At 38.0% G+C, this 288,358-nt stretch overlaps 11 protein-coding genes across 37 annotated transcripts in view; 4 read left to right on the forward strand and 7 right to left on the reverse strand.

Moving 5' to 3' along the window:
• Nucleotides 1-2,679: 2,679 nt before the first annotated feature.
• Nucleotides 2,680-74,399, forward strand: LOC122573361 (LIM/homeobox protein Lhx4). 7 transcript variants are annotated; one of them, XR_006318721.1, is made up of 9 exons: nucleotides 2,680-6,371; nucleotides 18,399-18,443; nucleotides 50,315-50,489; nucleotides 53,471-53,682; nucleotides 53,810-54,002; nucleotides 55,775-55,941; nucleotides 57,496-57,711; nucleotides 58,137-59,984; nucleotides 74,150-74,399. XR_006318721.1 is itself a non-coding variant. In XM_043739604.1 (8 exons), the coding sequence occupies exons 1-8, from the start codon at nucleotides 6,101-6,103 to the stop codon at nucleotides 58,316-58,318; spliced, it is 1,461 nt and encodes a 486-aa protein (XP_043595539.1). In that variant the 5' UTR covers nucleotides 2,680-6,100; the 3' UTR covers nucleotides 58,319-60,855. The 7 variants fall into 7 exon arrangements, 5 of the variants coding, with proteins under 5 accessions (XP_043595539.1, XP_043595540.1, XP_043595541.1 ...); XR_006318720.1 differs by lacking the exon at nucleotides 74,150-74,399 and adding an exon at nucleotides 60,868-62,217; XM_043739604.1 differs by lacking the exon at nucleotides 74,150-74,399 and having other exon boundaries at nucleotides 58,137-60,855.
• On the reverse strand, nucleotides 61,684-101,076 carry LOC122573354 (centrosomin). 7 transcript variants are annotated; one of them, XM_043739584.1, is made up of 15 exons: nucleotides 101,012-101,076; nucleotides 90,378-90,433; nucleotides 76,904-77,121; nucleotides 76,049-76,220; nucleotides 74,965-75,104; nucleotides 73,229-73,639; nucleotides 71,603-71,833; nucleotides 71,111-71,464; nucleotides 66,722-66,829; nucleotides 64,430-65,671; nucleotides 63,797-64,084; nucleotides 63,411-63,635; nucleotides 63,114-63,317; nucleotides 62,630-62,861; nucleotides 61,684-62,501 (listed from the first exon to the last, which is right to left on the reverse strand). In XM_043739584.1, exons 1-15 carry the CDS (start codon nucleotides 101,059-101,061, stop codon nucleotides 62,290-62,292), a joined length of 4,143 nt encoding a protein of 1,380 aa, XP_043595519.1. In that variant the 5' UTR covers nucleotides 101,062-101,076; the 3' UTR covers nucleotides 61,684-62,289. The 7 variants fall into 7 exon arrangements, with proteins under 7 accessions (XP_043595519.1, XP_043595516.1, XP_043595521.1 ...); XM_043739581.1 differs by lacking the exon at nucleotides 101,012-101,076 and adding an exon at nucleotides 97,307-98,515; XM_043739586.1 differs by lacking the exon at nucleotides 101,012-101,076 and adding an exon at nucleotides 92,361-92,407.
• LOC122573357 (golgin subfamily A member 1) lies at nucleotides 85,107-111,049 on the forward strand. 3 transcript variants are annotated; one of them, XM_043739595.1, is made up of 8 exons: nucleotides 85,107-85,129; nucleotides 102,510-102,903; nucleotides 103,027-103,115; nucleotides 103,237-103,365; nucleotides 105,487-106,014; nucleotides 107,828-108,355; nucleotides 108,426-108,656; nucleotides 108,822-111,049. In XM_043739595.1, the coding sequence occupies exons 2-8, from the start codon at nucleotides 102,642-102,644 to the stop codon at nucleotides 108,975-108,977; spliced, it is 1,923 nt and encodes a 640-aa protein (XP_043595530.1). In that variant the 5' UTR covers nucleotides 85,107-85,129; nucleotides 102,510-102,641; the 3' UTR covers nucleotides 108,978-111,049. The 3 variants fall into 3 exon arrangements, with proteins under 3 accessions (XP_043595530.1, XP_043595528.1, XP_043595529.1); XM_043739593.1 differs by lacking the exon at nucleotides 85,107-85,129 and adding an exon at nucleotides 101,217-102,014; XM_043739594.1 differs by lacking the exon at nucleotides 85,107-85,129 and adding an exon at nucleotides 101,217-102,014 and having other exon boundaries at nucleotides 105,487-105,879.
• A 336-nt stretch (nucleotides 111,050-111,385) lies between these two features.
• On the reverse strand, nucleotides 111,386-123,479 carry LOC122573359 (long-chain fatty acid transport protein 4-like). Of its 4 annotated transcripts, XM_043739600.1 has the most exons (12): nucleotides 121,522-121,629; nucleotides 119,093-119,192; nucleotides 118,637-119,035; nucleotides 116,965-117,115; nucleotides 116,282-116,519; nucleotides 115,581-115,806; nucleotides 113,917-114,115; nucleotides 113,256-113,448; nucleotides 112,841-112,987; nucleotides 112,597-112,734; nucleotides 112,292-112,449; nucleotides 111,386-112,121 (listed from the first exon to the last, which is right to left on the reverse strand). In XM_043739600.1, exons 3-12 carry the CDS (start codon nucleotides 118,648-118,650, stop codon nucleotides 111,813-111,815), a joined length of 1,773 nt encoding a protein of 590 aa, XP_043595535.1. In that variant the 5' UTR covers nucleotides 118,651-119,035; nucleotides 119,093-119,192; nucleotides 121,522-121,629; the 3' UTR covers nucleotides 111,386-111,812. The 4 variants fall into 4 exon arrangements, with proteins under 4 accessions (XP_043595535.1, XP_043595532.1, XP_043595531.1 ...); XM_043739597.1 differs by lacking the exons at nucleotides 118,637-119,035; nucleotides 119,093-119,192 and adding an exon at nucleotides 122,901-123,479 and having other exon boundaries at nucleotides 121,522-121,764; XM_043739596.1 differs by lacking the exons at nucleotides 118,637-119,035; nucleotides 119,093-119,192 and adding an exon at nucleotides 122,896-123,479 and having other exon boundaries at nucleotides 121,522-121,764.
• An 899-nt stretch (nucleotides 123,480-124,378) lies between these two features.
• On the reverse strand, nucleotides 124,379-127,142 carry LOC122573362. 2 transcript variants are annotated; one of them, XR_006318722.1, is made up of 6 exons: nucleotides 126,901-127,142; nucleotides 125,858-126,415; nucleotides 125,664-125,778; nucleotides 125,427-125,573; nucleotides 125,150-125,351; nucleotides 124,379-125,049 (listed from the first exon to the last, which is right to left on the reverse strand). XR_006318722.1 is itself a non-coding variant. In XM_043739610.1 (5 exons), exons 1-5 carry the CDS (start codon nucleotides 126,967-126,969, stop codon nucleotides 125,230-125,232), a joined length of 1,011 nt encoding a protein of 336 aa, XP_043595545.1. In that variant the 5' UTR covers nucleotides 126,970-127,142; the 3' UTR covers nucleotides 124,379-125,229. The 2 variants fall into 2 exon arrangements, 1 of the variants encoding a protein (XP_043595545.1); XM_043739610.1 differs by having other exon boundaries at nucleotides 124,379-125,351.
• Nucleotides 127,143-127,201: 59 nt separating this feature from the next.
• On the forward strand, nucleotides 127,202-128,267 carry LOC122573364 (U11/U12 small nuclear ribonucleoprotein 25 kDa protein-like). Its single transcript, XM_043739612.1, has 3 exons — nucleotides 127,202-127,322; nucleotides 127,510-127,824; nucleotides 128,000-128,267. Exons 2-3 carry the CDS (start codon nucleotides 127,537-127,539, stop codon nucleotides 128,252-128,254), a joined length of 543 nt encoding a protein of 180 aa, XP_043595547.1. The 5' UTR covers nucleotides 127,202-127,322; nucleotides 127,510-127,536; the 3' UTR covers nucleotides 128,255-128,267.
• On the reverse strand, nucleotides 128,255-129,204 carry LOC122573363 (distal membrane-arm assembly complex protein 2). Its single transcript, XM_043739611.1, has one exon. The coding sequence runs from the start codon at nucleotides 129,202-129,204 to the stop codon at nucleotides 128,365-128,367; it is 840 nt and encodes a 279-aa protein (XP_043595546.1). The 3' UTR covers nucleotides 128,255-128,364.
• A 243-nt stretch (nucleotides 129,205-129,447) lies between these two features.
• On the forward strand, nucleotides 129,448-131,316 carry LOC122573365 (dynein light chain Tctex-type). 2 transcript variants are annotated; one of them, XM_043739614.1, is made up of 4 exons: nucleotides 129,448-129,585; nucleotides 130,389-130,475; nucleotides 130,724-130,889; nucleotides 130,976-131,316. In XM_043739614.1, the coding sequence occupies exons 2-4, from the start codon at nucleotides 130,452-130,454 to the stop codon at nucleotides 131,122-131,124; spliced, it is 339 nt and encodes a 112-aa protein (XP_043595549.1). In that variant the 5' UTR covers nucleotides 129,448-129,585; nucleotides 130,389-130,451; the 3' UTR covers nucleotides 131,125-131,316. The 2 variants fall into 2 exon arrangements, with proteins under 2 accessions (XP_043595549.1, XP_043595548.1); XM_043739613.1 differs by lacking the exon at nucleotides 129,448-129,585 and adding an exon at nucleotides 129,910-130,247.
• Nucleotides 131,317-131,481: 165 nt separating this feature from the next.
• LOC122573355 lies at nucleotides 131,482-153,820 on the reverse strand. 2 transcript variants are annotated; one of them, XM_043739589.1, is made up of 12 exons: nucleotides 153,648-153,820; nucleotides 141,689-141,751; nucleotides 139,335-139,682; nucleotides 138,784-139,078; nucleotides 136,176-136,317; nucleotides 135,023-135,216; nucleotides 134,093-134,738; nucleotides 133,612-133,766; nucleotides 133,353-133,508; nucleotides 133,144-133,282; nucleotides 132,131-132,954; nucleotides 131,482-131,900 (listed from the first exon to the last, which is right to left on the reverse strand). In XM_043739589.1, exons 1-12 carry the CDS (start codon nucleotides 153,680-153,682, stop codon nucleotides 131,772-131,774), a joined length of 3,126 nt encoding a protein of 1,041 aa, XP_043595524.1. In that variant the 5' UTR covers nucleotides 153,683-153,820; the 3' UTR covers nucleotides 131,482-131,771. The 2 variants fall into 2 exon arrangements, with proteins under 2 accessions (XP_043595524.1, XP_043595525.1); XM_043739590.1 differs by lacking the exons at nucleotides 141,689-141,751; nucleotides 153,648-153,820 and adding an exon at nucleotides 140,531-140,728 and having other exon boundaries at nucleotides 132,131-132,966.
• Nucleotides 153,821-156,789: 2,969 nt separating this feature from the next.
• On the reverse strand, nucleotides 156,790-182,276 carry LOC122573360 (calcium uptake protein 3, mitochondrial). Of its 3 annotated transcripts, XM_043739601.1 has the most exons (12): nucleotides 182,045-182,276; nucleotides 166,675-166,810; nucleotides 166,046-166,156; nucleotides 162,061-162,108; nucleotides 161,879-161,961; nucleotides 160,917-160,979; nucleotides 160,186-160,287; nucleotides 159,289-159,417; nucleotides 158,739-158,962; nucleotides 158,278-158,435; nucleotides 158,041-158,198; nucleotides 156,790-157,449 (listed from the first exon to the last, which is right to left on the reverse strand). In XM_043739601.1, exons 1-12 carry the CDS (start codon nucleotides 182,249-182,251, stop codon nucleotides 157,381-157,383), a joined length of 1,488 nt encoding a protein of 495 aa, XP_043595536.1. In that variant the 5' UTR covers nucleotides 182,252-182,276; the 3' UTR covers nucleotides 156,790-157,380. The 3 variants fall into 3 exon arrangements, with proteins under 3 accessions (XP_043595536.1, XP_043595537.1, XP_043595538.1); XM_043739602.1 differs by lacking the exon at nucleotides 160,186-160,287; XM_043739603.1 differs by lacking the exons at nucleotides 160,186-160,287; nucleotides 160,917-160,979.
• Nucleotides 182,277-188,630: 6,354 nt separating this feature from the next.
• LOC122573356 overlaps nucleotides 188,631-288,358 on the reverse strand; it is a 153,250-nt gene continuing 53,522 nt past the window's right edge. The window contains exons 2-5 of one of the 5 annotated variants that reach the window (XR_006318719.1): nucleotides 244,478-244,581; nucleotides 198,266-198,995; nucleotides 197,897-198,181; nucleotides 188,631-197,817 (exon numbers count right to left, since the gene is read on the reverse strand). Coding sequence is in view for 2 of the 5 variants with exons in the window: in XM_043739591.1 (XP_043595526.1) it covers nucleotides 197,970-198,995; nucleotides 244,478-244,581 (1,130 nt within the window). In the remaining 3 variants the exon portion in view is untranslated. Of the gene's footprint in view, nucleotides 198,996-244,477; nucleotides 244,582-288,358 lie in introns of all 5 variants that reach the window. The other 4 variants (XR_006318718.1, XR_006318717.1, XM_043739592.1 and 1 more) reach the window with 4 other exon arrangements.

Raw genomic sequence — 288,358 nt, forward strand, 5'->3', positions numbered from 1 at the left:
GGATTTTTAACAAAGAAGAATTTCGTTTATTTGCAATGGAACGATTCTTTATTGTGATGACATTTTTCGACGTTGGAATGTGCGAAGACACGCGGGAAGTGCATCTTTCGCAAAAACGAGGTACAGAGATATTTACAGGATTTTTTACAAAATTTCCAAAGTTTCATACGCGATAACAAGCTTTGATGTTTAATTTCCTATTAATGCTTTGCTTTATCAACGATTCTCCCATGTTAAGGATATTCCTCCTTATACCACTTTCCCTCGGAGACATTCAACCTTCCATAGGTATAATTTCTAATACATGAAACGTATCTGTCTGATTAGAACCTAATTTCAAATCTTTCTTTTCAAACAAGCGGACCCAAATAAGAAAGGTACTTTAAGTATCGTCCAGGTAAGGATGGACGTTAATTTAAAATAGGGTCGACTGCGGATTAGCGTCAAGATACGTACAAGAGTAGGCGCTCTGTTAAGATTCGTGGCCGCGAAATTTCGCGGAAATAAGTTTGAAGTGGCGCGCGCAAAACGTGGTAAAAGCTAACGTTGCCGATATCTCGGCTGGACGTGACTGCGACGTTGGCCCGAGGTCGAGGAACGTAGGTTTAATTTCGTTGAGTGCATCCAACGGGTGATCCGACGGGTCGACGCTACCCTCTGGATATGTGTCTATTCAGGAACATGTGCATGTAAGTCGCTATGCGCGCGCGCATCAGCGCCAACGCTAGCGATGGGCATTCAATGCACCCTGCGCTCGCTTTTCAAGCAAATCCGCCGACTTAACGTTCTCGGTGTCGTTTCGACATTGTCTACACGTAACGCGTAAAACGAGTTTACGACGATTGCGATAAACACGAAGACACGCTCAACGTTTTAGATGGTTCAGTCGCCTGTTGGGTATAGTAGCGTTTTTGTTTTTGTTTTTGGCTAAATTCGTTGGTTCGACGTCAACGACGAATCTTATCTCGAATCCGTAGACTTCTCATCCGGTCAGAGAGAACGAGACAAGAAAAATCATAACCAACGACTACGTGAAACGATTTATCGCTTCCTACGGCAGAATCGAGCACTTGTTTCCATCGCTAGTGGCGATGGTAGCGTGCATAGTGTACGATACTTATACGATAATAACGCATAGACAAAAGGTCCGTGATTCACCTAGGTACGATAAAAATATGTCTCGCTCTCGAGCCACAACTAGAATCAGGCTGTAGCGATTCTAGAGGGGCGAAGTTCCGGCTTAAACCACCCCGTACATGCCCAACACCCGAAGGATAGGTTGGACTTGAATCAGACCAACCCGTGGCCGCCATTATTGACCATCGGTCTTGATTAGCACGCTACTATTCTGTCTTGCTACTTTCGAATCTTCTGACATTCGTGAATTGTCGCAAAGCTTTCCTTTCCACATTTTCGTTGCTCCTTTTCGTCTGCCATTTATTTCTTTCGCTTTCCAGCGAAAGACGTTTGGAGATTTTCTGCTCGACAGAGCGGAAGGACATCTTTTGTTCATGAAAGAACCGAACTCGTCACTTATTCAAGACCATTATCGTAGTTTACTTCATTGATGAAAATTCCTCCTCGTAAATGAGAAATAAGAAGGCTCCGTGCGAGAGGCTACGCTCCTTGAATATCATTCATGAAACTACTGAATCTTGGAAGCGGATAAAAATAACGAATAGACATTTTCATACTTACGATGAAACTTGATTCGATTTTTCGATTTATTTTAGCTTATGAGCGGAAAATTCCATTCTTGTGATTGGGTTAAGATATCCATAGACCTGGATCATCTGTCTATCGATATAGTAAAAACGAATACTCGCGGATGTGGGAACAGTATGAAACTTAATGAATTTTGAAAAGTCGTCGAAACTTTGGATGGCAGCGTTCCGTCAAATTCGATTATACTCTTATTTAGACGAGTTACTATTTCTAAATTAGATTACGTATTTTTAGAAATCGGAACTTCTGCTCGGATCGTTCTACTTCCATAAATCGTGGATATTAATCCCGCCTTAATTCGTATACTGCAGGCGCTTAAAATATTTTGTATCGTATCGAGTTTGATCGAGTTTGATCGAGTTTTTCGAGGCCGCTTGAAAATAAAACTAAGATGCGAGTATCAAATTGTTGTAGTCGTACGAAGAAACTACTAAACGACACGAAATTCGATACAATTGAACCTAATCGATCGATACGTAAATGTTATAATAAATATTGCACGATATTCATATACTTTTGGTGTCCTCTGTACGTTATGTTACGAGCGTGGTTGGCAAACGCAAATCTTTCTAAAAAACGATACAAACTTTTTTAGGGAAACACGCGTCCTTCTGAAACGGAAACTTGGCGAGCATGTAAACAGGCTGATCGAAAAGCAAGACTTTACAGCGTTTTCACGTTCGATTTTCCATTGGATTCGGCCGCATCTACCGCAAATCATTCCGAAATCTTGTACTAGGACGCGGCAGTGTCCCCCGCGCGGTTTCTCGCACGAGGGAGACAGGTTGCGGCGCAAGCGTGCCAACATCGATACCCCACCAGAATTTCCCCCTTTTAGGTAGCAGCTAGTGCGAGACGGTTCGGTGGCGGCCGTCGATGGTAGGGTGGAAACCTCTCCTCCGACAGGGCGATGCACGCACAGTTTTAGAGAACGTTCAGAACCACCTCCACCTTTCTATGCGTCCCTCCAAGTTCCCTCCAGGTCCCTCCAGCTCTCTGATCCTCGAGGTTGAAGCCAAGAACCCCGCGAAACCGGCTCCATAGTGCCGCGGTACCCGCTAATCAAATCGCACATTCCGAGATCTCGCGGCAGTGTACATTTTTCGGTGGATCAGGCCTAACTAAAAGACGATCGTTAACATTCGCGAAGAAATTCACTACCGCCGGTTGTCGTTTATTTTTCAATCGCACACGCAGATGTGGATGAGATTTGTAAAGCATCGGTGATCGCTCGTCGAATCGGTCGACGATCAATCATAGTGGACACAGTGAGGAAAGAAAAGACGAAAGCGACGAATTAAATGCAGGACGTTACCAAAACATCGACGTGGAAGGTTGCACGGTATCGTAAGCCGCGTTCTTCATTTACCTCCGAAAGTGAACCGATCGGTGCACCTTTTACGGTCAGTGTCTCCGCAGGAGATCATAAAAGGACAACGGAGAGATTAATTCGAGCAGGACGGGCCCATCGACGTGGAAGATCGGTCGCCGAACGGAATTCGGTGGATTCCCAAGAAAAGTCGTACGAAACTCAGAGACCCGGGAAAGAAAGTCATTGGCAGTGGACAGAGCGGGGGATAATCATCGTTGGGTGAATGGAGCGGACGTTTGCGGACCGATGACGAACTCGAGACGAGTTTGGTGCAGCCGATACCGGGGAAAAAACAAAAACAGAGCGTGGCAGGACGAAAATCGCGATTCAACGGCCGTGGAATTCGCCGTTTCTTACCGGTCGCCGCGGCGCGACTCGTATTCGGCTTGGAATCGCCGGACGAAAAGAAGACCCGCGACGAGCAGCGCCGGCCGAATCGTCCCAAAGTATCGCTGCTACGTGATTCATTGGGTTTTTCTCTCTATTGGCATTCGGGATTTACATCGGTCCCGGCCACGATTTCCATCGACACGCGTGTAAAAACCTCACGACCGCCCGCCGCTGATCAAAGACGAACAGCCGAGATAGACGCGCGCGCCGCGTCCAACAGATTAGAGGATAGAACTACTAACAAAGCCTTTCCTATCGATGATCTTCTTCGTCCTATCTTCCTACCGGTCGTCGTTGTTGTAATCTTCTTCGTTGATCGTCGTTGTCGTCGTCGTCGTCGTTGTCGTCGTCGTCGGCGTCGTCGTCGTCGTCGTCATCGCCGTCAAGCTTTCGCCAACCGGTACGAAAGCAAAGGACAAGGAGACTCGTTCATTTCGACTGCACCTTGCCGAAACTCGTATTAGGACTGGAACGCGAGGAATAAGAAAGGCCATCGCCTTTAGAGGTGCAGTTGTATTATCGTTTTACTGGTTGAACGTTCGATGTATTCGACGAAATATATCGATCACAAAGAAAAGTAGAATCGAAGCGAGACGTAAGAGACGTATTTAAAATAAATCGGGAAAACCTTGGGGTTTTCTGGTCCAAGTTATTGGGGATACCGTTTATCGTTTCCGTATCGATGTTTTGGCGTTACACGTCTCGTGTCAATTATAATGCAATCGCGGAAGTTTTTCGATGCACTTTGTAACATAACCGACTATGAAATTATCGAGCGTGATTCATGAAAGGCCTATTGGATAGAGAATCACGGAGCAGTTAAAGATAATCGCGGTGTCACTGGAGGAGAGCGACGAGCTGCTGATATCGTTTTAAAAGAAAATCTATAAGGCGAAAAGAAAAACGAGACAAGAATTAGTCTAATCGCGGACGCGATTTTATAAAGAAAAAGTGTCACGATCGGAGTAGCATAGCCAAGGTTATGGTCGAGATAAACCGAGACCAGTGAACAGCCTGATAAGACGTGGACCGTCGCTCTGGGTTTCAGATTGCGAGAGGGACGCAACGAGTACGCGGTTGGTTTCAAGTCCGCTCGGACCTCGTCTCGAGGTGCTCCCTCTTCCCGTCCTTTCGATTCTCGATTTCGATCTCGATTCACGTGATCCGATCGAACCGCAGGGAAGCGCAAAAATTCTGTCGGAGAATTTCAGTGATGCCGATCATCCGCCGCGGTGTCGTGCTTCGCCACTTTGAAGTGACAGTTTTCCACGAAACGATTTAACTATCGCGTCTCGACGACGACCGCAGTTCCATCACTCTGGTATCGTCGTTTCTTTTAATCATCCAGTGTCGACGAGTCAATTCGAATAATATAATCTTCTCCTCGTCGCTGCGAAGAGTTGGAAAAATAATAATTGTTACACTCACGTATCTTCGCAAAAGGATAACGCGATTGTTAAACAAATACAAACGCTATTTTAGCTGGCGTTCGATCGATCAACGAGAACGCAGCGCAAATACGCGAGACACGCGCGCACCTCGTGACTATCCCGCTTTATTAATGACAAATCAAGGTTTTTCTTCTCGCAAGAAGCGCGGTCGAAGCTATTTACAAACAAACCGTTCCACATCAGCCTCCTGGTAACTGCGCTCGTAAACATCTACCAACGGTTGGCGCTTCGATGATCTACAAAACCGCGTAGGCGTTGCTTATGCACGTGATACGCGATAGTTGAGCCGTCGAGCGAACCTCGAGCGTTCTCCCCTAAACAGGCAAAGTCATCGGAAGGTGACAGAAATAAAGAGCCTCTCGACGATCGATCGCCATCGACGTCTGCTCCGCGACAACGCCAACGAGATTACAACGGAACTTTGGACGATCGAACGATCAAACGATAAAAACATTGAAAACCGATCGTTCGCTTGGAACGGTTATTAAAACCGATCAGTCGGCTTCTCGAGTAATATCCGGAAGCGACGAACGGCTTCAACGAGCGACGAAAGTGAGTGTTGATTTCGCGCGAACCATCGATCCGCGCGCAACGGCACCAGTGTCTTCGATCGAGTGCAGCTGTCTGTAGGTCCAGTGAACGCACGATCGCGATATAGAATTTCGTCTCGTGTAACAGTTTGATTAGTGAAAACGTTAATCTGGAGGACTCGATCTTCGAGATAAAGACTCTCGTGATAGTGAATCTCGCGAATGAAAGCAGTCGACGAACTCGTACGATTTTCCACGAACCAATTTCACGACGAAATTACCGCGCCCTTCTGCAAACCGAATCGTAAGTAACGCTTTTAACGAAGGAGTTTCGCGTCCAACGAGATCAAACGATCGCCCTACGACGATAACGCAAGAGTGTTATACGTAGAAATCTGGTGTCGATCGATGCCGAAGGGAAAAGATTTAGGACGAAATTGAGCCGATCTCGTTAGAACGAAGAACATCCGGCGTCGATCAGTGTTCCCGTGACAGCCGCTTCCTGGTTTATACTGGAGCTGTACTTGCCGTACGCACCACTGCCGGGGGGTGGCGGAATCCTCCCGGCGGTGAGCAGCGGACCTGCTTCTGGAGGGTGTCGTCCGGTATTGTTGGGTGGCGTCGATCTGTCCATGTCGGCGGCGGTGCAACCGGTCGCGACGCTGCCGACGCTACCGAGTAGCGGTCCGCCGCCGCACAATCCGCTCCATCATACACCCGGGGGATTGGCGTTGCCGCCGTTGGGCTCGGCGCCGGTGATGATGCCGCGTCCACCGACCACCACCATGCCGTCCTTGGGCCCCTCGTTGCCACCCTCGCACCAGGACGCTGCCGATTTGGCCGAGGCTGCGCCAAACCAGGACGTCCTGTTGGCTCTCCTCGCCAGGAACAAGAACTTGGAAGGTAAGGATTCTTTAAATTTGCTATGTTTTTGCGCGACGCTCGTCGTCAGACCCATAGTCTCGAACATCGAGGCGAATTTGTTGGGTCGAGAAATATTTTATTTATGGAGGGAACACGGGGTCGGATCAAGCTGGTCACGTGGTCCTCGGACGTTTCAGAGATGCTTTTGTTCGTTCAAGAGTTTACACGATAAATTTTCCTGCTAGGTGCACCGACTAAAGTCGATGATTCTGTTTATGCTTATGGAGGTGCGTTATGATTTGCCCATTTGGTAGAAACGTTACGCGAGAAATAGAGAAATTGCGATGTTTGTTGATATTAATCGTTGTTATACTTACCTTATGAAAGAACTCATAGAGCATTTTGTTGAGTAATTGGAAGTGCGAGTATTTGAAGTGGATGTAGAATCAAGCTACTTACTTAAACACTTTTTGATTATCGTTTTAAATACTCTGGTTCGTTTATCGACAATACGATCGGCCGCCAACACACAAAATGGAATATCGATCAATACTTTGTTAGAATATTAGAACTTTGACATTCTTATACCGCGACAAGTATTATAAATGTAAAACTAATCTGTAAGAAATAAACGTTTAAGATACGTTCGCGATGTACGATTGTTTTATGTTCGAAACTAGGGGCTCGAGCTCGTAATATTTGGCATAAACAAGTTGTAATTCTTAATGTTAATCGCATTTATACGAAAATAATTTCCTAATCGCAATAGGTATCGTTACACGCAAATCAAATCCAGCTATCGATCTTAATCTTTTCGGAATTTCTTTTCATTTTATTTCGGTTTTCCTGGTAATCGGCAATTCGTGAACTTCATATTTCGCACGTTGCTTGTATCTGTCACGAACGGTTTTATCATTTCTTAAGAGTTCGTCGAAATTTTCGTGTTAGGTAACGGTTATCGTTGTCGGTAGGTTGCGTAGTAATGCGTAGAACTTGTCTTGAACGCTGGCCACAATTTGAAGAAGGAATATGTGATGCAATTCGTTGCAGACATTAACATTGTTGACACGAAGATTATATTATCTGTATAAAAAAATATATCTGAATATCCATGAAATATTGTATGTAACAGAGTGTAACGCGTTGAAATTTCCGACAAATTCAAATTCAAAAGGAAGTCGAATTCAATTTTATCAGCGGCCAATTTAATTTTTGCTAAAGTCGGAAATGTTAGGCGGTCGTTGAAAAAAAATAAGTCGCAATTACCTTCATAGTTTTATAGAGACGTTCGTAGATAAGGAGTCTAGCAATGATAGTTCAGTCGCTATCGCAAGTTCTTATAATATCGGGTCAGGTTAAAATTTTTGTGCCACATTACGCGAACAGTAGCGAGTTCTCGATAAGAATGGTCGATCCGGATGATCGATAAGATTAATGTTCAGCTCAAGAGTGAATGATTATTACATTTGGGCCACCTTTCTATCGATCTGGAAATATCTCGTTTTTATTAATAGGAGACACCAACGCCGAAACATTTAATCTACGTCGGAAAACTGATATTTTGCAGAAGCGTCGATAGTTTCGATTCGATTGAAAAAAACATGCTTAATGCAATTTTAAAAGTGATATAAAATAATGGTAACATATGCGATTGTAGTCGAAAAATAGTTTATTACGTTGCCGTACTGTCTGCGAAGAAAGATATATTTTGTATATGTACATTTTATCACTGTAACGATGATTAAGAGAAATTAAAAGATTTACTATTAATCTATTTAATTAAACCATACAAACGATTACAAATTCACTATTTCTGAGTTGTTGACAACAGCAACGGTAGTATCTACTTACGCGATTTCACTATTTATGGCTGTATTAATGAATTTAAATATTTAAAATATTATCCATCGATGTAGATGTTAGATAGAAGTTAACGAGAAAAACTGACCATTTCTATATATTGCTTTATATAATTCCTTTTATCTGAGTTCGCGTTAATTTATTTTTATCGATGTTATTAGTTTAACACAAAGACTTTATGAAATATTCCAGTAGAAATGTCCATAAACGAAGATTAAATTTAAACTCAAAATCTGCGATCAATGGCGCGATTTATCATCGACATACCTTTTCTGTACGCGACATATTTTGTACTTGCTGCCCCGTAATTCTTAAAAACTTTACGTTATTGCTGCACTGTGTACGTAGACGCGCGAAAGAAATTAATTACATCGTGAGAAAATATATATCTTTTTTTTCTTTCTATTCGACAAAATATTTCTATTTTCAAAAAGTAACGCGATCCATCTGTTGGAACGTACGATTTTACAGAATGTTGCTAATTCACGATGGAATATCTTCCGTCATGTTATCGATATGTTCTACGTGTAATCTCTACAATTTGGACATCTAGGCAGGCCAAGGTTTACAGTTTACTGTACAGTTTGCTATATACCTTGAGAAACGTGTTCTAAAGCTTCCGATTATACGTGGAAATTTAATTTAAAATTTCAGTTCAAATAGTGAAATTTATTTTAAATTTATCATAAGTTTCTATATTTTGATGGAGAGCGAAGAAAATTTGTCGACCAATTTTATTTATCGAAATGTAAAATGGAATAAAACGTATGTATCAAAGTAATATAAAAATAGTTACGTAAATCAGTATAATTGCCAATAACGGTCTCGCGAAGCTGTAACTTTTAACTAAATTAAAATAAGATAGGTATATGAAAAAGATGAAAAATACTTTCTTTTTAAAGTCTGACAGTAATTTCTGACAAGTAGATTTATCTATGTGTCTTGAAATTGTAAAGACGAGCAGAGACATTAATGTTTTATGTCTCATTTGTTTTTTCATGCCTGTCTTCGGGGAAGATAAACGATCCTCTGCATTAATGTATCGAAATGGCGGTGGCCTTTCGCGTTTAACAAATTACTCTGCGCAAGGGATTCACGTACTTTGCCATACTCTTTTACATTTTTTTCACCTTTCGTTAGAAAACTAGGAAACGCAAAGTATAAAATCGTTACTAATACAATATCATATTTTTCGTCCTATAGGAATCAGAATTATTCGGTTCCTCTAAGGGGGGCATGAGTTTTTGAAGCTCTGTACAAACGAAACGAGAAACATTTTTACCATCCATGTTTTTATCATTTGTTTATTGATATTTTAAGATTTCAAAATATTTCAAAATTCACAAAGTTATGAGCTGGCAAAATGGGGGGGGGGTCTAAAAAGAAAAGGGTGTCCTGGCGTGCATGATTTCAGCCCTTCTGGTCATCTGAAACAGAAAAGCCGAACGGATTCTTAATTAGTATAGAAGCCGCTATAGCACGAACCTTGAAAAAGTCAAAACAAATTTGTTTCACAAAATGGCGGCCGTTTGAAAAATATTTTTGTCTCGGTTAATTTCTTATGCCTCTAGATTAGAATACCCGCTTAAGCAACTTGGTGATTTTAATGAATTTTCGTAATGAATGTTGCGCGATATCTTCGCGGGTACGATACTCCTTTTGATTTGTATCAAATAAGTTTTTAGTTAGCGCAGAAAAAACTGTTCTTTAGGCTCGTAGTTACTTTTTACAGTTCCTTTCGCGCATCTTTTACACTTGTTCCGCAAAGCAAGGCATCGTGTGTATTATTTATGCGGTCGATTTCGGTGAGCGAAACAAGCCGAAAAGGTCGAAAATTCTTGAATTATGAAAACACCTGTTCAAAGATTCCTTCGTTTCATCGCCACGTTTATGAATAACAATTTTCTATTCTTAATCGTGCTCAATTTGTAATTTGCGTGTCTAAACGTATTAAGCTGTGTAAAAATGGATTTTCGGTTATCTTCGCGTTATTAGTCTTCGTTCGTTCCTTTAATTCGCTTATAGCAGGCAGACTCGTTAGATTCAAAAGCAAAATATTTTTGCGAATTTCTCGGAAATAATAATAATTTTCACGCTTCGATAGAATCGATTTGGTTATTTCTGCACCGTACTTACGGACGATACTCGATGACCCATCCAACATCCTTAGATGACATCTAATTAGCCGCTTATTTCACTTTTATACGCACGTAGAGTTCGGAATTTAACACGGCGGTTATATTTGATACAATTTAGGTATTCGTAGAGAGGTATCTCGCCAACTAGCTACTAGTCGAGATCTGTAATTCTAAATTCTTCGTGGGAAGTAAATTTAAATCGGAGTTTACCTTCTATCAGTAAGATTAAACGGGTTAGACTTAATATTGGTAGCGGTAAAGCAAATTAAAATATACGTAACCTTGTAGTAATATTAGAAGTTGCGAAATTCCTTCGAACGTAACGTTGGTTGGATATATCGATTTTCTTACTTTGCGAATTCTCCGGCATTCCATAAAATGAAATTTACCACTTCTTTACCATTTCTATCTGAATTCGAACGTTAAACATCGAGCAAGAAATATAAAACGCGTACAAATCTAACAAAAAATAAGTAAATTATCATTTTTCGGCAGACATTGGCCAAACAGAAGTTTGAAACGATCGACTCGCTCGAATGCTTCTTGATAACAAAAGGTAGGTGTTGGAATAGTTGGCAGGTCCGCGTAAAGGTTTTGTTAAAAGAGCGCGGTGAGGGTGGTGGATATTTTAATAAGGTAAGTGCTGCAAGGCCGGTTGCTATGCCATTGGGGCGGTTTAATCATGTAATGTGTTCGGAGGCTCGGCCACCCCACAATCAATACGGTATTGCTTCAGCACGATAGCGAATGTGCTTAAATCTAAACCTAAATCTAAACTGAGGCCCAAACAACAGGACCTAAACTACACGCCAGTTATTCTTCTGCACGTTATAGCCATCGATTAAACCTTTCCATCTAGCTAACCGTTCGTTACTATATTCTTCTCCACCCGTTATACCAATCTTACGACACCGATAATCGTGACACCGCGAATAATTCTCTGTATCGTGAAGAATTTTTCACAGGCACGTGTCGATTAGATTCTTTGTACGTAGAAGAAAATGAAAACTGTTGCGTACTTTCCATTGGTATCCAATATTTCCAATAGTATTTCCTTATTTTGTACTTTGCTATTTTTCCATTGAACGAACTAAGAAAAAGAATGCTTACCAGCTTGCACATAGAATTGTTTAAACACCAAACTAAAAAAAATACACCAAATATAAAAATTGGAGACTCACGGTAGGAATAATAATTAAATATTTTTCAAACCAATCGTTTTCAGACTCGAACACTCTAGTATTTCGCCCATAATATTAACACGGTCGAGTTATTTAACGCGTTTATCCCGATGTATGAAAGGGACAAACCTTGTCGATTCCTGTTACGAAATTGCAACAGCTAGAAAAATCTTGCAAAAGTTGGGGAAATCGGTAATCTTCGTTATAATAGTGGAAACAGGCAAACATCTCGATAATAAAACAGGCGAAAGGAAACACGCGGGAGAAAACAGGCGAAACGGAGTCAAACAAAATTTTGACTAAGAAGACGAGGACAGGAGAGAGTCGCACTTTGACAAGGAGCAGAAAGCTCCAATGAGGTTGTCAAGCATCCCTCGGGTAACTGGTAACCATAGGAAACGGTGGCTCATGGCGAATAGCAGTCGGATGGAGACGAGGGTGGAAAGAAAATGGCGGCTGGTTAGAGGGCGCGTAGTATTCACGTGCAGGGGTGGAAGAGTCGGCAGGAAAATGAGGACGAAGGTTCGTATCTTTGTTGCCGAAGGACGATGTATCGGCGGCTTTGCCGCGTTCAAAGAGACCCCGTACCTTAAGATTCCTGTCGAGCTGACGCGCGTGTGCTCGCGTTCAGACGTCTTTTTCGTTTAGAGGTAGCCAAAGCCGATGATTGGAAGACTCGATCGTATTACGGGTATAGAGGAAGCTTTCCCGCTAAAGGGCTGCTGAATCCGCGCGCCGTTTTATGGGATTCGCGGAGGTTTTCCTTTTGCTTGGTCTCTTTTTTTTTTTCTTCGTTGATCGTTTCATTCGGATCTTTTCATTTTTCGTTCGCCCATCGTGACGAGAGTAGTCGCGCATGAATTAACGTTGCCGGTTCCGTTGGACAAAGTATACGAATTACAGATCGCTTCTCTTATTCGCATTTTGTTAAAGAATCTATTTCTCCGTTTCGCGAAGCTTGGAACTAACGTTCTATGCGAAGTTCGTGATACAGTTGGCAATAAGACGCGCAGGGAATTAAAAGGAAACAAATGTAGCGAATTTTTATGACGCGAAAATTAATGCAAGATTTCAATCCTACGACACTCGCGAGACTTATATTTTACGTTGAAACGCTATAGAACAGCGGTCCAACGTGAAAACCCAATGCTGTTGTACTTGACGCAATTCCCTTCAAGTTCAAGTCGATCCATGTACGACATTGGAACAAGACGTAATAAAAATTGCAAATTTCTGGAAATACGCGCGCAACATCGACTAACAAAATTGTAAATCTTTCGAACGATAAAAATAACAAAATCACGAAAGCACAAAGAAATTTTGCCGAAGAGCGAAGAATTGACGCGTAACGACCGTACTACGAGGAAGAAACGTTCGTGGTAGTTTCAGTACGCATCGATTAGGAGCGACAAGGCAAACAGTAAATTTTCTGACGTAATAAAAAGTTGGTCGGTCCTTTTTCTTTTCGTATAAAAGGAACAGGAGCGTTTTCCCACCTACATTTCTCTGGCAGCGAAATGCTCGCGGGCCGGCGAGAAGGGAATTGCTTTCCAAGTCGAAAGTTTTCTGCGGTGGCGGTGGTTTTTCCTATTTTTTTATGGTATCGCCGCATCTCCTCTACCCAGCCACGGCCAGAAGCCCGTGGAAAACGAACCTCCGGCGACGGCTGCTCCGGCACGGCGTTTCCTTCGTTCTATTCGTTTTCTCACCACGAGTTCGCCCCCCGAGTGACCACTCCGTGTGATACATTGACGTGGTAACGTCGTTAAAACAGCGGTTATCGACTGGCTATAGCTAGTTTCTGTCTTTATGAAGAAAAATTATTGGCTACCGCACACCCGCTTATCGATGGCTGATCCAATGTGTCATTTTTACGAGCCTCGTTTCATCGTTTTAGGATTACGTTTCGAGAATTACGATTTTCCACATTTTGAAAACAACGGTTAGATGAAACAACTAACGTATGTGGAATTAAACAATCGGAGAACGTCGGATAGAACATTTGTTTGTCGCATGGTATTTGACGTGAGTTGAAAAAACTCCTTTAAACTCCGTTTGGCAAATGTCGTTTTCAGGTAAATTTGATGCCCGTTATTTTTTTGGCAACGTTAACCCACCAAGGTCCAAACGACAATCTGCTTTAACATTACAAACATCTATTTCAATTCTTCTTTTAATCTCATGAAAAAACAAAATTTGATAACGCCTATCGATGGAAGAAATATCGCAAATGAAATGTTGCATCGATCCTTAGCAGGTTAACGATTTAAGAATATTTCCATTTCTACTGGACAGTTATATATTTAATTATTCATTTATTTGGTTACTAATTTTATTATTAAGTTGCGCTTGCAATCAATTGCCTAAATGAACATTATAAAGGTAGGTACTAATTTAAAATATATATCCAGTTACATATCCAGTGAACGATGAATCGGTTGATTCATATAGAAACCTCAATACTTATTAGGTATGTATTAAAAAGTTATTAATTGTGATATTGTTATTAATTGAACATTAAAATCGAAGGAAGTATGTCTCCTATTTTTATATTTCAAAGTTTCTATTCGTCGTTTAAAGAACTTCTATCGTTCCAAATATTACACAAATTCGTTAAATATTTGTTCAATCGATTTGATAAAGGTCTTACATATCGTCCGCAGATTTAAGATAAGCCTAAAAGCAAAAATGTAATAGATTATCTATTTTAGAATTCTTATATCGCGGAATTCACTATTATTCGGACGTAGGTATGCTTGGCAATAAGCACGGTGTATTATCGTACTTTTCTACCATATTTCAAAATATGTAATTAATCCATAACTATAACGAAATCACATATATCTTATATCTTATATCTCGAATCTGTGCATTCGTAAGATCGTGATGAGTAGTAGAGGAATAATAAATTTTAGTATTCGCAAAATTTCCATCTATAAATCGAAATAAATACCTGTGGATTTTAACGCAATTAAAAGTAAAAATAACACGATAGAAAAGTTGATCCTTAACGGGTCCGAGGTCTAACGGGTTAAGGATCCGCAAGATGAAGATTTATAGATCTGTAATAATAAGATACGTGACTCGTGGATACAATTTAGAAAATATACGCAAATTCGTAGATTCGAAAAGTCGTGGAGATCTGTTTTTCCGAATCTAATTGTCAATTCAGCGTATAAATTGCAAAGGTTCGCGCGGATCGCGAATAAAACTGGATGCCGGTGTTACGGCCTCGTAACTCGCTGGCGAATAGCAGGGCAACGTAAAAAGTTGGTAAAGTCGAGAGGCGGCTGGCTTTCCAGCGCTAGCGATCCTGTCGCGAAAATTAATGCGACGATAAAACACCGCGAGGACACGGAGAAAGGCAAATGGCGTGTAAAGTAGCGTCTGGGAAAGGATCCGCTCCTATGTCCTTCAGGCACGCGTCAAACACCCAGGCATCAAGTTACCGCGTCTCACCCTGTAGCTATTACGTCGCTGGTAACTTTTTTCCTTTTGTGACCGATCGAAGTCCACCCATTTCCAGTTTGACGTTTCAAATTCAAGGTTTGATCGATAGTTCTTTTTTTTCCTCTCTGGAATCGCTTTTTCTCCCCCCGTTCTTCTTGTTTTAGTTTTGGTTTTCCATTCTTTTTCTCTCTCTCTCTCTCTCTCTTCTTTCTTTTTTCATTCTTAGAGATACTCGTGGGATCGCGACTGAAAATCTGCTCGACCAGATGATGCTATTTAGTAATACGTGAACGAATGTTAAATGTCAAGACTGTTGTTATTATGATAGACTTTAAAACACCAGCTCGATCTTTGATTATTTGTGTAAACAAGTTTACTCGATCTAGGTACGCAAAAATCATAGTAGACACATGCATGTTCCAACTTATAAAACTTGTTTAACTGATAACGCTCCGCGACGAGAGCCGACCTCCTTTTCAGAGGCAGACATCCACGCGAGTTGGCACATTTACTAACATCGAGATAACGCTGTTATACTGTAGTCTATAGTAAGTATACACATGTCATTGATTCGGCCGACTGACTGAAAAGGGGTACTCCTGTGCGATAAGATTAAGAAACGTCTGCGTCGTTTGCTATAAATGCCGAACTTTGGCGAATTTATGTTGATGAAAAATGTTGTTACGTTGCTATTAACTATACGCCGATATAGGCGAACGCCGACAGGAATTTGCTATCGTACGGAATTAAATCGATAGAGACGTTTGCACGCTTCGCTATACGTTTTCCAGCTACGAACCAACTATACGCAATGCTCCTATATACATAGGTATTTCGTTATATAATAAAGGCGTCGTCGAATTAACCGATTCTTCCATTATAAAATTATTCGATAAAACGGACCTGTACAAAGAGATACGAATCCGTGAATCGTTAACATTAGGATTTTACTTATCGCGGTGATACGAGCCATTGTACATCTAGATGAAATTAAGATGTAGATAACGAGAATAGATTTAAAACAATCTAAATGGACTAAAATTAGTATTAGATCGATAACATTTTTCCAATTATATAATAATATACCTTGGCATTGATTTTCTAGCTATTTCATTTACAAATGGAAAATAAAACGTTATTAATTACGCAAGTATACATGGAAAATACTTTTTGGCTATTAAATATAGAAATACATATTTATTATTATTATTATTATTTTTATTATTATTGTTGTTGTTGTATTTTAATAGCCTTTAACATTCAGTGGAACTGTCGTCCACGTTTATCGTTATCTAACGCGACCATTCAGGCTGCATATTAATCTTTTATTAATGCCTATTTGCAGTAAATATCTTGTAACTTTTATGTGCACTTTCCTATCAGTTTCTTTAGTTAATCCAGTCGCGATATTAGCATTTTAGCACTTTTGTTCAATGTATTCCTAAAAGTATCCTATGATAAGAGTGTTTAAGTACGTCAATGGTACGAACGTTTATTTTCCATACGAAACTCGTACGTCGATTTATAGAAATCGGTCCAATTTTTGCTCTACCTGAAAGCACCTTAACTTGTTTGCAAATAATCGAGGCAGAATATTCGCTTTCGGTCATTCGCAAAGTGAAAAGATTCCACGGTATGCTGTATACACAAGGAGGAACACCTTCTCATCGAACCAGCAACTAACCAGTTGAGCAAACTCCGGAAATTTTCACTGAGAAGAGCATCAGAATGGCGAACAAAGCTTTCGAAGGGATTCGATCACGAGTCCAAGCAAACATCAAGCCGCAAGAGCGATAGGCAACAGCAAAATACCGTGTAATCCGAAACGTTACGCCGAAAACTCGAGGGCTCGAGGGGGTTGGTGTTTCGTGCGGTTCGCGTTTCGTTATACGTGGGAACGCATGACTCGGGGTTATTTTTCTCGTAGGCAGTGCTCGTGGCTCCTTTCGGGCTTTGCGGTTCGGTTTTTCGACGGCGAACGCCGAGCCCGTTTTTCCGGCGCCACGTGACTCCACGATGAAGTTTCGGCGAGCGTAATCACGTGCGCCCCTTCTCTGCCACGCGTTTCCCCATTGTTACGCGAGTTTACGCGATCGCAGATTAAGTAGCTCTTGATGGGAACTAAACACCGTTTAAACCGCGCACCTCCGATACTTTTGGTCTACTTTAGGCTGCGTAAATTTGTTAATAGCGTAGCGATTAAAAAATGTGGGTTGGAAAATAACTGGCGATGCTTCGAGATTAGACATTTCATCAAGATTTTAGCCGATTTTTCCCGATAATGCGATACACGAGTATTCGTCCGGCAATTCAACGAAAGATGGAAGAAGATTGAAAATCTCCAGATTTCATACGATCTTGTATAAACAATAAGCTACGTAACAAAGATACTTCATGCCTGAGTTTGACGAGCAGATTTTCCAATTGAATGCAGCGTAGCTATAGCTACTTATTAAAATATACAAACATTTCGAGCGTAAAATTCGATTATTTCTATCTTGAAAGATAAACCACAATGAATATTCTTATACGTTGTATTTACATTCTATTTACAGCTCTAGCATTTTAACAAATACCAGGTACAATCTGTTCTAGTCGTTATCGTAATTTAGTAGGTGTCGACTTTCAAATCTCCTTTTTTTCCTTTTTTCTTTTTAACGAAAGTTACGTATACGTATTGCAGCGTAGGCGATCCACTGTGTTTGCATACGAAACAAGAATTTTGCACACCTTGTTTCTAAATTCTATGACGATTCCAATTTGCGACACGTGGCGAAGTCAACGGGTTGCGATTAAAAGGAAAAAGACACAGATTAAGCTTTATATCTGATGCGTCTACGTATGTACGTGAGTAAACGGGAATGAAAAAAGTCAAACATCGATCGTTTTTTTTATTTATTTATATCAAACATACACGAAAATCACATAGCAGCGTCGCTTATAAATAATTTCACTGTAAATCCACGAACGATCGAACGAAAGGTGGATGATAAATCAGAATATCGTACAGGTAAGTCCGAGCTGAACGAACGTAGTACTTGTTTGCAGGTAAATTATTTATGATCGTGGCGCGAGAAAAATGTTGTCGAGTTGAAACACGCCTGACACAATGTCCCATAAAAACGTTATGGTGCCTGGCAGGCGAGCATTATCTCAACGTTTTTACGAAATTTTACAATAAAACCACGAACGAGACTATAAAGAAAATGTGTCCGTCAGATTGTCAACCGTTAACAATCCAGGAGAAATACTTTAACAGACCTTTTCATTCGTTTTCCAACTTACATGATTTTTTTCAACATCGAATAAATCTTTTCTTTCTTATTATTTTATTCCTTTCTGTACTTTTTATTTTATAAGGAGTACGTTATTTCTATGTTTGGTCTATGATTTTCTTTAATAAACTTAATTAGTTTATTTTTCTCCTTTTGTTTTAGAACGGAAGATCAAAACACCAAGCTGTTTTCCGATCAAGGAAGAACGTGAGTCTTTTTTAATTTGATATTTCTTTTGACTTCTGTTTATTTCTGCCCTCCCCCAACACCCCCCACCCCCTTCCGCCTCCTCTTTTCTTTAGTTTTTTATTACGTATTGTTTTTCTTCTTCGTTTATATATAATTTTGTACCTTATTGCGCGTTATATAGGTAATGTAGTTTACAAAAACGATTGAATAAACAGCAATTTGTATTCCAAGCTATACAGGTTACCTTTCATATATTATATATCGTAAATTATTATACGTTATGAAGAACAGACAAAATATTACATTCGATATAACATACGTGTTATCTTATAGTCTACACACTTATTTTTCAGGAAACGTTCGCACTATGTACCTAGATATTCGCATACAAATTCTTCATTTTCTAACGAGTTTCAATAAGGAACGAAGGAAAATAGATGTATTTTAGATAACGAAAATTCTTTTTACCCGCTCACATAAACCATGTCTAAAGCTGATACTGATTTGCAAATATTCTAGGGGCAGTAAAACGTTATAATAATTTTATCTTTGAAACTAATCCATTTTAATATATTCCTTGAAAGATAGGAGTAGCTTCAATATAATTCTAAAATATACAGATACGGCGCAACTCAAGACAAGCCAAACGTAACTGAAACATGCTGTTCAACGATTCGCTCAAATCCCACTTTTTCATACGAACAATCTTGTTCGCCGTTTTAAATTACGCGAACATTTCCAGAACACGTTCTATCACGACTACCCACTCCGTCACAACCTAATTTCAAACGCTCGATGATTCGATTTCACGTATCTGCGACACTTGGAACTCCGCCACTCGCCGTAAATAATAATCGTACTAAATTCCAATTTCCACGTCATCTACGGACAATTTCAACTAAATTTTGACAAAATCTATGGCATCGATATCGAAAGCAGAAGAAGATCCCTCTCAAGCACCGACCCTTACCTTTTTCAAGTGGCTATCAAAGTTCGCTCGTACAGAGGGGTACAAGGTACAAGCACGAAACATTAAGTACTAGAAGGCCATCGACTCTATCCCATATGTCGTCAAAGATATAGCATTAAGCACGGCAGTTGGTCGCACTCGTTGGTACAATGGAATTGTTACGTGCGATTAGGAGTTACATTTCGAGTTGTTTATCATCGAACCGGGGCCATCGTGCCAAGTTTCAAAGGCGAGTCGACGTAGTTCTCGTGAAAAATGCGGGTGCCTCTACGTCTACTTACAACCCTTCGTATATCTTCGGCATCATCAATGACGATTTATTCGACGTTTTCGAGCATTATGACGGTGAATTTTTGAAAGTAAGATCTTTATCCGCGAGCTTGACCGATGCAGGAAATAAATACGTACTCTGTTCCCACGTGTTTTCTATTCAGTTGTCGGAACTTCAGAATTGAAATTTACGCTTGTCCGCTAAACCATGCGCGTTTGCTCGCGTTCCATTACCCGAACGTTAAGTCGAAGAAACGTCGTGTTTATGTGTATAGAATAGTAGAACAAAGTCGCGGAATAAGAACGCGTAAGTCGCAACAAGAAGGAAAAGGGTAACACGTACGAGAGAGGACGTGATCTTAGGTGGCGAAAAGAAGACGCGTGTTACACACGCGTGCACAGTGCACGTTCATTGACGCACATGGTGGCAGAAACGACAGGGCACCAGTTGTTCCGGCACGCTCCTGGCACGTGCAGCTCACGTGGCGGTTCGGACGAGTGGATTGTTCATTCCAACGTTTTGTAAGCCACTTTTGTACCAACCCGAAAGAACATCGGTCTCGTTGCCAATACGCTTACCAACACGATAATAGAAAATAATTGATAAAACAAGCGACGCACTGGTCTCACCTGCAGATACGGAATTCAGTGATTCACGAGGAATTATACTTGCTTCGTATGTTTGTGCCTGCGCGTTTCAGATTGGCAGGAATTTGGCGAAGAGAATCTTTGAATCTAATTTATCGTTATACATCTGATTATTTATTGTCTAACTCCTGGAAAGAAGAAACTACGAGACAGAAAGTTTACGTGCAACGAAACTTCGATGAACGACGATCTACAAAATTTACGATCTACGAATTAGATGGGTAGCTCGTATTTTACCGCCATCCGTACGAGATATAGAGCGGTTAACTCTCGACCGGCATTGATAGCTGATGGGCGAACAGGAAAAGTTTTTAATACGACATTTTTTTCGTTTCTTCGTTGTGTAAGGATTATGGGGCAGGCAATGTGGCGTGGCGACGTTTACGCATCGAATCGATAATGCTCACCAGTGTGCACAACTCCATTAAGATAATTGTGCCGCCGCTTTATTTCTCCTTCCATTTGTTCATCTATCCGTCCGACTATCCGTCCCGACGTGCACGAAGAGACGAGAACCACGAAGAGAAACAGAAAGAAGGCGAACCAACAAGCCAGTCTTACAAGAGCGAGTTCGCGGACTTGAAACTTTGGAGAACGGAAAGGCTAGTTTGTATTACGCTACCGTCTGACCAGAATGGTTTCGTTATACCGTCCCGACAATACGAGAATCTACAACCTGGTCTCGCTTTTTATTTTCTCAGACGTCCCCTTGATGTTTGAGTATCGTCTAGAAATAATTTGAAAGCAGAGTTTTTTATACGGTTTCGTAATTCATAGCTCGTTTCAAGTTTGAGGAAGGAATGGCTGTTTAATTTAGTTCTTGCTTGCTTTTCGCAATCGTCGAATCTCAAAGAAATATGCAGGCGAAACGCTTTTATAAGTTTTCAACGATCAAACATTTTTCAATTAATAAATATCCCGATACCTCTCTTTCAGCCGAGATAACGAACGAATCTAATGAAATTGAAATTATCATTTTACTACGAAAAGATTACGAATAAACGGTGTAACGCTAATTTTAATATCTATCTTTGCTCCTTGCAATAAGAGAATTCGTTACGAAGTATACGTAACTCTGTATTAGATCGAGTAATAAAAAAGTTATTACGATAAATAATATCTCTTCGAATGTTTACAAGATAAAACGAAAAAAGAATATAACGGTCGAGCGTTTTTGTTACCACATAATCTCGTGTGAAAGCTTCTAAAGGAACCATCGAGCATCTTGTATTTTACGCAGGATTGAAATAACTATTTTTCATAAAAGGTAAGAGGAAGAGAATCGCATCGTGGCAGACGATTACAGCGCGTACAAAGAGCCTTTTCGATTCCATCAAAAAGTCAGTTTGAAAACACAGTGGAAACGGCTGGCAATGGATGCTTAACAATTGCAGTTGTCAAACATAGAAATTAAAGTGCATTGTAGCAGAGGCAAGGTAAAAACTTGCGCACAAAGCGCCTTAGCTGCTAAACAACGTTTCGAACAAACGTCCTGGCTGTCTTCATGGAGTGGTCGGCTTAAGAGCATTGAACGGGTCACGTGTCGACCCGTGTCCACCGGATGTCATGGTTTTGTTGCATTTAACGCCTCTTCTGCGGACCATTCACTCCGTGGTAAAGCCATGGGCGTTTCCTTTTTCCGCCCAAATGATCGACTGACTGGTTCCAGCCTGTACCATATGAAACGAATGTGCTTGTCTCGGCCAAGACGACAACTGAATTCTCACACAAATTAGGATTTCCAAAGTTATCGAGTGAAAATGGAAAATGGAAGTGTTAAAAGGGAATTTTACTTCGAAGGAATCGATTGTAATCGGGCAAGGATCGGTTCAGACGAGGATATCGTTAATGAAATTTTGCGACCAACGAATCATAAATTACTGGTATCGACAGGTAGTTTTATAGAATTGGAATAAGTTTGATAATAAAAATAAATGAAGTTGCACAAGATAAAAATCTCCGGATTATTCTATTCGATGCGAAATCTTGAGGTTATAAAAGGAAAGTCAATCTGCGATCTACATCTTGTCGCTGGTTGTTCTCTACAATGTTCAATTGTTTGCATTCGCAAAATATGAAAAACCATAAAGCAAAATCCATAAAGCGAAAGCGTATTATAAAAGCATGCGACCGGTATCGCTTTCAATCCGATTATCGAATCTATATCTCTATCATATAATCCAATGAATTTAAATGCACGTCTTTATATCTTTTGGAAATTTTTATCAAAGAGAAACAACAAATCGATATATGTACTTCAAGGCAGAAGATAAATAATCTTTAACGAACACTCTCACATCATTCATAAATATATTAAACGAATTTGCCAAATATTAGCGCACGATCTTGTCCATACAAAACAGACCATAGCTGTGTGAATTATTTCAAGTGTCTTCGATACTTCCAATATAGATATCGGTGAAACGACGCATTATCGAATAAGATTTATCGTCAGTTTTTCATGAATTTCAAAAGAGAAAGGAAATTTTAAACGCGTTGTAAAGGAATGAACGAACGGCGGTAAGAATGTGAAAAAAGACGAAAATAAAAAGAAACAGCGAATGACGTTACTAGAGGGACTATTTACGGAAAAACAGATCTTCACGGACGATTACGCGGTGGAAGCATGGGAACTGGGCTACGGGACGTCCCGATTCGCCCATAAATCTACCTGCAATTTGCAATGCATGCCATGGACACCCGTGAGGCATTCCTCTGGAAACGCCGCGCCGGCATTCGTTGTCGCTCGTATTCGTCGTGTACGTAGGTGTGGCAGGCCGAGTATTGTCGCGCAAAACTGTTTCTGTCCACAATAGTCAGTGACAAAACCGCGAATCGGTGACCGTGATGAATCGCCGCTCTTCTATTATACGTTCGCAATAGCTCGCTCTGCGACCGGGTAAAGCCGTCCAACTTACTGCTGTTTATTTCTACGAATTATTCCAATCCTTAGCCCACAGTCTAATTTATCGATTGTTAAAAGCTTTTGCAATGCCCCAACTCGTGTTCTGTTCCTTTTTTGCACAACAGCGGTATTTTTCAGGAAGAAAAATCTTTCAATCTCCCTTGCTGCTTTTCCTTTTTTCCCACCTCTTCTTTTGATCGATGAAATGTTCGAGATTTTTGACTACATAGGTATTTATGTAGCTACCGTACGTCAAAATTAAAATCTTTGCCTTAAAAATTTGGTTGTAGGAGAACGAGGATTCGAAAGGCTATTGTAAAAGTTTCAGGATTTAACAAAGGAACCGGCGAAATAAAAATTCGATCGATGTAATATCGTAATCGCGCGGCCTTAGCTTTTACTTAATCACTTCTATATCGCAATTAGACGTAGGCTTTCCACTGGCAACAGGGGGGAAATAGTAGCTACGTAAGCATACTTTTGGATTCTATTCATGCACGCACGAAGCCCCGTAAGCTTTTCATTTCTTTTTTTCTCGAACAGAATTTCTCGAGCTTCCAGTCATTGTTGCGTTAATAATAATCCGAAGCGGATTACTCGACCACCCGTCGAACGATACCACTGTCGATTGATACGGCGGACGCGACGTTATAAAGACAATTAATCGAACGAACGCTAATAACGTTACGAGATGAGAATGAGAGAAACGTACTCGTTTTTGCTTTCTAAAAAGCGGATGAATCTATCGTTCGATTCCTCTGGAATAATGACAATTTGTAACGCGATGTCAGTAATTGACACGGATATCGATTCGTTTTTCTCTCAACCCTTTTGCATAATTTTCAATCGAAGCAGGTACGAACCTATAGGCGACCGCTGAGTCCAGATGAATTCTCGATCCATCGATACAGAAGACAAGCACCTACTTAGGTATATCGTGTATCCTGCTGACAAGTCGAAAGTCAACGCATCGAGTAGAAATCTGTGAAAGAAGAAAAACATATCGTCCCCTAATAGCCCTCATTGACGAGAGCACAGGAGACAAAACCGGGGGTGGACTCTGCTGTTTTCATTTCAATTTCTACCCCTTGGTGGCGGGGCCCTTCCTCGACGCCAGATGGCGAACGCTGCTATTCTTCTCTCTCTTCGACCTCTGTCGTCTTCTTTCTCTTTCCTGTTGGTCTTTGAGCGCGTGTAGCGCACGGGGCTCGTGGGCTCGTCAAGCGATGGTAGGTGGAGAGATCGAAATGATTGAACATGTCAATGTTTGGCTTGGCTTACACCGGCGTGACTATAGCGTGGTTAACGAATCGGTTTACTTTCCTGCGGCTTAGCTCGCTTTTCCTCGCTCCATTCGTCTGAGAACACGCTTAGGATGCTCTTGCGGATTTTCGTCGTTGCCCGTAAATGTCATTTAGCTTCTAACGGAAATGAAATATGTAAACTTCGGCTTACTGAACTATAAGATCGTATTGCTTACTTGCGTTTCAGACGAAGATACATCGAACAAAAGATCGTACGATTCTCGTTGTTCGATGAATTATCTCGTATAGTACGTAAAATACGTAATGTACACGTTATCAAGCGTATGACGATAGTAAACACGACAATATCGCCAGTGTCATCCGAGGAACTGGTGAAACGGAAAACAGCTGAGAAAAAAAACGGGGCAGATATTGGGATCTAAGAGGAAACTCGCCCAGCGGAATCGAACGTTCCTCGGAGCTTCTCCAATTCAATTATCAGCCTTGTGGCCACAGGGGCGTCGATGGGGCACGGGCACGTTCAAGTGTTTAAATTTAGACGAATGAAATAATAAGATCAAACGGTAAATATCCCCGATGAAAGGCAGCGCATGCAAACAAAACTTTTCAGACGAGGGTGTGCTTCTGAAAATACACATCGCGATTCTCCGGGGGCTGCCCTGGTGCTTCATATCGATTGTCGACTCCGCGCACCAGCGTTTTTGGTAAACAAAATTACGCGACATGCAAATTAATATCAGGCTGGCTAATTAAAACAAATAATCGAAAATTTTTTCGCGGTCAACAACTTTTTCGGCCGGTTAATCGGTATGAATCTCGTTTAGACACGAGAAACGCACTGTACAGGGATAAGGTAAATTTATCGTTGATTTTTTAATCACCTAACCGGCTAATGAAATCGCATCCTGTCGAAAATAAGGAAACGTTCGGATACCTGTGAGTGGTAATGGACGTGGAACGCAGTATTTGCACGATGTTTCTATTTTACATAAAATACGAGAACGAACGAACGAGTGTGTAGAGGTATTCGGAGTTAATACACACGTGATATCAACTATTCCGCTGTGTTGATACGCGTATAGTGACATATTTCACATACGCGTTGCATAATATTAAGAGATGCAGCATACGAGCGTAACGTGTCCTTTTGTTCCGCGATTTTTTGGGAATATCAAATACGTCGGATGTTCTTGTTTTCCATTTGCTTTTTAATGAAAAGTGATATTTTAGTGGAGACGAAATAACGTACCACTGGAATGATGGAATATATCACAAATGAACATTTTTATGTATTATATCGTTATAAATATTAAATATTATTTCGTTATTTTCAATATTATTATTAGACGCTGTTTAGATTTATCGTTAAAGTTACTTGGATCTAAAGTGGCATACGTTACACCGGCAAATCTGAATTCCAAAAATATTTCAACAATTAACGAAGAATACTTTCATTCGTTGTACACGCGTGTAGATGTCAGCGTTATTAAATTCTTTTTAGATTTACGGTTTTAACGTTTTATATTTTCCTCGGAAGCGATATAGAGAAAAGCGAAACAGGTGAATCTGATACGATGGAAGAAGTAGGAATCGAAGGAACTTAGAAAACTAAAGCTCGGAAGATACATCCAACGTCTACCATATCTTGACATCGATAATTCTTCTACAGATAATCTTGTATCAGTAATTTTATCAAATTCTTTCCTGCTACAAACGTTTCATTCTTCAGCATACATTTTCCAAGTCTGATAAACTCGAAAAAATAGTTTCTAAAATAAATAAAACTGTATCTTTATGCCATAGGTATTTATTTCTTATTTTATCACATACAGCGTCTCTGTGATCTAAGAATTTTCTGATATCATTGATCCATTGTATTCCTCTACAACAAAGTATTTTAAAACAAAAAGCGATGTTTCGAATAGATAAAGATGATAGATCGACTTATTCTTCTTCATTTTTTTTTTTTTTATAATTAAAAAGAAAGCCAAATAAACGTTCTTACATTATCAAAGTCGTTACAGCGATGTTAGCGGAGGACAAGGTTTAGAACTACGTAACCCGATAACTCGTTCTAGAAAGAAATCAAAGAACGAAAGATCGCCTCGTTAAAATAAAGGAAGGCAGCCGTGGAAAGAAAATCACGCGAGAAGATTTCGGCCGTGCAGAAGCCGAGACGGAGTTGAAAGTCATCCCGTTAATTACAGGGATCGTCCTAACAAATCATCACGGGGCAACCGCAAACCCCATAATTGCAGGCCTTATGGTTTCACCCGTGGCACGAGCGCTTCCGCAGCTGACCATCGTGTACTACGAAGTCTATAACGGGAACGCAATATCCCGGAACACCCGTGGACTGTAGAAGCCATAATGTAGAGCAGCGCCCACCGTCCATGAACGGAGTGATTCACCGAAATACGCGACAGATGCACGATCTGCAAGATAGTGGATATAACATTTAACGTTCGGAAGTAGCCCGATAACTTCTGGAAGCCCACACAGGGGTTGCGCTCGTTTTTATGTTAGGCTCTTGGCCTGCTTCTTCTTCTTCTTCCTCCTCCTCCTCCTTCGACGAGGTTCCAAGATGAATAAATCGTTAGTCCAAGGGATTCTCTGCTTGTTTTCTGGAGGTTCGTGAGTATCGGCACGCTTATGAGAACTAAAGTAATTCTGAGAAATCGTCATCATCATCATCAAAATCAAATCATTCGAAGCATTAAACCGTAAACGGTTTGTATATTCGACACTAGGCGTAACATCGATCCGATCGATTTGATATAAGGAAACGAGTTCAGCGAAAGATCTGTGCGATTTTAACTCGATCGTTCGTTTCTATCGAAGTAAAGCTTCTCTTGATCAGCGACTGCGTTTCTCGGCATTATTCGCATCGGTTCTCAGCGCGAACAATGAGAGCCACCCCTCAAAAGGGCAATTACAGAAACAGAGAAGAATGGCGGCGCAGACGCGGAACAGGCGAGCGCGTTTAGATAGTCGCAGCTACGTCGATGCTAGAAAATCGGAGCAAAGAGGGTGTCTGGCGTACTTTGCACAAAACACGCTGCTACACGCGGTGGATCGCGATATCTGCAACCTGGAAATAAGGGAATCACACATAATCGGACGTGACAAGTGACGTTCTCGCCGGGTAGTAAGTCATCCCCTATGCTTTTCGTCGGAGCGTTACGACGCCAAGGGGAGAGGCACGCTCTTTCTCTCTCCCCTGTTGCTCGTATTCACGGTACACCCACGCACAATGACTGTCCCTAATAGGTACACGCAGCCCTTGATTAGAATCTAGGAGACGAGAGATGCCAGTGACTTTTGTACCTACCAGCCTACAAATGTGTGTTTGTTCGGTCGAGTTGACGTATCGGGGTTGGTATTTTCTGACAGAGACATCGACGGCTTGTTTGAAGAGAAACGATACCCGTGGTAGTACGCAGAGAAGAAACCACGAATTTCTGGGCAAAGGAGCTATTGTTCCACTTCTATTTACGATAATCGTATGATATTACGAATTACATAATTTACATTACACGGAATAGGTAGATAGATTCTCAGGAGACACTCGAAATACACGTGATAGTACTCGATTAGTAGCGGTAAGAAAGAATCGTGAGTTTTGAGGGAAGAGAGTTTTAATTTAATTAACTTTAAACAGACGACGTACTTCTTCTAATTGGGTACCGAACTGCTCGCTTTCCGTGAATTTATTAATTTTCTATTATCGTATTTTAGGATTCTCGATTCTCAACGATATCTTCATGCCGACCACTGTTACAACACTCAATTTCTTTTGTTACGCTCGTTTCACCGATTAGTATACGATTAGAAAACCTGAAAGCTGTATTCAAGTTCAACTGATAATTAGCGTAACGATCTGTCGCAAACATTCACGATTTTCATTAGAGAAAGAAATACAGCGGTCTCGCGTGATTCAATTTACATAGAACGTAGAAGATAAGAGGAAAACGTAAAAATTTCAACCTTCGTACCAGATACATACGTATTTCACTTGCCTGTGCAAATTACGCAGCACGTGCGAAATATGTATTCTACCACGTAGAAAGTCGCACAGCAGAAGCTGGTGTAGAAAAGAAAGTCACGCGATATTCGCGCGTCCCTGTTTATTTATAAAATGCGCTAAAGAGTCGCGTTACACGTACATCGACCATCGGTTGTCCGATAAGAGCATGTACGCGTGCCACTCACGTGTAATTATAGTAATGAATCGTAATTCATGATTTATAGCCCATTTTTTAGTAACCACTGTAGCGACGTATATCACGCATGATATGCTTATGGAAATTTACGTACGGTAGAGCTTTATCAGGCAGATGACCTAAATGTAGCCCGTACGTGTATATAACGTACGTGTTTAACTATATCTTTACGTGGGAGATTTTTAGAATATAGAAATTTATTACGGCAGTGTATCATGTTTGAGAATTGTATGAAAAACTCCCGATTTATTCTTAATAATTACGCGTAGTTCGAACGTATAATATCGTTTCATATTTTATACATTTCATATCGGACAGTTGGTTGAAAAATTCCTTTTATTTGACAGGACTTTGTTAAAATCCCACTAGTGTCGCGAACGCTAAAACGTTATGGGTCCATTAATAATTATACTCCACGTTTTGGTAAGTTTAACGATACTCGTCGAAGCTAAAAGGGTCAGGCATCCGCTATTTGCTTAATTATGCAGGCTTCGAAACTATTTTCGTTGAACGGTGTTACCCTTAATCTTTACGAAATTTTATGGATCAATTTCGAGGCGATAATTAACCGTGAAGATTCAACTAAAGTAAGCTTACTTGAATTACCTTTAACAGATCTTGGAAATTAATTATTTTCTTAAACGATATATTATAATGGCATATAAATATGCCACACTACGCGTATATGATTTAATGAAAATAAATAGATACGCACAATATCTTTCCCTTGGCAAAAATACGCATATTTTCAGTAACCTTTAGCGAAAGATTATAAAAGTTCGATTAAAAATATCAAGCGACAGAAAAAATACTTACGCTTTTGCAAAGTATCGTTCGGCCTATTGTTCGTGTTAAGGTTATTAGATGTATAATGAGAGAGACGCGTGGATAAATTATAAGGTAGAAAAATATATTTGAAATACGGAAGTGAAAAGTACAAAAAATTGGAATAATAATATGAGCTGGTCCAGATCCGTACGCTAGCAGTGTTACTCTATAACTGAAAAACCCTGAAGCCAACGTCGCCTTTCGATTGTTTATGGCCTGCCTTCGTCGCAGTCTTTTGTCTATGCGCTGTCGATGGCTTCAATGCTTTAGAAAGCTAAAAAGACCAGATGTAGAGTTTTCTTAAAAGCAGTGACCTTCAACAGTTCGTTACAAATAGGTAACAAAATAAATGTACGACTCCCTTTCGAGATGTTTAGCAAAATCCTTCCAAAAATCTACAAATATTAACTCGAATCGCCTATTTATATACTATTTATATCTTTCCTGAAAGCTACGATTTATTTGCAAATAGTCTGCAAAGTACGTTTGTTCCGTACTCTCAGGTACCAACGATACGCGTGCAAATGCGACAAACTAGAAAAATTCTGACACCCGTTCGTAGGAAGGTATTTAAAGTGGTTGCAAGAATGAAAAGAAGAAAATAACTTAACGATTGCAACGTGTGTAGCGTAGGAAGGGAAACGAAAAGTCGCGGACGCGCACGCACAGTTTGGATTATAAGCGGAGCGAGGCTCGACATTAGGTCCTCATGGGACGTTATTAGCGTTGGCTATCATGCGTGGTGCAAATAGAGCGTGCTCGAAACACGAAAGCATTACGCTTGATTACTCAACCTGCCAAGCGATGAACTAGCGTAATAGGCAGGCCCGTGCAGCCACATTCAGGACGTGGTTGCGCGAATCCAAGCTTGGAAAACTAGCCGACCAGATACACGAAGATCGAAGAAGTAAATCCTTTCTTCGTTAGCCGTGGCTTTGTTTGTTACAGCTTGCCAAACATAAACGATTAATTAAATGTAAAACTTGTTTGTTTTCCGTTCTAACACATTGTCCGATCTGCCTGAAACGCTTTGTATAGCTGAAAGAATATTATCGATGGAAATCTCGCCAATGACAATTTGCTAAAATCAATTTGATAGTTGCACGAGTATAATCGATAACGATCTACCCTTGGAAAAAGCGACTATTTTCATAATCAATTTCGAATCTGTCCTGCGGCCACCGATAAGATCAAAAAATTGGCACGAGCTTCTTGATCGTGGGACTCCGTGTCCCTGGGGGGTTAAAGGGAATGATCTGGATTTCATCCGACTGCGGTATCCCTCGGGAAAACTTGGACGTTCCCTTAATTACTGCATTTTACCGTAGCCGGAATAATTAAGACCAACGGGGGCATCCGGCGAAACGATTATCCTCGGAAGCAGAAAAATTCTCTGATTAAAGTTTATGCATGAGACGCGAGCAAGGGTTTAACTCGATCTTGTTTTCATAGCTTTTCACTGGAACCGAGGAAAGCGAGAATGTTTGACCCTTTCTTCGTGAAACCATTGAGAATCGTAAAGAAGGTTGTTGCGGCGTAAAAAGTGGAAGCCCTGGATGATAAAATTGAAACCTACCGCGACCGACAAATATTTCTTTGAAAATAATTTCACCGAATTTAATTTCGATGAAAGCATTAAGCAATCTTACCTGATAATAATTGAAGTAAAAAGACCTTGGTAAACTTATGTTTAGAGATATAAATCGAAACTTTCGTGGCGAAAAAACTGGCAATTTTTACCTATCCATTATCTTTCCGATGAAGAAACAAATATCTAAAATAGTAAGATTGAAAGTTGTTACAAGTTTACGAGAGCCAAATTGTTTTTAGTAATGAAATTAAATGTATTAAATGTAAAAATGTAGGAAATTTTAAGTTAAACCTTCTTCTTCTTTTACTTAGAATCGCTTACAATTTCTTGCATATATTATTAGCTACACGAGTGAGAAAACAACGAAAAGTTACTTATATAGAATTTAGGGCATCGTCATTTTGCAATTGTACCAATTTACGATCTTCTAAATAATCTTGAAGCAAGATTACTACTTTGTTGCTTGTTCAAAGATTCTCGAAAATATAGGCAAACATCGCGTCAAACCACAAACTGAACAATCCTCACTCTCTGCTCGGTCATTCGAAATCGCTTCATTTCGAAGGTTAAACGAACAATGCGAAACGATCATTCGAATCACCTGCTGTCGATCCGTGTCGGCAACCTGTTCGATAGATTTATCAAGCGTTATCGATCGAGAGACATCAATGGACACAATTATCCTGTCACGTGCCGATTCAAGTGCGTGCATCCGAGGAGAGCCAGAGGGGACTTTGGAAAAAGGTAGAGATAAAGCAGGTCCTTTGGTCCTTTGAAGGATCCGACGTTGATAAATGTCGCGCACGTGACACGAGTCATACCGTTCGCTTGTCACGAACCTATGGACATTTATGTATTTTTCATGGAGACTTTAACGCGTGGACTGTGTTTCTTCTTTGTAAATCCGAACTTTATCATTACCCTAACGGACAGTTCGGTTCCAGTATTTTTCGAATTTATGAAACACGAATTTATGTTCTTACGAAATGATTTCTGGTAGATATTTTACGAATCGATCAAATTTCAAGTGACAACACTTTTCGTGAATTGTCGATTCAAAATTTAGTTGAAAGTAGAGTGCAGAATTTTCATTCTACGATTATTCTGAGTATTATTCATGTATACATGTACTCGCATAAATCATCCGCAATGCGATCCAAGTAATTTAAAAATATCTTAATCGTACGAATATTCGCAGCTTACAAATATAGTTGAGGATTAAATATTACGAATAACTCTTTTCACTGGGCTAAAATTTACGCGCCAATAGAAGAAGATTTTATCAAGTTCTGTGTAACTTCACGCGTGTCGTATACGTGACTTCGATTCGAATCGGTGGATAATGACGCAAACAAATCGAACGAATTGCTTCTATCCAATCATCATGAAATATATATATATATGTGTATACACTGGTTAAATAAAATTTGCAACGGTAATCTTCATTTCGACACACGGCTCTGAATAAAAATAACACGAAAGTCGATCGTATTTCAGATTTTAAAATGAAATTATACACTTAATTAGCTAATTTGTATAATACTCTGGCAGCGAATAATAGCCAGTATCGTATCATTTCGATCGTAACGCGATATTCAAGATAAATACGCTGGCAAGAAGCATTGGGTATGCGTGTATATCGAATTGCAAATAAGTTTTATTAAACTTATCGATCACAATATAGCACGCCGTCTTATTTTTAGTTTACCTGTTTTAAACAACTGAAATTACTTTCGCGGAATTAATTATGTACGAAAGTGTAAATAAAAGTGGAATTATAAAATAAACGCTACAGATAGCTATAGATAAGCGCCACTTTCCTCCTCGTTTCACATGCGTTTCGTTCGGCTCAAGATTCGATCACCGATCGACGCTCATCGATGCCCATCGATCGTTAGATCGTCCCTCTTAAATTTAAACAGCTCCTTGTTGCTTTGCAACAAATAACGCAGCTAATGTCAACGCTCGTAAACCGGGAACGTATCCTCGAAATGCAGAGCCAAGGCGATCCATCCGGTAGTACGTAGATGGGCCAAGTCCCGTGCCTCTCTGATTTCCCGGGGGATTTGCCGCCGTTTCGTTTCCAGAGTTCTACACCCTCGAACGGAGCGGAGCCTCTTCCCATACGTGCTCTCTCTCTCTCTCTCTCTCTGCCATGGAAACCGTGAAACTCGCTGTTGCACAACCCTGATGATTACCGTGGCATGTGATTGCGCTACGCCGCGTAACTTTGTCGTAGAAAAATCTCATTCCTGCTATTCCATGCACTAACGTCGTGGAAAACTGGAAATCTTGGAAAACTACGATCCCAACTTGTAGGATCGCAGCGTTTCGTTCTGCGTACTGATCAACGTACGCTAAACTTTAATTGTTAATTATCAATTAAATACAAGTATCATATCGTTTATCTTTTTAGTAATAATATTTATTGTAATTCCAGTGCCCAGTAGGACATGGAATCACGATCATACCGCTAATCTCCAAATTTGTTTAATATTGTCGCGATAACAAATTTTTTATGCAGGGAATTATTTCCCCATCGATCGGTTATTTTAAATTATCGACGAACCTCTCTCGGTTCAATTCCAGTCTTTCCAAACTTCCGTACAATTCCTCGATACGTTATATCCACGATGTCTTGCCAAGAACTCTGTCTGTCTTCACCGTGGAATCCTTCAACGTTGGTTAACTTGTCCGATCTTCGAACGCGTCGTGGCTCCTGCTGCTTAAAGCTGAAGGAAAATCCAGGTCGAGCGTAGCTTAACGTATCGATCTTCGATAATTCCCACAGTTCGCGCGGGCGGTGTTTAATCCATTTACAAGAGTTGTTATCCTTCTGTCATCCGATAATCCACGTTCGATGGATTGACGCACGGTCGGCGAGCGAACTCAAGACTGCCTAACTTTTTCTCACAGAGGCACCGGAATCCTGGAATATTCTTTGGAAATTTTTCATCGACGTGGCCGTACCATTTTCGAACCTCGGAACAAAATTTATCCAAAATCCATCGTCGTTGCAGTCTTTTTATCCCCGTAGGAAATCGTCGTATTAGCTCGAAAATCCGGGAGAATTAAGTACACGATACGCATACGATACAAGTACATGGAATGGAAAGTACGTGGGTGTATGGAAACAACTCTTAAGGGTTGAACGCATTAATCTGGACGCTGAAACCGCCCTTATCCAAACCTATAGATCGTACAAAGTCTACTATCAGAGTCGTTTCGCAGCGCGCAGCTCCATCGTGTGCACGATCGATGGAATTAAAAATTCTCATGGTATCCCGCTACGGGGCATCGATATTTTTTTCGATCTTCACCGTGAGAAGGCAAATCGCGAAAACTCCCTACGGTGCCCATGGGTGCCATCGTATAACGTGTCAAGTGTGCAATAAGAACAGCCATGAACAACGACCGTGAACACAATAGCAGGTCGTAACACTTGCACGCTGCCCCATAAGTGGATCCACGTATTCTCGCTGTCTCTTTCTCCCGTCCTCTATTCCCAAGCTAGTATATCTCCCTCTCTCCAACAATATTTCTCTGCGAGACTGTCGTTCGTTGTCGACTTCTAGCACGGTAAGCCCTACGGGCGCCTCCTGCAATATGCTAGCGAGTACATCGGATACTCTTGGGTTTGGTGTTTGCAGTGCCGTTCCCATAACTCCCCCGTGAATTCGCTCGGCTTGTTACATCTCCAGGGACACCCTGGTGATATAATGTGAGAATCGAGGACGGAGGCTCGGTCGAAACCAACGGAAACCGACTCCGGTGAAGATTAGTCTTCGAGAGGACGCTTCAGAGATGGTCTGATAAAAGGAAGCCAGGATATTGGAAAACGGCCAACGTTGGAAATTTCTATTTACGATTAAACAGTGTACTCGACAACGACGGCAACGAACAGGTAGAAATTCTTACGCAGATCGTTCACTTGCACAGCAGCAATGTAACTTTATGTTAATCTGTTTCGATCTCTTGCAAGCTACGACTGCAGGAATGTACGTTCGTCTATTTTCAATTGCACGTTACTTAGGTATCCGCTGGGTTATTGTATTTTATTACGATAAAGCTGTATTAATATCAAGCTATACAGTTCAGGAGATAACGAAACTTTGATATCGGAAAGTGAAATGTTAATTACACGCTTATCTATGGAAACAGTGTGCAAGTATTTCACGAATCTGATATAGTTTACACGGTGAATGCAGTCGATCCCGTTGTTGGTCTACCGATTCGCTAGCGCGTACGGTGGTGCAAATTAAAAATTGGAGCGCTTATTTACCCTTTCTGAACGAACAGTACGAACAGCTGAAACTTCAACTACTTTGATAGTTGTTTCCAAGCAGCTGCTTTCTAGCTAGTCATTGATGTTTCATCAGTTCCGAGCAAATTACAACTTCCGTACGAGATCACCAATTTAAATAAACGTCAATGTACCTTCTATTGGTTTACGAACCCGTCAAAGAAAACGTCTGGAAACATTTCGAAAGAAATAGTCTGAATGTTACGTATTACTCTATGACGCGATAAGCAACGATTATGGTATCATTCCAATGATCTTCTTGCTGTCGGCGATAATTTTAAAAACAATAGTAAACTAACACGATTTGAATCAATGATTTATCGACAACTAATCTTCTTATGGAATAGTCAAATTGAAATTACCTAGAAAAAAACACAGCAATGGCACATTTTATTATTCATCGCGTGTATATAGAGCTAAGTATATTTATCATTTATGTAAATAGCGCTGTTCGCATTAACGTGGCATGTCTCTCTATCCATTGAATTTGAAGTTAAGAAATTGAAAAACAAACGATTTGTTAAACAACGCGATGATCGCATGCACCGAGTCAATCGCAAACGTCAGTTTTATCGTTATATATTGATGTTTAAAAATTTATTTATGTTACAAACGGAATTTTTATTATCAAGCTAAGGAAACGTCTATCCAAACTTCTATCGCGGAAATTTCTATCGCGAATTTAAGCAATCACGAATTGCCTATATTTAATGGAGCTTGGCACGTGTCGATAGACAGATGGTGAAGCCTTTCAGTGTTCTCCCTTTCCTCACAATTAGTATCCTTCGTGCTTCCCGTCAGAAGTAGTTGAACGACGCGACGCCACGCAACGTTCCCAATGATTCCACAAGTCAATGAATTGCTCAAGTATCTCGTTACTTCGTTCGACACCGTTGGCTTCTAGGATCTCGTACTACCATAAACAGCGTATCGGTTACAATTCCCTTAACCCTTTTACCGTGAAAAGTCAATGGTTCGTTAACGTATTTAAGGGAGGAGACGCGTTAAAGAGTGGAAATGTTACACGAAAGTCGTATCTATCGAATACCGATACCTTTTCGATAAGAAGATATTTTTCTATTTTTATATAATCTGACAAATACTTCCTCGTTATGGTTATACTAACTAACAGGAACGATGGGTATAATAGGAAGAATATTAATTATACGACACCACTTATCGGAAACTATCGATCTTGATAATTGATATAATAATAACTACAATATACAAACAGCTAAGCAATCGTTTTAATGGAAAATGATGAATGGCAATTTCGTTGATTGATACCTGTGTGTCAATAGCAAGAAGCAAAATGATTATACGGTCGTAAAAATGGTTGAAATTTCCGTGGCTAATTGGGAATATCAAAAATAAAACCTACTTACGACGATGTAAACTCTGTCTGTTCGCGTTGTTAGATTCAAAGGTGCAATCTTTTCGAAAATACCTGGATGATAAAGTTACACAATTTTGTAACAATGTATACAACTATATATATATATTGGATTAAATGAAATAATTTAACACGAGTTCAAGAATTTAAAGACAGCTATTTAAACACGATTTCGTATCCTTGGTTACCAAAAATGATTTTAACGCCGAACTTACTCGTAAAAGGCCGAAAACCCGACTTATCGTATTTCTCGCGAATGATTTTTAAATACGAAAACGGTCAGGAACTCAAATTATCGGTTTGTTGTTCTTTCGATGATCGTGTGTCAGCGTGGCGAAAGAATTTGATCGAAAACGTGTTCCACAGGGAACTTGCTATCGACGCAACCAACCCCCTTAATACGCGGCCTCAAAGGAACAGCCCAGAATAGATTTTCATTAGAAGCCCTCCGACTAAAAATCGTAACGCGAACGGGTAAAAGAAAATATAGAGGAACGGCAGCTGTGCTCGCTGAAGCAAACGAAAAAAATATTAATAACGTGGTCTCCGCGTCGTCCACCTAGCGGCCCTTTGATTTCCGGCGACTCGACCTTTCCCGGAAATAATATCTGTGTTTAAAAACCCGTAACGTTGCGCTTTGTATAAAAATCACGGTACCGGATTGTTTGTCGATCTCGGAAAGAAAAATGGAAGCAGCCTGACGTCAAAGACATCTGTATTTCCTTTCCGGTTCCGTTATTGCGTGACTGTGTTTAATTATAAAATTGTAGATGATGTAACAAAAATTCTACCTCAAATCGCACGATATTTTCTTACCAACGTTAGACGCTACGAATTGCCTAACGAGGCGGCATACCTAGTGAGCAATTTATTTATTTATTTATTTATTTATAAATTATTTCTCCAAGTAACAATACCGTTTACTGCGTTCATTTCAATAACTCGGTCCGCGCAGTTTATCGGTATCGCAAAAGCGGAGACAATCGTAGAGAATCAATTTAGAGTTCGTCTCTTCTAAACAAGCGTGTAACGAGAAGCCAGTTTCACCCAGTCGACCGATAGTAGATTAAAATCATCTTCCCTCCTCGGCCAGAGACGTATATCGTCCCCTTAACACCCCTATCCCGGTAGTTTTGCTTTAGTTCTCTTGACCCTACTTGTCCCATCAGGGTCTGCCGGCACACGTCCCTCCCTACGAGGCTCTTCTCTGTCTCTCTTCTATTTCCCGTCGAATTTTTATTCCCCGTCCCTGTCTATCGTCTTTTGTTCCTTTGTTCCGCATTCTCGTTTGCTTTCGCTGCTCTAAACTTTCTCGCGTTTAGCTTCGTCGTCGCTGCGTACCTTTTGCGTTAGCCGTTTTGTCTCTGAATCTCTTTCGGTATCCGCACCATACTCCGCGCATTCGTCCTTTCACCTTTAGACTCATCCTTTACTCGTTAAAGATACATCGATTTCGCATCGTCGTACGTAAATCGTGGAATTACGTTGCGTTGTATTTTCCACGATTTGTCGTATACGAGCGTACACTAGGTTTTGCGTCATTTTTAATCGAATTTGCTTCTTCTAAGGAAACTGTTGCAAGACCTTTTACGTTAATTGTTTGCGCGCTACATAAAACGAGATATAGCGACTGGCAAAGTACCTGCGACGATAGGTACACGTGACCGCGCATCTTTTTCAGTTCTGCAGATCACAGGGACTGGACGGAGATCCAGTCGTCCATCCAGAAACGAGGTAGCGCGTATGCACGAGAGCTTTTCGTGTCGGTTGGAAAGAGGCGACCCTCGCTCGATCCCCTCGCGCGTGCGGTTAATACGGAAGAATGCGAAAGCGACCCGACTGTGACAGGGAGCGGTGCGAAGAGTCCACGCAATTTCCTTAATGTACTCGCTAAATGTTCTAACCCCCCTGATACATGTACCAGCCGGCGCGGAGCGGCGTTACGTGGCTACATACTGTATCCTATATGACGTGTGTGCGTGTAACGCGAACACCCTTCGAGACAAGGGTGTGCGGTCACACGTGGAACGCTCGAAGCAAGTAGGCTAAGAGGGCACGAGTGGGTGACGTGATAGAAACGATTATCGATTACGGAGAATACGCGACAGCTATCGCGAGGATTACGACCTTGGTCATCCGTTTCCAATACGTTTTCAACCAAGATACTATCTTGCTTCGGCGACAAATTTTAACGCGAACGTCCCGTTGATCCGCCAGTGTAGCAGCTACGGCGGATGAAACACGGCGAACTGTAGACGATATTGAGGTACAGCATTCGACTGCGTAAATGGAGGAGCGAGGAAAAGTGACGGCACAGGCGTTATCTTTTAAACCTTAGCGTCAAGTTTAAGTTTGCGACGTGCGTAAATATGAAAATGGATCGTTGATGCATCGATCTGGCGTATCTTGCACGTGTCTAGATAAGTACTTTGACGTTATCGAAAATACGAAACGCGTGTACTCGAAAGATCCCTGTACAATTCTGCTTATTTCCTCGAAACTGTAAGTATACCTTTAGGAACAAATATAACAAACGTATATATTATTATTTGGTAAGCAATGATAAACAACAAAATATAAATATCATAAGCTATAAAGCAACGAGTAGCAGCAAAATAAATTAACTTAATCGAATACACATATGAGAAAACATTTACGAATTTGCTACATTTTCTTCGCACGTTTATTTGTACGTGTATTTAAATAACTTTTATTCGTTTACCTCGATATTCCTTTACGCGTATCGTTAAAGCAACGAACATTAATCACGTGCAGTTACATTTTGATCGGTGACTGTTCCGTCATGGGTCATTCTCGACCGAGGCAGATTCTAGGATAGAAAGAATACTCGGATAAAATGGTTAATGGGGTAGCTAATGTCCCCATATGCCTAAGCCAGCGCGTAGATATGCAGGACACGCAATGGGCGGCGCGCATAAATAATTTAAGCATAGGACCGTCATCCATCCTCGTGGAGAAGCCCATTTGGCACACTTACTTGCGTGGCGCCTGTTTCAGCCATGCGTAGCTATCCACATTCTGCGTTCGTGCGATAATTTAACGAACGATCTTCTTCGATCGCTGTGTAATCCGTATTGTATCCTAAGGATAAGCCACGTTCGCCTAAATTAGAATATCATCCGCCTTGTTTACGCGTATATCGAATTATTATTCAAATACGAATAAACGGAATCAAATATTAAAGAAACGGATACATCACAGGCTCGAAATCGAACCTATATCGTATGGAAAATTTATAACTTTAGCTACGAAACGATCTCATAGACGCTGAGAAATAAATTGTCTAACGTAATTTGCAACTTAACTTTAAACGGGTGCATCGATGCGATTTTATTACCAACAAGCGACAGACTGGATGTTCGCTCGCCATCTAAGTTCGCGCTTGCATTTTAATTACATTAATTTTGTACCATTTCTTTCCGGCAACTCGTCAAAGTCTAACAATGAGATCATTGGTACGAAAAATCGCCATAAGTGTGATACTTGCGTGGAGACCGAATCAATATCATTTGTCAATCTCGTAATCATCGATAAAGCCTGTTAAAGTGACTGGCGTTTTCCTCCAGAGGTTCACCCCACGTAAAGAAGGGAAGAAGAGGACCGTGAGCTTTTTATCGAGGGTTCTCCGTGGCACGATGAACCATTCGCATATTAGCCGGCCCCGCGGACACATTGTGCACATTTTATACGTGTTTGCACAATTCCCGATGATTTTTCGTCATGCGGACCAACTGTTTGCCAGGCCAGGATCGACCAGAAGGGTAGGAAACGAATTCGACGGCTCGGTTGCCGTTTTATCGGTCGGAAGATATTGGATTTATTAATGTCGTTGGTTAGGCAGGTTGGATTTATTTTATTGCCAGCAACGATCGCTCCCTTCCTCTGTCGATACTTATCCCAACGATACTTGATCTGTGCCACAATTTTTCCCTTTTCTCCTTTCCTTTTTCTCCTTTTCTATCGTGTACGAAGATACAAGCGTATAGGTAAGTCTTTCTACAAATTGCGTAGCACAAAGCGTGGAATGGAAATTCGTTGAGCATCTGCATCCGTAAGAGGTAGCTTCGGCTGATTCTCGCCACTTTGCTTAATCGCGTTCTCCTTGAAACAGCAAATTATCGCTTTCGCGTGCGTATATCGGTTTCTCATCGAGAAAAGAACTTACGGCGAAAGGGACTTGGAATTATATCTGTGAGAAGTCGTAAGCTTGCTTAGTTAAATTACACAGCTGAACGCAACGAACAAACGTCCAGATGATTCAGATTATTTACAGAAAATTATTATTGTTAATTGGAAGCAATATTTCGTCTAATAAGCGTCGCTAAAGCTGTAAAATCATGGTCGAGAAACATAGCAACGGGAACAATTACGGTAATTACACAGCTTAATTACGAAATTAACCAGTAGGGTGGGGTTGAAACGAGCCACGTCATTCCCTCAAAGTATAGCACACGATTGTTTATATCGACTGGATTCGTGGTTCGTTATTAAATAACGCCTTGAGAAATAATCGAACAGTAAATCAAACAATATAGACCATTCTGCCAGTGAACTCTATCCGATAACATAGAAAACGTCGCTCCTTTTATTTACACGTTCCATCTGATGTTCGCTTGGCGTCTTGGCACGGTCCGCGAAAATCGTAATAGATACAAATAAATCGTCGGATTAACGTTTGATTAACGTAGCGAAAAATCAGGTTCGCGTTTAAGAGGCTAAAGCTGCAAATAATCCAACAATCGGAACGAATAAAACAAAGCAATCCTTTTCCACGCGAATTTTCCACCGTGCTCTCTGCATACGCTGTATTACCCCTGCGATTACCAGGCACTAAGCACCCTGTGTCCCGGTTCGATCCGCGGCAAAGTCATAAGTCCGTGGTGCACACGGTATGGTCGTCGATCTCCGGGGATCGCGTTACTTTTGATTATCCCTCTGGCTGCGAGAAAGGGAAAACGGACTTGAAAGGTTCAGAGAGAACGAGCACGGACCGGTGCACGCAAATGCGCGGGCGTATGTCGTTTAAGCCCATTTAACCGTACAAACGTTTGAGAGATCTCGGCCGGTGCCGAGGAGACAATGAGAGGGAGCTGTCGTCGGCCTTTGTGAGCGGCTTTTCATAGGAGGGGCAGGGTTGTGCACGAGGATTGCACGGAGCCGAATTCGAAACGACGAGGTAGCTGGAGGGGTTGGTCGGTGAGTCGAGGTCGCGGGTAGAAGCGACGAAGAAGGGGTTGTGTTGGCGAAACGGTGGTTACACCGCCGCGACGGCACACCCACGCAGGCGCCCCTTCACCCAACCCTCTCTTTCTCTCCCCCATTCTCTTCTCTTCCCTCGTTCTCCTCGTCCTTCCTTTTCCATCTCTTTCATCCTCGTCTCGTCCCGCACCGCTTGTTTACCGCCGCGTCGACACGGTACCGATAACTACGCGCTACATCCTTCCTCTTCTCTCTCTCTCCGTTTCCGCATAAGCCTTTTCCATCCTCTTTCAACCGGCTGATTCTCTTTTGTCCCCGCTTTTTCCACTCGTCTGCTACTCCGCTATACTCGTATTCTCTTTTCGTATCCGCGCTCTCTCGTCTCAGCCCGATTTTTCCCGTTCTTCTCTGTCCCAGCCGACGCTTCTGCACGTCCGTGACACAATGGCACATCTGGTGTTAACTTCTGCTTTTTGGTCGCGGCGCTTGTCGAGAGAAATCGTCTCGCTTGTCCTCGTCCCGCCCGCATGGCGAACATCTCCGCCGATCCTACGCTCGGTTTTTTCCTTTCCAAACGAAACTCTTCCTCCTCTTTCCTTCTTGTAGCCGCGTGGAATCGCCACCGCCGTTTGTTTCGTTCGTTCTGCTCGCTGTAGCTGCGTGAATACGACGGCCAATTTTTCCGCCACACCACGCCAAACTGGTCCAACCAAGAACGACGGTTTGTTATTATCTTTTCTCGGTGTTTGCTACTTAACCCGCTCCCGAACCAGGCATTCACCCTTTCTCGGCGGCCGAGATGCATAGCGCGACTTCGAAATGGCTGAATTTCGAAATAGAGTCTGTCGGCTTTTATTTAATCGTTCCTTTTCCGCGGCGATACCGTCTTTCAACGACTTTTCGCTACGCGCAAACGTCTGTACCTTCCAAAGCGATACCTTGATACGCGATAACGAAACTAAGCTTTGTAATTCTCAGATCTTACGGGGCTAATTTCATTTTAGTTGCTCGATAAGCTGTTTATTTTTATTGGGTCGCCCGAAAAGCGACCTTTCTTTCTTCCACGAACCCGTCTTTTGCAACGACGCATCTTTACACGAACGCGAAACCTAATCTGTCGAACGTTGTGACGTTTATTTCGATAGAACAAAACGGATCATACGTAGTTCGATAAAATAATATGAAACGGAAAATGTGCATCTATCGTTTGCTTACAAAACGAAAGAAACTTTTCGGTCGACCTGATTGATCTACCGCTTCATTTTTTAATTGGACGTCGGATTAAGATGAGCCTTGCAAACTGACGGAAATGCTTGCGATGTTAATACAAACAGCGATATTTAAGCGATAAATACACACCTACGTAGTTACAGTGCCTACAGTATGCAATTATTGGCACGTTTCTTAATTACTTAGCAGGTAATTTATCACGTACATTTATAATTATAGTCTGACGATCACGCGCCAAGCTTTGCTTGTAATTACTAATTCGTTATCGATTTAATACAATTTGGTAAATTTCACCTTATACCTGCTGCAAGTCGATCGAATCGTCGGAATATTTACGAATGGTAGGGCAAACGTGAATATTCTTTACGCTAATGTTTCGTGTATACGCTTTTAACGCCTAATTGGTATTCATACGCGATTCAGCGAGCGTTAAGGATCAATTGGACGAGGCGCGCGACCTCCGGTGCTGTCGTTGGAGCGAGAAGCTCGTCCGCTGAAAAACCATATGCGTAAATGGGGCAAGGGAAGCGGACCGGCCGATATAAATTCAAACGTATTTGCGCGGTAAGGGTGGCGTAATTTATTACCCGTCGATGTAATGGAAACGCCCATAGAGAAGATCTGCTCCGCGCAAATTCGATTATATGCAGTTGTATCTCGCTCGCGATTCCTCTAGCCACGCGGGGAATACAGTTAAATTAAAAAACGCAGGAACCGCGCGAACCTGCATATTTCATCGACGTCGTCTTTTTGCCAGTTGAACCCGCGTCCATGGAATATTCCGTTGGCGGGGTTCCTCCGAAGAAATACGGCACACCGTTAAACGTCATCGTTCCTCCTTCTCCTCCGGCTACTAGAGCAGCAGCAGACCTACTAGAAACGCGTTGAGCGATTCACGATTTTTCGATTTTTATCTACTTTGAATAGGTGCCCGAACAGGCGATATTTCTTGCCTCGTTTTTGGATTACAAACGGAGCACTTTATAACGAGAAGAAATTGCAGCTGGTAGTTTGGTTCAGCCGTTGATAAATATCAGGCCACCTACTCTTAGCTTTGCATTTGGTCGACCCTAACGAAGTTTAATCCGTTTGGCATTTTACGTTGTTTGATTTGCACTTGATCCAAATTGACGACAAATTATATATCTTCTTAGGACAAATTCAAGAATCTAGAACCCTTGGGACATCGAATACTGTGTCGCTTATAAGTAAAACAGGGTTCAAAATGGAAGAACTCGGTATAAACCATGTGAAGATCTTCGGTAACTTTCAATTCCATTTTGCCTGGGAACCAACGGAGAGGTTGTATCTCCAAAACCAATCACAATGCCAGCATCCTCGAAACGTTCTATGATATATCCAGCCAAACACCTGAATGCACTCGCGTTGGTGCCTCCGTTGGCCCAGAAAAATAAAAATGAAAAAGAAAGAAGGGCAGAGAAAGAGGAAGAAAAGGCAACGTGGCAGCGTGGATGCTAAAGCAAGAGAAAACAGTCATCATCCCTTCGGGGGATGGAGATACCGGCAGCGCCGATAATGATTCGAATCCGACCCTCGTCTCCCGACCTTTCGCTAGTTTCTGCCAGCGACTCCGACCGATATTTACGAGATCTCTGCTCGCGAAGTAAGCGAAATGAGAAAGAGGAATATGGTCGTTCGTCGGGTCAAGCGCGCACCGCTGCCGCGGGGATGCGTTCGCAGACTGCTCGCAACCCCCTTTTTCTCCCGTCCCACCTCTCGCCGGTCGTTAGTCTTGCCACGAGCCAACACGGCGGAAGACTCGTGGACGAACGAAATCTCTCCACCCTTGGATAGGCCGCGATAAACCCTCGTGTTGATGCTTTTTACGGTGACGGACGACTCCTGGAGGCGTGTCGACATGTGCAACGGTACCGTCGAAGGGTGGGTTCGCGTGATCGAAGCCCGAGGAGGACGCCCACGGAAATCACGGGGTCGCGCAATCGCAGAGACACCCCCTTATAGCGGATCTTGGCGATGGAAACGCGCGGCCCGTGTCGGATGTATCGCCACGGAATCGTATCGCTGTCGCGGCTGATTCCAAGAGATTCCAAAAGTGACTTCCCAACGAATTCAATGGCGGATCTCCAGAGTTTCGATGATTTCTTGCGAGAGACGATCGAGCTTCGTATCGTTGTAAGGAGAAAAAATTATACGTTGACGGTAGCTCGCGGGCTTGGGACGGCTCCCTACCCGCCGACTCGAGACAGTTGCGAAAGTTTGCCATGTGGACTTTGACGAGCAACGATACCGGCTACGAAAACGGCACTGTAGGAGAAATCATCGACGCGTTTACGATCGATCATAATCGGATTCCGCCTATCCGGGCGACCAAAGATGCAAAATTTTCCACCTGACACGGATGGGGTCCGGAGGCAACAGATGGTTCGATACTTTGCATGCACGGCGACCGTTACGCTCATAAAATCATTTATGCGAACGCGACACCTTCTCTGGTCCAGAAACGAATAAAAATATTCGATACGCGAACGATTTGCCAATCACATGGTACGGCTGGCTTTTTCAGCGGTAAATAACGCTTGTTAGTTACGCGCCATTGCGTTTTCTGGCTGGTTTTCTGGCGGATCATTACCTATCGCAAAGAGTACCAAGTATTTTATTTCACAACGACGAATGCCTTTCTCGCTCTCTTCCTGCGTGATAATTCTCCTAATAAAATCCTTCGTACAGTTTCGCGGAATAATAATATCAATAATATCCGCGCGAGTCGAGCGTCTTTGTCGTTCGAAGGTTAAAACATTTCCCCATAAATGTAATACGCTTGCAGAAACGCGTCGATCAATTGCTTTCGACGACAGCCTTCCCAGACAAACTGTAACGCGACTGTAACAGCCTCGTGCTTCTACCGAAATATTTTACACCGTTGCCGACCGATGTTGTCGGCCGGTGTCGAGATATCGCAGCGTACCGCGTTAGCTGTTGTTCCATGCTAGGTACGATTACCCTGTAGGTACCCGTAACTCCGTTATTATCGCGGTCCGAGCGATAAAAGAGCAGGATCTTTATCGCGTTCTAACAACGCCAGCCTTGAAAAACCCTACGCTACTTGCGCTGCCGATCGCGACATCGATAACGCCGTTAACGAGCGCCAAAATGCCACGATAGGATTCGAACGGCACCGGGGAACATCGTAACACACGGGGCACACAGAACTTCCATACGAAAAGGCGAAGGGAGCGAGTGTAGGTACAAGAACAAACAGAAAGATATCAGCCATCTGACGCTACCGTGAAAGACAAAGACTCTTATCGAGAGCGTGCCGTTTCACATGTGGTGGACGCGTCTATGCGTCTACTTATACACGTTCACGTCGGCCTGTACCCTCGTCGAGTTATTCTTTTCGGTGTAGATAGGCGCGCGCGGGCACGAGCCAGCCAGCCAGCCAGCCAGCCAGCAACGAGAAAAAGAGTACATATAGGTACACGACTGATCTCGACTAAGATTATAAAATGGCGACCCTCACCCCCCGGCTCGGCTGTTCTTAATTTCGCTCCAATCCTTTTGTCCCCTCCTACTCAGCCTGCTTTCTCCGCCGTTCCCTTCTCATCTCCTGCGCGCCCGTCTTGCTCTTCTTTTTTTTCCTCTGCTTCTTTTCGCTCGCTCCCTCGCCCACTCCACCTACTTTCTCCTTTGCCTTTCGCAAACGGCACAACTCCCGAGACGATGCCAAAGGAAGTCGCCGAACAGAGGCCAACGAATTCTTTTACGCGACGATTCCAACGAATAGAAACCGTGGCCATCGTTGCGTTGTAACCGTGGAAATGGATTCGCGGATACGACGCCGGATGATCGTCGCGCATAATGCCACCGCATACTTAAACGGAGGGCTGGCTCTTTGTCCTTCCCTCTGCCGATTCGCTCGTGTCTCGGCTGTCTTTGATGAATTTCAGTGTTGCACGTTGACGAATGCCGACCTTCCTCGTGTATTTAACCGCGCGGCATTGGAAGATCCGCCTACGAACCAGCCTCAATCAACGAACAAGCAAGAAACGCACTCTTTGTCGTTGTAATCACGCGTCGCGCGCGTCTTTCAACAGTCGCATAAGCTTCTGCCTTATTCTCGAGTCCGTATCGCTCGGACGATTCTTACCGATTCGGCCCGTCTTCCAAACGCGTATAATTCGTTCGAGAGCAAATGCTCTCGGTCTGTTCAGCGAGTGTCATCGCTCGATACGAAGAGACGCGCTTCTGCTGCGTATTCCTCGTCCGAAACGATCTTCGAGAAGCGCGAAGTTTACGCATGGCCAGGCAAAGGCAGATGCCGTGCAGGTTTCTAGAAGCTTCACTGTCGTCCTCGCGGCGCATCATCGCGGTGTCAACGGCGCATCATCGGCACCCAAGCGAGTAACAAGAAGTCGGAAGAGCGTCGCGTCGCTCCCTCGCAAGACGTTTCGCGGTACGATGATCGCCATATTGGAGGCGGTCGATCTTCTCGCCAATCGGCGACACAGCGTCAGAAGCGTGGGTGCGAGCCACACCCAATAGCTTTCTCCCATGCCCCACCATAAAACCACCACACCCACGAGTGTCACGTGCGCACGAGCAGCTGCAACATCGTTCGAACAGTCGTTCGCGTACTGTTACACCGATCGCGTCGATCGCTCCTTCGCTACTCTCTGTATCGCGATCTTCTTTCACCGACGTTGCTCGCATCGACGTTGCAAACGAATTCCCATTATTCTCGTTATCTCCGACAACGATGACGCTTCGATGGACCGATAGGCAGTGCGGATGATCTATCGCCGTTACCTCGTTCTCGCTCCACCAACGACTGTGCCGATATCTCCGCCGATCCGATGCCGAAGGAATGGCACGGCATAAAAATGGTCCGGCCGAACCGACGTTAAACGGTTCGATAAATTCGCCCGCTCTTTCGAAGAACGTTCATCGCCAAGAACTAGGTAGAGAGCTTGGAACTGCTCGTTCTTTGGCGAAAGTGAAAGTGAATTAATCGGTGGACAATCGACGAAAGGACGTACGTCGCTCGAGATTCGACGAGATCATCGAGTTGCAATTAATCGCATCGTGTCGTTTAGAAATGAACGCTTGGCGCGGTGTTGAGTAGAACTTAGGACTTTGATGTTGCTCACTATCTACCCATTGCTAAGACTTTTGCTTTGATCAGGAACGAACCACTACAAGTTGGTACTCGAACGAAATTAAGAGAAACGGGAGATAAAGGTGCGAGGAGAAGGAATAAACGAACAAGTGAAAGCACACGGCGTGAAGAAAGGAGGAATATAAATAGACATAAGGAAGAATAGCGAAGGATGATGGCGAGACAGGTGTCCTATTTAGGTGCTGGTAACGTAAATGCGAATGAAATAAATAAATGCCTGGGTAAAACCAGGTAACGTGAGAAAGAAAAGAATATAGACGATAAAAGCTCGCGAACATAATCACAAGCGTCGAGTAAAACTCATCGCGGAGCATCCTTGTGAAGAAAGCTAATTTCGTGCCTACCTGGTCGACGTCGAACGAATGGAAGGGAACATTAAATCTAATGAAAATACAATTTCATAAACCAAAGGAACAAATCCCGATAAAACGATATTTATCGTCTCGCGAAGTAATTTATCGCGATATCTGAAATATCAGGGCTCGTTAAATATCGAAATTCTATTGAAAAGAGAAAATAATTGTCGGAACGTTTAAAACGACGAACGAATAAGCTGCGTAAATTCGATCGAAAAACGCAATTATGACTATGATAAGCGTGGAAATGTTGGGCCGTGAGGCTTCACCTCTGGAAGGGATGTATCGGCGCGCTCGTCAAGATGTCTTGACACCGCCACGCGATAGCCCGGACTCACAAAACGTCCGGCGGAACGGTAGTAGCACCGGAAACGTCGCGAACGTCGCCAGCTTCGACGGCGTTCCTCACCACGAGATGCACCCTCTGGATCAACCGGCCGTGGAACTCGATTTGCCGGCCAATCTTCCTGAAATCCTCTATTGTAAGTGAGGAACGTCGGTTTTTGATCGATCGAGTTGCGTTCCGATGGCTCGCGTAGCCAGATAAAAGTTTATGTATTTACACGTAATATTGCAATAGTTAAGTGTCGAAGCTGATGTGACTAAGTCAGGAGAAGGAGGAGGAGGAGCCAGGAGACGTTGCCGAAGAATTCAGATATTCGGCGTACTTAGCGCACCAAAGCAGAGAACCGTGTAATTTGAAATCGTGTAATTGCTCGATCGAGAAACAAGATCGATTGTAGAAGAGAAAAATTAGCGTGTAGTTGAATTTGCAAAGATTCACCGACTGCGACTGAACTATCGATTGTTGTCTTATACGAACGAAGATCGGATGATAGAAATTACCTACGTAATTGTAATTCAAAGGTTGTACGGATTTCATTTGCGTAATACAGAGTCGATTTTAAGATTACGATATAGTTATTACGTAGAAATCACAAGGTCCTGCATCATATGACTTAGAATCGTCGTAATAATGATCGTCACGGTATCATCTTCGCGTTACAGACGCTTGGAGAGACCATTGCGTGCACGTAATTTGTATTATAGTTAAGTTAAATCGTAAATAAAGTTATATAGTTAAGTTGGTGATAACTTAACTTAAAGTTAAAGTATATAGTCAGTGGTACATTCTCATTTACGAAAACTTATATTATGTCGTAAGGTGCTGTTGCAATTATGATATTTCGATAACCTGTTTCTTCTTCTTCTTCTTCTTCTTCTTCTTCTTCTTCTCAATATCGCTCTCGTAATATAGTTTGACTAAATCTGAAACTTTAGACTTCGATCATCTTACGACTTTAATTTATCACGATTTCAACTGTCGAGCTAATAAATAATCGCAATTTATTGAAAGATCTTATAGTTAAGATTAAATTATAGGACGTACAGTTAAGATTATATCGTAGAACGTACAGACAAAGTTACAGAATCCAACCCGCACCTACAAGTTCCAGGTCCTCGCGTTTCTGACAGATACTTTTAACGACATCTTTAAGTATTAAACGATCTTCTGTCGAATGTTACAGCATCGATACCAAAGTGCGGAGGCTGTCAGGAAGCGATTTTGGACAAATACGTTCTGAGAGTTCTGGAAAGGTGTTGGCATGCAAGGTGCCTCACGTGCCGGGATTGCGGTGCAAGATTGACTGATAAATGTTTCGCAAGAAACGGCCATGTCTTTTGCAAGGACGATTTCTTCAAGTAAGTACCAACAATTATTTTTATCACGCTCTACCCGTCGCTCCCACTTTTCTACCGACAGAATTTCTATTCAAAAGATTTCTATTCAATTTCGACATTTTCCGGACTTCTCGCATTTCTATTAGAGCACGCGATCGAAAACTGTCTTATACATTCGCGATAAAACTCGGGGTACAATTTACAATCGGTATCTCATTCGTTGATAAAAATACACACAGATGCTGGTACTTCGATTAGTTTTACATCTAGTCTCGTACATAGATACGTACACACGATATAAGAAAACGTTAAAAATGTATGCGTGCGTGTTTGTAGCTTATAAGGTGAGAATAACGTTATTTTGATACATGGTATGATATATTTTGATCTACATATATTGTGTCTGTTCTGGTTGTGACAAACGTTCGATTAATAAAATGTAAGCTACGTATGTTTGTTGAATTAACAAGCGGTCATACATTACCAGCTAGCCGCTACCAACCTGTTTATATGATATATTAACAATGCTGTTAATCTACCAACCTATTTACACGTTCACAACGATCCAAAGTATAAATCGTAAAGCTAAGCTATAACAATAAAAATCATTTTCAATATTTTTCGTTCCATGTATTTCTTACATAAAATTCACATATATATATGTATACATACATATATAGACGGTAAAAGAATTTTTCGCTATTCTGCGAAGGAAACAGCGCGCTATACCTGTATACCTGTGTACGCATTCTACATTATACGCATGACAAGACTCTCGTTTATTTAACATATTTTACTATTATTGCGTGTTATAAGCGTGTGAACCATCGAGTGATCTACGTACGGTAGATTATTACGTAATCGTATCGACGAGCTATAGTGCAATGCTTTTTTTTAAGACATTATCTAAACAGATAGCGAAAAGGTATAAAACGCTTATCAACCGTTAGTTATCGCTTGTAAAAATTGCACCTACGGAACCGAAAGTCCGCATTATTCTCGGTAGATAATAAAAAAAAAAAAAAAAGAAAGAAAAATGGATGTACCCGATAGAAAAATGAGAAACAAGTTGGATGAAACGCGCATATATATCCAGCAACTGATATCGATTGTGTGAGAAAAGAGTGCCTTTTCTCATCTACCCACACCTTCGCGAGGACGAGACGCCATCTTTCTTCTCCTGCGAGCCAAATCGAAGGAACTTACCCTCTTTCCCCTTCGTGCTAGCCTTCTCGGTGGTATTCCACTTTTCCTAGGGTTCAGGAATTTCCAGGAAAACTGGTAAACTCGCTCGTGCGTTCAAAGGCATTACGAGCAACGTTCGAGTTTGACGGACCACTTATTCGTTGTACGTAACGTCCACTGCAAGCTTTGTGATTAATCTCCAACGTGTACATGATTTTCTGCGAATGTACAGGTGCGTGTTTGTGTCAAAGAAGCGTAAAGAAACGTACATTTGAAAATAAATGATAATAGAGCTAGTATTAAAAGGAAACAAAGTAGGAAATATTATTAAAAGTATTTCATTCTAGAATAATTTCTATCTGACTTTGCTCCGTTCTTTCACTTACTTTTAACTTATTCGCGAATAATTACCAACACGTGCGATATCTCGTTCCGATTTCATGCTAAGGAGGATCAATGAGATCCCCGTTCTTCCGACGAAATGAACTTTTGTCTGCTGAGACAAATGTGCAATTGAAAGGTCAAAATTTCAAGAGCGTAGCAGGCTTCGACAATCTCCTACGATACTTTTATATACGTAATTTATTGATCAAATCGACGGACTTTGTCAAAATTGTCAAAAGTATCGTTCTAACAATAAGCACAGAGGTAAATACTGCATGGATTGCTTTGTGCCCGTTTCGCAGATATAAAAAATGTATGTATTGATATATGAACTGTAGCATGACATAAATAATCAATCGTGTTCGAAACTGCTCCAATTATGTTTCGTTATTTACTTGACATTGCGTGCAATTGCATTTAACATGGACAAATTCTATTGATAATTCTGTTATTCGGAGTAACCTCGCAAGATTGTTCTATCTTAAATATTAATACGGCAGCTGACACAGTAGTTTCGTTAATCGGCTGCTTACGTGCAACGGGCTACTCATTTAAATTACTTAACTTAATGGCATGCGATGATAAAGGGAAAGGTCTAAACTGGATAGGTCGGGCGATCATAGGGCCCTGGTGACATTTTATAATATCGGTATTTCAGTTTATACCTCGACCGAGAACCCGAATCGACCTGTTGCTTATATATTTCAAATTCAGAATTATCTGCCCGCGCGATGTACCATCGAAGTTTGCCGATTTCCTCGCAAAACACCACGCACATCTTTTCGTAATTATACGGTGCGGCAAAGAAACGAAAATCGATGATACCGGTACTCGCGCGGACAATTTGTTCCTTAGTTCTTTCCAACTGACCAATAAAGAATTCTACAGAGCGCTTACGACGTTCACGCGATTATTCCACTTTGAAAATTTGTCTGTTTCAACTGCGTTTGATTCCGTTCTAATATCCTGTCGAACCTCCCACGCATTAAAGACGCTGATTTTTCGTTCTCGATTTTCATTCTGCGAACGAAACGCAACGTACATCCACGCGCAGCGAAGCCAAAATGGTAAGGATAATGGTGAAGCGCGAAAGTACCATTTCGACTTTCCTAGGAAGGGTGTTGTTATCGCGCCAAGGGATGATATTTGTGCGGCTGCGTTGTTCGCGTCGCGTCATTGTCGTTGTTCTAAGCAACCCATATATTTGGTCTGGTATCATTTATTCGTGCTAAGAAAGAAAGCTGGGAATCAGATTCCGATTAATAGAACGTCAAAAAACAGTCCTGACCGCGCTCTACATTCGTATTTTTATGAAATATCTTCGAACGGTTGTACTTAATATTGGCTGTTTTTCAAGGCGGTGCAACCTTGATCGAACGAGATGCTGCTGCAATTAATACGCGAACGTAATGTGAAAATGTTGTATGTTGTTGGTATGGCAGGCGTTTCGGGACGAAATGCGCGGGCTGCGGCCAAGGATTGGCACCGTCGCAAGTCGTGCGTAGGGCGCAAGAATTGATCTACCATCTAACTTGTTTCTCGTGCGCCCTTTGCTCTCGACAGTTGGACACTGGGGACGAGTTCTACCTCATGGAAGATAGAAAGCTCGTTTGTAAACCCGACTACGAGCAGGCGAAGGCAAAAGGTAACGTATATGTACGTTGTACTCGCTTCCATATATTTTTATTATTTTACAATCCAGAGTAACGAAACAGAGTTACTTTCAGACGTTTAAACGACTTATATCTATCGTCGATTCTTTTATATCATAGAATTGGCAGACGGAGGAAGTATAGACGGTGACCAACCGAACAAAAGGCCAAGGACCACGATCACAGCGAAGCAGTTGGATACTTTAAAATCAGCGTACAATAACAGTCCTAAGCCAGCGAGACACGTGCGAGAGCAACTTTCTCATGATACAGGACTCGACATGCGCGTGGTTCAAGTTTGGTTCCAAAACAGGTACGTATGTACGTCGATGCGTTTGATAAAATTCAAACTCAATTCGCGAATGATCAAGTATTCGTTCGAGAATTGACGATGTCCGATTATGCGCGGCGGAATATTTCTCGCGAGCATAAAGAAACACAATAGGGTATCGTAGTAATTACGACGCAAGCAGAAAGGGAGTGATTCTACAGGAAAAAGTGGGATAAAATTTGTTCATAGACATAACGTATCGTTTTCGACAGGTTCAACTTTGAATATTCTCCTTCGGTAGTTAAAAGTTCGAAGAATTAAAGATATAAAATACGTTAAGAAGGCTGCATAATAGATTTATCTGTGCATTAGTACAGGCAAATCTTAAGAACAACTTGTCTTATTATAGTCGACGGCTTATTTTGCACAAAGCCTGATAAGAAATCAACTAGTGATATTAATGCTATTTACGAAGGACAGACATAATAGAACCGCCCGATCACGATATAGTTAAGTACACACGTTCCAGAAGAACGTTGAAGATCAATTTTTTCCGAGAACAAAATCCCATTTCGACAAATTCTATTCTGCATTTTCGACTTATCCTTTTTTTTTTTTTTTTTGGCACACCGTACGGTATAAGGTATACCTGCTACGCGATTATGGCTAATTCCTTAATCGTTCAAATGTAGTTTTCTAAAGTCGTAAGTAATGTTTCTTTGGAAGGATACTTGAATAATAAAAATAACACTTAAATTAAAAGGAAATAACGAGGGTCGAGGGACGCATAAACGTTCGAGCAATGCTTTAATCTGTACGTAAATTATGAAAACGGTACTTGTCCATATAGTAACTAAGTAGGTGCGTATCGTAGTTTGTAAATATAATTGGAATATCGTATTAAGTTGATTTTTATCGCGCTTTTAAAAACTGTCTACGATATAAGTGTTTGTAAGTTATTATTAAAATCGCTACTTGAGACCGAAGATTATAAATTATTCGAATAATTGAATTATTTATCAACTTTTCAGAAACAGCAACATTATTCATAATATATCTATGGCAGACATGGATAGTCAGTTATCACACTAATCTAAGATTTTTCTTCCAATTCGACTTCTTCTTATCTCTATCGAGAGCATCGTTGTGTACAACGTTGCACATAACTTAAGAAAAATTACTTTATCGATTCTATTCGCTCGTATACCATAATCCTATGGCTTCGTGTTGAAAACGGTGAAAACTGTGACAATCTCGGTACAAAGTATTATTATCGCAATTTATGTCATCAATGACCGCCGATAAAATGGCGTAAAAATCTTAAAAATTAACACGTGTGGAATACTTTAACTCTGTAGAGTCACTCTCTTAAGGCTCTCTTCCGTGAAATTGAAGTGGGTTTTCCTGCGTCACTTACTCGCTTAGTATATGGCAAAAAATGTTATCGCAGTATCACTTATTTTTGTTTTGTATACATATTAATAGATATTCGCCTTGCGATATCGAGTAAATCTCGTACTACGGATCATCGTTCAGATTCAACGAAGGTACAAGTATTATAATTCAACAGAATTTACTTTGAACTTTATTTGTAATTCCAACCCTCCAAACTGAAATGTACTGTAATTAAAAAAAAAAAAAAAAAAGAAATACATCTCATTTACGTGTAATTTACACCGGACACGGTGTTGCAATAGTTCACCTGAGTAGTTTCTAAAAAATCCTAAGCCAAGTTTACACGTAAAAAATTAAACGTTCGTCGCTTTCGTACTCGTTCGAGAATGGACATTCATATTCCTTTTCTCCTTTTCCAGGAGAGCAAAAGAGAAGAGACTGAAGAAAGACGCGGGTAGAACAAGATGGTCTCAGTATTTTCGAAGTATGAAAGGGACGGGTGCAGGTGGACATTCACCTAGGCACGATAAGCTTCTTGATAAGGACGAGCTTAAGATCGACTTAGACTCCACCTTTGGTCACCATGGTACGTACATACGATTAATCACGCTTAATATATCATTGTGTCCAATTTCCTTATCGCTTGTACTTAAACTTTCGCTTCGATCGATTGATACTATAAATTTTATACCGGTTGTATTATTTTAGATACAGGTAATACAATATAATAGAAAAATTACCTTTAGATATAATAGGCACACACATTATAGATTAACATCTGATTAAGGTTGAGGTAGATTATAGTATAGATCGATTATCGATAGATTTCAATTATTTAATTACGACTACGTAATTAATCTTACTTATCGTTGAATATGAACGTAAGAATGATAGTAGATGTTCGTGATTTCTGTACGAGATAAAATACTTGGCAGTTTCGTAGTGGAAAATTGCGCTGCGTTATTAGAAATAGGCATTGAAAAGCGACCCATAACGGGTTATTTGTGCTTCCAATATCACGAAATGTACGCAGCTTCCTCTCTGCATGCACAAACGTTCCTTTCGACTCGCGAAACGAGAAAATGTTACGAGCGATGGTACGCTATCACCGAATACCCTCGTACATGTATATTTCAAGAGATTTCGTTATTAAAAGTCACTATTCTTCGTGCCAAAAATTTATAATAACAACAATTTCAAAGGATAAAAGATAGGTTTCTGTATTAAGAAGAAAGGAACCGGTGTTTACACAAATATTTTAAATAATTATGTCGCTGATTAGTACGCTTACGATCTTTTTCGCCAATAGATTTTTAGTCAACAAATTTGTCATTTTTTTCAAGCGACGAGGAACAAGCGTAGCTAGAAAATATTATTGACTTGTCATCATATAAATAAGTTATAAGTAGGTACACGCGTATGTAAAGGGATATTTATCGTGAGAAACGCAAAACCATACAGAAGCTTTCAAAAGAATTACCTATTCTCTAGCTCTGTTGCTTTCCCTTTAATATTGGTTACATCTAAGCTTTCGTGTACCCGAGCGTTTAGCAAAGGGGAAGACGATCTCGTCAATTATTCAGGAGTTCGTGGAGGCTAACTGCTAGTTCGCCGTGTCCGAGATTTCAGGAAGATTGCGGACCATGCTGAAATTTATGCCGATCGTTAACCATACACGCCGTAAAGTCATATAAACTTCAGCTATTGTTTAAATTTTAAACGGCTTCATTATCCAGTGCCTCTCTTGCGCCTGACACATATAATACAAAGTTATTCGGATCATATATACTTAACGTCGCTACTGTAAAAAGAGAGATGTCTTTGGTACGGTATAAAATCGTAATTTTATATTAAAAGCAACAAATGTCCGACGTAGAAATCTCACAAGAAAATTTGACTAGATTTAGTCTTTTAGTTTTCACGTGAATGTTTGATACGATTTTATTTCTTGCTACAAACAAATCGTACATAAGTACAACAAAGGAGATAATGATGACTTCATAAATTCTTTTACAAATTTCAAATACAAGTAGCGATCTTATGTCATTAATCGATTACAGCGTTATAATCTGTTCTAATATTCGGAGAAGGCTTTTATAGAGCGATAAAATAATGAAATTTGTGTTATCTTTACATTTAGATTTGAGCAACGATAGTTACGGAACAGTGGTGAACATGGGATTAGATGGTGAAGGCGCGAGTCCAGGTGGGGTTGGAAATGGGGCAAGCGGGGGCCCTCCACGTAGTTATTTGGGTGCAACAACTCCCCCTTATCTCTCAACGTCCAGATCACCGTCCTTACCACCTCAATTTCCATATCCACCGGATGCTGGCCTCTCCGTCTACACTACCCTTGGTAAGTAAACGTCTCGTTTCTATATTACAAGATCATTCCATATATCGTATCGTAATCCTCCAGTTCCGGTCAGAGTATCTAGTTTATCTATCGTGTAAAGAATCTAGATCTATAGGACACTATCTTTCTTCGATATTAAAAATAAGACATATAAGTAGATACGTGGCGTATATAGAGAAACAATGGGAGCGAAAATCAAGTTTCGATCGTATCAGCGTCAATTTCATTTCTCCATTTATTGGTCGCGAAAAATATTCTTTACTATATAGCCTAATAGATTCGCGCTTACGTTTTATTAATTTCTGTCTATATTAATGTTAAACACACCTTCGTTGAAGTTTCACCACCACCGTGCATTTCCAAGCCACGGTGTTACGAAAAGGGGGAAAATGTTAATGGAAAAAATTGGACGATGCATGTTGCAGGAGGCACAGGTGGCATGGTACCAGGACCGGCATCGGATTTGAGCAACGAATCGAGCGGAGGTGGTGGTGGCGGCGGAGGCGGCGGTGGAGGTGGTTACCCGGACTTTCCACCCTCGCCCGATTCATGGCTCGGCGAACCACCACCTCCACACGCTCACCACCATTCCCACTACGCCACATAACCCGGCAAACAGACGCGTTGCCAAGCACCGTTCGGAAGAACGGATCGGCGCAAGGCGTTTACCTGACGATCTTTATCCATAAGGCAAGACTCAATTAAAAGACTAAGTCTTCGATCGAATCATCAACCTGTCCACTTTCGTCGATCGTCGACGATCTTACGTTCACGAGTCTCGATCTCGAGAGGATCTCGGCGTTCTCGGTGTATCGCCAAGAGATCCATCTAACAAGAGCGGAACTCGATCAGGATATGTGTGACGATCGAGCACCGTCTCGAGCCACAGGAGTCATTCCACACCGTACACTTCACCGTCCCGGCGAGGTTCCCATCATCGGAATGATGCCATATGTCGCTGTCGTATAAAGTTACATTTAGAGCGCGTATACGATACGCATTCGATAGCTACGATTAATCTAAATATATTTATGTACAAGTTCCTCGTTTCCCGGTACTATGGAGTTTAATCGTCGAATAAAGAAAAACTAGAGGGTAGTTTAGGCGTGTCGCGAGACCGGTTGTTCGCAAGGAATCGATATCGTTCGAAAGAACGATATTTCGTAACGCACTCTTTTTTTCAACATCTATGTATGTTGGTACTTAATGAAGTCATCAAGATATTAGCAAGAATGGGTATCGCGTAAGGAACTGACATTCGTTCTAGGGAATATATACACATTGCCGTTGAACGAACTGCGATTCATAGAGATCGTACTTGACGAAAGATATCGTTTCATTAGTGAGCATCGCTAGACACGTTTCTATGGTATACCGCGCTTACGTGACGCTAGAAGTTTCAAGTGTCGTTTATTGTACATAGTTCAGATTAGATTTTATTGTACTACCGTAAGGGAAGGAGGAAAAATGGGAGGGTAGAATGAAAGCAGGAAAGATGGGAAGGATAGGCGTACAGCGATCTCCAAGGAAGCGACGCCGTCCGCGAATGAAATTCGAAATAAAAAGTTAACCCTGAAGCACTAATGAATTTTTTCCATCGACGCTCGATAAATCGATTTTCTCGTGAATGCAAGATAATTACACGAAACCGGTCCGTTATTTTTCGTCAGCGAAGCTGCGACATAGCATGAAATCGTGAACGCTCGATCGCGGAAGCGTGGATTGTAAAATCAGTTTCGATTGGTCAAACGATTTACATTTTTTTTTTTTTTTTCATAATGAATATATATCGAATGTCGCGCTCTTGTAATGTAAAGTACATACATAAAATGTAAGTACAATACGAATTTAGTGCTGCAGAGTTGGCTAGCTTCGCGACCAATCAGAATCGTTCTACTTACCGCGAATCGCTCAGTCCACTTTAAGAGACGGACGAGCGAGCACGAGGTGGAAATATTGTCCACGTTAGATCGAACGTCGTCGCATGATTTCCGAACGCCTTATTCAAATTGATTCAAGAAGTGTGATTTTCGAGCGAACGACAGCCAGGTGTGGATTATTAATTGTGTTGTAATTTATTGCAAAAAGGTTTACTTGCGACTGGTGAATCGTGGAGAACTATGATAAGTCGAGAGAGGCTTGCCCTTATGGATACAACGATCGATGTATCCATAAACAAAACCAATCGTGTAGTCTACATCGTGAGGCATAACGAAGATGTTTCTTAGCGTGACAACGCAACGAATATCGACATCCATGATTGTCGCTCGAAAGTAAGTCCCTTTTTCGCGACTTATTAGATGATCGCCATTCGATTCCACCAACGTAAACGAAATCGACAAACAAACACGACGCCATTTGATCGAATACCGAATCAAAGTTTACTTTGCATGTTTGTTTATCGTTGGTGAAACCGAGCGTCAGTAGATTACACCTTTGACGTGCTCTGCGTCACTTTCTATCGATTTACAGCATCGAAAAGGCACTGTCGCGAGATATTTCGATCAATCGATTCCATTTGAACGAACGTTCGTTTACGCGGTTAACGCTTCACAGATCAAGCTGTAAATTTACTTAAAAATTTTGTGGATATGGAAAATGAATTACATTAATACCTTTTTTAAATATTAGACTAAAGCGTACAAATGCACAATTTGCCAGGTTCTGTCTGTAAAGCGGTAACAATGTTGAATAATCAAAGTCGTAACGATGTCAATTGTACTCTTGTCTCAACGCATATGTATGTATATGCGCGATTATGTATAAATTGTATACATATGTATGTACACGCGAGATACATATTCGTGACGCATGCCTAGATTTATATATAGATGATCGATAATCAAAAGCAGCGGATTCAATTGATCGACCTAAGTCTCCGATTGATGGCTAACTTCATTCGTATATGTAGTAATATGAGGCATATACACACACATATATATGTATATATATATATATATATATATACATCATAATAATTACGTAAGAAACGTAAAATTTTTTATGTACATTTGTTCAAGATTTACGACGACATAATTTGTAAATTTATTTTTCAAATATTCCTATATGCCTGATATTATTCGAGCGATATAGTACTTGAAACATAGCGCACATCGTCCGAGAAGGAGCGATAAAAAAAAATATATATCATTGTAGAATTGTATATACGTCGCCCCGATTATTTTACCCGCGAAAATTCGACGAACTGAAATTGAAAGGAGAGCTGAAACAAGAAACATGGTGTATTTCGTCGGGTAAAAGAACTGAATGTTGTACAGTTATGAAAATCGAACACACACACTCCTCACCGGGTTTCATAAAAATGAATAAAAAAAGATTCGCATGACTAGCGCAATTCATAACTTCATCAACACGAGTTACTACGGATCTTTATATTATTATCTAGTCATCGAGTGATAATAAAAATTCTATCGTAATCTATATCACGTTGTACTGTGTACTTTCAAACTCTTCATTTTTATCCGTACACGAGCTTAAGCAAAATTTATACTTTGTACATTAATTCTCTACAGGCGTTCTATTAACGTTAGCTTTTATCAAGTTCATTGTTTTATTCTATTTTATCATATATCTCGTTATCATTCTTTTAAATATTTTCTAACGAATGTAAACAACGTAATTTTTAGTAAATTATCGTCCAGCTTTGAGAATTGAGAATTACGGATAAGATTTAAACATATTTTTTATGTAAAACATGCCCCTATTTATAAAATATCTCTGTTGTCCAGAACAGCGGGAAGTAAGTTATTCTAATTTTAAGTAAGTAAAATTTATTGTCTCCTTAGTTTGCTTTCACTCATACCGCATGTACATCCGACAGTAAATGGGAAATGGTCTTTTAAAATTTTTATTGGGTGCAAGAATACAACATAGGATACGAAGGGAGATATAAACGAAAGTATAAATTGGAACTGGAAGTAAGAAGTAATCTTTTTTCTAACTTTAACGTCATTTTTTCCTTTCAAATATCAATGGCACTTTATTTGCGAAGATTATGTACAGATGCTGTGTAATGACTTTCTCGGTGTTCATATGTACACGCGCGCGAAAAACGTCGAGAACTCGAAGATACGATAAAATGGACAGCTTTCGTTTCGATGATAAGGTTGTAGTAACCTTCGAAGAGAAGAAACAATCTACAAAAGAATTCGAATACACATACACGATTATATACAAAACTTACATATACAGCTTCGTTTTTTCCACGAAGATTCCTTTCTTTCTTTTTTCCTTGTCGTCGTCTTTTCTCTATATTAATTCTTACATCTTCCCTATTTTCGCTCAACGCTTCACGAATATACGAAAATACTTTTTCTTACAAAATACAATAACCGTCGCCGCCGTCTTTCGTTCATTTGTACAAATACAGTTCGTACGTTGACGATTGTTCGAAATTTTTATATGAATCGAAAAAACGTATGAAATACAGAAATATAGTAAAAACGCGATTAAAAAAGTTGAGGATAATTTCAGTTCTTTAAAAACCCACAACGAACGGCGACTTTTCATTTGGTTTTCTATTTTCCGGCGAATGGATGATATTTTTCTTCGATTGTTTCAATTGTCCAGTGGTTCTTCATACGTCCTTGTTTTCTTCAATATGCTCTTTGTAATTTGTAATTGTTTCGTTATCGCTTTCTCGACGTTTTTCTTGTTTTTATTCGACGCCGAAAGATGCTGGAAAGTATCTTCCAATGCCCTTCTTGTTTTCATTAATCTTCTTTTCAATGTTTCATTCTCTTGCTTCAAAGCTTCTACTTCATCGAGGCCTAATAAATAATAAATTTTATTTGTTGAAATATATAACGAAGAATTGGGAGTGTATGATTGAAATAGAATTAATTTTAATACGAACAGAATTTTATAACAACTGTTATAATTTATAAAGATAAGTTACCTTCTATCGGCAAAGGGCTTTCGCTATCGACTTCTCGAACTGGCCTGTTACCATTGTTATTATCTTCGTCGCTCAACAGATTAGTCATGGATTCGGTGATTTTTAAAGTGTCTTGTAATGGCCTCATAGTTGTAACAGCCGCATCGCTTTCGATTCCTAGGTCTGGCGAACAGCTTGTTTTACTGCGCCCACCAATCGTTGAGTAGCTTATAGGTAGCCAGTACTGCGAATTCTAAAATAGTATAACTTAGCATAATCTTCAACCAATCCCAGAAAATAATTAAAATATCAAACGTTATGAAATTTCTACTGCGCTTTTAAATTGACTGCACATTTAATCCACAAATAATACAGTAGCAGTCCATTAGAAACACGCAATCCTTACAAGTGCATTCAAGCTCTCAATAAATTCTCTCTTGAATGAACCGTTTAGAAAAAGCAAATAAGAAAATAAAGACACGCTTAACAAAAATATTCGACTAACGTTATATGCTTGATATTCTTGCATGATATCTTCGCAAGTTTGTTTCAGCATAGTCTCTGTAGGTATCGATGAAACGCCACTAGAACTTGGCGCTGAATCGCTCGCTTCACAAACTGCTACGTGTCTTCGCAACTCTTTGTTAGTCACTTCCAATTCTTGTAATCTTGCCCTTTGAGATTCATTGATTTGATTCAGATCTGATATCTGTAAATTTAAACACGGGCATTATAAAATGGTATTACGATTGAAGATGGACGGACTCTAATCAAGTCGAGCCATAAACATTGATTATCTTACTTCCTTGTTAAATTTATCGTGCATGGTACGAACAGTTATGTCGCATCTGTTCTCCGTTTTCCTTACTTCTTGCTCCAAACGTAACTTATCGTTCGTTAGCTTTGTATTCTCCACGAGAATCTGACTATGCGAAAGAGTCAAATGGTCCAGTTCTTTCGTCAACGTTGATATGCTCGTCTTTGCAGATTCGTGTTCGTCTTCCAATTTTTTGACTCGTGTCCTCAACTGTAATTATTCAGGAAAGATAATTACTAAACGATAACAACCAATATCGGTAATAAAATATTCTAGAGTCTCAAAGAGCTATGTTTTCGATTAGTCTTAAGTGCCATTGGATATACGTAATAGTTAAAGTTGTAAAAATTGAGAAAAGAACGACTCGTTACCGCGTCGTTTTCCCTGTTGAGCGATATTAGCATTTCCGCGGCTTTTCTTTCGGCATTGTCTTTGTAATGTATTAGTTCAGCCTTCTGTTTATTCATTTCTGTCGCCATGCCCTCCAGATCAGCTAGCTTCTTTTCCAATTGCGCCCTACGCGTACAATTTTGTTTGCTTTCTTTCCTCAGTGTGTGCACTTCGTGTACTCTTCTGTCCAAAGCCGATTGCAATTTCTCGCAGTATTTTTGCGACTTTTCCAATTTGATGATCAACGGCGATATTTTTTCGTCGAATATCTGAAAATTAAAAGAATACGTTCAAAAACAAGATCCATCTACTTTACTATCGTGTTGAACACTTCGGACGTATATTTTTTACAGAATTCCTAATAAGCAGGCACGATAAAATGGGAAAGGGGAATAATATACGAAAATTAGGTACGATGCTTCGAACAATGAATCTTTTAACCCTGCTGCTGCCTTCGAGTTTTTAACAAAGAGCAAGAACCAACGAGATTTTTGATATTTTAAGAAATGCACGAATCAACATGCGATTAATGAAATTTATTAACAAGCGAGAAAACAATGTAAGCAACGCAAAGAACGCGACAGGGTCGATAAAACTGTGCAGGTGATACTTACACAATCGAAAGAAATTTTGGCAGTGAACTCATTCCTAAGAGCGCTGAGCTCCGTGTACAGTAAAGCGTTTGTTTCTTTAAGCTCTTGTATCTGATAATTAGCTTCGGAATCGTTCAGGTCATTCTGATACGACTTATAATAAGGCACATATTCCAACGAGTCCTCGGAGTCGGTGAACGTTTTAGTATACTTGGAAAATCTGGACCGGTTCAAAGACTTCTGTTGTGTCTCTTGTAATCCAATTCTAGCCATAGAAACGGTCCTATCAGGTTCAGAAAACGCCTCAGAATCTGACTGCGTGGACGCTTGATTCTTCGTAGCGCTGATTAAGTTGTCGGATCGACTTTTCTTCACCGAATTGTCCAGCGATTTTACATTCGCTTCGTCGGTGTTAATGGCTAAATCATTCGTTGACATACCCTCGAGCGCATTGACGAAATCGTCGGACAGTATCTTCGAGTTCATGAAAACGTCGAATACGGCCTTCTTATGGTCGTTACCGATGTTATCCGCGTAGTTAGCGTTCTTCAACATTTCTTTCATGAACTTTACCAAGTCTTTCAAGTGTGTACGCATGAGTTCGCAATATTTCTTGGCTCTCTCCGTTTGATTATCACCGTATCCATCGATCTCCGTGGCGATGTCCGGTTTCGAAACTAGCTTCAACCACTTTAGGTAATCGACTTCCTTCTCCAACTCATTTTTCTGGGCTACCAGCTTCTGTACATAGTCTGTCATAGTTTTTACGTCTATGGTCTCGTTCCCGTCGACGTAGTTCAGTTGGATCACCTCATTGGTAAACGTTACCTTGATACCAATGTCGTTTAGCTCTTTGATCAGAGTCGATAGCTGCGTGCTAGCGCTTTCTTGCGTCATGTCTAACTTGTTTCGGCTCCTTTCGAGACAGTGAGTGGCGGTCATATGGTTGTGCAGCTTGGCGATCTCCTTGTTCTTGCTCCACAGCTCCGTGTTCACCAGCTTCTGTAGGTTCTGTGTCTTCACTTGCAGCTCCTTCGACAACTGCTCGATCTTGTGATTCTTCTCCACGATCTCCGCATCGCGAACTTGCAGATCGTGAATAAGGTCCTCCCGTTTGCTCGAATCCTCCATGTCGTTTTTCATCATTTTCTTCAGCTTGTCGAGTTCATCCATCTTGTTCTGCAGCTGTTCCTTTATCGTCTGCTTCTCGATCTCCAGAACTTCTATCTTCTGTTCCCTATCCTGAAGCCGGCCTTTCAATTCCTGAAAATAACATTAACGTGCTATTAGTTTGGAGATTTTAACTCGCTTTGGAGATCAGAACTCAGGTTAATCGTGCAAATTGAACAATTTGCATTATCGCGCGACTGTAACAAATTCTCGTTTATTCGACGTTACAAAATTTTAACGATTTAACTACGTTGTTTCATTATTAATTACACTACGCGAGCATCATGCGTATCGATAATTAAGCTAACGCGTGAAGATAAATAGAGGAAAATCTGTGTATTATTAATATTATTTCGATATTCGATCGTTTAACGAAATCTAAAACTAGAGTTTCAACCAGTTACGACGTTATTTCGCATCCTGAACCATTTGACTTTGCTTGAACTTGAATAAAACCTACCTCTACGCAATGTATTTAATTTGTTGCAAATATTGCCAAATATTTATACAAAGTTATGCAAAGTGATAAAAGTATATCTTTAAATGAAAGAGCACGAAGAAAGTTTGGCGTTTTAAGAAATTAGATTGCGGTTAAAATAATTTGCAGAAAATCCAGTCGACAAGCTTCTGTCTATTGTATCTGATATTAACAATTTCATAATCCGTTTCCCAAATAGAAAAAGTAGAGAAAAATATATCGATTCATAAGGGAACGAGTCAGAAAAGTATAAAACTTTCAGACATTGCAACGTTTGCGAGAATTCACCAATCGAAATATCGTCTTGCGTAATTCGTACTTGTTGCTATTTGAACAATTTTTACACGATACTGAACACATTCTTTCAACGTATATATAAATAAATAAAATATCACCATCGTACGTAAGCATATAGTACGACAAACGCGTCTGATCTTCGAACAAATTAATCATGAATTTCTTGCCTCTTGAAATTCTTCCATCGAATGACGAAACATCGTAGAATTAATCGATTTTGCCAATTAAGTTACATAAGTGGTTCAAGCTTCTCGTCTAATTTCTCGAATTGATATAAAAGCAAAAACCGCTGGATTTACTTTCCAACGAAGGCACGACAACGAAGGAAACGATTCTTTCAAAGGGACACGCAATTAACGGAGTAATACCTCTGATTCAACTTGAATCTGCTTCTCCAAACGACTCTTTTCGGCCTTGATGGTCTCTATTTGGTCTCGTAGGTCGTTTATTTTGGCTTCCATTTCGTCGAATCGTTGCTGCACATATAAAGTATTGTTCTCGTCAATAAAACTCGGAAACAAATCGGTTGCAACGATCGGTAAGCTTTATTTGCAAGAACAACTGCGATTACAGAGATGGTGTATGGTACAAAAGTTTGCGTGCGATCAATTTGCATCGAAATCGTGGGAATTATTTAAGCGAGAGGAAAAGAGTTTCGCGGTACGCGGAGGATTCGTATGGAACTGGCGGACGGATAACGTGGAAGGAAAAGCGGAGCAACGTTACATGCTAATTTAACATTGTGCGGAGATCGTTCTTTCTTTTTTTTTTCTTTTTTGTTCGTTTGTTCGTTAAGTTTTGTTTTTTTTTTTTTTTTAAGTTTTTGTTTGGTAATAAGGGTATTTAGCTTTTCGGTTTCCTTGACCAACTGCGCGGCGAGACAAGGGTAACGATATCTGGCTCCTAAAAGCAAAAAGATACATCTAATTTGTAACTTTACAGTTAGCCTTAATTTTACCGACTTTTCTTAGCGATTTCGACGAGCTAACAATTTGCGCCGTTAGTTCCTGCTTTGGGCACGGTACTGCGTTTTTTATTATTATTATTTTTTTTTTTTTTTTTTCGAAAATATAATCGAAAGTGTAGTAGTTTTATGAATATAGATCTTACGATGTAGATTGGGAAATTCTAGCGTAGTGTCAGCAAAATCGTAGCGTTTTAAGAATGAAACAAAGAATCGAAAGGAATGAAGTAAAAATGTTAACTGATGGACAGATAATTAATTCGCTGTTTTTGAATTCATGTTTTATAGAGGAAAGTATGGATAAGAGTTGAAGCTTCGAGATTAAAGATTTTATAAAAAAAAAGATCTACGGTTTTCTAACTTGTATATTTTTTATAATCTTTCCGCGGGGAAGATAAGTAACTTATTCTCTATACTGCTTAAAGATAAGAGATAATTTTCACGCAAAATTTCTACGATTTAGTTATCTTCTCTAAGATTTACCGTTTCGCGTTTTACGGATTTGTTATGTCGCGTAAGATTTAATTATATCGCAATTAATTGAAATATAATACATAATTGAATCGCTGTCGACTGATTTTGAAAAAAGAAACCTCTTTTCTATGTAAAATATATGATGATACTCCTAATTTCATAGTAATCGGCTGGATAAACATCTTATATGTAATATGAAGATAACGTTAGTTTCTCGATTATTTTATAAAGTGATATAATCATTGCACAAAACGTTCTCGAGTTTCTGTAATAAGTTACTGAAATTTCACTGTTAAAGGAAGCTAACCACAAATAACTGTGACAATTATTGCGCTTAATTCGTGAAAATCAAAAGTAAATTATCGATAAATCACCAATTTTGTACAGATTCGCTTTGATTTAACAGAATAAAAAATCAACTACCATCGTTAACGTATCATACAACTTAGATCGTTTTAACGATAAATATAGAACACACGATCGAAAATATAAACGAAAACTTGATGGATTTGCCCAAAAGACGATACTTGTTACATCCACCTACCTCCATTCTCACCGAGGCGCACAAACAGGAGAACATTTTTATCGTCTTTCTTTTCTTTTCTTTTCTTTTCTTTTCTCTTTTTCGATTTCCGTTCGATTCAATTACGTTGAATCAATCCTTGAAAGATACTCAACGCAAATGCTACAATTATTTCTAGCACTGGCGAATATCTGTGACAGAGGAAAGGGAAAGGCACGGAAGCGCCGTTTCTTCCCGAATTGTTTCCGAAACTTTTCGATGGATTTTCCGTCGGAAAATCACGAGATTCCTTTTCAATGCTCTCTTTCGTAAAACAAAACGAGGAAAACCAACAAACAAAAAGAATAGTAAACGGATAAACTCGCGTGTTCTTCGACTCAACTTCGATCTAGAGTCGTTTCCTTCGTTTAGACAAAAGAAAAAAAAGTCGCACTTCTTCGAATTCGTTTTACTTTCAAAATCTAATCGAACGTTCGTCGTTTTGATCGTGCATAAAACAAAAGAGAATAAGGATAACCGGACTCCGAGTCTCCTCAAATCTCCTGGATCGATTATGTCGATTGTGTCGCGTTCTCAGTCAATTACGGTCGTTTTCAATTATCGTCGTTCGTTGTGGAAAATACCACGGTGCTTGGAAAACGGTCGAGACTCGAGACGAATTTTCGTACGAAGACTGCGAGCCGGCAGCGGATCGCGCAGACTTCGCGAGCGGACTGTCTCTATTATTAGACGAAAGGCACGTCTTCGGTTTGGTATCTCGAAGACACCGCCTCGCCGGGACTTGCTCTACGAAAATTACTTTGATAATCCGATATACGATCACGTTGCCCGCTCGCACGCCGTTTTCGCTCCATGTCCAGCTACGATCGCTAACTTGCGCCTGGTTAACGTGGAATTCGCGCGTAGGACGCTGCTATCAGTCTGAGAGTTTCGAGTTAAGCTACCGATTGTTAACGGTCGTTGCCACCGGCGGTAGTAGTCTTGTTTCAGGCGTAATTTTCTCATTTCTGAATCGAAGAACGTCGAAATGCTCGAGGAACGGGGTCAAGTACTTTGATTTAACAATTAAGCCGACTAACGAGACAAATAGCTCGAGAGATGTGAATTAAGTCCGTGGCTTTTAAAGGTGATTGACTTTCCGCTTGAGAAATCATTTGTCTATTTTTCATGTTCGTCGTCATTGATTTAGTCAATCGTATCTTGGAATCTGAATGACGCGAATTACAATATGTCGGAATCGTTTTAAACCACTTGGCAACTCTAATTTCGTAGCAGAAAATATTTGATGTGCACCTATAAGAAGAAAATAATAGGGGAATGAACTTGACGGTAAATTTGGACTTTGAAACTCCTTGGGGAACTGGAACCTTGGGCCGTAGCCTAATTAAACTATATTTAGATTCCATCCATGTATCAGATTCGAGGTAGAATCGAGGAAACACCGAAATCCTTCAGAATATATGTAAACGTGTTCCGATCAATTAGTTAATATATATAGAAATTCGACTAAAGTTCGCCAATTAGACAATTGATAAACGCAAAGTGAGTAATTAATTTATTTGTTGACAGCTTTGATAACAGATTGCTGATTTGTTAAAAATATGCAAATTTCTTAAGAAGTTCTTGTTCGATTTCACAACTGACCGAGTAATTGTATTATGCGATTAGTTAATTTAGCTTGGAAAGGTATGTTAGTGCGTAAGTAATGAGATAAAGTAATGTAATATCGCGGAATAATTGATTAGCAGAACCAGAGCGACATACAAAAATTGTACAAAAATTTATTAAATATCGTCGGTGCGATTTAAAAAGCCGTTCTTCGGACGTACATAATAACAGCGTAAAATACAGATATTCCGTTTGCTTGTGTTTCGACACTAATACGCATACGTAAATTAAAGACGCGATTTGATCGGTCGTACCTCTTATACATGCCATGCGTTAACACTACAAATCCGTGCAAAAAAAAAAACGTATGCACAAAGAAAAAAACAATAATAGATCACTTTGTAATAAAAAAGATTAAAAAAAAGTGAAGAAAAAAAATATGTAACTCGTACTGAACTCGAAATGTAAAGTAAATTCAATCGATTAAATTCAATCGATTAAATTAAGAATCAAATAAAACAAGCGTAAGAAAACGAGAAGGAATCTTCTGAACGGAGGATTCCAACTTTAAACTCGTATCATGAATGTAAAAGAAAATTCTTGAAAAAATGACTAAAACTCGACTCGAGTAACGCTGGATTTGTATATTTAAATCTCATATGCGTACATGTTGAATAACGCAGAGCTACTTGTGGTCGCAATTTTCGGTGCACCGGTAAGGATATCGAAATGTAACGAACAGTGGCCCAAAGCGATAAGTGTCATGCAGTGAGAGAGATGATGACGATAAAGCAGAAAAGGAGAAGTAGAAGTAGAAGATATTAGGTGAATTCAGTATCTCTGAAAGAAAGAGAAACGTTTGATAATAATACTAAACCATTCGGTGATTAATTCCGTTTTCCTCGTTAAAAGCGGAATGCGTTACAATTCCAAGCGTTGTCTCCACGTTAGCGAACTTTCATACAATGCCCGTTCATCCGTTAGCCTTTCCGACTAATCATCGAGATCCAAATTCGATTCCATAATGAATTATTTTTGTATTTTACAATAACGTTAAACAGCTACGATAATATAGAACAATCTCGAGACAATGCTACCAAACCTTAAAAGGCCAAAGCCTAAATTTTTGATATGATGCTTCAAAAACGTAGAGACAAGCATGCAGAATCGAAAAATCATGATGTCGACCTGATTGCTGGCATCGCGTTCTGGATCGTCCGTCATGTCGGTGCTGAAATCTCTCAGAACGAATTGATCGTGTCCATCCCTCGCAGCCTTCACATTCTCGTACTCCCGCAGCCTGTTCAGTTCTATTTCTAACTCCATGATCTTCTGTTCCTTCCTCAGCTTCGTGTTTTCCAATTGTTGCTGTCTCTCCATGAAACCTTGAATCGTCTTGATCGCCTTCTCGTGTTCACCTTCTAACTTTTTCAGTTTGTAACTCGTTGTTTCTGCGTGTTTCTGCGTGTTACACAATTTCAGCACCAACTGTTTTCTCGATTCTTCTTGAGCTTTCAGTTCCTTCTCTTTTTCTTCCAGCTCCTAAGCCAGATAAATGTTCGATTTAAGCAAATTAACGATATTCCTTAGAGATCGATGTTTGTAGGAACGTCGGTAGTTCGATAATTCTTAGCAAGAAAAAAGAAGAGACGAGAAGGAAAGAAAGAGGTTTCTGCGAACCTTGATTAAATCTCTAATGTCTCTGGTCTCTCCGTTCAGAGTTTGCACTGGCGACTTCACTCTCATTGACCTTTCTCGATTTGGTTCCCAATCGAGACAAGCGTTTCCTCTCTTCGTCATCCCTTGCACACAGCTCATCTTTTGTCCCATTCTTGCTTGCAAGGGATCTTCGACTGAATTCATAGCCGATGGACTGCTCGGGGGTGATCTTTTAGCATAACCGTTCTCGAACTGTAATATAAATTCATTGAAATTAATTAATCAAACTTAATGCATTATATCAGGAAGATAATTTTCCTTAAATTCAATATTACTTTAACGTCTAATTTCTTAAATCCTAGTTTTAACTTTTATACCTAGTAATATTATTTATCAAGTAAATATCAAGTGCCTTTTTCTTTTTTTTTTTTTTTTTTTTGTAATTTTTAATTCTAAAGAATCCTAAAAGACCACGCATTTCACAATATGTTGTCTTTCTTCATAGTTAATGCTGTATCGCTGGATTTCTTCTTCGGTTGTCGTTCTAAGTCTTTGCGAATGGTCGCATTTGTGACGCACCAGGCAGCGTCAAGCATTGATCCGAGTGCTTTTTGGCAAGTCCCTTGCAATTTGTATTCCACAAGTCAACACTGGCTTCAGGATGATATCTTTACAGATACTTAATTTATCGTAGAATGACAGTTGAGATTTCCTACCAATAAGCCAGTACATTTTACCTAGTTTCAGATCCAATTCTTTCCTCTTGGTTTTTATATGCTTTGGCCGTGTTAGTCTTGTCTTTAAACGCATTCCAAGCTACTTCACTTTATCTTTACAAATGGTAAAACTTGACCATACGACTTGACACCAGGACAGTTGCTTTTTCTCGCGGTAAAAGTGGTATACACAGATTTTCTTTCACTGACTTTTATTCCTCAGATATCCAGCGATATTTGTACGTCTCTGATGATGCCTTTCTGCAGCATTTTTCAGCCTTCTTTGGGATCTTGATCAAGCGCTACGACGTAACTACCCTTGATATCTCTTTATATATAGGTAAATCCGCGGTGTACAGCGCGCACAGTGCTAGTCTCAGCACGTTACCTTGAGACGTTCCATGTAACAGGATGGAATATAATTTCGATGGGTCATGTTCGTGGCGTACGTGCAACCGTCTACTGTTTAAATGTAATTTCAAGAATAAAAAGTACCGAGTAAGATTCGTTTTAATGTTGTGTAGTATAGACGGGCATGCGAAACTTTGTCGAAAGCTTGTTGTATGTCTAGGAACACGGTATTTCTTCTTCTCTAGTACGTGTAAGATTATTTCTGAAATCGAACCGATGGTCGAGGACAAGTTTCAGTTCTTTTACAAGTCATTTTTCTAATAGTATACGTACGACAGGCAATAGATTTACATATATAAAGCGATATGATGTAGGTTTGTTGATGTAGGAATCACAATGATTTCTGCAAACTTCCATTGATTAGAGACATGCGTCGTGCGGATGATTGCGTTAAACAGGATGATTATGTAGACGATAGCTTTTCTTTTAAGGTAACTCTTTAAGGATCTTATCAGTAATGAAACGATAACCAGGAGACTTCCTGGAATAGATATAAATGAAATTCAAATCTGATAATCACCTGAGAGAGCAGGGCACGATGTTTGTTATTCAGATCAGTGAGGGCCTCGTCCCTGGCTTTTATAGACGTCCTTAATTGATCGACTTGCTTCTTCCTTTTTTCCGAAACGGCATTCAGCTCCTCGTATACCCGACACCTCTCTTCCAGCTGTGCATTTTTTTCCTTAATGATTCTTTCTTTCTCGAGTAGCTCGGTTTTACACTGCTGAACGACAGTGTCCCTTTTTAGCTGCTGTTCCTCCAGTTCTTTTACTTTCTCCCGTAGCGACTCAATATCTTGCAACCTCTCCGCATCCAAATTTTCTCTCAATCGCGTCTCGGCCTCTAAACGTTCTCTAAACTCATCCCGTTCACCCTCGAGTTCTTGCGCCCAGACGCGTTCCTCGTCCAAGCTGTTCGTCACCTGTTTCACCTACGTTCATTTGCGAATAAATTTACGTTAAAATCGTTCGTGTTCTACCTGAAACTACTACTTTTGTCCTATATACCTAGATATATACCTATTATATATACCTAGAATGGTAAAATGGTAATTTTGCATTCAGTTTCGCCATTTTGTTAACGATTGCTATCATACCTTTAATTATAAATCGTTCTCACTATGGATAAAAGTTAATAAATGGCAGGTACGTGTATGTATAAAAGTCTTAAGCCGCCACTTTTATTTTTAAGGCTACAAAGCATAGGGAGATCAAATAGTCGTTTAAATTAAACGTTTACGTTTCGAAAGGAAAGATTTGTAACAATTTCTCTTAACAAACAGCTGATTACTTCAAAGGTTGCGATGAATTTGAATTCTTAAGAAAGATATTTCCTCTTTATAAGAACTATATCCTCCGTATACAATTTTTACTATTTTAATATCTCAAATGTCTTAGCTATCTATATGTAACGTAATTTAGAAATTTACAATTTTCCATAGACCAGTCGAATATGAAGAATAATAAAAGAAAGGAAGAGAAACATTAGCCCACACTTTTCACATACGCGAAATTTTTGTTGGTCGTGCAGTTATTAATCTGTTAATAAGCAAACGTATGTATAAAAAGCTATTGCAAGGATTTGATCCGTGAACAATGTTAACGACGCATACTCATCCACGGACAAAATCGTACTGATTAATTTTTTCTTCTTTTTGCAGAGCGACGATAACTCGCTTATCAAGCTCGCATTCTTTTGAAATGGTGTAGATACGTAGAAAAAGGAAAAGAAGTAGGGCAGACGAGTATTTGCTTATCAATTGCCATGAATAACGACGTTCTTTGGGGATCAACTTTGTAAAATCGAGTCGGAAATAATTCAATTTCCCTCGAAGAATATACTCAAAAGAAACCTATATACTCGAAAGAAATCTACTTAAAAAGAGAATTTAAAGGGACAGGATAAATAAAAGATAAGTATCGGGGCTTAATTCTTTTACGCAATTTCATTTAATTTAGCTTAATTTAGATTAATTGTTGACTGTCAGAATTAAAGATCAACCCTCTGTATAATACTTGGAAATCGCATACTCATATGCGACACTGTATTTCACCAGTATTATACCATTTCTGCCGACGTTAATCGATCTATTTACAGTAAATTACTATTCCCTAAGTTTCAGATGAGAATAAAAAGATTGTAATCAATTGTGAGTATTTTTCTCATGATAAAGTTATTCTACTTGTAGAGGATTAAGTAGAATGAATTATAGTTTCTCTGTGAAAATCATTTCTTTTATCTTTTGTATTATCTTACCTCGGCTTCTAGAGATGCAACGAGTTCTTCCATTTGACATAATTTCTCCTCGTTCTCCAACGCCTTCTCCGGCGTGATGCCGAAAGCTTCCTTATAGAAGATAGATGCATCTGCTTTCTTTTCTTCATATTCTGCTAATTCTATCGCAACAGACAGCAACGTACAATTTTCATCGTATCAAGTATAAGTGAAATTCGTGGAAAGCAAAGGGTATAAAGAAGGGGGTTTACCGAAGCAATGAGTAATTATGCAAATGAAGCACAACCTATCGAAACATTCCGATACTTTCCCCTACAAAGAGCTTTTTACAAGAGCTGTATCGTAGGAAGAAACGCGTTGAATTATATACGATCTTGAATGTTATGATATTTCACGGCAGCATTAATAAATCATCGTTATCAGACTGCCGATATTAATGCAGATTTATATTTTTACGAATAGTATTAGAAACAAAAGGAATCCCAACAAGCAATAAAGATTTATTTCGCGCTTGAAATACTGCAACAAGGTACTTTATATCGGATATTTTCTTTGTGTTTGCGGATGAGCCGTAAATTATTTGCATATTTAAGTTATTTGTAAATGCATAAACATCCACAACGTCCACAATCTAGCAATTGCATACTATTTTCATGGCAGAAAGATTCGATATTGATGAACGCGCATAGTAGCAAGTAGGTTTAGTAGCTGTTAGTGGGCCATTTGTGTTTGATAATTGAAAATAATAAGCACGATTTATGAAGTTGTTAGTAAAAAAAAAAAAAAAGAAAATTAGCTTTGTAATTAAATAGTATGGTTTTCTTTTTACGTAATAAACTAATTTATGATAAAATTTAAACCTTTTTTAATTTAATCCAAGGAAACTGCAAAATTCCCAAAATACATAAATACATAAACAATATATACGTATGCATAAGTGACATAAATGTTGCTAGAATAATTACATACATAAATTTGGTAGGAGATCGATCATAAAACCATTGGGATCCGGGTATAAATTCTTTTTACCGATTCTTCACTGACAAAGAAAATACGCAGAATTTCGTTTAATTATGACAAAGAAGTGGTAAATTTTATTACGTACCCTTCTCCAGTCTTCTGATCTTTTCTCGTTCGTTTTCAAGCGACTGCTGGTACTGAGCTTGATTCCGCGAAGAAGCTTCTTTTTGTTCTTCGATCAATTCGAACGCCTTGGCCGCTTGGCTGAGAAGTTCCTGCTTCTCCACCAACTCTTTCCTCAGTGATTCAATTTCAACCTAACGGTAGAATAAAACGACGAAATCTCATAAATAAAATATATCTACAAAGGTTGATAAAAAATAAAAATTTCTGATTTTATCTGTAGAGTACTCTATATTCGAATTTTCAGCAATAACAAAGCGAATTATAGTTTCAAGTTAAAATATTCACAAAGGATGTAACCAAACAAACACGAAGATGGTACCCCGCTGGGGGTAGCCACTCACATGATAATCAAACAGTTAAAAAATTCTACCAAATGTCCAAATTGGAGAAATTGTGAATGTAAATTATTAAATAAAAAAAAGAAACTTAAGATATTGATATTTTCAGTCGAAACCTAAATGAAGGTAAAGAGAATTTAAATTCACGGAATATACACGGGCTTTTCCGATCAAACTATTAAAATCGTAATCAAAGAAGATACCCCGCTGGGGGTAGCCACCCACATGATAATCAAACAGAATTGGACAAATTGTGAATGTAAATTATTAAATAAAAAAAAAAGTTAAGATATTGATATTTTCAGTCGAAACCTAAATGAAGGTAAAGAGAATTTAAATTCGCGGAATATATACGGGCTTTTCAGATCAAACTATTAAAATTGCAATCAGAGAAGAAAAAGAAACGAGAGAAATTGCGAATAAGCTACAAAGTATTGCAACGATTTGATAGAAGGTAAAATGGAATACGTAGAAACCTTTAATTCGATATTCTTTTTTATCGCATTTTCATCCGCCGATGTAATTCCCATCCGCTCCTCCAGAAAATAGATCCGTAATTTAAGGTTGAAGTTTTCCTTTTTCAGAGCTTCTAATTGATCTTCGTACTCTTTCATCGTCCTACCAATTCCTGCTCCATCTCTGCTTCCAATTACCCCCGTTGGTGATGTCTTCCCAGGCGATCTCGCATTTGTGCCTAAAACAGAAGATCAAATACATCCTTTAATATTTTTACTCGCGAAAAACGTTTTTCGCGCACCTCTGAAATATTATAAAAAAATCTACCAACCTACATTTATTAAAAAACATTATGCTATTGTTAATCGCAAATTCATCGACGAATTATTGTAAGGTCTACGTTTGAACCGATATCAGTGTATTATAATATTGCAATAAAATCACGAAATAACAAGGAATAAATTGTTAGAATCATTTTGATATAATAATTTTGGAATAAATCATTCATGAGTCATAATTACAATATAAATTTGCTAGAAGCATCGGATATAGAAAGAGATAAAGACTCGACGTTCAACCATATTACAAATCCGTTCGATTCAATTTCTTGATGGTTGATTTGCTTAATTAAAGCTACGTGGATTGTCTACGATATTCTGTACGAGCATAATATCAAAGATGATCGTCGTTTACGATTCAATTGATCTGATAAGTCACGCACGGGACATAAAATTCAAAGCAATACGAGAAACTGTAGCAGCGATTCTATTTCTGAAAATAATAAGAGGGGAAAATAATTTACGTTAATCATTTTGTTAAAATTTAATATGGTTAAATGAAATAACCAAAATCGCCGACAAATTAAAGTCGACATAATTATCTCTCCTTGCGATTCAATTGATCGTGAAATACACACGAATCAAAGATCTCGAACAATATGCAAATAAATCGGATGGACGATACAAGACGTTCGATTGGCGTGTAAACTCGCACTTGTATTAATTTTTCTTTCTTAAACTAAACGTCATCACGCTGAAACCGTTATCAGAATTATTTAGAATTATCGCTTTTATTTAAAATTTCTTACAGAAAAATTAAACGATTATCGGTATAAAGATCCTTACTTTCCATAATTAATAGGGCGATCGTTAAACCCGATAGCTGTCTTTAAGCCATTTCTAACGATGACAATTTTCATCAATTCCCAATGTCCGACAGGTAAGATTTTTGTCTTTTCCGTCGCCTATTAACGATTCGTCGACGAATCCGGTCACAGAAACGAGAAAGACGATTGCATCGATCCGGTTACGTTATTTTTAACATTTACGTGCTGAACATTTGTACCCAAATTTTGTGTTTTCTGTTTACTTTGTGATAGTTCGTGTCACCCTAACCCGTGTCCCCCTCATTTACTATTGAAGCTATCCGAATTGCAGGATCATAGATAAAAGACGATCCATCGATGAAGTTACGCACGAACGCGTTGTTCCAGATTGCTCTACGAAAGCGAAAGGCGTGATTTAATAGTTTTCAGAGACTTGGATCGAAGATGCGTTTATTTAGAATTTAGACTAAAGCGGCTATACGTTTTCTCTTTTCTTTTTATTATTTCTAAAATTTGCGTCGTCCTTGTGTAAATATCGTATTTCCTCGGAGCATCGCATACAGACAAGTTAATACTCTCTTTATTCAAAGGTAATCGAAAGAATTCTGAGGGCAAACGCTGCAAGGCGTAAGATATATTTTCTGATTTTAGTTTAAGCGTATGTAAAGCCAATACTTGACATTCAAATCGATATTAAAATCCGTGTTATTTATCTTCCCTAAGGATGTTTACTAAAATAGGAAATTGATCTTAATACGAAACAAAAGTAATTTAGCCGCCGAAGTTATTTTGCTGTTGTAATTACTCTGTAAATACTATGATAAATACAGAGTAAGAAAGTAGCCGAGGATGAGTCACCATTTCAAATATTTATGTTTTGTCGCTATTTCAAATAGTAGTAATTGCCGAAAACTTCCTAACAACCTTACTTTTACCGATGACGCGTACATACCGATTTTCTTTTCTATGTCTACGCAGCTTTTCTTAAGTTTTTGTATCCTAAAAAGATCCCCAAAGATTCTTTCCAACGCTCCTGCGAGTTTCTGAAATATCAACCGATAGCATTTATCGCCACATATCATCGTAATTGTTTCGAGGAAAAATTTAAACGGAACAATGAACGAAATGAAGAATTACTTGAAATTATCGATCGGAAGCTACCCATGCAGCTGAAGAAGAGAAGCTCAACTTGAAACACGTTAACGCGTTTGCATTCCCCTCGGTTAACAAAAAGAAGAAAAATAGAAAACACGCACTTACGGAGCAATGTTTCGGAGTAATGCAAACAGGACTTCTGAAACACGAAACCAAAGATAAGCCCGCCGTGATTAGATCCCTTTAAAGGACACGAACGACGCACGTACGACGCACAGCACGAGCGATGTCCGTGACTAATGCACGCTACTACACACAGGATTGCTAGAAATCGCTCGTTTTTCTCCAGGTGCGCTTGTTGCAATGATTGAACGTTGAATCGATCCTATTCTCGAATTCATTCGAGCTACGTGACTGATGCCAATTTCGCGATGCTAAACGGGCGCCGCGGTCTTCTTCTCTTTTAAATCTTCTTCGCGCGTCACCAACCGCCGTTGAGCCTTTCGGCCGATCTTCGCAAACGTCGTCCACGATGCTCGTCCGACGCAGATTTTTACAAGCCTCTATAACAGTCCTCCTTTTCCTTTGTTTCAACCCATCGCGTTCATCAGGCCTGTTCTTGGCCGTGTCTGCTCCCTCTTTTCTTCTCTCTCGTTGCCAGTTGTCGGGAAAAGTTACAACAAAGAGTGGCGAGGTGCGATGCGCTTGTTCAACGCGGTTCAACGACTTGCGAAAATTTGTATCGACCTTGCGAACGAATCCGACGAAACAGCGTTCCAACAAACCGCGCTCTGTTCGAGTCGAATACACAGCTACCGGTCGGTGTACGAACACGATATCAAATTTCGATAATCCTCGTTGAAAATATTCGGCAAGTCTGGTAAAATTCCATCGGCGTTGATCGAAGGAGAACGAGACAATTCGAAAGCATTCCGCTGGCACGTGATCTCATACGATGCCATTGGCAGCACCGAGCCGTGAAATGAAAATCATTGAAACATAAAGGAAAGGCGAATGAAAATAACGCATCTGGACGATAGGTGCTGGTAACGAAGCAACCAACCAGCGCTCAAATTCGCGCTGCCATTTGTGCTTTAATACGGTCTATTAAGCTCGGTAGTTGGCGACCTTTCTTTTGTGCCACACAATTCAGCGCAAACAGGGTCCAGCATTGTGCGCATTCTGAAAGGCCCGTTGACTTTATTTTTTCTCTCAGTAGGATGAAATCGTTCAAGGTCGAGCGAGATGTAAACAATATCGTTTAAAACGGTAAATTTCTACGATCGCATAAAGATTATGTTCAATTATGACAATGAGCAATATCCGAGTTGTCGATGAACGAAGAAGTAGCTCGATATCGGTAAATAGGTTTACGTTTCTTTGGACTAGGAGAGCAAAGGATAATAATAGAACATTTGGCAACGAACATCTAACGATTTATTTGCTAATACGTATGATAGAGTATCAGCTAAACTCCAATTGCAAGCAACATTTACTTTCTGTTTAAAAATTTTAAATAAAGGTTTATGACCATATATATCTATATGTATATGTATATATATACATGTCGGAGAAGCGCTGGGGTAAGGGCGTGAAAGGAACCTTCGTTGTGATTAGACATTGTCGTTATGCAATAGAGAAGATATTGACTAGAGCAAGTATGATTGTTACAGATATCGACAAGTAACCGTGGTAATTAGATACTCGAGACGCTAATGACAATGATCCTAGGTTCGATAACGAATCCGCGGTCAACGGGATCGTAGATGTATGCTCNTCCCAAAATCTAAGTCCGGATCGTGAGGACGGTACTCTGTTCGTTAGTAAAGTCGCAACCAGGAATGAATCTTCGTCTCGATGGTGCCACCGAGGAAAACTATGACGGGTCTGCCCAAGCGCATGAGGTCATCGGATTCGTGGAGCTATGCCTTCGTTCAGAGGGTGAGGGAAATTGACGTTGCTGTTAATTGGTCAATTTCCACGTCGACGGTTGGAAAAGAATGCTAGCCCCCCTTGAGGGAAAAGTTGCTAATGAGGAGCGTCGTTCGAGAGAAGGTATCTATCTTCCCGTAGTTGGGACAAGACTGTTTTCTGTTTGAAGGACTTGTAATTAACTAAATCTTAAGATTTACAACGGGGCCTCAGGCTAGCTGAACGTGCACTGCCGAAACGCGTCGGCATCTGGCGACCATCTTACCTGGCGAATAAGGTCTTTGTTAAACAAACGTTCATCCCTTGACCGCGGCTACGTTGGCGACTGGTTGTCGCCTCGATCCCAAGCTCATTGTCACGGGTCCCAAATAAGTACACTCAGGTTGACTGACAATTGTTTAATTACGGCTACGGTAGAATCTAAATTACATTATTACGGGATTTTCCCAAGGTTCCAAAGGAAGGCTCCGGTGTTCCTTCATCTCCGACATACATATATATGTATGTTGAATAATTCGAAGCAATCGAAACGTAAGAATACTTCTTTTTAAGAAAAGCATAGATAATTTTAAAAATAGCGGTCACGTTATCGACGGAGCAACGCGCTGTGTTACGTAACTCGGTATAAAGTTTTCCTTCCCTTTGGTACGTTTGCTCGTTGAAAAATGGCACGTCTATTAGGAAAGAAAACTAACACGTGGTTTTAACAAATTGTTAACCATATATCGTAACAAAACGATTTTCCCATTTCTCCACGAAAAGTTTAACCTATTTGAAAAACCGTCAAACATATCGGACCAATCGACCTCCAAATGATTCACGCGATCTATTCGACCTATCGTCACACTTTCTTAGAACGCGATATATATTAAATTTAACTACGAAGTAACGTTCGTAAGTCGTTAAATTCAATCACGCGTGAAAGCAACGATTGAAAAAAACCACCATATAAATTAATTTATAAACCACGTAATTTAGTTTCGTCTATGTACAAGAAAATCACACACACACACACACAGAGTTACTGCAATTTTATCTCTGACGATATACATAGCAGCAGATGAGGCGTCAACACGCTAAAAATCCATAATTTGGAAAGAACAAAAATTTAGCTCGGAGATTAATATTTCTCGTTAGAATCGTCATACGCGCCATATACGGCGCGTATATCAACAGGAGCAGTTCACCGACGACACTCTCAAACCGCGTGTAACACGAATTGTGATTAGTGGAAAACTTAGTGCGCAAGAACTACAAGTTTAGAAATGCATACAATCACATTTATGAGAAATTTAGAACTGGACAGAACAAGACAAAGAATGCCGCTGCTACAACACGTTATGAATATTCGCAGTCTAACGATTACGTAAAAACGATACTAAACAGATGCAAGAGTAACGTGCGAAGTGATTTTTACCGAACATAACGTGAACTTGGATTGGCCTGTTCTGGATGTTGTCAAGGATGGTCGGAGCGTCAACGCGCGACCTACCACATCCCATGCCACGTAAAATCTTCCGTAAAACATCACATCTTACTGGCTATTCTAGAGCCGAACTAAACGCAGAAATAAAACGAGCAAAGACCATTGAGTGTTCTCCGATGATATTTCGTAGGTGTTTTCACGATGGACGTAGAAACGCTAACTGAGATAAAATGGCAAAGCAGCGCCAAAGTTTACATCGCAATAACCTACAGTTAAAATTATATCCCGAGCATATATCGGATCGCATATAGCTTACGATGCATATAGGCAACCGTTTCAAGGATCCTCCGAGCCGCAGCTGCATGGAACAACGAATCGACAGCTGTGGAAAAATTCGTTGTTAATTTACACTACGAAGCTACCATCGAGCACGATGGAAGAGCTCCGATTAAATCGATAATACGCGAAAATCACTTTCATGATCCGTATATTTTGGAAAGTTACGACGAACATTTTTTGGGCAAAGATATATCGTCTGGATTCTGCGTGTTGCACGGATTTGTGGTATATCCAACGGGTAAACGATGCCGAGATCGTTAAGTTTTTCTATCAACTGCGACAAGCTTCTGAACATCTCTGTGTATATATTTTCGGAAAACGATCGCTGCCTCTATGTACCGAAAAGGAATACGTAACACGTATAAGCAGAATTCCAAACAGGAAGCAGATCCTATTTCATGTTCATACGTTAGATTGATCACAGGAAGCCGTCATATCTTAACCCTAACGTGCATTTCCTCCTAGAGTTAGAAGTACGAGTCCTGTTTCCACTCAAGTTCGAATGCCCTCAACGCAGTTCCTGTGCAGCGTTGAACGTCACGTGCTCTCTCCTCACGTGCTCTACCCTCGTGAGTAGAAATTACTATCTGCACATATGTTTTTAAGAAGAAGCGTAACTCAGAAAGGGAACAAGACAGTGTGTGCTATTTTAATAATTTAATAATAGCATTATTTAATTTCGCTTCTTAATATGTAGACAGTGGATGATAATTTATATATCAATTCGTAAAATAAAACAGACCGATCGAATTTCGTTTCGATCAAAATACCTTTTTTAAATCGTACGTAAATATCTCTGGAAACAACGAAGGCCAATTTCAGCCACTCTATTGCATCTTATCTTTTAGCTGAACAAGCTTGAAATCTTTCGAATAATCGATAATCACGTATTCGATAAACTCGCTTTCCTTTCACCCTCGATTTTAAATTCAACAAAGCGTATCATTTACGCTTCGCGTGAGACCAAGCAAGAGGAAAAGAATCTTTATTTATTGAAGAAAAAAAGGAAAATTAGAAATTATCCATCGAGGAATTGTCGTCCGTGTTGTCAATACCAAATTGCCAACTCGATCTTTATTTTTTAATTCTCTTCCGTTAACTCGCGTCTAAACTCAATTCCTCGTAAAATTGTAAACGTATCTGTCAACTGTTTTCGAAAGAAAACATCAAACAAAGAAAGAAGGTTGATCGTTAGATTACCAACTAAAAAGATAATCTTTGACTCTATCAAGCCCCACTTTACCATCGATCGATCAAAGGAGAAGCTAACAACACCAAGCTGCGTCTATTAAACCTACTTCTTCGAAGGCTATCCCGTTTCGAGATCACAAATTTTTCCAATCGTTCCATTTGCACCCGGTGGGATCGATTCGAGACAGAAATTCGACAATGGCCGAGTACGTTAAAGAAATATCGGCAAAGTTGCACATCCGTTAAAACCTCTCTCCGGGCAAACCACCAACCGGGTAGCATCCGCGTCATACGCCGCGTCATGATTCCAGGTTTCCAGGAATCGATCGGCAAATCTCAGCGATTTAGGTATCGGTACCAGTACGATATCGACTGTGAAGCTCGGCTCCGTCGGCCGGACGTAGAGCTCGCGTATTTATAGATGACACATTTAGGCCAGAAGCAACGTTTCAACTATCTTTATTTTGGCAGGCCACTCTCCAGCTCTTCGGTGTGTGCCTGTTCGACCTGACTGTAATTAAAGTTACGAGAAATCGTCTTGAACGTAAGCTCGCGCAATCGTAGTTTTGCCGGTTAACATCGGCCTACTAATCGTAGATCACGAAATTAGGAGCAGAAGAGGTCAAAACGGGCTTCGCGGTTATTTCGGGTCGCTCGAACTCGCCACCGGCATTGCGACACCGTGTACTTACATATTATGTTACCTTTGGTAACGCGCGTGTCGTCGCGGTTTCTGTGTTCGTGTCAACCGGAGGCTTCTGTGACCGATATCGAATTCTGTTAATCGACTTGGCCGCCTGAATCGAGCGGAAAATAGAATTGGATTGAATTCACGAGGGTCGGCCCGGTTATTAAAGCTTGATCGATAGAACAAGTTTCTATCGGCAAGTTTATGTTGATTTTCATTTTCTAAATTTCTTTCGTCTCTGCTGTACTGTTTGCCAGATTTCTGATCCAATGAAAGTTTAACGTCCCTGCCATGTGTGTTAATCTTAATACGTAAAAATAGCATCAGCGCTTGAGTTATCATTTAGTTCATAAAGACACTAGGTTTTCGCAGACACGTAGGCGTCTGGCTCGATCCCAATCGTGTCAAAGTATAAATGAAAATGACACGGAGGTGGGTAGCGGTTCCGAAACGAGCAATCAAACTGAAACGTAAGTATCCCACGTTAGTCATTTAATTATTCACCGAACTGCGTGCGACGATTAACGCTACTTAAATGAATTACGATTTTATACTATCGGCAAATTGAACAACCTTGCATCTGTCGTGATAAATTATCACGAATTTTCTATCGACAATCGAATTTTTGTATTGGAAAATCTATGCATCGTTGAATAGACATACGGAGAATTTGTTCGATACCGATTTATTCGACTTTACGCGATTGTCGAAATACTTTTCAAATCGACGAAAACACCTTTCGTTTTCCCTAGTTTCTAATACGAAATGGTATTCGTTTCTTATTTTCAACGTTCGTTTCTTATTTTATGCATAAAATACAAAAGTGACTGATCGGCTCAAACCGCTGTGCCTAAAAACGTGAAATTTGGACAGCCCACTTCTGTCATAACGTGTGGTCGTGGGACAAGAAAGGGAATTTTGAAAATTAATTGAATTCTAAAGCGATAAGACGGGGATGGATTTTTCTTAAAGGATAACCACAATAGTTACCGAGAGATATGAACTTTTCGTTAGAAACAAACAAACACGTGTTTCAGTGTTTTTCGAAATTGAACTCTCACAGGGACGATGAAGGGGTCAGTTGTTCTTCCAAATGATAAGCGTATCTCCATGTGTATCCACTAAAGCTGGGTATTTAGGATTTGGCAAACAAACTTCTCATTAGAAATAAATAAACACGCGTTTGAGCGTTTCTCGAAATTCAACGTCTAAATGATAACAAACATAAATTATCATAAAAAGAAATATCGAAGCCGTGGGCGAGCAGCTAGTTATTTCGTTATTGAATTTATCTACAACTGGACTTATCCGCTTCATTAGAGAAAACTTAATACTTTGGTACGGTAAACTCTTTGACACTGTAAAGTCTGCTATATTTAATTTATAATTCTATAGCGATAACGCACAGCTTAATCGGAACAAATCTATCTATATTATAATCCATCTGACACGTACCGATTGAAAACAGTCGTCCCAATTTCGATATTCTGTTCTACGTTAAGATCTCAGCAAACTCTTCGTCGCAAAATAAACGTAACGTATTTCCTACCAGTTTCGCGTATTTCCGTAAACTCCTAATTCAACAAATTTCTCGCCATCAAAGTACTACGAATAACCAAAGTTAATAACAACCTTCCTAGCTATCCAATTAAATCCAATAACACCTGCAACATAAAGACTTGAGAAATCAGGAAGAATGAATACGCGAGCAGAAATAGTGGAAAGTTTGGCTACCATCGCGTCTAACGCTTGAAGCTTGGTGTTCGATGCGAATTTCGCATTCCGAGCATCGGGAGAAAGTTTGGACGATAGGAGAGTTCGACCATCTGGAGAAATAAACAACCGGTTCACTTGGACAATGCACGGCGATGCGCATGGTGTTTTATCTAGAAGCGAGATCGTGTCGTTCAACATGGAAATCGTTCGCAAAGGTGGCGAATAACGTGCCGCAGGACCACAGGGCAACGTGTTACAGAAATAAATACAGAGTCGCGACACGTTTCTCCTACTCTTTCTCTTTCTCTCTGTCTCTGTCTCTCTGGCCGCGGAACCCACCGAAATAAATGGATCACTGCTTCCTGTAATTTGAGATCGCGAAAAACATTTTTCTAGGATGCATCAAACATCTTTGTTTCGGAAGAAAAGTTACCAACCACGCTGCGAGCGCATTGTATCGGTATACGATCTTTGAAACGAACTATACGGCGGCTGTGAAAGATATTTGCACATCGAAATTTTTTTTATCAATTTCTACGCATTTCGTTTACGCAGTGTAAAATTTTTGTAGCCACACGAACGATTGCTATTAAACGATAGGAAATATAACATACCGGGCCTAATCGGCTAGTACGCGAATGCTAAAATAAGCACAACTACCTTAACATCGCGACTACCAATTCGGTAAGAGCAGCAAGTGATATCAGATTTCTTGCAATTGCTAAAAACATTCGAACAATAGGAAGGATTATACGCAGAAAATCGGAATGCCATTCATAGCGACGTTGTCTCGTTTATCTGCATAATGGGCTTTGATCGAAATTTTTCGCATTGATGCGAAGAGACCGTCACGTTCGTTATAATGCCACGAACCCATCGCCGCGAATCTATCGCGTCGAATATTTCACGTCGGTCCGAGGCATCGTTTAAAACGCGGACTGGCCGCAGCTGTTGTAAACGAAGAACCGATGTTTCGCGCGCGAACGAAAATCAACGCGGCGTATGGAACGTGCGGCCACGTGCGATCTTTATCTATAGATCGCGGATCACGGAAACGTATAGATCGCGGATAGGACCGGGCCAAGATGTCGGTTGGTTCTGGCACAGATTCGTTTACCAAGGGCCAAATTTATGCGTATACCACAAAGCAACCGGGCTGATATAGCTAACTTTTGGCCATTGGCCACAGGTTCCTGGTGCTAAACACTTTCTTTTGTCTTTTAAGACGATACGCGCGTCCCTGTATTTCGTCGACTTTACCATTCGGTACCGATTACGGAAGAGTTTGGAAGCACATCGATCGAATTTGACGCGAAGTTTCTGCCATTGTTCGGGGAATAAACAGATTTCGTTAGAATCTCGGATGAATTAAGAGACTGCGTTCGAAACACCGGGCGTGACCACCCCTGTCGTAAACGTGAGATTACGTCTCGTCGGCGCGCGTCGCGGCGCGGCGTCTGCGTGGACGTAAAATAGCAGTAGCCGAGTGGAACAAGGTTCGTTGCCCCGTTTTCATCGCGATAGATGCAATTTGAATTCTTGCGGGCAAGATCTAATTAAAGCGAGATCGGACAAAGAGGTATTTACGATCTACGCTAATATTTATTCCAACAAAATGGTAATCTAACGGTAAAATAAAATGGCAATGGAGATTAATCTTCAAACCGACGAGTATATTTTCGTACACGAATTTAGGACGAACGATCGTTCTCCATGAGACAATCAGCTGTTCATCGACTATGACCGATGTCGACAGGGGGTCAATTGCTCGAGGGAAATTGCCAATGAAGGTAGTTTCACTAGGGAAACAGGAAGGTAACTGATCGTTCCATTGTCGACTCCAATATCGGTGACCTCTCATTCGAGCAATCACTTAATTTGCAGGGACATCTGTACGCGATCGTGCGTTCATCCGATCCGGCACTATAAGTAATAAATGTAATCGGCTCTTATGCAACGATATCCTACCTTGATCACGCACCGTAAAATTGTATCCGCTCCATCCTGATGATCGATAGACGTTTGAAAATTTTAACGAGTCATTAATCGCTGAATCGCCGATCTTAACGCTTCATTTACGGAGACGTTTGAAAATATCTATAGCTTTATTATTAACCCGATACGTATTCTTTGCTTCTATAGATAAATAAGTTCCGTTATATATGTCGGAGATGAAGGAACACCGGAGCCTTCCTTTGGAACCTTGGAAAAATCCCGTAATAATGTAATTTAGATTCTACCGTAGCCGTAATTAAACAATTGTCAGTCAACCTGAGTGTACTTATTTGGGACCCGTGACAATGAGCTTGGGATCGAGGCGACAACCAGTCGCCAACGTAGCCGCGGTCAAGGGATGAACGTTTGTTTAACAAAGACCTTATTCGCCAGATAAGATGGTCGCCAGATGCCGACGCGTTTCGGCAGTGCACGTTCAGCTAGCCTGAGGCCCCGTTGTAAATCTTAAGATTTAGTTAATTACAAGTCCTTCAAACAGAAAACAGTCTTGTCCCAACTACGGGAAGATAGATACCTTCTCTCGAACGACGCTCCTCATTAGCAACTTTTCCCTCAAGGGGGGCTAGCATTCTTTTCCAACCGTCGACGTGGAAATTGACCAATTAACAGCAACGTCAATTTCCCTCACCCTCTGAACGAAGGCATAGCTCCACGAATCCGATGACCTCATGCGCTTGGGCAGACCCGTCATAGTTTTCCTCGGTGGCACCATCGAGACGAAGATTCATTCCTGGTTGCGACTTTACTAACGAACAGAGTACCGTCCTCACGATCCGGACTTAGATTTTGGGAGAGCATACATCTACGATCCCGTTGACCGCGGATTCGTTATCGAACCTAGGATCATTGTCATTAGCGTCTCGAGTATCTAATTACCACGGTTACTTGTCGATATCTGTAACAATCATACTTGCTCTAGTCAATATCTTCTCTATTGCATAACGACAATGTCTAATCACAACGAAGGTTCCTTTCACGCCCTTACCCCAGCNTCTAATCATAACGCTTCTCCGACATATATAAAAATATGCGTATACACGTATACGAAGAGTTTACATGTCAGAAATAATGTTATTTCTCGTATATAATTTTGTAATAATGTACTTATCAGTGGTCGTTACGAAGAAAGTCGATATATCGATTTATTAGTCGCTTTAAAATTAATCGAAATATATTCATCGTATTATACGAAACAGTTTATCTTACGAGCACCAAGTTTCAGTTTGTCAGTATTCTTTTATCTTTTAACAGCTATAAGACATATTCTCTTGAATCTCGATAACGTACGTTCTTCGGAATTTCTTTTCCTCGATAACGACAAATATTTCTCGCTTCGTTTAGAGATACGATCACGTTATTTTACCAAGTTTTATTAAAAACGCGAAATTAGATAAGGAGTTTTCACGTAGTACTCTTACTCGCGCCTAGTATTCATTCGTTTCTTTACCAACCAACAGTTTTATTAACATCTTTTATTAGTATCTTGACGCTGATGGTGTCAGAGTTTCGTGTCTGTAATATTCCTTCTAAACTCCGTTCCGCTGCTCCAATTTTTCTATCTCAGTTTCGTACTCGTTTCAACAAACGGTAACGACACTCGATGTCTTGTAAACGTTTTTATGCATAAAATTGAAATCCGATTAATATCTTACTAATAACGATTCCTCTATTTTGTCTTCAATCTTAGGAAGCTTTTTTAACGAAGCTTGTACACTGTTACATTGTATAGATACATTTACATACTTTTGTTACACTTTGAAGATATTCGCCGATAAATGATCTTATTTTAAAGAAAACAGAGAAAAGACACTTATCTCTCTCTAAAAGGTAATAATTTAGGAATAATTAGATTTCTTAATGAAAATAGTAACTTTCTTCCCTTTTCTTTTTTGATTCCTTAACGAATCAAATGACTCCACTGGTCTTTTCGACGCTGATCAAAGAAAAATTTAACATTTAAATGTGAAATTCGAAATTGCTACTTACCATTTATCAACGGCAGAGTTTGATTCATCGTAATGTCCTGCAGTGGCATATTTGTGCTGTAACAAACACGAAAAAGAACACCAATTAATCAGCAATTAATTCATATGTTGTACACGCGCGCAATACAATTTAAAAATTAATTCCATAGATATATGTTAATTGATATTTTCTGATAAAAGAGTAACGCAAGGAAGTGTATAATATTATTTTAAAAGCCGAGAATGCAAAATGAAGAACAGGAACGTTTCTTTTACGGCTCCTGGAGACGATAATGAAAGTACGTCACCGAAGCTTAAAGATAGTTTATTTTTGGAATAGGGCCGAAAATGGAGCGGAGGCACGTGGTGGCTCCTGATTCCATACGAAATAGACTGTACGAACTAGACCGAATTAGATGAAACTTTTAAAAAGGATCAAGATGAAGATTGCGTTCTATTTCCAGAGCGACGATCGGTTCAAAGTAAAACATTCGATCCTAAGGACGAGGTTTGCGCATAGATAAACTATTAATCAGACGACATAACAATCATCCGAAGAATCTCCTGCTAAAATTTCATCAATTTTAACGGGCTAGAAATTCAACTACTTGAAACGTGCGTTGCCTCTTTTTATTTTCCTTTTCCATCATTTTCTGAATAACTTTCGATACCGAATATCCACGATACGGAAAATCATATTCGCAGTTGACAAAAGAAAATGATTCCTTTTAGTTTCTATCGATGATAACAATGAATCAACTAAAAGAATAGAAAAAGTCCGAGATTGAAACAGTTAATTTCAACGAGAGTGAAAATTTACATTCGAGAGTGTGAAAATTCGCGATGTGACATCCAGCGGAATTTAAGGAACGATTCGTTATAATTAAACGCGACCCAGATTTTGATTGCAATTCTCTTCGTTCTAACGAAACGGCGGGTTAGCTCGATGTAAAACTGTTTGCGTGATGTGTGACATGTCAGTGATTTATAGTTGCGGGCCACTTCAAACCGAGTTACGGTATACGAGTAGTAAGGAAATGCAGAATTTCCAGAAAGGTTTAATTTAGATTTCATCCAAACGCTATTCCTGCTGACCAGTGTTGAAATGTGAAATGAGTAATTAACGGATAATGTCTCTCCAGCGGGTTGTCACGGATCTTAACAAGTTCTAAGAGTTCCGCTATTATTCGCGCGCACCGTGCAGTCTGGAAAATCTGACCTCGCTTCCCTTCTGGGACGTCTCACGCTCAGAAATTCGTCTTAAGCGTCGGCCCTCATAGACAAAGTCTCATTCAACATTTATAAGCCGTCTATTTAATTTTAATTTCATACACGAACCTCTCAGAATCCTCCAAACTGATTAATTTCGCTTTTACGTAAATAGAATTCGCGGATTTCACGATGACGCGCTCTGATCATTATCCAAAATATATTACATGAAAACAACTCGACAAATATGGATTAGAAAATGAAATGTTGAAAAACAAATGACACGATTTGAGCTATTCGGACGTCGCGTTTGTCGACTCTACAAATTAAAAAAACAGAGGGGAGATGGCCATGATTTATGTCATCTACTCACAGAAAATGAACTCGTGGAAATCAGTACATGATTGGTTTCTCGAAAATCAAACTAATTAATCGCGTACTTAGGTGATAAAATTGAAAAATCGATCAGTTCGATTTCTGACATGGTCAGGCTTAATACTCTGCTAAAGGCAAAAATTATTAAATACGAACAATGTATATTTCAATGAAATAAACTTCGCTCTTCTAAAAATAATACGCTGCAGAAAGACAACAACGTTGCACGCTACGACGCTAATGGTACAAATTAACGTACGCATTTGAAGCTGAAAATGACACATTGCACGCAGAGATCTGCAGCGTGTCATTAGCGTTGTTCATCTTTTTCCATAGTCACAAAGAGACGAGGGGGAGAGAACCAGTCATTTCTTTTAGCGAGGTCTATTTAGAAGCTTGCAGTGCACGTAATCCCGTTTACCTCGCGAACCACAGGCCTGTAACCGTGGCCATCCTCTTTTTCGGCAACACCCCAACATCTGACTCTGATATATTAAGCACTACCCCTTAGGTCCATGTAGAACTAATCCGGATCCAGACTTCTCAGAATCTCAAGACGCCTCAGAAGTTGCTCAGCCCGGAACGAACACGAGGGGAGCGAACGGACCAAAGGGTGACACTATGCTGATATTATTATTGGCCACTTTACGAGACAGGGTTGCTTTGCGTAACGAGAATCGCAGCCGCGACATCCGCCACCAGTCACAAAACGCGACTATTAATTGGCAGCGGAGGTGCTAAATTTGAAACAAAATGGAAAGTTCTCTCGATTCTCGGCTAATAAGTTTAGTAAGAGCTTTGGCTGTTGTTATTCCTTTGCGCTCGGCACTGACAAACGATTTAAGCTAAACGCGATGAGAGGATGGAAAGAAAAGCGAATTAAAGACGATGAGTCACTGATGGTTGCGGATCATTTTATTAATTATGCCGGCGTAGAATATCGCACTTAATGTTTGTTCAAGTTTAGTTTTAAAAGATCGATCGAAAGATCGAGTGGTTTAAAAATTAATATTGGAATATTTAGCGAGTAATTAAAGGACTGAGATATATTAACTTCATATTTACTTTGTAAGTATTAGCTGAAACAAATATTTGTTTATACAAGTTCTAATTTTTCATTTTTGTTTAAATATTTAGAAATTAAAACTCTAAGAAATACTTAAAGGAGAGATTCTCATTTAAAGAATTTTATTTCTGGAAGAATCGAAAACAATATAAGAAATAAGTTTAATTTCCGAATTTAAAATACTTGTTGCATCTTATTGCTACGTTTTACCTGTAAATTTTTGTTAGTATTTCGCATAATAAATTTGTATAGTCGCGCTCTAGTCAGAATAATATTCATTATAAAATAAAGCTGTTCTACTTTCACTAGGTAGTAAAACTGGATTTTCGGTGTAAGAATTAATTAGTTGCAAACGCAGATTGCAAGCACATCGTTCGATCGTCGTCGATTATCTACGTCGTTCGTAAAACTACAATTGGTCGCAATAGAGATTCGTTACATAATTCATAACGCATTTCGTAACATGCAGTTATTGTCGCGTTTCATGCATAAAAATCAATCACAAACACGTCGATCTAATATAAAACAGTTTATAAATAAACGTTCCTTTGCGCGATATCTCGTAAATAACAATAATTATCGCAATTGCAAATTGTAAATAGCACTGCCAAAATTTGCTTACTTTAATTTCTATAAAATCATTTGTACGAATATCTTAATTAATTAACGAGTGTTAATAATTTGATAGGAACAGAAACATAAAAGAAACCGTTTCGCTTTATGAACGCTCCTCGCGAATTTTCTATTAAAATAAAATTGATTTTGAAATTAACGAACTAAAGTATAATCGATCGCGCTTGTTGCTTAGAAAATGTATATTTGTACAGAATCGGTAGACAATTCCTTGCAACGAACTTCCTCTTTACAACGATTGATCAAAAGATTCAACAACTGACGATACTAACTTCCATCGGTACATGTTTGGTGTATGTCACCTGCGTGATAAGCCAGCTTGGAAAGACGTTGATAAAGAGGAAAACGATTTTATGAAACGACCCCACACAGTTGTCGTCATCTGGCAAGATGGAGGCTGGTTGTGTAAGTAATCAATACTGGTGAGCAGATATGGTGGCATGGACCGAAAGAGAGCAGTATGTATGCAGCTTGAGCTGTAATTGCTTTTACGATAGAACTTTCTGGCGTATGGAAAATCTGGCCTTTATTATTGTACTCGCTTTATCCTATCGCGTAGCAATGGATAAATTTCTTTAAAGAATGCTAAATATCTAACACGGCATTATTCGAGATAATAATAACCAACGGATCACCTTGTGTTTCCATTGAAAGTAATTCCGTAAATCGAGCCTTTAACGCGTTGTCATCTCACGCATTATGCCGTTGAACGATATTAGAACGAACGTGTATTCACGTTGACGTGCAAAGTTCGCTCAATTACCGGATCGTTAAACGCATTAACTTGCCCAGTTAAACAATTAGCTCGGCCCTGCCGAATGGAAACATTGTTTATAGAGCGATTCAGACTAGCTGCCGTATTCTTATGGCTGACCGAGTGGGTGTCGGGTGGGCGAAAGAGTTCGTTAAGGCTCTAATGAACGCATGAGACACTTGGCGAATGTACGCGTATGTAGATTGATGCAATTCAGTCCGATGTGTCGCAATATTCGCTGTGTCACGACCTATGATAGCAATGGATTTATATCGTCGGAAGAAAAAATAGAGCAGTTTTAGAAAAAATGATTCTGTTTTCTAGTAAAGAGATACGTAGATAAAGTCCCTCATCGAACACATGCTGCCCATTGTGATACTAAAGTATCGTAATACCAGGGAATTAACATCGTTAAAAAGTACTAGCTTAACCGTGATGAGTTTACATCGATATATACTTAAAAGGATAACGATCAAAAGGAATCTCGCAATATGACGAAAACGTGCAAGGAATTATTATTTATCTACGTTATTGTGCAAATATAATGTCTGGACAAAGTAGTAAATATGTATAATGAAAATGACTCGTATAATCGCAAGGTGCGTTGACCTCCTACAATCTAACATTCAACGATGCTACAGTAAGCACAATTGAATACAGCTGCATCAACTGACAATCAGACGAGTTATGCTTTCTTGCTAATATTATATTTTATAATAAATTTCATTGTAGAATTTTATTGTACTGTTTATAAAAATCGTACAAGTTCAAAGTATGAGGTTATCGTTAACCTTCTTACTCTGAACCTATTTATTTATCTATAACGTTTTAAACAAAATTCTACGATGAATTCGATATAATTATACATTCATATTAATAAACGAGGTAATGGTAAAAAACATTTACAGACACCTAGCAATAAATCGCAATACACAGCGGTATAATTAATCAAAATAAACGGCGTTTATTCGTCTGCGATACTTTACTTTGTACGATACAAATAGCCAGCAAAGTACACTAATCATTACGGTTTACTTGTGACTCATTTCATAATCGAAACAATAATTCGTGCGATATCCGTACCGGAGGGACAAATATAAAACTCTGTACGGTACTTTTCCTAGCTCAGATCAACTAACAATGGCAAAGTAAATGCCTTAATGTTGAAATAAGATGTTACAATAAATTTGTTATATATCGTAATAGATATTGTATATGGAAAATTTCTGAGTAAAAAAGCTGGTATAATAAGCTTCTTCGATAACAAAAACACGTTACAAATGTATTCATTTAAGGAATTGAAATAATTCTAGAGTAATACTTAAGTGTTTTGCCACTTAAGTCGCGGAAATCTGTGTGTTTGTCCCTGATTTAGAATATCTGAATCGCGTGTAGCGTACTTTACATTCGACCATCCTGTTATTATACGTATTTTTAATACGAAAGATAGAAAGACAGCAGTTAATTAAAACGAAAGTGAGATAAAGAACGACACGTTGGACGTGTAATACATTTAAAACAGGCAATGATCTAATAAATGCAAAAAAATGCAGCCAGTCAAAGAGAAAGTGTGGTAAAAGTCGCGAAGATGTTAGATACGATGAACATGATACCACGAATAAACCATATTTTGATTGCTCTCTTAAAACGTTTAAGTATCTCTTTATAACTATCTTTGAAACTAACTTTTATAATGTTATTTGTTGCGATGAAAATTCTACTCAATCTCAGAAATGATTACTGCCGAGAATCTCTTAAAATATGAAATAAAGATTTTACACGGTAGATTGGGACACACACAGCAGACTATAATCGAAAAATATGTATCTCGGCAGTCGGATATTTTCGTCGGAGGCCAACGATTTTCAAGTTCAGAGAACTAAAACGATGCACCAGGGAGAAAGGAATTGCATTTAGCGGTTTCTTTGATTTTCCTTCCTCACAATGAAACATTTGATGCTGTTATTCGAAGCTGTCAAACCGAACCCTACCGTCATGCATCGAGAAACCAACAGACTAAGGTTTACCCCAAAATATTCACGATAAACAATCTAATTTTAAGAAACTAAGGGGAGACGGCATCCTTCACGTATGTAGCTTCGATTTGCTTTGATACAGCAACGAATTTCCTCTGACAGGCGTATTTTTAAAATGTTCCTCCTTGCAACATATTTCTTCGTATTCCATTGAAATTAATCGCACAAAGATGAGAAAGAGAAAAGAAAGGGAAAAGTATCGAGTATCGGTGGTTTATTGCCGTAAGTTGATTGAAAATTGGCTAAACGCTGTATATATACATTTAGAGGAAAATCCATAATAGAAAGAAGACTGAAGAAGAAGCATCCTGCAGACCTCACAATAGAAATACAATAAACAACCTGGAAGATGGAGTCCCGCTGGGGGTAACCATCCACATGCTATATTTTTATATTTGCAGCTGTAATATTTTACCAAATGTCCTATTGGACAAATTGTAAAATTTAAATAAATAAATAAATAAATAAAAAGATTTAGAGGAAAATATAAATATGGAAAAATGTACGCAATATGCAAAAATATATAAAGAAAGATTCTAATTACAATGAATACCATCTTGTAACATCTATACATGTACGTGTATGCATCTTCACATTGACCTTGAATTCGATGAATACAATCACGACAGCAGTGTCCCATTATAATGTTAATGAAATTCCAAAATGTTTGATAAAACTCGCATAAATAAAAATTTGTCCTGACAAACGTTTAAATAACTCTTTCATCGGTCATTGCATATATTCTTGCATGCTGTGCGCAATTTGTGCATTTTTACATCTTCAAATGCCTCGCAAATGCATAAACATCCGCAGTTTAATTATCATGCAGTTAGTAAATTACCGTGGAAAAGGATCCAGGTCAATAAGCGGTTACTTACTTCCGAAACGGACTGTAAACGCTACCCCAGACGCTGGATCTGGTCGGCGAGGGTGAGTTGTTTTGATGTTGATTGGAATATCCGTAGCCGGCGAAAAACATATTGCGGTAATTGTTCCTCATTTGTACACGAAAAATATGACTTCCCGTACGAATAGAATGGTCCTCGAACCGAATCATATACAAAATCACGCGACCATATATATATATATATATATATATATACAAAACAAACGTACGTAATAACTATGCACAACAATATAATAACAAACAACGATAATAACAACGTGGATAATAGTTTTGTGATAATACTATGATAACTTGTACTTTCAATGGGCCTCTTTGGCACCTTTATTTGGCACAGAGCGTCACTGTACTAGAGTTTTCAAGCAAGCATTATCAGCGCAAACGTGATCCAACACCATCAAAAGTCCTCTCTCATCGGTCTTGTTAAAAAGCCATACCGAAATCCAACGATTATTCGTGGCGTAATTCGGTGGCTTGTGACCCAATGAACATTGGAAAAAGTTGTTTTCCGCAGTTTCGATTCCCAGACTAAAACTGTGTTAGCACGGTCGACCTATATGCTGCTGGATCGATCAATGCAGAGATAACTCTCGCTCAAGACGACGCGTCAGATGATTCGCACTATCGTGTCCCGATGCACTTCCTAGTCACTAAACACCTTTTCCACGAAACGCCGTTTCGAATCTGTTTAACGTAAAGTCCTGTTCGATACGAACGATCTGAGACAAGAAAGGATCGAAACAAAAGACGAAAAGAAAAAACACAACGATAACGCAGTCTGGCATGCGTCGAGACCACTACAAAATCACCCTGTCACTGAATCAGCAGTTTATATTTTAGCACAGTCCTTTTGGAAAATAGTAATAAGAGCTTCCTCGCTGGTCGTCTGTCGTCTTCCATCGTGTCCGACAACGAAAACCACTGTTGATCGAACGTTCAGAAACTTTCGATTGCAGATTATTTGTTTTCTCGACCAAACGATGATACTGAGGGGAATTTCCGAACGCTTGGCTCAGTCAGGCGTTGCCTTTATAGATAACGATTAACGAGTGTACTTTCGACGAAATGAAGACACTGTTGGATACCGCACGTGACATCACAACTCTGAACCTACTCCAGCGATAGATTGAACGCAACTGAGGGCAGGCAGGCGTCGATGCGACACGGACGCGACACGGCTCACGTTCTGACCGAGGAGAGGCACGAACGGAGGGTTTAAGGTCGGAAGATTCGTGCGGCTGGTCGAGGAGCAAAACGGAGGCCGACGTATGGACCCGAGCCGAATGGGCTAGCGGTGGGCGGCGGCGGAGGGAGTCTACGGAAAGAGCTGGTGGAGCGGTGGAGTAGAGATAAAGAGTAAGACGAGGAACGGAGGGAGAGCCGAACGAAACGACAAAAACAGATAGAAAAGCAGGGTTGTAAAGAGACGGAACACTGCGTACATCGGTCAAACACAGTGTCTCTCAATTGGGGGTCGATAAATAAAATTGCTGGTTATGCAAAATAATGGATTTTCAGGATCGTGTATTATAAGATTAATATACATACATGTATTTTATAAGAGGCACTCTCTTTTTGTATTGCAAATACGATGACAAAGAATTAACATTTTATGACTTCAGAAAAACAAATCAAATTTTCAAGATAAAAAATACAGTCTGTATAATATAACAGTATTTTTAGGGAATATTTAATCTATACCGCATATTGAAAATTCTTCTTATATATTTCTTCGCGTCCTCATTTTTCATTCATTTCATTTCATTTTTATTTTACGTATTTATATACTCTATTGAAATATTTAAAAATGCAATCCGTTTAACACATATAATGTAACAATTACCGATAAACTACCGTTTCAGGAAATTTCTCTGTTTATAACTTGTTACTAAAAAGAGATTATCAATTATAAAGGCTATGTCAATTCTAATAAGTAGAACGCATTCGCTAAATATTTGAAGGTATTTACTGAAAGCTTAGGTGCTGAATAATTTAATTAATTATTGAATTTTACAATTATTTTAAACTTGGTATTAAAATTTATTGAAGATTACGATTATAAAAAATTGTTAGGAGAAACGATTCTTTTAGATCGCGGAAATTTCATGAATTTCTGATGCGTGCTAAGTATTCCTCCTTCGTTTCATCTGTCTTTTATAATTCTCCTTCTTTGACAAAAACCCATCCCATGTGCGGAACATTCGTTGAAACATAAATGCGTTTCGGAGAATTAGCAGTCGCAGAAATGAACGTTTTACAACTGCATACAAAGAACATAATTGTGACGATATAATATAGTTTGACAGAAAAGTAAGATGTAAGATATACATCAGCAAGCCAGATATACGCTTGTAAATAACGGCATTACTACCTTAACGTTAAAGAGAAATGATACATTTTGTTTCATAATTACTAAAATTAGCTAAAATCATAAACATGCATAATGAATTGTATTTCTAATTTTTAACAATGCAGAGTAGATTTGAGAGTCATTAAATAGATAGTGAGCTCCATCCCTATGTAGTGAGATAATCATTGTTTAAATAAACAGAGAAATATGGAAAGTAGTAACCATAGTATATATATATATGTATATTAGAAAAAGCAGTAAATAATATAGAACGTTTCAGATAAATGAATTTCTTTCATTAAATGAATTACTACAATGTGCAGTTTTAACATTTCTTGCGTGTAGTTTATAAAACAAAATATAAACAATCAAGTAAAATATACTTCATACTAAAATATACTTACGATGAAAGGCATCGACAAATAAATTTCTAATTAATAATTATAAAAATTTAAAAGTTTCCTCTCACAAGAATTTTTCTCGTTTTATACAAATTCTACAATTTAATTAGTATTACAGTAGTAATACAATGTTGTATTTTCAATTACCTTGAAAGTAATCATTCTGCTTATGCATGTTTTTCGTTACAATAAACAGGAATATAATGAAATATTATTAAATAATTACATACGAATATAATTTTAACGCATTATCTCTATATACTATATATTAACACTAATACCATAATTATCATACATAATAATGCTTTAGCACATTGCCCTTTTCATAAAATTAAAATCATTTGTAATAACGCATGTATAATAACATTGTTAATTAACTTCGAACTTCAGTATTCACTTCTAACCTTAAAATTTAATCTGAAGAAACTTTATGCATACATGCATATCATTTTTTGGATATATTAATATTTATTCAGAGCGAATGTGAATTTCCGAGGGGGGAAAATGAGTTTAATAATTTACAATAATAAAAACAAATTATTATGATTTAAAATTATTGACTTGTTTATGAGTAGGGTATTTTACGGAGATTTGTCGGTAAAAATGTTCTCCACTATACTTATACCCTATTGAATGTACTGATGATTTTGTAAATATTACTATACATATTATGATGAAATATAAAATGCAAACAAATAACCAAAATTAACATAAATTATTTCTAATCCCTTTTTTTTCAATTTTGCACTTATTATAAACTGTTTTACTAGACCTGTGTAAATTATTTCAAGTACATCAACAATATACTAATCTCTCTTCAAGTTGTAAACAATACTATTACAGTATAGGCCCATTATTAAATAGTGACAAACTTGTGAACAAAGACCTCCAGCTTTGAAAGAATATGCAAAGCCATAAATTTACTTACGTATCAAAATAATTTGTCGTGGCAGCCGTTTCATCCATAAAATCTCCCATTTTTTACTTAATTTCACGATGCACATTAGCAACAAACAAATAAAAAACAAGAATCTACATGCACTTTCAAACCGTTAAATTTAAAAACTAATTCTGAATATTTCCACCGTACGCGCTAAATGCACGCTCTATACTTTTCTACGTCAGTTCTACCAATGTTACACATTTACGTTTAACATGAAAATAGAAATAAAATGTTCCTAGTATGACGACAATTTTATGAGTCACGGCGTGAGAGTAAAACACCATATAATCAAATAGTGACGACATTATATGTACATATAATTATCTTTGTATACTAGGAGATAAAAAGTGTTGTATTTATTTAGTATACGCGTCTAGGCTTTTCTTTTAGATGAATCACACGCGTATTCACTCGTTTTTCAGTATCGTAATATTATTCTTATAAACTGTTGTTATTCACGTTGTTCGTGGAATAGTGCGAGTTGGTCATTTGCATTTCGCGCTGTACACCTTGTGCTAATTTTCTAAAACAGAGGACACTAACTATACCTACATATATAATATCGAGCTTCAAAACCAGTGATTACTTAAGTAACTGAGTGACTGGACAGTAGTGGACAGTATGGCAGTCGTCTGCACTTAATCGGATAGTTCGATATATGCAAAATTTCTGCGGCCTTGGGTATACAAATTATTTAAGGATGACTCGATCAAACCTAGTTGTGATGGATCAGTAAAGAATGAATTCTTGGGACGTTACATTTTTACTCTCTTTCCTTTAACATTGCTCCGGTAGACGGGCACGGAATCAGCACAATATCGACTTTGACAGGTGCTAGTTGTCATTTTTTGCTCGTCTAATTGGAGGTTATAGCATCATGTTTGCAACGCTGAAAAATAAAATACGAGAGGAAATAGGGAGTGACGTGTCAACTGTCGTTAGAAATGCCGGCAATGTGCGCGGCATTAACTCGAGGCATATGTCTCAGGTAAACATGTTGTTACCATGTGTAACTTATTATCAGTGTGGAACCGATAACGCGACTACATAGCATACTTATTTATAAACGATCTATAATTGTGATTTATATTTGTAGTAGTCGCTTTAAATCATCATTAATTTTCGAGAAAGTACTGGCGATATTTTAAGTTAAATATTTATGTTTCTTATTAATTCCGCATATGTTTATCAGACGATTCATTAATATTTCATATGTTTGTTATCTAATTTTGATAATCACAAGATTTGTTCGAATACCTACTGATAGTTTAGGCTATTTTAGAAATATTACTTTATAGATACTTTTGCTATTTTTGTACCGTTTAAAATTATATGTTTTTAATTAATCTATAACAAACTAAATGTTTCAAATGAAATTGTAGAAAATAACTTTTATACATTTTTATCTATAATATAATATAAAGTATTGTTATGATCATACGTATAGATTGAGTTATTACAATGAATGATATTTTTTTTCTAGACGGGATCCACAAGTAGCATCAGTGGATCTCAAATTTCATTAGATGGTTCGCGCGAGGAAAATATATCTTCACCTTTACCACCTGCTTCTTTGGAAAAAGATACTAGTTTTGATCTTAAATTAAATGATAATATGCAACTTTCTGCTAAAGATATTAAAAAACTTGAAAATAGAGAAGATGAATGGCGGAAAAGATTGGCGAAAAAGGAGGCTGAATTGATAAAACGAATGGAAAAGAAAGAAGAGGATTGGAAAGTAAGGTTCTTGGAAAAAGAGAAAGAGTGGAAAAAAGTAGTAGAAAAACAGGAGAAAGAGAAGAATAAGATAGAAGAGGAATTAAGACATGTAGAAAGTTCAAAACGTTCATTGGAATTGGCTCTTAAAGATGCGGAAGGTACATTTGTAATTATATGATACAAATTTAAAAAAAAAATTAATGTTGCTCGATCTAAATTTTAGTGGCAAATAAAATTTATATATACGTATCTAAATTTTCATAACTAATATTGTGTTTCAGAATACAAGAAAAAATTATATAGTTTTCAAGAAGATGCGGAACAACTAGAAGGTTTTCAAACTCAAGAAATGGCAAAAATAAAACACCTAGTAAGTTTTATATATTTCTTTCTTTAAAAGCTTACCTTTATCGTTTATATTTTCTGCTTAATACGCTTCTATGTTTAGTACTTTATATACTTCTATATTTATTTTATTTATTTTAATTTAGTTACTGGCAAAGGAGCAGGAAGTAGAAGAAAAATCACATCATTTAAAAGCAGCCACTGCAGAAATTGACAGTTTAAAAAGTGAAGTCTCTCGTCTTAGAAGATACGAAGATGAATTGAACAATGTACAGGTGAGTAAATTGTCTGATGATTGGTTTCATTTTAATTATCACATGAAATGTATTATAAACTTCAAAATTATGTTAACATAATTATTTAATATAGTTGTGTTAATATAAGTTGCTTTGATGATTGACATCATTTAAGTGAGTAAACATGGACTATACTTTAAATTGAGTTTAAGTATATTTATATAAATCTTTTATTTTTAAATATATTAAAAATTTTTTTCCACACAAAAATATTCTATGTTAAATATTAAGCTATATATGAACATTTACAAATACTATCTTAGATTTAATATTTTAGGTTTACATTTACTTTTTATTTACTTACAAAATTTGTCACAACTTTGCAGAGTCTAGCAGTTTGTAGCTTTTAAGGAAAAAGAAGTAATCCCATAAAAATCTTAAGTTATTCTATTTCCATTAGATGAGCATTGTATTTTACAAACTAACAGCTTTACTTTGTCACATTCAAGGAATTAGTATAAAGAAATGATTGGTTCGATAAAATGACAAAGTTTGTTTTTGATTTATAAGATATAACAGTATTATTGATAAGATATAATCTAAATTTGTCCTTGTTGTAATAGTATTGTTTCTAATAAATGCAAATTATTTCTTATTGCAAATGAATTAATTTGTTATGTGTATATATATAGTGTTATATAGATAATTTCATAACAATTTGGTTTAAAAGTAAACATTAGATATTATTTTGTCATGAATTAACATTTCAATAGTAGCTTTTCATATATTGCATTTTGTGTTATAAATTCATTTATAACATTGAACATTTTTTAATGAGAAGGGATAAAGCTGCATGAGAAAGTCAATTCTTTTTTTTTGTCATAATGTTTTTTTTTAATGAATATTTACCTTTATAGTGCCGATTATCGATCATGTGGTCTGCTACAAAAATAATGACCATAAACATATTTTTTAGGTATAAGCACGCTTCCTTTTAAAAATTAGTTTTGTTTTTAAGCCTCCCACTACTTTTCTTTCTCCTTTTTTTATTTTATATATAGCTTTTTGTTTTGTCACGTTTTTGCCATGTTTTTCTGCACATTTTTTGTATTGACACATAGTATCGATCTATGACGAACAGGTGACATTTGGTCAAGAATCTTAATTATTTGAATATTTAGAATATTTGGAATATATTTTAAAATAAAACAAATGAGCATATGTTCCATAACTCTTATTTGTACTCTTAGAATGCGCTTTTAATACTTGACAGGAAGTATGTACTTCCATTTTATTAAACTTAGTTTGGGAAAGAGCAGGCATTTTGTTGAGTACAAACAAATTGTGAAAGAACAATATTCTTTTATTGGTTATGGAACATGAGCAATACCTAAGTGATACTGAAAGTTTTGTGAAAACGACATACGCATGAAGATTGGAAAACTTTGATAAACGAGAGCATTGGAGATCAGAGTAGGCGGTATTTTCCGCTAATTCGCTGCTGCTACCGCTGATGCTAGAGGTACGTCTTCAAAGCTTTGCTGCTATTCTGCAATAAATTATTCTGCAACATAAATAACTTCTATAGATTTTACTTACATCAATGTTGCTCTTTATGTAATTCTCTTCTTGGTGCAAAATTTTATAATATAGGAGAAATGCATGTATTAACTAATGGAAGTGGTTTAATGGTAAAGAAAAATTTTTCATCTTATTATAATAAAATTTAATTTAAAATATCTCGACTATTTCTACTGCAGTACTCATACTCCAATGTTGTTACTCTCGTAACAGCGTGGAATAATTATTTTAAATAATAAAATGTCTCTTATAAACTTAAATTTTTGTCATATCCAGTTATATAGCAATTAATGGACAATTTGAAGAGATTTTGAACAAAAAATTTATTCAACACTATTTAGTTTTGCTTCATAAATTTTTTTCTTTATTTTATTCACTTTCAGCATTATTATCATTAACCATCAAATTCATCATTCGCTTGTTCTTGGCTTTATAAGGTTTGGATTATTTATAATATTCTATTCATCTTTATGCATTAGAGCAATGCTTTGGTAAGGTTTGCAATGAAGCTTTACAGAGCAAAATGTGATAATGATAAATATAAAAAGACATTCCTGGTAATAATATCACCATTTTCAGGATGAGATGGAGACACTACGTCATTCTACTCAGCGTGAGAGAGCTCAGCTATCCTGTCAACTGGCACAAACTGAAGAAGAAGTACGTCACCTAAAGGATAAGGTTTTTGTGTTAGAACAAAGAGTCGCATTAGAGAGTAATGATCAAGTGACAGTGGATGAAAGAATAGCTGATCTTATGAGAGAAAGAGCACTGTTAGAAAGAAAGTTAGAAGAAGCTCATCTTCATTTATCCGATATAAAGACTAGTTGGTCAGGAAAAATATCTAGCTTGGAGACACAAGTTGGAAGACTTAGTAGACAGGCTGGTGAAGAAGGTTTGGAAAGGAGACGAGTCGAAGAAGAAAGTGAAAGACTGAAGCAAAGGATTAAGCAGCTAGAAGCTGAAATAGAGGTGAACAATGTTGTCATGGCGACGAAAGACGCCAAGCTTTTGCGCATGGCAGAGGACATCGACGAGATGGCCACGGAACTAAAAGAGCTCCGGGCCAGCGTCGATGATGAGGTGGACGAATTTAAACGACAAATTGTGAGTTACCGCGATATGTAGTCGTGCATGGGCTAGATTGTTTCGAAGAGGATGTCTTGTTAGAGTTTGAAATGCAAAAAATAACGAACATTCCCTATTTGTCAGGTGGCAATTTTCAAATGATCACAGCATTGAATAATAGATTTAATTTTTTAAAGAATGTATAACGATAGAATTTCCAACATAGATATTAGATCTATATGATATAGATATATTATAATTCCTGTTTTGTTGATATTTGAAAAAGTAAGTTGATATTTCCATCTCGAATAATTTCTTTCATTTTTAAATTAACTGTGATCGTATAAAGTTGTGTTTATTTTCTGATTTGTTATAATTGTTTTAATAATTTTATAAATTACTAAATGTTTATGATGTTACACGATTAGTGTTAAAACACTGGACGCGTAAAAATATAAACATCTGGAACGTGTATACACGAAAGTTGTTAATTTACAATTGAAAACTACATATCGCCTATATACTTGCATGTTATATCTATGATGCTTGACGCTTAACGCACAGAACATTTATTTTACGTACATTTACTAGCACACTCTTTTGTTTATAATTTTTTTATTTACTTTTATATGCATGCAAAAATTTATAATGTACATTATATTTCATCAGTATCACGTATCAATAAACAAAAATAATTGTAGACTACTTTTTAAAACTTCCACATTTCCACTCCGCGTGTATTTATACATAAAAATTAGATAGTACCAACAATAATATTTTTATGTACGATCGCATTTCTGTATATTTTATTTGTGGAATAAAGGAAAGAACAAATAAATTATATCGTTTATTGCATTCGTTTTTGTGCTTGTTTTTAACCCATTTTTATATCCCCCTTTTTCAAGCGGCTTTTTATATATTATTATATACACAAATGTGTACACGATTTTTTTCTTACAGGGTTAATAAATCATATTATATTTTGCTACACCAACGACACAGTCCGATTATATTTACGTTGCTGTAAATATTAGGAATGCGTATCCAAGCTGATACAATTAAAGGAAAACGTATCGTATCCATATTCGTATAGAATAGAAGATAGAATGGTTAAATAGAATCGAAAATCTTGCAGAAAGGCAGAAGATATAACAGAAAGCTTTTTTAATTAATCAAATGTACTCAAATTAAAATTTATTGCAGGTGTGAACTTCGGAATCAATGGCGCTTTCCGACCATTATTTTGTTTATTACATAAAATGAATTGATAAATATTTTACATTTTTATATACTCTCTTCATATAAATTTAATATCTCCATCTTATTATATTTGGATTTATCCATTTTAAATATAATTGTTACAAAGTCGACAAGATACAATAATGTCCTATTGAATTTTTAAAATTTCATTAAATATTTTTTGTTTTATAATGCTTTCCATCATACTGTTTTGCTAATATTGTTTAATTTAAAAATAATTTGATTAATTTTTATTAATCTGTAAATTTTAACTTTAGTTAAGATATAAGATTTATGTATCATATTCTTTTCTGAAAATATCATTATTACTCTGTACTTTTCTACGTTATTGTTACTTGTGTTACTCTTATTGATGTCACTTTTCATAAAACGTTATCACTTTGAACGTTAAATTTTGTTGAATAAATTCTGTTGATAAATCCATTTTACCATAAATACCAAAGATAGTAGATAATGAAGTAGGTAATGAAGAAGTAGATAATGAAGCATATTTTAAATAAATTCAATCATTGCCAAACTACAATTATTTCGCTTGAACATTATAATATTAGATACCACTCACGTTGTTTTGTTGTTTGCTTTCTTTTGTCAGGAATCATCGTCAAAGCAAATAACCCGGCTGAAACAAGATTTAGAAGAAGCAACAGCAAAACTTTCAACTGCTACTTCAGAATTAGCCCATGTTCGTCTGACTCTAGAAGGTGAACGGATGAATAATTCTTCCTTGCATTTGGAAGTAGCGCGTCTACGGGAAGATCTGGAATCTGAAAGAACAGCATCAGCAACATTAAAAGTGTGCCTAGAGAAAGAAAAAAATGAAAAAGACACTGTATTATTGAGAAACGCTCAAGTCTCCCAAGACATAGAAATGGTAAAGCAAGAGAATCGACAGCAGGAAGTCGAAAATATTGAGTTACAAAATAGGATAGAAACCTTAGAGCACAATTTACTAAGTAAAAGTAAAGAAGTAGAACAAGCAATGACGACGCTAGAAGAAACTAAAAAGAAAATGTTGGAATTGGAGGAAGTAGAACAACATAGGAAAAAGATAGAGAGAAATGAAAAACTACTTAAAAGTAGCTTAATGGACCTAGAGGAGCAATTAAATGAAAAGACTAAGGTAGACTTGAAAAATAGAACGATGAAAATATATTTCAGAGAATAATATTAATTATTGAATATATTTTTAGACAATCAAAGTCTTGCAGCAGCGACTAACCGATATGAAAAAGACCCTTCAACGAGAGTTGAGAGTTCCATCTTCATCATTGGATAGCGATGTTGAACCTTCTGCAGCAATTCTCAAGCCCAGTTCGTCGAAAACGGTCACTGCCAGGCACAATAGCACAAGAGACGACGATGTTAACTTTAAATACCTTAAACACGTTCTCATAAAGTTCCTAACAAGTAGGGAATACGAGGTAAATGTAATGTACATCCTAAAATTCCAAAACCATAATATGTAAAACAAATTACTAAGAATAGTATGCTGAAATAATTTTGTTAAACAACAATGAAAAGAAATGTATGAGATATTTACAATTTTTCAACCATTTTCTAACTTACATTTTGTTCATTTGTTTAAGGCTCTTCATTTAACAAGAGCAGTAGCTACTCTTTTGCATTTTTCACCTGAAGAAGAACGGTTGTTGCAAGAAACTTTGGAGTGGAAAATGTCATGGTTTGGTACACGGCCTAATTTAGGTTTTGGACAAACTGCCAAAGCTATACCGCCTAGCTGATAGCTGAAACAAATTTCTCTTTCTATAGATATCATAAAAGTGGCCACAGATTCGTGGGTAAAATCAAAAAATTGGATCGCGTCGATGATCGGTCGCAAATGATTATAAATACTTGAGAAATTAGGGAGGACACAAATGGAAAAAGTTTACAAGCTAGAAATTTCATAAATTTTGTAAAATATTTAGCCTTTATAATACGCGTACAATTTATTCGCGTGAACAAATATTGGTCATAGTTAGCTTCCAAAATGCCCACTAAAATATGTAGCATCAAATATTATTTAGATAAAATAAGTCAAATATAGAAGAATTTTGACATTCGTCATACACTGACATTACAAAATGAATTAGTGAAAAATGTGTACTACATGCAACATATAAAATATCATCTTTTTCCGTACATAAATACTTGAATATACACAATCATTCTGCAATATTTAATATCCAAAAATCATAGTTGAGCTTATTTCTATATACAAAAATCTGACGCGAGATACTTTATTATTAAATTGATACTACATTTATCATTTTTTGTTATATTCGAATTTTGAATATACGATAATTTTGCATGTAAGTATTATATCGCATTGTGTATATTATCATCTATTTCATATTTAATGAATGTAAGTCGAAGCAAGTTAATATGACTTGTATGAATAAGTATGAAATAATTACTTATATGTATAAGTATGAAATAATTGCGTCATCGTTATATGATGTAAACAATATTAGATCTTTTAAAGGAATTTAGTATCGTCTAGACATGGTTGCAGATCGGTTATAAAAATTAGGCAAAACTTGTTTTAGCTCCGTTAATATCGAAGCTATTTGCAATTGCTATAATTATTTGTGATATGAATATTGCAATTGTGTCATGTTCATGTTTGTAAATAATAAGATGACGTTTCTATATGAATAATTAAAGCAGACGGAGTGAAATGACTCATTAATAAAATCTAATAAAATGATTTATTTAATTTTTCACCCATGTCTATATCGAATGGTTGTTACCTTCGTCTATAGTACATAATAATTTTGTGCATCTTGTGAAATTATTTTACCAATAATAAAATTTATAATTATATAAATAGAAACTATTGATATTATATTGTATCTTATTTAAGTAGACAAATATGTAAGAAAATTATTTCGGGAAATTAAAATTTGTACTTATTACCAAATTTTGTAAATTTAAGCTTTAGACTTGAATATTCTACGTCAGATTAATCCGATAAATTCGCTAAATTTTCGGGATTCTATTTTAATTCTTTTTTTTCAGACTGCTATATTATTATAAAACATTCCATCTCGAACATAATGTTAAATTAGTAAAAGAAATTATCCTCAACTTTGAAGATAATACTTTAATAATATGACGTGACACTAAGGAATAAATCAGATTGTCGCACGTTATATAAAGTGTAATTATTTATTTACAACAATCTATATCAATATCATGGTGACTAATAATATACAAGTCGGTAATATCTAATAAATAATAAAACTAGTAATTTAAAGTACTTTAATTTCCAAACGAAATTCAAATCAGGAAAGTTTTACGACGTATATAATTTTGAAATACTAATTTTTAGATTTATCAGATATTGTATACAACTGCAACTTTTCTATATATAAAAATATAAACAGAGTCTTTGTTCACAAATCGTTAAACAATTATTAAAAAAAACAAATTAATTAGTTAATAAGATGACTGATAAAATTTTGTAAAATACGTAATTTAATTTTATTAATCGTCTATACAAATTTTAACGTGAATATTGTTCAGATATTTCAGAATCGAGAACATCTATACGATATTTTAAGTATCAAATCTACGAAGATTATACATACGGAAAAACAAAAATCTAATATTTCATTAAAATAAATATTATTTAAAATAATTAGTTGCACCATTACTTTGGTCGAGTATATGGACAATGTAGTGCGCTATTAAAACATATATGTATACAAATACAGACTTCTAACTACAACAAACTATGTATTACTTTTAAGTAGTTTAGAGTGGTGGAAGTGAAATTATGTTTGATTAAATGTCAATTCTTTTTAACAAACTTATATACATCTATCATATTTTGACGGAGCTAGTAGAATAAGTTGAGCTTACATATAATATTATGCTTAATCATCGTGTATATTCACATTTTGTTTTTAATCTATCGGCATTTTGATATAAACGCAAATGGGACGAGTGCAAATTCAATAAACATATACGTATAAATAATAAATTTGCAAACGATATACGACGTGACAAATTACATATAAGCTAAATACTGCAGACGTAAGTAATTTATTTCTTTTTGATTGTTTTATAGTCGCAGGTAGAATTATCTAAAGACCTGAGAAATTTCTATATGCTTAAATAAGGTATTTCCGATGAAAAATCAGCATTACGTGTTAAGAATGATTTTATTCGTTGCTATCTTCCTACCTACAATGCCAATTTGTCTTATACTACGGACCGTTTCGTTTGATTAAAAATATACACAGTATTTATAAAATAAACAGGAACATGTCACCATATTCGTCTCCCGTCGTTGATGACAAAAATGTAATTTCTTTTTCGCTTATCTCTTTTTCCTATTTTTGAGCCCTCGTAAAAATAACTCTCTCCTCTTCCTTTCATAAGTTCAAAAAACGTCCGCCTATAATTCTATGGTTTAACATGCCTGATGTTATTACATAATATCCTATGCATTGTATCTACAAGGCGCGTGCAGAAAGTCATATTCATGTTGTAAAAAAAAGTTATATATGTATTCGTTTTACAAGTATATTCGACAATTGAGTGTCGCTCGCCAAGCGTTAATGTTACAACTAGAACTTTCTCGATCCGGAAATAATTTCTTGATAAAGTTCTGGTGTGATTTCGACGTATTCTTTGTTACCGGATAAAAAGTACATCTTGTCTTGAATTTTGCTCGGATCGAAGCCTTCCTCTTGAAGGTTCATCTTCTTCAACTTAAATGTCCCTGTTATTTCCAGTTCTTTCACAATTCGCAAGAAAATTGGTCTAGCATATGCTGGCAGTGCTTTCTCCAAACCTTCTGCAAGAGCTTTGAAATCCAGAAGGCTGTCTGGATCAACTATCGCTGCCATTCCTGCTCTTCCTTCCATTCCAGGCACCTTCGGTGATATTAAAATTAATTCACGTTTTTAGATTTGAAATACAAGTCAAACTTTATATTCAAAAAAGTGTGACAAGTTTTACGCAGTAATTAACCATGTCTCTTATTAAAATTATCTATGTATCAATGTTATATTAAAAGCGGATATAATTATTTTTGTTAACAAACCTGAACTCCGTAAACGGTAGCGTCTCTTTTCCCTGCAATATTACTGATAACTCCCTCCACTTCTGCAGTAGCAACGTTTTCTCCCTTCCACCTAAACGTGTCGCCTACTCTATCCTTGAAATAGATATAACCGTATTCATCCTCTACTAAAATATCACCTAAAAAAAGAATTCCAGAAAATAGAAATTATCTTAAGAGAAAATAGTTGGTGGTAAAGACTTTTATTTCAATGAACATCTGATTGGACGAAGGTCGTTTTACGACTGCCCTAATAAGTCCCTTATCAGTTATTAAGTACAACTCACCTGTTAGAAAGGCTTTATCACCTTTCACAAACACATCTTGTATTATTTTTCTTTTCGATTCCTCTTTATCCAGATATCCATTGAACTCTCTTAACGCGTCTCCTTCTTTTATTAATCCTATGAACATGCCTGGCTCATCTACGTCAAAAAAAAAGATGGTTTTACAGAGAAAGTAAATAGAATTTCGTATTAAGCGTATTACAAAAATAAATTTAATTGTTTAATATCAAAGTAAAATTCTTACTTGTTTCTGCTCTTATACATAAGCCATTCGTCCCTCTAACAGGCTCGTATGTCTGGTTATTTACGCGGATAATTGCTAGAGGATGAAACACTCGTGGCACAATTAGCGGCACGAAACCGACGGCGCCAGTTCGACCGTCTAAATTAGCTGTAATACAATAATAACAAATTATTTAAGAGCTCTACTGTAAGAATTAAATATAAAAATTAGAATAAGGAATATCGGTCTATGATTTATTATTACAATTTTATTTGAATGCTATAAGTAAGTAAAATTGATTACAATATAAAATACGATCGAAATTCGAAATTGAATAATAAAGACAGATGCTTTGCTGCAATATAAAATATAAGAATATTTTCCAAATGTTTTTATATAACGTTCCTACATATATAATTAAAATATTGAATGTTACCAATATTAGCATTGCCCTCGCTAGACCCGTAGAATTCGGAAATTCGTTTAATATTGAAGCGTTTGACAAATTCGCTCCAAATCTGCGGCCTCATGCCATTTCCAAACATGAGTCTCAAACGATGCGCATTATCTTCCGGTTTAGGGGGTGCGTTCAGCAAGTAACGACACATTTCACCGACGTATTGCGCTGCCTAACAAACAGAATTAAAATTTGATAGGAACGGGCTATTACATTTGAAAATTGCACAGTGTCCAATTAATTGTTATACTACGCCGTGCACTAACTTAGTAATTAAAAACGCATTAATAATAAAAAGTGTTCTCTTATAAATTACGCAATTGCTGCAAATTAATCAGTAATGAAAACGCTTAATATAATTTGGATGCTTTAGAGGTATTAACGATATCAGTAAATTAATTGTTTTTCATAAAGTTTAGGAACAAAATAACGTCGAATATGTTTTAATTTTACGCATAGGAAAATGACTCAAATCTGTATAGCGCAATGTACTAACTTATTCTTGTTTATAAGCCGTTCCTTCTGCTTTGAAGAGACTAATGGATACCGTGAGGAAAATGAACGAATTGAAAATCCAATTTTGTAAGCATTAATTTCACTGAGATCGCTATACAGTATAAAAATTTTGTAAATCACCTACGGTACAATTATATTTGATGCAATCTGTCCAATAAGCCGACACTGAAAACTTGGTCCTTAACACGGTTGGTATACCTTTCAGAATTGCGAAACCTACTCCAAGCATTCCACCAGCAGTATGGTACAAGGGATTTGGATTGTATAGGATATCACCCGATCTCAAGCCCACCAAATTAAAGGGCATTACGACCAGCAAGTATCTGTAACACATACGTTACGTTATTATTTTTATTCTTTGTATCATAAAGTACAACGAAATAATTAATGTCGTTTCAATTATTTATAACACAAATAGTACTTTTATATCATAAATAGTAATCGTTCAAACCGTTATTGTCTGATTCGATGTAATCTTATCTGACGAGAATTGAAATTGAAATAGTTTTAAAGAATGTTGGCAGAAATAAAATATTTATAAAATGTAGGAATCTAAAATTGAAGGAAATTCTTGAAATCTTTCTATATACTTTTTCATTGCACGCCATGTTCAAAATTAATATATGACGTATGATTGAATTAAATTGCTTCTTTATTTCATCCAAAAGAATTAACGATATGAACGAAATGAAAGTTGACATGGACAGGAGCTAGGGTATTTTATTAGTAGCATAAAACAGTCATAATGCAGGCAGACAGGAAGCAGTCTCTGGGTAAAGAGACTACATTTACATGTAATCTCATTCTCGACGAGTCGTAAGGCTTTCCTGAGAGGATTATAGATCATTTATACGTTCAGCAGGGAGATAATTCATTCTGTACACGGAACTCTGCCTAAGCATAAATGAAAGTTTAAAAACCTTTACTAAAAAGTTGCTCTAACGGTACAAATCGGCTCCGTTATCTGTTTTTTTTTTTTTTTTTATATATTCCATAATGAGCAGAATGGAAAATCACATATTTTCGATAAAATATTTCCAACGATACCGTTATCCGTAGAAAACAAATATTTTATCTGCTAACAATAAATTAATCTACCACACTAGAACTAATAACTATTTGTAGTAGCGAAATGTCCAATAAATGAAACGTTCAATGTTTAATGCACGTACAATCGTTTCTACCTTTAAAATTTGATTTCCTTTTCTACGATAATTTTTCTCTTTAGAGTTTCCTTCGAATTATATCGTTTATTAGATTTTGGATAATACAATTACGCAGACCTGGAATTATCGGTTCTATAATTATGTTAGGAAGTTAATTGTAATCAGGAGATTTACTCAATCGCCATATAATACCATTAAAAGGAATACCGTTGATTTGACTTTAAGTTTCTAAAGGGTTGTCTTAATCTTGTCGTTCAAGACTGACCTAGGCACGGAGGGTCGATATTTTTACATAATAAATCAACTTTTGTGTTAAAGATTATAGTAAATTCTAGGGTATAGTATCTAACAATACTGTCAACCTTGACCACTTTTTAGTTAAAGTTCAATGCAAAAAATATCAAACCGCGTCATACAGAATGTGTTTCACTTGCTCGATATTTGTCAAACTACGACTATAATTTCAAAACTAACGATTACGTTTAACACGATTCGAAATAATAATTTTATAAATAATACTAAGTAGACCAAACACCCTGTTTAATCGAACTAACGGTAAAAGGATAAAAAGCCTTTATTTCGCTACATTCGAAGAAAAGATTTAAAGAATATGCGTTCTTACCTCGAATTGAGAACTATCGCAACTTTCGGTAAACCAGTGGTACCGCTTGTGTAAAAGTATAGCAGCTTATCCTGGTAATTGGGTTCGTCTTTTACGACAGGCTCATTTGTGCTGGCTTCCGATATAAGTTTGTTCAAATCGTACACTCCGCTCTCACAGGTTTCAGACTTGAAACATACTTTGTATCTCACGATTCCCTGGATCGAGTCCATGATGTCATCGACGGCTAAGAAGACAATTCAATTTTTATATATTTATCCGAATTCTTGTGCTACCTACATTTCTATAATCATCGTTGTTATTTCTAATGTAAAAAATTCAATAATTTACACTACGATTTACACGCTATTGTTAGAAGAATACTGTTACTCTATCTCTTCAACTTTATTTTCACGATTTTAATGGCTGAACAAGCATTTGATTTACTGTTCTCGCCGTCGCACTCTGATTTTTATACAACCTTTCATACTCAACAACTAAAATCAACATGTATAATCGGAGAAAATCACATTTTGTAATAAATTAAACGTTAAAGATAGCAAGTTATCTCCAATTCCATTAACAACGTTCTTTACTTAATAATTGTTCTACATTTTAAATAACGATTTCTTTGTGACGTCTCGTTCTTTCAATTGCCTTTTCCCCCTTTCTTTATCACGTCGTAATTATTGCAAAATAAATCACGTCCATGTCATATTTACCAGACGAGTATTCTTCCACGTAAATGATACTCTTCACTTCAGCGATACGAAGACAATGAATCAAAGACTGGAGACGCAAATTTGTGTTAATCAGCGCAGTAACGACACCGAGTTTTCCCAGGCCAAGCCAAATCGCGGCATATTCCGGTCTATTGGGCATCATTAAGGCCACAGCATCTCCTTTTACGTAACCAGCTTTTTGAAAAACATATGCTATCTGGTTGCTATATTTATTAATCTGCAAGTTTGAATTTTTAAACATTATCCTCCTATTGTCTCTTACATCTGCAGATGAAAGACAGAAAATAACCAATCGTTATATCTAGTGTACTATTTGCAAATAATAAATAATAAATAGAAAAAGAGAGTAAAATAAACAGAGATGTTCTTTCACTTGAATCTGTAATGATGCATGAAATACCTGTCTGACTTTCTACAATTATGTTTAAAGAATTAATTGAATAAATTTACAATCTTTTTATACACTACTACAGATGTATTTAAATAGATATAGAAAATTATTTTGAACAGACAAGATTCGTGCAGATATATAAACGAAGATGCAATCTTCCTCTGCTTCAATGTTCTTTAAAGAAAAGATTTAAAAAATCGACAAATAAGAAATTAATCTCCACGATTTAAATTACTGAGCTCGCATTGAGCTTGCATATGTATGTACATACGTCGGAATAAGTCCAAACTTGATCCTCGAAGAAGAAGCAAGGCTTGTTAGGATAACGATCCACTCTTTTCTTAAATACCTTCACGACGGTCATATTGTTTCGACGTTGCCCTTTTATTTCGATTTCCGCCGTAACAGCACGATACAGGAATCTGAAAATTATGAACATAATTTTGCAGCAGATTAAATGATTAATAAAATTATATATTTTTATCGAAAGACTCGAATCTTCCTTCTAGCTATATGTTCATTGCGTTTCCAAATTAATGAATTTAATTTAAAGTCGTCGGTTAATTTTTCGTTTAACGTTTATCGCGTTTTTTCGGCACTATGATACCTCAAAAAGTATTGATCTTAATTTTTTACGTCCACACTGACGCAATTACGTTCATACAAAAAAATATTTGCATAAACAAGATAACGTTTATCTGTTCCAATTTCACGAAGCATAATCGAACTTTGCTAATTTCTCTAAATAAATATATTTACCGCAAAAATATTTTAGCGAATTTTCAAGATTCTGGAACTCTACAGACCTTCTAATTAAAGTTTAACTTTGCCTAAGATTGCATCAAAAAAAAAAAGAAGAAGAAGAAATGTCATCAATTGTATTATTTTTTCCAAGTTCCTCTATTATTAGAAGTGAAATAGATAATTGATTACATGCATTGTATTTAATTATTAGATTTGATAAGCTACAGATAAGTATGTAAATGCTAACGAAAAGGTAAAACCCAGTGTCATTAACAATCAGTAATGACAAAAGTTTCTAGATAATATCTACATCTAAGTCAGGCAGAATACGAAAAATGCTTTGTCGTTTAATGTTACGATGTATCGTGAAAACTTGATAACAAAGGTATTACATCGTATCGTATCTTAGACAGAAAAGGAAAAAAAGATGAAGGTAACAGTTTGACCAAGACTCAAAAGATAATAAATTAATTTTCTGCTAAGAAGTAAATTTACTCGCATTGATAGAATATAGTACCAATTAATGGCATACTGCCAAAATTATAATTAATATAAACTAGTTTTATTCACACATACGATATTGAGCGCAATTTTAAAATTATAACCAAGTTTAAAATTATAACCAAGTCAACAATGTTCGAAACGATTTAATAAAGAAATCGCGAAGATATACATATCTTGCGATATGCTGGTAGTCTATATCTAACATACGTATGCACGTAATATGTCTAACAAAAGACGACCTACTTTTTCTTATCGCCTAATGCGTTGAATATTCTTATCTTCTAATTTCATTGTTGAATATTTAAAATTGAAAAATTTCTTGTCTATCTATGCCTCATATTTTCAACTTTCTTTTTTTTCTTTTTTCTTTTTAAATTCTAAGGATACTTAAATTTAGATAATCTACTTTTCTTTGTTGTCTATGCCTTATATTTCCAGTTTTCTCTATGAAGTTTAATCGTTCAAAATTACGAGGATACGTAATCACGTCGGATTTAAAAACTCGAAATTTTATACTCGAAATATGAGCATAGAGTTAAGACGTTGCTCAAAGTCCCCTATATAAATCTCGATTTTTCACCAAATACTTGTAAACGAAAGAAGATGTTGGATTTATTTCTTTTAGACCTCCAGGATTGCATACTCCCTTCCGCTATCCATCTTATGTCTTAAAATTCTAATTATAAATACTCAACACTGTATAATCCATTCTCCCTTGTTCGCCCGTATTTTCTACTTTCTATGTCTTCTTCGGATTTTAATCATATTTAGAACTGTCGGTTCATTTCCCTTTGTCCTCGTATGTATTTAATGTCGTATATTCTCTCTTCGAATTCCCATCGTTTGAAATTGAAAATTATCCAACTTCTTCAGCTTTGATAATTAAGATTGAAACTTCTCACTTCTCCTTCAAATTCTAATTATATCCAACATTTAGTTCATCCGTTCCTTTATTCCCTTAACGCTGTGTTCTCTATTTCTTCAGCAAATTTTCATCATACAGAGAATTATAAAATTCGAAATCGCTTGTGTCGTTTGTTTCGAAACAAATATTTAGGATGATACGAGAACTGTGATTATACGCAAACATTTATCTGCAATTTTATTGGACGGTAAAATTTCATTGCTGTTTACGCTACCATTTATATTACCTTTCATATCATAAACATAACACGTTTTAATGTTAATGATCATTTATCGAGGAGCCATTGATAGGACATCATATATAATGTTTGAACTTTGAACAATCATCTAAAAACAAGTAAAACTTACAACCAATTCAAATTTGTTTGTCAGTGATAAGTTAGTTTAAATGACATTATCGCATAGTCCAAGATACACATTGATTGAACTTTGGAATTTTTATCAGTCACAGGAAATGCGATGCGCGTACGTGCATCTTTTTCAATAATAACAAGCTTCGATGCTCATCTTTTAATATAAATTATAACAAATAGTTGTATGAAATCTTATGTACTAGTTAGTATGTGTATACGTATTTAAATAGTTCAGCTATCTACTGGACGGATAGGAAAATTCATCTTTTTTCATTACCCTGTGTATATCGTATACAGTGGTGCGAGAACATAATCACTGCTAATTCTGATCAGGAGCAACAAATAGTATTAAAATAGACTTAGGATAGATCCCACGAGATTTCTATGCTCGTATTTACTATCTAAGATCGATTCTTTGATTCGCAAAATATATATGTAATTAGCGAATAATCGCGAAACATATTCATTCAACTACTCGAAGAAGACAGGAGCTTTTGATAAAAATCTCAGTGATAATGAGAAGTATCTTCCTTCTCAAGACATTCGATATTTTATAACGCAATTTACTTCTACCTTTTGTACCGATTGATCTCATATCGCTAGATTAAAAGCAATTAAAAGCGTGATACTAAATAGGAAAATAAATTTTTCCTGCCTCTTAAGCATTGTCATACAGGAAATTGTATTCGATCAGCTTTGTATCAACTTTTACAAATACGCTCAATTGACTAATAGTATTATGCGTCGACACAATGCAACGGTTACGGGCAACTCTTGGGTACAGAAAAGTGCGAGGAATATATTTATTGTGAGATGAATAGTAGCAGAGAGAGAGAGAGAGAGAGAGAGAGAGAGAGAGAGAGAGATACGATTCATTTTTCTCCAATAACAATTCCATACCCTTCTCGCATCTTGTTTGATCTTCAAATATTCTATCAAATCATCCCTCTTTAATCTACTCCGTTAACCTTTGTATTCCGCAATCAAAGTTCATTTAACCATCGATGGTAACGGAACTATGTTTCTTGCGTTAGATAAATAATTCCGCGTTCTGCTCCCGATGCTGACACTACCGATACCACTTTGTCGTACTATCAAGTGACGTGTGTATCACTTTTGCGACATATGCGTAAAATAAAAGACGAGTAAACACAAGCATATGTACCATAGTAAGCATTTCTTTCCTTTAACGGTCTTTTTAGCCAACGAGCGTAGCCTTACGCGGGTCAGTGACCGTTCATGATTGAAGAAACGCGTCTGGTATAAGCAAGTACTTTCTCGTCGCGGACGAAAGCGAAACGTTTGAAAAACAATTAAAAAGGCTGTACGAAGGTACTGGTAATGACTTTGTATAGAGCGAAACAGGCGATAAGGCTGATAAGGAGCCGCGATACGAATGTTGAATTATTGGGATCAAGCGTATAGAGGATCGAGCTTCCTATATTTTTCTTTGCCATTATTCCCTTATTAGTAAACTTCTGTTTCTAACTGCGTAATAAATATAATGTATATAGATTATAGGAAAAAATATGATAAGTAGATTTTTAAATAAATAAATGTTGCAAACAGAGAGAAAATAAAATTCGCTGTTTTACGCGTTAATTATTACGCGTTATTATATAACTACGACAACCACGAAGTGTTTAGTCTAGACTAATAAACATTACTTTTATAAATACTTCATAAACGCAGCGAATGACCTGCACGTGATAAGGCTATGAAATATAGCACGACCAAAGAGATTCATAGTACAAATTTCCAGACGTGAACTTTTTCTAGTAATAAAACTTGTCGTACAATAGTCTCGCGAAGACCTTATGCACTTTAAACCGAGATCAATATAGGTATATAAATAAATATTCATTTTCCTAAAAGCTTCAACACTTTCTCACTGTATTTTTAAGTAATATCTCGCTACTACCTCCTGAATAACCTCTGACGCGGTCGAAAGAGTTACTAACGAATACTATATAATTTTTGCTATTTGATACATTCAATACCATCCACCAATTATCGACATTCAACAATTTCCAATATTTGGTGAAAAATTTTTGTCTACTTCGATCCTATCAGTTTCCACATGTAACATGTTGATAACTTTAGAAAAATTTATATTTTCGCGAATATAACATAAATGGACTCTAGGTAAAGAATTAGTTTACGTACCGTAATAAATCTTATAACGAGCGCTATAATTCGAGCGTTTTATACGTTCTTGCATTATGTTCATTGTTGCGCTTTCAAATTCTCCACGAATGCATAAAAATTGGCAGTCGATAGATAATAATAGATTTGGAACTTACTTTAGGTCACGAGGTAGAACTTTGCAAATGATATATAGCTTCCGATGAAATCTGCAGATAACTGGAAGTAAGGCCAAAGCAAGCGCGACCTGGGCAATCTTGTTGAACCCAGGGAAACCGAACCTCGTCGCCACAACACCGAACATCGCAGCAATAACACCCAGAGCTAACAGCAAAAGTGTAACATCCATGATCCAGCGTCACCCAGTCTGTTCGCTGAGTTCTGGTACCCGTACCTAGGAACTGCAAAAGACAACATGACGATCAGTTTCCTTATATGTATATCGAATATGAAAAGACGAATTATATCGCGTACTGTTCTTCTACGCAGGGTAAGAACGTTTCCACGGGAACGACGTCGCTACTTTTGCACCAAAGAAGATTAATTTAATTTTCTATTTCACATATAGGGAAGTTAACTTCTATGTAGAACGATCACTCTGTGGCGTTTCAAAATTACGTAAGGTAACACAATCAGTAGCTTTATTTCTGACTCGCACAAAGTGTAACGATCAATACTTAGCATTTTAAGGGTTGACAACGTAATCGTATCAATTATTCGCGTATCGAGCCAAACTTTCTTAAATTTTATTAAATTCTGGCGCATTTAAATGCCACGGCCAGTATTTTCTATTTCGAAGCTAATAAAAACACGCCACGAACGATGTTTGCATCTGAGAGTCATGCTATGAACCACGGTCAGTCTCTTTGTTGAAGAACTTATACCGAATTAATACGACAAGGTTCTTTGTTTCAAAGATGCACGAGATTGCTTGAACGGTCTCCTTGTCTTGGAGTCGCACGTGCTACAGCTCCGACAACTGCAACCTTCCGCTATAGGGATACGCGTGTGCCACAACAACGATCATTTATACCTATGTGCAACGTGTCACGATCAATATTACATCCAGAACCGCGTAAAACGCCCCGATGAATCTTTCATGCTCGAATGTTACATCGTCACTTTCCTCACACGCAATTATATATAACGAAAACCTACGAGTTAATGTTTTAAAAGGTAAATACCACGACCATTTTAAGTTATTATTAGATATCGAAACCAGATAAGATATTACTGTACTATAACTATGCAAAATTCGATGCATTTTGATGTTCCACTATCACGATTCTTTATATCCCTTTATATCACAATTACAATCGCGACGATCAATATATCCTATGTTTTACTAATACCACGATCCAGCTGAGACAACATATAAAAATATCACAATCTTTTGATCCAATCCCAATCCAGGTCCCTCATATATATTTTGTACAAAATACCAAGTAATTTTAACAAAATCGCCGCAACTTTATTCAAGATTTCTTCTGTTAAAATGAAATTGCACGTGGTGCACGAGAATAAATAAGTACCTTACTCGTTTCAAGGGGTACGAGAAGCACCACGGTTGATCCTGAATTGAAAATCGTACGAGACAGCGTGCAAATCAATATCCTGTGCCTCTCGGAGCGAGGCCACTCTCGACGATGCACCAACAACACTAACAGCCGGCAAAGCGACTGACTGGACTGCAGACACCGCGTTCCGACGGCACTTCGCTATTGCGCCACCACTGAGAATAATTTCCGAGCGATAGTGTACGTACAAAGCAACGGAAAATCGAAGTTTTATTTTAACCAGATTCCTACCAACGGCGTTCCTCCAACTTCACGTTCCTGTCGCATCGCTACTAGGCATGCCCAGCCACTCTGCGAACCTGAGCAAGCGCCGTTTTGTTTCGTGTATGCTTTTTGCTTTCGAGTTTGCCTATTGAGAGTTTTTTTTCAAAAATCACGATTAAAGATAAACGAGCAAAGAAAAGTGAAATGGAAAAAAAATTCTATTCGAAAACGTTTATTAGAAACAGTTTGCTTTTTGCGTAAAGAATGCTTGAAAAATTATATCATTACGTTTCTTGCTCCTCATTTGTATAGACTATAGACGTCAATCTACAATTCTTGTCGGTCGTCTTCATACACACAAACTTGCTGCAGATATTTCGCCAGAAGGTGATGTAATGCAATAAACATAAGAAGCGCGTGAGGTGTTTAAAACTTATGGAATAATGTAACTTAAAAATCATTTTTGCCAAAATATGTTAAATCTGCTGTAGACCTTTATTCGAGATTTCAATTTAATTATAATTCTGGTAACTATTATAATACGTTGTTATGTACGATACTTTTTCAACATGAAAACTTCTGCAGCCATTACTATTTACTTTTACATATTTATTAATTATAAATACAATAATACTCTAGAAAGATCATATTGTCAATGAAACAATTATAATTTTTAATGATCTGCGTATAATTAGATTGCAGCACCATCTATATGTTAAAGAACAATGAATAATCAGTATTCATATAGCATAGTATATTTTAATCGAAAATATATGATTTGTAATATACGAAAAATAAACTTAAATAATACTAAATATTGTGATATATATAAAATACAAATAGGTAATACAATAGCGCATCATTTTGATTTTCAAAACAAAATTCACATTACCTCCAAACGGTTTAAATAAAACTGATTACCAGGAAGCGAAATTCAATTGAAATTACTAAAATCCTGATTATATCTATAATTTTATAATCACATTAAAACAAAACCTATTAAATTTAAAGTGTTATTTTAAATTTATTAAAATTGGTATGAAGATTTGGTAAATTAAAGAAGACAGATATACTTGAGGCAATCAAATTTGATAAAATAATACACATGTATTAACTCTCTTTGTAATTTATATAAATCTTTTATATTGAGCGTCGATAAAATCAAAATTCATAGCAGGAATGTTATATGACAGAAAGAAAGTTTGATGTAAAACTATTCAATCATACGCTTTAATTTGTAATCTTCATACTATTGACCTGGTCACAGTAACTTTATTATTCATATTTCATCATTTTCAATACATATTTTACTGCTAAACTTCTTTCAGAATACGTGTTATAGAACACGTGTTTCTGCAACACATTTATTATTATCTAACGAAAGAACAAATATCGTTTAAACGTATTCTAATTAGTTCTTAAACTACAACTGTTCATAAACGGGTGAAAGTGTAAATTATTTTTCATAAAAACATTTAAATCCGTGATTTATAGGATCAGTATACGATTTATAAAATAACGTGCTAGTTTGTACAATTATTAGTCATTCGATTGTATGACTATGTATTAAGTGTACAACAATTTTAATATGAATTATCTCTATCATTTTACTAGAACCGTTCAACAAAGAATTTAAGCATAAAAAGTAAATAAATGTAGTTCTACCTTATAAATAAGCACCACTGACATTTCACTGTTACTTAAGTTGGATATGTACTTGACACACGTTTATGTAAAAATGTAATAGTTCTGCAACCGCATCAGCCATTTATAATCAGCATGCTACTGAATTAAACTCTCATAAAATGTTAAACAGATGTACAATAACTAACATAGCGTATTTTTATTATAGCATTACTGATTTGGAGCTAAGATAGGAAATGATGGGAAGACTTAATGAACGTCCTGAAAGTGAATGTATATTTAAAAATAAGTAGTTCTTCATGGATTTAAAAAAAATGAAGTTGGTGGCAATATGATTTGTAGCAATTTACAAAGAAATTACCTAAGTTTGCTGGATTGGATATAATTTTTACATTGATCTACAACGGTAAATATTCTAAAATAATTATAAATTCCTTCTGTTCAATTTTGTGGACTTTTCTTGTTATATGCATTTATATCTTCTAAGTTCAAAATGTCAAATTCTATGATATTTTTTCCTGCAAATTGTCCAAATACTCCATTTGATATGCTACGTTTAACAACTGCAAAATAAAAATATATACATTAATCCAGTCAATGATATTAAGCAATCGTTAGATAGTATTGAATATACCGACCATTTGAATTTACTTTTGTCAACATATATGTTGGTAAATTCTGACATTCACGAGCTATATATGTCCCAACAACTGATAAATCAGAGATTGGTGGAGTAACCACTTTCATTGTTTTACGCACAATCTCTGTGTCTACTTCGTAATAACCTGCAAACATTATACAAATAAAAAATATATTATTATATTACTTATCTCCAAATTCGAATTCATCTGTTTTACAAAATATACGAAAATTACCATTATACATTTTTCTGAGAAGATCATACATATTGCGCGGTGGTAAAACTGCTTGACGATCGAGCGGCATCACAAAGCAACATTGCCCATCAATATCAATTATGCCAGTTTTATTCTATAAAGAAATAAATTATACAAAGTAATATATTCTTTCTATCAGATACTTTATATAATACATATTTCAACATGCTTACAATGTTAAAATCATGTACAAATCGACCTTGACGTCCGCCACGGAAATCTGGCACATCAATTTTCTCATAGTGCTCATTTTCCAAATCGATCTCAAATCGTTCCTTGAAGAAGCTATTGTTGTTATCTACATTTTTCGCGATATCCGTAGCTTTCTGACCTGTAGTTCTCCTCGCACCTTTTATAATCAAACCAGAGTCAATATTTTTCATAATATCCATAGCTTCTTGTTCTGTAGCTCTTCTCAAATCTTGTATAATTAAATTAGGATCTGCTACCAAGCCTTCGTGTACTGCATCTTTGGTATAAGGTATTTTGCTTGATTTGTCATAAGGAATGCTGTACCATCCAGTTTTAAATCTGTGCATTTGTGTTCTAGCATATTGTCTGTATATGTATAATCCACCTATGACTCCAATTATCAGTATCATCAATGCAACGAGAAACAGTAAAAATGTTGCGGTCACATGAATGCGATAAATGCTTCTCCGAGAAACAAAATAATGACCTCCCACATCGGACTTCAAGCATTGTGCCTCTGCATCCCGTTTACCATTTTCCTGTTTATATAATGATATTTATTTATACTGAACCCTACTTCATGAGTTTTGATGAAAACAATGTTTGATGAAGAAAAAAATATCATTTTAATATTCACAACGATTAACTAAATGGGAACAGTAATTTTCTAGAAATGAACTCTCATCTATCTATATCAATTTTACAATCCCACCACCACTATATCGTCGCTGGTCTGCGATAATGGTGAATACGTGTAACGAACTATTAAACGACGTCATAAAATGTATCAAATACGCAGCACTATGCAAAAGACAAAGATAAAATTACATTTACACACAAATAAATTTATTAAAAATGAATAAAATTCATGGAAAGCAATAAATTCGATGACATGATGAATATTTATTTATGAAGAGCAAACTAAATTTAAAATTTCTACGATTACTTCTATTAATGTTTCATCGTTAACAACATTAAAATATCACTAATGTTAGAGTTTGATAAATATCAAAATAGTGCTAACCGCTGAATTCTCCGCAATAAACAACGGTTGTTCCTTCTTCTCAGTAATGGCCTTTGTAATGATCGTCATCTTGATAAATGTTTTGATTTCGGTATCCTTTTAAATATCAATAGACCTCTAACACGGAAATCTTTTCCGTGCGTTCGATCGTACAATTATAACGAATGATCACCACACTTTGGCAAATATCGAAATGTAACACAACTTATACAACGTAGCTAAGTATCGCGCGCTATATCCAGAAAATTTCAGGATGAACTACATACATACATACGTACACATAACTACACACACATATAAATGCAACCGAGATTGATCGGTGACAACCGCGCCCTCAATGCACTAATAAATACTATTTGCGCATGCGTCAACTCCGTGTGAAAGGAAGTCGACCGCTTCTCAATGTTTTCTACGTATAATAGGTATTTTATGTATTTATATGTGCACATTTTGACTGCACACACGCGCGCGCGCGCGCGCACACACACACACACACACACATACACACAAAACGATACAACTTAGAATATTACATGATTTACACAAAGCACGAAGTCTTAATATTATTATTATTATTTAATATTTTTTTTATGCATTCAATGTTTACAGTACTTTCAATCACGATATATAGAAATTATGGATAAAATTCAGTGTACATTTCAAAATGCTAAATCAAAAGAAGAGCAGGAAAATAATTTGATTAAAAAAGAAGAAATAATTGATAAATGCACAGAACTTGATCATGATGAATTAGTCAAGCTAACAAAAGGAGCAATTCGCAATATAATTGAAAGTGATCCGTTACTTTCTGGTCTACCGGCGGATGTTACTATCGAGGAACTCAAAGCTCAAATTGCAGTTGCACAAGGACAAGCGATAACTTTGTATTTGAATCGTGGAGAATTACCAAAACTTGGAATTGTGGTAAAACATTTTTCAAATAACTTTTTATATATTTTTCATATTTTGTATTACGTTATTATACATTTGACATTGCTTGTATATAACATTTACTGTGTTTGATAATTAAAATAAAGAAAAATTAGGAAAACAATCTATAATAATTTTTGAATTATTTTAAATTGATTCTTTATTTTAGGTACCCCCTCACCACACTACAGTCCTAGATCTCAAGAAAGCTATAAAACGACATACAAATTTATCTCTGAAGAGAGAGAAAGTTAAAAAAAAGATAAGTTGGAAACATATTTGGAAAAAGTATCATCTATGTTTTGAGAATGTTAGATTAATAAATGACAATGAAAATATAAAAGCTTATGGAATCACAAACAAAGCAGAATTACATTATGTAAAAAGACGCAGAGAAAAAAATAAATTGATAAAACACTCTTAGTTTTTGCATAAAACGTGTAATATGTAAATACTGCAATTTTACATTACATAGGAATTTATGCTTTAAAAAGTACATTATACTATTATTATTAATTAGATTTCTTATATATATTATTTTCTAGGTAAAGATTTGTATTTTGGTTGTTGAATTTCACATGTTAGATATGGATTGACATCTTCTAATAAGAAACAAGTTAAATCGAATGCTGCAGATCCATTAAAATTAGTTACAGTTAATTTCTTCAAGTTAGGCATTCTGTATAGTGCTTCTAGTCCCCTTTCTGTTACATTTTCACATTCTGATACGTCAAGATGCTCTAAATTTGGAAATTCTACAGACAATTTATCCAATGACCAATCATTAATTGTTCTACAACCTCTGAAGCTTAGTGTTCTTAAATCATAGAGATTAAAAATAAAATCAAGATGTTCATATTGTATAGGATATCCATTGAAATCTATTTCCTCTAAAATAAAGTTTTCATCATATTCTTCTGGCAATTTTGAGAGTTCACTCCTCTTAGTTTTATCTAGCCATTCATTGTGATTTTTGAACCTTATTTTACCACTACACTCTATAACATATTTAGCTGCTGCCAAATCTGGACCGGCTTTGACATATTTTTCATATTGTTGCTTTTCGATAAATTCCTTATAATTCTCTTTTTGACGTTTCCACCAATGTTGTAGACGTAATACAACAAAATCATGCATATTAGGTGCTTCTACCTTAATAAGCATTCCTAGTGGTGGACCGTAAACGTGTTTGCCATAAGATTCTGCTTTTGTTCCAACAGTAATTTGTCGTTTACGTAAATACTTTATAAAGTAACTGATAGCTTCATAGTTATCATAAAACGAACGTGTCACGTTAACCTGTAACGGTCTATAAACACTTTTATGCTCAAAAATTTGTTTGAATATCATGCGGGTACAATGTTGACGTAACATTTTTATTATGCAGTTTCATGTATGAATGATATCTCTTGTCTCACAAATGTTTGTCTTGTCTCACAACTTGTTTCAAAATATGTATAATTTTATAATATTCATTTAATAACAATACTTTTGCAAAAATTAACAGTTGCTCGCTAAAGTTATTGAACATCAACGAGTATACATGTCTAATAATATACACTGGGCATGTGCATAATAATGATACCGTGCTGTCGATAGTCAACATAATATATCGATTTACCGCCGTAATTTAAATTATAAAAATTTCACGAATCATAAAAAATCCTCGAACCAATGATTTCTTTTACGTACATTACTTGGTATAGTTATACATACGTGTCGTAATAGAACAAGGAATACTATCATGGATGATCAGTATGTATATACATTAAATTGAAAATTATTTCAATAGCAATTATAGCATTATAATAATACTAATTGAATGGTATTGAAAATTTGTATGGATATCAGTAGTTTTGCTATTATTATTGTATATTATCTAATTATTAATGCAATAAATTTAATACTCAATTAAGGAATTATTAAAATTATTAATTAATTGAATACCGAAATAATATTACGTACTAACATGTTATATTGTTTGCTACTAATGCTAATATTAATACTAGTAATACTACTAACGCTAATAAATATTTTAATAAAAGTAAGGTATTTTAAATGAATCAAGTAGTTTGTGACGTGTAATTATTTTAACCTATACAATTTCTTTTGTGTACCGTACAATTTATAAAAACATGAGTTAATATTTTAAGGAAGGTGTACTTAAATTAACAAAAGAATATAAAATATTAAGTTTGATAAGATACATTTTATATTAAATTATTTGCTCAAATTTAAAACTGTCTGAAATTGACATGTCAAACATCTGAACGAATATGTAATGTTCAATAGTCGACAGTAATCAATTTACATTCTGCGGTAATTGTCGTTAGATATTTCTTTGGTGTTGCCGATGAAACTGCAATACGTCTTATAATATACTTGTGCCGGTATTTTTGTGTGCAAAAATATATAAGGTGGGAAAAAATATAATTAATCCAGTATAATTTATAAAGCATGTAATTTTTTATTTATAATAATGTGTATTATTATTAAAAATGATTTAATATTCTAATAGTATTGGCGATGTCAATCTATTAATCGTATTTTGATTAAAGGGGTAATTATTTTTGGATTAATATAAAAGTTATTGGTGTGCAATTTATTAAAAGTTTGACAGGATGATGGAAGATATGCAAGAAGAGGTTAGTATTTTTCTCTTTTTCAAATAAAATATGTGTCTATTTCTGAACTGTCAGAATATGTGAACATACAGTATAGATTCACATTTTAATGCTTTTTTATATATCTATTTATTATAAACGGTGTTTATTTTAATGAAAAAAATTACTGTTACCTTGATATTGATAGCTTATTTTATATGTACATTCACACTTGATTTAAACGACTAATATCTTTATATAATAGTTTAGTGAGTACTTTAATGTTTTAGACCCAATTTGTGGTCGATGATGTAAGCAAAATTATTAAGGAAGCGATTGAAGTATCTATTGGGGGAAATGCTTATCAACATAACAAAGTAAACCAGTGGACCTCGAATGTTGTCGAAGGATGTTTGGGAAATCTTACAAAACTTCAAAAGCCATATAAATATATAGGTATGTATTTTTATAATTCATAAGAACCAATTTAGTAATTGTAGTTAAATAATTCATTTTTTATTGAACTAAAAAAATTGTTTTAGTGACTTGTACTATAATGCAAAAAAATGGAGCAGGACTGCATACTGCAAGTTCTTGCTATTGGGATAATGCTACTGATGGTAGTTGTACAGTGCGTTGGGAAAACAAGACAATGTATTGTATCGTTTCTGTATTTGGCCTAGCAATTTAACTGACTCTAGTATTTTAAACGCTTTTCTGATAAACTAAAATCTCAACAAAGAATAAAATTTCGTTTACTAAGTTGCAAAAATTACAAGTATGGTGTAGGAAATATAAAATCTATTTTACGCAATAGCTTCTTCCTTTTCGCGATATATTATGTATTTTTTATATTGCAAATACATTGCATTTAAGACACTAATTATTGTATTTATTAACTAAAATATTTTGTTTTTGTATGTATATATATATATATATATGTATTTATTATAATTAGGAAGTAATATTAAAAGCATCTGTTTTAATATTCTGCAATTTTTATATAAATGGTATTTATTATTTACATTTATGTTATATACGAAAAATATTACTGTGTTTGTATTCGTACTTTACAGTACTTAATGATATATTTTACACAAAGAAGAAACACATAGTTCCGTTTTAACCGTCGTACACATGTCAAAATGCAAAATATATGAATATTTTTTGAAAACGAATATAAAGTAAGTGTAGATGTTTATTTGTCGATACCGCGTATTCCAACTGAATTGGAACTTCATAACTATGTAATATTGGTTATATTTTTTAAAAGTAAAGTATAATAAATTATTAGCAGTACTAGAATAACGTAACTGATAATTATTATTTTATAGTATTCTATAGCTCCGTTATTTCGGATAAGAAGTCCTCGTCAAGTAAATCATCATGTAACTTCATATTTATGTTTAATTCACCACCAAATTCGTCGTCTATATATAAATCTTCGACGGTATTGTCTGGAATATCCTGTAACGATATAAGTAAAGTACATATTTGTCATTTAATGCTTTTCTATTAATTATTGTTGAAAACATAATAGCTTTTAATATCTGCTTTATTGCATTTTTATATGAATGTTGTTTCTTTTTATTTATATTATTAATTAATAATAAACAAAATAATTAACTGCATAAATACTTAAAGCATATGTAGTACATATATAGCGTACTATAGATTTTATTGAATAAATAGCTTACCCTTCTGCGTATAGGTAATTTCCCTAAGGTCGAGTTAACTATTCTCAATTGACTCAATGTTGCTGGTAAAGAACGCCGCCTTGGTAAATTACTGTGATGACATGTTTTGCAGTTTCTGTATTTCGTAGTATCGTTCATAAACGTAAAATCAAGATTTGCCATAACAGAGTTCTGTTCATTTTCCTTAATTTCTATTTTAATTTCGACATCGCTTTCCTGAACGGGTATTTCAGACTTTTGTGTAGTTTCGGAGGCTTTGGCGTCTTCTTTAATACTAGTTACTTTATTGTCTAAAGATTCAGCCTTTTTTTCTTCTAATATTGTATCAATGTACGAAGCGTTGAATTCATTTGACACTTCAGCAATTGAGTCGCAAACAAAATTTCTGTTATTCGTTACGTCGTATGAATGGCTGCAGTTTTCAATATTGGTAAGGCTAATGCCATTATTATTACTAGACTCGCTTTGTGTTTCATTGCTAATCATCGGGTTATTTACATTAGACTTATCGAAGAGAAATGATTTGTCTTTTGTCGTTGACCGTTCAATAGCTCTAATTTCCTCGTCGCCTCTGTTATTTTGTAAATCGTACAGATTTTCGAAAATATCCTTCTTCGTTTGATTATCACCCAAAGTTGCTTCAAAGTCCCGATAAGAGTATTTAAATGTAGGAAACAGAGATGAATCGTCACTATTTGGACTAACGGAGCGCACAATATTTGTAGCTCGGTCCATACTTCGCCAGGATTCGCTCTGAAGACTAGTGGCCGACGTTGAATTGTTTATATTTTCGTATACTTGGTCAGATCCTCCCAGACTGGTTTCTGTTTTAGTGACTAATCGTTTTATCATAAAGATTAATTGTTACACTAAAGATAAGAAATTGTTATAAATTTTAGAACATTATGATATAATAATAACTTTTCAAAACTACTTAAACAGGAATAGTATTATTTCAGCCTGAGACAAGAAGATTAGAAAAATATTTTATTTTCACTAGATTAGTTCATTACCTTCCGAGTTTTTCTGTATGACGTAAGTAATATCGTTGTTGATAGAAACCGATTCTGTTGATTTTCCTGTTTGATTTTTAGTCGTAGCTTCAGTGGAAATAGTATCGCTATCGTCTATCTGTTCTGCAAGGTAGCGTGGCTGTAATTATAAAGTATATAATCGTAAGGATTTCTAGGATTTTCAAAAACAAAATAATATAAATTCTTACAGATTCATCGGTATGTATTTTTCTCATTTTAGATGTGCAAATTGACTTTTCCTTTTTCCATAAAATATTTTCGAAGAAGGTTTGTTGGTTGGAATTCAATACTTGTGGTTGTATTATTGCATGCTTAATGCCCTCAGGAGTATGTAAATAGGGAGTCTGTAGCATGTATTAGAACATAATGAGATTCAATGTTACTTGTTGAAGAACGATCTAGTATTTAAACCAGAGTATTTTAAACTAATTTTAAAGAAAATTGTACCTTACGACATTGTTGAAACGTTGACTTCAAGTAAGTCGGATCATACTGATTAGAAGATTTATTGTATTTTGGTTCTAAGCTAGTTTTGTGGCTAGCTGGCTTATGTGGCTCGTAATCCTTGCTTTTTATTTTAGTGAGCATTTTACTGGTCGGACCTGATTTAAAATGATTAAAAAACTACATAAAGTAGTGTTGTAATAATTGAAATATATTATTTATTTAAATATCTTATTTGTAACTTTACATCTTTTAAAAATTAATAAATAATAATGGGAACATACATTCGGAAGAATTATTCAACTTTTATTAGAATTTTAATTCATTTTTTTAATTTAATAAAAATACTCTCAATTTTTTGATTCGTCTTTTTAATTTTTCTAGTTGCAGAAAGGAATTATAGCTCTTTTACCATTATACTTATCAGACTCCAAATGATTTCGAAACATTTTTCAAATAATACAAATAAAAAATGCATACGTACTTATATTTGAAGATGCATGTGACGACTCGCTGCCGTAGAAGAAATGTTGCCTTTTATTTGCCAATTTTTCTTTCAGTTGTTTTAAGTTAGTTCTTGCGTCTTTGTAGGATTCATCGTCTGAAGATTCTAACAATGGCGAGGAATAAACCGATGTTGTTGTAGACTCCGTTGCTTGTTGCGGTGCTTTGACTTTTCTATAAGTATTTTTCCACGGTTGCGAAATTTCTTGTGCATTAAATCCTTCATTCCGAATATCTAACACTTCTACGTTGGTAGTCGTATGGTTAATCTTTTTATAATTATTTTGTAAATTGCTAAAAATGCTCACTTTTTTCTCTGTATCGTTTCTAGTATTGCCTTTAACATCGTCAGCAAAGAAATTTATTTCTTCGATAGCAGGTGTTACTTTTTGATTTGCATTTTGCTTGGATATTGACTTTCCTGAATACGAATGTTGCCTCGATGAAGGGTCTGGACTTATCGCGGAATGAGTTAACTGTTTGCTTGAAACGCTTTTCGTCAGTTTCGAATCCTTATTTTTCGACATGGGAGATTTCTTTGTTGGCGAGATATAAATATTTTCAGCTTTTGTATTATTGTTCACGTATTGGTCGACATAAACTGGTTGTTCACGTTCGTATTGCGTCTAAAATTGATGATACATGTTCGATACAAATTCGTGGCATCTACAAAGATCTTAGAGTTTTTAAAAGTGAAAACTGCACGGAAATAAAATTCCTCTATCATATCTATTGAAATTTAATGGACACGTACAAATGTAGCAAATTAGATCGATGTTATATAATTTTTCAAATTACCGAATAACAAATTTCGTTGATACTATATTTCTGAATTAAATAAGATGTCACGAGATTTAATATTTTAACGAAGTTTAAATCTAAATTTCCTTTTTCTTTTACAGAAACGTACCTCCAATCTCTGGAGAAATCTACGCATTCTATCCATATCCAATGTCCTTTTATTAACATCTAATTGTAGTCCAGCGTCTAGTAAATTATGCAACAATGGTGGAAAATCATATGAATCCATAATAACACCACGTTTCCAATGCACGTACTGTCTTTCCACGTCTGCTTTACTATGTCCACTCCATGGTACATGCACTATTTATCAATCAAAAATCAATATTTTCTTATCAACCAATTCATAATTTTACGCATACGGATATTTATTAATGTACGATACAAGGACTAAAATTAGTCGTTGCAGAGAAAAGCTTTCGGAGGATTATTTCTTTTTTTTTCTTTTGCTTTTATACAAAAAACGAAGGATGTACAAATTTCAGACGATATATATCTAAAAAATTGAATTTCAATTTTTAGAATATGAAGAAAAAAATAACGACATAGAAAGCATTAAACTGCAGGGTGTTTCTGTACGGGTAGTACGATCGGACATAGATGGATTCCTTATGAAGAAATAAGACGAAAATATACACTTGCAGCTTCGTTCTTGAGAGAATTAAGTTTGAAAATTCTTCGCGTACGCGGCCATTCGCCACGCTCTTGACGTAATCGATTGCAATACAGATTGCACCGGTAGATCTTAATCAATCCAATCTGATATAAAATTACGATATACATATTAACTATAAATATAAGAGACACAGGTATGGTTGCTGCTATTTCACTTATAATTAAAAAAGCAAACGTGCATCATACGCGCATATGTTATCCTGCTTGTTATAAATAAATATTTTGAAATAATCGAAATGATTGTGAAACTTCGTTTATCGCGTCTAATAAACGCAGTGCCACAAAAATCACACCGTTCGTTTAAAACTATTGAAATCTCAGTGAATGTGATTTCGTTTCCTTATTCGTTCTAAACCTGTTTCATTTTTATATTGAGTTGTTGGTGGCGTTTCTGGTCGAATAGTTAATCTCCTAATCGTTCAGATTCAGGCGAAGAAATCGTATGATGCGTATGAAATTCTTCGAATACACTAAACTCGTTTCGGATTGTTATACGAATTGAACGTATTATTAAAAAACAAAAAAAAAAAAAAAAATTAGGAAGAAGAATCGACGATTCGATCCATCTGATTTGATTGGACACTTACTTGTACTCATTTCCCAAATCAATAAAGCCAGTCCGTATACATCGCTCTGTTTATATGGTTCGTAACTGTGAAAAAGTTCTGGCGCTTGCCAGTGAAAAATCTCGTTTCTTAAACGTTCCTCGTATTCTCTCTCTGGTTTTGGCTATAGTAAAATTAAAAAAATACAATCTTGTCAAAAGAAAGTTAATAAAAATGCTTCTCAATGGCACTTGTATATATATATATATATATAAATTGCGTACTCGAGAAGCTAGATGTTATATTTGTAAAAAAAAAAAAAAAAACACTGGCGTATATTATATAAGATATCTTTATACGGTTACAAAATATTTCGTGACTTTTTAAAGTCTATTGATTCTTCTTTATTTTGTATCACTAACCAAAACTTTTATATATCTGTATTACGTCTAAAGTTATATTAAGATATCTTTCATTTCGTAAAGTATCTTTACGTTATAATATGCGCGTACATTGCAACATTAGGCGTTGCTGTAAAAAATATCCATGGGAACTGAGCGCGAATCGAGACGGAAGATCGTGCAAAATTCACAGAGTTTATTCAAACCTTCGAGTGTATGTTGGAGCTACTTGATTCACACATACGCACACGCACATTCTAGTATAATTCTGTTCGTAAAAATATCTGCAACACTGATTTCAGGCATAATATCTAAAGTACATAGTACATAAGTGGTAAAATCACGTTTTCTAGCACTTTACCATAAAGAAGTAAAGAAGTATATATATATATATGCGAAAACGTAAGTTGCTAATTAAGTGGAGTTTTTAAAATATCCAGGAATTCAACGATAAAATATTTTGGAAATATAGACATGCTCTTAGTTGAAAAATTAAAAGATATATCAAATGTTTTGTTTATGGTGAAACACAAACACAGATGGGAAAAACAATATACTACGAATTTAGATTGAGTCATGTGTTCAAAAATAATGTACACGACAGATTCAGCTATCCGCTACCTATGATTAGCGTGAATTTCCATGTTTCATCCGCTGAACGTAATTAAGAGTGTTACGGTACAGTGACTTTATTCAAAAATGAACATTTGGTGAGAAGCGATGCCGACAATTTCCTGCTACGAAATACTGTTGGGTGCGTCAATGAAAAAACGGATATGACGTTATACTTAATGTCAGCTGTGTGTAGTTCACGAAATGATAATTAGGGGATTTCGCGTATGTCGGAAGAACATTTTTTTTTTCACATTTCGAATTGATCAAGATTTTGTAAGTATAAAGTAAAAATCGGGTACAAAAGAGCATAACAATATTAGTTAAAAGATATTAAATATTATAAAATAAATCACGTGTATTATAATTTAACGGATATGAAATCTAATCGGCGTTTAATCCTTTCACTGAAACAGCCGAAATCTCGCTAGTATACTTATGCAACCTGTGAATTGTTATATTTTTCATCAATCCTCGATTTACCGCATCGTAATCAGTTCGTTAACTTCCAATAGTGAAACCAACTTCCAACACGCGGCTTTTTACCTTTATTGTTCTTTGTGACTAGGTTCTTTCTTTCGTTAATAACCTGACGATTCACGCAGAAAAGAATAATTGCTGCTGGCTCTGTGAAAGTCAATTCACATTGTGAGTGAAGAGGTAACACACCGATATTTGTTCGCAAATATTTTGCGTGAATTAATTCCCGAGAATTTATAAAAAAAAAGAAAGAACTGTCAGGTAGTCACACCTTGTAAAAACCAGTCTGCACAACAGTTCGACACGTATGGATTATTTTCAATTAATTTGGTCCGATGACAAACGAGTAATTCGCCATATCATTATTTTTCCGTGACAATCAATTTCTTCATTGTCCGCGAAAGAATGTGCAGCGCAAAGATTTATTGAAATGCTTTAACGCAACCTGGTTTAACAATTTGTTACGAACGTGTTATTTTGTTTGTATAAAGTTCACTTATGATAGGTAAATTATCATCCTTTGACAATAAATACGAAACAGTTACTTCGTGTACTTGAGTACCAATTGAGAAAGAGCCAAGTGATCGGAAAGAAAAATTGATCGACCAAGATTTTTTCTGACTGCGATTACATCAACGAGCATTTTAAGCGGCTAGAGACTTCACGTTTTACATTTGTAAATCGTACGGAATAGCGATTTTGAAACAATGCTTGATTTCTGATTTTACATTATTCTATTCTTAGATTTTAGTTCATGAGAGAAGATCGTCAAAGAATGGCAAATAATATCCGTCGAAATAATGTAGTAGAAAATAAATATCCTAAATTTTATGATTCTATTTGAGGCGTTACGAATTAGTAATATCAAGGAGACATTTTCTGGAGGATTATTTACGCGCAAGTCAGCCACTAATACTTTTAACTCACATTACAGAAATGTTAGAAGCATAAGTTATATTGATATCGTTAAACGTCATTGATGAGATATTTATCAGTACACCCAATCCTCTTATAACACGGTATTCTGAAAGTACGGTTCCGATATAACGCGGAACGAATGAGCCATGTTATAAAAATATTGACTAAGTAATTAATACTAAAGTAATTAATCAACGTATGTCGTACACCACCATAAAAAGATGAATATGTTCACTTACACTGTTGATATGCATGGCCAGTTCCCATCCACCTAGTTTCACGACACCATTAGAAGCCAAATAGACGCAATGCGAGTTGATGGCACTGTGCACGTATCCGCGCATGTGAGAATGTCTTAAAGCATCGGACAGTCTTCCTCCGCATTTTGCAATGCTTTGTATGGATATTCGTTCACCCTGATCGTGCATATAATGATAAAGGGTACAATCGATGGATTCGAAAATAGAGACTAGACCATGATCGTCTGTGAAGGTACTGGCCATTAACAATAGCACGTTAGGATGTCGAATCTCCCTAAACAGAAACATAAATATTACAAAAGTGAAAGTGAGAAGATAACGCTTATGTATCATTTCCACTTGTCTCGTTTCATATTATTCACGAAAATTACTCTATTAATTATGTTTCTTTTTTAAACTGTCAGTTGTGAAGATTGTAAGACGTATAACGCGTATAAACTGCTTTATGTAAATTCATATTTTTGAGAATAAAATGAAAGAAACGTATCGATAAAAGTCAATCGTTTTACAGAGTATCGATCGGTACGTACGAAAGCACATCTAAATCCGCTTTCACAGCATCTTTGCATTCCGGATGTGAATGCCTCTTCAATGAAACTCGTGTATTTTGCCATTCTGCAAAAATCAATTCCATATATCGATCTTCCGTGCCCGCTACCCATCCAATTTCAAAAATCTCAGGAGCTAATATATGCGGTACACCTGGTACGATCGATTTCGGTTCTCGTAGGTTTCGTTCATTGTCGGATTTATTGTTATTATTTTTGGCCAAAAAGTCTGCCCTTTTCTTATCGGGACTACTAGGTGCTTCGATGTTCACGTTGCCGGAGTTTCGTCTTCGATCTATGAAAGCTTGAAGAGCAGTATAATAAGATTCGCTAAAAACAGAAGTAAAAATATTATGAGTAACATTTAGAGTAATGTATTCGAAAAACAATGTTGTATTCCATAATTGTATTTATTAATAATCTATAAATTATAAACGCGTTAAAATATATCTGCATATTTCAATAAAAATGAGTACAATAACTAAAAATAATTTTATTAAAATATTCTACTGTTTCGAAAATTTAATTCTTTTAATTCAAGTCACAAATTAATACTACGAAATTATTACTATAACAAAGTATTCAATATCTACGGACACTTTAAGAGACGCTACTTTTTAAATAATAGAAGCAAGTTACTTGACTTTCTCTATCTCTACAATTTTAAAATTTCATATATATTTATCGATATTTTTAACCTACATTACATCACATCACATGGCATACCGTATAATATTATATTATACAAATCACACTCATATATACGATTAATTGATATTGTAACAAATATTACAACAGTATTAACACCTTACTTACATTAGCTAAGTTGAGAACCCTTTCACAAATGTAACTGTTTTGAGACAATACGAAAAATTCGTACATGACAAACGGTAAATGATAAAATAAAAGACAGACAATGTTTCTAAAGGATAGTAACAGTAACATCATGTGACACCAAAGTGTAACCGATATACCACTTAAATATACAAAGTAAGTTTGAGTGATAACGATAATGCTTGGAAACTAGAAAATACTACAACCTTCCAAGAAATGAAATATGGCACAATGTCGATTAGAAGAACCACGGTGGATGCTGTCAGTTTGAATTCTCTTTACAATATACACGATAAAATAGGTTAAGACGTTTATTGCTTTCGCGCGGAAAATGTAGCACTTACCTGACAGTCTGTCTGCGATTATATTTCGATCCTTGATGGCTTTTCATTCTGTTTGTCATTTTTTAAATCAAAGTAATCAAATTCCGTTTTACATTTAATAGTTATGTATCCTTCAAACTAAATTCGTGGTGGCACTAGTGTTGTTAACGTGTATACTGGATCGAATTATCGATCGTATATCGATAAAAACATTCTAAGATGCGCTATTAGTCATCACCAAATATCTCGTATTGTGATTGGTACGTTGCAATTTTGAATTCGAGCAGTCTTTTTATTTCGTGATGCAAGCTAGTACAACACTTTAAAAATTATACTGCATTTTTTAAAAAGTGAACGATATTGATTTGAATCAAATGACATTCGAATAAAATGGATTATTACATGATTATGAACTGCGCAGTAGTGGTTTGGTGAAAATTTGGAAGTCCTAAGCGGTAAACAGCATCAATACGGTCTATAGTCGTCGAACAACTACAATCGCTAAACGATTTTCCACGGTAGGTGTGGTGATAATGATCGCTATTTTCTCGTGTTCAGTGAGGTTTAACATATCACAACGAGCCGGAACCTGACCTAACATTGAACTTTCAAGAAGAAAAATACGAGTACTGTATACCTTTGGATATATACCATACATTGCAGCAACATATGTCGGTGAGTACCTCTATTCTATCGAATGTGAAACTTTTGCAAGTGTCACATGTGTAGTCTTAGATCGTGTAATGCATGTGTCACATGTTCGTATTATCTGCGAATAAATGTACAATACCAAAAAGATACCATGTCTGCCCACTATCATTTTTTTTTTTTAAATAATTCAATTAATTAAGAGTAAAGATTTTTTAGGAAGGTATCAAATAATAGCGGGCTGAAAATCATAATAGTGTAATTCAATTCAGCGGTATTGTTTATAAATCGAGCTGTTTTATTTTCATTATTATAAAGACATTCGATCCCTCACCCTATATATACACACATACACATATATTTTTAAAATTAAGGAATCACGTTGCAATACATAGAATGAAACTATAACCTAGTTAATTACCAAATTGAACGACTAATTTTCTCTTAACGATAGTAAAATAACTAACGTTCTTAAAATTTTGACTTACATCGTTATAATTCTGAGGCAGCCAAATATGATATAAAACTTACTTATTGAGGCCGTTCTGCTTTTGAACTAAATTCCAGCCGTTTCGATCTCTTTGTATGGTATCCCTGAAAAAATATATACATTCGTGTCATTGAATTGGCAGTGTGTATTAATGGAAAAGAATTAGAAACCGAGTTAAGCACGTCAAATTCGTTCGATAGATCAGTAATGAAAAAATCATTATCTCTAGATATAAGAAAATATCCGCAAGAACTGAACTACATTGTAGATATCAAATTAGAAATATTATTAGCAAATACCCGTAACATTTTTAAATACTTTTGAAATCAGAGATATTAAAATAAATTGTAGATCTTAAATTGGCAATATCATAGGTGATGTTAATTTCGCTTTAAAGACATTATTAATAATATTAAAATTAAAATTCGTTCCTCAGAGGGAAGATAAGTAATAGACCCGTCAATTTTATTCTGTTACGATCCAAAGAGCTAGAGAGGTTAGTGGAACGACTCGAATGGCAAGAAGCCGAAGCATTACGGAAAGTAAATGGTTTATATCTGTTTTTTGCCCGCGAAATTCCAGACTCCACGAACTTGTACTTTCTCTGATTCCTTTTTCATGGATCGTAGAACAACGACACTGCCGACATGATTATGTATTTCGTCTCTTACTTTGTTCTCTTTCCTGCGCTTCTTCCTTCTTTCCGGTTTACATATCGTTAGTGATGTATTCGTTAACAGAGCGAAAAACCGAATGTTTCGCGATCTAGTAAATAGAGAATTTGGGCTTTTAAATTGAATAATTTTAAATAAATAAATAAATAAAGTTTAGCAAATTTTATTACTAAAATTTGATTAGGAAAAATTCTCACAGCCTTGAACTATTCGCTACATTAAGCCACTATATATGTATACATAGTGAGCCATCGTTAGCGTTAATTAGGCATATGTATGTTGAGGACCACGATCCCATGTTGTACGCCAATTTTTTACTAACGCTAAATGTGTATATACATTTTTGGCTTGATTTCAAATTTTATCAATACAATCACGATAGCCGTGTGCTAATGGAAAATGTTTCATTTATAAAAATTCTCTCTGTTAACTAATCAAATGTTTTTATGAGCCATTGTACTTGCGACATTAAATGCAGATATAACAAATACCATAGAAATTTTAAAGACGACTCAATAGTTATTATTTAATTATTTATTGTTATTTAAAGTTATCCGGTTATAAGATTGCGTAGCTAGGAAAGTAGACATACTCGCAATTGACGAGATCAAGCGTAAACGGTAATTTCTTCAATTGAATTTAAGTATTAAACAGGATTTCGTTAAGAAATCGCTGCAACCAATTGCTGGAACAATTAATTAAACTCTGCGTAATGGTTACATCGAGTGGTTAAAATTGATCCTATTAGTGCTGAACTTATTCTTCTGTAAATGGTGTTGATAATTATTACGTTGCCTCTACGTTTTATTTGATCGAAATCAATTCGTTACATTTTTTTATTAATAATATATATATTACATATAATCTATATACTTTGATTGTTATAGACGATTTAATCGATTAATCAATTTTATGAATCGTTTAAGTTGTAATCGATCTTAAACGAAAGACTAATTGAACGACCGATAAAATCGGAAAGTGAGTAGCGATAACCTAACGAACTTTATCGATACTAACGTGCATAAAGTTTTTTCAGGGTTTTATCGATGAACACAAGTCGAAGCATAATTAAGACTCTCTAATTTACACTCGAAGGTAACCGAAACACTTTATCTTGCGGTTCGTACAAGGACTTACATATGGATATCGCTCTTCTTTGAAATTCAATACGAATCGTAACAACGTGCACAATTTACAGAGTAGCAATTTTTACGTCTATTTCTATGCCGGTGAAATCAGGAACGCCGGATGAAGATAGGTAAGATACAGACGTAACGATAATGCAATCTGATAAACTGTAATCTACTAACTAGCGAGAACGCTAGCAAAAGTAGTACGCTTCCGTGATTCACTTCGTTTGAATATACTCGCTTAATTAAAGCTAAATACTAACGACTGTTTATTAAGAACGATATCAAATCATTGAACGTTACGATAGTTTAACGATTATTTAATTTGATAATAATTTTCGTCAGAAATAGATACCAAGGAGTAAATGAAGAAATGAGCAAAATTTATAATTAGGTTGCGGATTTTTATGCAAATTCGTATTTTCATATAACTCGAGAAATTGAACCTGGATAAAGATTCGTCGTTAATTTTGGTAAAGATCGTTTCACGCTCCGGGTGTTATAACAAAGAATTTACTTTTTCTCGACTTGTATGAGATATTTACACGATTATATCGATAAATGTATCGTGATATTATTTACGACATATTGAGTCAAAATTATTCAAAGAAATAAAGGCGAATAGGTGTCGTAAAATAAGCGATAAATATAGCTGCATTTTTCTACAAATTATCGAAAGATATGTGCTCGATACATATTTTGTCTATGTGGTGCAGATTAATCATGACAGAATAAGGAAATTAAATACAAATACTGCACATCCTATGACCGCGTTTCACGTATCTTCGGCTAATAAACTAGGTGACCAGTTGCGTCTATTTTTTATTTTAAATTACAACTAGTTTCTTCACAATCTGAAATAAATATTTTGACTTGACAATTTATACGTTATAAGAAAATTATTTGCGTGATATGCTGCATTTTGTGAGATCTTACTTTTATAGTAGGTGTATTGGTGCTTGATAGTTTGAAAGATCGATCTCAAAGACCATCAGCCATATCTCGTAGCGGTAAAACGAAATTTTTAGACGTTAGAATTAGTTAGTTAGCTAGTGTGCAAACGTTGTGAAATAACGTTTCATTTTAATTAAAGTTCATCGATTATATCAAAATGCTAAAACTTTGATACACATAAATTCTTATTTATACTTTTGACAAATTCGATAAATATTCATTATCAGACTGATTGCACAACCGACGATTACTAACATTAAACGTAACGTTCAAACAGATATCAAGACGAATATCAGTCGTTTCCAATCTACAATTTCTTATTAAATATCAACGTATATTATGCAATCGTTATCGCTCATTAAAAAAAGAAAAAAAGAGAAACAAGAACTGCGGTGATATGATTTCTTAAAATAATTTAACACGATCAGCGAAGAAACAGGACGTAACGTTTTAGCTTGCGCTTTAAATTAATACTACCGATGTCTATGTGCTTGTCGTCCATATGACGACATAACTATTAACAGAGAAAGCATATGGTATATTAGTATGCTTAATAAACCCTTATTGTGTGCTTGTGCAGCGAGAACTGACCTGCCGCTATTCTCAGATCCGCATCGTCACAGTTTCATTAGCAGCAATTATGTAATGTGAATATGTGAAATAAGATGATTCGCGAATTTGTCACAAGACAAACGCAAATACGAACGTTAAAACGAACTTCTAACACAGTGTAACGCGAATACTGAAATCGCTTCTGATATTAAGAATTGAAATAATAATATCGCAAATATCTCGCTATATATCTATATAGTATATTTTGCAGTAGCAATGAAATTTACTATTTCGAAAATCGAGTAGTCCTACTGAAAAGAGGAAATTTTATCTCTTACTTGATTGATAACGAGTAAAATCGAAGAGTTTAATATCAAGTTCGAAGGTGAATCTAACTTTCGCGAATAAAATATAACAGTTTATCGCAAACATATTAATTATATCATTTTACGATAGAATTTATCATTGTTGGACATAAAACCTGAGTTTCAATCAAACGTTGTAAAAAATTGTAACTATCATTCTAATTTCTCCAGACGTACGATATCCAGTATTACCTTCTACTATTTCTCTCAATTTTATTTCTGTAATATTCCGTTAGCTTTAAACGAATTGGTCACTTCTACATCTGTCTATCGAACGATACAACGAATTGGTCGAAATCTTTCGTATTCTCTTTTGTATTCTCACTCAGAATATTCGACGAATAGAGTACGTATCTATATCTTCGTTTTGCTATGATTTTGCGTAGAAAACACTTAGTACCGGTAAGAGTATGATCATTTAGTTAGGAGCATAATGGAGGTCGTTATATCGTAGCGAAGCTACGTTGATTGTAAGGTAACGGTTTACCTGTGTGCTCATCTCCAAACCACACAAAAGGCCCCGTTCTTTTTGAGCGTAATTAACCCGTATCTTCGATACGCTTGAAACTTTTCGGGACATTTTCACAAAGCAGAAAGCAAACGGTATTACGAAGAAACTCGTCCGGCTATTTATTTCTGTCCGGTCGTTGTCTATCGTTTGATCGAATTATTTATTCGCTAGCATTATGTAGCATCTACCTCGCATTTTATGTTTCATGACACAATCGTTTGATCGTTGTCTTTCATTGATATCGAATCTTTCCATCGCTGTCGCATGTAAGATGTTGAAGCATGTTCTTAGATTAACGAATATATTTATGGAATAAGAGAAGAGAAGGGCAAGGGCGATACAAGACGGGGAGGATGGACAAGAAGGTAGCACAGCGAGGAGGCAAAAGACCAAAGGATAATAATGTGTAGTCGTAAGTTGCAATAGTTTGTAGTCGTTAGTTTAGCTACTAGAGGTAAGAATATGCCAAGGAGTGCGATACAATAAATGTAAGAAATGTAAATCGAAAGTTCGTCCAAAGCCGAAAGGCACGGACTAAAATAAATAATAATAATAATAATAATAATAATATATTTATGGAATAGAGTGCTTTATCAATTTTCTTGAAACTTTGTTATAAATACGATAGGATGATATATTCGTAATTGTAAACGTTTGCAGCGTCGTCGAAATTTCAATTTTACGAAATGAGTTTATGTTATCCCGAATCTGAATATCGTAGGTTGTTGATCTTGCAGGATGTTAATTTCGTGGACCACTAACTCCATTGAATTTCAGTAGTACGGAACAGCGGTTTAACGGAATTTTCGTTTTAAAAAATACTAAGGATTTGAATTTCTCAGAATCGTATTCGCGAGTCTGTTGTATGTAGATACGTACTTTTAGATACAATTTTTAGATACAATTTGTATCGATCCATTGGAAAATTAAGCAACGAGTTATATAAATTTATATATGAACTTTACGATAATTCCAACTTCGTAACGTATAATGCCAAAAGTTCCTTAAATTAACGTTGACAATAATAACGTTAATATCAGATATATTTTGTTTTAAACGGAAAATTCTCTTTGAAAGAGTATCGGCGTTAAAGGAATTTCAACTTCACAGAACATTAGTTCCATGGGATTTTATAGAGAAATGGCCTTCACGGATGTTCCAAGCGCATAGTGTTTGATTTTAAACGCGCACTATATCGGATGATATTTCAATTTCAAAGGACATCAACCACGAGGAATTTTAATATTGCTAAATGTACATAACTGTTGATAAAACATGGCGAAACCTTATGAGATACGATACTCCTTGTGAAAAGCATTTTCTCTCAAGTAAAATTTCGATTCTAAACAATAGTTAACTAATGTTAAGAAGCAGAAGATTATTTCAGCCGTATAGAACTTTGTGAAACGACATCCATCTTAAAGAATCGACTTGGTTCTGCTAAATATCACAGGCAACTCGTCTCAAATGAAACTTTTTTTACCAACTTTGGACAACTTTACACACTTGCAAACATCTCAGAAACTTCGACAGCACGGAGCAAACTGCGGAAACATTCCACTCGAGACACTAAGAGTAGACAAAACTCGCACCAAATCGAACGCGAACTATAAATTCGATGAATAACCACGGTAACGTTCACGATTATGAGCACCAGTGATGTAACTGATACAGCAGATCGTCATTTCGCCGCGGACTATCCGAATGTTTTGGAGCAGGGGAACCGGTTGCAGCGACGTCTATGATAAAGCATAATTCTCTCGTTGACGAGCTGTGTTATAGGCGAAGGTTAGCATGTTCGTGTCGCCTGTTTATAAATGGCATCGGCACCAAAAACTCGGAGAAAAAGTGTTAGCGTGTGACATGCGTAACGTGTCGTTGAGATCGCGAGAAATGCCATTGCGAAACGCTTTGACTTTTACCTGACTTGGACAAAATGTACGTTAAGATTCTGTTCAAAGTCTGAAACGTTTGGGATACGAGGAATATTGAGAAAGAAAGTACGACATCGAAGACATTTTTACGTCGAGATATTTAGAAAAGGAAAGTTAGATCAGGGTAGGGAAGCTAGATTTAAAATACAACCAGAGAATACGTAATTTCAAGGTAGTAAAAGATTCGTACAATTTAAAAACGGAAAGAGGCACGTGAAAGGATATTGGATTGAAGTTAAACTTTGCTTTTTCTTATTTTTGATGTTATCATTCCGTTTGAAATATAAAATAATCACTGGAAGAAGAGACGAGCGTTCTTTTTATTAACTGCACCGGATACCGAAGGTTCCATCATATTCTCATCAAGTACGTATTGTTTTGTGATCGAATTCCAGCGTAGATTTAATAATTCACGCTTTTTTTTTTGAAGATTATTTTTGCGCGTTATCTCTTCTAGAAAATGATATAAAATAAATAAAAAATACAAAATTGGATCGAGTATTTTTAGATGAATATATAATAGGTACCTGTTTCTTGTTTCGCGCATGTTTTACTCTTTTTAAACGAAATTAATGTTCTTATCGGTTTTACGTTATAGCAATAAATTATGGTAAATTACGTAGATATTAATATTTCCTCTAATGGGTTTCGTAATAACCGTAGCGTTCTAATTACTCTAATGCTCTGCTGTACAAGCTGTGACGTGAAAAAGAAAAAAGAAAAACCAGCAAAGCGAATTCCATATTTCCAACGCTTTTTTCCGCACGTATCCTGGAAACTCGATCACTCGTGAAACGTTTGGGAATTAACGCGAAGCCATTCCGGTGGAATTTATTTTTATCGAAAGTTTCCATTGCAAAGATTCCTTGTGAAAGTACTGACATTTGTATAGTTAATTGGATCTACTTAACATTCAATTACATGATGTTAACTTCAACCTAACGATAAATAGCTCTTTCTATTATTACTTTCATATGCAAAAATCGTTTGGTTCACAGAACCATTTCTTCTTTCATGCTTTTCCTCGAGAAAATATCTTCATAGATATGTAATAAGGATGCAAATTTATTCCATCTACTTACTTCTACTTCTCTGTGTTGGTTAAAAGTTACTTGTGCAGATTTTTGACCACACACTTATTCAACGCGAGATATAACGATCTAATATCAGGTATCAATAATTATTCAAATATCGATTATTAGAGCGATTACTTTTTTGAATATCATCTATAGACCTATAATATTTTTGCATTTTTCAGATTCGAATGATTTTCATTCAACCACGTTCTACGCGAACAAAGCTTCGTTTTCTTCTCAATATGTACGTTCTCATTTGTCCTCCGTTTTCATTTCTTCTTTACAAACGCAGTTTCAACGTTAAATTAAATTTAATCAAACCTAACCCAAACTCAGCGTCGAATATGAGCGTTCGATCATCGATTACGACACGCAGAAAATATAAAATATTTCTTTCAAACGAAATTTGAACGTTTCTTCGTTGAAGACGAAATCTTCGTTCGGTTCCTTATCCATCGAGGAATTGTTCTATCGAATTAATTTCACTGACAACTCGGCGTTACGTAAAAGCGGACCATTTTCTCCAAATATAGGTTGAGACACAGAACAATCGTAATAAGTGTCACACGTGTGATATATTTAGTAACCATAATTATCGTATTCATTGTTGTAACGCAGTGAAAGAAGTGACTGCTCGTTTGTCACTGCGCGCCGCGTCGGCTCAAACAATGTGGTCTCACTTTGTTGAACACAGTTTCCTGTGGTAGATTTGCTCGATATGACAGTAACAGTGAGAACTTGCAGCAAAAAAACATTACCGTTGGATTTCCTACTAGCCATTCTTATCTTCCCATTCTCTTTTTTATTACCAAACTTTTGAACAACTTCAGAAATGGCGAAAATCCAAGCGATGCCGAAGTATCTTCAAATCGATCGAGCAACTCCTTTCGTCGAACAAGTATTTCCTACAATTTTTAATTTACTTCTGTTGCACGTAGGGCGATAAAGTGTTCAAACATAAATTGTTGGCTCTTTTTAACTTTAAACTAGTATCATTGTAGGTGATTTACATGGATTTAGATTAAATTCTTTAATTCTACACTACTTCGTATTTATTTCTACTTTATATTTTACGTGGTAAAGGTCATCGAGTGAGCTTTATCATCGCAAAGGTATAGAATACAAATTAAAATTAAATACTCTACAGTTTCATGAAATTATTATGGCCACCTATAATCACAATAATAGCAGTTCGGTAGTTGTCAACTTACCAAAAATATTTGACGAGAAGATATTCGACGATTCAATTATTTACTTATGTACACGTTCTCTTGCAATGATTTCGTATGTTCTACCGAAACTGTCCGTATCACATCGTTTACCACCTCACGTAAAACGCGCAAAATTAATTCGTCCATTCGTTCACACGGAAGGAAGAAATAGTTGCGTAATAGAATTCGGTCATTGGATAAGCGTCCAAGAAATACGTAATGACGAAACAATACGCTATTATCGAGTAGCAACTAGGCAGTCTACTGCGTCATAAAATTTGTTTTCATTTTGAAGGTTGATTTTGTTTTCCTCGATGTCGTACAACGTACATTCGCCAACGAATTACGATTTTCGAACAAATATTGCTTATGACTTGCAAGACGTATTATCAATAATCATATGTTATAACATTATTAATATAGTATATAAATACACATATAAAATAATATGGTACAGTTTTATTTAGTTAAGTTTCAGAGTTTTTAATTTCTTGAATCAGAATAATTTTCGTAAAGTACAAGACTTTTTGTACGTACGTGATGGACGTAAAGTTACGTATTTCGTAAAATAACGCAGGTACTACAATTTAGATCAATATAGATAAATTGAAATAAATTAAAATAAATAAATATCGAATGGACGAGTCTTAATTAAACACATTTGCAAAATGATATAATTACTGTATGTGTCTGAAGAGAAAAGAAAAGTTTTATGTACGTGTCTACAAAATTGTTTCTTTTATAGAAAATGAGCGTCACGGGAGGTCGTAGCACCCATTGATTGTAACAAAAGTTGCACACTAATTACCTTCGAAACTCTTTAAAACGAGTCTTTGTAAACATACAAAACTGCGTCGTGCCAACAACTGTCGCATTAACAATCCCACTGTTAACAGCTTTATGTGCTTACGTTTAACGACATCATTCTATACCTTAAATAAACGTGAATTTACGTGGTTTCTTTAAAGAGTTACACGAATTTATTTTTACTAAACGGAGGACCGACACATTTTCTCTATTTTTCAATTAATTCGAGAATTTTTCAAATAAAATGGACCCTCGTCTATTATCAGAACATTAAGATTAACAGAAAATTTGGACGTAGTCTCTTGTAAGAATAATAATTAATAAATATGAATCTATATCTAATATAAAAACTGAAAGGAATTACTACATTTTGATTCAAAAGTTTTTATTAAACATTGATATTAATATTTATGAAATAAAATATATAATTTTATTCATAAAACGATTGATAAAATAATTTTAACAATACCTTGTAGTTTATTTTTAACTATTCGGAGCAAAATTTTATAAACAAGATTCGACTATGCGAAAAATTTCATTACGATCAGTTTGATCAGTATCTGTTTCGACGATCGGCATCTGATTTAGAAAAAGTATGTTCCTGCAGCAAATGATCGTAGAATGTTTCTAGTCTACTTATTACCGCAATTGATATTCGACATAGGTCTAGTCTACTTAATATTCTAATTAATATTCGACACTTTAATGTCGGGGCGTCTTATGAAAGTCAAAAATATGTTCGTACATGCATCATGAATGTGTCTAAAATACTGTGTTCTAAACACGAAGCGTATGATACTAAGTCTTTCGTCACATCATTCAGGAAAAATACGACTATATATAAGCGATCGTGATGTTTATAAATCTTTTAAGCGTTTGCGTGCAATAATTCTATCTCTGGTTTATTACGGTTTAAGGAACCTTATCAGGCCAACAGTTTACCACGCGATTACGTTAGGAGAGAAAGAATTAAAGATCAAACAGCTGTCGGATTAGGTTGTTCAACGATATAGACTTTTTCAAGCGACGCTGGTTGAGACATAATTTTGGAAACGTTGTAATAAATAAGTCGCGATTTCTTCCCTCTATCTTTCGTCTCGTTGTATAATAATTTTCGTATTTGTCGACAGAGTAGGAAAAGAAAGAAATTAACGCTTTAATAATTCCACGTTATACGTAAAACACATTAAAATTCAGAATAATATATATATATATATATAAGCGTTTAAATTATAATGTCGTTTAAAGAAAGATAAAGCTATATACTAGGAAATTATTTTACTCGTGGCAATAAGGAATCTCGTTATTATTAGCACTTTTCTTTCTTCGAAATAACTTTTCATTGACGTTAATCAAGTTTTTCAGCTCACGAGTTTGTTAGTAGTTAATTACCTTTCTCTGTTTTGTGGGAAATATTACTTCCTCTTCACGTTTCGAGCAAGGTGTACTAAAGTGGTTAAAATAAAATCACGCATAAAATAATCTCTGCAATGCAATGTTTTGGTCGTTAAATATTGTTAAAAAAAAAAAACAGAGTCACACGACTAAATTCCTATGCTTGAGTAATTAATAAAATAAGGTGGAATTATATCGTAACTGTAATAGTTTCTATTACATGAAATTGGAAATGTCACGAATATAAAATTACTCTGAGCGCGTAAGCAATATCTTCTACCTGTATTATTATTCTTAATAAACAAAGTGCAGAGTATATAGAATATGATTTTAATTTATTAAATATCTTCATCCCTGCCATTCGAATAATTTATCTCGTTCACTTGCAGAAGCAGTGATATAATTTCCAATCTTTCGAGTTTTAAATTCTCCTGAAAGTCTGTGACCTTTAATCCGTAAATACACTAACAGTCGGAATTGTATTGCGCCGAACGTTTCGAAGAATCATTTTCTTTAAACCTTATTTTTTATCTTCTCTGTTTAACTGTTTTCAGTCGTGTCACCTTTGTTTCAAATTTATGACAACTACGCGAAATACGATATTTAAAAGTAATGTTATTTATACACGTAACAACGTATCGGTACGTTTGCGCCTTGACAAGGAGCGCAAAATACTCCGCGTTATATTTTACTTAAACAATAATTACAGTTACATTACTAGTACGACGTTATAAAACTGTCAATGACGATGTAATAATGGAAGTACATGTGTAAAACGCTCTTCGTTATATTTCATCGTTTCTTTACGAAATAAGTAAATAATAATAATCAAGAAAACACCAATAACTAAGTAATCGACGGAAATTCGAGAAGAGCAGTTAAATATTTGCAAAGTATAAGGAAGTCTGCAACGTTAAAATACACGGGAAACTCGATTGGCAAATAATAACAGACGATTTCGTATGTGACTAATTGACAATAAAATAAAAAAGAAAAAAAATAATGTTACCATACACTGTCAATAAATTCCGAATACGAACGTTTCGACATTCGATCTTTCTAAAATGTTTATCACAAGTTGATTGTAAAAGTTTCTTAGAAAGTAGCCAACAAACAATACACGTCTTTAATCTAGTACCATTCTAATAATAAACAATTTCAAAGGTAAAGCTGACGTAAAAACATGCAATTTGCATATTCGATTACAAATAGCCTCGAAACTATGTATTACGTGTTTATATATTCCACTTATCACAGCCTATTATCTATAGCCTATTGCACACGTAATATTTTTAATTGTTTATTACTAGATCAAAATACACAATAAGCAACGCCAAGTGGCAAGAGAAACTGAAAATACAAAAGTATAAAAATAAAAAAAGAAGACTTACTTTTTCAGCCAATTGAACATTCCCATTATGCCCATTACGCACGTGGCGCATCGGCGGACCGTATGCAGATTAGTTTGGACGAAATGACAGGTGAACACCACGATGTCGAGTATCACTGTGAACACGAAATTGAAGCGCGACGCGTACGAATCGAGCTGATTCGCCTGCTTTTCGCAACTGACGACGGATTGACCGGCGCTTGCGCTCGCGCTCGTGCCGTAGCGACACTCACAGCACACACTTCTGACAACGCGACTGTCCGCCTGTTCGCCGTTCTCTGTGAATCCTAGTCGTGCAACTACCACCCGCCGATCCCCACTACCGATATATTGCCACGATTTTCCGTATCTTTGCGTATCCTTGCTTTGTAGACTCGGATAACTACGTACGTACACAGGAAATTGTATTTTATTTTTCTTATACACGTAGATGGTACAGTATCGCGATTATATTTTGTTATATTCTGATCATTCTTAGACGGAGTTTGGAAATTTTTCATGTCAGAACCGAGAGTCTCGAAGGAAATAAGACGCGTCCATACGTAAAATAGAAAGATCAGTTGGAGGATTTTATCCGATTCGGCTAATCAAATTTTCTAAGTTTGACATCGAGAATTATACCAGACTCTTGAATCTTTTTATTTATTTTTCTGGAATTAATGAAAGACGTGAAAGTATCTCTGGCAAAACTAATATCGGTTTTTATCAACGTTTTCTTTTTTTTTTTTTTTCATTATTATTGGAGCGCTTGAGAATGTGCCGCTTGAGAAAGTTTTTACCATTTAATAATATAGTTAATTGAAACAGATACAAGAATATAATATTGTAAATCAATATGTTCTGACTGTGCAGAAATTTCTTTATTCCATATGCTCGCTGCATTAGGAAGTTACAAGCTGGTTTCGCTCAAGATCGTTGTTTCGATCGATCGTTACTTTTGATTCGAACAAAAAAAATAAGCGACAGAGTATTAAAAACGATACGTTAATCAAGAATGAAGAACGAAAGGAACCGCACTTTGCATTTCTCTAAGCTATTAACAAATTATATTTATATGAATATGAATCAGAATATACGAGTGTCGATGGCATCGAATTGGTACCTGTTGACGTATTGTCATCGTTGAAATTAATAGCGCATTTATATTACATAGATGAAACATGTAAACAACGGTCCTCCATATTTAAAATATAATCATTACGATAATAAACTTACCTACGCCAATATAATATATTAATCATTTTTGTAATTCGACTGTCCAGCTTGAAATAAATATATTGTGATAAATTAATTATAATTATATATATATATATATATATTATATATTGTAATAAATATATTTTGTGTAATTGAAGTTTAGAATTGCCCAACCGGCTGTTACAAGTTCGTGAAACAATAGTTTCGTGTCACAAGAGAATGTCACCCCATAAAATCTCACATCTATTTAAGTTCTTCGTTGATCGTCATAGTAATTGAAGCAAATACTCGTTAAAAATATCTAGTGCTGAATTTCAAAATTTCGCGAGTCCAATTTTACGTACATAGGAATCTCGATATCGTTACTCTGCACAGAGAGCATGCAGCGTCGTGTCAAACGAGCCAACTTCCGAAACGAGACTCAATGACAAACACTGACGTGGGTATGCGCGTTCAAATTTGACAACAACTTTTTCTTTAGTAAACACACGTACAAGTGTTTTTAGTTCGTCGGTAGTTTCTGTTTAGAACTTGCTAGTTTCTGTTATTATACATATTTGTACCGGCGATTACGAAAGTAGTCGTAGAATCAGTCAAGAATAAAAAAAAAAAAAAGAAAAAAGAAAATTATCGCTTATTTTACGTTGCGTACATTTACTTCGGAATAATATGGATTTATGTTTGCAAAATAGTAGAAATTGAACCGTTGGATTGAGTCGACTGTTACGCCGTTAAACAGGATTCAATTCGTGCGTCACCCGCAAAACTGTAAATGCCGATTATCAGCGAAACATTTATATTCGTTGACACATTTCGGATTCTCTTAATAAAACTGTATATTTTGCATAATGTAAAGCAGCGAGATGGTTATTTATCGAGACAGTCCTGTTATCGTATAAAATGTTCAAAATTGAAGAAGGTCGGCTTAGTATACGAGTTCTTTCGCGAGTTTAGTTTTAGTCTTGGTCGTTTACATTTAATTGATTGAATTTTATCGTGACTTATCTGTATAACTAAAGAAATACTTTCCATGTAAATAATTTGACGACAAATGCTTGGCATAGAATTTTTAGCCGAATTGTATCTTATTTAAAATTGCACGTTAAAAGATTTGCAAAAGATTCGATAGCTTTGTATCCTATAAGCCACGATATAGACTACGTAATATGCAACAGGTTTCTATCTTTCAAGTTCTTTGTTATCTTGCGATATGGTAATAGTATATCGTGAATGGAAATCTCTGTGAACCATTTGAGTGTTTTTACATCTTAACAAATCTAAATCTATTCTATTCATTTTTACGCGTTTCGTTCAATAAATGTATAAGCTCAAAGGGAACAATTGAATTCATTTGCAGAAATTTAAGATACTTATGTTTCCGAAGGATAAGCTTAAAAGATATTTTAATTTCGATTTTACGAAGGAAAGACAGGAAGAGATGCAAACTGCTACTTGCGTTTATGCTTATCTAAGGGATTTCATTAATTTGACGACTCGAGTTGTAAGCCAGGACGTTTAAACGCGTTTGAGAATTGCATTCTTAGACGATGCTTGTTGCTTCGAAACTAGGAAGCCTTTTGCGGAATCATTGTCCACGATGAAGTTCGTTTGATGTGAAGCCGTAGGGAACGAGTAATCATGTGCCTCTTTTCGCTGGCTCAATTCACGAGACGAGCAGACGGCAATCAGTGTGATGAGTGATAACAATAACAATTACTACGTGTAGTCTGTGGTAAAAAGAGAGAAAGTGGGCCATTGACGGTGCACGTGGGTGGAATGGCATTTTATAACGTAGAAACGAAAGTGCAGCTTATTTGCTGTTATTTAAGCTATGAATTTTATAGTATGTATTGGATTATAAGAAATAGTAAAGAGAGAGAGAGAGAAAGAGAGAAAGGGAAAGAATTTCCTGATCATTATATTGTGGAGAAACTGTTATCAAGTAGTGTAGTTGAAACAAAATTTATTTAGCACTAATTATCGAGAGTTACAAAAGTTTGCAAAGATATAATAATATGGCAGATTAAGAAAATGAGTGGTGGTTGTTTATTATAGTTATTTACATGATACATTATATTTTATTATACACAAAAAGATGGTGATAATGATTTTAAATCTATCTATTAAATACGTAAGATTTGGTATCGAACAGTCTTTAATTGAAAGATAAATACACTGCTTAAGAGTGGGTAAATATTCATTTACGATAGAGTACTAGATTTAAATTAATACTTAAGAAACTTGATAAATGTTATCTGTCAGAACTAGTAAATTTTCATTATTTATGATACAAAATCAGATAACAAAATGATAAACCACACGAATAGAAAAACTTAATAAGATATGTAAAGACTAAACGGAAGTAGAGATTCTGAGTTATAAATATGTTTCAATGGCAAATAATTATCACAATGGCATTGTATTAACGAAATGGAACTAGAATTTCAAAAAACGTTGTAACTTCAATGGCACTTGATATTCTTGAATGGTTCGTATCTGTATTCGCTTCTAGATTCATTTTCTCTGCTTAACGTCACTTAACGGGATTTCATTTCTTGCTTTACGCATGAAGTAAATGCTTGCAAATGCTTATGTCGTTGTTGAGACTGCAAAATAAAACCAAACATAGATAAACAACTTAATTGCTACAAGCACAATTACTGTTGCAGAAATTAACAACCAAAGGACTTGTAACAAGAAGGACACTCCTATGTCTTTTCACTTATTCTCTTTCAGAAAAGTAAAAGAATATTTCTTCGATACATGTTAATTTCTTTAAACAAAATGTTCACCGTGTTACACAATTGTCGTGAGTGAATCTACATATGTATATTCATATTGCGGTACAGTTGCATCTAATTATATTATGAAGTTGTGAATCTCATAACAGTAATTGCTTTTATAAGAGCAGCTAATTCTCATTCGACGAGTTGAATATGATTTGATTTTCAGAGAATGTGTTACTTTCTAAAAAATAGAAAAATTTGACGTCGCTTTTTGTCATAAGTCCCTCGATTATTATAAACATGCAAATTATGTTCCTACTATTTCGCAGCCTTTAAAATCGTCTTTTACGTTGCCAACAAAGTTTGCATTTAATCTTACTTAGAGCAACGTTAACAGTAATGTACGTGAGGCATTTATTGCCAAGTACAATATGTTTAAAAACGAAGGTAACTAGTTTTTTCAATCGATACCTTGAAACCCCTGTGTAGCCGATCTTTCATTATCGCTATAAATTCCTTGTAGGATAACTGGCCATCCCCATCCTCGTCAAAAAGTGCAAAGACAGTATCGATAATATGATCGCTAAGTACACTGCCTGTACAAATTTTCACAGCACGTTGGAATTCATCTGAGAAGAGAAACGCATTAATATACGTTTAACGATAATATATATCTAAATTTCTTTCACAATGAATATATCTTGAAACCTTTTGATATCGGGTGATCCGCCAGAGTGTACATTCGCATAGCAATTGAAAAGTCGTCGAGATTGTTCAAAAATTGATAAAAACGACGAAATTCCTCGAATGTAATACCAATTTGAAGATGCGAGTTCACTAATATTCTATCCAAATATTTATCGTATCTGTAACAATAGAATATATGCATAAATCCAGCCATTTGAAATGTAACAAAATCAAAGAAGTAATTTAAGAAAATGAATCAACCACCGGTACAAATAGAAGAAACCCATACTAGGCATTTAATGCTATATTTTATCGGTTCTACCGAATGAAATTTGTACGAATTTCCAAAATTCACAGTTACTTTTAACTTCTCTTTTGCACGTGTAACGAGATCAAATTTTGGAAACAACACTTTTACGAACGACCTTCTATCGATTTGAAGCAACACGCGTGAGAACAAAATCGGTAAAAGGAAAATGTACTCGTCGGTATCGAGATGTGTATATCGTAGCAAAATTTTCGCAAAGTCTATCTCGGAGATGGTATCACGGCCTTTACTGAATTCGTGAAATTCGAGCTCTAGAACTTCCTGCTGCAGATTTTCCATGAAACATTTGAAATCTTCGTATTTCAGCTCGTTGGTTCCGTCTTTCCCAAAGAAGTGTACCATCAGAGTGGTATCGACCGCATGTCGTCGTTGCAAGCCCTGAAAATAATATTATCATAGTCAGTAGCGTCTAATTACTAATAGTAACTTATACAACGAACTGTTTTTATAATTTTGTTTATCTCCACGTTTTTTTTCGTTTCAAGATTCGACAAATCCTTTTTAATCATCTCTTATTCGTAAGTAGTATTCCTTTATAAAAATCTTTTAAGAGTACGATGATTTGCAATCGTCGCTCCCAAAAAGCCTTTATGTTTTTAAAACAAAATATATACATATATAAAAAAGAGAAAGATATCAAATATCATATTTAGTTTGAGTGTTTATCGTTAGTTATTTCGAATATTATATCGTATATTACTTACTTGATCATCGTCGATATATTGAACTTGAATTGCTTCAGGAGTTGTTTGCCTCTCTTTCAGAGCATCTAATTTTTCTTTGGTCTCGATACCGTGACGTCCTCTCCAAGCGTGGCTGAAAACTTTTTCCATCTGCAGGAATGAAAGAAAAAGATATTTAAATTTCTGTTTTTAAGATTTGTTTTGCAATTCATCGTAAAGCCTTGGGAGAAGAGTGTTATATATATGTATATATGTAGGTATGTAATTTCGTTATATCGTTTTAGCTGAAATCAATGTTTACTTACCAAAAATTTACATTGGTTTAACAATTAGGATAACATATATTTTAGCAAACATAAATGAAAGTATTCTACGAGACATTCTATCTTATCTGCCTTTTTAACTTATTATTTTCTAGTTATTAAATTTAGCCCCAATGTAGCAATGAATTTTTAGATTTAGGTATCCAAGAAATGACGAACTATTGTAACTTTTTCAATGCTGCAGATAAAGCCGTTAAATTCTTTATTTTGTTTGTAAATCGCATCAACGTTTCGACCATACAAGTAACTCGTTGTATTAATAGAAACTGCGTGATTTTATCATAACTTTAACGAAGAATGTTATTAACAAAGTATCCCGATTTGCATTTAGAAGTTCTCTCTTGGTAAATTTTAGTAGGCATATTCATAAACGGAACCTAAATTTTAAACAGAGATTAAATTATGTAATTTTTGTGTTACGAACTCAACATTTCACAATCGTCACATAATTCAGTTTGTTGTTAAATTGTCAAATATGTATTAAGAAGGATTTTATGTATTAAAATTATAATACAAATCCAGTAGGAAAATTCAAATTCACTCTGACAATAGTTAAACAGATAATCACGTGCATCTGCGTAACTTAATAACTTACGTAGGAATTCGAGACAATCTGATTTTTGTCATTGCGCTCTCGGGTGTTACGAAGTTTTGGTTCGTAAACGAAATCTTCGCTCGGTGGCATTATACGTTTCAACTGACAAATACATCAAAATGAGATATTGAAATATATCTGTAATAGGCGCTTGTTTTTGTTGAATAAAAAATAAAAAAGATGAATTAAGAAGCAAACGTAAAAAACGCATACTTAAGCTTTTCGTGAACTGAGATAACGAAGCAGAATCACGAATAAAAGTGTAAATAAAAATAGCACGATAAAAAGAGATTAGGAACAAACGACAAATGCAAATACATGAAACGTCTAAACGTAAAACAAACGAACGGAGCGGAGTTAGTCGACGATTTACTTAACTACGTAATTATGGAAATAATTAGTAATTAATTCAATATATACATTCAAAATTAACCGATAAGAAACCACACACAGTGCAAAATTTTTTTTAGTTCGTTGATAACAAAATATGAAATTATTTCGATTAGTTTTGTCCTGTGAATTATATTATCGTTTAGGTTATTTAGAAAAGAATGTTAGATATCCGTAGGGGAGCGAATTAATAATATTATCAAGCAGATGTTTGTTAGATGTCAAAGATGCAGGACGCTATTCGAGTTACGATTACAAGCGCGCATAATGAGTGGCGCGATGATAATCAAGATTACGAATGCCGGCTCGATTTGCTCTTTCACGAACATGTTAAAACTCACTGCACATTTTGTTTCAACGTCGAGATGCCGATGCTTCAGGTTACCGCCAAGCAATCGTCGAATCTGTGAAAATTACAAACGCATCCGTGCAAATTGGCAAATTCTACTCTCGGTCGCATGCTACGACCTTCCTTGTCTTCTAGATCGTGTGATTTTTCTTCGTTTCTGAGAACTCGCAATTTATTTTCGTAACGAGATCATTGATCGGATTGCTGCGAGTTTCTCCTCGTTGTATACTTAAATCGAACATGTTAAATCTACATACAGCATTCGATATATTTGTCTTGCTTTCTTATTTTCTGTTTCGTACGTTTATTCGATTTAGCGAAAAATATGAAATCGTAATCTCGGGAATTAGAAATTAAGAAATTACAATTGAATTAGAAATTTAGAATAAATCTTTCGTTCTATAAAATTATCGTATTTGTTGCTGCCTGTGTACTTGCAATAGAAAGTTAAAACGTTTCTCATCTCTATCTGTATCGATGATTTACAATTTTCAAAAATTCCGTCTACGGAATTTTCTCGTTGCTTTCAACTTAAATTCGAACGAATAATTCAATTTAAGGTAATACGAGTACGTTTTAATGTTGTAAAAGTAAAAGGAGTAAACGCCGATCGTACATCGTGTCACGTTGATTTAATTTATGCGCAACTTATTGTGCGAATATTTCGTGTCTGTCTGTGAATCCTGAATCACGTGTTTATCGGAAAATCGCACTGGAAATATCGCAGAGACATACTGAAAGAAACATGTAACTTAAGAAGCTTACTTTGAACGTGCACTATTTAACTGGCTTTAAATTTAGCTTGTTTTATTAAAAACTGAAATTCTATCTCTAGCGAAAAATATTTAATCAAATCAAATTTGAAACATTTTTATAGAACAAGTACAAAAGCGATAAGAAATCGTGATAATTTATATAGCAAGAAATGTGCAACTTAGCAAAGAATTATCTTACCACGAGGAATTCGGTTTTATCCACACGTTCGTTTCCATCCGTATCGAACATATTGAACGCGATTCGGAAACCCGACGTAGGTTCTGCAATTAAGAATCTTCGTTACGTCTTGTTGAAAATACAGAATAACGAAAATTCATGAAAAATGCGTATGTCATTAAAAATTGTACGACGATACTTACTGATTAGAATAGATAAGAGGAAGAGATACTCCGTGTAAGATATAATTCCTACGAGAACAAAGGAAAGAATTATTATTACGTGTACATACGTATCGTAAATTATTATTATAACACGATACTAGGCGTAACAGTAAACTTCAAACGTAATATTTCAATAAAGGAAAGTTCCAATAGTTTACATATCGCGTTATCGCTTTGAAAATGTTATCAAACATCTACAGCTTTCATTTATGACTCCTATAGCCGATATTTATACGATTTATTTAATTTTAACGATAACATTTCCATAAAATGATATCAATAAAGGAAAGTTCCAATAGTTTACATATCGCGTTATCGCTTTGAAAACTTTATCAAACATCTACAGCTTTCATTTATGATTCCTATAGCCGATATTTATACGATTTATTTAATTTTAACGATAACATTTCCATAAAATGATTTCAATAAAGGAAAGTTCCAATAGTTTACATACCGCGTTATCGCTTTGAAAACTTTATCAAACATCTACAGCTTTCATTTATGATTCCTATAGCCGATATTTATACGATTTATTTAATTTTAACGATAACATTTCCATAGAATGATCGATCATAAAAAATCTACTCGAAAACACACCATACACAACTAGCATCCACTAACAATCAGTCATTAATCATTCCACAAAAATCCTAATCGCCGGTCTAATTGATTTTCAGTCATTAGCTAATCTCCGCGTTCGAATCTCATTCGGTTAAAATGATTTTTCGATCGTTAAATCGTTCGAACGTATACGAGGCGAAACAAGTCGGTCGGTCTGGTCTATCGGAAAGAAGCCGGGCCCCCAAGCGGGATTCATACCCATTTAAGAATAAATCCATTTATGGGAAAATGATGTATCGCGCGCGGACGGCCGGGTCTCTTCGTTTTGTTTACGGCGACACGACACAACGATAAAGTGCCGTACTAATTTCCACGATAATCGCGTTAACTCGTAATCTAAGCGTAACAGGTTGCCCTAAACCATGGGGTGGAGAAGAGGTAGCTGTGAACGGCATTAGATACGCCCCATAACGTTCTACGCATTCCTCGGAACATCCCTTTTCTTGGTTTAAAAAAACGCCAAATAACTCAGGCTTTTAACGTCTCGCGGCGAGAAATACTACTTCGAAAGTTAAATTTTGATCTTCCAGTCAGACAGAACACATCATGTGTGCTTTCGTGTTTTCAGCTTTGTGCCGAACGATCGTCGAATCGATTTTATGTGCCATAAGCACTCCATAAAACGTTTTCACGACTACGAAAGCCGGAGGAAAGTTTACGAAGCGGAAAATGAAGAAAGTGAGTGGAAGGAAACGGTCGACGCCAAAGCTCCTCACACTCGACGTTCACGATCCATTTCTCTTTTTATCGTCGTTGAATTGGAAATTTCCGATTAAAAGTCCTCCACGAATGAAGCTATTCGGCGAGCAAAGTCGGCGAACATCAGAAAAACTCTAAATAAAAGCTGACGCTTACAGCGCCATGTCTTTCTCGTTGCATTGTTCTAGAAAGAGAAATTCCGTTTGGTGAAATTGATCTTTTCCTGGAAATGATTCCTGAGAGTCGATTCTCGAAAGAAGAATTTTTCGAAGGCTATCCATGTTTTTTGAAGAAACTTTTCGAACCGTTTATTCGATAAAATTGCTCCGTCGATGCGTATCTTCTTTTCCCAGAATTTATGCTTTCCTTTCCATGCGATTCGATAACGGTGAATTATGTAAATTTCTTATGCAGGCAAACGAAAAAAATAAACGCTCGATAAACCGTTCGCCTTTGCAATGTAACCTCCATTTAGATCAATAGATCTCTGCCAAATTTCTATTCTCCACTTTCGTTTGGATAGACAGCGAAAAATATTACTTTGCCGTTTTTCACGTGATTTCAAACTCGTTTACGTACACTCGATAACGTTTCTTACATATTTATTATCGGCATTTATTATCTCTCCTAGTTACTATCTACTTAGTTAGTATCGTACAGTTAAACTTCGCCACTCGTTTCTTCGAAACAACGTTTCTACGAAGTAAATAAAGTGCCTTAAAAGTCAGACTCGTAGTTGCGTAAGCAACTTTCGCATTGTATCTTCATTCATACGGTTTCACGACTCGTTGTCTATGAGCAGAAAAAGAGTATACGTTTCTTCGCTGCTTAGCGCTACACACGCTTCGTGTATACTACTTTTGCGCCACTTCATTCAGGAAATTCCACGATTCATTCCGATACGATGTAATACATACTTGGTGCGCGTTCGCGCAATAAGAAAGTATTCCGTTTAGTCACGCGTCGAAATGATTTCGAACAGCGAACGAACCGATATTGGTAACGCGATGTGGACGAGCGAGTTTTGTCGCGCGAGTGGTTCACAAGCGTTTTAGCATGAAATTATATGGGAAATACACGAGGCGCGAGCGGTTTCGTATAAATTTGTATACATTATATGGCTATCTATATTTGCATGCAGAAGCAGTAGGACATCTGTGTATCTCGTACAAAATGTAGTACATATAAAAGGAGCAGCTCGGAAAAATGATAGAAAAGTAAGGAGTTAACGATTTACGAAGAGTTTGAAGCAAAACTGAAAATTATTATTTATTAGTTATTGCCAGTTATTTGTTATATCGGTAAGCCTCGATACTCAATGCGATCACTTTTAGCATTAACGTTGCTTTAGCGTGTATTTAGCATAATTGTAGCATGTTTCAGACAGTTATTCGTGCTGTATGTTTTATATCTTATTTATTTATATTATATTTTAATAAATGCACGTCGGCGATAAACGTCTCGTAATTTCTGTATACACTTTTTTTTATATTGCTTTCATATTTCAAATTTTTTATTAATTCAAAGTTTTACGTTAACTTTTCGAATAACGACGACGCTATAGTACCGACAAAATTCCGAAAAATGTCGTATAGCACACGTGATATGTTAATAAACGTTTTCTATAATAAGTCGACGAAACAGATTAGGTCAGGGGCCTCGTATATTAGCCTATAAAATTTCTGGGCTTACTAACACCGTGTTGGTAACACGTGAGCAACCATCGCATCGCGATGGTATGGAAGAAAAAAGAGAAAGTGGGATACACAGAGAGCGAGGGAACTCGTTTATTAGAGAGAAGTGTGAAACTGGCTCCATACGTGATTATTTGCATTTCCATTAGCGCGACAAACGTGCGGTGAACGCACAAAAAGGCAGGAAGAGGCTCGAACCAGCTGCACCAGGGACTCGTTAACGACGCGACGCAGCCCTGTTATTTCGATCGTCGCAAGTCGCAAGGGTGGCGGGATTAATTGCTGTACCGATCTCCGAGCCACGAAACCCGAGAACCTTGCAAGAGAGCAACTTCAAAATTTTTCACACGGGACGCGTCCAATCTAAATCGTTCGTGTCAAATTTTCAATTTCTTCCCGATTTTTCCACGTAAGCTGCAACTAATAACTAACCGAGTCGATTAAATGTAAAATCGCGCGATTGCTCTTTCCTCTCTGGCGCGATATTATCGACAATAATATCGTATTTTCCCGTCTATCGCATAGTAAGTCAGTACCATTCGGAAAAATACGATATCTCGATGTTTTTGCTGGTTTTATATAACTTGCAGACTGACAATGAGAAGAAGCATCTTAACATGGAATAGTTGAAGAATGGGTACCTACGATCTGGATAGGTTTAAAGATATAAAAACCTTTTGAAAATAAACGATAGATCGGTAATGTCTTTTAAGAAACAAAAAGAGCATATCAATCTGAATGAATTTAATATTTACTGCAAGGTAAAATACGTTCGGTCGCGCATATACGAATGTTTCTATTCTCTAGAAATATTTCCATGCTTGAGAAACAGTCTGAAGGTTCGAAAGACACGTTCGTCGCCCGGTTCTGTACACAAACTAACGCCGTTAAAAATTTCTTTCCCTCTAAGCAAGTGTAAAAATCAGAAGCGGTATTTTTTGACTGCTCACCTTTGTCCCGGAGGTTTCTGAACATATGTGGATTTCCATGACGTAGCGAGGGGATGCTGTTTCTCATCACATCCAGCTCCTTGTCAGCTAACACGCGTCTCTTCAGCCTTGCTGAAATATCACCGAAATTTATTTATTTATATTATTGATCAAGGCGCCGCGATTTCACCGCACTGTCGTTGCCAGTTTGCGTAAGGCTAAAGTGCATTAAAGAACCGTGACAGAAACGTACGAACGACGTACAAATTCGGATGCTTAGAATGTTTGTTCTATTCGTAGACCGTAGAGCGACATACGTAGCGAAGTAAAAGTATCGAGATGGAAGGTCGATGAATTTTTTATTTTTGGAGTTTTGCAATTTTTATTTTTACGTTCGATTCTCTCCGCGAATCTAAGTTTATCGAAATCAAAGAGAAATAATTAGCTTTTATACATTTTATACCTGCTAGCAAGTATAGTAAAGTAGTATTTTGATTATTTAAAAATTTAATTTCAAACAAATGTCAGATTATCACGATAGGATCGCGATTGTTAATGGTATTGATCGATAACGAGTTATTTTTCAGCGGTTCGTTTCCGATCTCGCAACTTATCGCTCATGGACTTTGGCGAATTTATTTAATACTCACGTCTGGGTTCAGGTTCAACGACACTGTCGAGGAAATCTTGAGGCGTCATATACAGTTGGCCGTCATATTCCACCGATGCAAATTTTATAAATCTTTGTTCCCTCATCGTCAACTTTACTACCTTCTCGTCCTCCTTCTGCGTGACAGAATAAAAAAGAAAAATAAACATCGGTTTACGATCTTTCGCCTCTTTGCCTCACTTGCGACTACAAAATGTATTGTCGAATATGACACAATTTCCATTCGTGCTACCGCGACTACTTACTTGGCGAGTTGCGCGACTAGTCGCAAGTGGAAAAAAGGCCTTCGAGTTATGTGCGTCGAATTTTTGCTTTTATCATTCCATTTCTATAATTTAATGCCATCTGGCGCTGTTTATAGATCTTCTATACGAGTATAAAATTTTATATTTATTGCAATTTTTCATACGGACACACATATATTTTCGTGTCAAATTTTTGCGCCATATGGGTGACCTTGTTCGAAAGAACCTATTCGTAGGTTCTAGCTCGAAAGTGTCATTAAACTCTCTTCTTTAGCATTTAGCGTAATGCCCTTTTTTTAACGATATCTCTCTATTTATGCATACACACGCGTATATAATATTTAACAGTTCGTTGATTTCATAAAATTTCAATCGATTTATTTCAAGGTGTTAAATCATAAAATCGTTTATAAAATCACACAATTCGATTGAACTTTGCTCATACAGTACGATAGGTACTTGAACGTTAAATATACAAATATCCACTCGAGTTCTTACTTCGCTGCACCGCAGTAATGCGACACACAATAGCTAAAATTGCATATTTCTGTAGCTGGTACGATCAAATATTATCAGTGAGCTATTGAGCAATAAGAATAATTTCAGTTTGTTCCTGTCATATTTACCTGCGAAAGAAACAACGTTTTTGGCAACTATTTATTTAAAAGGAATTACTATCGAATTCAGGAGCTCGCTCACTGAATCTGTCCCAAAAATCTATCGTCGTTCCTGTTACTTTGCAACTGTAATTGTAAAAATACTCGGGAAAAATCGTTGATTCTAAAAATCTGGTTTTGCCTTCGAAATAACTGTACGATTAGAAGATCGATCGGTATGCAATCGGAATAAAAGAATTTCTTTCTACCGCATTTCTCGCGTCACAGGGGTCTCGGAATACAGCGCTAGGATAATCACATTTTGCATACCATAGCCATCAAAATAGTAACTAGGCAGTAGCGGCATACCTATGCGAGTATAGCCCCTCCACAGGAACTAAACACCTGATATAAAAAACCCTCCCAAGTCAGCACTTGACGTTCTGTTCTGTTCCGTTCTGTTACGACATTCTGTATCTTTACTCCGTCAGTTTATATAATAAATTTTGCAATAAGTATGATAATTGAAGTACCAATCTCTCACCTTACGCGCGCAACGTGAAATAATCTCGAACCGACGTGACACTTGAAACGTTTAATATCGCTTAGGATGAATGCGCAAGTAAATGCGTGAAATTCATACGTATTCCGTATCCCTACAATTTGTAATCTCGCGATTAAACCGATCGTGCAATATATATAAAACATGGATAGAATTCAACACTCGGGCTGTATAAATATTTTTCATTTCAGCCCGCTATCTTTGAAGCGATAGTTTACCACTTACACAGACAGGTAATTGTGTAATTTAGAATATCCTTAAATCGTGTGTCGTTTAGTAAAAAAACTGAAATTCGCAAGTTTATTGCATCACCTATTGCACATAAATCAATTGTCTACAGTATACCTACATGTAATCTATGCAATACTTCTTTGTTCAGATTAATAGCTTTGATATTGCAAACGTTACTTGGACAGCTTAAAGATTATAGACTTAACTCTATGGATACAAGAAGGCAGTTCTAATCTTAAAATATGTATGAAATACGTTGCGATCCTCGTGTCATACGACAATATTGCTTCAGAGAAAAGATCATCTACCGCCCACACCGATTCTGAATTTATTTGCATAATACACTATTATTCGATAGCCTTGCAAATCGTCAAATTACATACAAAATAAAAGTATCTACGTCTAATTCCAAATTAGAATCGAACGTTTGTACGCATACCGTGTGCAACAGAAAATGCGATAATTGTCTATCCGATGTTCCTTTACAAATAAAATGAATAAATTTCAACTGTAAAATATCAGAGTTATTTTGATATTCGTACAAATATATTATCAGGGACGAGATATTTACAAATAAAATAAATCAACTTCCATCCTGCCAAGTATATCACCGTGCCGAAATCCATACTCTTAAATATCCTTCTTCGAGAAAAAGAAACTCCACGCTGTACAATACCATATTGAAACAGAGTGCGATTTTACCCATAAATATGGTGCTTCGTTTTCTAGCTACACGTAGCAAATTTCAATATGCCGGGGACCACAAATGGGTCTCCGCTTCAGCACGATTCCATTGTTGCTCGCCAGAGCCACCAGAGGTTAACAAACTATCGATACGCGGTTGGAACACGACTATGAAAGATTGTCGAATTTCTAAAAGGGCGAGGCCCTTTTGTTGGCTCGCTTCGTGGGAGCCTGTACGCCCACTTAGTGGCCGGTTACTCTCCTCCCAGCTATCTGCTTACCTATGTTCAGGCAATATGCGTATTTCGCGACGTAAGCTGCAGTTAAGCCTTAAAGGTTATGCACACAATTCTCGTGTAACGACGTGAATTTGCGATCTCACCGGTGCAGATTGAATCGTTCATTCTGTAGACGCGAAATTGCTGGAACGCGGCGACCCGGCGACGCGGCGCCCCGTTCCAAGAGTCAAGTTTCAGGACAACTGATTATGAGTTATTGTCAGCATCCATTCAGTCTCTACAACCTTTTCTTTATTTTCCTCTCGATTGCACCGGTCGTACAAGAGTTAAACAGCGTCTTTTGGACGTATAAGTTATTCGTTGCTTAGAAATTATGAGCGTAATAGTAAGAAATTGGGCGTATTATTCTTTGTAATTTACGTTGTTACGTGTTCACCGTGCACGTTTCCACTCAAAGAACGTTCGCTTCGTCGTCGCATCTCAAACTATACCGCGCACGATATAGTTTACCGTACGTACCGTTCTGCGAACACGTTCCTCTGCGATTTAAAAGCGGAATATCAACACGGCACCTTGGTTCGTATCGATATCGTTACATCACACGTTTGTCATTATCCGCATGAAACGGATCCTTGGCTTATTTATAGGCGAGCTGTTTGAAGGATGTTTGGCCGACGCTCTCGTTTTTCGTTGCATTTCCATAAGCCTGAATCTCGGTCTGACCGTAAATCAGCCTCTTTTTCTGCGACAAATCGTTTTTACAATGGTTCGTACTCGTGATAGTAGCTTCCCGTTACCGATCGAGATTATCTGGCGAAGTAACTCGAAGATTCATGCGTACACGCAAGCGAGTTTATTCTTCTATTTTTCTTTCTTTTCTTTTTCTTTTTTTCGCTAAAAGGCACACCCATTAAGTGTGAATTTATAGAAATAAAAATGGCATCGTTAATTCAGCCGTCTGTTATGTCTGGTTCGTGAGTAGCGCTCGTTTTCCTACATGTATGTAAATCTGATAATCGTATTTTCAATAAAATCATTTTATTGCAATGTGCCCGGTCTCCCGCTTATAATTATTCGTATAATTACGCGACCCAGGGAAAGTAACGATTATACGTTCCGTACGAAATGCGTGTATTAATTTTTACTGTTTCGCCCAACGAGATTTATAGTTATAGCCAGCGTACGCGTATAATAGTGCGGTTATCGATGGCAATTTCAGCAAATAAACAATAAAAGAAAATGCATATCTCTGTGCCCATTTAGTCGTTCCTTTTACAGTTTGTATGCAAGTGTCTGAAAGATATGCGGTTTCTATTTCTTTTTTTTTTCTTCTTAATAACAACCTTCGATTTCGATGGCTTTGAAATACGTTGGCTCACGGAAGTATTTGAACGTTCCTAGACACCTTTCGCGAATATATTACGTCAGCTGTACGAAACATCGTCGATTCTGTGACGAGAACCGACTGTCGCGATTACGACGATCAAATTTGAAACGAAGTCAAAAATGGTACAGTGATTGCAAAAAGTATTTGCACACCGTTCAGTATCACATCGTAACTTTTTTATGCTATTTGTTTACACGATCGAAATATTCTAGCCAAATCCGAATCATCGTTACGCACAGGGGATGACTCGATTAAACGCCGAAGATAGATACACACGTGCGATCTCGTTCGTTAATTCCGATTGTAAGCATGGAAAAATATTGACATATTCAACTATATAGTGATGTAAGTTTTCCACTAAAACTGCAAATATTAGTTTGGCTTGCTCTCAGCGAATCGTAAGGCGCTGTTGAGAATGCTAATATTTTCTGACGTTTAACATGTTTCCATAAACCTCTTACTGCTTCAAGAACCATCGCGCTGTCTGTAAACCGTTAAACTTCAAAAACCATTACGCAACTGAAGTTTACTTCCTCGAGGCAGCTGGTATCTACCGCTACGATAACTTTTCAGGGAAATCCAACCAACAGCACGGTATCCTTTGCGATTGTTCTATAAATGGCACTAATTGATCTTTGAAATTCCTAATTAGCAACGCCGCTTTGAAAAGACCAAAGTTATACAAGGAAGAATGGCAGAAAATGGTTGAAATTTTTCGCGCGTCTCCGAAGCGTTAGCAAGGCGTCGCACTATCGTCTCCAGAGATTCAAGAGTTTTTCGATTACGTTGTAGCAAAATACTATAACAAGCCCGGCATCATATACATGTCTGTACGCGTATTTTTGCAATTGGAAATTTAGCTAAAAACACATAGATATTTGATTCTAAAAACAAATAACGAGACACTTTTTTCAGATCGGTTGGAGAAGTATTCGGAGCGTAAAAGAATCTGAAAATAGCTTTCAGGTAGAAAAGTAGAATGGTACGACTTAAATACGATTGTATCTCCATTTTATTTTATCTTCGATATTCGCGTTTTCCATCGACCATCGGCCGAAAGGCGAAAAGTCAGTGTCTTCGCGGGCAGGAGTGTTTCTAAATTTGTATCTTTGAAGCGCGTTAATCCCTGGTCAAGGTCAATGATGGGACGAAGTCGTCGGTAGAGCTCGAAAATTCTTACGAAATAACCTTTGCTCCAGCGTATCCAGGGACACGATCTCACAATTCCTCGTTCAGGAATACAAGAGCGACAGAGGAAGCTGAAATCACAGGGGAAAGATATTTCCGCGAGAATGAATTTACGCTACAACACACCCATAAATCGCCTCCTTTTCTTTTCCGTGGTTAATGCGCGCGGCACCGCCGATTTATGGGATACCAAACGCCGTTAGGTCTAATCTTCTCGTTAGAGAAGAGGCCGAAAAGCATGGAAGGTGCCGGTGCCCCTTTGTACAAATTGCTACCGAATGAACCAGAGACCAGGGACCACCGTAGTACCACGTCGTTTTGGAAATTGGGTCTGTTGTAACGTGGCCAGGTAAATGAAATTCTTCGTCTGTTTTTATTCGGCCCCACCAACAACCGTTTGAAAATCCAAACATCTATCTTCTTGTCGTGTCTCGTTCCAGTCGATTCTTCGACTCGCGTTTGAATTTCACTAGATTTTATTCCGTGGGTCACCATGTGAAAGTGAGTCTGCCGATCGTGATCTTATCTGCCAGCGATTTATCGGAATCTATGGAATCGCGGTATTGTTCGGTTGTAATAATAAATTTGTACACGCGTATTCGTTAGTTACAACTATCTTAAAGGTTAAATTCGCGGGCCAGTGCGTAGGATAAATAGGAGATCTTGCGCTATACGGCGGAGTGAAAAGCGAATTGCGCTCGTGGTGATAGTAAATCAAAATTTCGAGAATTTGAATGCAGTCGCGTATTTTATTTCTCAGAAGAGTCGTTCCTTTAGATTCTTAATTAATCAAGTTGTAACTTGATTTCCTTAAAATTAATGATTATAATTATAAACGCATAACGCTATCCTACAGGAAATAGCAGCGGCTTAAGTAAAAAATAATAAGATATTAATGGATAATTGGATAATTGATAATTCAAATTTATGACCTTCTCAATAGACAATCTTACCACTTCCATGTACTTGGATTCTTAGATTTGTTTCAAAGTGTACTAACGATGATCGTAATAACGCGATCGTGATAATCGTATTACGTGTACAATCTTTCGTATAACGTACGAAATCTTAATATTGTCAAATGTAAGTAACGAATTCTTTGCGAATCTTTGCTCGCAGCAGGTAATCGAAACGATGGGCCACTTTGTATTTGTCCATCGTATGATAGATAGACGTGGATGATTACGTGTCACGTAAAAATGTTGTACGAGAAGTGTATTACGCTATAACGGTTAAATATCTAGAACTTCCGTAAAAGGAGCAATTGATGTTAATCGTAGTTGGAATAGAAACGCATTTATCGAGTATTTTGATCGACAAGGAAAAGAAATAGCTTCTACTTAAACGCACGTTTAATACATCGGTCGAAAACCACGTGATTCCAGTATTCGAGCGTAATAAATCTAAGGCGTGATTTCAATTTAATAAAAGCGCGCAAAGAATCGAATTTCTATCTTACACCGATGTACTATAGACAAGTTCGTTGGGTCATCTTGGAATCATCTCTGGTTTTTATCACAAAAATACCGGCACGTGTAAAAAACTAATCGAAGTCAGCGGAAAGAGAAAAATAACATCTCGTAAATCATCGATTACCGATCCCATTTACTCTAAACCCTGCCGCTTATCCCAGAGATGAAAGTTACGAGATTAGATCCGCCAGCGCAAAGAGAGGCAGCAAGAAACCAAACGATACCCAGTAACGAGGTACACATCGATATTTACAGGCTTTCGCGCGCACTAATTTTCCTAGATCGTTTGGCGTAAACGTGCATGAAAGAACATTCTGACTTATAAACGTGTTTATTCGAGCTTATAATTGTCCACCTTGTCCACCGACCTAACGAGCAACGGCGACGGCTGCCAGGAAACGAAGAAGCAAGCACAACAAGAAGAACATGGATCGCTCGAATCTTAAAGCAATGGATCCGCGACCACGGGGGAGCTTCAAATTAGCTATGTACACAGTGGTATCACCTATCACCGTTATTAACCCAATTTTTCATCGAGGCAACCGGTTCTTCGCGTTTTCCTGGAATCAAATATAACGTCCGTCTTGTTCGGGCGTTGAACGATGATTACGCCGACGCCGCTACCAGAACGAGACGCGGTGTTAATTTAACCCGAGATCACGCTCAGCCCGATCAATATTCCGGCCAAGTTGGTTCGTATCTTCGTAGATGCGTGATGCCGCGTTAACTAACGTCTGTTGGCACGTCCTTGCGTGTCTACCGGATTCAAGGGGTGTTAGGCTGGCATGTTAGCGGCCCAGGGTAATGACAGGCGCGGTGAACATTATGCTAAGTGCGAGGCATCCGACTGTCCTTTTTTTTTTACTCTTCCGTGGACCCTGAACGTCCTCTTTTTTCGACATGTTGCTGCCAGTGTGGTGTGATTAAGGCCCGTTTCATCTGCACCCGTAAACGATCCCCTCTTTATCCTCACCCTTTTGCCCCTTCTTCATCGGTTGACCTCATCTCCGCCGCTTCACCGTTCGCCTTCCTCGGTTGTTATAGTTTTCAATAAAGGAGGAACACGCGACCAGAATCGCTATTTTGCAGCAACAATTTTGTGCGAATCGCCTAAGGCAGCGTTTCCTGTAAGAGCTTCTAGAACGTAGATTACGCGTTCGGTTCTCTCGGTTAGACGCAACGCGCGTTCCACAAGCTTGAAACGCGTCTTCGCTATTGGCCGAAAGTTTGGACACGCGTAAAAAGCATTCTCAAATTTTCACGCAATTTTATTCCTTAATTTTGATATTTACGCGTAATTTCGTATAACGCGTCCTCTTTCTTTTTCGCATTACGCTTTTCTCTTCGTTCACCTTATTCGTACTATTTCAATTTACGTTATTTCAGTAATGGTGTTTCTCGTGACACCTTATATTCAGAGTTATTACGCCTGTGCTCTTAATTGCTATTTACAAGGCATTCGAGGTTCGATGTAGTTCGTATAGATCGTAATGGCGAATTAAGATACCTTTCGAAACTAGGTTAACTCTTCCTTAACTCTAGTTAACTCTTCTAGTTTCTTTTCAGACGAAGAGACAAAGACGATAACCACCGCTCTTGGCTAAAGTCTCGACCAACTCGTTCGAACGCGGATACGTCGCTCGCACCGACAAAAACCGATTGACAGGTCGACGAGTGTTTGCATCGAAAAGCCTGTCGATAAAGTTCCGGCAACTAAAGTGGACAGCGGAATACTCGACGCCTCTCCAGTCTCGTATCGTTCTCTTCGCCTCGAGAATGTCACGCAACAACTAGGGTGGCCGGCAGCATCTACGGTCAAACGTTGGCGCGGACGTTGAAAAGGAAAGTATACGCGACCGATCGCAAACCACGTGGATGGCAAACACCTGCCTACCATCGATGCAGCAACGTGCGCCGCTCGTCTCGGTGCATAATGCAACGGTGATTACGGATCTTACGGCGAGGCACGGTGGCATGGCGCCGAGATTGCAGCAGGAAATTGAAATCAGATAACAGACCAGCGTCCAACCAGTATCTTCTTCTCGCTGCGTATTTGCATACGCATGTTTAGATATGAAAATTTCATTGTCGAATCCTACGCCTTTACCCCGGCGATTTTACTATCTACTTTTTGCTACGAGTATCGAGTACATAGTAGTTAATGACGATAACGATTGCATATCTTTATACCTATCAATTTGATATGGTTAAACTGATTTGCTTCTCGGCGGTGACGGTGTTTTCATTTTCCAACGAATGTGATACGGATATTTACGACGCGAGGCGAGGATTTGCGCTATCGATGATTTGCTCGAACAGCCGAAGAATCCAGAAGGATCGGATCACGATCATCGTTATCGTCAGACGTATACTTTGAGAAACATATTCGGAGAAATAAAACCCGAATGGTGATTTATATCGCGCGTTAAGCGTCGTAACGAGTATCTTACCTTGCACATTAATATATAACATATATTCTTACGTGTTATAATATATTTCTAGGTTTTTCTTCGCATTCGAGTTTCTAATAATCGCTAGATTTTTATACGTAAATTTTATTTTTATATGTAAACTCCCTAGAGAGTTCAAGGGTGATAGGGACTTTCTCCGTTTCACGGACAGACTGACTTTCTTTGTTTTACGGACAGCCATTTTGAGAGACGCTCATTTCCTAAACGGATAGACAGCCATTTTCAGAGATGCTCGTTTCCCAAACGGACGGACAGAGAGCAACATCAGAGATAGACAAGACCATAGTAGAAAGAGCAATTGTTTAAAACATCGAAGATTGACGGAGAAAGATCGGTAGGCTCAGGACGTTGAAAATCGGTTCTCGATTTTCAGGTAGACACTGCACAAAACTTGATATTTATTTAACTATTATCGTTATTAATTATTGTTAATTATTAATTGTTATTTACTCCTGTGTTTCATATACAAGTATTTTCACAATAAACTCGATTTTCAGACTTCAGAATCGATCCTCCGAATTACCACGTGACAAACGATCTTACGTGTATATGGAAAATTGATATGTATAGAATGTTGGAAAGCGTGTTAATAAGCATAGCTTATTATGGAAGTATGAATTACAATTAAATAATGTTTGGCGGTAGCCTGAGTTATTTGTTTGCTTACCACTTGTGCCAAGTCAACTTTCTTTCTCGAAATAATTTAAAGCTATTTATTTCACTACAGTTATTTATATAACAAACCGAGCTATTTATGTTATTACAGCTATTTATATAACGATCTAAACTACGCACGATCGAAACTACATTTCATCGGATCATTTAAAGATACTTGGGTGAAAAAGGGCCCAAGAGAAATCTTTGATCAGCATCGATGTCTCGTAAAACGGTTCGCGGTTCACTGAATCACGCCTAGTAAACTAATGAACTTAGATTTATAGGCGCGTAAAGTCGACCGGTGGTCCAAACGATTCTAATCCTAGCAAGGTTTAAGTTAGTTTAATCGATCGCAAAGACACAGTTCCAAGAGTACGCGCAGTTTCGGTTCATGTTTAAACTCTATAAATCTAACGTTTATAAAATTACACGTCTCCTTACGAAATATTAATGGCTAACTACCGCTATTAATCAACATTTCTTATCCGAGAAAATTATATTTTTTATCCGATACACAGGATAGAAAGTGGAACGTGAAATATCTTGAGATTCTTAAACGGTCTGCGATGAGATTGCCTTTATTACAGCCTCGCCCGTGAGAAACCAATGCGTTTATATCTTTACGATCATAATTTTATGGTTTCACGCTGAAAAGCCAATATCAACATTCACCTTTTAACGAATGTGTCTTTAATGCACTCTAAAATCCGCGTTAGAAAATTACGTTCCAACAAAATTTTTACGTACCTGTTTAAATCATTTCTATCCAGTTTATTCATCCATTTTCTACCACGGTTATTTTAATCGTTGCACCAGTTTCTCCAATTTTTTCATTTCTATCCAATTTATCCCGTTACGTTCATGTCGTAAATTTTTCCAGGTTTAAACCTAAAATATCCTTTATACGTCGTTTGATCTAAACGGGACGCTTGTTCGGACAATTTTATCATTCGGTAACACATCGAATCTGAGGAGCTTCGACACGCCAGATGAGTTAAACGTGTTCGCGAAAGAAATTTATATTCAGGGACGAATTGATTCAGTGGTCGTTGGGGATGTTTCGTATCAACGTGATGTGCCATAAGAGCAAAATTATCGCGCGGAACGTGTCCACGTCGTTGTTACGATTTATACGCGATATTTGAAAATGCTTCTTTTATACCTATCGTTAGTTTCATAGCACATTTATAAGATTACAATAATCATGCGTATAAAACTCGAGGAAATTAGTTCTTAGCAATTGCCAATTGGAAAAATATACGCGTCTCGCTCTTCGAAGAATTCCTGCAGGTGTATAATTCCTATATCAACGCATTTCCTTTATCCTTTTTATATCGAATTCTTGGCGTATCAAATTTCGTTCTCTTCTACATTATTATTTACGTGCATATTTATACGAGTGTCATCGGATCTGAATAGTTCGATATTCCGTTCAACTCACTTACAAATCCTTTAAGGAACGTAGCTCGCTTATCAATATCTCTTGGCACCTCGAGAATTAGTACCGTGCTTCTATGTGAATCTTATTTTTAATTAACAGCACTTGAGATAATTTTACGGAATGGGACTGGTAATAATCAATGCAGATATACGATCGGCAAAATACGGTATGATATCAAAATTAAGAGATTACGTCACGCGAGCTCGCGAGAAAATCAGGTTCACCTTCGCGAGCAAATACTCGGGTATCCATTACAACGCGAAGGCTCATAATGGTCCATCTGATAAACGAATTCCAATTATATGACCATATCAGCACAGATCTCGCGGAATTTCTCTTTATGGGGTTTAACCTTCTATTTATGACTATTCTTCGATGTCGCTCGTTCGACCAAGAGTAAGAAGATAACGCGTCTATAGGAGTTCAGTTCGATCTGATGCGGTTTCCAGCGAAAATACGCCATAAGTACTTGTTCTTACGCGGACTTGCTATGCGGACTTGTTTCTACGTTTACGTAGAAGTTTGCGTTATTGTAACCTTCTAGTGCTCGTTTACACATTTACTGTAACTTGACGCGGCAATCTCACTGACAAATCTTTTCAATATCTTCAACATCGAGCAACTGTTAACAGGTTCAAGGAGATATCAGCTTTGCTATTATTAGTTCTACCGATTCGTAGTGCGTTAAGTTACGTATTAAAACTATTTATGTTTGTTTTGGAAAGTAATGGAATTAGTGATTAGTTGTATTAGGTGTATAGAAAAATATTAATCGTTGATCGTCGATGATCGATTGTCAGGTATTGATTGAAATTTAATTTAATTAACCATTAACAATCAAAGCTAATTGATACCAAGTGTGATACGACGCATAAGTATTAGTTTCACTGAAGAATTTTAATAGTTAATCGGTAATCATTAATTCCAATTCGCGATTAAGTAGGTTCCTTCTTTTTTAACATTAACGATAAGAGACAATTGATAAATTCAAATATCAAAGAAACGATATTTCATATTCACCGATCTATTATTTATATAATTTCCGATATTATTGACGTTATCATTATTGATAACTAATAGTGTTCCAATAATCTTCCCTTTCTCGACAAGGACTAACATTAAACTTTCCAAAGAATATTGCACGCACCTATAAATCAATTTGATCGTATGCATATCTCTCAACCCTACGCTTCGTCATCTACCCCACACTTGTCTCAAACAAATAGATAACAAAAGGAAGTGGATGAAAGAAAAAAAGAAAAACACTAGAAACGAAGCAACCATCGTTACCTCTTTTTAATCGCGTTGTATTGGCAAGAAACACCAGGCCGCATTAAAATCTTCCTTTTCGTGTTTCAAAAACTTGGTAATTGGTTTTGACTCGGTAATCGACCTCTTAACAAATTGTACCTCATCCGACCGACTCTATCTTGCTTCTCATTATTCATCCTATCTTTTAATAATCAATTCCCTGCCAGCAGCAAGAAGCATAATCGTATCGAGATAGCTGGAGGGTAGAGAGATGGGAGGGGAGACGTACGTAGCATAGCAAGGTTCGCGAATAATCGCGAGTTCCAGGTGTGTTTCGCGATACACGTTCGACAGCTTGCGAAGCTTTATCGTTCGAAAATCATAATTTACGCCCGTATTGACTCTTAATTCCGGACGAGTTCCTCGAAACCGTATAAATCCTATGTGGTAGCCGCGTATTATCGTCGAATCACCGTTGGCTAATCGAACCAGATGGAAAACGAGCATCAAATAGATCGCTAGCGGTATACGTAGCTACGTAGATCGTTATTTAAGCCACAAATTGAGTTCTTAGATTCGATGTAGACGAACGATGCAACGTTGTTGCGATTGGATACTGGCGGGCAACTAGATAGCTCATAAATCTATCTAGTCGTTGGTCATAAACACACATAACGTTTTTGATGATGGGATGCGAATATTTATGCTTCTATGGGAAATTTAAACGGGGACAAATGTAACGTGCAGAAATGTACGAAATATTCAAAGTATCTTTCATACTGTTAGGTTGTTTGGAAAGTTGCAAAATTGTAAAAATAACTCGCGTAACACGCGATATATAGAGAGAGGAGGCAGTAAGAGAAAGAGAGAGAGCTGTTAACGGTTTCATGACGAGCTGTCCAAGTATTATCATCATTCGGTTCGATGATACCGTTCGCGCGTTGGTTTCTCGCGTCTGTCGGAGCCATGTTCTGGATTATCACCAGATAGCGTATCTATCGATCGTTGTATCGCGATGCTGGAAACAGTCACAACCAGGATCGAGGATAAACGATGCGGTGGAATCTTGGACGATTGGAGCGATAACGGCTGCCAGTCTGTGGCGTTCGCAGGACGCTTGTTCGGGTCCGTGATTTGTGAGTGTGCAACCACGGATCGAGCACAGATCTTCCCAAGATTCGCACTTGTTCTGCTAGACCGAAGGACGATCCATGTCCACGAGGGAACATGTGGCGGGAAATGTGTTACATCGACGCGCAAACGGGTTGTCTTCTACATCGCGAGATCTTGATCGTTGTTCTGCCCAGGCTTTGAACTTTGGATCTATACTGGGTTACCTAGGGTTTCCAATAGCTTTAAATTAATTCGAGACTCGTATGATCGCTAGATTTGCATTTATAATCGCAGACGGTATTTGTCTCATTAAGCGGTATATTTATATGTTTTCGGCAAAAGTAAAGCTCTACTACAATGAATTTCAGAGAAAGAAAAAATGCGTTGCTGTGTACATGTCGGATAAAGATCTTGCATACATCTATGCAATTAAACATAATAATAATAATAATAATAATAATATTAAATTAATAATAAAAAATTAAATTGAAAATAGAAGATTATAAAATGTAGGCCGTTACCACTAGACTTCTATAGACTTCTAAAAACGTGTTTGACTACTTAGTGCTATCAAGTTGTGTCGATCGCGTTTTTGCTTTTACGCGCGGAAAAGTATCGACTAGAAGTTTCTTGTAAACGCTGAGATTATATACTAATTGAACAGTAAATATGATAAAACATTGAATAGCGATATGAAAAAGTAATATTAGTGGCAATTCGGATGTCAATGTCATGTCAAGTGCTAATTCTGGCATTTTTTGACATTAAACATGCCTCTTCTTGTAGTTACAGCTGTATTTAATATGTACTCAACTTTTTTGAAATAACACTATCTGCATATACGAACCTATTTAATATTTTCCAAACTATCTAGTATTTATGTAAATCGTCGATATAACTTGTATAATCTCTTCAATTATAGTCGAAATATAAGAAATGTTATACGTATGTTAACGAAATTATATATGAATCTCTAACTACCGCGATTTTTCTTTACTAGAGATACAGAAACTTCTATTTCCGATCTATAAAGATCTTTACTCAAATTTATTTATTCGTAAATAACATCTCCTCTATTCCTTTCATTAGATACGAAACATGTTAAAAACAACTTTATTAAAATTCTATCTATCAAAATACGGTAGATATACATTTCTGTAAATATTTCCAAAATCATATAAAATATTCGTACAAAAAAAATTTATTGAAACAGAATTTTCTTCCTTAACCTATTTTTTTTTTTTTTTTGCTTAATACGTATCTACATACGAACATATATTGCTATTCTAGATTTTTCAGATTTTTATATCACCGTTTCCAGTAATTTATACTCATTATTTACAAAAGTATGTGTATTAAATTACAATATCGTTAAGATACTGTAAAAAGCAACATGTTAAGTAAATAGATCGAACATCGCATCGTGCAAAGGATATTTGTGAAGTTTGCTCCATTCTAAACAGAATCGAATTCTAACCTATAACTTGTAACGGTTATAACCTCAAATGTCAGTAACGCCTTGCGTAATATTTCTTTCGGTCAAGGATCTTATCAATCGCGCAATAAAATTCAATCAAAGTGAATCTATTTTATTTGATGTCAGTGTCAAAACAATCATCGAGGAGATCTATCTAGAAGTAATATATCGAAGTCAAGTACAAAAACGTCATCTATTCCTATAAACAAATTTCTTTCCACACTACTATTTCGCTATTTAAATCGACAACTCTTGTATTTCGAACAACGCGTGCATCGTTTAAAAAACGTATATTAATTGTACAAAATAATAAAACGAAAATGTGTATTTACAAACCTTTCGAACCTTGGCGTGTACCGCGTCAGGGCGGAAATATTTGTAACCGCAATAAAGCGTAATAGAAGCTGTTGCAAACAATCCGGTCCTGAGACCCCATCTTTTCACTTCACTGGTACTATGCCACGAATTGTAAGAACGTGTGACACCACAAGAATGCCGTACGAACGATGATACTCGTCGTGACAACCTCACTAAGCTCGCCATGTTCTATGTAGAAGTCAAGAACGCGCGCATGCGCTGTGATCCTGTCGGCAAATTCAGTTGCGCGCATTACGAAATTGAGAATGTGTTTCCTAATATTAAAGAATTTCTTGAATATTTCATTATTTAATAAAGCAATTTCTTTAATACGGCTTATAATATCTAACAAAATTTGAAACTTAACGGATTAATCAATTTTCTATCAGGATAATAAAATTCTACTATTACATCGTATTGCTTTTACTTGCACAGAAAGGATCGGAAAATCTTATTGTTTGCAATGATATTCTATTACTATTAATAGTATTATAAGCAATACTATTTACACTTTTGAGGTTTAGATTTAGCATTTTGTTAAGAAATGCAATAGCAAGGGCGAGTTCATCTTTAAAGTACGTTTGCGCCGTTGTGCTCTAATTACCGGAGAAACCGGAAAGAGATATCGCGATCAAATTAATTAATGGCCACGAATTTAATGACGGTGAACTCTGAATGCAGATGTTTATACCGTTGATAAAATTATATAAAACCGCTAATAATAATTATAGTAACAGATATATTTTATTACAAATTAATCAAACAATATTCGGAATAGAATTGGAAAAGCAATGACATAAAACGCTTTTGGTTTTCTTGAATCCATATTTAGATATTAATACTTCTTCATCGTTACAGGCAAGCAATGGATATTTATGCATTTATGAGAAACTTAAATTTGGCTAAAAATACAAAATTTATAAAATACCTAAGAACATATGAAATGTTCAACGTACTCGTTACAACGTTTAGAGCGTCAAACGAATTTCTATGTCTTATTTTTTAAAATGCGTTCACGTAAATGAACCTCGTCATGTGTAAATGTACGAACTCGTATAAAAATCTACAGTCTAATTATAAGATTATTAATTTCTCTAACTTTACAATACTTTTGTACTTATCACTATCTGCAAACTTCATTCTCTCTACGATAATCACCTTCTTATTAACTTATTAATGTTCTTGTAATTTTCCGAATCGAATGTACGCATCTCTGAATCATCGCAACAGGTCGCAATATGAACGCGTTGACTCTGCAACGTTGCTGGCTCGGTGATCGCATTCTTACGAAGTACAAGAGAGTAGATAGGGGAAATAGTAGTCTAATAGTGGTCTAATAGTAGTCGCTGGACGGCATGAAATTTGTAGGACGAAAATAGAGTTAGCGTATAAAGCAAAGATAGCATTCGAAGGACGTTATGTAACGAAACGGTGCCATCTTCACCCACGATATGCTATGACGCAACGGGCAAAGAGTTACGTTGAAGCGCTAGCGAGTGCTAAAATTATGCGGGCTAATGTACTCGTACTCTTACTACCGGTTACCCTGGTATAATAGTTTATTAACCGAGGTTACTAGCTTTCTTCTTCGTGGCTGCATTATTACTTATAAATATACTCCATCGCTAGAGCGTACAGTCGAGACAGTCTTCTGCAATCTTTTCTCCTTCTTGTTTCTGAAAAGACGAAGTCGTTCGCGATGAGTCGATAACGAACTTAAACTTTATTTAAGCTCTATCGATTTTACACTTTGGTTTAATGGACTGGTTCTATAAAAGACGAACGCACTTGGCGAGAGAATAATAGCTTTAACTCCTAAGCGATGAATACGTTTCTTGCTACGTACAATACATTTTCATGCTATGAAATACACGCACGTATGCTTGGTGAAGTTGAACCTATTTCGAAGTTAAGGTGCGTTCTAAAGTTGTCTATTACGTGTTCACGTAGGTATTGTAATGTACTTTCTTCTTTGATATAAAGCTGGTTGGAGAAGCAGATTGTTATATAAAACGTAGCATAAATATTAATGTTACATTTTATAATTATTTGAAGTAACGAATTTCATCAATTTTTGTACAAGTTTGTGCCTTAGTTTTGAAAAATCCTTTTTATTTATCGTTATTGATTATATTACGTTTTCGAAATTTTCATTAAAATCACAGAAGCACGTTGAACGATTTCTACAAGTAAAATTCTACCGATTAATTTCATTTATTGCTATTTTGGTAAAGTTTCGTTAAAATTTATATCTATTCTTCTCATAAAATAGCATCAACCGTTTTAACTAACATTAACACGTTCCTTACACGTAATGAGTTTATAGCTAGATTCGAATTACCTTGTGCCCATTATCGCGGTGCTTTAATATTCTCGAACAAAATAAGAGACCGATATGAGACCGTTTACACGCGTCAGGTAAAATAATTGTGGCAATGAATGTCGATAATTAATACTCGTTTCATCAATCTTATTTACATTCTAAACGTGGTTCAATAATATATCATTCGTAGTTGAGAAGAATTTATAATAGTGTTGCAACGAGCCATTGGCCTGGACCACCCCAGGCGAAATTACAAACTCAGGCTGCTTATTTATAATTTCCAATGATTGATCGATCGTCCTTACATTTGCAGCATACCAAATATCTTGTCTTTCTTTATTTAGGAATAATCTCACGAGGGTAATTTAATTCTATTAGAAGATGAATGTGCACGAGTCGCAACGAGTGATTTCCAGTTATTATCAAACAAGAAAAATACAATTTTTACGGGACGTACTATTCGTCGTATCGATTTTTAGTTTTAAACATTTCTCAACAGCAATTAGAAGGCAAATATATACCATATATTTCAATATATATAGTTCAAATACTTTGCATAGTGTACGCGATGCATCTGCTATAAATATCTTCTAACGTCTATAAAATTTTATCAATACAATTATGATAATCGAGTTTCGTTACAGCGCTAATGAAATTTCGAAATTTTGTCAACCGTTGTATTTGTGTATGTAAGTGTCATAAGCGAGATACTTTTACACATCGAACTGCTTTTTATTACAAAAAATACACGTAATAATTATTCCGTCATAATTGAAAAATAATATCTACCTTCTAAATAACTGTGCTTTATAGAAGCTTTACAATTCTATACGATTTCGTACAGTTTTATTTATTAAGCATTTAATACGAACACGACAGACGGACGAAAATATACATTATACAATATATTACAAATATTTACAATATATTACAAATAAACTATTTGCGATTCGTAAAAAAAAAGAACAGTTTTCGAAATGACGATTACCTATACGACGATCTGCTATCGTAATCATGAAAATGTCGAAATCAAATTACCAACGAAACACCGTAAACCGAAACATCGGCTGAGGATCGCGAATCAATTACAATGGTGGCGCGAAAAGCCCATAAATGTCGATTACCAATTGAAAGCATTCCGTTTATCTGATTGTTGTCGCGATCCTACCGCGACCTAACGTTCTGAAAAGAAGAAAACCTGCGGATTCCTCGAGCCATTGCACGAGCTCTTGCATTCCTGTTAGCCCATCGTCGACAAAAAAAAAAAAAAAGAAAAAAGAAAAAAGAAAAAAAGAAATAAATAAAAAAGAGAATAGCTTGACGCACGTTCGGCACCGGGCTGTAACAGGCAGGAAAAAAGAAAGTTGTCATTATCTCCGTGGCTCGCGAGTGTGATGAACATTCTTCAGGGACGCAAGGCGTCGATCGTGTACGAGCGAGAGCATCGCATTGCGACTGTTCGTTTAGCTGTGTTTCTGTGTCGTTGTTGCTTCTGCAGATACTTAAAACAGCTCATTGGTGGTCGCAAACGGTAAAGAAAAATCGTGTCGTTAATCCTCGTTTACGCAGCACCGTGATTGTTCTCTCGACACTTTGTTAAGTCGAGACTGTTCTTCCAAGGAAACCGACGCGGTCGTTAAAGACGGCCAACCAGGTTGCCTCGATTTTCCCGCTTGTCGGTCGAGAAAAATACGTTTGACTCTCCGTACCACGGCCGTGGCTGTGCATCGAAAATCTTTGAAAATATCGCGTCTAGAAGAACAAAGGCGAGGAGAGAAAGACGGACACGCGTGTTTCGAGGCGACGAGGCGACTCGAGGGAAGATCGTCTAGGAATTATGGGTTACACCCGTGGCATGACGCTTCCTCGAGCTAGTACTTCCCATCCGTGCATCCGCCAAGGCTATCGACTCTCTCATCTGCGCTTATTTGAATAATTGAAGCCGATCTGGCTAGCGAACGATCGCCAGAACAAGCGATCGAGCGAGCCTACCACCGACTATGATCCGATTCATCGTGCAACCAGGAAGCCGTTTGTCCAGGTGATACTCCTTTAATAATTACAACGATGACACCAATAATCCCGATAACGCCACTCCCGATATCGTCTTAGTGCATTATAGAAAATACGATAATATTGACAGTAATGACACTGTACAGGCATTTAGTGCGCTTGTCAATAACGCGACTGGACGGTAGACGCTCTGGGCGGTTTACTTGTCGCACGGATGCAAATTAGCTACAGCTACACGAAATGTGCGGCAAAATGATTTAACGATTCACTGCGTGCTCGATTTTGACAGCGATCCGCATCTACTTTGGCGTGCTTTTTGAAAAACATTTCATCTTGTTGAACACAACGGCTCTCATTTGGATCGCCGGGGAGATAACGCGCACAACTGGTTCGCGGACTGCTGGTATTACTACAAATCGTACGGCTTCCTACGCGCCGTTGTAGGTTTTAATAAGAATTCCCTCGTATTTCCTACGAGATCGTGCGAGACATTAACTTTTAATAATCGGCCAAGATTACAATGCAGATCAGAGAGGAATTTATATGATCGGTATTAACCGGACAGCTGCCGGTAACCGGGAATAATTTCAGGAATCTTTCCACGATGCAGTTTTATCGTTCGCTGTGCTGTCTATGGCAATATCGTTGCTACCAATTGGTAACGTTAGCGTGTAACGGTGTAAAGGGATTAGCATCAACGTCAAAGAATTATGGAACGTTGAACTCGATTACCTTTTATATCTTCATCGTAACAGGATAGCGAACGATCAACGATACGCGTTCGATCCGTCAATGAACAACGGATATGCGAACCTGTTGCAAGATCGTTGAAAGATTTCAGTTTCTTATCTTGCAGTTTTTCGTACCTTTAAATTGTAGTCTCCCTTTTTTGTTCAGTACGGTTATTACCGTCGCCGTCTACTTGCATGTTTTCGTTTATAGTTTACTTGGATCGATCGCTTGTCGCTTCTACATGATCATGCTTTTCCGTAGATCCTTTCCTTTCTCCTGTCTTCTTTCCACAAGAAGTTTTTCCCCCTTTAATGATATGTTTATGAGTTTTTTCTCGCGTTCCCTTCACCACGCAGCTCGCTCTGTAATATTCGATCGTCGTAAATCAACCGGTTAATAGGTTTCTAATTTCTGTTGCCTTGTGCCTGCCTCCGTCTCTACATCGTAGGATTATGTCGTCGCAGAAACTCGATACTTGATTCGTGTCACCGAAATGATTGTAACGCGTCAAAGACAGATAAGCCGCTTTGGTCACTTTATTTTCACCTTCGTTTCGAATTGCTCCAGGTAAGAGCAATCTATTTTACAATGGAAAGCGTATTGGTTGGTCGCTAATTTATCGCCAGAACACACATGCCACACACACACACACACACACACACGTGTATAAACCGTTTATTAGAAGAGGAATTTAGCGTGTCTTTCTAGCATAACGTTCTCTTTGTTGCCATTTATGTACCGATATTTCTACAATTACCTTTGAAAATGAAAAATACACAGAAATGTATGAAAAGCGTTCTGAACTTTTAGCGCACGTAAGATAAGTAATTGGGACTGCTGTATAGAAGAAGATACGAGTTTAACAGAACAAGCTTTTAAATCATCGCTAATATTTTCTAAATTACTGGCTAGTTGTGTCTAAAAAGGTGTACAGGTATACTTGACTCGACGTGTTCTATAAACATCATATATAAATATAAACTGGCAAAACTTCTTTAAGATGGAAGGGTTCGCTTGAGCAATATTTTACCGGTTTCTTTAGTTTTGTACAAAGAATGTGAAGAACACGGTAACGGTGAAGTGGAATATCATCACAGAGGGCTTTTTTTGAAAAAATAGCATCGTTGATTGATAGCATTATTGCTTAGAGCTAGTCTCTTCAGAGACAAGTTTCTTAAGGCTACAAAAAAGATAACCATTTCTTATTTTTCAACTATACTTGTTTCAGCTATGCTTATAGATATTAAATAAGAAAAATAGTACGGAATATGTTTTAAAATACCCGAGGAGAAGAGTTAATTAAAAATACGATTTCGCCTTTCGTTATCGTTGTACCGAACGATAAATCTTTACGTATAAAGACTATGTCAGAACAGAAATGCGTGCGTGCGTGTCAGTATTCACGCATCGCGAGATTAAGCAAAAGACTAATGTAACGAAACTAGAGAATTTCATTGGTTGAAAATGGGATATTCGAAATAAACAAGGAAATCACACTGTGTTCGATAATATTTTCTTTATTACTTGTAAAAATTATATGGCGACGAATCATATGATGGGGTTCTGCACGGAAGGAACAAGAGAGAAGATAAATTTCTTAAACGCATTTTTTCTTCGTCGAACTGTTCCATCGAATCAGCGTCACAAGAGGTAGCACGAGCATACCGAGTAATTTCCATACTGCCGTCTCTCTTTTCGCAGCTGCTTCTTCCACCGTTCTTGGAAGGAACAGAAAGAAATTGTACATACACGAGGAAACTGGACAAGAGCGGAAAGGGATGTTCGATGTTAGCGTCGATAATGACGGTTTAATCAAATAGTAGAACGATACGTCGCATCGCGTCCTAACATTTACCCCGGAGGCAAGGGTTAATTCTTTTATTCTATCTTTCTTATCAATCGTTTTTAGCAATCGTTCGCTCATCCTCTTTTGCCTTCTTTCCCCTTTTTTCGTTTCTATAATCTTAGCAATTTCAGCCTATAAGAGTTAGATAAGAGCGTAAAAACGGCAGTGGTAGACCAGTTTCATTGTCGACCTGTTCCTAAATCAGTCCTCCCCGTGTTCCTTGTCTCTTCTCGTTCTTTCATACCTATTTTTATTCATCGCGCAATTTTTGGCAAAATCAATATTCTTCCAACGATCGTAAGATCTCGAATACTGACTGTAATTCATCGCTGTACGACTAACGATTAACGATCGCGCGCGGCTTTTATATAATTCGATAGAACTGCGTGTCGTACAAAGAACTACTTATTTTACTCTTTTTATCCTTAAATTTGAAAGCGTCCACGATCATCTTACACGACCAGAAAACGATATTTAAGATAAGAATTTACAAAAAAGAAATAAGCGTCTATGATTTTCTGTCTACTCTCTTTTGCCTATAAGCATACCTCTTCCTTTCGTTCATAATGAAATTTTTGCGCTTTCCTGGCCCTTTCTCTCCTCTGTATTATCAGCCGTTTCAGTCGAAATAAATAGCTCAGTCATGTAAAAAAGGCAGTATCTGTCGCATAATAAACACGTGGCAAATTGACGTTAATCGGCTTTTACATGGTTTTGCTGCGTTCGACCGCAGTTGCAATATTCCACTGTCTTTACTCTAGAGCAGAGTGTCATACGAGTTCCTTATCGTTGGAACCAAAACTGTCAATTTTACTTTTCGCAAATTTTATCATTCGTGCGCGTGATTAACGTACAACTTGTCAACGAGATAACCGACATACTTGCATAAATTTATTTATCGCGATCGAGTGCATAAATGACTGAAAATATCCATGGCATCGGTCCATCGGATTGATCGATATACATTCGACCGATGCTTCACTGCCTCTTTAAATTCGATCGAAATGATACAAATAAATTTCTGCGTTACGCTTTTTCCTCCGTTACAGCCTGTTTCCGTAATGGAGTATACGAACGTATCGAGCGCGAAGAAAACGATCATCGTATGGCATGAGTACGATTATATCGATACAGAGATATCGTTGTATTTCCCTTTGCTTCTCTTTATTGCGATTTTCCAGACGATTACAATGTATAATGTGTAGCACATTCGTATTGCTTGAATCGAAACGGCACGTGACACGGATTTTCTTAATGACGCGCACAGAAACGAAATCGCTTTCAGAGACGTTCCCTTGTTCTTCCGTCGAATCTTCGTCGCATCGCACTTTACAAACGTCGCTTTCATTTATTGTCTTTCGTTAGAAACTCCTACAGTCCATGCATGCTGTATCGTTACAATGATTGTCTTTTACCTCTAGTCCCGACGAACCGCTCGTTGTCTCGTTCGTCAAGAAAAAGAATAAAACACGCATACTTTGTTACAATTGCGGTGGCTCGGAATTCGCCAAAAATATCAATATTCGCGTCTGTGCTATTCTTCCTTTTACTGCGGAAACTGTTCGGTTTTATCTTGCGTTCATGTATAACGTGACACGATGCAGCGAAAAATTGTGAGTTCTTCGATAGGTCTCTGTTATCAAATAAATTTCTATTTTGTGTGTTTCTTTTTATGAAACCAGTATGCTACGATTAAAAGTATCAAAAGATAAGAAACAAATCACCGTTATCGGATAGTACGAGGTTATACGCGTTTAAATGACAGGCAACATTGTGTTTTCGTTTCGACCACTATATTCTTTGTTTTATGTAATAAATTTTTCCGCGTCAATCCTCAACTATTGTCATTTATCACACGAGTATAATTATTATTGTTTTTTTTATTATTTTTGGGAAAATGTTAAAAGTACGTTTAAATGATATTTCAAGTTGCCTGCACAAAATTTTCTTTCTGCTTGCCAAACAAAACGCTTATCTCTGTTTCCTCTCAAAAATTTCTCCTCGTTTCTTCTCACATTAAATTTCATTTTGGAGAAACCAATGTAAAAAGGAAGCCTGCTATTTTATATACGTCGCTTTAAGTAAAAGAAGATTTAGGAGGGAGCGATATAGAGATAAAATTAAATTAGATCGGACAAAGTTAGAGAACTAAATTACGGGATAAAAGAATTGCGATTTGAGAGAATGTAGGCCAAAGTATTTGCTCCGCTCCGTTTCCGTAATTTAAGGAAACCGAAATATGAGAGGGCTGTGTGCGCTATCATCTGGAAATGGGAATTAAACTGACTTTGTTCGTTAAGAGTAAAGCGATCCAGTTTCAGTTCCGCCGGAAGCGACTATTATTACGCTTGGGAAAACTGCTTCCCAGTTGATAAGCTTCCAGCACCTGGATCAAGAAGAAAATTTCATTCTCTAGATTGTCTCGACTTTGCGCTCGGTTATGGTACAAAAGTTCTTCCGTGCGATCCTTCCTTCCTATTTCACGTGTAACGAAATAAATGAAAAACTACTTCAACAGAGAATATCATCTCCCTTATACGCTATAAATTTGTCTTATTTTTATTATCATTCGGAAATTGTTCTTATTTATTACTTATCTTTGTCAAATGTTGCATTTCGAGCGCGTAGCGTATATCAGTTACGTGTGCCCGATATTATAGAATTCACGTGCTGTCTTTGTCGTGCAATTTTGAAGAAAATTCAGAGAGATCGTGTTCTTAGAAACATAAATTGCATTTATTGCGTCCTGACAATGTATTACATTGAGTTTCTAGTCTACAGTTTTATAACAAACTAACGTAGTATCGATGTAAGTACACTCGCATATTCCATTTATTATCGTAATCGTAGTTGCCGTATATAGAACATCTTGCCAATTGTAAATATTACATAACATTATGCCGCGTCAATTGACAATTTAACGAAGTGAAGAGTACCTTTCGAATTTATCGATTTGAAGTTTCAGACGTTTTCAATCAGATACGTTATAATCATACTATTATATACGCTCAATGTTTTCACCGCATCATTGTCAACGATTTTCTACGATACGAACGCAAAAATATTTTCCGGAAACGAGTAGACGGCGGAGAAGGGGAAAGATTTGTCGATTATTTTTGACGAATTCGCATGCCCGAGGGATAGACACTAGACACAACATACGAAGAACACATGATCGATGCGCATGATTGATGAGTAATGATCGTAGACCTATGTACACGGAGTCAACTGTTTACAATAAATAAGTCTTTAATAAATATACTACTAGATTAATAGGTGGTTCCTACAAGATTCGTAGCGAGGTCAAGATATTTCTGGCGGACTCTTTCCTTACCGATATGTAAATATATCGCAAACTCATTTAATCGAGATTCGAGGAGACGTTGGGGGCGATAGAATCTCTTTCTGGTTGTCCTTTCTTTTTTTTTTCTCTCTCTTCTTATCGACTATTTCTAAGTTTCAATCACTGTTCCATACTTTCATAAATCGGTTCCCTATCTCTCTTTGACGGTAGAAAATATTATAACTCTGCTAGAGCGATTAGCTCTAGGCAACGGACATTTTTAGAATCGTAAAATATCTAGTTGCGCGTGCCAGTTCTTCTTCTTCTTCTTCTTCTTTCTATTTTTTTTTTCTTCTTCTTTACTCTACTTTTATCATTAAATTTAAAAGGCAGTTCATTCACAGTGTTGGTATAAAAAAGCGAAACAAAAGTATCTTTCTGTTATTGCCATTTTCTTCAGCGCGAAGCTTGATCTACACGTATAATTGCGAGGTTCGTACCTACGAATATTTAGGATTATCGCTAATTTTCAGCAATCTCGGTTCTGATTAGAACGAACAATAAATAATTTACAAAACAGTCCTTCGGATCATATTCCTTGCAAGGATTAAATTACAAAATAAACGAAAAAAAAAAAAAATGAACACAATATTTTAATCGATCCTAGTACCTCAGACACGATATAACATTCTATATTTTCAATCGATTATATTAACAAGATTCTCTTTATAATCGGAACAATACAAGGCTAAACATTATCCGTTAGTTTCAAATTTGTCGATCACTTTTACGGTACTTAGGAAGACACGCGAGTTTCGTTCACGATGCTCAATTTTAATTACTATTCTCGTTAAGTCTTATCGTAGAATTAGACATTTTTGGCAGTTGGGTGTTGCCCATTGTTAGAATAACAAACGCTCGGTTTACCTTAACGTTAACTTTACCAGTAAATATCTCTATAAATGTTTTAATACTTCTCTTTCTCGGTAATTTAATACTTTAAATCTCTTTACACGAGTCGTACAAAATTATTCGTCCCCTTCTTTAAAAACCTTACAGAACTTGGTTCGAAAACCGCTCTTCCTCCTGGAATTACACAGATATTCGTTTACTATTATTATTGCCTCGTTCGAACACATCCATCGTTCGCGATCGGGATACGCTTCCCTCTAATAATTCTCATTTATCTCTTCGTTAGGTTGCTGGCGATCTAATGTCGGTTTTTCGTCGCGCTAAGAGAAATAGTTTCGAGCGACGATGTTCGGCGTTCAGGAAACGCTGCTCGTTTAACTGTGAACGGTTAGACACGCGGTAAATACGAATCTGGAGACGCGTAAATGCAACTATTTGCGATTCTTTCTTGGCCTCCCTATTCTTTGAACTCTAGACGTAGCACTATCCAAACTCTATCAACCGTTTCGACCATTGTAAAATTTTTTGGATAGAAGAAAAATAAAAAATTCGAACTCGGTTTCTTTTTTTCTACAGAGATGCCATTGAGAAGCTTCCCAAGTGGCGGAATAATCGTACAGAACGACGAATATAATCGAATGTGATTACGCAAGACAGAAACACGTAGATTAGTTTATACTTGTATGCACGAAACCGACATCATTTTTTCACCAACCAAATACAATTCCCCGATTTGCTGTAACAACGACGTACTTAAAAATTTGCAGTCTTTAATTTATTAGAAAAGAACAAAGAAACAATCGTTTGTATCGTTTACAGATGGAATCGTGTAACTGGAGCTGTTTTGTTTTCACGTTTGCTCCTATTTTAATCGTCGTATCGTGACAATCGAAATATGAAGCTCGTTAAAGTAAAGAGTATCCTTGTATTATTACAACATTATTGCAATTACATAGCTTCTTGTTGAGAGTATTCTTTCACAATAACGACGTAATATTAAACAAATCTTCATCGCGGACCAAACGGAGATAATTTTAATGGTAAATGCGGATTTATCTAACCAAATGAGACTATTACGATACTTTCGTACAAGTTCGCCACCTCTCTTATTATGTGAGTTTCACGCGATTCGCGAAATTGCAACGACTGAAAGCGTTCAAACCCTTTAAATTCCCTTTGAATCGCGATTTTTCAGTTACGTGGCTGTTGCAGCAAACGAGCGATTTGACGCGCGATTACAGCGAGTCGATAAAGATCGAACATTTTCACGTCTCGCCGTGAAAGCGTCGATTTTTATAAACGCGTTCGCTCTAGGAAAACGAAAAAAAAAGGAACACGACACGCGAATCTCTTTCGAACGACGCGAAAGGGAAAAAATGTGTCTGTCGATCTTATCTTGCGCGGGAAGGTACCGCGAAATCTAAACTATTACGAGGATCGCACGCAGTTCTGACCTAATAATCATCTCCTTAATTTCCTCGATTGTATTATCTTCGAGTCTCCTCTCAGCGGTCTCTCGGTTGATCGTCCAACTAGTTTCATCTATGCTGCATCTCTCGCGCGTATCGTCTCATTTCCCGTATTCCTCGTCTAATACTACCATCGTTGCATCTCTCATCGCGAGTCATTATTTCGTCGCAGCTAATCACGACAACGTATCGTTGATAATGTTCAAGGTGTCTTTCCTTTTCACCGTGTCTCGCAACTTCCCAGATTGATGAGTCGAGACGAGAGAGAAACTCTTAAACGGCTTGACATAGCTCGCGAGGCATCTTACGATGCGCGTATCGACTTCTGGCATTCCCGATGCAGCTTACGGTATATGTACAGTTCGATCGAACAAAGGTGATGTTTCTGCGGAGAATTTTTTCGATAGAAAGGTAACATACAGGCATTTATAAAGTACTTTTGATCCTTTCGGCCGTTATCTCGCACGCTAAGCTACCATTAATTCGTCGAATTCGTTTCATGTATCGTCGAACTTGTTGCCGTTACGCGCTCCACGATCTATGAAATTCGTATCTTTATCCGTCAATGACTAAATTTTAACGTACGATTTTTATAACGAATTACGTGGATAAGAGGAGACGAAGAAAAGTACTGGAATCAGGGCAAAGTATTACGCGGCACTGTAGAAGACTGGCGCCTGGGATATCGGGTTTCTCTTGCCTCTTACCTGCGTCGATATGCACGTTAGAAACCTCAGCCTTGGTTCGTCAAGCGGTAGATCGGTATCGATACATCGGTATTCGAAGCATGCATCGATCGAAGATCAATATATCGTTTCGATTAATAAGCAAAAGCCTATTTTAACGCGGTTTTACGAAGCCTAGAAGTCGATGCGTGCATATTAACATGGCTCGACGTGTGTAGGCTGATTTACTTATGATCCAAGAGGAGATTCGATGGAATATACGCTGGAAGATGGCGAAAATTGCAAAAATTACGAAAACATCTGACGAGAGAGAGAGAGAGAGAGAGAGAGAGAGAGAGAGAGAGAAAGAGAGGGGGTGGGGTGAGCGTCTCGATGCTGCGGCATGTACGAGGCGTGTCACTGTAACGAGCGTGCATTTCAAAGATTATCGTAATTAATATCTAATATTATCGTAATTAATGCGTAAACATACTAGTTGACGTGTTTCGTCGGTGGCTTTGCTTATTAGAGAGAAGGCGGAAGTTGTATCGGCAGGAACAAGGTTTGGTCGAGGCAAATTAACAAATTCATTGATTTCCATGCGACCGATCGTAGAAAACGTTTACATGGAATTACGAGGAGCAGAGAAATCGACCGTGGAGTCGCCATTAAGAAAATAACCACGTACATGGCCGCCCGTTCAGCGTAATTAGATCATTGACTACACTCGCGAACGATCGCGGAACGCGGCCGCACCGTTGCTCGCGAGATCAGCTGAGAATCGTGCTTCGAGGATTAAAGCTCGAGTTTAGTGCTCGTTACACGGCCTCGCCGCTATTTTATGCCACCGCATGACCACATCCCTTCTCGTACGGTAATTACGTCTCTCTGTCTCGACCAACACGCGCCTGTTTCTTCCCATATCATCCACCAGACAGAACGTTCTACTTTTCAACTTCCTTTTATCCGACACCGCGTGCCTTTTTCTTAGAAAGCAGAAAGCAGCTCGGAATCGAAGCGAATTGGGATACGACTTAATGGGACGTTGTCTCGACAGGCACGTGTCTTTCGAAGGTTTTCTCGTGTTCAAGGCGTGTTTCTCCAATGGAATTTGATGTTAACTGCGTAAAACTGTGTAAGGTTGAGATTTTATTTTTCTTCTGATCCGAGTTAACGAAGCTTAGCGTTGATTTTCATAGATTCTATACATGAGCCGCTCGAAACACATCGATAGACTCCGTAAATCGAAGAATACAGAGAAGGGACGATACATCGTCTTTGCTAAATTTACCATTGTTCGATTCGTATTGTCTTGTTGCGACGAACGTATCGTAGTTAGGTATGTAATGGAATTAAGGAATTAATGAAAAGCGAAACTCGTCGCTTCCGCAAGCTCTCTTTTACATAAATCAGGATATTTGATCGTCGCGTTCAAAGTTAAGAAATTTGATAGTTACTCTTTTAGTAGGATTACCGTACGGAGAAGAGATACTTGGAAGCGTAAGAGATCGAAGCATTCATCCACAGAGAGTATCTTACTTATTCTGAGAAAAAAGTGGAACATCCTTTTGTCCTCGAATTTCTTTCGATTGGAAGCCACTCGCGGGGTCGAAACACCGACAGTTTTCCGCGGGGAACATTTCATGCGCACGCAATCGTCATACATAAATGTGGAGTATGTTGTTAATCGTAAACGTAGCATGATTACTATGTACACGTAAGTTTACATTGATTGCCGCGAAACGCGGTCGAGCCTGGCCCAAGGCGATCGCGTGTACCGCCTCGCATAGCCAGTCTGCCGAGTGGGATCCCCGGAGGTTGACTGTATAACTATAGATACAGTTTCCGGCGTGTCGAACCTTTCGCTGTCGTATGCATCGTCGACTCCTTCCACCGGCTTATTCTTCTCGCACGGTCTAACGCGCCGCCGATTGTCATTTCGATCGTTGCCTCGATCGAGATGGCGAACGTTCGATATATCGATCGCAATAGTGGCGTAATAGTCGTTCGAAAACGTCGTCGAAGACGAGTGTTCGTCGTCGACGGGCTAGGATATCGTTACGATGGATTCGTGTTCCGTTCGAATTGTCATTCTGAGAAATAGAATATCCGATGATCGAAACGTATATAACTCGCAAGAATCTACGCATTGTCGTTTAAAGCTACGTTTTTGAAGAAAAGATAGAGTCTGAAAATTTAACCCGCGTATTTGCTGAAAATTGATACTTTGAAACTTTATTATACATTTTCAACATTTATGTTCACGCGTGGAACAGCCTCTTCTCGATTATCTAGCGATATCGAATTGCTCCAACGTATTCGTTGGAAACGGCAGTCGGTCAGAACGCTCGTCCGTCGTGGCCATAGCGCAAGAACTTGGACAACGATCTCGAGGTATCCTTCGTCTGGGACAGTTGCACGGTAAGACGGGCTCGAATTTCGGAGAATATCGATCGAAAACGATCTCAGGAACGTTCACGGTCACCGCCGATTGTTTCGAGCTGCGACGCTGTAAAAAGCGACCCGATTTATCGTTTCCGTGCGATTTCCACCGAACGCTCTCTTTATTCTAGGAGGACTCACGGTACCATTCGAACCAACGGACACGTTCCTCGACGAGGAAGACGGCTTGGTCCTGCGCCTAGACGAGACTTCCTCCCCTCAAGGGGCGATTGACGTACCAGGAGACGACCAGGAGGAGGAGGACGTTACGGAGGTCGGTGCGAGAGTTGTCGTGGGCACCGCAGACGTGGTGTCCACTTTGCCAGGCTTGAATCTCTTCCGGACCAGAGGTACCGTAGAGTTCCTCCTCCCCGCCGCCGCTGCCGCTGCCGTTGCCGCTGCTGGCCCCTTCTTCCTCTTTCTCTTCCCATCTGTCAAATTGGGCTTTTTACTTTGACTCATGCTGCCAGCAGCTTTTACTTTTTTTGAGTTTGACGCTGGTGCTTTTCTCTCACCGTTGTTGCTCGCGGTGACGTTCCTACTTCCAGCGACCACTTTGCTCACGGTGACGTTCCTGCTCGTGTCCACGTTTTTGCCCGTAGCCATGTTCCTGCCGCCAGCCGACGATATTCCTCCTCTAGTCTGGTCGACCCGTAGCTTCCGTTTCTTAGATGGAACCGAAAGTGCCTCTCTTCGACAGGCTTCATCGCTTGCAGCACCCTCGCAGGATCTCTTCGACTCTAACGAAGTCCCGTTCGAAGCTAGGCTCTCGTTTCTGCCCGAAACTACCACACCCTTCCCGCTCTCCTCCACCATTTGGCACTGTGGACCTGGCATCTCGCCTGGCCTGCACCTTCGCTTCCTCTTCTTTCTCTTTTTTCGCTTGCGACACCTGAATTTATCTCTGCCATCCTTTTCCTGTACCGGAAGAGTGGGACAGAGCGATTGCTGAATCAAATCGCCGCGATGACTGTTATGCCGATGACGAACGTTGTGTTGAGCTCCCAACAGTCGTCTTTGAAGAGCCTCCACTCGGTCCGAAGGAGCGACCTGAGTTAATACCCGCGCGTAGGCGGACAGTCTACCCAAATTGTGACCCTTGGCCTGTACCCTCCTCGGCTGGCCACGACGGTTCAATCCGAGGTACAAGGTTTTCTTCGCTGTCGACCATTTCGCCGAGCTGTAGGTGTTGTAATTGTGCTGTTCCAGTGTCTCGTTGAACACGCAGTCGTCCGTGTACTCGCGCTGAAACAGAATATAAACGGAGGGTTAGTTGTTGCTTCCACATCGAGTCTAGGGTTTTTCTTCCCTAGTCGTCAAACGTACGAAAACTTTTCCAGCTTTCTGTAAAGTAACAGGAGGAACGCAAACTATCGTACGGTCGAAATGTCGTGAATTTACTTCGAATCTATCTTTCGCGAGCTCACCGACTAGAATTATTTCGCTGTTTCGTTGAATAAAGTTTACGTCTGAATATAAATTGTCAATATTTTGTCACGTACGTTCTTCTCTTTAGTCCAGCTTGTTGTTAGCGGTCTGCGGTGAACCTTACGTAGCAAGCTTCTAAATAAATTCGACGTTCCAAAAATTCCAAATATCGTTTCGATGTGCGCTCGATCAGCGGCGCTGCGAGACTCGACTATCGCGTGATATCGTATACGCTGAAACGACGAGATCACATTAGTCGAGTCTCGTAACGATGCTAATGAAGTTTGAAGATATTTCGGCCAACTCACGTACAAGGAATGTACAATCGTAAAAGGTGTCTAGCAGCGTTCGAATACTTTCCAGACCCTGCGCGTATAATACGTTCAATTTCGTTTCAATAAACGCAAAACGTTTCCAATAAACGTAAAGCAATAACTTTATCGACGTATCATCTGCATTGACATCGTTATACGTCATTAAATCGAAGATACGTTGAACTGGATACCATCGCTAGCTACGATCGTCGCATACCTCTATGATATCCTCGTATCGAAAGAATTTATTCGTTCCGAGAAGCAGGCAAAGATTTCACGATCGTTATCAGTGACGTAGTTTAATTACTCGTCGTTATCACGTTCTAATTGGCGAGGTGCTGTGATTCGCGTAACATCGCTTCTGTCCCCTCCGTTTAACAGGTAACTTCGTTTCGTCGTATTGGCTACTGGTCGGCCTGCGAAACGGGGCTAACGCGGGGTGAAATATTAACGACGCTTCCCGATGGAAGGATGTAAATTAACATTACGTATAACACGGAACCAGCTCGACCGGCCACCGACGACCGCACACCGAGCATTATGTTTTCGCCGGCATTGCGCCGCGCTGTGATTTCGCTGTCCGCTTTATGGTAACTCGTTTCTAGACGAGCGAAAGCGGCTGTGTTCTTCATCGGCTCTAATTACAGCGTTTACCCGGTTTGCTCCGCGGAAAAATCCGTGGTCAGCCCGTCGACAACCGTAAAGAATGCGTACGACCGGAACGAAAAACCGACTTTACGGCGCCGAAACCGCCCACCGTTCGCGTGTCCGTTTTTAATTTAATGCTCATTTGCCACTTGCCATCGTTGGTATATCATTATCTTCGTTTTCTTAAACGATCTAACTTTTTATTTGTTTATTTTACTGATTTTCCATCCACCTTTCTTCTTCCTTTCTATACGACCGACGACTAGAATCGGTTACATCCGATATTTTTAGAACGGTTCTAGCGATCTCGAGTCACAGAGTTTCCTTGTGAATTTTTTTTATCCAATAACGGAACGTTAGGAGAAATGCCTGGATACCGAAGAGAATTGAGAAGAATCGCTAAAAACGGTTTGATAAAACAGGTTTCTCTTTTTCACTCGGCAACGCCGAACTTCTATCGCTTTCACGAAGTCTGCGTTCGTTATCCGTCGAAGATCGTTTGAATAATGTTGTATCCGTTTTATCATTGGCAAAATATAGTATTTATTGCGGTAAATCTACTAGAATTCTAATCTGGCTATTAAAAATAGAAAACGTAAATGCAAATTTTATATTTACGTTAGGAAATATCTATCGTTGGAAATCGATTGCTTCTGTGGGTTTAACGGGTCGGTATCGGAGAAGACAGGGGGCTCGCAAAATCGACAAGGATGCCACGACTTTGTACCGTCGATTGGTTACGCGTGCCGCGCTTTAGGGGTTTCACGTTATTGAGTCGTAACGTTACAGACGTGGGCGAAGTTCAACGTTCACGACTGTAACTTTCCAAATGGAAATGTCGTCAGGAGGGTCTTCTTTTTCGAAGCGGCCGCCGTTTTACGAGGGTTCGTAACACGCACAAAGTATACAAAGCCAACTGCATAGTTGAGAAGATATATTTGATGCGTAAACTAGCAAGAGGAATGAGAATTCGTCCAAGGTCTAAAGTCTAGTCTAAGGGTAAAGTTATTTGACGCAAAGAAGATCGCGGGAGACGTTATTCTTAAAGATTCCAGCGTTTTCGTTGCTATTCTCCGACACACTATTGATTTAAACGAAACAAAAGAACGAAAGCAAATGCGAAGACAGTTTTGTCAACATGTGGGACTTATCGACAACGTACTGAACTAGAAAACTGCATTTTTGTAAAAAATTGAAAATGTAGCGGCACACGAGCTAGAGGACTGATCGAGCCACGTGTGTGGTCTTGCCTCGGAGCATCAATATCGTAGGACACGCATATACTGTAAGAATAACTAAACTCCGGGCAGAAACTATGTCGCCGCTACGTGGAACCGTCCAACAAAGGCGATACCGGTAACCCCTCGACCGGAATAAACAATCGAACGCGATCGTAAGGTGACCAGTTTCATCGGTCCGAGTCACGTGCGATCTCAACAGCGAATCAGTCAGTACCGAGCGTCTTAGCGAACATTCTTTGTATCTATTATTATTTCAAAATACACTGTACGTTTTTAACAAAGAGTTACCTCGTCGTTTAACATCGCACGACCAACCATCTCTGGCACAAAAATATGGCTGATCGGGTTCTTTCTCTGTACTCTTCGTATATTTGTTAACTACATATATAATCGGATATTTCGTACATCGTATGTTCATCACGCGTATTGTCATATCAACGACATTACATTGCATCTTTAGCGATTAGAAGTTGCATCGTCCGTTCTACTCGCTCGCGTGAAATTAACAACTTGCGGATAATGCCTCGAGTTTCATACGTAGGCCGCGTACGCGTGTGCACTGTGCGCCGAGACGAACGGCTACCATACCGCGACGATAGTCGTGTCCAGACGCTGTTATGGCTGCAAGTGCAAAGTCGGAAACCCGATCCGGCTTTCATCTTTTCCGCGTACATCGTTGGCGGGACTGACATTGATTCGCGTTTTATCCGAACCCGTTTGCGGCACCAACAACACGCGTTACTCGATCTTCGTTCGCGCTTGTTCCAAATAGGCGAAGACGGAAGAAAGGAAAAGCGTTCCTTCCATACGTATCCTGATTATATTCCTCGAAGAAAGGTAATTTTCAGCGAGCAATACTACGATCGATCAATCGTATCGAGCTGTATTCTTTGTTGATGGAACGAGGGCGGGGCTTACCCTCTTCCGACCAGTGTCTGCTTTCCGCGAAGCTAAAGAGCAAAATTTCCATCATTATAAAAATGCCTCGCTATCGAGTGGAAACTTTGCGGTTCTTGCAACGATGCAAATTTGTGTGGAACAGGTTTACGAAGTGTGTAATTAGAAAAAAGGATATACGCGAGATACGTAATCTCTCGGAACGAGATGTAATTACAGCGAGTTTAGAAATATTGTAGTTCGCTTACTGACAAGCAACCAGAATCTTCGATTATCTACACTTGCCAAGTGCGTATTAAGCGATCACACCCGTTTCGTTTGTCCCATTCCACGCTAATGTCCAACCGAAGTTATACATAGCATATGGTATGTGTACGCATACAGTGCGTTAACGCGCACTAATGTTTAACGGTAAGAATCGTGTACGGGTAATCGACTGGCACGATATTCCTTGCAAGATCGTTATGTTCGATTTATTGAAAAATAATATGGGAGGTAAAGAAGGTCTAGTCGCGTAAATCGTTCAGGACGGGGTTAATTTTTCTACGATATTTCGAAATTTAACGTCGCGTTCCAATCTCCGCCTAACGCAAGTCATTTCCGTAAGAGATTCTTCAAAACGTAAAACACATAAAGCTACGTCGCGATAACTCATATACGATTAAAATACGAGACAATGAATTTCGTTAACGGATCCAACCGCATGATTTATATCCGATTCGTCGCCTCGTTAATTCTTCAGTGCCGGGCTTGGAAAAAAGAACGAGAGTCCCGATGTCTGTTGCGTACCGTCGTTTATAGCAGCGATAAATGTGGAATACCACGAAACAGTAATTTCATTGAGCTACGTGTGCATCGCGTGATTACAGAAACGATCTCATTGACCCTCGAATAATGTAATTTATCTCGCCGGATATATTTGCGCATTCGTGAAGGGTGCGAACCAGAAATAAGATTGTCCAATTCTGCGAACCAGAATACGATTTATGTACTTTCCTGAAGGGGGCAAACGTATTTGCCGTTCAACAGCCCCGCCATTGATTAACATTCCTCACACTTTGCGAACCGATGAAGGTTGCTTCGTTCGTACGATTTTACTCGTACAGGTATCGATTATGCATAATAAAGTTTATCCAGAGCCGAGGATTTCATTCGAATAGATAATCGAACATCTCTGACGACGATAATAATATTAATAATAATGATAATTGTCAGTAATACGTATAGCAAGATGTACGTGGTAGAAAGAATAATAATAATAATAATAAACGAGGATAAAGTTGACAATGGAAAGGAATATTAATCCTGTGCTGTTTCGTGTTTATATAAATTGTTGCGCTGTTACGTGGTTTCGAGAAATTACCTACAAGTTTCTTACGTGCAATTTTGTATAATTTTCTTTCATTTTCAAGCTATAATTATTTTTCGTATCGTGGCAAATATTTAGTTATCAATTTTACATTTAAATGTACTGTCGAAGTTTAAGTTATACGGTGGAGAGATACGCGCGATCGCCCACCGTGAATTGAAAGCGCTTTATCCTTTAGATGTAAACGATAAATGTCAAAAATATCTTAAACCGTCTACGTTATTGGTCTTTAGACACTGCCTTGAACATATCGCTTATTTACATATTTTCTAGCTTACAAATTACAAATTACAATTATCGCTTATTTACATATTTTCTAGCTTACAAATTACAAAGAAAAATAGCAAACGAAGTAATCCTTTACTCGCACAATTTACTTTAAAAAGTCTATTTCAGCGTATCGCGATATTCCATTATGCGTACTATTAATAGCAGACAATAAAATCACAGGCGATTCGTCGACAATTTCATTATCTTGCATCTGGAAAGAAATGGACAAACGTCCTACTCCACTTTCCAGTGGTAGTAACGTATACGCGTATCTATCAATTGAACTCTAACCATAGTTAAACTTTCTTCGACTATTCGTAGCTTCGATAAATGTAGAGCAGCACGCGATGCACTACATCGAGAAACACGTGTTGCGCCGTGATTATTCATTCGATGATCGCGTTCACCCTCGAATTCCAGTAGGCGAGCGAGAACGAGCGATCGTGTATCAAACTTGACGCCTAAACAAACCTTTGTGTTTTCCCTGCGAGATTTACGACTACGACGAAAAGAGGGGCCGATGCAGCCGATTTTTTCCACTGTCAACAGCATGAATGAAGAATGCGCGGGCGAAATTATTGAAATCATCGTATCCCTTTTATTCTGGAACCGGTCAATATACACGGAGACATGTGGTCCCTGTTAACCCTGTCCGCGCCAATGAAACTTCCTTCTGACCATGCAAGGGGTTTGCTTGCTAACTGACAGTCCACGTATTAACTTTCACGTTGCAGGCTGACATTTAGCCAGTTGAAATGTTTACTTGCAAAATTAGAATTGACGTATGTTTGTTCGGTCGAGTTTAGGCGATTAAGCTTGTTTCAGTTTGTTTAAGCGTAGACTTCGCCAGAGATTCAATTGTTGGTAAAATACCTCCGCTGAGTTCAAATTACATCCAGAGAAAGGAATAAAATGGAAAATTGTAAAAATAGTCTGTCTATGAAATAGCACGAAATAGTTACAATAAAATAGCGTTTAAAAGATTCCTTGTACAACTTTGTTACATTTTTCTCTCTCTTACCAAGTAGCGCATCAATCGATATCTTGGAAGTTTATTTTGTCGATAGTTTCGCTCGCTTACGATTAGACGAGTGTTACAGCACGACAGTGCGTACGCATCTGACGCGAGTAGAAACAACTAACGTGCGCGTATTATTGACTCCTATTCCTGAAATTCTCGATTATTATTAATGGTCGGAATATCATCCTTCACATCGAATATCAAAGAATTTATCGTTAAATGAAAATTTCAAGTTTGTAACGGTGCAATTTAATCCACGCGACATTTCCTGTGCTTGTCTAAAGTACCTTGAAAGTTGAAAGAAACGTTCTCTCTTCCTGTATAACTTTTATCATATCCGAAATTAATGAAAATACACAGTTAATATAGAAATATGCGACACTGTTCAATTTTTCAATCGAATTCTACGCAACAGGGGGATTGGACGTTCGTGCACGCATGTAATTTTTCAATTGTTAGGCTTCTTCGAAATCATTAAGACTCTCGATAAGACTTTCAAGATAATGTCTCTTCTCAGCGCCAATTACAGTCGTCGATATCCCGTTTAATCTAGTAAATTATGGTAGTTGCATTGACTTCGTGCGTAATTTTTTGATCGACGATCCAGTTGTAATATATATCGATCGGCATACAGCGAGCTATTTTGCAGATATTATTGGCACGAGTGTGGAAATCTGTTCCTTTCAATACTTGCAGGTTAATGGTAGGTCTGTAATTAATGAGAAGCAAAGCTGCAATTTGTCAACTAAATTATAGTGGATGTCGAATCGGATTATAATCCCACGAGTGGCACACAATTACGATATCTACGCTCGTTACCGTCTAATTAGACGCGTGCCTCGGGCGGTATCGTATCCGATGCCAAAAATATTTCTGTTTTTAATATCTCTAACGTTGCAACGTATCATCCGATCAGAACGTATGAAAAATACCGAAGAAATAAACAACGTTTCATGCGCATCGACTTACCAGTAAGAAATTACTATGATCGCAATGACACTGTACGTATACTGCAATGCCATCATCCTAGATTACGCGTTATCATTTAGTAAAAGGTTTCTCGTCTTACGAACAACGCTTAGTCTCGAAGCGCGAAAATCTTTTCAATATACGTACTTAACGTAATGACACGCTCAAGGCCGATGTAGTCGATCCTCTCGATACCGTTTACCACGTAAATTACGGTATAGATGATGTAATTTCATATAATTTCCCTTTCCTGCGCCAGATAGACGTTATATTTTTCTATAAATATATAAATATATATATATATATACGTATATGTATATAATATAAACGTACGTTATATAAATGCGACGCGTTCAACGAGGTACGTATCCATAAGAAACGCGACTGGTCAGTTTCAGTCAAGTTTGGGCATCTCGACACATTCTTTTCGATAGAACGAGATCAACTTGTACGTGCAAATGATCAAAGTAATCAGGCAATCGGGGGAAACCGGGAGTAATTTCGCGGAATCCTCGCTCGCATCTTCCAGAGCCGTTCGAGGATTAGAAATTATCCGTGATTGCGAGGCGAGAAAGCGTCAGGCTTTTTGTAGCAAGTGGTAGACCAAGTCGCATTTAAACGCGGCTAATATCCTGAATCGAGATCGGGCAAAAGATCAAGATCGATCGATTTATAATAATCTGGCGTTCGCTATGATTATATTTTTCTTTTCCACTTCGGGCGACTCATTGAGTATGCGAGTTACAGCGTCAACCACTCCGGGCTACGCTCATGACTTACGAGCTCGAGAGAGGAATATGTATCTACGGTGTATCGCATCGATTACTTTCAGTTTTACGCGTGTTTCGGATGCTTTCGGTTAGTTCGGTGATTTATAAACGAAGATCACACGAGAATAATACGACGGGTCCTTAATCTTTCGACTTTCGCGCGTTTCGATGGCCAGAAAACAGTGGATAACTTTAAGAGTGGCAATTTTAACATCAACCTGAAATTATCTATTATAATCCGAATATAATTTGAAGCGGGAAATTATCTAGATTCGTAGACGCGAGTCTTGCGGAAATAAGCGACAAACCCAAGATTTTTCGTAAGAAACGAATAACATTATTAACGTTTTTCTTGATGTTCGAGAGGACGGCCGAAACACATTTAATTTTTAAATCAAACATACAGAATTTTTTTTATTATCTATATATACATATATATATATATATATATATATATATATATATATATATGTAGAAGCTCGCACGTTACGATATGTTAGTAGATCGGATCTTTCTTCGTCAACCAGGAGCAAAATAAACAAATAATATACACGCATGAGTACTTAATTAGTCATAAAACTAGATGGCCTTCTTAAAGGAAATCTGCATTATCAACGTGACCAATCAGTAACAGTAATTAAAGGATTTTTTTAAAAGTAGTCACTCAAACAGCATGAGCGCGTGTTTAATTTAAATTTGCTCTATTTTTGAATCTCGATCTGAAACTAGTTGACAAATAAAACCGATTGAAACGATTATTTATCGTGTACCATAGAAATAAATGGTATTAAAACAGGTATCTAAACAAAAAGTGAAAATATCCAGTCCTCCGTGGCATTTATTCAGTCTCTGTTCATTTCTAAATACGAAATAGTAACTACGAAAATGATTTCCACTCCATCGTACTTGGCGTCATAGTATTTGATTAATTAGGTTCGAGCACGTTCAATTTTGTACCGTCTATTAGAGTGGCTTTCTTCCTGCGATTATAAAGGAAATATGTAGATACATACTATCGTGAAAATGAAGCGTAGAAAACAGCTGGCAAGGAAATCGTTCGTTGGAAAATGAGGCTCTATGCAAATATGTACGTGTTTGTACTTTCCATAAGCGTTGTATATGAAAAGAAGAGAAGGCAGAAATAAAATTGCAAAAAGTTGAGATTGATATCGTTGAAAAAAAGGGGACACGACCAACGAATTACCTTTCGACCAAGATGCATTGTCCGTAGACTCGATTATAGATCGTTCGAAGCAATTTGAGAAGTTAAGAGTCGCCGCGTCGCGCCACGTCGTGGACGAACATTCACGTAAACGCTTAATTCTTGTGGAGCAGAGGCGCTTCGACAAACGCAAAAACGGCTGCTGATAACCGATCTTTTACAAGTAATTCCAGTGACTTAAAGCGAGAGAAGAGCGTGTAATTCTCGTTGAGTACATACGCGTGTTGTTGCCAAGTTTAAAGCGGCCGATCACGTAACTTCATAACGAGCCTTTTCCTCTGGCACACACGAGCGAACTTCGTGGCTTAAGCGCTGGTAACTACAGAAGTCAAATCGCGCGTTTACGTACATTTATCGGTATATACGAAGTCGTTCGATTTTAAAGCAATGGTAATTACTGTTATCGATTCGGTCGTTATTTCAGAGAATGCGTCGGTATGGCGAACCATCCTAGACGGCTGGTATTAAATAGAAACTCCCGTTCCTTTCCACCATTTCGAAACTTCGTTTCTCCTTCGTTTCGTTATTTTTCAGCGAAGTATTAATTACCCGCCGACATTAGCCGACACAGGCACAGCTAGTATCTCTAATCGCTAGATAATTTCCTTTAATAGCTAGATAAGTGATATTGCTTGCTCGATACTCGTACTTGTATCAGCGAATCATTATCCGGTAGAATAAAACTGCGATAAAACTTGAAAAGTTTATTAAACTTCCAATTTTTACGTAGCAGGTAGTTATACGTATATGCAGATACGTGTTTAATTCAATAAATAAAATTCAATTATAGCTTTGTAAATCCTGTGGAATTGGAATAATGTGTCTCTAAATTCGGTGTTAAAATATGCAACGGTCGTTATCGTACCTAAAAGATTCGCGTAAGCGATCTTAATGACGATCTCTGAAATATCACGGTGCGGCAACTCTCCTCAAACGTTTCGGTCGCAGAGTAAGTCTTTCCCCTGGACGACGGTATGAATCAATGTCCGTGTTAAACGTGAAAATGTCGTCAAATTAAGACGACAGAATCCAGAACGGGACGCGACTTAATCATCCGTCAGGGCGGTTACCTGTCTCCTTCCGTGACACGTGCATGAGTTGCGTGCATGCGTGCATCCATCGGGTGGTGTGCCCGGTTGCGCGTGCGCACAACGAGAATGCATCGTGTTCGAAGGTTCACGCGGGGTCAAAGTCAACTGGTTCCTAGCCCATATTCAGCGTGCAACGAATACCGAAGTGCAATTGCGTCACCGTTCCATTCTGCATTCGTGTGATCCCCCTCGAGCACCATAAATTACCCGTCGCGTCGCGTCGCGTCGCGATGTCTCGTTCACCACGCAGCCAACTGCACCACTCACGAGGCAAAACGTACTCGTCTCATGGCCAGGATTATCATTTTTCTAACCGTTCTTGCACCTCGTTAGTCTCGTTACGTCTTATCGTTTCTCCTTGCGTTTATTCGTGCCGCGATCCTCCAGCACAAATTGCTTAAATCGATCGAGTTTGTCGATCGATCCTTCCGGATCGCAAGGAGAAACGATTCGATTATTTTACGACGTCTCTTTTCGTTTTTTTCGGAAGATCTTTCCGTTTGTATTCTTTTTTTTCTTTTTTTTTTTTTGTAGGAAAAGCTAGTTCGAAAAAGCAGAAAATAATCTTTACGTTCAACTATTTATCTTTCAATCGGTTCTCTATCGTTGTGTGAATTCGAAAGAAAAGGAAAGTTGTAATTTTACTGGATCGAAGTATTTTGTCGTGTCGTTAATTTTAGTCGTTTATGTTTTACACTCAACGCGTATATCTCAGTAACATTCGCGTATACGTATTGTTGCTGTAAGTCAATTCGAGTATCGGCACATTTACGAACGATACGCGGCATAAGCGGACAGATTTATTTTATAAATCACGAGTAACCGATTTAATCGGTTCATTCCCTTCATGTTATACCGGATGTATAATAAATCGATAGCATTAAAGGATTACGGATTTAGTTCGCGATCGTTCATCATTTAGTTCACGTTTTACGTTCGTGGCATTATCCGCACCTCGAGTATTACCTACTCATCGTTACAAATTACAAATTTGATATAACAAATCACGTGGTTAATATATAGCAGCTAATTACTCAGCTCTTGAACGTTACGCGATACAAACAACACAATGATAGCATCAAATAGAAACTTCCTCGCAGATTTAGCTCACGACTGTTACGTTTGTACCATTATCCGCACCCCAAGTGTTACTCATCGTTGCAAACTACGACGTTAATAGAACCTGGCCCCGTTCATTCCTTTAGCTTTACTAATTTTTATCCCGTTCCAACACCATTATCCGCTATCAAGAAACAGAAAACGACCTACAACCCTTTTAATTCGCATCGAAACTCCTAGTCCGTCTGCTCTCGAATAATCAAAATCTCAAGATCCGCGAAAGCAAAAGAACAAACAGATCCTTAACTCTCGAACGTATCAAGAAACCACGAACGCGTCATAAAGTCGGCTGTACGTTGTACACGTGGGAAATCTTAGTACGGCTGTTGCATTTACTCGTTCTTAACCCATTAAGAACCAAGCGAAACGCAACGCTACTGCAAAAGTCTCGAATAAAGAAATTTATCGTTTTGCCAGGTTAAGAAAAAGAACAGATGGATGAGCCGCAAAAGCCGTATTTCGATAGCGCGTTTCATCGTGCTGTTCTCGTTGCGTTACGTAATAAGAACGCGAGCCAGGACGTCGCAAGTAAGCGATCAATTTCGTTATTTCAACGACGCGTAGCCGTTTCCGCGAGCCGTTGCATGCACGCAGGTCGTTCGCAGGTGCATATCGCTGTTTACGTCGAACCTATAGAAAATAATGCCCCCGTTCGAAAGAAATCGGCTAATGGAGATCGTAATTTCGCAGTGCCACCGGTGGTGACCCGCTGTTTTACACCTAAAGGAGAAGAAACTTTACGACTTTCGGTATTATTATGCCCTGTTTACGATTTATTCTTAGCAGATTTATCTTTAGTGCGGCGTGAACTGTTCGAATCGATGCTTTGTGCGTGTGTATCGTGTTGCAATTGATATGCTAGGCTTGTGTTGTACGTTGCTTCGGAATAGAACCGATATATGTAATTAGTTCTCCGACGTCATTCGTTGTAGCGTAAATTAGTCGCAGTGTACACGGAGACGCGTGTACCTACACTTAAGGAAAATACGCTTCGGAATTCTAAATAAAATCTTGTAGTTGTTATTTTACTTTTATACGCTCTACATGTTCGATATACAATTTATTTCTGCAATAAATAGCAGTGGCACGAAAAATGTACTTGATATTCGTTGTAAGGAGTAAAATTAAGGAGTTGAACGACGCACCGTGATATATTCGGTTCGCAACAATCGGAAAATGGTGGCGGCGCATCGTAATACTCGCGGAAACTCATCGCAAACTCGTTCGCGCAATTAACTGTATTTTACGCAGTATCAAGGAACTCGGAAACTCCGTTTTACGCGCATATGTGTCGTGAATAGGGAATTTAATGCACACTAGTACACGGCCACTTCTCCAACCGTTGAGTAAAAGCTGTTACATCGCTGTTAACGGTGTCTGGACGTTTACGATTACCGTGATTTCTGGCCGGTCGAATTTTACCGTGCGTTCGATTCTCGATATCCGAACGACGATATCTTAATGCTTCCAGAGCGTTCTCTTTTATTTGGGTTAGGTTTCCTCGCCGTTCAGACTCTAGCGAGCCTAGTGTCTCGCGGCTGATAGCGACCATGCAATTTCAGTACGATTCCAGAAGAAATTCGATATTTAAACGGAATATCTATTTATCCAAGGTACTATTTGTTCAGATAACGACGAAGTAAGTTAAAGTTAACCTTTACGCCGTGATATTACGGTCGAACGTTGCTACGTTCCCCTTTACCGAAACATTCGCTTTTAATCCACTTTCTGTCAAAGCGTATCCTCTCTCACCGTACGAATTGACAACGACACGCTACGTACTACCCTCGTACGTATATATAACGCTTATACTTATATATCAAAGAAATTGGAAATTGAAGAATCTTTTTATCGAATCGGTAAAGCTTAAGCTTCTTTCACATTGGCACGGTTGAATCTGAACGATTTAAATTCAAGCAACTTGATATCACTTTGGTAATGTTAATTCGCTGATACTCGCTGAGCTTGAAATATCGTTTGCAAGGTACAAAGATTTTATTCTCTGTTCTTCGAACCCGACGTCGCTGCGGTGACTTGCCGCACACCGATGGTCCGACGCCGGCTTTAAAAGTAGCCGCAAAACTGTTGCTTCGTCTAAATTCTGAATGGGAGAATATACGAAATAAGAGTAATTCACACGGTAGTAAACGTTAGTAAAATGGTTCCGAGTTTCAAGCTTTCGACTGGGAAAACGGAGAAAGACGTACGAGAGCGAAGCGAGAACGCAGCGTCGAAAAAATCGCACGTCCGTAGTCGGCCTGATGTTTTCAGCTTCGTTTCTAATCCTGGTATATTAGTCGTTTCATAGTACGTATTAGTCGGCTAAATTAAGTTTCAATTCTAATCGCTCGTTCACTTTCCGCCACGGGTACACGCTCGAAGCCGATTTATCCGATTTCGAAGAATTTGAAAGTCAAGTTACTTGACTTGTATGAACGCAAACTTGAAGTTAGGCTTTTTCGAATTCAAATGCCCAATCCGACTAATTCGAGCGAAGTTTTAAAAGACTAGAGAAATTTTCGCCGCGCAAACGTTCCCTCTGTTATTCGTGAACTCTACGCGGGTTCGACTTGTTGTGTCTGCTCGCATTTTATTGTCTTTGTTTTACGGTAGACATTCACGTTTTGTGGAAAATGCTCGCAGTGCAGACTATACAAAGAAACGCGAACTGGATTATTTCGTTGCTTTTGTTTCGTTCCTCCTTCCCTCCTTTTCTTCTTTCTTTCTTCTTAGAACAAGGTCTCGATGAATACAAAAGTGGCTACCCAAAGTAGTATCGTAGAGTACAGCGATTCGCGAAAGTATTTTCCACATTTACCCTAAAATATATTACGTGTGTTATACGTGCGAAACATTCTGAAACTTTATTACCATTGCGACGTATAAAACGGTATCGAAACACACCGAATATACGTATGTTCGATGATTCTTTCTCTTATCGAGCGCCGAGAAACCGTTTACGTATATATCGCTTTCGTGATAGAATCTTGCAGCACTGGATATCATTTAAAATACAAATACAAGATGTATAGGTGGATACTTAGATGTATAACTGAAACTGACATTTCGCCTACTCTGTCTGTGTAAAAGTGATAAATGTTACGCGACAATCGTACAAAGATATTGGAAAAGATATTATTCAAATATACATTACGCATTCCGTATTTTCAAATTAATTACTAAATCGTAATATCACAGAGATATAACGAAGTGCCTATTGAACGATCGAAACAAAAAAGATATTCCATTAGTCCTGTTCCACTAATAATAATAATAATAATAAAATAAGGCAACTTTCATCCGATAATTTTTGTCATACTTTTAATAGATATAGAAATGATACCGTGCACAAATGTAAACAGGACATGCTGTTATTTTACATGTTATTTTAATTATCTCGTTATTTATGTATATATTTATAAGCAATCGAATCTCTAATCGAGTTTCTTTCTTTCAATAATCTTCTCGTCATCTTTCGTAAAACGAAGTTATATCAACGTAGCAGCGCACGAGGTCTGTATATCTTCGAAGCAATACGATTTTTGCGCATTATCAAAAATATATTACTTCTTTTACGACGTGAGCTATCAAGAGTTTTTTGCGAACCGCCAGCTTGACGCGCGATATTAATTTAATTTCCCGCAATTATGCAAATGACCGTTTTTCTCTTCGGGCAATATCCTATCGACTTAATTAAGAAAGAACAAGGAACTTTCAATTCGTCGACGAGTCTGAAATCCACTAAGAGAAAATGAACAGCTTCGCGATTCCAACTTTACGCGTAAAATTATACCTGTTTTATGCTCGCTATAGTCTTACGTCGCTACACGTTATCTTGCCTTCGTTAATATTCTATCAATTTTCTTTTCGTCTCAAGAAGCATCCTATCGATGTACGAAACCTTCCACATACGAAGAAACCATCAAGTTTCTCAAACGATGCCCGCAACGGTTCATTTGCCCGCTACAATTTCCACAATTACCATCGAGGTTTTGTGAAACTCGGCCGATTATTTCTCGTAAAAAGTTGCCATGCAAATGTTCGTAACAGCACGATAAAATATACGCGGAAGTATACTGTATATATTTATTCGCGCAAAATATCCATCGTTCTCTATCAGATTCTAAATTACGATATGTCCACGGTGTTCCATATCTCAACTTGCGAAGAACGAACTTCAACCGAAGCTCGACTATTTGCATTCTCTTCGTGACACGGTAAAACTTCACAGACGTCGTTTTCTTCGATTCAAATTAATCACCTAAACTAGTCGCGGACCAATGAATTCGGACTAGACGTACGCGTTAGCGAAGTTGTACGTGCGCCACGTGACAGTTTCGTAAAGTCCATCGCACTATTCACCGCTTCTATTCTAGTTCTTCCGACCGGCCATTTCTGCACGCGTCTGTGACTCTAATATAATTGAATGGACGACCGTTGCCTTCGTCTATCGCCTCGGTTTTCCATCCATCATCGCCGGAGAACCGAGTCTTCCGTCCCTTTTCAAAGGTACTTCGTACTGTTTAACTGGGACGAGACGACATTCCAGGTTATCGTCCCCTTTTGCGATTAACCGTGTAATGGAAAGTAATTCGCTTCTCACGCGGGATACGAGTTCCTCCAACGAACGATCTCTGCGATTTCCATCTTCGAATGAGAAAACTCCAAATTACAGAAACGACGAATTTCCCGGAATTACGATCAGACATGTATGTCGTTCTAAATGTAGGACGTAGATACGAGAATATGTAAGATTGTGTAACGTACAGATATGGAATAAGTCTAATCGCTTTCGGTAAACGAAGTTCTTCATATATTCTATAGATTTGAAAAATGTAATTGATTGTTAAATATTTGGTTTCGCGAAAGAAGAAAGTTGATTTAAACACGAGCAAAGCGTAAAAAGAACCTTGTTTGTGAAGAATTAACGTGCCTTTCTTAAGTATAATTCAATATTTCTTTGATATTTTGCCTCGCGTTACGTAACACATACGTTCTCTTAATTCGTTGTATTTGGCTTTACGTTCGACAATAAAGATATGTAAAAGATACAGCGTGTATATCGTATTTGTGTAACGTATCGTACCGTAGAATTTTGTTTTGCTAAGTTTGTTTGAATAAGGTGCGCGCCTGAGAGCAGCCTTATTCAAGAGAGTTTCATTCAAGAAATTATTCATAATAAATTAGTTCCTAGAAGAGAGTTAAATATTGTAACATTGGAAACCAAGTAATTATTTTTCTTGCATATCATTGACATGTTTCGGTAAAGATAAAAAATTTCAAAGACGACTTAGGATAACGAGGACAAGAGGCGCGAGAGCTTAAGATAGAGTGGAATGTAGGCTGTCATCGTTTGAAATAGAAAACGGTGTACGTAGTTCGTTGAAAATTTTGTGCATTTCTGCTGTGTGTATGTGTTTTTTTTTTTTTAAACAAAGTATAGACTAATCGCGCGACGATCGAATAATCGATAAACGTACATACTCTAACCTTTACGACGTACCTTAAATCTGTTACGCGATACTCTTAAATTGCATTATATGAAATTTAAAGAAGAAATCAAAAAGAAGTTTTTCAAACGTTTGGCATATGCGTGCGTACGAAGCACGATAAAACGATGACGATAAAACGATATAAAAGCGTTATGGGTTGTTATTGCGGTAAAGTGAGTTCTAATAAATCGAGATAGTCGTAAATTAGAAGATAATTAATCCGTTGTAATCCGTTACATGGTCGATAAAGTTGTAAAAATATATAGGTTTGTCGCATTGCGCGTTATACGAAGCTGAGCGTTCTAGTCAGAGACTTTTGTTGCGTGGCAAATTCGTTCCAAAGGTTCTACACCGTGGAATGTAGAAATCTAGATTACGGATTAGATATAACAAATGTGAGAACGCTGAACCTAGTGCCGAGAGCAAAGCTACCATTATAGCTACTACATGCCACATACAAGAATGCTAACTTGCCTTACAATTATTTCGTCTTAGATACAAGATGTAATATTCCTCTTATTAGTTTATTCGTTCGTTTTTAACGTTCGATCAACCTTCAATATTCATTCTTTTACTTTCATCGCTCTAAACGATAAACGTTTTATCAGACGCGATTCCCTGTACCTTCGCTGTTTACGATGATACGATATCGCTGTTTAACTGGATAATTAAAACAAATGCAAAATGCAAATGCAAAATTAGACTAGGATTAGATCAACGCAAACGTTCGCGTTCTTCCGAGGTATACGTCAACAAATCACCAGTTCCAGCCATCGTTTTACGTAAGTAGCCGAAGAAACACTTTTTTGACCCCGGGGTCCGACGTGTTAAGCCGGCTAAAAAATCGGACGAGTGCAACAACCGAATCGTGTAGCGACTGATTCACCACGCGCAGGGCCAGTGGGAAAGGCGTGTGGTCGATGAACGAAAGCGAAAGATTTACCGTGCCCTAATCGCTGCATGGTAATTTGTGGAACTCGAGGACTCGAGGACTCGAGGACTGGAGGAGGCGGCTGCGAACAGCTAATTGAATTAGCGAATTAATTGCGTTATTAGACGCCACGGGGGCGAACCTGTACGGGCACGCATACCAATAATCATAAATCACCGGATTGAATTTTGAATGCCGATTCTGCAGCCTCTCCAGCCATGAGACCACTTCGAACGATCCACGCGCCTCGCACGCTCGTTTCTCTTTTTTCCAGCTTGCTCGCTTTATATCACTGCTCGGTAATTCGGAGGTGTTAATCGTTTAATAGGTGAGGCATCGTTGGTCGTGTATTTTCGGGGACGTAGATTGATGGGATGGATTCTCTGGACGCCTTTGGAGTCTTCCTTTCTAATTCGGTGAGCTATGTGACCGCGCCGATTTTAAGCCGAACGCTTGGGGATTCGGAAATCTCTTTGTGCGCCTTCGGTTTCGACGAAGAAATGGGATTGAATAGAGTCCACTGGATATAGAAATAGACTCGTTGATGGTGACGAGATAGTTAGTTGGAATTATCGAGAAATCAGGGAAATAAATTAGCGAATAACACGGAGCGGATAAGTTAGAACTCGACGACGATGATTCTGCACCGTCGTAATACGTTCAAATAATATCTAAATCATTTTGCTGAGAAATAATCGATCTAGGACGTTCTCGCATAGCCGAACGAATGTTACACAGAGAAACGAACAATTTACGAGTTGTCAACTGAAAAACACGTTGCGCTTTTCGACGTATCATTTTTATTTCGTAGCCCGTATTTCATTTTTCCATGCTGTACGAGCTTCTTAAATTACGATCTATAAATTATAAAGATCAACTTTCACCTACGAACCTAGTCTCGCACGATGTTTCGTATTTACATATAAAACATCCAAGCACTCGACTTGTATAACTCGCGTATTGTGTAATTAGAGAACCTCTCGGTTTCGATTTGTTCAACGAATTTTCCAATAACAGTTGGCCGTAAAATTTCTACTTTCCCTACTTTCTAAGTAGACTCGAAAATAACATATTTAATCGTAAATCAACGCGTGCCCGTAAATCTTTTTCGGAAGCGACTATCGGTTTACCACGACAAGTTCGTTAATTCCCGGAGGAGATGTTTCAGTTGGCGCTACTTCGCGGTCAAGCATGTCGCGTAAATTACCAGATTGCACGAAGTATGTACAGCGAGACGCACGCATTGCACGCGAAATTACGCTGTTAGGCGAGTCTAAAAAGTCGAACTAGGACCGGATCGGGCATGCCGTGTATATTTTCGTGTTACCACGTCAAAGAAACAGCGCTCGTAAACTAAACGAAATACGATGTCAGTGTCTTCCACGCGAGAAGATACATTGCTCCGCGATTTTCAGTGGTTCTTAGTTTTGGCCATTCTCTCGCCATTCACTCGTCGCCCGATCGCCGCTCTATTAACGCGCAATTTACTTTCAGTATCGATCGGCAATGTCTTTTTATCGCAAGATGAACATTCTTTTATTTCCTGTAGTTTTAGGAATAACAAGTTTTTATTCGAAAAGGAAGTTTCAGATACAAGACGCTGTGTAAGTTTCATATAACTTTCTATAACGGTCCTAAGCTAAGATAGAGGAAATGAATTCGCATATAATACAATAAAACCTAGAAAACGTGCAACGTGTAAAGGAAACGTACGCATAAGACAGCACGTCTAAGCGTGTAACGTATAAAATTTATACTTTAATGAGAAACCGAAACCAACCTTTTAATACGTTTATTGTCTCGTATATTACGACTATTAACTTGCTTCTTTGACAGCAATATTCCTTTCTTTATATAATGAAATATACTCGCGCGCGTGACCCGATATTCGTATTATTCAAAGAGATCGTGAACTATAATTACCAAACGAGGACAAACATTTTCACCCCGTGTCATAAACGTATCCATCCGTTACGTAAGATATAAGCCGCAAAAAGCCGAAATATTTGAAAGAAGAGTGGAAAGGCGTATCCACGAAGCCCACAACGATACCGTTATATCGTTGCCTGACCCCAGGAAAAGAAGGCAAAGAATCGGAAAGAGAAAGAAAATTTCCAACGAGCAGGTTGTTATAAATCTCTGGCAGAAGCATTCTTAAAATGAGACGTTACTGTCCGTAGCCACGTTTCCCTATCGTTTTTCCCATGGGGAAGCCCTTACGAAAATTTGAGAACCCCAAAAAGGGTAAACGTTACTCGGGCCGAACGTCGCGTCGCCCGAAAGGATCCTCCTTCAGGATTATTTAGGAGCATTCCTCGAACGCCCACTGGTCACCCACGAGCCACGAACCGCCCGCGCCACCAAGATCAGGGGAGCCTCTAAAAGTTCGTCCTTTCGAGACACCGCTAAACAAGACGGAACGAGACGAGAGCGACTCTCTGTTAGGGCCGTCCACTCTCGATTTTCCACACGCAAGACAGATTACTCGTGCACGACGTACGCGTGCAATTCGTTCCTTTGTGCAACCGCTCTGTTCTTATTGCGTTCGAGCTTTGAGCGTGTTTAATCCGGGTGCTCACGCGTTTGCTCAATTTCGAAATAATTAACCTCTTTTGCGACGGATTTATTAGGGCCTCTATTTAGGAGAAGACAGTTATTTTATTTCTACTGTATACGTATCTGTGTATGTACCGTGCACGTACGTATCTATATATCGTACGTATGTATAAGAAAAGAAATATTTCCTTTAACGATGTCATCGTTAAGTCGTAAAAAGAGCTTCTTCCGGCGATATCTTATCCAAAGATGCAAGAAAATCCGTTAAAATTATAACACGAAAAAGGAAGAGAAGAAACAACTTGAACGTGGCCCGCCCCCCATCCCCTCTTCGAGTTTCGATTCTCAAGGGAGGCGACCGCTAAAAATTTTCAATCAACGTAACTTAACTTTTTTATCTCAACGAAGTCGACCATATACCGCCAACCTATTGGCAATATTTCCGCCAAAAATATCGACCGTATCGATTTTGCGAAGAAAGTAGGCAAGGTTAAAAAGAAGGAAAGATCTGATTTATTGCGCTTGGTGGTTACAAAGGCTAAATGAAAGGTCAATTTCTCTTACTATAAAATTATGCCTAAAAAAGCCTGAGATATCACCACCATCCATACAGTCTTTTCATAGCAAAGTGATAAGGATTGATCACTTCTCAAAGAAAAGCATCTTAAAAAAGAGACTTTTACTTCACGCCTATACTTTCTTTTTAACTTCGTTCAAATGTTTCAATTTTACGACTGTACACTGCGCTACCTCGTATATCGGTTCCGCGTTAATATTAATCTTAACTGGCGACAATAACGATTCTGTAACTCAAGATGAACGAAAAACCAAGTCGATAACCGTCAGAGAGGTGCATTCTGTTTTCCGATGTTCTCGCGCACGATGATTCAGAAAAAACGTGGCTGGAAACAAAAAATAATCGGTTTACCAACCGAACCAGCAACGTTACTTGCGGTAGGTCTTACATGCATGGAACACCAACGATCCCGACGAACGAGAGCGAACGTTCAACGCGGAGAAACACTAATTTTCCATTAAATGCCCCATGGGAAATTCACATGTGCCTCGAAATTTTTTTTTTGGAAAATATATGTATCGCTCACGCTATGCCGATCGTTTCAACGTTTCATTAGCGTTGTAATGGCGATCATATTGGTATTTAAAACTTGAAGCAAAGCTAAAAATGTGTTACACGCGTACAAAGTGCCGTTTCCTCGATATTTCAATTTATCGATCGTCGATTATCAACTGCGTTAAAGAAGAACAAAGTACGAGTAACACGTGTATGCATAAAGGGATAAAAGTCTTGAATTTCATGATCGTTCAAAACTTTCGTGACGTCCCGTACCGTTGCACGTGACATAAGTTGTCTAGCGAACAAGAACGAAACTGAGAAAAGATGGTTTCGCTGTTGGCGAGGCGCACGAGTTAGACACCGGCAGATATATTTATGTGACACCATGGCCGATAAGGCCAACAGCCAATTAAACTTGAAAGCCAGCCGAACCTCGAGGAACAACCCCCCGCTGCCGTTTGACGTGACTTCAATCACCCGATCAGCTTTTCACTTGCGGCCTTTTGTTTCCCTTTCACCACGCCCCTGCGATGTTCTTGTCACGAGATGATCCTCCGGGACCCTTCCGACTCTTCTTACGAACACGATTTCTCCAGGAGGTTTCTTGATATAGAGGTATACGTTCGAGGATTGGGTTTCCATTGCTCGGTTTCACGCCATGTAAAAAATATCACACGTGTCAAAATGACTGGTTTCGGATTTTTCGTTCACACACTCATCGAGAACATACGAACCTTCTTTACAGAGAATTTATGCTAATTTTTATTGAGACGGAACCACGCACGATGCAAGTACACGATCATTTGCGAGTTTAACCACACGGTTCAGCCACATTTTTAGCAACAACGTACCAACGTCAATAAAATCTACGAATCGACAAGAGTTTGACGAACAGAGGCGATATTTACTGAACATTTATTCGAAGCGCTATTTCGGAGACTGTGCAGAATATGCGAGATTTGACTAGAAAGTAGGCGACGAAAATACGCATCGACATGTAGAAGCCTTTGCAACGGGAGTTCAGAATTTGTTTGATCAACTTCAAAGATTATTCGTAAAACTAACATAAACTTATCGCAGGTAATTCCCAAGTATTCTTCGTTGGTATCTTGAAACGTTTCGAATCTAGTAACAAAAGAACGTATAATTTCATCGGTATTCGAACGATCTATCTAATATTAAGTTACATATACTTTAATACAGAAAGAATTTATGGACTCGTTTTTCTTGTTACGATGACAAGTTAAAAGCTCCTCGACGGAAAGAAAAGAAAATAATATAGAAACAGTGTCTGACGTTTGATATAAAACATGTACGGGACAACGTCGCGCGAAAGGAATCATATTAACTTTCTCCCCCCGAAATTCCAGAAAGCCAAAATTCGCGAACAACCTTGAACGATCTCGAGGCGGAGTGGTGTTTCATTGTCAGAAGAAAGGAAAAAGCGAAAGGTGCGCTAAAAACCGCCCACGCCAACCGATTCACGAGCATCGTCCGGCTCGTTCAGCCGAGCTGCAATCCGGGCTGCTGAAGCTGAAACACGATAACGTAATCCGGTTATTCGGCGATTTTCATCCGGAAACATCGCATCGGTGGCATTAACGGCCATTCTCGCAGCACCGGCTCGTTATCTTCGAGCGGACGTTCGACTACGAGTATCCTGTCGGTGCGTTACATCTATTACAGCCTTTTTATCGTCGACCTTCTCCTCTAGCTTTTAAACGTCAGAGCCTTTGTCAGGTCCCGACGCGACCAAATGAAGAAATTTCCACAATGGGCGAAGGAAACGCGATTTGGAGAAAGAAATTTAAACGAGGAAAGAAGAGGATAAGTTTATCGCGCTGGTCGATATTTATTCCATGCATTTCATTTTATTGAGCCAACGAGGATCCTTGGCCCGCGAGTCTCGCGCCTTAACTTCTTCTCGGTGTTTTCGAGCGCCATAACCACACGACCCTACTCTATCTCGCTCTTTGCTCGACCCTTCTCGCGTTAATTTATACGCACCTACTTCCTGCCGCGATAAGCGAGCCTGTCTCTCGTGTCTCGTCTCATCTCGTCTCGTCTCGTCTCGTCTCGTCTCGTCTCGTCTCATCACATCGCATCGCATCGTAGGAACTTCGCTTTCGATGCACTCATCGCGTGGGCTGAAAATCGTTTCGTGAATGCCGCGCGATCCTCCTGACGTCTCATCTCGCGTCACTTTTGCCGTATCATACGTTCCATAACGAAATAGTAGCAAAACGAAGAGTTCAAGCGGTAAGCGTAAACGATGCGAGCGACGAACGCTTAAAAATAGATTCTTACTTTGATTGAAGATAATCTAATTTTAATGGAACTGGTCGGCAACGCTTGGCTCACACGCGTATTGAACGATGACTAACCATCAGAATCTTTTAATTATTTCACCAACGACGTAAAGAACGACGTTTTGATTCGACAAAACAACGGTCCTTTATCGTCACGCGGAACATCTGGCAAGAGAAATTGTTGAACTCTGCATTTGAATTTAAAGATCGTCGATAGTTTAGGAACGATCTATTCGAAGAAGGAGTTCAATTTTTCTTTAACGTGTAACTACACGCCACCGATGCAATATTTAAATTAATTTTCGTTTCATTTGTTAAATTCACAAAAAAAGAAAAGAGCTATAGATACCGAATTACGAGTAGACGAGGTTATACAGTACACGAAACATGGTCATTTATACGTATGACGGGAGATATTAGAAGCAATAAATAAGCTCAAGTTGATACGTAGTAATAACATATAGTTAATACAGATAATAAATACAGTTCAATTAATATGAAGAAGTAGAATCGAATTCTGAGTGCTTTAACCATTAGGAAGTAGCACAATTTGTTGCAAGTTTTCCCGGATAATTGCTACATATATAAGTGTTTGAATTATAATTTTCTTGCTACCTATATGTCTAGTTTCTCTCTAATTTAGGTCAAGAGGAATCCACGTTGTCTATTAAAAAATTCCACCAATACACGTACGCAATAAAGCTCCTCTCGCCGGCACCATTCGTAGAAACAACAAAACAGGATCGCATCGAAGGAAAACGACCTGCTACGCGAACTTACACCATCATCGCTGTTCATCCGCACACTTACTGTTACTCGATTCGTGGTAACTTAACTTGGGTCAAACTGTACGAAATAACAACGAGTTAATAATTACGTAATTAACCTGGAATCGTAACAGTTATAATCGAAATTAGAAAAAAAGTTGTAACACGTATAGAGATTACAATATTTTATCTGGGAAATGAAAGAGTCTGGAAATAATCTCGTCGAACAACGAAATACTGGACTGTAGCATGTTTGGTCTACTGGCCTTTAAAAATCAGTTTAACCTCGTCGTAATATAGCTACCGTCGTACGTAATCAGGATACTTGTAAAGAATGAAATCAATGCATTTCGATCTATCTGTAATTTTGTAATTGAGAAATACATCTCACCAAAGATAAGCAACTGTTCGGATACTTTTGAACAGTAGTGTAGCACCCAACGATCGCACGTTGTTCAGAGGTTGTTGCACCAAAAGCGTGCCTTACAAACGGCATTCCAAACGAATCAAATTAACCCAAAAGGAACGGAGCCAGCCGAAAACGAGGAAAGTCGGGCCAACAGCTAACAACCCAACGAAACCCCAACGGAGAGAACAAATTGACACGAGTACTCAAAATAATTGGGCACGGATCCGACGGATTCTTATCTGTTCGCGGATGACTGCAATTTCGACCTTGCTTTCGCGGCTCTTCCCCGTCGCTTTGTCTTTAAAGGTGCGTCCCCACTGATGTTGGCGAATAGTTCGCTAAAAGTCAGTCTGTTTAGACACCGCAGCCGAAAAAGAACACATCTTCGTTTCTTTCAGAGGGCCATTTACATTTTTCAACTTCTAGAGGCTGGCAATTTGAAAAGTTATTAAGTACGTCGATTAATCTAGTGTCATCAAAATTCTCCTTTCGTTTGATTTTGCAGCCAAACACGCATTTTTCCACTATTTTTGTAACTTGATATTTATCGTTTGTTGTTAAAATATCGAAAACGTATAGCGGTGTCGCGTAGAGTAGACGTAAAATGTTCCCGGATAGAGCAGATGAACTGTTCACCGGTGAGCGTACGCGTTCTAACCAAAATCGGTGGTCAAGAGAGGCAGATCGGAAGATGAAGAAGACAAAGAAAAGACAGGCAAAGGGAGGATACAAAAGAAACAGCCGTCCCTCGGAAAAGTCTCAGATTCCTTGGGTACAAATTAAGTATTTAAGATAATTAGCCGGCCGTGGCTCGTTTCGTCCGTAGCGAAGGAGCCAAGGAGATCTTATCGTGTTCCGGCCCTCTCTTCTCCCGGAGGAGCTTCTGCCCGCCTGATTTACTTACGTGGACGCGCGACGAAACACGAACCGCCCCGTCATTATTTTTATCTTCGACCGTGACTAAACAATTGCCAGGTTCACGGTTCTATCCGCCACCTTAGCGATCGATTGTAACTTGTAGCACCTTTGCAGCTCGTTTCGTGACGCCCTAACCCTTCTCATGTAAAATAACGAGTAAACCTTTCTTCTCGTTTAGTTCATTCTTATAGACGAATAACATTTCGATCAAAAGTCCTCAAGGATCAAGGAAATGAAAAAAACAAATTAATGGAAAATGATCGAAATTACGTCTTAGCCGACACTCGAGCGACACGCTTTCACGACAAAACTCGTTCGTTCGCATTAACGATACGTGTATTTGTATTTTGAAATTTGTAATTTGAAAATTGTACGATTTCATTAAGAAACGCGTTAGTATGCACGCGCCTAAATTGATGAGATATTTAATTCAAATGGAAACTCTCTTCGTACGTACACGACCGTTTACATCTTTCATAACTGAAGCGTTAAACGTAACATCGTCATAAATTAGACTCTAAGTGGCGGCATCCATTGATGCAGCGATACTCGAGGTTTGCGTGCGACATTTAAAATCTTTAGAAACTTCCCATGGTAAATCAAATAACGCTGATCTCCGGGTCGTTCCGACCGACCAAAATTCCGACGATCAAGATCGTTTCGTTACAAGCTTCAGGCGATTGTGCGAATGAACTAGATTCTTTCTAGCAAATACACGCGTAATTTGCGTGGTCTACGGTCTATGGCAATGATGGCCACTTTTCGAGAGCCACTACTGGAACACTTATGGTTGTCAAGAGGTTGGGCTGTCTTCGTTCTTATGTTAGCACGAGCCGTAATGAGAGCCGAAGCAGCCGTATTTACGCGTCGTTACGCGCAACCCTGGCGTGTAACGCCTCGACACCAACTGGAACGTGTTAAAGTTAAAAGGGTGAACCTAAGCTGTTTAAACTGCAGGGAAACGGTCGAAACTGTAATGTGCAATTAGGCGAAGCACTCAGTTGCGTTATGACTGTTTGGAACAGGAATGGTGAAACACGTGGTTGGGCTGCTTGTGGAACTCTTGTTCGTCAAGTGTTTGTAGACGTCGAATGACATCGACTGGCTGGATAGCTTCCTGTAAAGATGAAGAAATACAGCGACTCGAGATGACGTTCAAATCCGACGTTTGGACGACTCGACGGTCAAATGTGAAAAATATCGTGCTAAGAATTGACGCGTAATAAAATTAACGTAACTACACGATAACGAAGTACGTTATACTTGAACCAGCTTCGATCACGGTTCGAGATTGCAAAAACACCAAACCATCGATGAAATTACAATCTCAGGTTGAAACAATTCTTAGGCGATAGGCAGATTCGTAAAATATCGAAGAGAGCGCTATATTCGTAAAGTACTACGGGCAGAATTAACGTGGAAAATATTTCCAATTTTGGAATACCGATTATTCCATAAATTTAGCCGTCGTTACTGCATATAATATCAAAAGAGGAATCAATCTTGCTGACGCCTATATTCACGGAATATCAGGTACCATTTTCCATTAACATCGAGATGCTGGTTTTAATGGACGAAATAAGACAGTTTGCGGTATACGCATGGGATACAAAATATAATATTAATATACTATAATATCGTGTCATTATCGTTACGAGTAGAGTTCTAATTCTGCTTCTGCCTTCCAGGCATTACACACACACACTCTCTCTCTCTCTCTCTGAATTTTCTTCTTTGAACACGCAAACTTTCAAGCCACAGCTCGTAAAATAACGCATCACGTATTCTTGACTTAATTTGCTTAAGAAGTACAGTCAAAAGCGAGCAAATCAGTTGGTTACATTTCCGATAGAATGGCTTAAATGTACCATTAACCTGCGCGTTGTAGGCATAATGCAACCGTGGCATGCCCGGAGGCGATATTTAACGATAATAAATTAAGGTACAAATTAATATTTACGCTGCTATAGTTAGCGGCCATAACGCGGCCATAAAGCAGCTTGGCAATCAAGAAACTTTCCACGTTTTCTGTTCCTCACCGAACTTTTATCCCGCTTAGCGATAGATCAAAGAATACGAGCTACTTCTTTCTTTATATTTCGCCAATCTTCTTCGTAATACTCCACGATTAGGTTCGTTATGATTCGCGAAACGATGAACGATAACAGCGGACGATAACATCTATGTATATGTATAAAATATGTATGTAAAGAGGAGAGTTGCGTTCATTCGAAATCTTCGTAATTATTATCTTTACTTTTAGATCGCAAATTAAACTCCGTCTCTAATTGCCAATTACTCGCGAGACGATGTTATTCTTCAATCCATTAGTCAATTTATAGTCTTCATTTAACGACGATAAAAGGAAATTTGTATTTTCCAAATAAAGATTTACAGCTGCAGCTTAGATAGTAATAAATTACTCATTAGGGTAATGAATCGTCGAATTTATTACTACTTACAATAAATGTATGATAATGCACCTATAAATAACGATATTCCCAACAGGTTGTTTGAACACTGGCGATGAGTTAAGAAAGATGTACAGTATGAGAAAAAGACACGGCGAAATATACGAGTTACGATACGCGTCTAACCTAACTATGGCCATTTATTTCCTTTCTCATCGATCCATTGCTGAACAGTTTCATTAAATATTTAAATTCTCGGTCGCCAGAGGCAACTTTTCGATTCCCTAAAAATGAAATTGCCTATAAGCATTATGTTACACGCGATAATTTGCCATAACACGGCGTCCTAAAGTACGTATACTTATCAAGATTTTATAGCGCTTCAAGGAAATTATAGACAATAGTGCTACAACGACTGATAACGCGTTAAAGATCGTCTCGTATCTAGCAGTAAAAAAGACGAATCGCAGTATCGCGCTTCGAAATCGAGACGTTTTACGAAACGGATAGACTTTGCAAAATTACCGCTTCGGAAGCGTTAACTTACTTCCTGTATCTTTCGTTTTAACTCGACTTCGATTGTTTGCTTTACACTTCACCCAGCAAAAATGACGTTAATGATACTTTCTCTTCGTTAGAGGAAAATCGTTGTTACAGAAAATGATAACTCGGAGCAGTGATTACGAACGAATGAGCTACGAGATTAAATAGAAAATCGTAATAAATGGATTTTCAGTGTTGGGCGATTGAAATTAGAAGAAATTGCTGTACGTGGCGGAAGTAAGTAATTTTTATCGAATTTATCTCTTTTCGGCAACAAAATTAAATAAATAATGTTTCGTAAACTACCAGTATCCTGCGTTAATGTTTATTCGTCTGAAAGTTCATATTACGCCAAGTTTACGCCCTTTTACACCGTGTTAATTCTTTGACAGGGTAATAAATTTACGAATTCGGTATTACGTTTTGTCCCGAGATAACAAGCAGGTATGTCTCTTACATTTTTACCGGAGTACTATACTTTGTCTCAATTTTGAATCAAATCTAGACCGGATATTGAAATTTTCACAGCTTTACAGAAATAGAAACACGTTCGTTTCCACGCCTTATCGATACTTGGCTTTCTCGATAGCAGAGTAGTATAGCTCTGAACTACAATAACTGGCGACAGTATTCGAACATTCTCTATAAAATACTTTTATGTAAAACATTCTGAGACTTCGTTAGCACTGTAACGAGAGACGACTGTCTTAATTATATTTGAAACCAATCTGAAAATGTATGTAGAAGTAACAAGATATTTATATTATTGCAAACATATATTTACTAAAAAATTAGAAACATCAATGAGAAATATATATACCAACGGCAAGTGAAAAAATGTTCGTTCCTCTCGACAGAATCGAAATTATCGACATTAAAATTAAAAGCTATCTAATCGCATCTAATCGCGTAAGATTTGAAATATTCCTAATTTGGAAGTTAATAACGAGTTAAAGGTGATGTAATATGCTCGACGAGCAAGCGATAAGGTGGGATCCCGTTCGGGCAATAATTTCTCGAACACCAGGTAGCGCGAGGTGAAACGATCAGCACGTATGTAGCGATGTAAAATGAGTTTGATCGTCGACAGAAAGATTAATGAAATATATATTTTGATTAAATGCCCGATCGTTATTGTATCGATGTTGAAACAAGTCATGAGATTGTAAATGATAGCCAGTGAAGGATACTTTTAAATGGGATTTTTGAAAAGAATCCGGGAAACCAGAAGCTTCTGCGTCTTTCTTTGCAATTATCGTTTCAACGTTGAAGCGTCTTTCGAATTCGTTAAATCGTTTTAACGAAAATGCGAAATTAAATCGTAGAATTGAATTCGCCAGCTTCGCGAACAAATTGTGCGAATTTGTTGAAACGAGTCCTACGAAACACGGCCGTCGTTTCTAAACGAATCTTGTTAAGAAAATCTATAAAATACTCGAATGAAATCGAACACATGAGTAAGAAACGAAGGCTGTCGATTAGTAACCAAAATCGAGCTTATCCTCTAAACACCCGTCTTCGTTCACACAGATAAACCATTAATTACGCGCATAAAGCATTAATTAGATACGCGTTCGAATACGATAATCCGAGACGTACTAGAGATATCTTGCCAAGTTGGAACGCTCGAATCGTACTGGCCTACATCTTCATGACCGCGAAGCGCGTGGAGTCGACCGCAGAGTCCAACCTGGTGCCGTGTAGCTCGTAACTCGTTACTCGCAACCAGAATGAGATTCGAGCGTGTTTCGCGTCGCGTTATCGCTCGTGTGGCTGCATTATCGAGTAATTGAACTCAACGGGGGAGGCCGCAGGGCGTATAGACGCATCGATGACCCTGCACGTGCAAAATACAACCCGCAAACCTGCTTTTACGTGAGAAAAAGTCGGTCGTTCGCTCGGGGCGGACGCCAGAAAAAAGGGAAAGTAATTTCTTGGCTGAGGCGGGCGGACGGACGATACAATGTATTTTGTTATCGATCGATACCTGGAATATCGGTGAGGATCGTCTATCGTCCCTTTGATTTTCTTCCACGGTGCACGACGATGCGTGTCTTGACTGCGTTCGACACAGTGGCCTTCAAATATTCGCAACGCTATCCCCATCTCCTAAAAAGGCGACCTGGCCGCGGCAATTTCAACTTTACCTCGTAGCTTCTTCGTTACGGCTCCATAGCGAAACAGGTCTCTGATCAGCGCAATGTAGTACAATGTATAACGTATACCGATCTCTGGACAATGGTAGGTAAATCTTGGAAATCGCAAACGTTCGTCGATTTAACGATATTGTTAAATTAACGCGCGAAAGATAACGCGAAATGCGGACACCAAGACAGAGATAAGAAGAAGAAGAAGAAGAAGAAGAAGAAGAAAGCAAACTAACTCGCGATAATAAAATAACCGAATTATCGTAACTGTGATTAAATTTTCGTAGTTGAAAAGTCAACCAAAGTTTTCAATTCTTCGCTAACGCGAGGAAAGGAACGCGGAGAATGCTCGGTAGTAGGCGACCGTTGTACGATCCACCACGCTGAAGGCGCGTCATCAAGCGCAGCAATTTTCGTCCCTCTCTAAATCGGGATTTTCTGGATCCGCGACGCGCCCGGAGTTCGTTTAACTTTCAAATTGACCCCGATTTAAACCAGAAAAAGAAGGTGGAGTGACGCGACGCGACACGTCGCGAAGGAGACAGCGGAAGCCGGTCGCAGACGAGTCTGTGACTTCCTGGCTGGATGGGAAAAAGGTCTCGGTCGATGTCTCTGGCTCGTTGCGAAAATAGTACGTGTTCGAGATATTCATGGGTTACTGAGGAAAACGATGAGTTTTCGAGGAAGCTCGCGAATCCGCTGTCTTGGATATATTCAACCGGAGAGCTTTAGATTCGTTCGAAATAAATGACACGGCAAACTCGTCGAATGCCTCGCGTGTTCTTTACTTAGCAGTACCAATATGATAATTTATCGAATATTTCACTGGTTGAGATCGAAATAGCGTAAAAGAAGTCGGTTTAACGCTGCTTCTTATAAAGCGAAATAATAGTTACAAATTATTTGGAATCGAATTTAATTCGAATCAGTTTAATCGATGATCCAAGTCCTGGATATATTTAACCTTCCTTTCAAAGTTCACGAGCAATTTTTTCGTACGATCCACGACCATCATCCATCATCATGAACCGTGTATACCATACGTAGATACCATAAGCATCGATATATATATCGTATCATTTGTAGTGTCTTTACGTTTCGCTTACGGACGGGGTCGAAAGAAGAAATACAAGTCTCGAATGATCATTCACCTGTGGCTAATCAGAAATGCAGCCTGCAAAGAGAAAGAAACGCGAAAAGCAAAGAAAATTAGAAGAAACCGTGGTTCGCTCGGTGAAATGCTACGTGATCGATGCTGATCTTTCTAAATCACGGTTAAATAGTCGTCGTAGGTTAATTGAGTAGGCAATTGCTGATAAATGCGTACGAATGCTATTCGAAGAAGCTGGTCGGTGAACATACGCGACGGGAGCAAGTTCTGTTGGTCAGCGCATTCGAGACACGCGAACATAATTCTCCGACTTATTCTGCCGTGCGCTCCAGATCTAGCTCGGTGATTTGTTTATTTATTCCGGAGAAGGCCTTGCTTCGACGGTTTGTTAGGTACATGCCTGATTAGAGCGAGTAAAATCTTCGGCTTCATTTAAATCCACGATAAGGATAATGGTTACACGTCCGTTCGACTGCCTTCTGGGCTGTCAATTAAACGCGTTTTTATGACTCGTCCCTCTGTATTATTAATTACATATTGAAGGATGACCGTAGCATTAATACCGAGGACGACACGTTACTCTTATTGCGAGGGATGTGGATTGGTGGTGAAACGGGAGCTGAGAAAAGTTCGGTGGAAAAATGTACGATAAGATCTTGTTTCCTTGCGAATTCCCGGGTTTAATGAGAGGGTTAAAAATGATTCACCTGTTCGCAGATTGTATCTTTCAAGCTGCAACATCGGTAAATAGAGGAAGCGCCGAAGGACGCGCTACGAAATATTACTTCGAGGAGTCCTTCTGAAGGTCCCGATAACGGAAATGTATAAATCAACGGACAAAGTACTTACGATTAGTCGGAATCGCACATATTCGTAACGTATTTTGCTATAAACGAGACTTGATATTTAGCTCGAATTCTGCTACAAATATTTCTGACGGTTAATTAATATACAATCTGTAACGTGTATAAAGCGTAAATGAGTACCACGATCAATAATCGGAAATTTCGCAAGCAGTTAAGCGTAATTTCTATTCATCTATTTGTGTCGACGTATGTTATACACGTCTATTTACGTATTTATTACGTATGACATTATACACGCTACGTTATTATACATCTTATTCGCTGAACGTGTGCTATCGATATACCGCGTATTATTATATTTACTCTTTTATAAAGCTCTTATCACGACGAATGCTTTGCTTTAAATTCAACCTGATGGCTGATCTGACATATCGCTTTTCGATACGGTACCTACTTTTTAATTAATTAATAACTTTTCACGCTAAAAACAATACGCCGTGTATTTTAGTAGACTGTGTGAGATATATCGTTAGAGCGCAACTTGCCATCCGTTTCTTCGGCATCATTTAGAGGAAATGTGGGCAATTTCAGAAAAACGTGTTACGCGCGGTTATTCGATTTAGTTGAAATAACTCGTGAGTGGTTTATGTAAATGAAATTCATCTAACTAAAAGGCACGACTCGTGACCTACATTCTACGACAAATCAATAAAAAACCAACGATATGAAAACATGTATACATGTTAAAAAATACACGCATAATAAAATTATACAGAGAACCGTCAAAGTTATATTCAGTCGATGGAACCGCTTTTCTCATATTGATTTATCTAAATCTAAAGGATATGGGGCTCCATTAGATCGCAGACAGAGAGAAGGAGGGAGAATTAAAAGGAAACGCAGGACTCGATGCATGGAATGCGAGCACGTGACAAAAACAAATTCTAGCAAGGTGAACTCGCGCGAGCCACAGGATGCAGTCGGCATTCAAACGACCTTCAACTCTATTCTAGACCTAAGAGACTTCCTCCTGCAAGCTGGCCAGGCGTTTCGTTCGCACGAGCTAGGCACAGACCGATAATCAGACGGTGATTCCTTTCCTCGCTCACGATCCACCCTGCCTCTTCCATCCTCTACCTTGCGTTCCGTAGCATTTCCGCCGGGAAGCCACGATTAATACAGCATGGAAAAGCAGCTACCCGTATCAGCGTGCATTTTCTCCTCTATCGATTTTATCTCGCAGAAGAATGTGCGCGAGTAGTTAGTCTCGATCTCGAACGCGATACTTCATTTTCAGCCTTGAGTCATCCTGTGAATCCATGTTTCGTTGGAACGAGCGCAAACTCGATCCATGGATATCGATTCACAGTGTGTTTTAACGAGTTTGTGCTTCGAAAAAGGACAATGAGAAAACTCGATGGTTGTTAATTACTTTGAACGTCGTCTTAGAATACCAGATCATTCGAGATCATTCTGTTATTAAGAATTCACGCTTGACAGTGTAAACAGGAGTTCCCCTTTTAATCAATGTACTGTTACGAAAATACGAGGAGAACTGCGCCTTGAAACTCAGAAAAATGCTCGTATATCGAGCGTCAAACGGTCGTAGCATTTGAGAAGCATCTCAGATCGCCTGTCAAGGAAGAAGCGCTTTGTTTCTTTTAATTCGCGCTGTACGTTTGTACAAAAAGTCCGTTGCCTGGTGCACGCATCTTACAGCTAGTGCGCGTCTCTCTTAAATCTTGATTTTTAGACGAAGGCAAAGTTACAGCCAGATATACTACGCCAGTATCGAGCTACCGTATATCAGATGCGTGCTTCTCTTTCCGTAGCTATTGCCCTTCTTAATAATACGGTTCCACCGCGATATTTTACATTATACGATCGTATGCGCGGTCATTTCCTTCTCAGTTGTTAATAAAGTAACAGTAGAAACACGACGTGAATCGATTTATCGAAAGCTGTTGGTGATTGAAAAAAGCGAAGAAAAAAGACGTCCGGGAGAAGCATCCACGGCGGATGTAACGTTTTCAGATATCGTTTGCAGGCGTTACATCTTCACTGGGATGGCCCGCGGAACGAGAAATTTTATAGCGTCGAGTGGCGTGACTGGCATAGCGATTCTCTGAGCAGATCTGAGAATGAATGGCAGAATAATCTCGATTATTATCGGAACACCGATTAATGGAAGATTGGTTAATAGAAAATCGAATAACGGCGAAGAAAAGTGGAAAATAAGAATAGATCCATTATATTGATAAACGTCATTATCAACCGTACCGTATTTAACACGTATTACTTATATTCGATTTCAAATCGCAACGATCTCGCCGCGCAACACTTCCAGGTCGCGTGACACATTTTACACGCGGCTCCTCTTCCTATCTTCCATTGATAAATGAACGCCACACCGTGTCGCGCCGTCCGTGTCAGGGATACGTACGAATTAGGAGATAGGTGGAAGGCAATAATTAGAAAATCTGTACGACTGCCGGCAAACGGAACTCCATTTTTTCGTTTAGTTTAATCGCTGACCAGCTGGTAGGGTGTAACGACAGATATAGCTGTTTTAATTACAAGGCAGCGATACCTCGTAGAAACAGGTTAACGCGCGTTTATGTCTACAGCTCCTTCCAGACGCCAGTGGATATTTAAAAATACTACGCACGTAGATCTTGATTTAGCGGAGATTGCTACGTATCTCTGATTACGAATTTATAACCCAGTGGCAAAGTTTAAACGCGATCCGCCCATTCTTTCTTTATGACGGAATAGAACGATAATGCGCGTACGATACGAATGGAATACGAAATTATTCGCTTTTAGGTATTTCAGAAATTTCGAAGATTTTAGAAATCGCGATTATTCGAATCGAGTACCAATGTTTCTTCGTTACCCTTTTGGATATTCAAAAGATATTAATAAAATTAGTCGTACAGAAGCAATCAAGATTCATCGTTTATTTTCCAGAGACTCGTATCTTCCAATCTATCCGATTATTTCCGATTATTTTCGTCTTCAACTACTTCGTATTAAAATACTTCTTTTCGCAATCCACGTTTTAGTTATTCAAGCGGATCCTTAAGAACGGTTTACGATATCGATTCGTCATGGCTTACCATCAGAATGACTGACAGAAACCATCAACTTTATTCAAATACAATGTTGCAGCGAATGTTCAATTGCCAGATCAACGTTCAACCGAATGTTCCACTATCCGATCAGCATCGATTACAGGTAGATTAATGCGACCAGTTCGAACTGCGTTACGGCGGTCGTAATAAAAGAAACAGAATGCGAGAATAAGAATGGGATACTGAGGAAAAAAGTACAAAGAGTTCGTCCGCTGTTTGTACAATTTTTATCGATCACGAACCGTACTATATCGGGTTACAAATCTTTTTCCCAGTTTCAGTTGCGTTTCCTCCCTTTCTTTAAATCGACGACCAATATAGAAAATAAGTCGTATAAACAATATCAAAGATATCCGCCATTGATCGCAGCCGGCTCCATCGTTTTACAAAAAGCAGGACGAACTTTTTCCTCGATCCGATACATTCCTGTTAATTCTTGAAATGACTGTCTCTGATTTAGAAATAAAAACAATTCATAAGAGAAATAACGATACGAGATACAATGAATGATTAGCATTGAAAACATTGATGCGTATACCGCGACTGTTATAGGCAGAGATACGAAACATGTTGAAATTTTATCGCACCACGGTGAGACACGGTTGTGGCGATTATATCGATAAAATTTCAAGCTAACGCGAACGTGTATATAGGTAGGAATTAGAGGACATTTACCCGAGCGATGAAAAATTGCAAATCAATCGATAACAATCACGTTAAACGCAACTCTATCGATCTCGTTTCCCGATCATGACTTTTCACGTGGTAGAAACTGCGCGCTAATAAATGGTGACAAGGCGGAAAGTTGACATTATAAAATAAACATCGGATAACTGCTTTCACCTTTCAGCGTAATCTCATTAATCCGATCTTCGACGTGAAAGAGAAGCAATAAGAAGAGCCGCCTTACCTCAGCAGATCGACAAGCATAAAAATCCTAATATCACGTTATCGATCGCGTCAGTGCAAACATCGATTTCTACGCTAATAAGGCCACTTCTTATAAACGAGCAAATATAGGGGAACCAAAGCTTGTTTCGTGAGTCTGTATGGTTCTAGAAGGCGTTGTCGAGGTATATTCCTTCGAGCATCGGCTTCTTCCAAACCGAAAGTATAATTATGTGTTTTGTGTGAGAAAGGATCTGGTAATTACGCCCGAATTTCACGCTCGGCCCTCTTCCACTCTCGTGTGTTCCGCTTCTCCTCTCTTCTCTTCTCTTCTCTTCTCTTCTCTTCTCTTCTCTTCTCACCGAGCTGCTACGAGGCAACACGCTCGCGATCATCACGAGAGAATTTATAATCGGAATTATTTAATCCTCCAAAGACACTGGCTCGATTCATTTGTCTCGAGTTTGAGGTTACGCTTTAATCGAACGATTCACGCCTTCTCCGTCCGGGCATAATTACGATTTATAAGTTTTCCAGATATATTGGGAATTGATCCAATAGCGGAGACGGTAATTCCATATTTTAATCTGTACGTGTACTCGGTCCTAGGTATTGGAGTAAATGCTTGTGTAAGAAGTCTCGTATTATAGAGATGTGTCGTTATTATGAATACGTTTTAGAGCGAACGTTGATTTCTACCGTAGTTTATTGCAGTTTTTGTCTCGCTTCTTTAAGCATTCTGGGTTAATGTAAGATATTAGATACGAAATTATAGGGTGTGTTAACTAGATGTTAATTTGATACATGTATTCATTAAAATGACGAAAGAAGCTATTCTCGCCTGTAAAGCTTTCATTTCTATTTCTTAATATTCGGTGAATGTATCTGTATTTTTATTTTCATCCACGTGGATGTATTATTCATATATTTGATCGATACCGTGCCGTTTGGAATTTATTCCAGCGTTAAAAATAACGAGAGTAACGTAATTAGTAGAGCACGATATTAAGTTCCATTACAGATATTACGATAGAAACGCCCATGTACTCTGCTTTTTAACCAATTAACGATTCGTAGAAAAGATATACGCGATGAACCATCGTGTGTCACATGATTCCTATAACTTAATACGCATCACGTAGAAATTGTGCTAAATGTCATACAGTGTATGGGAACCAATGCGTTGAACGTTACGCGTCATACGCGGGACAACGAGTCGACGCTCTGCGGTTAACACCGACATTTGCACATTAACGTCTTTATGGGACCAACGTTCGTAGAAATTCATCGACGAACGAAACGAATTCTTTTTAACAAAACATTCTCGTACCAAGAAGATCTTATATATATCGTACGACAGTGAATCAAATATAATGCGCATAATTGAACGTAGATTAATAAATAACAAATTAATAAATAAAATGAAACTCTAGTACGTTATGTCGAAAGTAATATTTATGCAAAGTAGGTGCCATTATCGGTATGTGAAAATATCGTGCGTTTAAAAGCAAACGTTTACACGAACCTATCTATCGTGTAGTTTAATACGGTGTTATAATGCGGTGCTATTAAAGTTGTGTAAAAAGAATTTGATTGCTACACGATTTAAATTAAAATAAAATTAGGACTTATGCGTGGACCAAAAACTCGTACCCTCCGTACATGTATAATCGCCATTAAACATAGTAATCTCTTGCCATACGACGCGAACTTTTATATTCCAATTGCTTCAATTTGTTTCGATTTTCTTGGATAAAAAAATGACGTAATTGTGATTCCACGTACGACGTTTTGTTTCACGTTGACTATATAATATGTGACGATGTACCGTATTATCCGAAGATTTGTCTTTCCTTCTTCATCGATGGTGTTCAAAGCCCTATCCTCTTCCTGAAATCTTATTTTCTTAGAAGAAACATTGTCAATGTTTCGGTCGATTGGCAAATGATTCGTCGAGGACGATATATCAGTAATTGAACCTGTTGGACCCATCGAATCGATGGTTTCTTTAATCCACGTTCGACTCCCGTCATCCCTTAATAACTATAATTTACGAGCGAGACCGGTGCCGCGACTTTTCTTACCCCTCGATTGATTCTAGCCGACGGGGATGCCGCGGCGGTTGATTACGAGCGAGATGCTTGTAATTAAGCTAAAATTTCACGGTCGATCGAATCAATATGGCGGTCGTCTTTCGTGCACTTATTACCATGAAATTACGAGGTGCCGGATCTGTGATTATGACATGATCCTTTAAGCGCCTGGAAAATGCCAACACGACGAAGACGCGACCCAGTCGTCGACCGACGGAAAGATTACGCGAGTAAGATATTCTCGTTCCCTCGGCTTTATTATTGAGACGGCGACGCGATCGTTTGACGTAACGCGCGAAAGGATATCAAACGAAGTTTCATCGAAAATCTTAATCGTTTCGAGGGTCTTCGTTCGTTTCAATTAAGATATAGGTTGCAATGTTTAAGACATCCGTAGCAAGATGGAAGAAAAATTCATTAAATACATATAACTCGTTTCGATAATCTTTTGGCAATTTCTCTCAATGCCTGTGTTTTAAATATATCCACGCGATAAGGTAGCGGTGGCCAATTAAAATCGAATACAAGAAAAATCCGAATTTCGATAACAATAAAGAATTCCAGCGTTCCTTCGTTACAGCTACATTATCGTGTACGTTCTACCGATAAAATTAAATCCTTGAATTCGAAACCAGTTATTCAATAATATCTCGGTAACGCTTCGCCACAGTAATTACACTTGAACAGCTATGTCCGAGAAGTAGTTCCAGAGAAGTCATTCGAGGCAATGATGCTTCTATGAAGAAAGAAGAAAAATATCTATGACCACCTTGCTCGTGATAGCTTGATCTTGGAATTGCGAGTTATCAGAAACGTTGATCTGCGGCTTGCTTATATCGATGCGCGTTTTTCATCGTACAGCACGCGGCTTATTTGTATACAATAATGTGAAACGTTGTTTGCGATCGCGACGCTGCCTTGTTGCATAAATTCCAGATACCGATCTCCCTGTCGTTTTTACGATCCGTTTTAGATTTCCTCGTACCGGACGTTACCAAGTGTCATCGCTGAAATTTTACTTTGCATCTCGGACTCGTCTCGGGATAGTCGACCACGTTAAAAATCGCCACTGTATTGTTGCTCTGCGAATAAATTTACATACGCAACCGCTAGTAAACTCGAGTCCTACGGACGTACCTTGAAATTTATCGATATTACTTGTTCCGAGATGACTATCACGGTAACTCGATTAGATTTCTGCCTAACAACTGTGTTTCAAGGGATAGTTTGTGCGCCTTTTAAATACTCCTCTTAAATGAAAATACACGTTTACCGAGATCGAAATTTTCACGAAGTAACGATGCGAAGAATCGCATTTGCATAATTGAATTATTCGGTAGAACACCGTATCGTTGTTTATGTACATATATACGAATTGGCGAAAGGAAACCAAGTTCAATTAGTTGCAAATAGATATAAATTAAACTGGACGTGGAAATGAATTACTCGTGCAAACACCGCTCTTATTTAGCTCGATCTTTCTCGACACATACTTCACACGTAGCGTTTATTCCTTACGAGCCGTATAACTCGACGTTTTTCTCTCATTGTTGAAAGCTAAATCTATATGTATATCGCAATCTTTTTACGAGTTTGCTCGATATCGCCGATTGTGGACTTGAAAGTGCCACGATCGTCGAGATATCTTGACATTGACATTTCGGGATAAACACTAGATCGTCCGTGAAGGAATTTGCACTCGTATTTTGGTCAACGTTTCCTGCGCATCGAGGTCTACTTGTTCAGGGCAGACCTTAAACTGACGGTTCTATAGCCAACTGTCTCCATTTATACTGCGCGATGTTTCGGTTGGCTGATCAAACCGATGACTCAACTCGGAAATTCTAACCAGATGCTCAACCCGGAAGATCTTACCGGAATTCGATTGGCCAATCAAATTAAACGACTTCCGGTAATATCTTCCGGCTCGAGCATCCGGTCAGATCTTTCGAGTGGAATCGGATCGGTTTGCTCAGCCCATCGAAACATCCCTCAATATAAATGGAGACGGTTGGGATTTGAAATCCTCGGTTTCAGGCTTGCCCTAAACTAGTAGATCGCGATGTTTACGAACCGTTGACCCAGAATGCGAGGGCAAAGTCCAAACACGGTTGCTTATTCCGAAAAGCCAATATCGATAAATCTTCAAATATATCTACTCGTTACGATCATCGAGTTTGCACTCGCAATTTTTCACTTAGTGGCCTTTCGTTTTATCCAACTATCATCTTTATCGTCCATTTACTCCTATTTTCGATAATAGTTCCCCAAGATATAGATATATTAATAACTTTACTCGGATACGATAAGCTTCTCCTGCTGCGTTCTGCTTTTTTCTTTTTTTTTTTTTAATTCGGTTATGCGAATCGATCTTCGTCGCTTTGTCGATGTTCGTGGAATGTACACCCATTAAAGATTAAATACCAATAAGGAAAATAAACAATCGAAAAGCAACATGTTTTTTGACAGGCGATCGACCACGATAAACGACAGAAACGACCAACTACAAATTTATCCTTTTATCCCCTCCATTGGCAAACAGAATTTCAACCGCTTGACTTATCAGGTGATAGGTACTAATTGCCGCGAACCTATTTGCTTATCGTTTGCCTTGTCCATTATAGGCTAATTAATAATTCGGCGATAAAGATTCGCGTGATTGTCGCGTAGGGCAGGAATGCTAATTCGTTCTGGAATCGGGTCTCGATCGTGGTTCCCGCGTCGTCGCGTCGCTTTCGATCGGGCGAAAATAGCAGGTACTCGCGGTGCAGGAATTACGTCGTGCACGGTTTACCTGACAAGCCAGCCAAACAGAACATTAATCCGTTACCGGCCGCGTACCAACACCAATGAAATGTTTGCCTAGCTGCTCGTGTTATGTAGATTAGTTATCAGATACACTGGTCTCGAGTTCGCGTTGGAACTTGGGTGCACTATTCGATCCCTCTATGCACTCAGTGCCCCGCTGGGAATGTAAATTGGACATCCGTGAATTTATCGCGGTTCGCCCTGTGATTTCTTCATTCCGAATCCCTTTGGGTAGACTCGCAACTTTGAGAGAGTCGCGCGATCTCGAGTTACGTGCAAAGTCGATTGCTACCTCGTCTCGTCGTTGTTCGCGGTGTTTCTTCCTTTATCGACCATCATGTTCGAACACCGACGATGAAAGGTAGCAGTTGCCGCCGCGGAGTTATCGTAACGACAGTTAAGAACGAATGCGATTTCTGTTTGCGTGAATTTTGATAAACTCGAGAGAAACGAACGTGTGGGAATCGAGCTAACTTTCGGAAGTAGGTAGCTGTACTTTATCTTACACGCGATTACGCGAATCTATTGGCAAAACTATATTTACCATGTTATCCTGTTTAACGATGACGATAATACAGATTGTTGATAAGAAATACGTCGATCTCGTATTTGAATTCGTAGAATTTGTAGAACGAACAAAGTAAACAAATATTTAATCGATAAATAAATATTGTGTCGTCTACAGTAACAAAGATATATTTTACGTAAAATCCTCTTGGTACGTTTTCCTCGATAACTTCTCTTGAAATATTCCAAGTACATCTTATACATATATCATTCGTCGAAACGTGAATTCATTTCTCAAATTCCATATCTTATTAATCAAAAAATGTAAAAACATGAAAACTCGAATCAAACCGGTAATTCCAATACCACGCTTGCCCCTTATCAATTGAACCTGTTCCGCAAGCTGCTCCAGTTCATTGTCCATTCCAGTAATCGCCATCATCGATCTCCGGCAAACGTTCGTAACCAAAAATTCTTACCGTGCTAACGACGTACCTACAATGTCTGTTATCCAAAGAAGAAGTCAAAGGATGAAAGTTTGCATCGAAAATCGGCCAGTCATATGAGTAATGGAGTAGTCCTATCGAACAGACAGCGGATACTACGATCCTCAACAGAGTAACAAATCCACGGGTTCGTGATGGTGTGTCCGTGATTGCTAGCATGCAGATACGCGGCGGTCTTTATTAGCTGAAACATCCATCCAAGTACATTCCGAGAGCGGACCGACTAGATGTACGATACGATTTTGTTCGATGTTTCCATTCCTGATACGGCTCGAAACGTACCAGACCACTTTAATGAAACGCGTTTTTTTTAACGAGACTAGCTTCGAGTCTGGAGACGTTTACCACGTCTTTATTTCAATCTCCTTTGCCTCTTCGATCAGTCTGCTTAATCGTTGAGCGTCAAAGACCTCTTTGAATTCTCGTCCTTGTCACATAGTTCTAGCTTCGATAGTTATATGTACAGGCTGATTCGCGCAACAGGGACAAAGCGCGTCCAGTCGTCAAGTTGCGATCGAATCGATAGGACAAACTTTAACGAGTGGCAATATTAGCCCGGTAAATTCAAATCTCGAGGAAACTCGATCTCGTAACTCTAACTCGTAAGTTAAATCGCATTTAACTTACGTGCACGTCGATCTAATAGAAAAGACGTAAAAGCCAAGAAAACGAATGGTTCCAGATGGATTAGCGATCGATATTTCGGTGTACAAAGGCGCGCGGAATGTGCACGACGCAATATATTCGTGCGCAGGATGAGTCGTCTGACCGTGCCGCCTAAATTACCTGTAAACTGTTCGCCACGTGAAAAACCTTGTTACGCTATCGATGGAAGCTGCACCCGCTTTTTTATTGAAACAAATCTTAATGCTATTGTTTGCACGAGAAATATACGTATATTAATTGCATGTCGTGTATGTTAAACGGTGGTAATCCAGTCCTTCTCGAGTCGTTTCTCTTTATCCTCTGACATTTTCTTCTAATTTTAAGCAAAAAGAAAATATTACTTGTATCACAGTTTCGTGAATCACCCTGTACAAAGACGGAAGAAGAACAGAAGGGAAGAGAGAGAGAGAGAGAGAGAGAGTTGAGCGCCGTCGAAACGGTACACGAAGACTACCTCGGATCGCGTTCCGTATCTTACGCGCATTGCACACTATCACGATGTACGTCCAGTTTGATTTTGTGTCGCTCGCATATCAGCTGGTTTTAATCAACGGTGCTAGGTCGTTCTCCACGCTCTAGATTACACTGGAATTCGTGACGTTAAGTCGAAATTATTGTTCGCTCGAGTGTACCTGCACTGTCAGCTTGTTTGATTAAAGGGTGCTCGCTGGATGAAATACCGGCGATTCGAGTATACAGTTTCGGTTTCGTCCTTTTGTAACGATAAACATTCGTGCACAGTCCGCTGGATGGTAGGCGCAATTGCTTCTTAAAACTTATTAAAAGTCGTTGGTTCAGTTGATTAAAGTTCGATACCTATCCGTGTGTCCATCATGTGTGTTCGACCATCAACGAACCACGCTTTTATCTATGTGCTCTGTATTCGGAAATCCGCGTTTACGCGTTAAGCTCGGATATCGTTTTGCAAATTGTAGTCTCGTCTGATATCGCTTTATGGTACGGTATCGAGCGAGATACGGATAAAGGGGAATCGTAAACGTTGGCAGATTTTTACTACGTCTCTAATTTTAAGTCGACAAATGTGCAATATTTAAGATTTGTGGTAAAATGAGAAGAGAACACGAAGAGAGTATACGTCACAGGATTCGGATATATAGGACATCGCCATTAATCCTGCTTGAAAGATCTCATCGTTGTACGTTCAATAAGTTTGAAAATGGTGTGAAAGGGCAACGTGAACCTCGTTTCGACGAACAACGAAGAATAAATCGAAGCTGAAATCGTGGCAATTAATCACGGCAGAAAGCATCAATTTCCAAGGTTGGAAAGAATTCAGAGCATCAAGTCCGGATGGTTATATACCGACACTGAAAGCTAGCTTTCCTACGAAATCGAATCAAATTCCAATTTCCTTGTTACACGGACGGCCGTGGAAACGCGGCAAAAATCGCAAAAGTAACAAGATTAATCGGTCATTAAATGTATCCTCCTGCGAAATGGTACACAGTCAAGAGTGTATCAACCCCAGGAGAACGCATTCCTTTTGTTCGGTACTAGTTACAGCGACGCGGTGGAAAAAACGAACGAAACAGGGAACGATAGCAGTTAAGGGCTAAACCTGTTTCTCAGGCTCGGCATAGCCGCTCCTGTATTCCGATCAAACGTCATCTACTTTAATTAAGTCTCGAAAACGTTGATCGTGCCGACGACCGCCGATTCGTCTTCTCGTTCACGAATTCGAACGATCGTATTTATTGCGATCAATCGCCAGACAAAATGCCACTTTCGATTGTTGGAAAAGTTGGCTCGCGATCGTTATTCGTTTAACTGCTCGGATCTTTAAAAATCATTCTCTTACGGATATTTGCTTTGCACCGTTTGTTTCTTGTACGTCGGTGATTCGTGATACCTCGTTCGACTCGTTCAAATCTACAAAAAGACCGCGCAACGGCCAACAAACTGCCACGAAATTCTTCTACGCATATTAATTCTAGCTGGTCGTTAGCGAGAATCAGAGTGAAATCGGTAATTGTAAGAGCGTGTTCGTTAAAACGAAATAAACGAGTTTTACCCAATCGAGATCTATAGCTGGCGACGCACGAGCTGATTTTCTTCTGCCGGCTGCTTTTCTATAATTTAGATGGTAGCGATAGGGTATCGCGATAGGGTAGGCAATAGAAAGAAACGACGCGGCAAGGCGGCGCGGGTGTCGCGTGGCAGCTCGGTTTTCTTAGCCGAGGAATGCTCCGACCGCCTGTCGGAGGCGTGCTACGAATCGATTTTATCGAAAGGAAGAGCAGCAACTTTTTCCGACGGATAGCTTGACTTACCGAGCCGTACAGAAGACCACAGGAATCCATGCACAGGTACAGACAGGTCGCGACACCTTGGATCCTCAGTTGACCCCTGGATACAGACGTTCGTTGAAATATTGCTGGAAAATAGAAAAACCAAACGGCTCGATTAACGATTGGCTCATGTTGCATTAACGCGAGGTTTGATCGAGTTCAACGTCGTTGAAATGTTGTTGGAATTTAATTTACTTTGTAATTAGCTCATTTTCCGATCGGATACTTCTTGTTGGCTATGCGATTCAGAATGGATAAAGGGGGAATTAATTTAGTTCGCTGTTAAGGATGACCTATATGGTGTTCGGTGTTACAGTGGTTAGTAGCAGTAAACGATAGCTTGCTTTTTATCCCAATAGATCTTTGGTATATTGTTTATTTAACGAAGCGATCGTTATTGAACGTTCGTTACCACAGGATTCGGAGAGAATTTTCGACGTTGATCTTTTTGGTCCCTCGTTACTACCAATTTTCCACATGCCAACCACTTGAAAGTCCGTTTATCCTGTAGCACCGGATGTGCCTGGTACCACCGTACTTGGTCTCCTTTCTCATTCGAGTCTATACAGTGTAATCATTTCCATTTTTCCTCGTATGGAAATACAAAGTATATATCACGCGCATTTTTGACAATGCTCCGGCAAAACGACCCATGAGTTTTTCACCTCGAGGTATCGATTATGGGAATTGAAATAACCTAAGGGGCGAGTAATCAAACGTTTTATAAGTTAAAGACTCACGGCAGCTCAAATCGCTAGTTATCGATAACATCGCAGAGACATGTCGCAAATAATAACCGTCCCTCCTTTCCTCTATCTACTCCTGCTTTACGATTACTTTTGGTGCGTGTTACATCGCAGGTGATCGTTAACCCAGTATATGGCGACTAAAAATCATACTAATAATATTGTTGCCGATATCGGCGATTTAATTGAACGTCGATCAAGAAAGAAAGTCTCGGCTACACTTGTGTGGCCCGAGTAAATGCGAAATTATTCTATGGAATTGTCGTGTCGGTGCAAGATGCACGTTGTTCCTTTTTCTTTCTCAACATTTGCTTTTATTTATTATTATACTTTGTAACCATTTTTTTAACCATTGATCCTACGTGTCTTTAGACTTCACGTTTCAGCCTAATAGAAGCAACGTCTATTGGAACGATCTCTTCCACTTTTTAAAATTTGTTATTAACAACGTCGCAACACACAAGTACGCGTAAAAAACGATATCAGAAATTTGACAAGAGATATCTCAATTCGAGATGTGACTCGCGCTTTATAAATGTTACTCAATTTCTTTTAACATTTTTTTCCTCTTTTATAATGGAACGATCGTGAAAAATTCAACTTTCAAAGAATCATGGAAAAAGCAACGCAGTAGCGATATGCACGCTTTCTATGCGCGAAGTTCGAGATGCAGGTTCGAAACTGGAACTTAATCATATGTATCTGTACATCGAGATACCGATTCTATTAGTAAGATGTATATAATCGATGGAGGAAACACAGCGTAGTCGTAAATTATGGCGCGAACAAGAGCGCGCGCAAATGAACAGAATAAACCAAAACGAAGAAGAACAATCAAACAAGAACTGATTTTCAGTAGCTGAAACGAGAGTATCGATTTTCGTACCAGGTTTGAATAACGTTTCTAGGACTTACGTTATGAGATTCTCTGCGTTTACGAATCTCATAAAGAATAGATATTCCTACGAGAATATCGACATGCAGATAATATTTTACTGAACGAAGAAACCAGTGTACGCGTCAGGCGCGTTGCTGATTTACTTTTATGTCTCGGATAAACGGAAAGTAGATGCATTCGTTTACCGAAGCTAGCGTTAAATACGTGCGCAAGTAACTCGTGTTTGCAGAATTTCATTTAAGATTGAAATTACTTTATTCAATTGTAGCAAAATAATATACAGCTCATATTTCAATTAACGCTACGTAATACCCTATTATCATAGCATCGTAATACCGCGTATTACACCGCTGAATATCATCAGAGGAGCCTATTTATTAGAACGAAATTTTAATTAGTCCCTAATTGAACTGCCGTTAATTAAATCAAATTATCTGAACATAAACTCCTATTATTTGATGATATTTAATTTATAGATAGTGGAGGGAATTAACGTGCCTACTCCTACATGTATAAATTCCAGTTACGTTAACTATTTATCTGCCGATCAGAGATATGTATATGGAGTTCTATAAAATGCGCCATTATCGCATAATATTACAGTATATCAAAAACGAGTCTTTTAATAGCAATTCCTCTCTTAGGAGTAGCAAAAAGAAGGAAAAAAAAAAAAAAAGAAAAAGAGAAGAAAAATATGTTCGATTCAAGAGTCGCGTTTACTGAAACGAAACGGCATACTACGTATGTATATACCTGTAAACGGGTCGTTACTCCATGTAATCGGGTTTTTTAATCGAGTTTCAATGCTAGTCTCCCTCTATTACCAACGCAACGCCTCTAAGCACTCTGCCTTATCTCTTTGACTCGTTCAAGGTGAACGCGATACTGTCGTCGTTACGATTTGACACGCGATCAGAAGCGCGCAGCGTGATCCCGCTCACCTGCGTCCTGTAAATTTCACCAGCGTGTAAACATTCTGCCTCCGCGTTGACCGTGTCTTTTTCTCCTTTCGTTCTTGTTTCGCGTACGTACGATCAAATAAGCTGCTCGTTTTACCCTCTGACAGGAACACACGCGCCAACGCGTGACATATCAGGAGAGAAAGAGAGAGAGAGAGAGAGAGAGAGAGAGAGAAGAAAAAATTGATCGTGATCACTAGCGATGGGCTTAAATGCGTCGCAAGCAAGTTCCAAGGTAATTACGTAGTTTCCTTTCTTACTTTTCGCTATTCGACTCTGCTCCTTTTTTCTTTACAAGAAATAAGGAAACGTTTAAGAATCCACTGCTTACAATTTACCACAAACGTCGGGTTACTTTCTCGGGGCCAATAGTTTGTTCAAACACGTTGAAATTGATTTGTTGAAAGCAAAAAGATATTAAATAAATCGAAAAGATATTAAACTTTCGTTTATTTGTACCTTCAAACCCTTGCGTATCTCTTAAGCAAAAGTTTACAAATTCGGTCGTACAATCAAAATTGAGCAAACTCACTGAATCGCCTAACTATCGTATTACACATATTTAAAAACAAAAAAAAAAAAAAGAGAAAAAGGTACTTTCGAGTAGATTCGAACTCGATCGTTATATCTCGCAAATAGTACAATAAACAATATGCAACGGACCTTGGATATTGTATTTAGTTCCGGTTCTTAAGTAGGTACATACATATTGAACTTGATCCCATCGCTAGTGGCGATGTTTGAATGAAATTCAGAAGAGAAGCGGCAAGACAAGTCCAAGGCAGGGAACGGAAGGATGTCGTAAAGTGGCAATTTGTTAATGTAAACTGATGTCTCGAGCGAGCTGCTCTCGTGAAACCCAATCGAAGCGTGTAATTTTTGTATTTTGTTTGTCACACAGTTAGCACACCTCTGACGAGTTTTTATTTTCGAAGAGTATGTCTCCGATGAAAAAGAAAGAGACGAACCAAAGAGGCATATAAGATCGTGTTTGCTCTACAGATACTTAAGGGTGCGCCCAATCTTCTTATCCTTTGCTTTGATATTTACTTTGTACGTTGCAAGTTTCAAATGCATATTCGCATAGATAGATACAGATTGGTTTCGGTAGATACTGAAAGCAAATAATTCTTTATTATCGTATTATTGTTATAACAAATAAGGCAAAAATAACATGGGGAACGATGCAGGCATTATATTAATCGTGCCAATACGTATGCTGCTAATAACAGCGTAAATAATTCTTCTCGGCATATCAAAATTGCCGCGAAAAAGAAGATTATTAATTAAAAATTTCCTCATTGATGATGTATGCGTGATCTCGATACTGGCTACAGTATATTCGCCGGCGTTTAATTATCATGACGTAATACGACTAAAGTAACTCAGGCAACCGCTCCGCGGCAATTTTTTAATTATTCAGAATAATCAGAATCGCGATCGAAAGAAGAGACAGGGGGGGGGGCGAGAAAGGGATAGAAGTTGAGATAAAAGTTACGAAAGAAGTAAAAAGACATAGACGCGATTCGATCGAAATTGTTGAATTCTAAATAATCAAACTGTTATTTCTCCATCATATCAAGGACCGACAGCGTTTAATACGCGACGAACGACGACAAAACCGACCTAAAACTGGCATAATGCAACTCTCGTTGGATTCTCAGCGCAGCTTATGAATTAGTAATCTCCAATTACGCCATTCATCTTACACATTTCGATGTATTTCTATGTTTTTCCTGAACAGATTTTTGATCGTTGATACGATGCGATCGGTGTGTTGAACAGGATGCCAATGGATTGTAAATTCGTTTCATTTATTGAAAAATATACCAGTCGTTCGCATAATGACCCGCTTTTTGCCCGCTTCGCGAGGCGAACAGACATGTCCCTAGAGACAATTAAGCAACGACCTGTTTCGAATAGAAATTAAAGTACCGCTGGTTTGGTCGCCACCTCGAGAAATCGACGATCATGTCGTTTCATGAGCAGGACCGTTATTACAGCCACGCGATCCATGCATTCGACAGAAAAAATCCGAAGATCGCGGCTCGTGATTGTATAAATGGAATTATTGATGGTTTGACATGGTAACGGGTGTTATTGACGCCGAGGCGCAGCAAGATCGATGCTACGGAACCTGGTAGTTGGAGGTTCGATGCAGGCGATGGACAGAATTCTAAAATTAGTGTTATAAGGATAGAAATGGCGGGCTTTTAAAAGCTGTAAATTTGTAAACACGGTAAACTGGAAAGTAGCGAGTGTAAAGCAACGAGTTAAGAAATTACACGGGGCACGGACAGAATAGTAACAGTAAAAATGATAGGTTCGATGGATAGCGAGTTGTAGTTTCAATGTGCTGAGAAATTAAGACAGTGGTGTTAGGATTAAGATATATATATATATATATATAAAAAGTTGCTGTGATAACAAATTTTCCAAAAATATAATCGGATATTAGAAGAACTTTCATTTCGAATTATATCTTGAAATTCTTATTTCCAAGCATCTATAAGAAATTGAACACAATTGCATGATTAAATATAGCAGGTACGAAAAGATCCAATTAAGAAATTATACCTATGTCTATAAGTGGAGATTTGTATACGTATAAAGGTTTCTGCGTAAAAATATTTCGCACACGAGTCTATGTCTGCCAAGCCCGTTTCAAAAGAAACTAAAAAAGGAAATAATTTATTTTATAATTTAATATGGTTGTATGAAACGTTCATGAATATATTTATTAATATTCGCTGGATATTTATCGACATTCGAGAGCCTTTGATAAAACAAAATAGTAACAGAAAACCTACCGAACTGAATATATAATACATCGACTCATTTAACAACCGAAACGTATGCTCCAATTCCGCCGGTACAATCAGCAAACCAATTTCATTCTCCAATTACAGAACATGCAAAATTTCGCCATTGCGCGCATATATTATCCAAAGAAAATTCATTTTTACGGATTATACGGATAAATAATGTTCCAGATGCCTCATAGCGATCGAAAGTACACTGTCATTATTCAAATTACAGTGCGGTTAGTTTTTGCCATTTTTATAGATCCTTGCGCGGTAGTGACGACAGCCAGCTCTGCTTGCTTCCGTTCTCGATACTGGCCAATATTCAAGTGTTAAATGTTCGCCTCGAGTGCGTTTCAGCGTATTATATGTAAGCTTATCCAATGATCGTGCGTGGGTACACGTTCTTTAACGTACACGCGAATTATAAGCTCTCTCTATTTCTATTTCCAGATCAGTTAAAATTCCCTCCTTTTAGATATTAATTTACGGTAGGCGGTAAATCAACATCTAAACTGTACGAGATATTAACAAAAATTTGCCAAATGATCATTTAGAAAAAATTATACGTTATTGTTTGCTAAATTAGCGTGGTGAGATCTCACGCACGATTGAGAGGTCTGTTCCATTAGGTAAATGGATGAAGTAGCCCGTATCGACAAAAAAGTATAAGATTAACTTCCTCGCAGCTAGAACAATTAAGCCCATGTCTTCGGTACTACAGCCAAATGGACGGATTAGCAGCCGACGGTGCGATTTATCCTGCTTGTCACTCTTTCGTGATTGCTAACTCGGGGGTTGAAGCGCGGTTGATGAGATAGGTAGGTACGAGCTGAGATCCGAGGTTCTCATCGCTGTTTCTGGCACGTGTGAACATTTGAAGGGAATTTTTAAAACATTTCACTGCAATGTTTGCAATCTAATTCCAATTTACTGTCGTTTATTTCATCTTCTCGAAGTAAATGAACTTCGTGGAGGTAAGTCATTCGTTTCTTGAAAAACGAATATCAATCTTGTACCATGTAATGAAATTAAAGAGTCGATTAATTTGATTTCGGAGAGACTCGTATTATGTATTATCCGATAATAATTTAAGGATCCGTAACGTTTCGCATTGACACAATTATTTACGGTGCGATTATTCGATAACTTTACTTGAAATATCCTTTCAGGTCGCTTCAAGCGAATCGTCTCTGATCGATCGTTTTAATCAACGGGAACAAGGATAGGAGGAAGGATATTTGAAATTGATAGATTCACACCGATAAAGCAGTCACAAGTTGCTTGGCATCGAGTAACTTGACAAATCTCGGCGAGATTTAAGATACTGATCTGCTTAAAACTCTTTATCGATGAGTCTACCGGTCGAGCCACACTTTCACCGTTCCTACCTTCCCTCTCCTCGTTTCTCCTTCCTGCTTCGTGTCAATGTGCCACGGCAAGTACCGGCGTACACTTATTACGCGAAATTAATCGATCTAACAAAAGAAAAGCGTGGCATTGTATCGTTGACACGTTTCTATCCGGTGCGATGATGAAATGTTTACGAAGTATGGCCAACAAGAGTCGGCTGACTCAGCGCGTGTCGCCTGGCGATTAATTCAATTTCGCCCTGATTCCATCGTGACTACATAAAAACCGGCGGGACCGTGATTAATTCCCGCGGCCAGAATTGCCGCTGAACAAAAACTGGTAACCGATATATTATTCGTAATTTCGCGAGAATGTGTTGTCCTCGGATACGCGATAGCCTTTTTTGCCTGAAAAATTATTATACGACGAAGGGAAACACCAGGTAAGTTTCCGTGTATACTTGTTGCTTTATTTTATTTGACTATGGCGATGGCTTTTAATGAATTACTTGGTAAAATTGATCTTCGATTGGTAATTTAAAACGAAAGAATGCCTGATTTTTCGTGTAAAAATAAACGAGGTAGCAGTAATACAGGCGTGGACATTGCTTCGTGCGTGTAAACTAAGAACAAGCGAAGTGTTTCTCGAATTTCTACGTGATTGATCGTGACAAAGTGTCTTTGGAATTAGGAGCAGACACATACGTACGTATGTGTGTCGCGTTGATACGTCAAGAGCGGAAGAACCTGGCAATAAGCTTCAAACGCTTCGTTTAACGCGATAATAATTGGGCATTCGATAAATCTACTTACGGGCTCAAAGATAGAAACGGATAATAATATATAGAGATCGTTCGTTTTATATTATGTTGTAACGCGACAGACAGGAATAGCGCAATGATCGAGCGTCAAACAAGCATTAAAGCGTGTCTCATTTCAATCCAACCTTCAATAATTCTTACTTAGATTGTCAAGAAGCGCCGGACTTAATAAGTTGCTTGTTCGGTTGATCAGCGAAATGGACGAGCCAAGTTTTTATGAAGTTTTCGAACTTAAGGAAGCCCGAATGATATCAAGTGTTCTATTGGGTCATTGAAGCTGTTGAGCAATCAACTTCAATTGAATGACTATTAGATGCTTTACTTTTTAGCATACCTATTTACAGCCGTTTATGAACTGCAAATTTATGTATTGGGACTAAGCATTTCTTCTGCAGGATGTTTCGTAACGCGAAGAACTTTTTGCAATTTAGTGCATAAAATGTAAATTTATTAAGGAAACGGTATTACGTGATACGAATTTATTCCTTGGAGTATAACGAAAAATTTGTATACGATCAAGTTCGATAATCGACGATCGATAATCGTGGTTTTGAATGGATGTAAATCGTGTAGTTTTGTTAAACGAACAATAGATTAAAAATCTTGTTATACGATAAAATAATACGTTAAATTCGTACCGTATCGAAGATCACAGCAGAGGAAGAAAAATTAGTCACATTTTCCATGTTTCGGACAGGAGCAATTTTACAATTTAATATTTCGTCAATTAATTTTCTATTTGTTTTTGATCTTCTACACACGTATGTCTTTGCCACTTGCTTAAATGTTTAAAAAATATCCACATCTCTGACATTATGTCATCCTATCGTTACGAAACTTTGTAATCCAAGTCGAATAATTACACTGCGAATATTTACGTAAATTTATATTTTCGTGAATATAATGAAAAATATGGGACCGAGGTAGAAAATCTCTTCGTCCTGCTAAACGGTGCAACGAATGCTCCATTTCGGACATTTTATGTATATGTACATGTACGATTCTACGTGCTCTGAATACTCCGTGCTTTGTAAGAGCACGGCATAAAAGTCCAGGCTGCAAATAACAATAAATAGCAATAGGCCGTAGCAAAAGAGAAAAGTTGCTTTAATTTATTCCCGACAGGATAAAGCAACGTCTAAAATAACGCGCGTCTGTACCGTGGCTAAAAAACAAAGTTCGACGGCGCTCATACGCTGAGTGGAAAAAGAAAAACTAGATAAAATAGCACGTATACGTACTCCTTCGCCGATGTTCGGTGTCGATAAACGCTTGGAAGACGAAGTGACATGTCATATCCTCCGTCGTTACGGACGAATCGGTGAGGAGCGTGTGAAACGACGCAGAGAATCAATTGGAACGTTGCTGTTCGTTAAAGCCGCAGGTCATTAACGCGGCGTGACGAGACGCGTGACTAATCCGCCTGCCTCGCCAGGAGGAGGATACTACGGAGTAGCGCGGAGAGCGCTTATTTCGCCGTGAGCCTATCGACTGAATTATTATTGAAGGGACAGAGACACGCGGGCAACGCTCAGGATCCTGTCGTCTTATCGGTCACCACGCTAATGACGTGGTTCATTTACCAGAGAAAATGCGACCCGCTCCTTGTAAAATAGTTCGCTTGTTATGGGTTATCGGTGCGTTCTTTATAACGTTGTTTACAGCGTTCTTTATGGTATTGTTGGCGACAAGTTGAGATTTTGGAATGCAAGTCATGCACTACGCGTTCCGTAGACCCGGAGAACGGTATAATTAGAAGAAGTTTCGTTGGTCGTGATGAAGTTTGACGGCGAATGGATCCATCGGATTAATCATGTACCTTGTACCTTTATTTTTGTAGAACACAGTTTGAATTGCGGAAGTACATCGTATAGCAGAAGCTACTTCTAGGAAAGAATTTTGACACAAGTAGGTCTAAAAGATGGGGTTAATCTATATGTAATATGAAACTTTTAATCTCTCTGTATAATAGGAAATTAGCGGGAAACAACAAGCTTATAAATCTACCGCGACTTGCCGACTTCCGTGTTATCAAACGAAAGCAAAGTTTTGAATTTCAACGTCGCAGAAAGAGTATAGTAGAATTTTTATTTACATCAGCTTACGTGCAATGTCATGAATTTTTAAAATTTTCAAGTATCTTTAAAATATGCTTAAGTCTCTTTTCTTATCTAGAAAAAAAAAAAAAAGAAAAAAGAGATAACGTCGAGCACTATATGTATGCTTTCAACATGCACTTACGCTCGTAACACAGTTTCAAATAGCACAGTGTTGGAAAAAATGCCAGAAGAGCCTGGTCAATAAGTTGGAGGTATCCAAAAGAGCGAGTTGCCGTGAGATACGCTGTGTGTTGAAAAAAAAAAAGGTGAAATCAGAATCGATCGATTTACGATGTTCCGATACGACACATGATTATCACCTTCTAATTTGAGCGGTCAGAGACGCTTATAATTACGCTGGAATCTCGTGGTTGATCCTAAAAGGAAACCAAATAAAACGAAGAAAGAAAGAAAGGAATCGAGAGGTCTTTAATCTACTTTTTCCAAACCGTGAGAGAAGCTTTCAAAGAATCCCGCGATTAGCATAACGAAATTTACAACTCAGGATTACTTAATCCTCGAAACTTTATCTACCTTGTTGTCTCGATAATCCTTTTGGTCCCGCTTTAATTAAACGACACTTATATGCGTGGAAGGGATAATTAGAATTTATTGGTTTTTAGGAAACTTGGTCTGTAATCGGTTCTAAGAAAGATGTGATACTGTATTTCAACCGGTTACTTTCCCACAGATTTTGTACGATATTCTGAAAAATTCTTTCGATCGGAGAGGTGTTAAGCGGATTTCAGCTCGATACGTACTACTAATTATAGTCAATATTTTCTCTCTATACCGGCTTGCAGCGTAATTTGCAGTAAGTACAAGCAGATACCGAGACGAGAGGCAATATACGTCAGGAGGCACATAATGATACGCGGTATCGAAGATATTGTAATTTCTCAAACTGTCCATTGCCTATATAGACAATTCCAGCCCTTTTTTCCGAATATGCTCGTACATATGCGATATTATAGGGGTACAGCAGAACCTAAATTATCCAAACTAATTATAATACACATTCGGATAATCGAAGGAGTCTGATTTTATATGGGAGCAACGAATTTATTTTGCACCATTTTAAAAATGTTAATAATTCGAACAGGAATAAAGATTTTTTAATTAGAGTGTTAATTAACGCGTGGATTTTTACGTAATTATACAAAATTTAAAGGTAGGTACCAAGGCGCAGAGAATGCAAATAATATCCAAAGTATAAAAAAAAAAGTCAAATTTGCATAAAGATCAGTAATTTAATATCGGATAACTTCGTTCGATTTTTGTTCTTCTTACCTTAGTCGTTCTTATAAAAAACCATCCTCGAATTTTCCATCGATCGATGTTCTGAGAATGTAGTATGTTTCTGCTATATGTACGTGTACCTAGAGACGTACACATAGCAGTGCCTATGTAACTAGAAGTTAAGATTTCTTGGATATACGAGAGAAATAGAAATAAATGTTTTTCGTGAAAATATAATTTGTAGGGTTTACGAGAAATATTAATAATAAATAGATAAAGATGAAATTGAAAATTTCGTTCAAACTAACAGCGATATAATAAAATCTAGCGCAAAATTATTATCGAGAGTATTGGAATAGCGTATCAAAATATGTATTCACAGACGTAATCTATTATCCGTAGAACGAAAATAAAGGCATATTCATAAAATTATTAGAGCACAGCTACGTTATTAACGTTATAAAACTTAGTAATGTTACAAAATTACCACGTTACGGTATGTACAGTCTCGAGGCAAACGAAATATCAATTATTATTTTTGTATTAGTCGGAGCTATCGCTATATTACTGAACTAATGTTTCTAATTGTACTGTAATTATGTTTCCCTCTAAAAAGCCTCGAATGAATGCTGTAATCGTTAAACACGTAATTTCATGTGCTTTCAATTTCTAAAATAGTTACCTATATCCCTTAAAATTCACAAAAGAAAAAAGAAGATTCAAAAGATTGAAAAATATTGAACGCAATGATCTCTTAACGCAGTACCTATATATATTCAACATTCTACGTAGAGTGTACAGCAAAGAATGTAAAAGTTAAGATCAAAGAATCGCCAAGGAAAATTCGTTAATTATTTTACTAAACAAACACAATTTCTTCGCACGACTCCAACATCCGCATCTTCTTAAAAACCGCCAATATACTCACGTACGAAGTATCGTTCACGAAATTTTATCTCCTAAAACAAACCCAACCCTAAAACACACGCGCGCTACACCAAATATTCCAAAAAACTAAACACTTTTATCAAAGACTCGACAACCCCGCGATAACGCCGACAACAATACACTTTGCGTTGAAACGCTGGAACCTGCACCTCGCTCAACCAGATTCTCGCATCCTCGGCAAGACCGAAAACGCCTCACCTAAAGGAGATTTAATCTCGAATCAGTTACTTAAACGAGGTACACCTCGTTGCCGCGAATGGGCCGATTTTTAAAACAATTTAGCATAGCCGGCTTCCTTATCTCTGTGATCAAATTAAGCCCCGTATAATCGCGTAGTATGGGCGGGCGCGTGAAATGTCGCTGGCCGAGAATATATGGCGACCGGCTGATTTCCGGCAGCGTCGCGGCATGTAGGTCGTAGCCAATGAAAAACGACCGTCTGACGACCATGGTGCACCGTCGAACACGGTCGTACGGAGAAAGCTCTATCACGAGGAGAAAAACGCCAATTCGTTCGGCGTGCGTCGCGAGCGAACCATAAATATCGACTCGCGCGAACGAGCTAGATCGAAGGGAATAACGCAAGATAAAAAAGTACGGTTTAAGCGTTCCCGGTTCGCGATACGTCATCCGTTGACGGGAAAAACGGTCAATTTCTCTCATGCAATATTCATCAAGTGCTATTATCGCTGCGAGAAGCAACGGTGATGACTCGTGACGACTCGTGACGAAGTTACGACGCTAAGAGAATTGTTCGTTTATTTGAAAGAAAAAGTATCTTTTTACGATTTTATCCGGTGACGCAGGCTCCTGAAAATATCTCAAACGTCGTAGACACTTTTCGCGAATATATCGCGCGTGTTGCGAAACATTTTCACATTAAAGCTTCCATTCTCAACACTATCGCGTGTGCTCGACACTCGGCTATCGTGATCGTATCGGTAGAGTTTGAAAAATATAATCGATCGGTCCGTATGAAACGACGTTTTTGTCCTATTCAGGTAAATATAGGCCTTGGAATGGCGATGAACGGCTGTTTTCTCACGACACACGCCCGGAAACGCATCGTGACCATCCCTCCGACGTGCCATCAAATTGAAATTAATGAACATACGGTTATCTGTGTTTTATCCTGTTGATTTATTGCGCTTCTGCGGCGAACCAGCTATGATGGGGCCTCATTACCGGCGCATTGTCGCGCGAACTTCTCGTTTGACCGCGCGATTCATCGAGAATATTGCCGCCGGATGATGAGCAATTTTACGAGAACTTTCCGGAGATTGATTTGCGACTGTATTCGAGTATAATTGCGCAACGATTGCTTACTAGCTGTTGATGTTCGATTGTTACTTTTTATGGGCGTGGGCCTGCTGTAATTGACTTTGGTTGATGTCGTTTGAACGGAACTCGAAGCTTGCCGAAGCTATTCGAAACAATGGTTTGTCCCTTTGCTCCGAGTAATTTATTTCACGTAAGTCTTCGCGCGAAACATTAAGCAGTGATTTGTTTCGATTACTAAATATCATAACAGATGCAAGATTAACAAGAGTCGGCAATTTACCTACAACGTTTACAGCTAATTCAAACGAATTAAAAGAGTAAGTTCGCGTAATTTAAGGTAATGATAGGAAAATTTTCAAGCACTGAAAGTAGAAGTACTTCTTACTGATTAGTAGTGCATATACGTTTGTTAAATGCAATCTAGAACTCCTACCACTTGCTATTAGATGTAATTGAGTGGGTGAAAACGCCTCTTGTACGGTGTCATTCAAGATACTATTTTAAGATACTCTTAATGCGTGTACAATTCAATGTAACAGCTAGCCATTACTAGATACATACGATCTTTTCTCATTTTTTAAACGGCTTTTCGGTTCCGGCAGCGTAGAATCTGACATTTATGGGGTTAACGGACCCATTTATTTCTCTTTTCGCTATTATATAAAGATTTGTAAACATAATATCGTTGTACGTTAGATATTTTACATCTACCGTACACAACATCTAAATTTGTCTCCTAAAACACGAAGGTACTTCTTAATAACTGTCTTTACTCTGGAAAATAATTGAAATAAAATTTCAATATTTTCTTATCTTGCATCTAGCCAGGCAACTCTATCTTCTTCTACTTATCTGCTTGTGCCATAAGACGTTTTTTTAAAATGTTCTCATTCCAGAAAGCAATTGTCCATGTCGAATAGAAAATTCGCTAACGTTTCAACGTTTACAAGTGTAAACACGATACTACTATCGAGTTTCGAAGAAACATGGGATTAAGAATGACACGGTTCAGGCGACAAAAGCACAGGAGATTTCATGCAATATTCATCAACGCGTTTATTGGTACGAGAATATCGCTGGTAATTACCAATGAACCCCCGGAATAAACGTTGGACGGACGATGTGTTGGTAAATTACGAATATCAGCCAAAGTATCAGGAGGCACGACCGTAACTGTATCGACGTTCAAGGAATCGATCGTTGCCCGATATCGTTCCCCGTTTCTTTTCCTTTTCTTTTTCACCTTTCTCTTGTCGCATACATTAAACGACGCTACTTCGTTTTTCTCCCATCAGCGACTTTTTTTTTCCTTTTCCCGACAGTGGCTGCCTCACGACACGCACATTCTTCCATCTTGATATTCATTTTGCTCGATTTTCTTTTTGACTTTTGTTCTTTAGGCCGCGCCGCGTGCAATGATGTCGAAGAAGCGAGAAGGTGATTAATCCGTTGAACGGTGTGCTCTTTGAATAAAGATAGTGATTATTAATGTTGTAACCATAGTGATAATAATAGGCGATATACGTGTCATATATACATACCATGTATGTAATGGTAGTAACAGTAGCGATAGCGTTAAGAGCGTCGTGTTTCGTTAGCTCTAAGCAAACAATTCCTCGCAAAACAGTCAAATTTGCTGAAACATTTTTTCTCGTATTTGCAGAATCTGTATTTACTTTTTCACGAGCGGACATTTACGCAATTTCATGTTCGAGGTAGAAAATTTGACGAAACGATCCGTGTAACTCGCCACATTTTCCATATTTAGTTTAACTGGCATTTTATACGAAATTACGTAAATTTCGAAAGCAACAGGTGGAGTTAACATATTGAGAAATAGGTCAAATGTACAAAAAAATAGTAAAACAATGGAATTACAGTTGTCCAACGCAAAATGAATTTTACGAGACAGAAGTACAAAAATTTAAAGCGTTCGAATGATTTTCAATTCCTTAACATAGAAGACATAACATCATGTACGGTTGAGGCAAAAGTTGCCTCAAGATCGAACGATTCGAAACATGAAACTATTTCAAAATAATAATTTCAAGTAGCTATAATTCATCGCCAATTTTAGAATATTCACAACTACGTAAATTCGCGTTCGAACCTTCGTTTAGCCTGCAAATTTTATTTAACTCAAAAACCTTGTTCGCTCTAAAATTAAACGCTAAACTGCATTCTTGCGAATTGTAAGTATATTCAAAATTAATATGCTTCTTCTAGTTTTTCTCCTATTTATATATGTGGGATAGTGTGACATGAGGGAAGGACGTGGCGTGAGGGGTAATTGTTTATTAGCGTTGTCAAGATATGTTAATGTTGTCAAGGGGTGTTGCGAGCGTTACCAAGGTATGTTGAGGGAAAAATGAGCATGGTAAATTGAATTGAAGAGTTGAATTTATCGTGGTCGTGTGAAGATCGTTGTGTTGTAGTGTCGTAAAAGTAGTGAGAAATAAATACGCGTAACGGAGTATTGTATTCGTTTTCGTGTGAGTGCAAACGATATTGTATTTATCATACTGTAACCTACAAACTAATTTAATAACATTCCTACATATATATATATATATATATATATGTCGGAGCATCGTCAGGAGAAAGGTATTGGGCGTATAACGATTCTTCGCTGGAGCTATACATTTTTTTCTCGTAAAATTGAAACGACTTTTATTAACACGAGTATGTGTTTACAGAGTTAACAAACAACTACGCGGATAAGACACTTATGACAATGGCCTAAGATTCGATAACGAATCCACGGTCAACAGGATCACTCTGTATTAAACGTAAAATACTTTAACACAACACACGTTTAATGGGACGCTCTATACACACTGCTCGATGTGTAACTCTCCAAGGTGATCGCACGAATAATAGACTGATGGATATTCTTTCCTGCCTTTTCGATCGCGTTCGTTTGTTATATACTGGTCCGAAGCTTCGAGAAGGTTCCAATCGCCGTTGCTAGGCAATCTTTGCTTGGAGTTTGATTGTTGATACAACGTGTGTCCCATTATATCGACATTCCCGAGGGAAAATGTCCATCCCGTGACCGCGGCTACGTTCGGCGACCAGTCGTGTCGCCTCGAACCCAATCCCAATATCACAAGTCTCGAACAAATACAATGAATGACAATTGTTTAATTACGGCTATAGTAGAATCTAGATTACAATATTACGGAATTTTCCCATAGTTCCAAACGGGAGGCTCCAGTGTCCTTCCATCTCCGACATATATATCCAATATTGTTAAATTAATTAATTAGTTACTGAATTAATTAACGTATTTCGTATTTTTGTTTCCCACATACGTATACAGCGTACTTCTCGTCTACATATTTTATTCGCTATTGCGAGTCACTATCTTCTATTCAAGCTTTCGTCATTGGATACATATCGTCACACGATACTGATGAAACTGATGATTCTTCAATGAGAACAAGGATGAAAGGAACTTCTCGACGAAGGTTAAGTTCAAATGATATGCGGCAAACAATGCTCAAATGATACGTGACAAACGAAGTTCAAATCATGACCCGTTACATGATTTGTTGACTGTTTGAACGTCGAGCGCTGCGTGACTCGATTCACGTACTTGGATTCAGATAGAGGAATATTACGTGACAATACGACCACGCGTATACGACCTTGCTTCTTCTCGATCGAGCGATTCATCCTACTCCTCGCAATAACACGCCTCAAAGTGTGACGTCTCTTTCTCTTTTTAAATCTACGACGCTTGCTCCGTACTCCGATTAATTTTACTCCGATTAAGCACAACTCACCGTATTTCTCTATTACAGGAAATCGTTTTTAATTTGGACAAAAATGACAGATTTCACGATGACGAATAACCCAAGTTTTAACGATAACGTATAATCGATCAGAGATTACAATATTTACGTAATTTTTCTTACTGCGCGGTAGAAATTTTCACCGAGATAAAACTCAAAGCACACGGCTATAGTTGATGCGTAAATGGTAAATATAAATATCAAAAGCTCCATACTCTACTTACTTTCCTTTTATGATCTCAGACTTTCGATATGACCAGTTGTACTTTTCGAATGTTCTTTTCGATCGCAGTCGCGTATCCCAATAGTAAATGTCGTTACATTGTTATATTGCATTAATATTAATGTTGCCGGGTACATAAATCATTAGATGAAATTTCCCTAGAAAATATCACCGGTTATAAAATCACTTACTATCGAGAAGTCGGTCAATGGAGATCAATTAGTACCTAAATTCTTACACAGACCAGGTCGTGAAGGTAATGGGAAATTATTTCAACGATAAGATCGAAGAATTCTATAGTGACGGAACAAACGAATTACGGAATAGATGGAAAACAGTCATAGTCATAAATAACAGTGGATATTACGTCAAAGATGGTATTTTAAACAAAAGTCATCTTCAAGTCCTACCATCTACGAAAAGAAAAAAAAGGAAAAGAGAAAATAAAGAATAGAGTAAAAATAAAAGGAAGAAAGATCGCGTTCGAAAAATGAAGCATTTATCACGCGGTACATGCAACTTTACGAAATCGACGAGGATTTGGAATCGGATGCGCGATCGAACCCACCAGACGAAACTAAACGAAACGAAAATCACGAGAAACAGGAGTTCAGGTTGCTCACGTTTCAGACTTGTCCAGCGTAGCCTACGCGCCACCATCCTTTTCCTCTTCCTCTATAGTCGCATGGGGACACACGGTGAGATCGGAACCGATGAAAGAACGAATTGTGGGATTTATTACGCGGCCGGATGAAATTTATGCCCATCTGATTAAATTCCAAACGTCGTGCGCGCTTAAATCGTGAGAGGAATATCTACGGGCAAATTAGCGCCGACCCAACCCCGACTTAAGTGGAAACTAAAAACTTTAACGAGGACAAATAACTGGAAGGGTGATGCATAGCGGCTAGACTCGTTACTCATCTCGTCGCGTTAAATCCTAGAGCTACAGGCTACAGACCTACAAAGCATTCCTCCTATCTCCGGGGATTGGATGACGCGATTCCAACGTCCGTTTGAAAAAGGAAGCTTGTCTGAATTTCACTTGGACGGAGTTCAGTTCTTTGTGATCGGAAAGAGATGAACGAGGAGGTGGAGGGGGGGGGGGAATGGGGTGAAAAGGAATGCTGTAATACTATAACTGCTCAGAATTATAAAATCCTATTCCCTTTAGCAAGGAATCGTGTGTTGGGTTCGTGTAACCGGACGAGATTTATCTACCTATTTCGATTGAAATTCGTGTAAGAAGTTGGATTATGGATTCTAATCTTTTTGTCTTATGATTCGGAATAAACGTTTACACGCTGGTATTTGTATATCATCGTTATACGTACAAATAGCATCCAGGGTATTATATTATATATATATAATTTACCTTATTTCTAATATTTACATCTAGAAACGTTACATTTTTCAATTTTATTTGATCAATCGATAATACCAAACTAACTACTCTCTTAACTCTTACACAAATCGTATCTATAAATTTGCACCTCTATGCACACGTATCTATATCGATCAGGACGTTTAGCTGACTTGTAATTTGTTAAATTTTACCGATAATATTAATTCAATTACGCGAAAAAGATCTGTAAATTAAATTGCATATCGTACAAATTGTTTGAAAGAACGTTCGACCAAGAAGTTTTAGTACATAACGATAATTTTTCTTCGAATGTATACATACATCCTGCTGTCGGCACTCTCTCCGTTATCCGCGTTTTATGACTTTTCTACGTACAAAGCTTAAACTCCAAAGTCGCAGGAAGAACGGTAAACCATCAGGAGGGTTGAAAAAACGTGGCTTAAGCGAGTTTCTTAACGTTTTATCGCGTTCCTTTAATTTACTCGTAATACGTAGCCAAACATATCCGTAGAGATAAAACATAATATAAATAAATGACGAATAATGCGACTGTAAAGTTAGAAATAAAGTATAGACGGATAATAAAGGATATAGGTAAGAGAAAATACGAATAAAATAAACTGTACGCTTCTCTGATATCGCGTCAATACTTCCATATCGAAGTTTGAGCGCGTGAAGTTCATAGGATGTTACGGTGCTTCGGCATTAAAAAGCTCTCAAAATGTTTGCGAGATGGATATGTCTGGCAGATGTAGACGGTATCTCGAATTCTTCGGTGCATTCCTTCAATAAACCGGCCGACACGATAAATAAACCAACATCGTCGGAAGCTCGGGGGTCCCGTGTGATTTTGCACCTGTTTCGACTTCCTTCTTCACCGTACTCGTCCTCTGTATATTATTCCACGGTTCTTTTTCTGTTCTTTCGACCTTTGTCGACTCGTTAGCATCTTGTTTTCTTCTCAAACACGACGCGAATGATTTGTGGAAATATTGGTTTACGAGGAAAATTTCCAAACATAGAGCTCGTTTCAAACAGTAGGTATTCGCAGGGCAACAAAATTTCGAACTTGGACGATTATTTGTTTCGTTTCTGTCGTTTCGATCCGACTAATCGCGATCGTCCTGGTAAAATTCGATCGACGAAAAGCCCAGCGATCTATCAAACGCGTTCAAATTATCGCCGTTTAATCGTGACGTTTCGAAAAGAAAACGAATGGTAAGATGGCCAATTAGTCGGCCAAGCATTTTAATTGCCTCGTTCGTCCACCTTTCGTCGAATATTCCCGGTGACAAAGCTCGAAGTCGAGCAAACGTGGCCCACGCCGGGGCTGTTAAAAAAAGGAAAAAAAAAAAAATACGGACTGCACGTGCTGCATCGAAATAAATTACGGATACATTTCGCGATGCAGGCGAATGAGTAACGAGTGTCACGAAGAGGCCACTAACCCGGGGTTATGTCACGAGGAGGAGCATCGTGCGCTCGTCGGTGTCCTCCTCGTGACACGAACCGAAAATAGAAGCCTGTTGACGCTGTCGAGTACCACAATAAACCGTCCCCCTTTGAGTGTCGTCGTCGTCATCGTCAGTCGTCGTTTAACCCCTTAAACGTGCTCTTGTCCGCCCCAAACTGTCTCCGAATCGCGACGAACGCTCTTTATTTCCGGTTCGTGACATCGATCGTTTTTACGGTTGTTATATTGCCTCGATTTTCATCGCGTCGAGTATTCGGCTTGAATTGCTTGAATTGTTTCCAAGACATTCTTCAGAGAAACGGTCACAGAGGCGTCCGCGTTGGCCCATGTTTCCAACTTTAGAATTCAAACGTTGATCCGCATGCTTGTTGTCGTTTGTTGAAAATGATTTTTATATAGGCACGAATGAGTAGTCAAGCAACGAATAAGCAACGAATATGTTGATTCTAAGTGATCGTTGTGTGACACGTGTGGGGCTACCAAACGTATTCCAGCAAATTAAGATTTAAAAAAAAAAAAACGTTCAACAGAGATAGTTTTTCCTATACCTGCGTGTACTAAAAGCTTACACGTGTAAGCGTGTACTAAACGCTGACTTGTCGTAAATATTATCAATCTTGCTTATTTCCGCGTATAATTATATGTAATCGAATCACAAGTAAAAGTTACGCGACGAGATAAAATTATTTTCGGATAACTGATAAGTACGCGATAAAATATTGGCACCTTTCAGAGTGAAACGAGTTATGGCGCAATTTTTCGACAAAATTTATGGCAAGACTATCTAAACTACCCATGTACACGTGTAGTCTCCAAAATATAAATCAGATGCGACAACTTTCTCTAAAGATATTTCCCGATTAATTCAAACAATAATATTCGAAATCGGTAGATAGATGAATTTGAATATGCTGTCAATTCTGAAAAAAATTCTGTAAAAGAATGGCAAGTGCTGTTTATTGCCATTAGTTCGTTATTAAATCTAGGTATGTGTAAGTCGAGTAAAGCGTCGTGATATTGTATAAAATTCAAATATAAACTTTCGATATACACAGATTAGTGTATATAAGGTTGTCCCTGTTATACATATGCATATACTCGATGGAAATGATAAGAAACGGCCGATTCGGAAACAGCTGATTTTCCAGATTGAAAAAGGAATTGCTTCTTATTGGAATATTATGCATGCAGGAGGACAGCTATTACGGATGATTATGGAATAAAATTTATCGATGATAATGTTAACATTTAATGAAACATTTTGCATAAATTAATTATAATGGAACGTAATTAAATTTCTGAAATGATTTCTTAAATATAACATATAACAGGTAGCTAAATATTAGCTTCGTGTATATTTTGTATGTTATTACTTGACATTTTCTTCTTTTGCTTCCACGTAATTGATACGTGCTCCCTCTTAAACTTAATCCGATCACGTTTTCGCGCACTTGAATCGAAGCGACACGGAAAAAAAGATAGAAGTCGATCGTTTTACAAGAATACCAACTTTCAGGTACATGCTTCGACTTCCAAATCGAACGAAAGCTTTTTCTTTCATCGGTGATGCGGAAGACGCAACTAATCAAAAATTGGAAGAATGCCAACGATCGTTAACGGTATAGCGGAACTGAACTGACTGAATCGTTATGCCAAGAATTCGACACATTCTTCTAAAATTCTTTATCGTATCTCTGAATACCATTCCTTGATTCATGTTCGTTTCGTGTAACGAAAATTAATTTACGTCCTATATATTACGTATAAATCATCTAATCGGACAGATATACACGATAAGAGATAACCTGATCTCGCTGAACAATGTTTATTATTCTCCGATTTCCCTAAACTGCTTACCGCCGAAGGAATAATATAGATTTAGCAATCCAAGAATGACCGGGGGTCGTGCGAAAACGGAATCCTAATGCGAAATCTAAACCCGATACGGGCTTAATGGCGATTCAAAATTCAAAATCAAAAGAGAAACTATACGCGATGCATGATAGAGGCCTGCTCGGTGATAAATCCTCGTTTTCTGTTCGTTTTGCTCGAGTAATTTGTGCCCCTAAATGGCCACCGGCTAGCATAACTCTTTGGGAAGGCACCCATGTGAACAACGACACCGTCAAACACGGGTACCTTTTTATGTAAATTCGACGCTCCGAGAAGTTCGGCAGCCGTATAATATCCGGAAGCCTGGGGCTCCGAAGTGCTCACGGAAACGATCGGATTAAGCCAGACAATTTTCACAAAGTTTCACAAATCTTCGAGATTTCTTGTACGTTACGATAGAGATAATTATGTTTCAAAATTTTCATTTACATGGCTAACGCTGGTGCAATGACCGTGGAATTATAATGGTTCGAGCTAGAAGCGCGGTTAGTTATTTAGCATTTAAGCAGATTGAACGTAAATACGTACACTTTGAACGCAGTAACTTCGGAGAATAATTTTTTCTTGGACTATTTAAAGATTAAAATTTTGACATAAAGAGTATATACTGGTTTGAAGCTAGAAAAATGTTTCATCTTTCGCGAACATTTACCTACTCGACTTAAATTTCTTTATTATTCAATTACTCTTAACGATGTCGTTGAACATTTCATATGCAAATAGTCGTTCTTTTTCCCAAGTCACTACTCGAGACGTGAATCCACTTAGATACAACATAATTATAGCGGTACTACAAATATTTGTACTAATTAGAAGTACTTGAGATCCTAAAAAGACCTCGGTTCGCCCTATAAACTATAATCATCATGAATATTTCACAGTTGGAAACTGACTCCAGAGACTTCAAGTCTCTTAAACATATACGAATAATTACCTTCTTAAGACAGCTGAAAGATTATGAAATACGAAACGAATATTATTTTTTTATCTCTTTGATCGTTATGTTTTGAAAACTTATGGAACTCGATAGAGTTTAATAATCAATTTAAAACCTGAATAGTACACTTTACGAATAGTCGATTGAAATATCGAAGAAGTAACGCTTGCTCGCTTAAACTGATCGAAACGCAATTGCACGTTTCTCTACGAGTATAGTCTAGGATCCTCCGCGTAAAGATCGCTTCGAAGACGCAACTAATTAAGCATTTAATACAATAGGTGACATTATCGCCAAGAATCTTGCCACGTTAGACACCGATGAAACAGGAAAAAACAGAAAAAAATAGGAAAGAGTAAAGGCGAAGCAATATCGCGCGAAAGGAGCAGCAACGATGTTCCAAAGGCATTTGGAAAGAAGCAACGAAAATCACAAGGCACACTTTGAAGCTTGATTCACGAGACGTTTCTCAACGGGTTACAAGAGCGGAGGTTCGCGCAAACCTAGAATCCCAAAACAATTAATTCTCGGTGTGTTGTTTCGACGAAGACTGCCCAATTCTAATTTCGGTGTCTTTATTTCCCTAGGTCGGTTCTTCTCCCCGGTGAACAAGCCGCGGCGCGATCGATCTTTTTGTCTTTTCGGTATATTAATCTTGGCCGGGCGTCAAGACCGCCCGCCGGCACTCACAATCGTAAATTCACGTTTCAAGGAAGGAATAAGATGTTTGGAATTTTTATAGATTCTCGTGCGCGATGCACCAACAATACGATATTTCCTCGTACGCGCTCTACGACCTCTTTCGACTCTCCATTCCCCGATTTACATAAGCGGTCCCCCGTGTTTCACCTACTGCTGCCGTGTTCATTGTACGTATCTGCTACGTGGCGCCCGCTAAAGCTAAAAGATCGCTCGATCGTTTATCATCGGCGATTCTTCGAGCAAAAAGAGAAAAAAAAAAGAGACAAATTGAAAATTCTTCTTCGCGAAGAATTATTCAAAGAGCGAATTCCATATTTCGAAGTAATTTGTTTGTCAAAAAATTTGATGAAAACAATTCTGAATGTCTGGAAAGATAGGTGAGCGTAGGAGTACGAAAATGAATGCTAAAATTCCACAGTCCGATGTTTCAAGTTTCTTCGAGCGCGTTATTGATATATCGTGCAACGATCGTTCGCCAATATACGCTTGTATCTTTCCTAATCGTTAATTACAAGCGCGTTCCATCCATCTGCTCTGCAACGTGTTTCTGCTGCGATTCTAAATCACAGAAAATAGTAGCAAGCAATTGGTAACGAAACAACAAGTCTTAGATCACGTTTTACGTATGTACATAGTTCGATACTATAAATTAATTACGCGTATTTCGTAATTCGTGTTAACGAAGAATAAATAATTGTCTGTTAGAAAATTAGTTGAAGCACGATCGGATCGGTGCTTAAATACATGTGTTAAACAGTGAATACTTTGAATACGGCGTTGCGTTACCAGTGAAACGCCGTTAAAAGTGCAAAAGTGCAATTAATCTCTCGTGTAACGCGAATATCGCGAGAGAGATGCGAGTTACATTAAATACTGGTTCGCGCAATTTTCTAACTTCATCCGTGGGATGAAACGTGTTAATCGAGGTTCTCACCTGTTAGGTATTGAAAAATCCACGAGGAAGAAGTCGTACTGAAATCCTGCAGTATGCTAAAAATCACGAAACAGCCATTCATCTTCGGAATCTTCACCCCCATTTCCCTGGTTCGCGCCCGAGAATAACTCGTTCTTCGTCGTGCGATAAATCTTCCTCCCGTTAACCGATCCGAGAGGGCAGAGACGAGAAGAAAAAGAAACGAGAGAAAAAAGGAGGTCGCGGTTTATATTTTCCCGACCATGGTAGGCACAGAAGCAGAAGCAAGCGTGGACGTGGACCAATGGAGTCGAGTAGATAGCGATCATTCAATTACAGACTTTGTCATACGAACCATCTCGCGTAAGAGAATTTGATATATCGACTTCGACGACTAGCATATTAATACATGTTGATGAATAGAATTAAAGTAGGATGATTTAAGATTCTTTCTGTTTGTTGTGTACAAATTGCAATTATATTCTTTATGTTTCATTTACTCTGTTATCGTCGTCATCATCGTCATCATCATCATTATTATTATTATTATTATTATTATTATTATATGTATACTATGCGCTATATATTTATGTCTTTTATATTCTTTCGTTTATAGTATGAATATATATGATGAGGATGGTGCATAGAAAAAGTTAGAATCGATTTGTAGTTATACCTGTTGAAAGTTCGGAGGACAATTTTGTTGAATGTTGAGTTTCGCAAAGAGAGAAAGAGAGAAATGTGTTTTCTCTTCCCGAAGACGCACAATATTATACGAATTTTAATGTACGTGCTTCTCTTCTTTCCAAATCTCTTTTTAACTGATATTTTTTAATTTCCTTTTTAAATTGTCAAATTTTCAGATACCAAAAGAATATATATATATATATAGATAGATATAGAAATGTAAAAAGAAATTTCGAAACAACGAGTCGTGAAAATGTGGGATGGAAAGACGAAGTACTCTTGTTTTCACGCTGTTAAAATACTCAACTCTTTCCTTTCGCGTTATTATGCCCCGTATCTCATGAAACTTAATACACCTGTTAAAATGTTAAACGATCACAAGTAATTCTACACTATAATTTCAGCCGTATAAATCTCGGCCATAGTAGGTAATATCGCAGAACGTTGAATTCAAATCGATTTACATTTAGAACCAATCAAATCGTTTTCAAGCACGGTTATCTGCAATGTTATCTTCGCGAATAGTTAATGCAGAATAGTTAATAAAATGTTAGTATATTATTATCACACGTTCGTGCACTACAATTTCGCTACTTTGGATCATGTATCCGTTAGAAAACACGTCTTAAGTAAATTTATTGTATCTAAATAACAACCTTTACACTTTGTTATATGTCCTATATGTGTATCTTAAAAATTCCTGTCTAACTGTTACATAAAAGTTTTCTCTGTTCCGTGTATCAGCTTTTCACTGTTTGATCGTTTGGAAAGTTTGCAACGTTTCTGTTAGTTGGCATGTTTTCGTTCCGTTGCGTAGAATTTGGCCAAATTTTCCAAATGCACACCGTTCCTGGTCAGACGTTAGACGAGGCAATTTACGGAGAGCACGTTCGTGTATCTTGTACGATCTAGCTTTATCTTCTGTTAACAACTTTTTCTGCAATTATTAGATAAATTTACTGCTGCCACTTTCTCGTTACATCTACATGCTATAAAAATGGGATTATTCAGGAAAAGCACGATTCAAACGAATCGGAGGATGTCAATAATCTGGTAGTTGCAGTGTATATGATAGCAATTACGCGAACGTTCTCATGCTCTCACGCAACAGCGATTTGATGAATCATTCGCGACCACCAGCTACGACCGTTTGCTTTTTTCATTAATTAGCGAAGTAAAGATCGTATCGGAGTAATTGATTCGCTATTGCACTCAAAATTCAGATAATAACGCAGTTCGCTTCCGGTTTAAGAGTAGACAAGAGCGTGAGAAAACAGAGGCTCGATTTAGCTATTCACGTGAATTTAAAATTCACATTTTTTCCACCAATAGCTCTATTTCGATCATTTCTCTGGATAAATCGAACGTTGGCAAATACCTACTTAAAAAGATCTAAAATTCGTAGGATCATACGTACGCAACGGCATATTTTTCACGATCATCTTCGTGCGTAAAACGCTTGAAAATTTGCCCAGTCTCGTCGATCATTACGCAAATTCTTCTGCGATGGATCGCAGGGTCATTGCCAAACTCGTGGTCCACGTAGTTAGAACGAGTCTCCTTTCACCTATATCGCGTTTCCACGTGGACGCGATGCTTACGACCCATGATCCCGAAGAACTCTAACTGCCGGTTACCACCGCGGCGAAACGAATCAGCCAGCCTTCGATCTCTCAATTTACTTTCGCGCTCGTACCAGTCAGCTTCGCAGTCGCTCATGCGAGACAGACGCGCGAGGATGCCACTTAACGATCGCGCAAAACGAGAAGCATCGTAGAGCAACTGAATGTTTGTATTTTGCGCGGGTAAATCGGCCGACGTTACGCTACGCACAGCCACCAGATTGCTGGAGAAGACGACGACAATTTGACGCTTGGTGAAATGGCAAGAATCCTCGAGTATTAACGACTGACCAAATAAGACATTTTCGATCGTCCTCCGGTATAATTATTTATAATTTACTTAAACGCCGTGTTTATTAAAAATCTGTAATAAGCGTGCAGTGGAATACCGAATCGGCGTTTATTGGCTCTACCGAGGAGTCATTTAACGGTTAACCGTATCCGTAGCTGGCATTAGATAGAAAGGAAACGTTTCTCGAGGTAAATCGAGAGAAGAGGAGGAAAGAGAAAGATGCAACGTACTCCATAGGCCTATGACAGATAGGCGATCGTATAAATCGTACGCATGGAAAAAGTGGATCGTAAATGACGCGAAGGTGATAGCTACCTCTGATCGACTATTCGCTCGTATATTATTTTTAGACGGGACTTGCTTCGCCGAGGATACGATTATTCCGGCGATGATGTTTGCCCTGGCTCTTTTTAAACAATGTTTACTATGACCACTATGTACAACCTTGACGAACGACGGAAATTCCATCGGCGAACAAGCTGTAATTTATTCCACCATATCAATTTCGATATGCTGGCGTCGATCGAGCTGGCACATGGTCGGCCGAAGAATTGAAAGTCGCGGCAGAACGCGCGCGGATCACGTAGAACGCAGAACCGTGAAGAAACGAGTTCGCAAAACGATCGTTTCTACGGTCAATTTGCATTGATTATATCGCTCGATGCGCTTCTCTGCTACCATATATGACGACCGGCGTACGAGATTTTACCGGTGTTCTATCCATTTTCTAGCTCCCTTCCAAACAAACAACGAGCTTACACGGCCGCTTATGCGAGAAGGAAGGAAGGAAGGAAGGAAGAAAAAGTAACACCGGCGAAGGTAGCTACAAATATCTCGCCGTGCAAAATACTTTCGATCCGAGCGCCGAATTATGACATTATCGGAATAATCGATGGTCACGATTTGCCGCGGTTACGCCGCGCCTCCGCCTGATTTATGAATAAAACGCCGCTTGCTCGCCTTGTTCCACCGTGCTACACAAGCGCGCGCGTTTTCGTTCCGCACGTTTCGCACGGAGAAGGCGATTCGAGAAATGATATACGGTCCGTTCGCGAATTCAACGAGACAACCGGCGCATTTTCAGGACTCGCGTTCCCGGATTTCTTCCTCGTTTTAACCGCGCGGCCACACGCGTTTCCAAACTACCACTCGATACGTTATTTCCGTCCTTATCTCCGACGCTCCGAGGGAAGGTTAATTCGCGCGTGCCTAATTGTTCGCGTGGGCGAAACTCGTTTTCGACAAATTCCTCAGCACCAGCTCTTCTCGCGTTTTTCGATCTACCGCGAGCAGCTCCAAGATGCTCTTCGATCGATCGGATACCGTTTTTGATAAGACTCGCTTGCTTCGGCTGATTCTCCGTGCTTGTGTCCTGCACGGGGTTTCGTTAATGGATTTGGGACGAATTTGTGATTTCGATAGTTTTAGAAGCAGGTACGCGAGACTCGCCAAACTTCATATTCGTACACACGTTCTTTACAAATAGGTATATCACGCTTGTTATGCGAAACATCTTGAAACGTCGCTAATACAGTTGTAAGATTCGATAACCGTGGTTATATCGATAAAATTGGAAACCAGTCGGAGAATATACGTAGAAATTGGAATTATATTTGGCACAAATACTCGTATGTCTCGCAGAGATCGGTGTGCAAGATATTTAAGCAGTAAATTATCCATTATATCGATAAACCTCGATATTTACAATATTCGGTGAAACGATATTTAACACCTATTGTTTCCCAATTCGTTCGAGCCATTGATGAAGATAACAAACGAAATGTCTGTCCACGGCTGTGCCTTCGTTGTTTCTTTGGCGTACAGCGCACGGATATCTCCGATAGTAATATCTCCAAGAATATTCAGAGCATAATACAATATGTATCCTGTTTGTCTTAGGAGGAGAGAGAGGAGAGGAGAGGAGAAGAGAGGAGAGGAGAGTTGGACGAGTGGAAACACGCGTGCGGATAACTCCCCTGAGAAGGTACTTATTGTTTTCACCAAGGATTCAAAATGCTTGTTACCGTGACGCGACGCGTCGCGTCGTAAACCACGTGCCCACGTGGTATGACTTGCCGACAGTTCACAATAGCATCGGAATTGCTTGGCAGTGGCGAGATGTCGGCCGCAGAGAAAAGAGAGAATAGTTAGGGCGTGTGTGCTGGAACGCCTTCTCGTCTTCCCTTCACCGTAACGTCTCTGTCGGATCGCAACGATCAACGCGCTTAACGGTTCCTCTACGCCTCGAGAAAGATGTTAATGTGCATCCTGGTAGCTGATAGATAAGTCTGCCTCGCCGCTCTTCCAACGTCAGCTAGTTGAATGCGTTTGATTAGCGCCTGACCGACCGCGACGCGACGCGTTGCGACGTGTCAGATCGTAAATGCCCTGGGTGGGGCGGTTAAAACAGTGTCGTTTAATAGGTTCGTTACGTTCGGTTCTAGCGATGATAAATAACTACGTGATACTACGCGACAATGAAACTACAAATTTCGTTCCAGTTCCTTCAGTTGCACGCTACCTTCTCACTTTTTTAATTGGTAATCGTTAAGTCGCGGAAAGTCGAAGAAAATATAGACGAAGTAGCTATCGTGTGTAACGAATGTAATTGAAGATTTCCTACACAGGAAGGAAACACGATAAGCATATCCTTGTTGGTTTTCTGATTTCTGTGTAAATAATTAAGAAAGAATTTGGAAAGTAACTCGCTTTCTATCTTCGAGATTTATTTGATTGATTTATTTATTTATTTATTGCATAAAATTAACGTTGAATACGAATACCAAGGTACGAATAGTCGCGCTCAACGTATAGTAATACTGTTAAAATACTTTCGTGCGGTACTACGTGTATAAGGTATAAACCGCACGAATAAAATACGAGGGTCGTTGGTCCATCGGTTTAAGCGTCGCATCTACGAGATAGTCGAAGAGATGTCACGATGCAAGAATGTTCGAACGACAATAGCATAGGTCAAGATAAAAAAACGATAATTGGTCACCCGCGAAGTTTCGTACGTGTGCTTTTGTAGCAGGCATATTCCGTGGACAGGTTCAGGTATACAAAGCAAGAGGATCGATAGTCATCGAAGACTCATAAAACCAGAAGAAACGAGCTATTACTTAGGTAAGGCGGTCTCCTGCTATAAAAAAGTGGAAACAAGTCCGAAGCAATAATGACATTGAAATAGCGACGCATATAGAAGACTCGATAGAGCCATTTTTCTCTCTTCCTTTTGTCTACCATTCCTGGAAAGCTGAACTGTTCTCCCTGGATAGCCATCAGCCTGATTCGTTTTTAAATTTACACATCTACGCTATTCTCGATGGTGTTTCCTTAGAATTTTATTCGAATTTATTCTTTTTCTAGCAGTGTCGTTTTTACACGCATAGTAAAGCATTAGATAATCGATAGACGCATGTTTATGGACCTTGGAATTATATACGTACCTATAACTGTCGTAATGACTATATTCTAATTCCTGAACAATTTTTCGTTTCTTAGAAAATATGATTTATTCAGTCGTAAAACGTGGAACTTAGTAACGAAGCTCGAAGCTCGAAACATGTTTTCAACGCTCCCTCGTATAACTTTCAGATACAACTTACTTAGGTAACTCACAATAACGCGATTCGTACGTAGATCTACGAATCATCTTGTATAATGATTCTTTTTCTTTTTTTTTTTTTTTTTTTTTGGTAAGATGTAAAAGAATATAAAATGTTAGGATATAAATACAAAACAATCTGATCAACTTGCGATATTTGCGATAATCTCGTTTTAAGATTCAAATTAAGGAAATTCTGCGTGAAAATCAAATTTCAATAGGTCTTCTGTTCGCTGCCAGACACGATATTACGCGTAGCAAAATTCAATAATACTTTCAATCTTCGTCGTCATCGTCGTCGTTAATAAACAGATTTGCGCAGTTTGTACGGCGTTGGAACTTATTAAAAAAAAAAAAAAAAAAAAAGCACTTCTACGTGTACAAGATATTATTTCTTTTTTAGAAAATGTAATTATAAAACTTCTGCAAGAAAACAAATGGGTGCGTATTTTCAGAACATAGAATTATTGGAAGCAAGATCAGATAACGAAAGTGCACTTATCATCGGTGGTAAATGATCATAGAACTACGGTGTAGATTGTTATTTGGTTGGACGTGAAGCTCGATAAATCAGACGAATCTAAATCAAGATCGATAATGAATTTCACTGAAGCAATTAACAATCGGTCACGTTGGCGAGTACAACGCGCGACAAAGAGCCTGCGCGAGGGACCGGTAACGATGTCCGTTTAATCACAATTTGCGCGGTTCGATTTTTACGCATGATTAATTAGTCAGCTCGCCGGCAGAGCCAATTAGATTGAACCATCCGTCTGTAAGGTCGCGATTAGTTAACCGTTGTCGCCACCATGCCATATAGGGACAGCTAGTTGATTTATTCCGGAATAATCAAGCCACTATAACGATGTGGAACACACTTTCGTAAAAAATCTATCCAACGAACCTGAATCGACCACTTTGATGTTCACCGTCGAAATGAACGCCATGTTTGTGATTTGTCGTACGTTTAGCCTGTCATTAGGATTTATTAATCGCCGCGATGCAATGTCCCGTTAATCGATCATTAATTATCACTGATTAATCGCTATTTATCATTTTTTCGAAATCGCGCCGATTTATTTATTAATTGTGCCAATTATTTTCTCAATTTCCAGATCCTATAAATATATACGATTACTTTCTTTCTGTGCGTTTTATTCTCTTATTTTTGCAGAAGCACGATGACATTTGAAAGATAATAAATAATAATTAAGCGAAAGGATCAATAATGCGTTGTTAATGTTCTCCTCATCGTCTCCTCATTTTACTGCATTTGTTAAACAGATCCTATCACGCAGCGCGAACTTATTAAAATTAAAATACAGAGGTAAAAAAAAAAAAAAAATAATCGTTAACAGAAAAAGATCGTATCGCCAAGATGTAATACGCTGGCTGAAAAAAGTACTTGCACGTCATTGTATTTATTATCGCATTTATATATTAACCATTACGTACGATTAGGTATACTGCTGACAAACGGATAATCGATACAGTCGATAAACCTTCCAAACTTGTAAAAATTCTATCTATATCTTTAAACTTTTACAACTCGTAAATTCACAAATTCATCGCGACATAAAATCTAGTAAAATATTTTAATAACATCAATGATTTAACTGGTGACTTATGAAATTGTGAAAACTGTTCGTAAAACAGAAGTTGTACGAGCTAAAACTTGTAACTTGTTCTTCGTAAGTTTACAACAAAATTAATAACATCAATATCGGGATTAAAGCGGACAAAGAACTAATCGATTAACGAAATTTGCCATTTTAATAAGGAACAATCGACGAATACTTTCTCGTTAACCATCCACGACCATCGAGGATTTATTAATACTCGTAATTTATATTTAACTCGTATCTTATAAAATACAAAAGTTTACCAATAATACCGATTCAATCGTGCAACAAACCCTAACATCCCAAAAATAATCTTCCTCGATCCAGGTTCTGGTTTCTGTGTTTGTGGTTTTTTACATGGCGACGTAAGTGTGCAAAATGGAAACTCGAAACCGACCCAGCTGTGCTACGAAAGATCTTATGCCGACAGATGCGGCACGAGCAATAATGCGGCAACAGAACCGCCAGGAAAACCGCAACAATGGACCTCCAATCGGTTGGATCGTTCGCCGTGGCAAACGGTCGTTAACCGGAGAGACAATGGACTAAACGGCGCCGAAAACGTTGCCAGCTAATTCACAAACGAGCCAGAAAACCTTTACCTACGACCCTCGTGTCACTCTCGTTTCACGGATATCGGTTTTCAGGCTTTTCCACAGTGCCACGTCGATCTTTATCAAAAAAAAAAGAAGGAGCTTCGCGCTAATCTTCCCCTGAAATGGAATTTTTCTGACTATTTCTCCTGGGTTCAAGGATTATGATTAGGTTTCAGCGATGGCGGTTCACATAGAACCATTCTCGACCATTCCATTCATTTTCTTTCCGTTGAATCCAACGTTCTCCACGAATATTCGTCATTGAACGCTACGTGCATCACTTTGATCACCATACGATTCTTGACACGTTTTCTTGAAATTAACGCGAACGATACCGTTTCTATTGGAATTTTTCGATTATTAAATTTCACACAAAATGTTTGGTCCATTATGAAACGTAAACTCGGAGGAAAATATATTCGAATACTAAAAGCTGTAATACACGGTATGTATATTATTTAAAAAATATAGATATCGTTAGGTGCCTTATACGACGAACGATTCGTCGAACGAATTGCGAGACATCGCGAAATTATAATAGCTAAGGAAAGAACCGAATGTCCGTCTGAAATATCAAAATGGAAGGTACCTATGTCTACGAGAGCGATATGTCGATGACGATAACGTCGACACGCTGTAACAGAACGGAAGGAATTTGTTAATTTTCCGCTCCTTCAACAGCAGGTAATTACTTTCGAATCGCCTCAACCCTCTATAACAAGAATTTTATCCACCGATAGAAAACAGGAAATAATTTATTACGACCTTCTATTTTGATCTGCAAACTAGAAATCGATAATCCACGATAATATGAGCACGTAGAACGCTTGGTACAAATGCAACGATTAGATCACAGGTTTATGGATTTATAGAATATCGAAACGCGCAAAGATGTATGTAGATGGAAAATATCCCAGGTACAGACGTTTGTTATAATATCCAAAGGATAAAGTAAATTTAACTTTACGTTCTTACGTTCTGACATTCCACCTCTTCGGTAGTATTCGCGAAAATATAAATTTACATAAACGCGCAACTGTCTAATTACGAAGTTAATAGAAACCCCGAGACATATCGAAAAAGTTGATTATCACGCGGTTAACGTGCTATAAAGCAATTTTATATTCCTTGATACTCGATATCCTCGCGGATGTTTACAAGTTTCTTGAAAAGACATCTCCTGTAAGTCCCGATAGATTGATCGTTGTAGCCGTTAATTGCAATTTCTCCGTCACTTTCTCACGGTGTTACATTCAAGTAGAAGTTTCACGGAAAGATTTTTGCGAAGATTCCAGAAATTTCACGGTACGAAGTTAATTCTCGACGCAAAAGATATGATATACCTTTTCCAGTTGCGTTAGTCACGCTCATCGTTCATCAATTCGTCCGCTCGTTAATCTTACGATTTGAGTGACATAATCTCATGGCTCGTTACATGCCCTTCTAATTGCGTGGCCGAAGAAAGAGTATTTAAGCTTGACGAATTGCTCACGATTTCGTGAAACGACCAACGCATCAACGGACACCAATCGCAATAAATCTTCCGCGTTTTGACGCGATTAATCGCAAACACGATCTCTCCAGATGAGAAACACTTTCCTATAAATTTTCCGCCTTTTTTTTTTTATAATAGCAGATACGATCGGCGATTAAAGAAATTTTCCGCGTGCATATACACGGAGAATTGGAAGCTTCCTTATTTCGCAAAGTCGTCTTTTGTAATAACGCGTATTATATTTTTATCACAACATATGTATACGTATTCGCCTCAAGTAGAACTAATTTGTCTTTGTTACTTACCGATTCCACGTATGCCATCAAAATATACAAAATTTTGCACATTTTTTCCAAGTTTTAGAAAACGATCCGATTAACGAGTTGATCCGGAACTTGAAATTTCTATAAATCATCGATTTCCTATCGCAATAAATTTATTCCATACGGATTGACCTCGAGTAAAATGAATTTGTTCCTACGAAATATTAATCTTAGGATTCTAGAATTTTTCGTTAACAGATTAATCTAATAAGCTTCGTGATTCTAATAGGCTTGTCTATAAACCATCGATGTACCATCGTTTCGCACAAATTCGCTCTGGCTATACTAAATCGCATCGCTATGAAATACCATTTCCGTGGCAATAACCGATTTCGAGTTTCCTTTTCTTAATCACAAGGGGATCGGAGTGGAACGCGACTCGTCAGAAACCGCAGTACATCTAGCAACCGTTTTCATTTCCCTTATCGCGATCTACGTACTACATACATTGTGTATACATACACGTGTACCAGCTATGGAACCATACAATTGCTTTCTTACGTCTTATGCGACTACGCGGCATCCTACAATTACTCGTCTTAAGAAAGAAAACAAAATAAAATGTATCAAAGTGATATAATGCGTCGTGCAGCTGTACTCTAAATAAGGATTATCGTCCGGATCACATCGAATTAAGCTCGAACGCTAGAATCTTGTGTGAACGGCCTGGTCGAATCGCGTGGCGATCGAAATCACGTAGTCGAGCTTGCGTTTTCACGGAAGGCGTTTCTTTCGCCGTTTTGATTCCGCCGTATCGGCGGAACTTCTCGTCAAATCTACCGACAGGTAACAGATTACTCGATGTCCTGTTTACGTTGTGCACCGGCTTGCGCGCAAACTGCGCCTGATTATGCGTTTCGATTGCGTATAGTAGTCGTTGCACGGGTGAACTGTCGCGTATGAGAAACATTTGTAAATACGATTCGACGAGCCACGTGAAGAATGTTGGCCAGCGGTAGACCGATAGAATCCAGTCGCCGAGTCGGTTACAAAATTTCGCTTTTTACGTTTAGAGTCGACCCAACTTCGTTACGAATCTTTTCATTTTGATCAGTCGTCAAACATGAACGAGCAACCGTGACACAATGTTCCCTTTAAGCGCGAAGATACAATTTCGCTAAAAGTTCGATACAACTAGAGTTACATCTATAATTACTATCAACTGTATCTATACTGGCTACAGCTGACTTATCCGCGCTTCGCGAGTAGCTTGCCCGATGTTACGACATGCGACGCGGCGCTCGATTCTCGACTCTTCCTTTAACCTGATTTGAGACTGTATTTATGATGCAATTATGGTGCACTATGGTAAAGGTACGCGTGACTTTGTCTCTGGCCGCAGTGATATCAGTCTTTGTCCGGCACGTGCAATGCGCGATCTGCACGTGCAGCCCGCTTGACCGATCCGCGCGTGGAGAAACATTCGTTTGAGTTCCTGGAAGGCACAGCCCACGAAACCTCTGCCCGTCGTACTAGGATCATCGTAAATTCAGGTTAAATTACATTAAAAAGTCTTCGATACATACGCCACTTTAGACTGTGAATATTTATGCAAATTCATACTTTGATGAGTACAGTTGAAAAAGTGGGACCTGCTGAACTAACTCCACATGGAAACCATATTCCCGTCAGAGCTTGAGATTAAATACGTACACGCTTTTGTCATCTTCCTGGACATTTAAAAAATATTACTGACGTAAGGCTTAAATACCTGTTTTGCCAATCGAATGACACAGGTGCGACGAAAGTAGACGTACCGTATTTTTCTCGCCCAACGTTCAATTGTCAAAGCGATAGCGAGAATTATTAACGAAAACTTGGTTTTATTACAGCCGGACATCGTGATGAGTAATTCTATGAAAATTGCGAACATTGCGTGTTATGCCAGCGGGAAATGGGGCGGATGAAAGAATCTTTTAATAAGCTATCGCCCGTGAGGCTTGCCCTTGCATCAGACCTTCACGACCTTAACCGTTTTGCGATTGCTTCGTCTGGTTACAGTCGAGGAATCGAGCGTTTAACGGTACCGTTCTTCTTATCACTTTCGGAGACTATCACGCAATTACACTTCTTCAAGATGAAATTTCGAAATTTATGCAAAATTTACGCTGCTACTCGGCTCTGGATCATATTTGGATCGAACAATTTGAGCAAGTTATATAAATACTTGCTTATCTAAAAATTTAATGGTGCTATATATTCTTAACTTCTTAAATAATAAACTTCTTAAATAATACACGCTCATCTCCCATATGGTTTTATTGAATCTTCAACAGTTAGCGTTATAACGTGATTGATACTATAATGGCCCCAATTATTGACAAAAGTTTTGTATAAAAGACGATTCGTTAAGGAAATGTACTTTTAAAGTTGCAACCAAAATCGTTGAGTACACCGTGCGAGCTAATTCGTTATACGGCTAAGCCATTGTTATCAGGCCGATAATCGTCAAACGAACGTAGTTGAAAAGGGAAAATTTATCGAGGAACATGTACGAAAGCTCTGGAAAAATCGTACAACGCCGTGGCACGAAGAAGCAGTTGGATTTTATAGCACCATTACTATCCCAACAGAGGAAATACCGACTTACAATTAGTGGATCGAGGGAAACCAGTCGATGGAAATACGGGGAGAATGTTCAATCGTTAACGATGCAAATGAAACGATCCGTCGTGTCGTTTACAATCCGCAGTCAAATATTCATGGCGCGTCGCTGCTGGTTCGGAAATTTTCTAGGACAAAGAGAACGCCACCTAATAAGGAAGAGTAGTCTCCTGTAAACTCGAACGAATTATTTAATTTCTCTTTCCTCTTCTACGTTTACCGCTTTCTCTCTCTCTCTCATTCGGATAGGTAGCATCGGTTGCTATCATCGTGGAAACTCGTTCATTTGTGATGTAAATGAGCCGAGTTATCACTGAACCAACTCCGACGCAGATAAAATTCGATGTCAACGAACGCACCTTTCGAACCGCTTCCCGTGTTAGACATTTCTATTCTAATTGACTGGCGAAGCTCGTGAACACACACGCCGCGTATAACGAACAAATCCACCTGTGGTGTGATCATCATCGACGTTAAGGAGCTGCTTCTTCTTCCATTATCGAGTCGATAACACTGTGGACTTTATTAGCAAGCTTGATTACCACTTCCTCTCGTCGAATGTTCCAATCAAGTTTCACCGGTTAAAGATGATGGAATAATTTGTGACTGCAACAAAGCTTGTTTCGTGACGTTGTTATTGCTTTCGTTCGCCTCGTCTGACAATGAACAAGGAGCGACGTTGTTGCGTAAGTGTATCTATTTCTCGCGGTAGAACTTTCAACTTTCCGACTTGATCTTTCATTCGAATCTGCAACGTTTGGCAGAAAATACTCAGTTTGCCGAATATGTTATAGATGTATCAAATATAAGCACTACGTTCTGTGCTACGATATTAAACATGTCATACAGAAAAGACACGATAGATCCATTTTTATCGATTTTCTGATTTCAACGTTAGAACTAACGTCGGTTAGAACTTCGATTAAGCTTTCTTGCCAATCGTGTAATTCCGTTCCCGTCGAACTTGCAAGAACATAAGTAGGTTCATCGATGTGTAGCCTGATTACCATGCGAAAGATTTACAAGTTACTCAATTCTTTCGATTTTTATGCAAGTCGATGTGCGTGAAAACAGGTTTGAAGTCCATAGGAAAAGTGATACCTACTATAATCGAATATCATAATGTAAAGCTCAGATACCAAATATCCCACATTTGAAAGTATCTTATTTTATAAAACCAATCAACCACGCATCGGTGCGAACTATTGAACACGTAATCGTGTTAGGAAAACTGCAAGTTAACAACATTCGGTTAATGACGTGGAACATAGATAAGGTCGAACGACGTTAACTGTTACTTGAAGAAACTCTTCTTTTAGCATCCGAATAGGCAATCAATTTTCTTGTTAAAACAGCCAATACGCTATAGAGTTAACTCTCATCGAAGAGATACGAGCTTTTGCTACGATTACCAAGGTATCGTAATATTCTAGCGAAATTCGCCCCTCCTCGATAGCTTCAAATAATCGATTCGAACATAGAATTTCTGTCGAAACCAACCTCAAGATTCAAGAGGTTTAACAAGCTACTCCCGTTCCATCTTCGTTATAAGACACAGCACCGGTTAGATCGAACGGCTTAATCTTCGTAACAAATGGCCTGCATCGGCTTTTTAATTATTTATTTTCAGCGTATGTATACACCTATAGCCACGGATAGGGGCGGTGACTTGAGTTATTGGGTTCGCGGCGTTTAATGGAGCGGATTCGACGTGACGATGCATACGATCGAGAATCCAGTCCCTGGTTGAATTCTTTTCAATGGGCCAAAGATACGGATCTTCGATAAGCAGGTACGAACATCGAATGATATCGTCTGACCGCGTAGTTCACACGGCCAGAGGAAAGTGAAACCAGTTTCGATACCGGAAAGTGTCCCCTTTTACATATTTCGACGGCACATGTTTGCCCGCAGTCTGGGACCTATGTACGTATGTTCGTACATTGGTGTATACTAGCGCAGGCTCGCGAATTTCACGAACCTGGCGTTGTACGAAACATTTTGAAACGTTGCTGGCGTCGTCACGAGTTACGAGATTCCGGACTATAACGATCATGTATATATATTACGCTTCAGTTACCGACAACGAGAGGAACGCGTTGCTCTCGCTAACTGAAAACGCACGCGTGAAATTCCAAGCTGCGTAATCTTTGTTTTTCTATTATAAAAATGTCGCTCGTACTACATACAGAGCATCGTCTATTCTTCGTTCGTTTTTACATTTGAATATCGTACGTAACCAGGTAAAAGCGTAGATACGCTCGAAAATGGTTATTATTATTACCGAGCACGCCCGATGCTTCTGAAAAATCTTACGATTAGGTATGGTGAGCCGCGGCCTTTTCGAGTAATCTGTAAAAACGATACGGAAGAAACTGTGGAAAATCCGTGGTAAAAGAGTTTCTAACGGACACGTACCTACCAGCTGATTTGCACACGAATGCAACGTGATACCATGAATACGAAAAAAAAAAAACGAAACAATGCCGGACAAAAAATGCTATTGTAAGCCGTGAGTTTCTCGTGAGAGGAAGGTGAACGGAAGATCCTATAATAGCTTGTTCGTGGATCGTCGAAGTAGCTTATAATTTTATATCAAACCGCCTATAGCAAAACTTTGTACAACCTTCTTTTCTTATTTTCACTCGTAGCCTATACCTCTGCAGTTTGTTCGGAAAATTTCGAAACACCCTGTACACGCAAACGTAAATTGCATCGAAGCTCCGATTGATATTTTGTAACCAAGTAATACGTATACATACTAAAATCCATCACATCGTTCAATGTATATATTCACGGCACAACACTTTCTCAACAATCACGTTTCACGCGATCGCTACATCGTTTCTTGCTAGAAATCTGTCCATCGACTTAATCGCGTCGTCCATCATACTCGATCGAAGCTGACAAATCCTTCGACGATCGGGAACACTTAAAATCCACGATACCAAAGTTAATTCTGGCGAATTCCTGTTTTCCAGTGACCTCCTCGATCGTTTCTTACGTAAGACGGTGGATCTTAAAAGTGACACGAGTTCTACGCTCGCTGCCAGACGTGGCTATACGTGCCTCTTACTCTCCCTCCCCCCCTCTCTCTCTCTCACCCTCTCTCACTCTCACTCTCTCTCGCACTCTCTCTCTCTCTCTCTCTCTCTCTATCTCTCTATCTCTATCTTGTTTGTCGTCGTTGGTGTTCGCACAATTCACGAGATCTCGTTCTCGTTCCCATGTCTATGACAAACGTCACTGCGAGATAGTAATGGGCCTAGAAGAGTGTGTACCGAAAATAGGCGGCGACTAAATATACGTTCGTGCACCGGTCGAGCAGCCGAGCTGAAAGACAAATGGGGACTCGCCCGCCTGTACCTGAACGTGCAAACTTTGCTTCTCGCAAAAGTTCATTGCTTTCTGCCGCCGGATTCCGGGTCACGCGATCTCGTTCTGTTCTGGCCTGTCCAAATTCACAACATTCTCACGCATCGTGATGAAAGAGAATCGAGAGAGACAGATTGACAGGCAAAGAGGGAGAGGGGAAGGGACGTTTATAAACTTCTACGTTGAAGGTGGGATCTTCGGCTTTCCTCAAGTTTACAACCGTTTTCAAATATTTCTATTTCTACCTATATGGTATACACACACACACACATATATATAATTAAATTTCAAAGAAACATCGGATTTTTCACGTAGACGCTATTAAATACTTCTTTTCTAACTTCTTTGCTCGCGTCTAAAGATCGAAACGTACGAACGTTCCACATTATACATAGACTCATCGTCGGAGATTAACGACACGGTTACTTAATTAGCATGCCACTTCACTGCACTTTCCAATTTACTATTCTCGAACTTCTCGAGTGAAAGTACATATAATCATTGTATATTAATTAACGGAGAAAGGAAACTGTCATTCTAATACAAACGACACAACGCTTCTGTTTACCTGGTGTATTTGCTTTATGAACCTCGCTATGAAAACCGTCGCTAAAGTTGTAAAAAGCCAGGCCGCTCCTACGTATCGCGATAATGACATCGCACGCGAAAATGACGAAGCTTCGTCGAACTGATTTAATCGACGATAAAGTATCTGTCGCGTCTTAAGACGAATCCGAACATGGTAGCGAGTAATGCAAGTACCTGTGTATAATATAAAATGTACGTAACAAAGATATATTCCCAGTAAGGAAAATAAAAACTGCCTGGTTCGTTGAATCGCAGGATTCGCACATTGGCAAGACATCGCGATCGCTTTCGGTAAAACTGAAACTCGTAAGAGTTGCCAGCGACCAATGATTTAACGTCTCACACAGGCACACGTTGCATATTCTACGATAACGATTACTATTCGACGTTGTGACCAATCGGTGATAAACAAGTTCCGCTGGAATATGAGGTTTTCTTGATTTCCAATTTCCACGGTAAGCACATTCGAATACCTACGCGTCTGTATATCGCAATTTATGCGCATTTCATTCCGCGTACAGAGTACAGAACCACTCCATTTGTTCGAATAACGTTTTAGTTATTGTTTGATTAAATAAATTTATGCTGATTGAATTCGCCTTATGATCGTAAGTGTTTTCTATACGAAGTAGAGATAATTGCTCTTGCTTGTTTGTCGACAGATTCGTATAAATATAATTTTAGCGTGCTTCCTCTGCCGGACAGAACGTCATAATCGAGTATTTTTGTTCTCTATTCGAATTTGTACGATTCTCCGTTCATAAGTCTCGATAGAGTTGCATATGGTTAAACGCGAGTACCGAGAAGCTCGTACCGAAAACGATCTTTCACCGTATTTATCTTCTTTCGGGAAAACAAAGGAATATTTTTACGATATCTGATATTTGTTCGATAGATTTCGATTCTTACCGTGCATTTGTAGGGGTAATGTATTTTTGATGCCTATAAGTTCACGCCTTGGTAAGCTGGCTTGAAAGGGATACGCGATACGTCACGTGGAAGCATCCACGTGGAGCAGAAACGACGCAGGATGTTTGATCGGGTGACGACGAGAAGGGTCATTCCTATTTTAATTTTTTCCCGTGACGGCAAACATATGGACTGTATTATAAATAGACGTAATTGTAGCCAGAGTAACGAAGTATCTTATTGTTAGAAATAGCGGCAGTGTAGCGCAGTTGAAATTGTATAATTGAGCAATATAAATAATATATAAATAAATAATATCGTAGAATACGCATATAAGTATACTTCTTGCAATTTATTTTTATTAACTGTGTTAATGCTCTGATTATGGAAGTATATGCGGATTAGGAGACGATCCACTCAACAGACTAATTTATCGGAAAGATATAATGGATAAATAATAGTTTGAATAAAGAATTAACCGGAGGATTGTTAATTACGTCGGACTTATTAACCCATAATAGCAATCGTGTAGCTATAAATTTCTCTATGTCGGTAGGAGCATTGAATTACGCATCTGTATAATAATTCTTAGAAATATGAACACTCAATCGGAATATCGAAACTATAAATCTGTCGACTATGAAAGAAAAGGGAAAAAGTATATTCAAGGAGATAACGTATAAATATAATTCAGGTATATCAGCCAAGTACTACTATCGTATACACGTGCTAATTTTAAAGATGACAGATTACCACATTACCAAAAGAAGGAAAGAATTCCATCATTACAGTGTTAAACTGTTGAACTATCGCGAATGATTTATCGTTACATACATTCGTTCGAAAATCAAACATCAAGCGACCGAGACTTTCATTACCGTACGAGTTCTAAAGAATTAAATAGACCATCGCAGGAGAATATACTCATTTTCAGAACAAAAATTGCATTCCTGGATAAACCAGTTCGATCGAAGAAAGCGACGAGAGAACGAATCGCGGCAGCATTCCGCGTAATTTATTCAAGTAGAATGAGTTCCGAGGCGACAGATCACATCGTGCATCGCGGCCGATTCCGATTCACGAATTCGTGAATCGAATTTTTCCACCTGTGTCAGCCGACTTGCCACGGTCACGTTTAGCGAGTCACGCGAACTTTCTGCACGTATCGTTCCTATAGTCAACCTATTGACGAACGCGTTTACACGCGTGGAATAAATTAAATCGTCGCGGTGCACCAGTGACGAGTATTCGAGCGCGATAATAAAATATGGCCTGCCAATTTGCTAAAAAACCGTCAAACCGGTAAAAAAGTAATCGGTATCGAAATAAAGATCGAAGGCGGGAAAAGCATTTAAACAGCATTTAAAGGCGTTTAAACTGTGTTCTTGCGTATCTCCCAGCCTGTTTGCCGTGTACTATACGAGTATCTCTCGGAATGTTTAAACGCCAATACGACAGCGAAAAGTTGAAGAAAAATCGTGTATATCTGATAATTTTTGTCAAGCTTAACGAAGACGTTTATAATTACACGTCTATTTACAGATGGTTCCAGAGGTATTAAGAAGTAAATGAATGGAACTAATTAATTATTAATCGTACGAGCAAGTGTACCTTTCTACTGGAGGATTTTGTCCAAGCACGTACTCTTTTCACATCTATATATCGATTTTTATAGATAATTCGAATTTTAA

Source organism: Bombus pyrosoma, linkage group LG12 (assembly GCF_014825855.1).
Source record: "Bombus pyrosoma isolate SC7728 linkage group LG12, ASM1482585v1, whole genome shotgun sequence".
NCBI classification, from domain to species: domain Eukaryota; kingdom Metazoa; phylum Arthropoda; class Insecta; order Hymenoptera; family Apidae; genus Bombus; species Bombus pyrosoma.

Excerpts from the sequence above, each read along its gene's own strand:
- LOC122573364 (XM_043739612.1), top strand. The coding sequence starts at position 127,537 with ATGGATAAAATTCAGTGTACATTTCAAAATGCTAAATCAAAAGAAGAG. Across the intron at positions 127,825-127,999 it reads TACCAAAACTTGGAATTGTG|GTACCCCCTCACCACACTAC; the intron begins GTAAAACATTTT and ends TCTTTATTTTAG.
- LOC122573365 (XM_043739614.1), top strand. The coding sequence starts at position 130,452 with ATGATGGAAGATATGCAAGAAGAG. Across the intron at positions 130,476-130,723 it reads TGGAAGATATGCAAGAAGAG|ACCCAATTTGTGGTCGATGA; the intron begins GTTAGTATTTTT and ends TTAATGTTTTAG. Across the intron at positions 130,890-130,975 it reads AAAGCCATATAAATATATAG|TGACTTGTACTATAATGCAA; the intron begins GTATGTATTTTT and ends AAATTGTTTTAG.
- LOC122573357 (XM_043739593.1), top strand. The coding sequence starts at position 101,904 with ATGTTTGCAACGCTGAAAAATAAAATACGAGAGGAAATAGGGAGTGAC. Across the intron at positions 102,904-103,026 it reads GGCTCTTAAAGATGCGGAAG|AATACAAGAAAAAATTATAT; the intron begins GTACATTTGTAA and ends ATTGTGTTTCAG. Across the intron at positions 108,356-108,425 it reads AATTAAATGAAAAGACTAAG|ACAATCAAAGTCTTGCAGCA; the intron begins GTAGACTTGAAA and ends ATATATTTTTAG.
- LOC122573354 (XM_043739581.1), bottom strand. The coding sequence starts at position 97,485 with ATGATTCGGTTCGAGGACCATTCTATTCGTACGGGAAGTCATATTTTT. Across the intron at positions 90,434-97,306 it reads GTTTACAGTCCGTTTCGGAA|CACAAATATGCCACTGCAGG; the intron begins GTAAGTAACCGC and ends TGTTTGTTACAG. Across the intron at positions 66,830-71,110 it reads AACGCGATGCCAGCAATCAG|CAACGATTCGACGAAATGGA; the intron begins GTCGACATCATG and ends TTATATGTGCAG.
- LOC122573355 (XM_043739589.1), bottom strand. The coding sequence starts at position 153,682 with ATGGGCATAATGGGAATGTTCAATTGGCTGAAAAA. Across the intron at positions 134,739-135,022 it reads GATTTCTCCAGAGATTGGAG|ACGCAATACGAACGTGAACA; the intron begins GTACGTTTCTGT and ends CATCAATTTTAG. Across the intron at positions 132,955-133,143 it reads CATACAGAAAAACTCGGAAG|AAACCAGTCTGGGAGGATCT; the intron begins GTAATGAACTAA and ends TCACTAAAACAG.
- LOC122573362 (XM_043739610.1), bottom strand. The coding sequence starts at position 126,969 with ATGACGATCATTACAAAGGCCATTACTGAGAAGAAGGAACAACCGTTG. Across the intron at positions 125,574-125,663 it reads TCTCAGAAAAATGTATAATG|GTTATTACGAAGTAGACACA; the intron begins GTAATTTTCGTA and ends TAATGTTTGCAG. Across the intron at positions 125,352-125,426 it reads GACAAAAGTAAATTCAAATG|TTGTTAAACGTAGCATATCA; the intron begins GTCGGTATATTC and ends TTTATTTTGCAG.
- LOC122573361 (XM_043739604.1), top strand. The coding sequence starts at position 6,101 with ATGTCGGCGGCGGTGCAACCGGTCGCGACGCTGCCGACGCTACCGAGT. Across the intron at positions 54,003-55,774 it reads CAAGTTTGGTTCCAAAACAG|GAGAGCAAAAGAGAAGAGAC; the intron begins GTACGTATGTAC and ends CTCCTTTTCCAG. Across the intron at positions 57,712-58,136 it reads CTCCGTCTACACTACCCTTG|GAGGCACAGGTGGCATGGTA; the intron begins GTAAGTAAACGT and ends TGCATGTTGCAG.
- LOC122573363 (XM_043739611.1), bottom strand. The coding sequence starts at position 129,204 with ATGTTACGTCAACATTGTACCCGCATGATATTCAAACAAATTTTTGAG.
- LOC122573359 (XM_043739597.1), bottom strand. The coding sequence starts at position 121,712 with ATGGATGTTACACTTTTGCTGTTAGCTCTGGGTGTTATTGCTGCGATG. Across the intron at positions 116,520-116,964 it reads AAGTTTGGACTTATTCCGAC|ATTAATAAATATAGCAACCA; the intron begins GTATGTACATAC and ends TCAAACTTGCAG. Across the intron at positions 114,116-115,580 it reads GCGATAGTTCTCAATTCGAG|ATACTTGCTGGTCGTAATGC; the intron begins GTAAGAACGCAT and ends TATGTGTTACAG.
- LOC122573360 (XM_043739601.1), bottom strand. The coding sequence starts at position 182,251 with ATGGCGAGCTTAGTGAGGTTGTCACGACGAGTATCATCGTTCGTACGG. Across the intron at positions 166,811-182,044 it reads TACACGCCAAGGTTCGAAAG|AAGGAGGACGAGAAGGTAGT; the intron begins GTTTGTAAATAC and ends TCTGTCACGCAG. Across the intron at positions 160,288-160,916 it reads ACGTTGAAACAAAATGTGCA|TTGAAACGTATAATGCCACC; the intron begins GTGAGTTTTAAC and ends TGTATTTGTCAG.